Source organism: Solanum lycopersicum, chromosome 8 (assembly GCF_036512215.1).
Source record: "Solanum lycopersicum chromosome 8, SLM_r2.1".
In the NCBI taxonomy this organism is placed as follows: domain Eukaryota; kingdom Viridiplantae; phylum Streptophyta; class Magnoliopsida; order Solanales; family Solanaceae; genus Solanum; species Solanum lycopersicum.
This window is the reverse complement of record NC_090807.1, coordinates 66120736-66330488: the sequence shown is the minus strand read 5'-3', so window position 1 is coordinate 66330488 and position 209753 is coordinate 66120736. Positions and strand designations below refer to the sequence as shown.

The 209753-nt window shown below is 31.1% G+C and overlaps 30 protein-coding genes, 1 long non-coding RNA gene and 3 other non-coding genes across 40 annotated transcripts; 18 read left to right on the top strand and 16 right to left on the bottom strand.

Moving 5' to 3' along the window:
* The first annotated feature begins 1262 nt into the window (after positions 1-1262).
* Positions 1263-25571, top strand: LOC101259658 (lysine-specific demethylase JMJ17). Of its 2 annotated transcripts, XM_010327105.4 has the most exons (34): positions 1263-1435; positions 1547-2931; positions 4898-4955; positions 6049-6171; positions 7726-7783; positions 7915-8051; positions 8698-8856; positions 8948-9034; positions 9509-9685; positions 11169-11321; positions 11415-11603; positions 11695-11766; positions 12269-12364; positions 14429-14512; positions 14599-14715; positions 14796-15003; positions 15083-15147; positions 15344-15402; positions 15491-15622; positions 15725-15881; positions 15954-16286; positions 17113-17292; positions 17415-17476; positions 18538-18616; positions 19410-19556; positions 19662-19795; positions 21400-21520; positions 21604-21677; positions 22382-22526; positions 22786-22935; positions 24473-24568; positions 24650-24745; positions 24833-25035; positions 25272-25571. In XM_010327105.4, exons 2-34 carry the CDS (start codon positions 1598-1600, stop codon positions 25504-25506), a joined length of 5520 nt encoding a protein of 1839 aa, XP_010325407.1. In that variant the 5' UTR covers positions 1263-1435; positions 1547-1597; the 3' UTR covers positions 25507-25571. The 2 variants fall into 2 exon arrangements, with proteins under 2 accessions (XP_010325407.1, XP_010325408.1); XM_010327106.4 differs by lacking the exons at positions 1263-1435; positions 1547-2931 and adding an exon at positions 5320-5395 and having other exon boundaries at positions 4915-4955.
* Positions 25572-26293: 722 nt separating this feature from the next.
* On the top strand, positions 26294-30366 carry LOC101260848 (uncharacterized). 3 transcript variants are annotated; one of them, XM_010327108.4, is made up of 5 exons: positions 26294-26669; positions 27589-27651; positions 27881-27943; positions 28429-29260; positions 30224-30366. In XM_010327108.4, the coding sequence occupies exons 1-4, from the start codon at positions 26438-26440 to the stop codon at positions 29250-29252; spliced, it is 1182 nt and encodes a 393-aa protein (XP_010325410.1). In that variant the 5' UTR covers positions 26294-26437; the 3' UTR covers positions 29253-29260; positions 30224-30366. The 3 variants fall into 3 exon arrangements, with proteins under 3 accessions (XP_010325410.1, XP_025888226.1, XP_004246114.1); XM_026032441.2 differs by lacking the exon at positions 30224-30366 and having other exon boundaries at positions 27595-27651; positions 28429-29397; XM_004246066.5 differs by lacking the exon at positions 30224-30366 and having other exon boundaries at positions 28429-29397.
* Positions 30367-31169: 803 nt separating this feature from the next.
* On the top strand, positions 31170-33142 carry LOC112941989 (uncharacterized). The gene is made up of 2 exons (XM_026032440.2): positions 31170-31486; positions 32113-33142. The coding sequence occupies exons 1-2, from the start codon at positions 31324-31326 to the stop codon at positions 32871-32873; spliced, it is 924 nt and encodes a 307-aa protein (XP_025888225.2). The 5' UTR covers positions 31170-31323; the 3' UTR covers positions 32874-33142.
* A 3295-nt stretch (positions 33143-36437) lies between these two features.
* LOC138338076 (uncharacterized) lies at positions 36438-41656 on the top strand. The gene is made up of 6 exons (XM_069288551.1): positions 36438-36687; positions 37384-37456; positions 38286-39081; positions 39622-39768; positions 40170-41462; positions 41549-41656. The coding sequence occupies exons 1-6, from the start codon at positions 36438-36440 to the stop codon at positions 41654-41656; spliced, it is 2667 nt and encodes an 888-aa protein (XP_069144652.1).
* A 3609-nt stretch (positions 41657-45265) lies between these two features.
* LOC101260253 (AT-hook motif nuclear-localized protein 5) lies at positions 45266-50832 on the top strand. The gene is made up of 5 exons (XM_004245564.5): positions 45266-46985; positions 47672-47739; positions 48294-48425; positions 50110-50271; positions 50347-50832. Exons 1-5 carry the CDS (start codon positions 46526-46528, stop codon positions 50527-50529), a joined length of 1005 nt encoding a protein of 334 aa, XP_004245612.1. The 5' UTR covers positions 45266-46525; the 3' UTR covers positions 50530-50832.
* Positions 50833-51432: 600 nt separating this feature from the next.
* On the top strand, positions 51433-51801 carry LOC101261144 (putative ripening-related protein 1). Its single transcript, XM_004246067.3, has one exon. It carries the CDS (start codon positions 51433-51435, stop codon positions 51799-51801), a length of 369 nt encoding a protein of 122 aa, XP_004246115.3.
* Positions 51802-52073: 272 nt separating this feature from the next.
* On the bottom strand, positions 52074-54978 carry GPXle-1 (glutathione peroxidase). The gene is made up of 6 exons (NM_001247638.2): positions 54748-54978; positions 53703-53779; positions 52960-53021; positions 52692-52810; positions 52410-52577; positions 52074-52309 (listed from the first exon to the last, which is right to left on the bottom strand). Exons 1-6 carry the CDS (start codon positions 54796-54798, stop codon positions 52277-52279), a joined length of 510 nt encoding a protein of 169 aa, NP_001234567.2. The 5' UTR covers positions 54799-54978; the 3' UTR covers positions 52074-52276.
* A 956-nt stretch (positions 54979-55934) lies between these two features.
* Positions 55935-58391, bottom strand: LOC101261440 (probable xyloglucan galactosyltransferase GT20). The gene has a single exon (XM_010327109.4). The coding sequence runs from the start codon at positions 58340-58342 to the stop codon at positions 56195-56197; it is 2148 nt and encodes a 715-aa protein (XP_010325411.2). The 5' UTR covers positions 58343-58391; the 3' UTR covers positions 55935-56194.
* A 533-nt stretch (positions 58392-58924) lies between these two features.
* TRNAG-GCC (transfer RNA glycine (anticodon GCC)) lies at positions 58925-58995 on the top strand. Its single transcript has one exon. It is a non-coding gene; the product is annotated as a tRNA-Gly (tRNA).
* A 578-nt stretch (positions 58996-59573) lies between these two features.
* Positions 59574-63754, bottom strand: LOC101260558 (phosphopantothenoylcysteine decarboxylase). Its single transcript, XM_004245565.5, has 4 exons — positions 63579-63754; positions 63357-63431; positions 60336-60682; positions 59574-60056 (listed from the first exon to the last, which is right to left on the bottom strand). The coding sequence occupies exons 3-4, from the start codon at positions 60660-60662 to the stop codon at positions 59763-59765; spliced, it is 621 nt and encodes a 206-aa protein (XP_004245613.1). The 5' UTR covers positions 60663-60682; positions 63357-63431; positions 63579-63754; the 3' UTR covers positions 59574-59762.
* Positions 63755-64588: 834 nt separating this feature from the next.
* LOC101260846 (glutathione S-transferase T1) lies at positions 64589-68301 on the top strand. The gene is made up of 7 exons (XM_004245566.5): positions 64589-64903; positions 65353-65426; positions 65539-65599; positions 66294-66347; positions 66529-66608; positions 67133-67338; positions 67717-68301. The coding sequence occupies exons 1-7, from the start codon at positions 64839-64841 to the stop codon at positions 67927-67929; spliced, it is 753 nt and encodes a 250-aa protein (XP_004245614.1). The 5' UTR covers positions 64589-64838; the 3' UTR covers positions 67930-68301.
* Positions 68302-68669: 368 nt separating this feature from the next.
* Positions 68670-73048, top strand: LOC101261142 (glutathione S-transferase T1). The gene is made up of 7 exons (XM_004245567.5): positions 68670-69206; positions 70051-70124; positions 70217-70277; positions 70628-70681; positions 71541-71620; positions 72165-72370; positions 72496-73048. Exons 1-7 carry the CDS (start codon positions 69142-69144, stop codon positions 72706-72708), a joined length of 753 nt encoding a protein of 250 aa, XP_004245615.1. The 5' UTR covers positions 68670-69141; the 3' UTR covers positions 72709-73048.
* Positions 73049-73942: 894 nt separating this feature from the next.
* Positions 73943-77676, bottom strand: LOC101261734 (probable copper-transporting ATPase HMA5). Of its 3 annotated transcripts, none has more exons than XM_069288635.1 (6): positions 77461-77676; positions 75877-77274; positions 75517-75771; positions 75313-75435; positions 74703-75188; positions 73943-74534 (listed from the first exon to the last, which is right to left on the bottom strand). In XM_069288635.1, the coding sequence occupies exons 2-6, from the start codon at positions 77266-77268 to the stop codon at positions 74487-74489; spliced, it is 2304 nt and encodes a 767-aa protein (XP_069144736.1). In that variant the 5' UTR covers positions 77269-77274; positions 77461-77676; the 3' UTR covers positions 73943-74486. The 3 variants fall into 3 exon arrangements, with proteins under 3 accessions (XP_069144736.1, XP_010325412.3, XP_025888224.1); XM_010327110.4 differs by having other exon boundaries at positions 73943-74527; XM_026032439.2 differs by lacking the exon at positions 77461-77676 and having other exon boundaries at positions 75877-77449.
* A 6485-nt stretch (positions 77677-84161) lies between these two features.
* Positions 84162-89956, bottom strand: LOC101262035 (probable copper-transporting ATPase HMA5). Its single transcript, XM_010327112.4, is given in 7 exon segments — positions 84162-84824; positions 85133-85612; positions 86055-86177; positions 86255-86509; positions 86585-87084; positions 87087-87975; positions 89538-89956. Coding segments are annotated over 7 exon segments (2952 nt in total). The 5' UTR covers positions 89823-89956; the 3' UTR covers positions 84162-84404.
* A 1724-nt stretch (positions 89957-91680) lies between these two features.
* TRNAG-GCC (transfer RNA glycine (anticodon GCC)) lies at positions 91681-91752 on the top strand. Its single transcript has one exon. It is a non-coding gene; the product is annotated as a tRNA-Gly (tRNA).
* Positions 91753-91758: 6 nt separating this feature from the next.
* Positions 91759-91851, top strand: LOC112942103 (small nucleolar RNA snoR114). The gene has a single exon (XR_003247981.1). It is a non-coding gene; the product is annotated as a small nucleolar RNA snoR114 (small nucleolar RNA).
* Positions 91852-95679: 3828 nt separating this feature from the next.
* On the top strand, positions 95680-97600 carry LOC101261438 (uncharacterized). Its single transcript, XM_004245568.5, has 2 exons — positions 95680-96494; positions 97215-97600. The coding sequence occupies exons 1-2, from the start codon at positions 95794-95796 to the stop codon at positions 97282-97284; spliced, it is 771 nt and encodes a 256-aa protein (XP_004245616.1). The 5' UTR covers positions 95680-95793; the 3' UTR covers positions 97285-97600.
* A 447-nt stretch (positions 97601-98047) lies between these two features.
* Positions 98048-104354, bottom strand: LOC101261733 (uncharacterized). The gene is made up of 12 exons (XM_019215355.3): positions 103825-104354; positions 103248-103376; positions 102196-102288; positions 102032-102111; positions 101396-101509; positions 100363-100436; positions 100177-100253; positions 99635-99718; positions 99466-99558; positions 99251-99358; positions 99066-99137; positions 98048-98727 (listed from the first exon to the last, which is right to left on the bottom strand). The coding sequence occupies exons 1-12, from the start codon at positions 104134-104136 to the stop codon at positions 98275-98277; spliced, it is 1689 nt and encodes a 562-aa protein (XP_019070900.1). The 5' UTR covers positions 104137-104354; the 3' UTR covers positions 98048-98274.
* Positions 104355-109326: 4972 nt separating this feature from the next.
* Positions 109327-110443, bottom strand: LOC138338075 (uncharacterized). The gene is made up of 3 exons (XM_069288550.1): positions 110366-110443; positions 110054-110278; positions 109327-109965 (listed from the first exon to the last, which is right to left on the bottom strand). Exons 1-3 carry the CDS (start codon positions 110441-110443, stop codon positions 109327-109329), a joined length of 942 nt encoding a protein of 313 aa, XP_069144651.1.
* A 631-nt stretch (positions 110444-111074) lies between these two features.
* LOC101262336 (protein neprosin-like) lies at positions 111075-113294 on the bottom strand. The gene is made up of 7 exons (XM_069287992.1): positions 113015-113294; positions 112841-112870; positions 112531-112560; positions 112137-112292; positions 111832-111885; positions 111576-111716; positions 111075-111494 (listed from the first exon to the last, which is right to left on the bottom strand). The coding sequence occupies exons 1-7, from the start codon at positions 113210-113212 to the stop codon at positions 111117-111119; spliced, it is 987 nt and encodes a 328-aa protein (XP_069144093.1). The 5' UTR covers positions 113213-113294; the 3' UTR covers positions 111075-111116.
* Positions 113295-122683: 9389 nt separating this feature from the next.
* Positions 122684-127673, top strand: LOC101262034 (probable LRR receptor-like serine/threonine-protein kinase At1g63430). Its single transcript, XM_004245570.5, has 13 exons — positions 122684-123408; positions 123723-123861; positions 124017-124088; positions 124187-124330; positions 124428-124577; positions 125217-125333; positions 125507-125571; positions 125720-125968; positions 126065-126270; positions 126366-126498; positions 126580-126737; positions 126895-127110; positions 127201-127673. Exons 1-13 carry the CDS (start codon positions 123327-123329, stop codon positions 127444-127446), a joined length of 1977 nt encoding a protein of 658 aa, XP_004245618.1. The 5' UTR covers positions 122684-123326; the 3' UTR covers positions 127447-127673.
* Positions 127674-128349: 676 nt separating this feature from the next.
* On the top strand, positions 128350-130850 carry LOC138338088 (protein neprosin-like). The gene is made up of 8 exons (XM_069288630.1): positions 128350-128537; positions 128779-128871; positions 128961-129155; positions 129262-129315; positions 129538-129696; positions 129828-129881; positions 130174-130314; positions 130413-130850. Exons 1-8 carry the CDS (start codon positions 128382-128384, stop codon positions 130785-130787), a joined length of 1227 nt encoding a protein of 408 aa, XP_069144731.1. The 5' UTR covers positions 128350-128381; the 3' UTR covers positions 130788-130850.
* An 876-nt stretch (positions 130851-131726) lies between these two features.
* On the top strand, positions 131727-133783 carry LOC104648946 (protein neprosin-like). Its single transcript, XM_069288631.1, has 6 exons — positions 131727-132002; positions 132117-132170; positions 132401-132559; positions 132676-132729; positions 133009-133149; positions 133248-133783. The coding sequence occupies exons 1-6, from the start codon at positions 131808-131810 to the stop codon at positions 133707-133709; spliced, it is 1065 nt and encodes a 354-aa protein (XP_069144732.1). The 5' UTR covers positions 131727-131807; the 3' UTR covers positions 133710-133783.
* Positions 133784-135558: 1775 nt separating this feature from the next.
* LOC138338089 (uncharacterized) lies at positions 135559-137112 on the top strand. Its single transcript, XM_069288632.1, has 4 exons — positions 135559-135890; positions 135986-136045; positions 136265-136410; positions 136541-137112. Exons 1-3 carry the CDS (start codon positions 135702-135704, stop codon positions 136367-136369), a joined length of 354 nt encoding a protein of 117 aa, XP_069144733.1. The 5' UTR covers positions 135559-135701; the 3' UTR covers positions 136370-136410; positions 136541-137112.
* A 2671-nt stretch (positions 137113-139783) lies between these two features.
* LOC101262644 (uncharacterized) lies at positions 139784-141999 on the top strand. The gene is made up of 2 exons (XR_011211328.1): positions 139784-140117; positions 140412-141999. It is a non-coding gene; the product is annotated as an uncharacterized lncRNA (long non-coding RNA).
* Positions 142000-154712: 12713 nt separating this feature from the next.
* On the top strand, positions 154713-160677 carry LOC101262335 (uncharacterized). 2 transcript variants are annotated; one of them, XM_004245571.5, is made up of 9 exons: positions 154713-155270; positions 155684-155884; positions 155980-156102; positions 156205-156242; positions 156359-156467; positions 156754-159021; positions 159268-159423; positions 159682-159746; positions 160184-160677. In XM_004245571.5, the coding sequence occupies exons 1-9, from the start codon at positions 155193-155195 to the stop codon at positions 160386-160388; spliced, it is 3243 nt and encodes a 1080-aa protein (XP_004245619.1). In that variant the 5' UTR covers positions 154713-155192; the 3' UTR covers positions 160389-160677. The 2 variants fall into 2 exon arrangements, with proteins under 2 accessions (XP_004245619.1, XP_010325416.1); XM_010327114.4 differs by having other exon boundaries at positions 154729-155270; positions 155693-155884.
* A 378-nt stretch (positions 160678-161055) lies between these two features.
* Positions 161056-162251, bottom strand: LOC101262643 (protein LURP-one-related 11-like). Its single transcript, XM_004245572.5, has 3 exons — positions 161896-162251; positions 161576-161806; positions 161056-161450 (listed from the first exon to the last, which is right to left on the bottom strand). The coding sequence occupies exons 1-3, from the start codon at positions 162166-162168 to the stop codon at positions 161316-161318; spliced, it is 639 nt and encodes a 212-aa protein (XP_004245620.3). The 5' UTR covers positions 162169-162251; the 3' UTR covers positions 161056-161315.
* A 3480-nt stretch (positions 162252-165731) lies between these two features.
* On the bottom strand, positions 165732-167510 carry LOC138338074 (protein LURP-one-related 11-like). The gene is made up of 4 exons (XM_069288549.1): positions 167485-167510; positions 166319-166544; positions 165999-166232; positions 165732-165866 (listed from the first exon to the last, which is right to left on the bottom strand). The coding sequence occupies exons 1-4, from the start codon at positions 167508-167510 to the stop codon at positions 165732-165734; spliced, it is 621 nt and encodes a 206-aa protein (XP_069144650.1).
* Positions 167511-171739: 4229 nt separating this feature from the next.
* LOC138337717 (protein LURP-one-related 11-like) lies at positions 171740-172705 on the bottom strand. The gene is made up of 3 exons (XM_069287990.1): positions 172344-172705; positions 172024-172254; positions 171740-171898 (listed from the first exon to the last, which is right to left on the bottom strand). The coding sequence occupies exons 1-3, from the start codon at positions 172614-172616 to the stop codon at positions 171764-171766; spliced, it is 639 nt and encodes a 212-aa protein (XP_069144091.1). The 5' UTR covers positions 172617-172705; the 3' UTR covers positions 171740-171763.
* Positions 172706-176179: 3474 nt separating this feature from the next.
* Positions 176180-177958, bottom strand: LOC138338073 (protein LURP-one-related 11-like). The gene is made up of 4 exons (XM_069288548.1): positions 177933-177958; positions 176767-176992; positions 176447-176680; positions 176180-176314 (listed from the first exon to the last, which is right to left on the bottom strand). Exons 1-4 carry the CDS (start codon positions 177956-177958, stop codon positions 176180-176182), a joined length of 621 nt encoding a protein of 206 aa, XP_069144649.1.
* A 4085-nt stretch (positions 177959-182043) lies between these two features.
* On the bottom strand, positions 182044-183157 carry LOC138337716 (protein LURP-one-related 11-like). Its single transcript, XM_069287989.1, has 3 exons — positions 182796-183157; positions 182476-182706; positions 182044-182350 (listed from the first exon to the last, which is right to left on the bottom strand). The coding sequence occupies exons 1-3, from the start codon at positions 183066-183068 to the stop codon at positions 182216-182218; spliced, it is 639 nt and encodes a 212-aa protein (XP_069144090.1). The 5' UTR covers positions 183069-183157; the 3' UTR covers positions 182044-182215.
* Positions 183158-186631: 3474 nt separating this feature from the next.
* Positions 186632-188410, bottom strand: LOC138338072 (protein LURP-one-related 11-like). Its single transcript, XM_069288547.1, has 4 exons — positions 188385-188410; positions 187219-187444; positions 186899-187132; positions 186632-186766 (listed from the first exon to the last, which is right to left on the bottom strand). The coding sequence occupies exons 1-4, from the start codon at positions 188408-188410 to the stop codon at positions 186632-186634; spliced, it is 621 nt and encodes a 206-aa protein (XP_069144648.1).
* A 3030-nt stretch (positions 188411-191440) lies between these two features.
* Positions 191441-192639, bottom strand: LOC138338087 (protein LURP-one-related 11-like). The gene is made up of 3 exons (XM_069288629.1): positions 192281-192639; positions 191961-192191; positions 191441-191835 (listed from the first exon to the last, which is right to left on the bottom strand). Exons 1-3 carry the CDS (start codon positions 192551-192553, stop codon positions 191701-191703), a joined length of 639 nt encoding a protein of 212 aa, XP_069144730.1. The 5' UTR covers positions 192554-192639; the 3' UTR covers positions 191441-191700.
* Positions 192640-197086: 4447 nt separating this feature from the next.
* LOC138338071 (protein LURP-one-related 11-like) lies at positions 197087-197826 on the bottom strand. Its single transcript, XM_069288546.1, has 3 exons — positions 197674-197826; positions 197353-197583; positions 197087-197221 (listed from the first exon to the last, which is right to left on the bottom strand). Exons 1-3 carry the CDS (start codon positions 197824-197826, stop codon positions 197087-197089), a joined length of 519 nt encoding a protein of 172 aa, XP_069144647.1.
* Between the last annotated feature and the right edge of the window lie 11927 nt (positions 197827-209753).

Below are 209753 nucleotides of genomic sequence, written 5' to 3'. Positions count from 1 at the left end.
AGAATCTAAATTTAGTAGAACCTTAAAGAATGATTACTCAATAGTAATTATATGTATTACCTTATATATTTACTGTAACGTAAAATATTTATTGAGAAATATTAAATAATTATTGATTCAACTACATATCACATAAGAAATTATTTTTGTTCATGTCTATATATAAATAGCATCACATTGAATTCCAATGCGATTGGGGAAAATTTGAAAAAAAGAAGAGGAAATTTGATATTATAAAGATTTGGTTAAGTTAATCACGTAAGGTTCATTTGGAATGAATAAAATTTATCTATTTTTATTCAATAATCTCGAATACATATAGATAAAAATATCAATAACTATAATATATTTAGTATAATTCCTTATGTGAGGTCCAGAGTTTACAAGAACATGCTCAAATCCTACCCACATCTCATGAACTAGACAAAAATGTTGTTTCTGGCCTATCATTGTCTTAAAGTAAAATATTTTCAAATAATTTGAAAAAGAAAAAACACAAAAAATTATAATAACAATAAAATAGCGTGAAATGATGAGCATTACATAATATATAAATGAAAGAACATTTGTGACAACAATATACTCAGATATTTGAAACTAAAAAAATATATATATGATAATCAAATATGAAGAATAAAAAATTACGAGTATAGCATCAATATCATTAATAAGAAAGAAGATCAAAGTGCGATCACCAAATTAAAACCTCTCCGCATGAAAAGTAAGAAAACATTCAATTGTCAATTAACTTTTCTATCATAATTTTTAACCTTCGTACCTTCGTATTTAAAATCATATCATCGATATTGATAAATTCAATTTTAAACTTCTTAATGTTATAGTATTTTCAATGTCTTATTAAAAATAACTTCATATATAACGTTTCATATGTTTGACTGATTAAGAGTTATAAATTTACATGAGCAAAAAGGCTATATTCATTCCTAATCTCAAGGGTCAAATCTTAATATGATTTGATTTAAATAAAAATTACTTTTCATTTAAACTGTTAAATCTATAAAAATATCAATATTTATATTTTTTATATTAAACGACCCCTAAATTACGTACTTTCCTCACAGTAATCAACCAAATCCGTGACCTCACGCTCTGTTAGATTCTTCAAGTCCCATAGATTCCTTAAAACATTGTCGTAATATTTCTGAATTTTAGACCTTTTTATAAAAATCCCAGTTCCCACAAAACTTGCAAAAAAACTAACCTAAAAAAGCAATAAAATAAAATAAAATAAAAATTAAAAAAAAAGGGAAAAAAAAGGAAGAAGAAAAAATCCAAAAGAAGACTACTAAAAACACAAGAAGAGATATCTAAACACTAAAAACACACCCACGTTGAGAAAGAGAGTTTTTTTTTCCTTCAATTTGAGGGACAAGAATCTATCAAGACTCAATTTTTATGATTTCTTTATTCAAAGGTATGTTAAAGATTTCATTTTTAATAGTTTTTGTACCTATACATTTCAAGAATCTTGAATTTTTAAGCGATTTGAGGCATATATGAATGTTTGTATGAATCTTTACTGCAGATTTTGTTATTGGGTATTGATAATCTTGAGGATATAGTAGTTTTATCATTAATGGGGAGAGGGAGACCTAGGGCTGTAGAGAAAGGGGTGTTAGGGCAAAATACCAGTGCATCCCCAAGTGGGTTATTGAATATACCACCAGGGCCAGTATATTATCCAACTGAGGATGAATTTAAGGACCCTTTAGAGTTCATTTACAAGATCAGGCCAGAGGCTGAGAAATATGGTATTTGTAAAATTGTTCCACCCAAGAGTTGGAAACCCCCTTATGCATTGGATTTGAACACCTTCACATTTCCGACGAAAACGCAAGCTATTCATCAGTTACAGGCTCGGTGTGCGTCTTGTGATCCGAAGACGTTTGAGTTGGAATACAATAGGTTCTTAGAGGAGCATTGTGGAAAGAAGGCGAAAAAACGTATAGTGTTTGAGGGAGAGGACCTTGATTTGTGCAAGTTGTATAATTTTGTTAAGCGGTTTGGAGGGTATGATAAAGTAGTGAAGGAGAAGAAGTGGGGTGAGGTTTTTAGGTTTGTTCGGCCTGCTGGGAAGATTTCGGAGTGTGCCAAGCATGTATTATTTCAATTGTACCTGGAACATTTGTATGATTATGAAGAGTACTATAGTAAGTTAAATAAGCTGGGTCATAGAAGTTGCAGGAGAGGAAACCAAAGTGAGAGAAAAAGGGAGTCAGACTCCCCATCCTCAAGTAGTAAGAGAAGGAGAAAGAACAGTGAGGGTGATCGAACTGAAACACGTAAGACGAAGGAGGAGGAAGAACACGATCAAATATGTGAGCAATGCAAAAGTGGATTGCATGGGGAGGTGATGCTTCTTTGTGATCGGTGCAACAAGGGATGGCATATGTTCTGTTTATCACCTCCTCTGGAACAAGTTCCACCGGGGAACTGGTATTGCTTGCAATGTTTGAATTCTGAAAAGGATAGCTTTGGTTTCGCACCTGGTAGAGAGTTGCCATTGGATGCATTTAGGCGCATTGCTGATCGTGCCAAGAAAAGATGGTTTGGTTCCACATCAATTTCACAGGTGCAATTGGAGAAGAAATTCTGGGAAATTGTGGAGGGATCAGCTGGGGAGGTTGAAGTGAAGTATGGCAGTGACTTGGATACTTCCATCTATGGTAGTGGATTTCCACGTCTAACTGATGAAAAACCATCATCAGTCGAACCAGGTACATGGGATGAATATTGTGCTAGCCCTTGGAACCTCAATAACTTACCCAAGCTGCCAGGTTCGATGCTTCGAGCTGTACATCATAGCATTGCTGGTGTTATGGTGCCTTGGCTGTATATTGGAATGCTATTCTCTTCATTCTGCTGGCATTTTGAAGACCACTGCTTTTACTCCATGAATTATCATCACTGGTACGAGTGCCAATTATTATAGTATTGTTGTTATTATTAGTTTTAATCTTAAGTTAATTTTTTTGTTCTCACAAAATAAATGGCTACATGGTAAGACATTATTATGTAATTCTCTACTTCTTTGTATACGGCTTGTTAAGATTTATAGAATTATTTACGTCATACAAAAAAAAGGAACTCTTCTTTCACTTCAACTGAAAGTCAGCATTATAGCAAAATGAATACCTTTCACAATCTTTAGACTTTATACCAGACAAACAATAGATAAATCTGCTTAGAATGTTTTCTATTGATTTGGAAATGAATAAGTTCGATTCATTATATGATATACAATCACTCAAAGAAATGTCACATACTTCTATCTAACCAGTAGTTTCATGTAATTTACATGTGCATGCAATAAAAGATAAGTTATTTGCTTAGTTACGATGCTATGGAACTTCTTTCACATACTTTTTTGCAGTTGAATTTGATATTTGTTTCTTCGCATGTTGCCTAATGTGATTTGATATGCCTTCCCTAATAAGTTTAGAGATTTGGCATGTTGGTCATATGTCCAAATCTTACAAACGTTCTTCATAAAATCTGCTTAATGTTGTCTATTAGGTTTTCACCATCTACGGTTTTGCTTTTACTAGGTCCCATTCAGCTGTATTTGGCTGATGTAGGTCATGGTCTTTCTTAGTTTTTTTAGTGACCGAGAAATTCTTCTGGGGCCGCCAACCCCTAGGACCAACTACAAACTTCAAAACTTGGGGTAATGGGTCCATCACTGTATCCTTCTCCATTAGATACTAGGCTTAGTTCACATGTGTAGGGCTCAAACTTGTGACCTAAATTACAAGTTCCTCAACCTTTGCTACTTAATTAAGCCCTTGGGGCATGAATCTTTATTCATGGTCTTGCTTAGGTTGCTAGCTCACTGGAAGCTTCATCACTTGTATCCTCCTCCTTTGACTTCTCCTCTTCTGCTCAAATGTTTTATAATACCTAATCCATGAAGATTATCTCGCTCTTTCTTCAGAATAGGCTGTTTGTAAATTATGAAAAACGTAATCTACACCTTTATTAGTAGCTTGTACGTGTGGTCAATGAGAATACAGATTCTAAATTACTTCTCGAAAATGCTAGTACATTTATAGATCTTTTCTAGTAACCTTTTCCTTCTGTAAACTGTGATGTGGTTACTTTCTAGCCAACCGAGTGGAGCACCATTCTGCACCCCTCCCCAAAGTCACACAGATGCGCACACATATATTTCATAGTTCATTGGTTATTGAAGCTTAATTACAAGAATGACTATACCTCAACCTGAAATTGTTGGGATTGACTATTTGAAACCTCAATAACCATTACACTTCATTTGGACCTTTTTCATTTTAATATTCAAGAATTTGTCTGTTAGGACAAAGTAGCTCTCAATACTAGGGATTCTTTCTCACAGTAGACATATAGCTTTCACTAACTAATGATATCAACAACAACTAAACATTCGTCCTAACTAGTGTACAACTTATATAGATACATTGCTTCCATTGTGGTCTATTCCTTGCCAAGTCCATGTGAGTTTTAAGCGGTTTTAGGTCCACAGCTTCAAATATTTTGTTGTTTTTATAAAATAGAATGACGTCGTCGATCTACTCCTTCAGATAACATTGAATAGCATGATAAGCAATAGTTGAAGAAGTAATTTAAAGTACTTGTTGACAGCATAGCAAGTTTATCAGGAAACACTTCTTGGGGTTTTCCTTTAGGCATATTGTTAATTTAGTTGGAAATGTCTTATTAGTGCATCTTGTCTTCGTTTGCATTTCCCTCTGGTATCTTTTCTGCAATCACCTGATTGATCTCATGATGTTATTTTGACGGGTTTTTTTTTAAGTCCTTGCATGACCAGTATCTTGATGTTCATTTAAAGAATCCTGATAAATTTATCAGTTAATGAGTTCTTCTTGCTTTCTTTCAGGGGAGAGCCAAAATGTTGGTATAGCGTTCCTGGAAGTGAAGCCCAAGCTTTTGAGAAGGTTATTCAATAAATATTTCTTATCCTATATTAGTGCATTGACTTTACTTCTGCGTGTTAGTGCAAATTGCAGGCTAGTAAAGTTAGAACAGATCCCTTCTACTGTTAAGGGAAATTTGGCTCAAATACATGTTTACCCAAGTTCTTGATATTTGAATGCTGCACTTTTAGGAGATTTTTGTGTAATAATTGCTTTGTGTTTTTTTTTTCCAAATGGCTTTTTGGGAGACTTGAACCAAACTGAGGCAAGTGTAGAGTCATGGGGAGTATTGTTTTTCTTCATACTATTTGGATCATCTATTTTATGGATTTGTATCATTTATTATAAGTAATTAATCTAATTTACCTTTTAATTCCATGTATAGATGAATGTGTTCAAGGTCAGCTATTCTAGCATGTGAATAAATGTAGAGCATAGCTGGAGTCCTGCTAAACCCGCAGGTACCTGATGACTAAATACAATAATATGATTAACCAACATTCAGGGCTTTGCCAGAAGGTGCTCTGGAAGATGCTAATAATCTCGATTCATTAGGATATAGGTAGTGGTGGAGCCAGGATTTTCAATAAGGGGGTTCAAAATCGGAAGAAGTAAACACAAGAACTAGACGAAGGGGGTTCATCATCTAATATATATACATAAAAAATAATTTTAACCATGTGCAGATAGGTAAAATAAACTGCATTTTACTTTGTGTCTTGGTGTAATCAGTTACACTCAAATGACAACTGTCTCTATTATTGATGTTCTAGACTCAATTTAGACATAGAGAAGTGAAATTAGGAGTACACTTGTATATAAGGTTTCAGCACAACCCATGTGCTGTTTTGTGATATAATACAAAGTTACCAAGTTCAAAATAAGTTTACTTTTCCACGTTCTTTGATACATTGCGTCATAGCAAGTTTTTTCTGTTTTAGTTGCCAAAGAAGTGACTAAGAATACTTGATTGATATTTCAATTAACTTTTATCAGTGTTTATGATGGGTTTTATCACTTTATATGTAGCTTACCCTTGTAAATTTCAAATTTTTGATTCTTCTTTTGCCTTACTCAGCTGGTACCTGTCCTATAACTAGCAATTTTTGTGCAGGTAATGCGTAATAGCCTTCCCGATCTGTTTGATGCACAGCCAGATCTGTTATTTCAGCTAGTAACCATGCTGAATCCACGTGTGTTGCAAGAAAATGGGGTTCCTGTTTATAAAGTGTTACAGGTTTGTTGTGGGACTTCATACTCAGATCTTGCTCCTTCTATTCTGCTGTCTTTTACCATTGTATTTTTCTGGTAATTCTCCCTAAATTCATGGTCGATGTCATAATACTGCATTTGAGTTTTTCTCTTTGCAAATAGATGAACATGAAAATAAGGAGAAGCTGTTATGGAAGTGGAAAAGGAGAGTTTCTCATATGAGTTCTCTTCTTTTTTACGGGCCAAACTCTATGGGCAGGATGTAGGAGGATGTACTTCCTATAGATATTGTAGCTTTGGGACAAACTAGGAAGTAGGTTTATCTTATTCAATTGAAAGTTAGTACTTCAATTATCTTTCCATGGCCCAGATACAACACTACAAAATAGCGAAATAAGAAAAATAAGTGTGCTAGCACTCCTATGCCACCCATGCAGATGCAGTCCAATATCAGGATTTTCACACCAATACACTGTGAAAAAGAATTTTAGCTTAATTTTTTTTTCTAGGGCTACATGTCAAAGAGGGTCATACTTTTAGGATTCTACTGGTATTTCTGAAGCTGTTTAGTTCAATTGAATTGAAGATTGCAAAAATGGTGAGGGATGAGTTGGTGATAAACATGTGGTACTGTCTTTACTTCACCACTCTATGTTATGTTTAGTGTATACTTTTTTTGGGGATGATTCTTTTTTTTACTTACAAAAAGGCAAAAACAACTTTTGGTATATCTTTTGAAACTTGTTTTCTCTTTTATTTATACCTCCATTTAATTGGTAAAAAATTGGTAAAATTCTTCCAAATTTGTCTTCTTTTTGTTCTGCATATTATGTTTTGGCTTCCATGCTTCATTGTCAAAGGTGCTTGGGGATCCCTCAAACTCATTATGATTTGGTTGTCTTGAGCCTTGGAACTGCCTTAATACTACGTCATGCAACCAGGATGCTGTTTACATGATCTATACTGTAGGAGCCTAGTTCTCGGAATCTCGGCTGTGGTCACATATTTGGGACCATAATTATAAGTAACACAATGCTTTTCCCTTTACTGGTCTATAGTACCTAATATGTGGGAGAAATGCACACTTAGGGATTTGGTCTAGCCCTCTAGTGATGAGAACGCAAAGTGTGATGTGTGTAAGGCATATGTCATAGGTTCCCTGCTGCAACCAAGAACTTGATCTTTAATTGGAGAATGGTAGCGGGGTACACCCGTTATCCACTGAGTTTCTAAAGCATATTTCCCTGACCCTCAAAGATATCTCTGTTATCAATATAATGTGGGAGAAATGTTATATTCTTGATTCTAAGCAAAATAGGATTTATTATTTTTGTCAGTAAAGAAAAAGAAAAGAACTTCTGATGAATCTCACAATCAAATGATCAAAGATCTTCAACAAATTATAAAAATATATTATGATTAGGCTTTAATAGCAAGCAGGAACTCGATGAGGAATTCCCTGTACAGTACTATTGATCCCCTTCATGACTGCCATTCCAGGAGTTACTGAATTTTAAGCTTTTCCCATTTTGCATTTTCCATTTATGTTGGCTTTTATTTGCTTGTGTACTTGTTGCAGGAGCCTGGGGACTTTATTATTACCTTTCCCAGATCATATCATGGAGGCTTTAACTGTGGTGAGTCCATATTTTTTGCTAGTTTATCTCTTGACTTGGAAAAAGTTTTGAATGGTTCTTTCTACTTCAAATGCTTAGTCATGCATGATGCAGCTCTCTCCTGTAGTCTTATCTGCATCTTGAAATTGCAGGTTTAAATTGTGCCGAGGCTGTTAATTTTGCCCCTGCCGACTGGTTACCTCATGGTGGTTTTGGAGCAGAGCTTTACCAACTTTATCGCAAAGCTGCTGTTTTGTCTCATGAAGAGCTTCTCTGTGCAGTAGCCCGGGTTTGTCTCTTTGTTCCCTTTGACATTTAAATGTTGGAGGTTCCAATTAGCAGAAACATAATTGGGGACCCCTTACTTAGGAACCTCACCACTCAAATCCATGGTATGCCATGGACAATGTTATACTCATTTGTCTTTTGCCCACAGATGTAGAAGATTGTTCTTTTGCATGCTTCATATTGGGGATATTTATCTAGTCACTCATGTTTTCACATTCTTTTTTTTTTTGTGCTATTGTGATTTCTTCCAATTTGCCTAAGCCTTGTGAGCAGAGTTAACTGGTACATGTGCTGGCGGGAGGTAGTTGGTACACCGTTGAATAGTCGAGGTGCAAGTAAACTGCCCAAATGCTACGTTGTTCAAAAAATGTGATTTGTTGATTCATTTCCAAGTGGGTGGGATTACCTTTAGTACTTTAATTCCACATATGGTGCACTAAATTTTGTGATGTAGCTGTTAGATGGCACTTCCATTGCTTATCATATTTTTTTTTTCAGTTTGCTACTGAATTTTATGCTATGGTGCTTTTCCTGATGAACTTTTGTTTTCATATTTTCACTGCTTTGTATTCGTAGATAACTTTTCCATGCTTCCATGCATCTTTTTTTCTAATCATGCCAATTTAACAATTTTCATTACCTTGCAGAGTGAATTTGATAGCAATGCAGCACCTTACTTAAAAACAGAATTGGTCAGGGTCTATTCTAAAGAAAAGTCTTGGAGAGAGCGGCTTTGGAAAAATGGTATAGTCAATTCTTCTCCCATGCCACCTCGTTTGAAACCTGAATACGTGGGCACTGAAGAGGTACTTTAACTTTGATGTTGTTTCTTGAGTTTTTGGACTATGAATGTGTTCTGAAGTGTTTTTTCACATATTTTCCCTGATCTTGTTGAAGGATCCTACGTGCATCATATGCCAGCAATATTTGTATCTTTCTGCTGTAGCATGCAGCTGTGCACCTTCATCTTTTGTTTGTCTTGAGGTAAGCATTGTGTGTGCGAAAAATACATTGTTTTCCTCATCTCTCCACTTCCTGTGACTGTATGTCTTGTGCTTTTGTGAGTTCTGTCTATAAAATGTTAGTTTGTTCAAATTCAAGCTAAACTTAGCTGATCATAGATGCATAAAATCATCTTTCCTTGTAGGTTGCATATTCTAGCATCTAGGAGGCATGACATTCTCATCATTGTGCAACAATTTTTACATCATTATGCAGCTTCATTTTATCAATTTCAGTGCCTAAAATGAATTGTGTAGTTCTTTTTGATTTTGGGGTGGGTTGTTGTTTGGGGGGGGGGGGGGAGGGGTTGAGGCGTATTTAGTGATTTCACTGCTGAATGCACTGCTATACTGCAATCGATATTGAGTGTAATCGTTAGCACTTCTACCATATTTAGTCGTCGTCTGTATGGTGCTTGATTATGCTTTCTTGACTTACTATGAGGTGTCCTTGCAGCACTGGGAACATCTGTGCGAATGTAAGCCACAAAAGCGTCGACTCCTTTTTCGTCATACCCTCGCTGAATTGAATGATATGGTGCTTATTACGGATAAGAGTAATCATGAAGAGGCTGCAAAGAAAATCAGAGGGCAACTTCTGTCATCCAATGATCCATCTGCTTTGTCAAAAAAGGTTCTGATCATTACTCTCATTCAATATAGAACCTTGTTTTGGTCAGTTTTCTTGTTTTTGTTGTTCCATTTGATACCCTTGTTTTCTGGCCCAGTGAATATTAGAACTTGCTTTATGGACCCTCTCTTGGACTCCATTCAGTGTTCTGCATTTCTTTGCTTGCTTTTCTAATTACCTGTTTATTCCCATCTGTTGCTCAAGCTGCAGATATTTCTATACCTGAGTTTCTAGCACATCTGTAGTAATCAGTTTTTAGTTCAAAAGAGGTGTGGTGGAGGAATGAAGGTTCTTGCTAAGATTATTAATAGGAAGTAGAACACATATATTTTTTGGTATCAGTGTTTTGGACGGCGAAAGGCGATAAAAGGCGGCAAGGGTCTGCCTCGCCACAAGGCGCTCGCCTTTTTGAAGTGCGGCACCATTTAATACCAAAAAATTAAATTGTATATGTATATAATCAAACAGTAACATATTAGCAATTTTTTCAACTCAAAAATAAAAAAACAGGTAGTACATACTAAAAGTCTAGAACTTGAATGAGAAAAAAAAACAGAACAAAAGTCAAAACAAAGGTAGAAGTGACTATAAAGTCTGTAGAAGAAGGAAAAAGAACAGAGGAAGAAGAAATCTGAAGAAGAAAAGAAGAAAAACGAATTGGTTAGACTTTGGAGTCACCGGAAAAGACTGGCTAGTATGGAGGAGTCTAGTTGAAAACCCTTAAATTACCTTTTAACAAACCCTACATTAGTTGCCTTTTTTAAGAAAATACAAAAGGCGACGCCTTTCTCGCCTTTTATCGTTATGCCATCGCCTTTTGAAGATCGCATTGCCACAAAGCTAAAAGGCGATGAAAGATCGCCTCCTCTCCCCTCTTGCCATTGGCGACGAGGCGATCGCCTTTCACAACACTGCTTGGTATCAATATTTACTAGGATGGAAGAACATGCTCAATGATTCTATACCAGTGTTTAATCAATTGTGCGCTGATCTTATATATCTGAAATGTTAATACTACTAATATTCCTTCATCATCTGTTCATCTAATACGATATCTTTGGAGAGTTCACAACTTTGTGTCAAAGACGTTAGAATTTTCTTAAATTTCTTTCTCTCTTTCTTTTTCCCCTGTCTAATTTTCTCGCTATCGCATACCCTATCTTCTGACTTGTCTATCAAGAAGCTTAATGATGTGGGATCAAATGATAGTAATGGTCTTGGAACATATCCTTCTCGAACCTTTTCTGCTCTGCTTGGGAAGTTTCTAGACTTTGATAGGCTAATACCTCAGTAAGCTGTTCACATCTTATTAGTCACTCGATACTTTGAGATGTGACATCTGCAGTTTGTTTCTTGCATATTCTTGATACAGTGTGGTATATAGTCTTATGATATAAGAAATAGTTCTTGTTAATATGTGGCTTGTGCAAACCTATAAATGGATAGCTTCTAACTTCTATTGGCTCCAATCAATGGCCAACTGTAGATAAAAGGTGGCTGTATCACTCACATGCAACTTGCTGAAGAATGGCTGATAAAGTCCAGCAAGCTTTTCCAGAATCCTTATTCTTCAGATGCTTATCGTCGTGCAATTAAGGAAGCTGAACAGTTTATGTGGGCTGATCATGAAATGGATCCAGTGAGTTTTCAGCCATTTCATTTTCTATAACTTAATAGTCCTTCGATTTTGTAACTGTCTTCAACTAAATATCTAAATGCAAATGGGGTTTAGGTGAGAGATTTGGTGAAGAGGTTAATTGATGCTCAGAGTTGGGCTCAAAATGTCAGGGACTCTCTCTCGAAAGTAAAATCTTGGATGTCTGATCACAATAGTGTAGTGAAGGTGCAGATGGAAGTTGTTGACAATTTGCTCAGTCTAAACCCCGTACCCTGTAATGAACCTGCACTTGTCAGATTGAAGGTGAAATGCATTTTGTTTCTGATTTTCCCTCCCTTTATATGCAATTAAATTTTGCACTGGGTCTGATAATCCAAGTATGCTCTGTGTACAGGATTTCCAGAAAGAAGCGAGCGAGCTGACTCTGGAGATCGATTCTGTTCTTTCATCATGCTCAAATATTCTTGTAAGCCAGTACATTCACTTTGTTGATAGTTTTCTAGGTATAGTGTGGCTTCATATTCTATAAATGCTGTGCTACATTATCAAACAGAATATGAAGGAGCTAGTGCTGCTCTTTGAGAATTGTAGTTCAGTTAAGGGTATAATTTCAGGCTTTTGTTATGACATTAGTGGCTAATATAGTTTTATTGTCCCCTTTCAATCCCAAATCTTTGATCTGCCTTTGGCATCTGGTCATTTCATACTTTTACATTATTGGATTGTTTGGAAATGTTTCTTCTTTTCTTTTGAGGTTTCTAGCAAAGTCTAAAGGACATATTCGTTTTCGATTGTGGCATCTGGTCATTTCATACTTTTACATTATTGGATTGTTTGGAAATGTTTCTTCTTTTCTTTTGAGGTTTCTAGCAAAGTCTAAAGGACATATTCGTTTTCGATTGAGGTTTGGAAGTGGTGCTCATTCTGTTCCCTTATGTTTGTTAATTGTTGCTTCATTGCCTTCACAGGTGTCCGATTTGGAAACCTTGTATTCCAAGACAGTGGATTGCCCCATCTACATCAAAGGAAGTGAGGAATTGTTGTGCAAACTGTCTTCAGCTAAGGTATACCTTCTTATTTTGTAAGTTTTACATCTTATATATTGTTGATAAAAGGTTACCAGGCTGATGTTGCCAAATTTTTATGTTTTGGTAACATTGGCCCATGTGATGCCTCCTTATTTTCTCCTAGAGAAGAAAAACATTTGAATCAAATTACAGAGGATTGGGAGAAGAGAGGAAAAAAGAAGACAATCCTTTTTGTGAACAAAATCTTTTTCTTAGAGAAATAACGATACATAAAATAGAAGACAAAATCCCTTCAGTTTGTTTCTTTTGTCAAAAGAAAAGATTCTGGTTGTTTTTGTTGTGGTATGTTCAAATATCATGAAGTAGTCTTTGGTCTTACGGTAAATGCAATTGAATATTGGAAAGAGAATCAGCATATTTGTGATTGTCCTTTGTGTTCCAACTGGTCAATTGTTACTTCTCCTCAGATACCTGCTGGCACTTTTCACTTTTCAGTAGCTGTTTTTACTTTGATTTCGGGTCGTTGTTGTTCTTTGTGCAAAAATTGGAAGTTGGCCCTGAAGTTATAAGATCTTATGAGGTGAAAAAGATGTTAATGCTTGTCAATGAAGATGGTGGTACTTTTAGCTGTCATTCTTGCAAATAGTAGTATTGTTATCAAAGAACTGGGAGTTATAGCGCTTCAGTGCATGTACAAGCTTGTTAAAGTTTTTACTGTAAATGAGATAATAGAAGTTAACATAAGCGCCAATTAGATAGATGAGCTTTAATGATATGGGTAAATTTTAAAAACAAAAACAAAAGGTAAAGTTTGAGAATATTTTTTATGTTGACATAAAAACCAGTGAATACTTGAAGATGAGTTTGAAGATACTAGCAGTTCTATCCAGAAAATTAGGTTGCATTGTCTAAATTTGTTCCTTTTTTTGGTGTAAGCAGAATATATGGAGCAATGTAGGAGACTTAAAATGGTTTAATTAGCAATATATAAGTTCTCAGTTTTTTGTCTTCTGCTGTAAGTATGGTTTGTGAAGTTCTTAACTTAGCACTGTTTTAGGTGCTAAGTTATGATTTAATTCAATTGTTTACCTATCTGAAAAAAAGAATCAGCAAATACTTTCATTTTCGCGAAGACTTGTTTGCTTTTCAAAGCAATGAGAAGAAAACCCACCTGGGGTCTGTCAGTGCAGCTTTTAAGGTTCTCTTTTTTCTTTTTATATTCGCCTCCTTCAAGGATGATATTAGCAAAAGATGATGCATTTGATCTATCCATTTAGTTTGAATGACCAGGATTGACCTGTTATAGAGAGATGATGCAAGTCTTCTCCGTTTACAAACAATAAGCAATCAATTTACGGCTAGTCCGAGCATTCAATATCAAAATGTTTCCACTTCATCTTTGCAAACCAGACCAACACATTCTTTCCATTTAGTAGCTGTTACGAGACTAGTTTTTTTTCCTTCCTAAGAATAGACTGCTGTAAAGACTTACTGGACAATGTAAGAATATTTGATGACTTGATTCTGCCTTAATAAAAAACTGATGAGTGATGATTCAGTGGATAATCCACATAGCCTGACATAGGAGGCAATTAGCTTTGGAGATGGTCTCCATTTTCCAATAGTCCATGTTAGAACACAGATCGTTAGATCTCCAATTTTCTTTTTTTTTGAATGTCTATAAAAGAAAAAGGAATTCTTTTCCCCTGTCAAAAGAAAATAAAAGTGAAGTATCCTTTTGGCATAGTTTCAGCATTGATTCACTTTAGCACAATTGAATTGTATTCAAGGACAAAATTTAAATTCAATTCAGAATTACCTCTGCAACCCATGAAATGCACTGAATGTACATATGCAACTGGAAGTGACACACATTCACTGGTGATGCTTTTGATGTATGACAACTGCTATCTGAATCACCTTTTGCTGTTTCAAATGTCTATCAACTTTGTGTGTTCTTGCTGGTAGGATTGTATATTAATTTGAAGGGTATCTCTGTATGATGTGACTATTCGCTTGTGGTGAATTGTCATTTGCTGCCTCAATCTTCAGAAATAGAAAGGGTTCTGCTTTATAATCTAACATATTGAGCTTTTTCAGGCTTGGGCTGAAAGAGTAAGGAAATGTGTGTCTGAGACTTCTGCTAGAGTTGAGGCAGATATTCTCTACAAGCTAGAGAAGGAGGTGATCTGTTTATCTTTGCTTTCTGTGATGCTTTCTTTTTGGGATTATTTGTTTTGTGATTATTCTATTACTTCTTCTGTTTCCAGAATTTAAGCCTTCAAGTGCAACTTCCTGAAGGTGAAATGCTCCTAGACTTAATTAGACAAGTTGAATGTTGTCAATCCCAATGCTGTGATATGTTGAAATGTTCTCTCAGTGTCAAGGTTGTTCCTACCTTGTCAAAGTTTGAATAGTATTGATGGAAGTAGAACATTGCATAACTGCCACAATATATGTTGTACAGGAACTTGAATCGCTTCTCAACAAATGGGATGGTTTTGCGGTTAACATTCCAGAGCTTGAACTTCTGAGACGATATCATAAAGATGCTGTGTCTTGGATAAAGCGTGTTAACAATATTCTATTGGGCATCAGCGAAAGGGAGGATCAAGAAACTGTAGCTCACGAGTTAACTTGCATTCAAAAGGATGCATCATTACTTAGGGTTGAAGGTTTGGAAATCTCACTATATTTTGTTTAATAGTTGTGATCTAATGCAAACATATAATATTTCTCATTCTTCTGACATAGTTGAGGAGCTGCCTTGTGTGGATATTGAGCTAAAGAAGGCTCGTTGTAGGGTAAAAGCTCTGAAGGTAACTAGAGTGGTCTTTCATCTCCTATCACTTTCTGTGGATTGTTGAATTACATTTTCCGTGTTCTTACATGCCCTATTACCTTCCCCTTTTCCTTTCTTGGCAGTTTGATTCATAATTCATTGCGAGTTTTTGTTCTCATAAATCTCTAATTCTTTCCTCTATCTGAATTTTCTGAAATTCTTCTTTCGTACAGGCACTTCGTTGCAGAACGTCCATGGATTATATTGAGAAGCTGTTGATGGAGGCTAGCATGTAGTATCTGCAATTTTCGCTTTATTAATAATGATTTTCTTGTAAAAAACTATTATTCATTCCATTTGATATGTGATTATATCACCAGATTGCAGATCGAGAAAGAGAAATTGTTTACTGATGTTTACGAGGTAAAGGAAATTGCTGTCTCTTTAGAGGAAAGAGCCAAGCGTGTCCTTGAAAATAAGGAAGAAATATCTGAATTTGAGGATGTTATAAGGTGTTGCCTCCTTCCCTGATTTAGTTATTACTTCGTATTTCTTGTGTTTGTTTGTATTCATTCTACTTCCTGTCTAATATTTATATTTTGCAAAACAATTAGGGCTTCAGAGGAGATATTTGTGATACTTCCTTCTCTTGATGAAGTGAAGGATGCGGTATCAATGGCTAAGTCTTGGCTATCTAGGTCACAGCCCTTCCTATCACGTGATTCTATGACTCTTGGCTCAAGTCCTTCTCTTGAAATTGATACTTTGAAGGTTAATCACTTGCAAACTCTGCCTTTGTGAAATATAGCCAAGCTCTTACATCCTTTGTTGTAATATCTGCAGATATTGGTATCAGAATCTAAGCTTCTGAAGCTATCTCTGAGAGAACTACTGATGATTCAGACATTGCTTGATACTTGCACCAGGTGGGAGCAGGATGCCTGCTCTGTGTTGCATGATACAGAGTGTCTGTTGAATGGCGCAAATACAGATGATGAAATATTGAGCAGATTTGGTAAAATTGAAAAGCAAATTCAAGCCATAGAATCAGTTGTAGAAGCAGGTCAAGGTCTTGGTTTCAAGTTTGATATGGTTCCAAAACTTGAAGATGCTTGTTCTACTCTTCGTTGGTGCTTTAGGGCTCTATCTTTTGCTACTGCAATTCCAACACTTGAGGTAATTATTTGTCTCATAAGATTTCTGTTCAATTTAAAGACAGATCTGGACAATGAATTGAGGTTTTGGCTGTACATGCACTCCTTACTATTGGGGATAATAAATGTGATTTTACTAGTTTTCTTTGGCTTCTTTTGGTATCCAGTGCCTAAATTTTTGTTCCTGGCCCCATATTCTGCCTCTGGTATCGCCTGTATTCGAGGATCAACAGCTCTAATACCTTTAGCCTGTCATCACCATGGAATTTAAAAATTTACAGTTTGAATTTAGTTATTGATGGTTAGTTATTCGGAGCAAAATTCTCTTTTAGCCACTTTTCAATGTTAAATGCTATCTCTCTTCGGTTCATGTAAATCTTTATATACATAAGTTTGGAAACCACTGGCGGTGGTATAGTTGGTGCACCACTCCTTGTTCATTCCTTATACTTTTTTATGTTGGCAAACCTCTAAGTTGTAAACAGTAAGCTATGTTGCTGACACCCAAAACCCTTCTCCCGTTTCTCCTTCCTTCAAAATTTTGCCAGCTACCATGTTGTTAGGAGCTGAGGACCTTTTCTTTTTATCTTTTATGTGTTATCAGTTGTTTTTTCTTTTTTAGCCCCTAATTTGGCACATCAGACTTTTTGTCTTTATGATTAAAAAAAGAACTCTTGGTCCTATCTCTCCACATGTAAGCCTTTTAATTCCATAGTTTGTCCTACCTCTTTGTTATGGAGTTGTTGCTTTTATGGTGCCCTGGTTAAGACATTTTCTTACTCTTCATCTGCCCTCTTAAAATATGGTACACAATACATGCTTAATTTTATTTGTTGACATTGCTGTAGGAAGTCAAGACGAATTTGGAGATTGCGACCCACCTTCCTATCATGTATACAACTTGCAGTTTGTGTATCTCCTTACTTGATTGGGTGAATTGGCTTAATAGAGCTTTGGAAGTCTCCATTCTATCTACTGCTGGAAGATCCAACTTAAGTGATGCTGAAGAAGTTCTCAGACAGTATCAGGTTTTTTTATCCATTTTCTATAGTCCTTATGGGGAATTGTTCCCTCCTTGTATGTGTTAGCTATTTTGGTATATTCTACTTACGTGATTTTATATTCTATATTTGATGCCTTTGTGCTGCAGAACATTTGTGTCTCATCTCCTGCAATGATTAGTCAGCTTCAGAAGGCTATTGAGAAACACAAGTAAGTTACCCACTGATACAGATTTCATGTGTGTCGGCCCGTGGGGTGTGTATCTGTTTGTCATCACATATTCATGATTTCAAAAAATAGCTTCTTCGGCCACTATCTAGTGTGGAATAGGAAAAACCTAGTTTTTATATTTAGAAATAATATCTCATACCAAGGTCTGATATCTCATATTATAGGTAAAATATCTTATGCTTCCTTAGTTTTCTTTTCTGAGAGGCCGTTTAGTTCCATGCTATTTTCTACATTCTTCCCACAATTTTCACTACTTTTTGTAGTAATATTTGTTACTTTTATTTAAGAATTATAATTATAATAAGACTGTTATCTTATTCAGTCTCTTGCTTCTACTAAAAGGTTGGGTTAGGTCGTTTGGATTCCATTTGTCATTTATGAATAGTTAGGTCCGTTCTGTTTGTAGAATGTGGCATAAATCTACTGCACCACCATCTTGTACATACCCTTTTTACCCTGCCTGGTAAAAGAAACTAAAGGAAAAAGTCAAGATCAGAAAGCAATGACAAGTGAATGAATTACTGAGAAGATGGTTGTGTACAGAGTTCCAAAGTAATTAGGGAAATGGCTATTGCAGATGAAACTATGTCTAGGTGGGGAATCATTTGGCATATTGACATCAGAAAACCCCTGTCAGACACACTGGCACATCTATGCTTTTCATCTTGTTTTCTTTTCGCTTTCCTTAGTTTTATGATTTCAGATTTACCGCATTATTTGCTGTTGTTGCCTTCTTTTTATCCTGAAGTCCATATAAATGTTTTCAGCTGGCCTGGAAACCATGGTCATAAGAAAAAATATAGTCTATATAATGTTTCTCTATTATTTACCGTGTTTCTTACTTCAGTTTATTCCTTTTCATACTGCTTTGATATGCGTTATTTTAGCCGGTGGGTTTTCGAAAAAAGCCTCTTTACCTCCATGAGGTAGGGGGGCGGCTGCGTACACTCTACCTTCCCCAGATCCCACCTTTGCGAGTACATGATATGTTGTTCTTGTTAGTTTTATGATTTTATCACTTACAATTTTAATTTTTGCAGCTCATGGATGGATCAGGTGCATTCATTTTTTGTCCTTAACTTTAGGGATCGATCATGGGATCTGTTGCTGCAGCTTAAGGTAACATATCTTTGTGTGATGTATCTTCTTTCTTCTTCTCAAGGTCAACATATCTTTTTTTGTTTGTGTTAGACTAGGTTCCTTTTCCCTCCTACAAGTCATAGCTTTTATTTTTCTGGAAATTTTGTTATTGGGCTACTTTTGTTGCTTTTGGATTTCTAACTTATGAGTTTTTATTATGCTGGAAATGGAGAAGTAGTTGAATGTCTCATCATTCGTCTCTGTGCTCAGTAACTCTTCTATAGATTGTTAAATTTGGTATTTGAAATTTTTCCACCAAATGGGAGAGGGGATAACCAATAAGATTCGTTTTCACTATATTTTTCCTTTTTCTAAATCCTTACTCACACCCTCATAAAATAACAGCATTCTAAATTATCCCCCGCTATCTCGCAACCCATTTGAACTGGAGGTATTGTTTTCTCACTTCTGATTCAGATTCCTACTTTCAGTTACTCTTATGGAGATTGATTTTACAGCTTGTCTGGAAATTTTCATCTTACTACTATGTGTAGAAATTGAGGAACCGAATGAAAATGTAGAAACACTCTAGTGGAGAAACTTATTGAGAATTGATGATGAGGAAATTCCCGTGGATTTGACTCATTGATTTATCAATTGACTTGTTGTCCACAACTGTAAACTTTTATCCATTGAACTGACCCAAAAAATACTCTCAACCTTTCCAAGGAATTAATATCGAGTTCATGTTCTTATACGTTGAAGCTTAACATATATTGGTATCATGTGATATTCATTAATTTCATGGTGTCTGGTGATTCGAACACTTCAGGAAAAAGGGAATAATGATGCTTTCAGTTGCTCCGAATTGGACATGGTTTTCTCTGAGGTTCATAAGACAGATGAGTGGAAGCGCCGGTGTGAGGAGGTCTTACACCCTTCAATTAGAGATGCTAACCTGCTTGCTGCTCTTTTACAGGTTTAAAGCTGTTTTCTCTTTTTATTTTGTTCCCATGGAGCTTTGTTGACCTGGTTATATAGCTATTATGGGGTAGATGTGTGATGCAATCTAATGGAACTGCAGACTAAAAACGCCCTTGAGAGATCAATTAACATTTGTGAGAAATCTAACCAGACCAATGCAAGCGCGTTATGTATATTCTGCTCACATGATGGTGTGAACCAGAAGCTTTTGACATGTTCTACTTGCAATGACAGGTACTGTATCTGGCTAATTAACTTACTACTTTTGTGTTTCTTAAAAAGTTTTGAGATAGATGTGTGGTACAGGGGATTTTGAATGATCATTTGTTATTACCAGTTATCCAGAGGGTTAATAATACTTAGAGCCTATATGGTCAAACTTCCAAAAACATTTTATTTTCAGAAGTACTTTTGGAGAGTACTAGTAGTTTGTGTATGGTCAGTTCATTTGAAAGTGTTTTTTCCATTACTTGATAAACATATTTTGGTTGGTCAATCTCTCCAAGAAGTGTTCTGACTGTGAAATTACCCAAAAAAGACGTCATCAAGGGTCATTTAGTTAGCACTGTTAAAATTGAGAAATGATTTTAAATATTTATCATGCAAAAATTTTATCTATGCTTTTTATGTTTATTAATTAAAGTAAAAAACATAAATAATAAAGATATACTTAAAATTTTAATCAATATAAACATAGTTAAAGGAGCAATAATATTGAATATCTTGTATAATTTTTTATTTTTTTTACATGATTTGAATAAATCAAAATACATCATTAAATATAAAATAAAATTCCACTCTAGTAGGAGAAGAACCGGTAGGAATAAGAAAGGAAAAGGGGAAGAGGGTTGTACTCATATTTGAGAACAGATGAGTTGAGTTGATATCAAATAGTTTGGTAAATGTGATCTTTTGACAAGGATATGTTTGTCGAGAATGCCCACATTCAACAGATGAATGTAGCGGAGATGGAAATACTCATATGGATGTGTGGGCATACAGGGGAGATATGATTAGAAACGAAGTTATACGTGACAAGGTGGGAGTGACTTAGTGGCAGACAAGATGAGTGAAGCGAGACCGAGTCACTGAGATGGTTCCGGTATGTGAAGAGAAGGTGCTGGATGCGCTAGTAAGGAGGTGTGAGAGGTTGGTTGTAGCAGGAGCTAGGAGAGGTAGAGGTAGGCTGTAGAAAAATTGTAGGAAGATGATAAGATAAAATATGATTCAACTCCAACTTTTGAGGAAATGACCCTAGATAGGAAGATATGGAGGTCAATAATTAGGGTAGATGATTAGTAAGTAGTTGAGTATTGTCGCATTTTATGTGGAAGAAGCAGAGAGATAGCCTCCTCTCCATAGTGATCATGTAGTTCCTTATTCTTTCATGTATGCTACTATCCGTTGCTTCATTTGCTTTGTATTTTACTATTTTGCTGTCATATTTTTCAACCTCTTTTGAATTTTTTTCTATTGAGCCGAGGGTTTACGTGAAACAACATCTCTACCCACAAAAGTAACGGTAAGTTCTATGTACACCCAACCTCCCTAGACCCCATTTGTGGGATTATTCTGGGTATGTTGCTGCTGCTGCTTTTATTTTTGTAGCTTCTTTCTCTACAACAGAGAATCTGCTTCTAATACTTCTCAAAATCACTTTTTCTTCTTGGACCTTAAATCTTAAAAGTGCTTTTAGATTCCAAGGAACTTGTCCAAATGGGTTATTAATTTCCTTTAATCGAGGGACTATTTTGTCGTTGAACAACTATGTAGTCATTAATTTTCATCTGAAGATTGCTTTCGTTATCACTTATAAAAGATGTTATGCTTTGATACAGCTTCCACTTGAAGTGCATAGGATGGTCACCAGGAGATGCCAATGATTCGAAAGTTTTCATTTGTCCTTATTGTCACTTCATGAACAGTGGAAAAATATCAAGAAATGGAAGTGATCCTCTGGTATGCTTGACCCAGTAGCGCTGTGAATGAGCCTGCACTTACAGTTTGTATTTATTCGTGATTTCTTGTTTTACTTATTGCAGAATATTGGTAGGAAGAGTTTCAAGTTGCACAAGCTCGTTGAGCTCCTATCTGACGCTGAAGATCTATGTTTATGGTAATGACTATAGCCTGTTTGAATTGAAATTTGTGCTTAGAAGACTCTAGACTGCTTTTAGGATGCTAGGATATCAATTATCTTTTCTATTGTTTCTTTGACTTCTCATTTTGGTTGGGACAATGTGGAGTTCTGGCAGTGAGTGGATGTTGTGTTAGGCAGCATTTGGTATCCCTCCTTTTATTAGTAGTTTGTAACTCTGATTTTAGAGTTGTATGATAGAAATTCTAGAAAACGGGAAAATTACCATTTGAGACTAAACAAACGACTCTAGGAATTTGTGTGTATGGATTTTCAATTTGTTTTCTCCTGTATTATTTCGACTTAGGTAGAAGGTAGTTGAAAGGAGTACTGAGTGATTTTCTGATGTTTTCAAGTGTCTTAACAGAATATCCAATTAAATCTGAATGGATTGATGAAATTTGTGCAGTGGAGACATTGCATATATCCTGAGCATTAGCAAAGCTTATTGACAATAGATGGCTTATGTTAGCTTCCTTCTCTGCCCATTCCCCTCCCCAAAAAAAGGAACCACCTTCCATCTTTTTGTTCTGTTGTGGCGGCGTGGGGTTTCTTTTTTTGCTTCTTTCAACTTCATTGTGCTTCTATTGTGTGTAACACTTGCTCTCACAAATTATATGTGTCCAAACCGACGCTCACTTTCTCTGAAGTGTTTTACTTAATCATTGATACTCTCCTGGCAGGATACAGGAAAGAGCTGTACTTCATCAAATTGGTCAAAAAGCTCTCGATTTCAAAGCTCGCATAGAAGAGATTGTCAAGTTTGTTTTAGCTTATCTAGATGAAGACCTTAGCATTATTGCAAAAAAATTCTGTGTTGCTTTGAAGGTACCAAATGTCTGTTCAGCATTCAGTTTCAATGACAATATTAGTGTGACCTGTTTTGAGTCCACTCATATGATAATGCTTTCTCCTACTGATGTATTTCTTTGACGGTGTCTTCATTGCTGTGAGCATATGGTTTTCTATTGTCTTTTGCCTTCATTGTTTTGAATCAATTTAGTATGACTTTTTCTATGAGCATGCCAGAGTATTAACCATAAAATCGCCACTTGGAACTTATTTTCACTTTCTGTTGACTGCATAGGCTGTACATATTGTTGGTGCATATGATTCTGAGGCAAACAGCAAACTCGAGTTGGCATTAGCAAGAACTTCTTGGAAAATCAGAGCTCAGAGATTGTTAGATGGTTCACAGAAACCCTCAATTCAAGTGCTCCAACGACATTTGAAAGAGGTCTGCTGCACTTTGCTTTGCCCTTCATTTTTATATTCACTGTTCTATATATTTTTCTTGGGTGCTCCTGCTCCAGCGCACTTCCCGTATAGGTTATAGCTCATATAATAATATTCAGTTCTTGTTTGTCTTTTCTAAGCAAAAATGGAGAACTAGGGTCTACTCACATGAACCTTTCATTGGCCTTGTCATACAGGAATAGAATTTTTGAGTATGCTGCAATAAATCCTTCAATGTAAACTAAAAACCTGCAAATTATTTGATTGTACCAGATGTGGATCCACACCCACATCACATACTCATTTCCAAATCTTTGTAACATAGTTGTGGGATATCAGGAAATGGAAATAAAATATAATAAAGGTGCCAATTTTCTTTAGATCATGGGCAATTTTCCTATACTCTTAGTCAAATTGTGAAGTTCTAGGATTCCTATTAGATTCTTGTGTCACTCCAGCAATCTTGTATAACTCCCGACTTCGTCTTTCACTTTGTTGCAAGTCCTATTGTCATCTTTTCTGTTCAATAAGTAGTTTACTAGAGGAAGCCTCATGTGATTACACCTATATATATATATTAAATTATTATAGCAAGCCCCACACTCAAGCATCACAGACTACCCTAAAACCTTTTTCTCTGAGGAAGTAGCAGTCAATTTCCTGTGTAAATTCAAAGGTCCTTACAATCTCCTTAAGCCACATCACCTTATTCCTGACCTCTTTGATTTTAATCTTCTAATTCAATTCCTTGCAGTTGGCTTCTTGACTTTAGTCCAAGTGCCGATCTAGATTCTCCTTCTGATATCCATATAGTTAGTTGCTTTATCGCAAAAACTGTTGCATTCTGCCTATTACTCCAGTTCTATCATGCTCTGGTGCCTTCTGCCTCTACTGTGATCTACTTTAGCTTGCTGCACATCGAAGTTCTGATTGCTGCTTGAGTAAACTGACCCCTCCTTCGTGTGCATATCTCTCCTTGAAGAGCTATATTTTTCACCGCATTATTTTGCCTTGTGTGCCTCTATGTTCTACTCCTTTCGGGATCATTGGGTATTGATGATGAGATAATATAGGGGCATGATTTGGTATTTGGTAGATTGTGCTATAATAGGGGTTACGTGGGTGTAAATACAATATTCAGTTCCAGAGGCTCTACTGGTCCTGATAAAGTTTCAGTAGTCAGTCAACTGATTTCTGAATGAGCTTAAGAAAGTTATTACGACACTTCAAAAGCCTTGGCTGTTTTGGTTTTTCTCATTAGGCTCACCGTCGAAATAAGTGGGCTCTACTTATCGGCAGTTTGTTCTCCACTACTGAAACTCTTGTTCTCATATGATGTTTTTTTTGTGAATCAGAAATGTAGTTCATGAGTATGCTAACTTTAATACTATACATTTATTGCCCTTTTAGCTATGCTGACCTTAGTAGATCATTTCTTGATATTTTTCGGCTTATCATTGGTGTGAGATTTGATTGGAGATTGCTTGCAACCTAACTTATTATAGCCTAATATGTTGATTTTTTCAATACTACTTCAGGGACTAGCAGTTGGCATTCCTTCAGAAGATTATTTTCGACAAAGCCTGATTGAAGTGAAGAACCTTGGGTTGCAGTGGGCTGATATCGCGAAGAAGGTAAAATCTGTACATGTAGTGCATCTCAGTGGTTATGTTCTTGATATATGACAAAAATTTTAACCATCTTCCTTGTAACAGGTTTCAACAGATGGTGGCGCACTTGGATTGGATAAGGTTTTTGAGCTCATCACGGAGGGTGAAAATTTACCCATGTCATGTGAAAAGGAGCTTAAGGTAAAATGTTGAAGGAGCTACTCTTGTTAAGATGAAAGTTAAGCGTATGCATGTCATATTTAATTAGACTACTTTTGGAACGTGCAGTTACTAAGGGATCGGAGTATGCTTTATTGCATTTGTCGGAGACCTTACGATCAAAGACCGATGATTGCTTGTGATAAATGTGATGAATGGTATCATTTTGATTGCATCAAGTTATCCTCACTACCAAAGATCTACATCTGCCCTGCATGTTGTTGCATGGAAGGAGAGGATTTTGCCTCAATGTCAACAAGCGGCGAAGAAAAGTGAGCATCCTCTCCTCTTCCCTTTACCAAAACTAGGTGTTCTTCGGAAACTAAAGAAAAGTGTGCCTCTAGAGGCGGATCTAGAATTTAAATTTTGATAGGTTAAAGGTTCTGAATTCTGTGAAACCAGGTCCACCTCAGCATTGGGTGAACCGTTCTTATATGGTCAACGAACTCACACTAATGCTAAAGATTTATCGCGATATAAGTCTCTTGACTGCTCATTTGAACTGCAGGGTTGTCGGTGGCAAACATGAGGTACCTCAGACACCTTCTCCGCGACACAGAGAATCAAGAAGGAGATCAAGAAAAACGAAATGGGAGAGAACGGATGTTGCTGCTGATATATCAAGAAGTAGTAGTAACATTGAACAGTTATTCTGGAAAAATAGGAAACCTTATAGACGAGTAGCGCGTAAACGATCACATTTTGAGAGCTTGTCTCCTTTTATTTTTGTGCAAAATAGTTGATCTGTGTAAATACTTTTTGCTCTCTATTTTTTTTTTTATAATCCAATTGATTCTCATTTTTTTGAGTTTTTTTTTTTTGCCATTCTTTTCACTTCCTTTTTGATGATGATCACAATAGTATCATCTCACAGTTTCTCAAATATCAAGGATGACGTATTCGTGATAATTTTATTATATCATATTTTAAATATAATAATATTTATTTTTAATATGGTAGACAAATTTAAAAAAATGAAGAGATTTTTCATATAGCCACTAAAAAATAATTTAGTTACTTTCCATAGCTATGATTTGATAATTACAATTTGTAGCTACATGTTACATGGAGGAGAGAGGACAAAAAGTAGGAGAGATGTGAACTGTATATGTATATTGTTTAGATAATTGTATATTATACATATGTATTTGTATATATGCCAAGCGAGAGAGGGCTGAGAGTGAAAGATAGATAAATTGTATATGCGGAGAGCAGCGAGCGAGAGAGGTTAAAGAGTAGGAGAGATGTAAATTGTATATGTGTATTGATTAAATAATTGTATATTCTGGCGAATTATGCATATGCAAATGTAGCTAATTGTACAAACTCAAAATCACCCTTATATAATTAATGTAGAATGTTAATGGTGAATAATAATTATAGCAAATTATATCTATGATGAATAATCAAATTATATAAGTTTGTTTCACCGCATAATTTCATAAAAAAAAAAAAGAGTCAAATATGTTTTTAAAATCTCGAAAGTTGCACTAATATTTCTGCTCTTTTTCCCACACTCATCCACTGTAACTGTTTGTTCTTTTTTTCGTGTTTCTACAAACCACCAAACCATTAACTTTTTTTTATCATTAGCTCCATTTTTAATCACTCTTGAACCTCTTTGAACTAATTTTTCATGTATTTTGAGAATCCGCAGCAGAAGGAAGCTAATCAATGTCAAAAACAATTGAAATTCCACCTGGGTTTACAAAAACATTGTGCAAAAGAATAAGTATTGATCACGATAGTTACATGCAAGATGATAAGAGGAAAATTGGGTCTGTTAATGAACTTTCTGGTAGAAGGTGCAGTTTAAGAGAAAGATTTGCCCCAAATCTGTATATTCCTGTCCAGTTTCAGCCCCGTCCACGTACACCGGGCCGCCCTCGGAAACAGAGATCAGATGGTGAGCTAACTACTTTTGCTTTTGATAATTTTCTATCTATCTGAGTTCACGAACAACATTCCCAATTTGGGGGTTTTCGTTACGGGCATCTGTATTAGGATCGACTAAATTATCTGAAGTTGCATGTTGTTGTTCATGAGGGGCATTTCTAATTTGATTAGAGTTTTTTCATGTGACATTGTTTGTTTGATTGAATATGAAGTTAAAAAAATAATAGAAGATTTTATTATATTTACCAAATTGCCCTTATTGAAGTCGCTTGAGTATTTCCTCCTCTCATTTTATGTGACAACATTTGATCGGACACGAAATTTAAGAAATAATAAAAACTTTGAAATGTTTACCAAATTACTCTTAAAAAAATACTTCCATTCGTTTCAAAAAGATTGGTTTCGTTTGACTTGGAACGGAGTTTAAGAAAAGAAAGAATACTTTTTAATATTGTGGTTGTAATTTAAAGTTATGTCAAGTGTATCAAAATACCTTTTAATTTTGTGGTCTTAAACATGTCACGTGGATAGCTAAAGTTAAAGTCTTGTAAAAAAAGAAAAGTGGTTATTCTTTTTTAAACATACCAAAAAAAACAAGGTAATTCTTTTTTAAACGAAGAGAGTAATTAACTTTTCTGTTACCTCATAAATGTATTAGAATACTTATCTTTAAAATTAAGTGGAATCGATAAGGGTAAAAAGAATTATATCTTTAAATACTTACGATATAAGTAAATGTGATATTCTTTTTGAAACTGATAAAAAAGGAAATGATTAAAGGTTTAGTAATTTTCAAGAAGTTTAATCTTTTAAAACGTCCCGCGTCTTCTTAAGCTAAAGCTTCAATAAGTTCTAACAGTTAAGCATATATCTTTTTCCTTTGCTTCTTCCAATTTCTTAAACTAAAGCTTTCCATGTTGATATTGAAGTGACAGCTTCACAATCGTCACGACGCAGACCTGGTCGCCGCTCTTCCAAACAGAATTCAGATGGTGAGCTTCTTCCTTTTCCCGCTCCGTACTTTTGCTTCATGACTAATGAATTTATATCCAGAAAGCCAACATCCTGTTGTGGTTCATGGTTTCTTATCATTGAATGTTCCAATCCCCTGCCTCATTTTTCAATCGTTAAGCATGTATTGTTTTCCCTAACTTGATCCACATTCTCAAAACTATGTCTTTCCATGTTGTTGATGTTGGATTCCATCCATGGCAACAACAGAAATGCCAGCCTCGCAACCTTCACTGCGTAGATCACGTCACCCTCGGAGAAAGCTATCAGATGGTAAGCCTCCTCTTGTCCCCACTCCTTATTTTTGCTTCATGATTAATGATTTTTAATCTAGTGAAGTAACATTGTGTTTTGGTTCAAGATTCCATTTCCTTTTTTCTATGTGGAGGTTACTATTAAAGTAGTTCACATATTGTTTAAAATTCCAACGTATATGATAAATGTGCATTTGATGAATTTTTAAAGGAAAAAACATGATCAACGAGGGTTCATATAGCAGACCTGAACTTGTTCGTGTTGGTGCTATAAAATTGTTTCTTTTGTTCCTGCACTATCAACATCACGGAAAGGAGAACTGGTCGCCTCTGTTATCATTTGTCTTCCATCAACTTTTTTCTACATTTTTTCAGTCCAAGATTCCTGTTAAAAGATCGCGTCTTTACGTTTTGCCAACATGAATTAGAATTATATAATAATGATGAAACTTCTCAGGAAGTTTTAACTTTAAATTGTTGATGTTGTTTATGCGACTGCCACAGCTCCAGCAGTTTCTTTTCCTACACCACCATCGGGGTCGACCAGAGAAGATCCAGTACAAGTTTCTGTAACTGCAAATGCTCCGGAGCCAGTCACCCCACCTCCCGGGCCACCATTGGGATCAACCAGTCATAGTCCTTTGGAAGTTCCCGAGGATGAGCAAATAGAAACAAAGTTAAAGATAAATCCTTTATTAAGACTGAAGAAACCCCCAAGTACAAATCAAACGCCCGAGATGCTTGACGAAGAATTGAAGAAAGTAATTCTTAAAGTTGAGTATATATTGGTGCAGAAGCTGCTTACTTCTGGGAGCAACGACGTTGACTGCATGGTTCATCAGGCCAATACTACCTTTACCTATTTGAAAGGATTTGGTGTTGATTATGGCTCTTTCTACAAAGACGTCAGGGAGTACATTGAACATCGCTACAATTTACATGATGCTGAGAGAGAAGAAAACTCATTGTCCTTCTCGGTGTGGGGAGGGAATTATCTAAATGCTATGCGTGATGTAAATGATGTTGATGAGGTTATTGCTCGTACTCGTGGAGAACAGGAGAAGGTCAAAGAGAAAATTGGATCTTTGAAGAGTCACATTGAAGTTCTGAAGCAAGAGCTAGAACGTGTGGAACGCGAAGATGAACGTCTGAAACATGATATGATAAAATACAAAGTAGCACAAAAAGATGCAGAAGCCAAGAGACGCGAAGTTGGCATACAGTTGGAGGCAGCTCAAGTAAAGATAAGGGAAATTAAGCAACGCAAAAATGCAGCTCTCGCAGGGATTGAATCCACCACTCAACGCCTAGAGTCTACATATCGTTGATCATCTCGGTTAGTTAGACTTTGCATCCTCTTATTGAACTAGATCACCTACTAGATAATCTGCAAGTCTTCATCACTATTTTGACATGTTTTGGGAACAGGCTGTTTCTTCGTTTAGTTATCGGTATTTAGTATATTCTCCTTAAGTTTCTTGTCATGCTTTTAGCCTTTTTAACTTGTGGGCTCAGATTGCCTTTTTAACTTCAGTTTCATGGATGGCATTGATTCCACCCAAGGATCGCAAAATCAGCCCATAACCCAACTCGTTTAAGTTTGAATAGGTTAATAACACGCTTGTTTTGCGCGTGTTCTCAACGTTTGAAGGGTATAGAGGTTAGAAAATTATATATATGAAAGTAATGAATGAAAACTTAGCTTAACAATGAAAATTAAATTTATATCTATTCGAGTAGATACATTATAATTGTTGACCATATATTGCTCATGAGTATGTTCATGAGAGGAAACAAGTATATCCCATTATATTGATGGGAGGCAACAAGTGTATCCCATGAAATTAGTGTGTTAAGCTAGCAAAAGAAAGTACGGAAAAGAATATCCCTCGAATTGTCGTAAATGGTATACAAATATTTTCTGTTATATTTTTGGGAAATTGGTATACCCGTCCGAATAATTAAAGCATATGTACCCTTTATAATGGATATACATATGTTATAATTATATCCATCAGCCTGACATTTATTAAATATTAAAGAGAGTTAAATTGTAACACATATTCCTTTTTAGTCTTTTGTTAGAGTGAATGATATATATGTTTAAGTTTTTTTGATGATAGACGCACCAATATCTCAGAAGTATGATAAAAAATATCTACATATTATTTATAATATTTCGAAGATATATTTGTTCCTTTTCCAAGAAAAAAATATGGATCACAGCTTTGGATTCTTTGTTGGAAAATCTTTTGATGATATTTACTTGTACGTTCTAATAATTAGTTACTATTTGCAGTTTCACATGCATTGAATATTTTCCTGACAAGGCTAAAGATAAACAGAGAAGAAAACTCTAAAACTTTCCATTTGTATCATTCGAAGAAAAAAAAATTGTTAAGTGATCCGTTCGTCTTTATTTGGAGATTCAAATTATATAAATTTTGAGTTATATTTTGAAATTTATTTATCATTATTTTAACATCAGAAAACCTTGTAATTTGTATTAATATTTTTTATATTTTGAGTTCCATTTTATTTTCTTTAATAGAAACAACCAGAATTGGTCCTTGATATATCGTTTTTAATATATTAATTTTATTTTAAAATATTTTAACTTTCGAAAAAAATAAAAGATATTATATGAAAGTAAATTTTGGTCAAAAGTATTTTTGAAGTTTTGACCAAACATAAATTTATTTCTCTGTTGTCATCATAAATGCATTTCAAATTAATTAAGCAATTGCAATCAGACATTTCAATAAAAGAAAAATCAAAACTAGCAAAATTGATAGTTTGGCCAAACGAACTATTACTTCATCACCTTTTGAACATGTTAAATTTTATATTTTAATAAATATATTAGATATTGAATAATATTTAATAACAAAGGTAAAAAATAGATACAAAGCTATCGACTTTTAATGATCATTAATTTTTTTTACAGTCCAAATATAAAAAAAATTGATCTAACATTTCACGATATTTTTTTTCATCATATTTATATGTAAAAATTGTAATTTTTTATATTTTTCGTATAATTTTAAATATTTTTATTTAAAAAATATCAAATTTAATGTTAAAAATTAATTAAATTAACTTTTAAAAATTATAACCTAGTAAAAAAAATAACAGAGAAAATAACTTTTTTTAAATAAACTAATTTTATCCAAAAAATATTTTAAAATTAATTTATTTTACGCAGTTTTTCATGGTTTTGTCTCTTTGTTTTTTCCCTTTTTCCCACCGTTCATTGACTTCCTTTCCCATTTCCTCCTCTGTACTTTTTTTTTTTCAGCTACCTCTTTTTTCCCCATCTTTGAACTCCAAAAATTATAATTTACGTTCGAATTGGCTGACTCGAATCTACAATCTATCGACTAAAAAAAAATCTCAACAATGACAGATAAAAATTATTTTTCAGAAATACCCCCTGGATTTACCAAATGTGTGCCTAGAAACATTGAAACTCCAACAATTTATTCTCGTCAGAGTGAGAAATTTATCGATGATTTCGAAAGAGGTAGACAACAACTCCCTCAGATACCAGTTTCAGCAGAAGGTAAGCTTCAATTTTGCCTTTTTTCGTGTTTATGAGTTTTAAATTCTAAAATAAAAAACTCAATTCACTTGATTTTAAATAAATTATTTTATTAAATTATTAAAATTATTGAGTTTTGTCAGACCTGTAACTGTAACTATGGCTCCAGCCCCTGTCCCTACTACCCACTTTTGCTTCACTGCTATTAGTTTTTCTTTTATGTAAAAAGTACTGGAACTTTAATCGAAATTTCAGAGACATAGACATAAAAATTATTAAGTATATACCTCTGAACTCAGTTTTTTCTTGTAATTTTATATATCTTGTGAATTATGTGACATATTTCATAACTCCACGCAGTTGAGACGCCTGAAATATATTTGAAAGTAAAAAAAATGTATAAAATTACAAAAAGAAAATGTGTTCAAGGACCGTAATTTAGTTACCTTTATCCCTATTTTTATTACATTATGGGAGGAGAGGGAAAGGGTAAAATAAGGAGCGCACCAAGTGAACTAGCCCTCGATTTCGAGGTTTAGTGTTGGTTCGGGTTCAATTGAATTCATAATGTTAAAGTTTTGATATTATTGATTTTGAAACAAAGTATTGAAAAATACTAAATCTTTTTGATATTGTTGATTTTGAAGCTTCATCAATGGCAATGCCAACAATGCCATTGGGATCGAGTATAAATACTCTAATAATCAAAGATGAAAAGATAAATCTGAATCCGTTGACATTACTGAGTCCACCACCAAATCAACGTGTTCGGATTAATGATTTTTCATCTCCTCACATCAACGAGGAATCGAAGACTATAATCTCTCAGGTCAAATCAGTTTTGGTGTTCCAGCTCACCTCTGGAAGCACGAAAAACATTGAAGCAATGATTAAGTTCGCGAACAATGCATTCTTCAACTTGGATTTCCTTGAAGCAGATTATTCATCTTTCTACAACAATGTTAGAGATTTCATCGCGTGTCATTATGATTTGCTCATCGCTAAGAGACAGAGAGAAATGCAGTCATTTCCTATAGAGCTGAAGACTAGATATGAAAACGCGATAACTTGTGCAAATGATCTTAAAGATGAGATCTTTCAAACACAAGGACATATCGCGATGGTTATGAAAAAGAAGGAGAGTTTAGAAAGACAGATAGCAGACGCGATGGAACTGATTGGTAAGTTGAAAGAATGCGTGGCTGTTCTAAAACAGGAGGAAGGGGCATTGAAATACGAGGAACAAAAATGTGTTGCAGCGTATGAGATTGCAAATCATGAAGTGCAAAAAGTTTGTAATCAAGCCGAGGCAGCTAAGAATGTACTGAGGGAAATTGATCAGCGCGAAAATGCAGCTCTCAATGGCACTGAGTTAGCCTTTCGACGTCTAAAAGCAATACAATCTTAGCTTAAGTTTCAGATACAATGTACATTTTCTAACTGTTTCGCGAATTTTATGGTGTTTTTATTGTAAATAGGATTGTAGCTTCAGTTAGTTGTATGTGTTTTAGTCGTTACGTTTTGATGTGATGGTGTGAAAATAGAACTGACTTCGCTTCTACTCGTAACAATAAGTAGCAAACTACAGGGGATTTTATGTAGTTTCTTTTGAAGTTAGGTGCTTTGAGTGATAGGGAATTAAATGAATGCAAAGTTGTTGATAATTTGTGTTGAAAATTGTTGTTATGAAGAAAGGAAAAAAAAGCCTCAAATATATATATGAACTTGGATCGAAATTATTGTTATGATATTAAACTTTGGAAAGGGTCTTTTATGGAGTAGTTTATTTTAAAAGTATAATATAATGTATCCACGTGGATACATAAATACACTATTTAATAATGCAGAGAATAAAACATTCTCTATAAAATTTGTTATCTTAATGATAATTTCGATTAAAATTAAAGTATTTTTTGAATTCTTTTTCCTAGAAAGAACAGGAACCTTTTACCAATTAGAAAATAATAGTAGTAATTGTTTTCAATTATATCTTTAATATATCATATCTTATAGTATTTATTGTTTTTCATGATGAACATAAAAAAAAAATAACACTTTATTTTGGGACTAAGGAAGTACTTAAAAAGAAAACGTTTAAAAAACACTTCTAAAAATAAGGATATTTGGTAGTTTGATGTGACTATTAACGTGTTTCCTAATATCTACGCTGAGAATCTTGTGTTCAATTTTTAACCTTGTACATTTTAAGAAATATTTTCTCCATTTTAAATTAATTAAATTTTTAATATATTTTACATCCTTTTAAGGAGATTAAGAAATAATCTGACATAATTTTTTTTATTAATTATTATCAAATTTTGCATCACGTGTTTCTATTTAATCTTATGCTAGTGTGAAGGCCATATATGATTTAATTATTGAACGACAGATGCATCAATATCTCAAAAGTATGATGGAGACGGCAAACCATGAGGTGCAAACAATCAAGCCGAGGCAGCTAAAGGGAAATTGATCAGCACGAAAATGCAGCTCTCAATGGCATTGAGTAAGCCTTTCGTCGTCTAAAATCCATATTATCTTAACTATAGTTTCAGATACAATGTACATTCTTTTACCTGTTTTTAGCATATTTTAAGGGTGTTTCGATTGAGCTTTTCAGAAGTGAAGTTAACTAAATACGCGAATTCCTGTGAATATAATTCTAGCTTCACTCTTTGTATGTGTTTTAGCCCTTACGTATCGGTGGGATTGCCTGAAAATAGAACTGATTTTACTCTATCTCGTGACAACCAGGTTTGGAAGTAGCAAAACCGTAGGGGCTTTCAGATAGTTTCTTTTGGTGTTTGGTGCATTATGTGGTACTGATAATTGTTGTTGAAGAAGTGGAACCTTCATCAGATTACTAAAAGAAACTATCGACTTTAAACGATATCGAATAAACTAGAAACAAGTAATGTCAGGGAGGATCCGTTTTGGTCTGTAACGTCTAAAAAGTGTCCGTTTTGAAGCGGGACTATATTGAATGAATTAGAAACAAGTAATGTCAAGGAGGTCCTTTATGGTCTGTAACATCCAAAAAGTGCCCATTTTGAAGTCGGACTATATACAGGATTGAAAGAAAATAGATTTAGGGATACTTGAAAATTTGCTCATCTATAGGGTTAGGCTGATTTTTCTTGGGCTTTTTTCATTTCTCTTTTAATTTTAGGCTTCTAACTTAACAACTAATACAATATACAGAGTATTACGACAGCTAATATGTATATAAAAGAAAATACTAATATTGTAACTTTCTAATAATATAAAATATAGATACGCAATATAGACTAACAATTAATATAATAAATATAAAACGAAATAAAGTAGCGACAATTGATTGTTTAAGGAAAAGAGGCGTAAAAAGATAATAGTAATTTCAATAATAAAACATATAATTTTATGAGTAGTTGTAGAAATACGACAACAAGGATAATAACAATAATAATATAGTAGCAAAAATAATAGTGCAAAAAGATAATTTGACACGTTATAAATTTAGAAGCTCAAAAAAAAAAAAATGAATTAAAAGAGAGGAATATTAAAATTGGATGTCAAAATAAATATGACAAGTAAAATAAATAGGAAGGATAATAAATTTGGTCGTGCGAGGATGAAATATATAATCAAATTTGGTATGTTGCTAGAAGTAAGTGACATGATCAAAGTTATAATATTCGAGACATAATTTTATTACATTATTAAATCGCTAATTTATGATTATATTACTTTTAAAGTATTTTACATTTCTCTGTCAAATTAAGTAGTTGTCAGGACATGATGATTTGATAGAAAATATTATTGAGATAAATTTAAAAAACACACATAAATTATCTCATTTGTTAATTTCAAATCTAAATTATTGAGTATAAGTTTCATATCTAAACTATCATATTTTTAGTTTGAAAAACATACTCCAGTTGTGTGTGTAAAACACTCTCTTATTTTTTATTTGAAAACATATTGACACATAGTATTCCACGTAGATAAAATATTTCACCTTTATAAAAATTTAATAATAAACTATAAATATTAACTAACAAATAAAGATTAAAGTCAGCAGCACCCCCCCCCCCCCAATTATATCCCATCGTATTTAATCCCCTACGCCTAATTTTTATTCTTTTATACTTCTCATTTTGTGTTAGATACGTACGTACATATATTTTTAGAGAAATTTTTTTTTGCAGGTGTACGAATATAGCATAAGTAAATAAAAAAATTTGCGGCTGCAAGTAAAAAATATTTTTAATATGGATATATATTTAATGCTAAATAAGAGAAAAATTGAAAGCGGAGGTTTAGATGGAGTTGATAGAATTATTTCTTTAACTAATACCAATAATTTATTTAACTTTTGAGGTTGAAATATTTTGTCCATGTGGAGTGTAATGTGATAATTTTTAAAATGAAAGAGAGAATGCTATTACACACACCATGTTGAAAGTGGTATAAAAGAGAGATGTATTTTTCAAACTAAAAAGTTATAGTGTAAGTACGAAACTTACACTCTCAATAGTTTAAACTAAAAAAAAGTATAGTTTAGGCGTGTTTTTGACACTTATCTCAATATTATTTTATGTTAATTGAAAAAAATAACTATTTACATTTTACAATTTACTCCCCCGTCTCATTTTATGTGGCACCATTTTCTTTTTGTTTAATCCAAAAAAAAATGTCACAATTTTTTAAATGACGAGGAAAAAATTCAGTCTACTTAAAGTAAAAATATGTCAAATATATGAAAATATCATTAAATCTTGTGGTCCTAAACGTGCCACGTGAAAATTTAAAATGCAGAGATTCCTAAAAAGAGAAAAAAATTATTCTTTTGAAAATGGATGAGAAAATAAAATTAGGTTAAAATAAAATGAACGACGGAAGTATATATATTTACCGACCTTGAGCATAAACTTCTTTGTGAAAACATACGCCAGTTGAAATAAAGTTAAAAAATTGAAGCTTTTGATCTACCATGACTGTGCCTTCAAAAACTGAGAAAAGAATATATGTCCTTGCTCTTTGCGCCCCCAATGCACCACGTCCGACGGTTTCTAGGGCAAAGAAGAAATCAATGCCAAATAAAAAACATCAAGTTGCAGAGACGATGGCTTCTACCTCTGTTGAGCTTTCAGGATGTGGCTCAAAAAAAAAACCTACACCAAGGCCGTTTTACCCATCCAATATAAAACATCGAGCCTCTTCAAAGAATCAAGAACCATGCGGTAAGCAACCGCCTGTTCCAATTTATTTGTTTTTTTAATTTAAAGATTTTAACTAATTTGATTCGGCAAATAGAGTTAATGATACTTGATGAGAGGTAGCAGATGTTCACTTGAATAATCGGACTCGAAATAGCTAATGAATTTAGAATCTAGGGTTTTAGATCCAAATATCTTATATGTCCAACTATTGGATGATAAAGATACCCGATACTTGTGTTAGGGGTGCTTTTTGAAAATTAAATCAAATCGAATCAAATTGATTAATTATGTATCTTTACTTACTTTCTAGTTTGATTGCTAGTTTTTCATTTGATCATCCAACAAAATAATATGCATCTTTACTTTCTAGTTTGATTGTTATAGTCTTTAGTTGGTCATCCAAAAATCTATTTATATTCAAAATAACTTGTTTTCGAGTCATTTAATTGAATGTCATTATTTGATTCAATTATTAGTAAGACATCATGCTAAATTAAAACTCCTTAATTTTTTTTACACACAAAAATAAATTATAATAGGTTCTCGAGTTAATTTATTAAAGAAGGCATTACTTGAATAAGAGGGTATATTTGTAATTAGTAACAAATTAGTTAGGAGTTAATTAAAGTTGTTATTATATTCTTTATATATGTATGTATATATATAGATAGGAAGGTAGAGGAATGTAGTTAGTTCTGTTTTTCAATTTTCCTGTAGCTTTCAGTTCTGGGAATCTTCCAGAATACTTGAATATACTTCTCCTTCTTCTTCATGCTTCCAATCTGCATTCGTGAACATGGTATCAGAGCCTGTGCAATAGATACAATCAAAGTTTGTTCAAATTAGATCTGGTAAATTGAAGCAGCAATGACAGTCGTTGATAATGAACTTCCAGAAAAATTGAGTCATAATCATCCATTGTTCTTGAATAACATCGATAACTCAGGTGTTATGTTGATTTCGATCCAGCTATCTGGATTAGAAAACTTCTCAGTGTGGAGCAGAGCTATGAAAATAGCTATTCTAGGAAGAAATAAGCTAGGATTCATCGATGGATCTTGCAAGAATGAAGCATATGGATAAAACTTGAAGAATCTGTGGGAACGATGTAATGCCATTGTTCTATCATGGATTATGAATTGTGTATCAAAAGAGTTGCTTAGTGGAATTGTTTACTCAACTAATGCAGCAGAAGTGTGGAAGGAACTGTGTGAAAGATATGATAAAGTGGATGGGAGTTGAATTTATCAATTACACAAAGAAATTGCTACAATCAGTCAAGGTATGAGCACTATATCTGTATATTTTTCTCGATTGAGGGAGCTATGGGTAGAGTATGATAGATTGGTTCCTATGTCTTTGTGAGTGTCCTGGTTCTAGAGATTTCATTACGTTTATGCACAATCAAAAGTTGTTGCAATTTCTTATGGGCCTTAATGAGTCATATGATCAAGCAAGAGACCAGATTCTGATGATGATACCTCTTCTTTCACTGAATAAGGTTTACTCTACGTTAATTGAAAGAGAAAGCCAGCGTAGAATCACACAAACTACTAGTAGTGAACATGTGGAATTACATGCAATGTTTACTGCTAGAAACTGATCTCTACCTAACACAGATCTTCTAATGTTCCTAGTTATGATCCAAATGTGTACTGTGATTATTGTAATAGAACAGGACATACTCGAGCTGTTTGTTTTCAACTTCATGGATATCCTCGTGGTCTTGAAAGAAGAAAGAAAGGATCATCATATGGAAGGGGAAGAAATCAGAATGACAAAAGACAGTTTCAAACAGCTCATAATGTTGTTAGTAATGATCAAGAACAAAAATACACAGAAAAGTATAGTTCTAATAGAGAGGAAAGTTCAAGCAACAACTCTTATAGTCAAGGTTACAATGGAAAGGTAACTAATAATGATTATACTAGAGGAATGAGTGTTATCCAAAATCAGTACAGTCAGATACTACAAATGCTTGGACATACAAATTCTAAAGGAGGAGCAGAAGGATCAACTTCACAGCCTAACAATGCTGGAAATGCTAATCTAGTTCAAGATTATTCATCCTCAACAGGTAATGACATTGCACTTACAGTTGGGAATAAACAACATGGGTGGATTATTGACTCAGGTGCTACTAATCATATGACATCCTTATTTACTATACTTGATTATCAACAACAAGTATTATCAGATGGACCTAGAAGAGTATATTTGCCAAATGGAGATAATGTCAAAGTTACTCACACAGGATCTTGCTATTTGACTTCACAAGACACTATAGAAAATGTTCTATTAATTCCTGATTTCAAGTTTAATCTGTTATCAGTCTCAAAGCTTACAAAGGATCTAAATTGTGTTGTTTCCTTCTTTCCTGACTTTGTCATATTTCAGGACCTCTACAGTGGGCAGGTGAGGGGGATTGGTAGAGAAAATGCAGGTCTCTATCATCTACCTATTCACAAAGTCAGTAGAGGCAAAAATAGTCAATCTTTAACAGCAGAAAGTCAGTCTTTCACAGCAGAAGAGAATAAAGAAACTCAAACTACTTCCTCATCTATATCTCCATCCATATCTAATTCAAAAGTTCTACTATGGCACCAAAGATTAGGCCACACCTCACCTAGTGTTTTAACACAAGTGTTCAAATTCTCAGTTACTCAATGTTCCAAGGAAGTGCATACTTGCACAATCTGTCCACTAGCTAAACAACATAGACTACCATTTGTTCATAGTACTTCTATGTCTACTTAAGTTTTTCAACTGCTACATATTGACATATGGGGGCCATTCAATACTACTACATATGATGGCAATAAATTCTTTGTAACAATTGTTGATGATTGTACAAGAATGTTGTGGCTATTTCTAATCAAGTTGAAAAGTTATGTTTGTGTTGTGCTACAAAACTTCTTTTGTTTAGTTCAAACTCAGTTTCATTCCAAAGTTCAGGTCATTAGAACTGATAATGGTTCAGAGTCTGTGAATGCTGAATGTAACAAGTTGTTTACCAGTCTAGGGATTGTTCATCAAAGAACTTGTATTCATACACCTCAACAGAATGGCATAGCTGAGAGAAAACAAAAACACATCTTGGAGGTAGCTAGAGCAATAAAGTTCCAAGGTCATATTCCAATCAAATTTTGGGGACATTGTATATTGAGTGCTGCATACATTATAAATAGGCTTCCTACACCAGTGTTACATGGTAAATCACCTTATGAAAAGTTTCATAAGCAACAACCCTCACTTCAACATTTGAGAGTATTAGGTTGCTTGTGTTTTGCCAAGAATATGTATATTCAGGATAAGTTTCAACCAAGAAGTGTAGTTGTTGTTCATATGGGTTATAGTGAAAATACTAAAGGGTATATACTATATGATTTGAAGAACAAGTATTTTTTTTCTTAGCAGAGATGTCTTGTTCAGAGAATCCACATTTCCTTTTGCAATCCCATCTTCTACAGCATGACAATTATTTCTTACTACCTTCTAAGCAGATATTGATACTGATTCTAATATCGCTAATTACAACTGAGGGTGGATCTGATATGTCTACATTAGATGTGTCCATTACTGAACAAAGAAGGTCTACAAGGAATAGTAAAGCTCCTTTATGGATGAAAGACTATGTAGCAGCTGCAAAACTCAAGTCTGGAGATAAGCCAACTTACTTTATTGATATATATGTTGCTTATGATCACTTACATACATCATACCAGACATTTCTGTCTAAATTTGGAAATAATGTTGAGCCATCAACATTTGAAGAAGCATGTTCTGATCAGAGGTGGGTAGAGGCTATAACCTCTGAAATTTCAGCCTTGGATGCTAACAACACTTGGATTATTGTTCCATTGCCTCCAGCAAGAAGGCTTATTGGGTGCAAATGGGTGTTCAAGATCAAGTATTTAGCTTCAGGTGAAGTAAATAAGTTTAAAGCTCAATTAGTTGCCAAATGTTTTAATCAAAGAGAAGGTATTAATTATCAAGAAACCTTCTCTCCAGTAGTGAAAATGGTCACTATCAGAAGTGTGTTAGCACTTGCTGCTACTGAGAAATGGCATGTTCATCAAATGGATGTTTCAAATGCATTTCTTCAGGGTGATCTGCTAGAAGAAGTTTATATTACTCTCCCTCAAGGTTTTCAAACTCCCAAAGGTTTTAATGTGCAGGGGGAGAAACCAGTGTGTAAGCTCATTAAATCCTTATATGGTTTGAAACAAGCACCTAGACAGTGGAATGTAAAACTCACAGAGGCACAACTTAATCTTGGCTTTGTTCAAAGTCATCTAGATTACTCACTGTTTATAAAAAGGACTGGTGAATCTTTTGTGGTAATTCTAGTATATGTAGATGACATGATGATTACTAGAAATGATCTTAGCTTGATAAAGGATACAAAAGGAATACTACTGAATACTTTCAAGATGAAAGATTTGGGAGATCTAAGATACTTTCTTGGAATTGAGTTTGCCAGGTCACAAGAAGGTATTGTAATGCATCAAAGAAAATACACTTTAGAAATCATTTCTGAAGTAGGACTTGGTGCTGCTAAACCAGTTGGTACACCACTAAATCCATATGTTAAACTAACTACTAAAGAGTATGATGATATGAATGGAAAAGATAAAGAAGACAAGTTACTGGAGGATGCAACAATGTACAGAAGATTAGTGGGCAAGTTATTATATCTGAATGTTACAAGACCAGATATTGCATTTTCTACTCAAACACTCTGTCAATTTCTTCATCAACCAAAACAATCTCATTTAAATGTTGCACTCAAAGTTGTAAGATACATAAAAAAATCAAGCAGGACAAGGAGTACTACTGTCTAGTAAAAGCTCCAAACAGTTAAAGGTTTACTGTGATGCAGATTGGGGAGCTTGTTTACACACTAGAATACATCAGTTTCAGGTTTTATGGTGAAGATGTGAGAATCATTGATCTATTGGAAATCAAAGAAACAAGCCACAGTCTCTAGAAGCTCACCTGAAGCTGAGTATAGAAGTATGGCCAGTGCTATAGCTGAGATTACATGGATAGTTAAGTTGTTTAAAGAATTGGGAGCTAAGATTCAAACTCCAGTCAGTGTTTACAGTGACAGTAAATCAGCATACAAATTGCTGCTAATCCAGTGTTACATGAAAGAACAAAACACATTGAGTAGGATTGTCATTTCATACGTGAGAAGATTCAGCAAGGATTACTCGAAACAAAGTATCTACATACAAAGGAGCAAGAAGCTGATATGCTAACTAAAGGATTAGGAAAATCTCAACATGAATACTTGTTATCCAAGTTTGGAGTAATGAACTTGTTCATGCCTTCAAACTTGAGGGGAGTATTAAAGAAGGCATTACTTGAATAAGAGGGTATATTTGTAATTAGTAATAAATTAGTTAGGAGTTAGTTAAAGTTATTATTATATTCTTTATATATGTATGTATATATATAGATTGGAAGGTAGAGAAATGTAGTTAGTTCTGTTTTTCAATTTTCCTGTAGCTTTCAGTTCTGGGAATCTTCCAGAATACTTGAATATACTTCTTCTTCTTCATGCTTCCAATCTGCATTCATTAACATAATTTCAGAGACATTCCTATAGATTTGATTTCATAAAACAAGCTTTGATTTGTTATAGTGTTACAATATTATGTTTATCTCCCTTATCTTTATCTCCTTGTGTCAATTATTTCAACTTGTTTATCTTTGATGTTCAAGATGATGTGGCGCTATCGATTCGTCTTCGTGGTCTTCGTCGTAGTCGTCGTCCTGATATTGATGCTTATGAAGAGACACTTGTTAGTTTACGCCCAAAAAATTCATGCACTGATTCACAATCCGACATGAAAACAAAGTCTAGAATTGAAGTTAATGATGAAACACTCAAAATCCAGGAGATCCAAAACATGTCCCCAGTGGAGGACTAACTCAATATTGGTAAGACATTTTCATACCCTTTTTATCGGTCTCAAAAAGAATGTCACGTTTTTTTTTATATAGTAAGTATTTAAAGGTACAATATCGATTTTATCCTTAATGATCCCACTTGGTTCTTAAGATAATATACTAATAAATTTATGAGAAGAGAGAAAAATGAGTTAATTTTTCAAAGTCTACATTACTTTTTAAACTCCGTGTCAGATCAAATTTTGCCACATAAAATGAGACAGAGGGAGTAGATAGTTTCATTGTATGAAAGAAAGACATCACAATGAAAAAAGGTTAAACACTTGTGAAAATATAAATGTTGGCACTTATTTATAGTGTGTGATTTGATCAATGTGTACTTTAGGCTGATGATTATGTGGTTATAATATATGATGTGTCTATCAATATAAATATTGTGTACTCTTAACATATATTTTTCTTGCAGATTGTGAGAGGATGAGGTACTTCAATCCATGCTGCTGCAAAATCATTTTCATTGTGATGTCTTTCTTTCAAATATTGAAACTATCTTTCATTTATCAGTTAAATGTTTTAGTATTGTAACTTTCGAATTTTTCGAAATGTTTTGTTTAGACATTCGCTACTGTTTTATTTAATTTAAAGACTTGGAGTTATATTGTTGTGCTTTTATAATTTTTGTCTAGATTTATTTAGATATTGCATGAGTTAGAATGTTAAATGTTGATTCTCGAGGTTGGTGTAGGTGACAGTCATAACGATTTATAATGTGATATAACGACTTTTTCATAAATGCTATGTAATTTTTTTTTTTGTAACTTATAAAATGATTAAGCTGGTGTAGCAAGTAGTATCTCATGAGGAAAGTCAAATATTAATTTTTCAAATCAAATTCATCGAATTAGACTTATGTTATGCGATTTATATCTACTATCTGATTTGTCAAACAATTACTAAACTAAATTGACTTAATATAGTTGAATTGATAATCTTGAAGATAAATTCTTTTACTTATGCATATAATTTGTCACTTAAAAATGTGCAAATGTGCTCCAACTTTCATCAGAAGGAAGATCGACAAATAAGAGAAAAAAAATAACTTTTTAATTTAAGGTAGACATTAATTTTACGTTAAATAAGAATGTTCATCATTTTTCTATTGAAAGTGTTTTGATTAAAAAAAAGAAGAGGGAAATACCTTGCCTTATTCTAGAAAATATTAAATCAAGCGTGAAATTTACTTTTTAAACCGTCAACTTATGTATTCTTAATTTAAAATCACGTGTCATAGCTAATTTATTTCATCTTTCTCATAAACATTTCCCTTAAAAATATTGAAGTATATTGGCATTATATTTATATCAAAATACAAGTTTTATTTTCAAATGTAATTTTTAATATATTTAACAATTTTTAACTTTTAGAAAACAAGTAATGCAACTTCTAAAAATTATTTCATTTTCTTCAATAAGCTTAGCCAAAAACTAACGCTTTATGTAGTCTCTTATTACTAACTCGTGGGGATATAAAATTTAATAAAATCAAATATAATTATAAAACAGACATACCATAAATAAATAAATTTAAAAAAACTAATGATAACAACAACAAATATTTAATAATCAAAGCTACTAAAAGGACTTAACCAAACCCCATAGTTTCATTAAAAACACTTTTTAACTTTTTACAACATTTTTATTATTTATTTTTTAAAAAAAGAATGATTTTTAAATAACATCTTCTTTTTATAAATTTATTAATATTTAATTTCTTTTTATTTTTTAAAACTCCATAAATAACCTGTATAAATATATCATTTGATGGAAATATGAGGGGCATAAAGTATAATTTTGAATTTTTACATATTCCTTTCACTAAAATTTAATTTTCCCTCCTTTATTTGACTATATGTTTGTGCTTTCATTCAAAGAAGTTTGACTATTTGTCTTTCTCTCTCTCCTATTCTATTTTAAATCACTATGTTATCTCTTTATTTAATGTCCAAAAAGTATCAATAAATTCATCAGAGAGTACATAACAGGCCTTGAATTTAATTAAGAGAGAGAAAATTCAAAGAAAATGGCAAAAAGATTTTCTCTTTCTCTCTCAGTAATGTTTTTCCTATAAAAATAAATAAATAAAGATATGCTAATAATAGTAAGATGACAGAGACAATTTTTTGGTACTTTTAGGTGCACCAACTGTCCTCCAATCACCCCTTAAAAGAAAAACTCAAAAAATAAAAAAATTATTAAAGAAGGTCACTAATTTGAAAGGTTGAATAGTAGAGGAAACCATTTTAAAAAATTAGGGTATAAATGAAAATGATTTTGTTTGATACTATTTGTAGCGATCTCAAATTATTTTTGATTTGTTGGACTTTCGTTTTAAATTCTTGTATTTCATTACTTCTGAAGTCTGAATGATCAATTTCTATTAAAATTCCAGGAAGACGACCTCAAGATGTAATTCTGACGATTTCGTTAGGTTTGAAACTTCGAGTTTGGTCTAGAAGGACCTTTCAATGCAGATCCTAAGCCCTCTTGTGAAATTTGATTCGAAATAGAATTTCGGCGTGTGATTCACTTTTGTCGAGATGACCTCGGTTGGAAGTTTCGACACACTCCTAACATGTTTTTTCCAATCTTAAAGAGTTAAATTCAAAGACTTTTGAATCAAGAGTGGTGGAATCTCAATTATCTCATCGTAATATATGTCGATAAATAACACTTTCTCCTTATATCTTTACTTGTCTATTATACTATTTTGTAATGTCCAATAATACTTCATTTTGTATCTATTTTACCTTGACTGTTAATTCTTTTTCAATATTTAAACGACTTATAACTAATATATACGATAAAGTAAAATTATCTCTCTAATCACTATTTCTTAAAGAATAACAAGTAAAGATAGACAGAAAGAATAGTACTGTTATGTTTCGACAAAACATAAAGCCGAGAATGAAAAATTTTGTAATAAGAAATATTGTATGATATAACATTTTGTTCACAAATTCTCAAATATTTTTTAAACTAAATTTTGATAAAAATTTTAACTTTCAAGTTTCGACTTCAAAATTTTCAAAAAAAAAAAATATTTTTCATAATGTGAAAAATCAAAGAAGCTCCTTTCCACCAAACTCCAAACATGACTTCTTAAACCCTTTTTGGCTTTTGCCAAACCCCTAAAAAAAATAAAAATAAAAATAAATATTTATTCTACTTCTGTGAAAGAAAGTTGTCTTCTCCTTACTTTAATTCAAAAGCTGAAAATTTTCTACTACTATTTCATACTTGCTTTTGTCTTTTACCCTTCTCCTCTCTTCCTCTTTTTCCAAAAAACTCACTTCATCACCTCTTCTCTCTTTTCAAATCTAGGGTTTTCATTTTTTTTCTTTTCACTTTTCCTGTTTCATACAGTTTTTTGCTTACTTTTTCACTTAAAATTACTATCTTGGTGGTGTTTTTGTACTATAAATCCTTGGCATTTGTCAAAGCAAAGGTTAAATGTGTGATCTTTAGAACTTCTGTTGGTTCAAAATTCAATCTTTATGTATTTTCAAGATTTCATTTTTTTTTCTAGTTTTTAGCTTGTTAATGAACTTACTGAAAAACCCATCTTAAACCCTTCTGAGGATTTTAAGAAAAGTTGAATCTTTTTCATGGTTTGATTAGATTTCTGTTGTTGGGTTTTGTGTTCCATTTTGAATTGGTTGATTGAACTTCAAAAAAGTTATCACCTTTAGTACAATAGTAGAATCAAGACTCAGTTTTTCTTCTACTTTTGTTGTTGGGTTTTATGTTATTGTTTGTACTTTATGTTCCATTTTGAATTGGTTGATTGAACTACATAAAAAGATACCATCTTTTTAGTAAATAGAAGGATCAAGACTCAGTTTTTTTCTCTACTGGAGTTTAATATTTTAGTGAGTAAATGCATGGATATAAGGGAAGGGATGGCACTATCTGGTTCTGCAGCTTACTATCTTAACAGAGGGATTAGTGGTTCTGGTTCTAATGTAGGTAGTGGGTCTGGGACACCTTCAGGGGTATCTACTCCATCTGGTTACAAGTCTCTTACAAATGCTAACATTGCAGTTCAATCCAATATGGGGAGTAGTAGTGGTAATGTGAACTCAGGATACCAAGTTGAGAACTCATCATCCAATTTTGGTCATGGGGTTAACATTAGTATGGCTTCTAGTGTTTCACCTGGTAGTGATCCAGTGAAAAAGAAGAGAGGTAGGCCTAGGAAATATGGTCCTGATGGGACCAACATGTCTTTAGCATTGTCCCCTTTGTCTAGTAACCCTCCAAGTGGGTCCATTACCCCCGGGCCAAAGCGTATCAGGGGCCGGCCTCCTGGAAGTGGGTGGAAGCAACAATTAGCTTCTGTTGGTGAGTTATGATGATTTGAACATGAGTGGTTTTATTGAATTACATCAATGTGTTACTTGAATGGTGTTTGTTGTCTCATACTATCTTGCTTGGTAGTGTTTTTATATTGTTGGCTAACTAATCTTAGTGTTTTTCGATTTCTTTGTTATACTCACTATTATGTTGATGCTGCATTTATGAGGCGGTATATGGCATTCACTTTACATTTTTAGCAGGTGGCCGGTGTTCTTGTTAATGTGCTTCACTAGTTTTGAGTTCTTGGTCCTGTCTAAGTATGCTTAAACAGTGTTGCCTGTCAGTCTGAATCTTGTTAGCATTTAGAAGAGAGAAGATAACTTTATGCAAATTAAACTATTTTTCGTGCAGATTCACTTGCTCTTATTTTGTTAGTAAAACTTGTTCTAATGTGGCATAACAGAATGATTTGCTTGAATTGCTTGGATGTGTTAAACTCGGCATCGTGTTGATGGCTGCATATCACATAATAATAATATAGAACTTCCCCTTCCCAAGATTAGGCCCCATCAACTCCTGGTAGGGAGGAGGGAGGTGTTAGGGTAGGTGGGGAAGTTCTCTCTAATATTTCCAATCACGTTGTCTAATTTATCTCACAATTGGAGTTTGTAACTCACAAAATATCCTATTTGTTTTATTGTAGTTTCTGAAGATTAAATTGCTTGCTGCAGGTGAATGGATGAGTAGTTCGGCTGGACTGGCTTTCACTCCTCATGTTATACACATTGGTGTAGGAGAGGTATTGCTTTCAACATATTTTTTATGTATATAGTCTTTTCCTTTCATTGATAAAATCGAGTAACATTGTATGCAAGATCTTTTTTTTTTTTGGAGAAAGTGGACAAATGATTGTCTTTAGCATATGACTGAAGTATTTTACCACGTTCCCCTTTTTCGGATCTGAATGTAAGAAATCTTTCTCACAATAAATTTGGCACATGGATGAAACGGAACCAAACCGTGATGTTGATATGATATTTTTGTTATGTGATAAACAGAATTGAAGTAAATGCTCTGTGTTTTTTTTTCTGACTCATTCCTATGGGTGAACATAGTGGAGGTGATGCAAACAAGCTAAGAAGAATTTTTCGTAACCAAAACAGAACATCGTTGGGAAGGTTCTCCCACATGTTATTCCAGAGGGAAGAGCTAATTTAGATGTGGAAAAATGTGATTTGACTGATGTTCCATCTTAAACCATATGCTTAACACTCTATCTCATCAACTTTTGTAACCTGTATATTGTTTTGCTTGATGCGAAATTCACTTAGATACTCTCCTTAAGTTTTGCAGGATGTTGCGGAAAAATTGTTGGCATTTGCACAGCAGAGGCCTAGGGCTTTATGTATCTTATCAGCTAATGGTGCAGTTTCAGCTATAACATTACGCCCCCCTGCCAATTCTGGTGCCACTGTTGCTTATGAGGTTAGACTTCATTTGATATTTTGTGATTTACTTAGACTTGAAGAGCTGATAATTCCAGTTAGAAAGTAATGGAACGATCTTAGACTGGGATTTTATTTAAAGTATTCACCCTTAGAGATCCTTATCAAGATTATGGGAAAGTGAAGAGCTGATAGATATCAGTAGGTGAGATATTTGAAATTTAAAAAATAGTAGTAAATAAAATGTTGCATGTGCCTTGATCAAAACCTGTTGTAACCGTTGAAGATGCTCTGCATACTTACATTTTAAATGCTGAGATAGTGAGACATAGTTTCTCTGTCGACTAGCTTTATATTATTGCCTCCTTATTCTTCCTTTTTGGAAGTTAACTTTACTAGGAGCGTTGCAACTTCCCCACCTTATAATTGCATAGTGGGTTTTATTTTAGGAGTAGTAAAGAGAAAAAGGAGGTGGATAGGGCTCTTTGCTTTGTAGGTGTTACTTAGGAGCTTTAAGCTTCTTCTGAAAATTTCTGACTGTTGATATGTGATTAGGAGATATCAGAGATTCCCTGCAATTTTAATAGTCATTAACCGATGGTTCTCTCAGAGTATCAGGCTAATGATCTCTGGTCGTGATTTGTGACTGACAATTTGCAATTGGTAGAGACATTTTTTTTATAACCGTGGTTTTGGCCAGCTTGTGTCACCTCAACTAATTGCCACCTCCCACCAGCATCAGGTTACTCCTTTGTCCACGGAGGCTAGGATAGTTGGGAAGAAATCACCTTATGTTTTTGTCTCCATTGGGATTTGAATCTGACCTGATGGTTCACAACACACTTCATTTTAGAGAAATTTTCGTACGCTTGTCTCAAACAAAACACAAAATTGTTGTGATTGGGGTCCAGGACCTTTCAGCTGTTTTAAGAACGATATAGGTTGTGTAACAATTCAATAGAACAAATTCAGGTGATGCTTATAATTATTTTACGACGACTTGTGTTTATCAAAGGTGGGACCAAGGTCTGTGTACCTCCTACCCTCCCTAGGTCCCACTTGTGGGACCACACTAGGTATTTTTGTTGTCGTCTTGTGTGTATCAGACTTGTCTCTTGGAAACCGAAAAAAGAACTTGTTATGTGTTCAATGATCTATGCATAATGATCCGTTGGTATGCCTTAGAAGAACACAATTAGAATCTGTGCTGCATCAAATTCCACTTAAAATGATAGTATAAGATCCATTATCCATATAGTCCTTTCAAGATTGTTTATTTCTCTTTGTTACAATGTGGTTAAAGTTCTACTTACAGGAACAAGAACTATGATTTCTAGATCGGAGCGAAACATTTTTATTTTTTAATGGAGAACTAAAAAAACATGGATATGACGATGAGATATAAACATTTGATGCTGCAAATATAACAATTTTAGCAACTTGTTCAACATATTAGTCAATATAATAATCATATACCAAGGCTTGTTAATTTAATGGAGTACTTGTATACTAAATTTATTACCTTCTCAAAGAAATAAAACTAATGGACTACCCATGACTCGAGAACCTTAACCTCCAATAAATTGTTTGATTTTTACTAATTAACATGTACATATTATAGCATTCCCCAATTAAGGGTAACTTGCCTCGCCAATTCTCTTTTCATTATAGTAAAAAAGTTTCCACATGTATCATGAGAAGTACATGTTTCCCATTCTATGCAGGGCCGTTTCGAGATACTATCTCTGTCTGGTTCTTACTTGGTTGCTGAAACTGGTGGCCCACGCACTCGCACTGGTGGTATAAGTATTTCAGTTTGTAGTCCTGATGGCCATGTAATTGGAGGTGCTATAGGGGGTAGACTTATAGCAGCCAGCCCTGTTCAGGTACTCTGGCTTGTAGATCAGATATTTGTCTTCTGTTTTCTGGTGTAACAAGCAAATGAATAATATTTGCCACAGGTAGTCGTATGCAGCTTTGTCTATGATCCAAAGGGAAAGAGCAAACCAGAAAGTAGCACTAGAGACGAGCAGGAGTCTGCTGAAAAGTCATCTACACCAGGGTCTGGTCGGAGTGTCTGGCCTCCAAGTTCCCGAGCAGATGTGAGAAATTCCCAGACCGAGATTGATCTTACGCGTGGATGACACAATTCGCTGGAATGCATATTTGAGGAGTTTGTATATATGTGCTATTGTAAATGAAACGCGTCAGGTGATCAAGCTCAACGACTTAACTGTCTGCCAATTAGTAGATGAAGGATTATGCTAACTTTGGTAACAAAATTCTCCTTGTAGGTACTGTTTAGTGGTAAGAATGATATGGTTGTTACAAGTAAAAATTATTGTTTCCTTAGAAGTGCTTTTGGTCTCTTCTGTTGTAACTTGGAATATTTTTTATTTTTGGGACAAATCAACAGGCCAAACATGAGTTCCCCCCTTTTGCCTCCATGTTCTGAAGCTAATTCTCTTTTTTATTTTTGGTAGAATGGACTGAATCTCAGTGGATCGTGTCAGACTACTAGTAATGCTAGTCTGTCACTTGCACATCGATGATATCACCCCCTTTGTAATAACAACAATATACTGATGTAGTTCCACAAGTAAAGGGTACAAAAACAGCACACGCAGATCTTTATTCCAATCTCGTGAAGGTAGAAAGATTATTTTAGAAAAACTAATCTCTTCAGATAAGAGTATTTAAACAAGTAAAATTTTAAAAAAAATGTCACATCCACAACACAAATAACAGAGTTGCAATTTATTTTACACATACAACACTGAAAATAAGTTTTATTATCTAATAAAACCAAAACTACCCTAGTCTATTTTAATTCCTCTCCACATTGTTATTTTTCTTGTGATGTTACTTTATTACTTTTACTCCGTTATGTTCAATGGTTTGGATAAACATTACCAACTCTACTTAGATGGCAAATTCTTCTATAAATAGCAAACCAATTCTATCAACTCAAAACATCAAGAAAAATTGAAAAAAACATGAAAGAAACAATTTTAGGGTATGTTGTTGCTTTGTTGATCCTTATTTGCATGGTGTTTAATAACATATTGATTGTTGAAGCTCAAAAGCACAATGGTCATATGAAGGCAATTTTAACAATTAATGATTTTTCAAAAGGTGGTGATGGAGGTGGACCATCAGAATGTAGTGCTAAATATTACCATAATTCAGTTCCAATAGTGGCTTTATCAACTAGATGGTACAATAAAGGGAAAAGATGTTTTGATAAAATTACAATTTATGCAAATGGAAAGAGTACAAAAGCTATGGTTGTTGATGAATGTGACACAAGTAGAGGATGTAAAAGCAACATTGTTGATGCTTCTGAGGCTGTGTGGAAAAATCTAGGTGTTCCAAAGGAGGACTGGGGATGGCTCGAAGTTCACTGGTCTGACTAATTCAGTTTTCGTGATACTAGATGCAAGGATTTATATATACAGTCTTCATCCTTGGCTTTCATTTCGATACAACATATCCAATGAAATCTAATAACAACATATCCAATGAAATCTAATAAGAACAGTTACCTGTCATTATCTTTTAAATAAAACACAACAGTGTAAAATATAAATTCAATAATACTACTTGCTACTTCTCTTGGTTCCCTGAGATTTGTGTATATGCACAACTGTTTGAAATGATGAAGTGTTATTTATCTTTACTAGCAATCTTTTTACCAAAAGTTGGAAAAAACTTGATAATACTTGTAAATAGAAATATTGATCAGTATATTGAAATTGTACAAAGTAGCAAACATCTGTAGGAACTAAAACAAGAAGAAAATTACATCAAACATAGCTTATTCGCAATGATATGTTCATTATTTCTAGCACAAAATGCAGAGACAGCACCGCCGAGTCCAGACTCTAGAGCTTAAGCAACACCCAAGAGTTTCTTGATATCCTTCTGCAGGAATACAAAGAGTTCGAGTATTATTAGCTATATCGTCAGTGAACAATTTTTTGAGTGAAGAAGCTTATCATAGGACAGGACACTGGATTCTTACCTCCATGCTAGCTGGAGAAGTGGTTGGAGAGTAGCGATCAACGACATGTCCTTCTTTGTCAATGAGGAATTTGGAGAAGTTCCACTTGATACCATCTCCAAAGAACCCACCTTTGCTTGATTTCAGAAACCTATATAATGGAGCAGCATTATCACCATTCACGTCAACCTAGACCACACAAAACACACGAAGATGTCAGTACATACAGCTTGCCTCATTTATTCTCAGTTTCAGCTGTAGTGTAGATGACTAGAAGAGAAGAATGCTTCGTGTTATTTCTACCTTGTCAAATATGGGGTACTCAGCCTTGAAGCGAGTGCAGACCATTTGCTGGATATCTTCAATGTTTCCAGGCTCCTGTCCACCAAACTGGTTGCAAGGGAAGGCCAGAATCTCCAAACCTGTGTAACAGGAAGAACATATAATTAACAAGCTAAATTAGATATAAACATCCATTTTATTTAAGTTCTCTTTGCAGAAATATGTCAGGGCGAACGCCTCCATTGCTGGAGAATCGAGGGCACAGTTGGTTCGGGAGAATTGGACAAACCTTGATCCTTGTACTTCTTGTATAACTCCGTCATGTCAGTGTAGTTCGAATTAGTCAGGCCACTGCATCAGAAAATGGAATCAGTTAACAGTCATAAGCAAATGTAACAAGATCAAAGAATGATATCATAAATACAACAAGTAACTGCTCAAACCTTTCACAGTAAACACAATGAAATCAAATTATACCGAAATGAAAAAGACATCTTATCTGGATATGCACAATCACTTGTCATTAGTGGTACTAAGAACACGTTTGTTGAGTAGTGGACCAAGCATAGTAAGAATGTTTAGTCAGGGCTCGAGTAAAATAATGTCATGTTCAATTTCTCGTAGATTCAGTTTTTATAAAAATGCATAGTATTTTCATCACAAGGAGGAACGCCCTATCCAGTGTAAGATAAGGTTCAATTTTAATACTTTTTTACTTCCAGTCAATTCTATGGAGGACAACACCTGAAAACTTCACTAAATATCTCGTAAATTCAGTTATTATCACAATGCATAGTATTCTCATCACGGGGAGGAATGCCCTATCTGATGTAGCATAAGGTTCAAGTTTAATACTTCTTTACTTTGAGTCAATTCTATCGAGAGCAACACATGAAAATTTCACTTAATTACAAGGAGCAAAAACTAGCGATCAGATCATTTCTCTCATCGAAAGTTCCTATTGAAATCCAAAATATTGTGAAGAGGCTTCAAACATATAATGAATAAAATAACTACGAAACTAATACATACCACTGTGATGCAACATTGACAATGATAAGGACTTTTCCCTTGTAAATACTGAGATCAACGTCCTTGCCCTTAGCATCCTATAAAGAATAAAAAGAACTTCAATTATCCAAGATTTTATTCAGGTTATTCAAACTGTATAGTCCCAAAAAAGAACTACTCTCAACATACTATATTGAAAATATCAAAACAGACCTAAAACAAAACTTTTTGACAATAAAGAAACAAAAACAAGCCCCAAGTTTAGATAATAATGCAACAACAAGCCTTAGTTTCTTGCTAGCACCAAGTTTATACCATATATCACAATCTCACACCTCTGCTCATCTTTTATTTTCCTTTCTGATAAGTCAAAATCATCTATACTAATAGCACTTAGATGGTTGGAAAGTGTATGCAATACAAGATGCTTGTGTAGATCAACCACATTCATGTAACAAGTTAAACCCAGCTAACTACACAGCAGAGGCATCTCTCTTCACACCCTAAAGATAGAAGTGAACAAAGAAGACTGAAATTTCGCACTGTATGCTTATCTTGTCATTCCAAATCTATATAAACCAATAAAGCAAGAGCTAATAAGTTGAAAACAACTCCTCATAACTTAAAGCCCCAAATCTCTAATTGCAAAAGACAAAAAAGCAAGCCAATGCACTAAGCTCCAGCTCAGGGAAGGGCCAAGCCACAAGAGTCTATTGCAAGCAGCCTTACCGTGTTTCTAAGGCTCACACTCATAAGGTACGACCATAAACCAAAAAAACTAAACAACAGCATTAATAAATGAGCAACCTTTAACACAAAAGAAAACAAAAATAAATAATCTTTCACATTCATTGCTTATGTTACTGATTCATACCCAATATAAAACCAAATTTTAACCGCCCACGAACCCAAAAAATGATAAAAACCACACCACATAACTCAACTTCCTAACCCCAAACACTAACAAAACAAACAAAAACAACATTCTTTCTAAACCAATCAGTCAAAATAAGCAAAATTGAACATTTCAGGAAAACCCCAAATCAAAATAAGCAAAAGTCCTAACCTTGACAGTGAAATCATAAACAGATTGAGGGTTGCTTGATTGACTAGCCATGGTATGATCTGATCTTAAACCCCACAACTCAAAACCCTTAGAGGTAACCAAAGAATTGGGTAAAACTGTTCGGATCGGCTTAGAGAAAGACGAAACAGGAAGATTAAACACAGAATTGAACTGGGTTTGTCTTAGAATCGAAGAAAATCGCCTTAAAATACTGAGATTTTGCTTTGGGATGAGAAGAACGCGAGCTGTAGAACAAAGCATTTATAGCTGATTTTTTTTTAAGAAGGTCAATAATATCATGAACAGCGTATGTGTTCTGTATTTTGATATGGAACACGCTTTTACACGTGGCATGAAAGCAAAGTGACACGTGGCACAATATAAGGCAAACACATTGTCAACTTTTATATGATATTTTTTTAATTATTATTTTTACAATCGCGCAAATAATATGATAATTCATTTTATTTCTCTCGAGGATGAGTCGCCAATCATAACATCATGCATGAGGTTATGATTGGCGATGAAATCTATATGTCTTTGATGTTATTTTTACGAATAATTAAAAGTAAATATCATATCCTATGTTTTTATACATTAAGTAAACTTATAAATATTTTTAACGAAATTTTCGATGATCACAAATTTTTTTTGTTTAATTTGTCTAAGACTAGATGGTTTGATTTATTTATTTTAGTCACGTAAGCAATGATGTGAAGGCATATGCTATGAACAAATGTATATGAAATCATATTATAAAATTGTGCATGTAGGGTCTACTTGTCTAATTGTTTTTATCTACAAGTCAAAGTTGTGGTTTGTTTGTAACTTAATGGATAAATCTTCTAGAAAAATTATAGAAAATTCCAACAAAAGAACATTTAAGGCACTAAAGATAAAAGTCTTCTTTTTCCACTTGTTCAGACTATGGATAGAATCATATATTTATATTGTGTCCAAAATTCATTTCATTTCAACAATTGAGAGAGAGATTATTAGAAACTAGAATGAAATTAGGATATTGATTTTATAAATAATAACTATGTGTTTAGGTTGAATCACTGAAATTGATAATAAATAGTTTATATGTGTGATGATAAAATATTCTAATAGTTAACATGACTAAGTTGTCCATAAAATAATTACATGGCAAAAGATTATATATAGAAATTAAGGATGGACGGAACTAACTAACAGTTGAGCCTTTTTTTTAATAACCGAAGATAGTTACAGTTGTTCATCATACAACTCACCAACTTAACTTGTCTCTTTGAAAGACTCGCTCTGAGCAAGTTCAGATGACTTACAATACACAACTCTATGAAGAAAGGGATTGAGTTAGGACCGTTTTTAATATGACGTCAAGAAATGCAGAAAGTGATGACCACGTAAAATGAACTTTTTTTCCTAATACAAAAAGTATGATACGTATAACAAGTCAATAATGTCATAATTCCAATTTGTTCAATCTTTGAAACAAATTGTTTATAGTTATTGAAAATGCATCTTGAAATTTCTCCAACTTAGAATTTGGATCCCCATATACTAATCCAGGTAACAACTCATATACTATGTAACTTCTCATTTTCTCTTTTTCTTTTGTTGGAATTTGCATTAGCCTCTCCACAACATTGACTTTCATTTTTCTCACATCTTCTTGATCTATGAAAACTGAGTACTTGTTATGGTCTTGTGGTAAATGCCATGAATATTGATAGTATGCTGTAAAGGGATCAAAGATTACAGGTATACAACCTGATATCAACGAATCGAAAACTGATTTTCTTGTTGGACTGTCCCCTGGAGGCTGCAAACAGAATTCAGATTCCATGAAGAGTTGTATAATCGACTCGGGCTGATTGCAGCTACCTGAATTGCAGTTCAAGAATCTACATTCTTGATCTGTGGTTGATGTGCATTGGTTGATCAAGATTGACCTTATGTTTTCTGGTGCATCAGGCCTTGCTGCACCAGCAAAGGACACTAGGTGTTTTCGATTTGACTTGATGATTCTGTCCTGCCACGCGATTATGTCATTGTCTGATTGTGGATGGAAATAGGTTGGATGTGGTATTCCTATGTCGTTAACTTGCCATGGTTGTCGTTCAATCAAGAGTTTAACCGGATTCTGCATTTCGTCTAGTTCCAAGAACCTACTCCCCCAAATGGTATCACTATATCTTCTGAAGTCCCATGAAATTTTACCTAAAACAAAGACATGATCATTACCTGATTTTTGAAACCAATGTTTCTGTGACTCTAACCATCTTACAAGTTCAACTCCCAACGAGTCCTTGACATCGTTCGATACATTCTTGAAATGCCATCTTAAGACATCAAGTCCACCATAAAAAGGCACATAAAACAGTTTTGCTTCATCTGCATTGTGAACTCTGCAAGGATGATTCAGAACACGCGAATGAAATATCAGTTCTAGTGAATACTGATGTGTCTGGTACCACCCTTTGCCAAGATTCTGTATTGGTTCGCCCATTGCATCGTTGCTGAAGTACTTGCAGAGGTTAACCCAAGGATTTATATCTGCACATTGAGCTACCAAGTCTTTGTTGAACTTTGTTGGTAAATCATACACATAAATTCCCCTGCCATCACACGTTGCATTAGTATTGCTCGTTGCTGCCCATGAACGATGCACCTGCAATTGATCCTCCACGTCATTATAAGCGATCACTAGTTCCTCATCAACCATTTTGTTTCTGAAAGAAACACTTCTGTTTCCTGCAAATGAATCAACAAATGTTGCACTTTCTTGTTTTGCACTTGGAATGGATGTGGAACTATCATTCACACGCGGAATAGCTATGTCAAGAGGACTAGATTTTTGTAGTGAAACATCAACAACATTTGACACAGTATCAATTGATGTGAAACTATCATTGACACGCGGAATTGGGATGTCAAGAGGACTAGAAACATCAACAACATTTGAGGTGGAACTATCATTGACATGCGGAGTTGGGATGTCAAGAGGACTATAATTTTGTACTGAACCATCAACCACATTTGATGTGAAACTTTCATCGCCTACTGCTACTCCAGTGTCTTGAAGAGTAGATTCTCTTGACGCGATATCTTTCTGATCTACAAAAACAGAAGGAGAAGTACCATTGAGAGAAGAAACCGCGGTATCAAAATGAGGTTCAGTGCCAGCAGAAATGCAATAAAGATCATTGAGTTTACGAGATGAGATGCAAACATGCACTACTTTACCAGAAATAATAGTAGTAGAAGAAGACCATAAGAAGATAAGAATCAAGACAAGGACTATAGATGGAATTCTAAACAAAAATTTAGCTATAAAAGAAGAAAAAAAATAACTTTCTTCTTTATGCAATTCAACTTTTTTGTTTATCTTAGCTTTTTTCTTTGAAATAGAAAATGCCATTTTGATGGCTAACAATAAAATTTTCTTGATCTTCATCTTCTTTTCTATATATTTTTTGTAGTGCCATAACATGGTAGCACGTACTAAGATGAAAAAAAAAATGTCATAATATTTGCAGGCACGTTTATATGTTACATTGTACTTGCATGTATTAGAAGGAATTAACAAATAAAAAGTCAATGTATTCATTCTTATGTATTGTTCATATTATTTAACTAGTAATTAGCAAATTTTGTTTACAAAACTCTGAACATTATATCCATGAAATCTGTTCTTGACGTGCTGATTCATTAAAAAAAAATACTAGGTGATAAAGAATAGAGTTTGACATAAAAGACATAGACATGAAATGACATGATTGTCCTCAAAAAAGAAAAAGAGAAACAAGTTGAAATAATTTTGTTTCAGTGGCATTATTGAATAGGATTTGAAGAGTTGTTATGACTATATACATACATGAAATGAACTATTGAAGCTATTAGTGTGATCGATCAGATAAAAGATGCATAGACTTCGGGCTATAATAATTTTAATTGAGTTTACACGGAGGATTCCAGACATAAATCGTGTGTCTAGGTGAGAGCATGTCCTAATGGGTAAATTTATGGTATATTTTGTTAAGTGATGATTGTTCATGAATTGACTAGTTTTATGATTTTTCCAAATATCCACACAATTTGCTAGCAATAAATAAGACAAATACAACATTCCCCCAAAGTGGATATTGATTAACAAATGCTATAAACCATTACATAGTTGCTCTGACATGTAGCACCAGTGGTCTAGTGGTAGAATAGTACCCTGCCACGGTACAGACCCGGGTTCGATTCCCGGCTGGTGCATACGAGCAATGACGTTTACTTGCACGGTACGTGAACGATTGGGTCGTCACAGACATCTGATTTAGGATGAAATGTCTGAGCTCTCTCTCTTGTTTTCCTTTTTCCACGATGATGATATGAATTGAGCTTAGATAGTAAAACATAGTCTCTTTTTCCTTTAGATAGTAAAACATAGTCTCTTTTTCCTTTTGCTAGGACGATGATATGAATTGAGCTTAGATAGTAAAACATGGCCATTAAGGATTCTTAAAACAGACTCCAACTTGGCCATTAAGGATTCTTAAAACAGACTCCAACTTGTTTGGTATAAATTTGCTAACTCTAACTTACGTAGTCCTTTAAATCCTTGATCTGCCTTATAACCAACTTCTCTAGTGCCACAATGGGAGTTTCCGCCATGATTTCCCCTATTCTCTGTTAACAGAGAGAGACACAAACACAAAAGTACATTGATACAGTGACCCAAAAACAGCTACATCAATTCTCCCATCACACATTTATTTGTTCATGATCATGATCATATACATAATTAGTAGCAGTTACTATATAGAGTTGCATAATATTCAGAGCCAATCGACTACAATGAACATGAAACTTGATTGAAAGTTACCGCTTGGATACAAACATGACACAAGTTAAAGAGGTGAAGAATTTAGGAGAAAAATAAACACAACTGGTGTATGCTAAGTAACACTGTTCCAGGTCCTGAATTTCAACAATTTCTACCACTTGTACAAACCGATGAATAAAATTTAATGATCTGCGAATCAAGCCAAGTTGATGCCACCTGATTGTGACCGTGACTCATAGAAGAGTCTTACAGTTGAGTAGATGAGAGAAGGTTCAGCCATAGCGCCATTTCCATAATCTCCACATGCTAGTCTTTTTGAAACTGGTGGTATGAGAGAGATTCCAAGCTCATCAATTACCATAAGGTGTCGTTCTGTGAATGGATTATTCCACATCAATGTATTCATGGCTGGTGCCACAAAAAGGGGTTTATTGTAGTCCCATGCTCGTACGATGCAGGTTAACAAGTTATCACATAGTCCACCTGCAATCTACAGTACATAAGACATATATCAGCTTAATTGCAAAGTAGATCGCAATATAAGTAATACTACAAACTTTTTCTTAATGATGTAAGGAATTGAATTGGTGTCATTCTTAACGTTAATCTTCTAGCATGGACATGTTCAATTAGTATGTTTAACATTGTTGATAGTCCATTTCATAAAGATCAATTAGTACAGGATAAGGGAATAAATTGTGTTTTTGAGGCAGAATGAGAGTTATCATAAAATAAAATTTCAGTAATAAAACATGGAATGATGCATCACCTTCCCAAGTGTGTTTGCTGACAAAGGGGCAATAACCATAATATCAGCCCATCTGCGGAGCTCAATGTGTAGCACACTATCACCAATCTTCTTCCAAGTGGACCATTCCTCCTCATCAGTATAAAGAATGACATCTTCCGGAAGCGAAGCTTTGTCTATGAAATGAAGAGAAGGTTTCGTTGCAACTGCTTTAACTTCTGCCCATTCAGAAAAACAACGACATAGATTAGCAAACTTAATTGAAGCCACACTTCCACTTGCTGCCAGCAGAATACGAGGTCTCCTAGGTGCACCATTAATCTGAACTGGTTCCATCTCTGAAGTCATAGGATCCGTATCTACCTAACCTGTGATACATATAAAAGGATTCTTTAACTGCACTAAGAGAAAGATAGAAGTAATTGTACATGCGTGCAACTAAGGGGAACAACAACAGTAAATAATTAAGAGATCTGCCCTCAGGTAACTTGCTTCACAATCATCTCTTTGGACTTAACTCACCCTAGGTGTGACCAAATCAATGCTTATCTTAATTTCTCATTTAGCCCTCATCTTCATAGACATCAAAAAAAATTGGCCACCAGCTGGTTAGCTGATGTAGATACACGGATTTGAACTTTGACTTGCTTACTGACATGTTCACTTGAACTGGTTAATTGGTCCTTAATTCGGTTTGCTGGTCTTTCATTCTGCTGAACTAGCCTTCAGCTCGAGTAAAGTGACCTCAACTCGGCATCTTTTTTTTTTTGCCTAGGGTAAAATAAGCTACTTGTTCTTGTAGAGGACTAGATTTTGACAGATTCATTGACCTTAACAACCTTCCTTAGATTTGATGGAATTTTGTAGTTCTGCTTCCATCATGGTAATTCTGGATTTCTCACATTTGAAGGTGAGTTTCAAACTTGTCTTGAGGCTCATGGATTGGATCCAAGTAACCACCATCAGTTTCTTTCTCAAGTGTTATGGGCTTGCCAAATTAATCAATTTCTTTAACAACTAGTTGGGATGAATTACCTATTTCCACCTCAAAATCAATTCAATATTGAATATGAACAGTCTATAGGAATACCAAAATATTCCAACTTTATCAACAATTCACTACCCATCTTATTTTCTCTTACAAAAACCCTAATTTATCAACAATTAGGTATTTCTATTGACTGTTCATATTCAATATTGAATTGATTTAAGGTGGAAATAAGTAATTCATCCCAAATAGCAGTTAAAGAAATTGACTAATTTGACAAGCCCACAACACTTGAGAAAGAAACTGATGGTGGTACTTGGATCCAATCCATGAGCCTCAAGACAAGTTTGAAACTCACCTTCAAATGTGAGAAATCTAGAATTACCATGATGGAAGCAGAACTACAAAGTTCCATCAAATCTAATGAAAGGTTGTTACGGTCAATGACTCTGTCAACAACTAGTCCTCTACAAGAACAAGTAGCTTATTTTAAGCTAGGCAAAAAAAAAAAAGATATGCCGAGTTGAGGTCAGTTTACTCGAGCTGAAAGCTAGTTCAGCAAAATGAAAGACCAGCAAAACCAATTTAACCGAATTAAGGACCAACTAAAAGTTCAGGTGAACATGTCATGAAGCAAGTCAAAGTTCAAATCTGTGTATCTACATCAGCTAATTAGCTGGTGGCCAACTGTTTTTGATGTCTGTGAAGATGAGGACTAAAATTGGTTTTGAGAAATTCAGCTAAGCATTGATTTGGCCACACCTAGGGTGAGTTAAGTCCAAATAGTTATGATTGTGAAGCAAGTCCAAAGAAACAAAACAAGCCCCAAGTTTAGATGATAAATGCAGCAACTAGCCTTAGTTTGCTTCAAGCACCAATTTGGTACCATATATCACAAGCTCACACACATCCCTCTGCTTATCTTTTTTTTTTTCCCTCTCTGGTAAATCAAAATCATTTGCACTATAACACTTAAATGGTTGGAAAGTGTTTGCAATACAGATGCTTGTCTAGATCAACCAAATTCATGTAACAAGTTAACCTAGCTACCTACACAGCAGATGCATCTCTCTTTACCTCAAAAGATGAAGTGAATAGAAAAGACCATATTTTACACTATCTTGTCATTCCAAATCTATACAAACCAATAAAGCAAGGGCTAATAAGTTGAAAATAACTCCTCAGAACTTAAAGCCCCAAATCTCTAATTGCAAAAAACAAAAGGCAAGCCAATGCACTATGCTCCAGCTCGGGAAGGGGCGAAGGGCCGTACCACAAGAGCCTATCGTACGCAGCCTTACCGTGTTTCCAAGGCTCAAACTCATGAGGTAACCAAGAAACTAAACAAAAGCATAGATAAATGAGCAACCTTTAACACAAAAGAAAACAAAAAATGAATGATCTTTCACATTCTTTGCTTATGTTACTGATTCATAACCAATATAAACCAAATTTCAATCACCCACTAACCCAAAAGTTGATAAAAACCACACCACATAACTCAATTTCCAAACCCCAAACACTAATAAAACAAACAAAAACAACATTCTTTCTAAACCGATCAGTCAAAATAAGCAAAATTGAACAATTTAGAAAAAAACCCAAATCAAAATAAGCAAAGGTTCTAACCTTGACAGTGAAATCATAAACAGATTAAGGATTGCTGGATTGACTAGCCATGGTATGATCTGATCTTAAACCCCACAACTCAAAACCCTTAAGAGGTAACCAAAGAATTGGGTAAAACTGTTCGGATCGGCTTTGAGACAGATGAAACAGGAAGATTAAACACAGAATTGAACTGGGTTTGTCTTAGAATTGAAGAAAATTGCCTTAAAATACTGAGATTTTGCTTTGGGATGCGAAAAACATGAGCTCTACAACAAAGCATTTATAACTGAATTATTTTGGGAGGTCAACAATATCATGAAAAAATTTATTCTGCATGAGGCACACTATTGCATAATTAAACTAAGCAATTACACGAGATTAAAAAAAATGCAAAATTGAAAAGCTAAAAAAGTAAAGAGTAAGACACTGAGCAGAAACTTTACCTAACGGAGCAAAGGCTTTAAAAAATTTATAACCAGAAGTTGAAACACAGAGTGGTTAGCTCACTTGATTGAGATCTGTAACAGAGATAATCAATATCAATACACATGAATTGCAAAAAATAAATAAAATGAAAACAGTATGTGGAGAAAGTAAAAAAGTAAAATATTAAGGGGAAAACAAAAGGTTTTCGATGAATTCGGCTGAAGTCTTTTGAAACTCACTTGCTCCGGCATAGTCCGGCAACGGCTTAGAAACGCCGACGGTGATCAAAGTCCGGCGCCGATCAATTGTAGTCTTTCAAAGGGCGGGATGAACAAAGTGGAAAAAAAAAAAAGGACTTTAATATCTTTTCCTTATAAAAGGGCTTTATGGCCCAAAAACAACTTGGGCTTAACCCAACAACCAACCTATGGACTCTACTCTTTGAATGAAACAAAACTAACTTTCACGTATAGCAAACACAAAAATTATATTTGTATGTTATAACTATAGTTTATATAATTGCACTTTATAACAAATATAAATATATATATATTTTTATACATATATAATAGAAAATAGTTGCATATAATCTATTTCTATTTCTATATACGCATATAAAATTGTATAAATTGTGTTTGTATAAAGAGAGAAAGGTAAAAGAGAATTAGACATGAAGATATTTGTATTGTATAATTATAAGTGCATAGGACGAAGACACATGTATTTGCATATGTTTATACAATTTTTTCTCGCTTTATACAAACAAAAACACAATATATACAATTCTATTTGTATAATTGAGAGAGGCGAGGGATAAACTGACGAGCGAGATCTGGGAGAATGATGAGTGAGATCTGGTAGAATGACGAGTGAGATTTGGAAGAGGGGAACAAAAATATACATATATATACAATTTTCTCTCGCTTTATACAAAACGCAAACGTATTTTATACAATATATTTGTATAAAAATGAGAGAGGCGAGGGAGAGAACGAGAGGTGACAAGCGAAATTTACCTGGAGAAAGGCGAAATAACAACATTTTGTTATGAGTTACAATTAAATCAAACTATATTTATAGCATTTAATTTAAATTAATAGTTTACTATTATATATAATTTTCGAACGAATGAGCAAAGCAAGTATCAATAAGGTTTGTATCATAATATTTCACAAAAAAATATTTTCGACATAATTTGTCATCCCTACTCTTATTTAGATAAAAATCTCAAAAGTAATTGTAATTATCTAATTTTCCAAATAAAAACACTATTTTAGTATAACGAAACTCGATCCATCTCTTATTGCTCGGATAATAAACAACACTCACTTTTAAGACGAAGATTGCGAAAAAAGAAAAGTTAGGTGGGTTGGATTTGAGGGAAAAGTAAACACTTCTACCTAAAAACGTAAATTTATAAGTGATTATCCCTTCAGTTGACTGTGTCTAAATCCAAAATAAGAAAATCGAAAGTTGAAGCACAGTGGGAGATTATAGAGATGACGCTCAAATTATACGTAGATCGTATGTCTCAAGCTTGTCGTGAAGTTATAATCTTCTGCAAGTAAGCAATTTTTTGTTTGTTAGAATTAGTTTTGAAGCTCAAATTGGAGCTTTATACTTAAATCTTTCAATTTAAAGTTTTTAGTATGAATATGTTTTGTTGCAGAATAAGTTGTTTTCTTACTAATTAACTTGCATTTGAGGAGGAGAATTGCCAAGTTTTGCCCTATCTCATTAACCATTGACGTAGGACTATTGTCCTTTTGTCATTCTTTAACACCTACCTCATAACTATGTTATCACGTAAAATTAGGTGTTAGGCCTAACTTACGTCCCAAAAGTTAGCTAAAAAAGAGGAGTATTGCCCAAGCGTTATAAGAAGTCTACCCATTTCATTATCCATCGATGTGAGACTTTTGTCCTCCTTTAACAATGGCGAGGAAGTTTTTCTTGATATTGTTTGTAGTTTTGAAGCTCAAAATGGAGTTATAATGATTATTTTCCCAACAGGTTAAATGGGATAGACTTTGAGGAAGTTCATATAGATCTCTCCAAACGCCAGCAATTGTCTCCTGAATATCGAGGTTTGTGTTTTTTTAATAAACAATACTTTTCCAACTAAGAAAGGGGTTGATTTGTTATTTGTTTCTTAATTTTCCACATAATTTCAATAGTTTCCTTTGTGTTCGTCTTCAGAAATTAATCCCATCCGGCAAATACCAGCTATAATGGATGGAAGATTTAAGCTTTCCGAAAGGTAATTTGAGCTTCAACTGAAAAGTTGGCATTTTCCCATATTGCATTCATCTTAAGCTTAATTCGAAAATACTGATACCGTTATATCTTGAAAGCGTTGTCAATGTCTTTATCATTTTATGTGATCACTTGTATATATGTATTATAAAGGCAAAATACTCAGTGGTAAGTGGAGAATATTAATAAAGCTTATATGTAGTGTGCTAGCGTAATGAAGCACTAAACCTATGGGTAATGAAACAGATTTGCCCCATGGGGTACAAGAAACTACCATAGACAATGCCCATGGAGACAAGTATGTCAAATAACTTTTGGGCGAAGGGTTGAATTTGTCCTAAAACTATGCGTAATGAAACAGATTTTCCCTCCGTTAATAGTTGGGGTCAAATATGCTCTGGCCGTTACTAAAATGGGCTAAAATTGCCCTTATTTTCAAATGCCAGAAGCTTACCACCCGGTGATGCCATGTAATGGTGAGGGCCTAATTGACCTAACTATTAACGGGAGGGCAAATATGTTCTATTTCACACAGTTTTCGCATAGTTCTAGGTCAAATTTAACCCTTTTCCCATATTTTTCTCGCGGTGATATGAGGCTGGGCCTTTTTCTTTTGATCTTTTGCTGAGTTTCAGATAGAGTAATGTATGACTTGGATAACATGTAAATGTTCGTTAACTAACTTTATGTGTTTGCAGTCATGCAATTCTTAAATACCTGGCTTGTGCATTTCCACGAATTGCAGATCATTGGTAAGTTCAGCAAGTTTGAGTCTTTCAGTATATACCTGAATTGATGTTCTTTTTAATCATGGAAATGACAATGAGTACACTTTAAATCTCTTGTGCTTGACAATGGGTACCCGACAATAGGCATTATGAATCATCTTTTCTGCACTTAACATCTCTTGTTTCTTACACCGTCCTATTGAAGGTATCCAGCTGACTTATACAAAAGAGCAAAGGTTGAATCTGTGTTGGATTGGCATCGTACTAACTTCCCTCGCGGTCCAGGTGCTTATATCAGAGATTGTGATTACTTTAGTTTCCAGTTGGAATTTGATATCTTGCTTGAGTTAATTTAATGGTGAATCTTGGGAGAACTTGGACAACAAAATTGTTAAGGTTAAGTCTGCATCCGAGTTAAATTTTTATCCTAAAATGAGATTAACCAGGAAAATTTGTTTGTATGATCTTTTCAAAAGAAGAGCAGCAGGCATGCTATAATGCTCTTTATTAAGATTCTGGTGACTACCTAAATCAAGACTCTTTGCTGCAAGTCTGCGAGTTTCTTACTGTCTTTAGTCTTTAGTACTTCTGTTTCTTGTAATTGAAACAATTGACCTTTGTCAAAACTTTAGTTGCAAGTCTGGTCGATTATGATGGTGATGTTTTTTCCAGTTATGATGATGAGTCGATGACTAATAACACTTGAGATAAACGTGATTTATTCCGCAGCATTCTGTGATTACTACTTGTTGATATGCCTCTCCGTTTAGCTATTTCCAACACTTCCCTCAAGAACGTTTCTGTTTCAGGTTCATATACCTTTTATTCTGTTCTTGCTCCTACTGTTGGGTTGCCTTTAAATACAAAAGCAGCAGCAAGAACTGAGAAGATGTTTATAGCATGTCTTGCAACGATCGAGTCTGTTTGGCTCCAGAAAAAAGGACGTTTTTTGCTTGGGAGTGACCAACCTTCAATTGCAGATCTTAGCTTAGCGTGTGAGATTATGCAACTTGAGGTTAAGAGACTTTCCCTTTTTTTCTTTTCTTTTTTGCTGTTGCTTTACTATCTTTTGATTCAAAGCATAATTATCTATTGCTTCGGACATTATTTGGAACAAGGTTGGCTCAATTCAGAACTGTATCAAAATGTTGCTTTTCTCTCCATCAGCTTGTATAAACTTCCACTGAAGTTGAATAATAATACCCATAGTAATCATCCTGTATATGTGGTTTCATTCAGCCGTCCTGTATATGTAGTTTCAGTCAGCCGGTCATTTGCTTCTGTATAGTCATTACTAGTATAGCTGATGAAAGAACGATAATTTTCCGTCCATCAACTGAATGCAGTTAATTCTGAGTTCTTATAGAAAACCATTTTTTCTTGCTGAATTTAGATTCTGGATGAGAAGGATCGTGAGCGGATATTAGGCCCATTCAAGAGAGTTCTGAAGTGGCTTGATGATACGAAGAATGCCATGGCACCTCATTTCGAGGAAGTACAATCAACCCTCGCTGGTTATAAGGAGAAGGTGCAGAAGCAAAGAAATACTTTAGGAAGTAAAATTACTCAATCGGGCAGAAAACCTGTCCTGCAGTCGAATATGTGACACAGGAGTTAGGAAACCAGACGCTGCATTATGCTTGAAGCATCGCGGATGATTGTTTCTTCTACACTGTCTATTTGAAGCTGATCAGGAAGAGATTTCTAGTCCGAGCTTTCCTACTACTTTTTTCAATTCTAAAAACGTTTTTCTTGAAATGAGAGTCTGTCATAAACAACCTCTCTACCTCAAACAAGACGGGGTAAGATCCGCGTTCATTCTACTACCTTCTCCAGACTTCACACTGGGTCTGTTGCTGTATTTGTATTCATAAAATAAGTGCACCGAATATGTAACAAGACAAGCTGAGTGTTCCTTAATCTTGGCAACAGATCTGTTATTGCCTATGGTATTACAATATAGTGTTTCCTCTTCTGATTCTTGTGATGACAATTTGGTCAAGGTAATTTGCTAGTGTTATATCATTATCCACGAGCATATTAAAGGGTGCAATTTCGTGGTCAATAAAATTAAAATATGCGGTCTCAGGTCCCATCTGTTCAAGTTTTGATAGACAAGTTTATTCGATAGTATGTTGATGGAAGGCAATAGGTATTTCATGAAATTTATTGAGGTCCACACAAGTTAACTTGATGATCATAATTATTAAAATAAAAAAAATTATTAGCTTACGAAGTTTTTATATTTATAAGAAAAAAATACAATTCAAAATTTTCAGATTATACATTTAAATAAAATTTCAACTTAATTTCAAACTATGGGCCAAGTGTTTGATTTTAAAATAGGAGAGCCACAAATAATATTATGATATATCGCTCCCCTCTTTGATACAATCATATCTTCCTCTCGTATATTTCATCCCTTCTCTCTTGGATATACCCTTTCTCTATGTATTCACATGTGTATTAATATATTCAAAAATTCAATACTATATCTAGAGGTCCAATAACATATTCAAAATTCATAAATTTTTTTTAAAAATTATAATTTATGAATAATAAAAAATAATATAATTAGCTCTTACTATTATTAATTACGTATAATAATAATAATAAATAATAATAATAGTAGTAGTAGTAGAGTCAATATTGGGCGCCAACCTTATCTGACCTATCTACGTGGACCCTACCTCAGCTAACCAAATTTAGCAGTAGCGGTAATTCCATTCTCACATCTGAAATCCCATATTCAGCTCGCGTAGCCGGCGGTGAGTTCGTCGGAGTTAATTTCCAGTGAGAATAGAATTGATTGAAAGAGATGACGTTGAAATTATACGTAGATCGTATGTCCCAACCTTCTCGTGCAGTTATCATCTTCTGCAAGTAAGTATTTTTCATTTTTCTTTTCTCGAGATGTTTAAAGCTCGTAATGGAGGTTTTAATGAATTATTTTCTAGAAATTTGATTAACTCCGTTAGATAGGAACAGATGATAAGTACTGAGTATTAGAACGGAAAGATCTATTAGATAATGAGCTATTGACACTATTCATCAACAATTCGTAGTGCTATGTTAATTCTATATGTAACTTTGAATCTCAAAATGGAGTTTTTAGTGACTGATCTTTCAAAAAGTTTTTTTTGTTTTCTTTGAATCCTCATATTTGTAGCTTTAGAAGTTACGAATACAATAACATCAAGAACATCCATAACGTAGTTGTTAAAAGACTCTCCGTTAGGCGAAATTTATTGACATAAATATGCCCTTTAACTTGACTTTAAATTACATTTATGTCCTTCAACTTTGGGTGTGGACAAGTATAAATTTGTATAAAGTTGAATAAATAGACACGTCATTTTTTGTCCTACGTTATTGTGCCACGTAGGACTCATGTGTGTACTTGTTCAAATTTATACAAGTTTGAGTATCTACTTGTGCATATCCATAATAGAAGGACATAAATGTTAAATGAGACCAAGTTAAATGACGCATTTATGTATTATGCTGCCAAGTTTAGGTGGGTAGGTTTATATGATTGTTTTTATATATAGGTAAATCAACCAAATCAAATTTTAAAAGAATCTTTAGAGCTTATTACAAGGGATTTGTTAATGAGAATTTTTTAATCAAGAAGTTAATGAAGAAGTTCTGTTGTTGTTTCTGGATAGTTCTGTTTCTAATTTTGAAGCTCAAAATGGATTTTTTAATGATTTTAATTTTCCTAAAGGTTAAATGGAATAGACTTTGAGGAGATACACATAAATCTCTCCAAGCGCCAGCAGTTATCTCCTGAATTTAAAGGTTTGTCTTTTTTATTTACTCCACTTTTCGCTAGATATTATTTATTTCTTAGTTTCAAGATAATTTCAAAAGTTTTCTGACTTCATCTTCAGAAATTAATCCCATGAAGCAAGTACCAGCTATAATTGATGGAAGATTTAAGCTTTTCGAAAGGTAATATTCAGCTTGAACTGAACATTTTAGCATTTTCCAGTATCACAACTTTGTTAACGTCTATTATTCGCTGTATATGTTGCATACATCCTAAAGCTTATGATTTAGTCTTTCATTCTCGTAGAAGTCATGTTTGTAGCGTTCACCTAATCACCTGTGCATATATACTGCAAGAAGTGAAAAAATTTGTAAAAATTTCTATGTTTTGTGTACACCATGTGGGCACAAGTAACTACTGTTGAAAATGCCTGTTGAGACGGGACAATTTTATCTTTTTCTGAGTTTCACATAAAGTATTTTATAACTTGGATAATGTTTAAAATTAACTAACTGATTATATGTCCTCGCAGTCATGCAATTCTTAGATATCTGGCTTGTGCATTTCCAGGAATAGCAGATCATTGGTAAGTATCGACTTATTTTGAGTATATACTGTAGTCAAATGCTTTGTATCATGGAAATAAGTACTCTTTAAGCGCTTTTTCTAGACATAGGATCCAACCCGGACAGATCAGGGATATAAACTTGATGGGTTCAACTTTTATATTCTCACTGCTGGTGCAATCACGTGTATACCTAAGTTCCATGTCAAAATGTTGGGTTAAGCAGAACCCATATTGCATCTGCTGCTGAACATGGCAATCGGCATTACGAATGGAATTATTCTGCAGTTGGCATCTGTGTGAATTTAATGCCACATGTACCTGTTATTTGATTGATAATTGTTTGTTGTTTTTCTAACTTGGAGTTCAACTAGTAGAGTTTTGATAAGAAACGCCATCGGGTTTTGCTAAGAAACCCGTCATTTGTACCAAAACCGAGAATAACATGACATGTGTCTTCTGCATACACTTGTCACCTAACTATTGTTAATTAATGTGCATTTTCATCTCATTTATTACTTAAGAATGGTAAAATAGTGAACGAACCAAAGGAGAACTCCCAACAGAAAAGAAGAACAAGTAACATATTAGCAGATTGGAAAATACCAGCTCAACAAATGAAGTATCAGCACCAAATAACAAACAAGCCCTATCAAAATTTGAGAAGAGATGACTATTGAACACAGAAGTCATCCTTTGGAATCTCTGTACTATACCAACTTATCCGAAAAAAGAAAAAAAAAGTACATCTATGGTGCCTATGAACAATGCTGCTCTTCATTCTTAGTGATAGACTAATGTACACACTCTTAGGTTGTATAAATTCTTATCCTGGTTAGTGTTTGATTTAAATCCTCTTTCTTACACTTTCCTATTGAAGGTACCCTGCTGACTTATACAAAAGAGCAAAGGTAGACTCTGTGTTGGACTGGCATCACTCAAACTTGCGTCGCGGTGCAGGTGCTTATATCAGATATTGAGATCATTTCAGTTTCCGGTTGAATTATGATTACTTTACGTTGACCTTACTTGAGTTAATTTAGTGGTGAATGCTGGGATATGCAAGAACTTGGGCAAAAAGATGCATACAGGCTACAGTTAAGGCAATGACTGGATTAAAATTTTATCCCAAATAAGATTAATCAAGGAAATCTGTTTGTATGATCAGTTTTAAAAAAGAGTATCTGCTTGTCATGATGCTCTTTGCTAAGATTCTCGCTACTAACCTGATACAAGAGAGTTGCTGCAAGCCTACAAGTTTCTTAGTCTATCTTTAGGACTTGATTCCTCTAATTGAAACACCTGACCTTTCTCAAACCTCTAATTGTGAGTCTAGCTACTGCATGATGGTGACTTCTTTTCTTCAACAATAACAGTGACTAAAACCACTAGGATAGGTAGTCTTTTCACCAATGTTCTATAATTACTACTTCTTGTTGATAACTTATTATGCCACTCTTTATCTGTTTCCAACAGTTTTCTGAAGCAGTACTTATGTTTTCAGCTGGATATATCTTTAATACTGTTCTTGCTCCTGCTTTTGGGCTGCCATTGAATCCACAAGCAGCAGCAGAAGCTGAGAAAGTCCTTTTGGCATCTCTTGCAAAAGTCGAGTCTGTTTGGCTCCAGAGAAAAGGACGGTTTTTGCTTGGGAGTGGCCAACCTTCAATTGCAGATCTTAGCTTAGTGTGTGAGATTATGGAACTTGAGGTAAAGAGATTTTCCCTTTTCCTGCTGTTTCTTTACATCTTTTGATCCAGAACATAAATTACCAAGAGGAGTCTTGTTGAAATTTCTTTTATAATGAATTTGGGTTTTGGATGTGATGATTTTAGATTTTGGATGAGAAGGATCGTGAGCGGATAATAGGCCCATACAAGAGAGTTTTGAAGTGGATTGATGACACAAAGAATGCCATGGAACCTCATTTCCAAGAGGTACATGTGATCCTCTTCAAAGCTAAAGAGAAGTTCCACAAGCAAAGACATGCTGTAGGAAGTAGCATTCCTCAATCGAGCAGAAAACCTGACTTGCACTCTAAGATGTGAGAAACCAACAAGGATCCAGGTGCTGCATTGTGCTCGTAGTATCACCGTGCACCATGGCAGATAAACAGTGTGTATGCAAAAGTTGATACAGGAAGGAGAGTTCTGATCCAAGCTTTCCTTACTCATTTTCTCCATGTATATGTACTTTATAAGTTTCTATCAGTTGTTAATGTAGTCCACAACATATGTAATCGAACAAACTGAGAGTCCCTTGCTCTTGTGCTTGTAACTTCAGAGCTTATGAACACATTTTTGTCTACAATGTAATCATTAAAGAGTCTTGGTTATACGGAGATTATTCTCTTGATGTTAATGGAGGAAAATTTGTTGTTTTTCTGGATATTCTGTTTCTAGTTTTGAAGCTCAAAATGGAGTTTTCAATGATTAATTTTCCAAAAGGTTAAATGGAATAGAATTTGAGGAGGTAAGTACAGAGCTCTTCAAGCATCAGCAGTTGTCTCCTGATTTTGAAGGTTTGTCTTTTTTCATATAAACTCTACATTTCAGTAGAAAAATGGAAAAACACACACATGAAGTATCACGGAATTCGAGTGTTTCTAACTTGAATATCACCGACTATTTATCAAAACACACCTGATTTGTCACTTGTTTCCGTTCTTCCCTAAACAACGATGATATTTCGGGTAGAAAAAGTGAACACTTGATAGTTCAGATAGGAAACTCACAAAAAATGTGATACTAAATTCAGATTTTGGATGAGAAGGATCGTGAGCGGATAATAGGCCCATACAAGAGAGTTTTAAATTGGATTGATGACACAAAGAATGCCATGGAACCTCATTTCCAAGAGGTACATGTGATCCTCTTCAAAGCTAAACAGAAGTTCCATAACCAAAGATATGATGTAGAAAGTAGCATTCCTCAATTGAGCATAAAACCTGAATTTCATTCGAAGATGTGAGAAAGCAATTAGGAGTCAGGTAGCTGCAGCGTGCTCTCAGTATCACCGTGCACCATGGCAGATCACGGGATAAACAGTGTGTATGTGAAAGCTGATACAGGAAGGAGAATTCGATCCAAGCTTTCCTTTAAGTATATGTACGTATAAAATAAGTGTTCAATTGATAATCCTAGTCCACAAAACATGTAACAAGACAAGTGGAGAGTCCCTTAGACATCTGTTATTTCTCAACTGTATCGAATATATAAGTTTTGAATATTATCTACGAATGACACTTGCAAGGTGAACTATTTCTAGCGTCTCTCCGGTGCATTTCCTTATTTCCTATAATTTCAGGTACTTTATAATGTTTTAGTTTAAGATACTCATAAAGTACATGAAGAGCATGTTTTAACAGTAAATAATCCATGGACTGTATCTTTTCTCCCAGTGTACAAAAATTTAGACAGTTTTGTTAGCTACTATGTTAGCAGCCAAGAATTACTCAACTGTGATACCTTGTAAGTCAAGAGTATTCAGTTTCTTAGGTTTCTTGTAGTTTTTCAGCAGAAGAGAGCTGCAAACTACACTAACTGAAGAGGCAGCCATTGCAGCCCCGGCAATCCATGGTGGTAAGCGGAAATGAGTAGATGGGAACAGGACACCAGCAGCAATTGGGATGCTGAGGAGATTATATCCCAAAGCCCAGAAGTAGTTGAGATGGATTCTCCGGAAAGTTTTCTTAGAAAGATCGATTGCTGTTATTACATCTTTCAAGCTGCTTTTCATAAGAACAATGTCAGCTGCCTCGATTGCTATATCTGTGCCTGCACCGATTGCTATTCCTACATCAGCAGCCACAAGTGCTGGTGAGTCATTAACTCCATCTCCTACCATTGCCACAACTTTGCCTAAATCCTGTGTACTAAAATGGAACAGATGAATCATGTGAAGAAAATGTAACTATTACACATCAAAGACTATACTTTATGACGCGTCTTACACTCATTTTAACTTTAATCTGTATGTGTCTGTGTGTGTGTTGCGCCTGCGCAAATTCATAAAATTCTAACAGAATGGAACAAGTTCCTACCTGTAGTTCCTTCACTTTTTCAGCTTTCTGTTCAGGTTTTGCTTCTGCAACAACATGTTTCCTCTCAATTCCAACCTGCTTGGCTATAGCATTTGCTGTTCCCCAGTTGTCACCGGTTACTATCATGCTCTCAATGTTCATCGATTTGAGAATGGAGATGACTTCTGGAGCCTCTGGCTTCAACGGGTCAGAAACGGAAAGAACACCAATCAGTTCTTTATCAATAGATACAAGTATGCCGGTTTGAGCCTGTCCTTCCGTTTCTGCTAATGCTTCTTCAGCTTCAACTGGAACGACAATGCCTTGCTCCATCATCAAGCTTTTATTCCCCAAAATCACTTCTTTGTTACAGATGATAGCTTTCACACCATGGCCAGCTATGGACTTGAAGTCCGAGGCTTCAGACCAGGCAAGGTTCTCCTCACTTCCTCTTAATTTTTTCGCGTACTCAACAATTGCTTTGGCTAAGGGGTGATCACTATTTACCTGTCAATTTAAAATGCAGTACAAGATACTTTAACTCGTTTTGAGTGATCGTCTGAGAAATTAACTCGTTAAGGGTATGAATTGACCTTTCTGATGAAAAATTATAAACACGATAATATCCTACCTCAGCAGCAGCAATAAGTTGATAGAATTCTTCAGATACCATAGTTTTGAAAATCCTAGTATTGACAACCATAGGCTTGCCAATAGTAAGAGTACCAGTCTTGTCGAAAACTATACAGTTCACCTGTAGAATGAAACAGTTCTCCACAAGTTCATTAACAAAATTTGGATTTTGTTAGAAAGAGGAGTAAGTTTGTTATCAGACCTCTTGTGCACTTTCCAATGCCTGACCACCTTTAATGAGGACACCGAGGGAAGCGCCAACTCCAGTACCAACCATAACTGCCGTTGGAGTAGCTAGGCCGAGTGCACAGGGGCAAGCTACCACCATGACAGAAATGCCAAACTGCAGGGCAAGCTCAAAGCTATCCATGGAAGAAGGAATCCAAGTTCTTGGATAAGAATTAAAAGTTCCAGCTAAAAACCAAGAAATCCAAGTACAAAATGAGAGAGCAATGACCTGAGAAATAAGAATTAATCACTAATTTTCAGCTAAGGTTGGTTAGTTATATATATACACACACATATTGACAACAATGAACATGTAAGGGGTGCTTAATCTCACAATAGGCACAAAGTATTTGGAAATGTGATCAGCAAATCTTTGCACAGGAGCTTTAGCCATCTGTGCTGATTCAACCAACCGAACAATCTGCGATAGAGCAGTTTCTGACCCAACCCTTGTTGCCTTGATGTGTAACACCCCATTCTCATTTAAAGTCCCTCCAATCACCATGTCACCCGTCTTTCTAGTGACCGGACGAGATTCTCCTGTTATCATGCTTTCGTTTATATGGCTTTGTCCCCGGATGACAAGACCATCACAGGCTACTTTTGAACCTGGAATGGTTTTAATCACATCGTTCTTTTGTATCAATCGGCTATCAACTTCTTCCTCATTCACCACATTGCCTTTGTCATCTAGAGTTAGCAGTGTTGCAGTCTTTGGGGCTAAATCCATAAGCTTGGCAATGGCCTCAGATGTCTTTCCTCTAGCCAAAACTTCCAAATATTTTCCTAGTAGAATGAACGAGATAAGCATCGAGCTAGTCTCGAAAAAATCACTGGCTTTGAAAGTTGGAGAAGTAGCAGCTCTTAGTACAGAATAGACTGAATAAAAATAAGCTGCATTTGTTCCTAATGCAATAAGAACATCCATGTTTGCATAACCATGGGTTAAGGAAATATAAGCACCAACATAGAATTTTCGACCAATGATAAACTGTACCGGTGTAGATAATACCCATCTCACAACCTGTCCAACGGTTAGCATGTTGGCAACCTTAGTCTCCAAAACATCTTTCAGACCAGGAATGTACATAAACACCATGGAAGTAAAAAACACAGGAACTGTAAATACTAAACTCCAGATAAACGCTTTATAATATTGCCTTATTTCGTGTTGTCTATGTTCTTCTCTTTCTCTTCCCTGAGGAAATATACATGCCTTGAAACATCCTGATTCAGTTGATTCAATAGCGCGAATAAAGTCTCTAGGTCCTGTTACATCTGCAGTATAAGATACCGATAACTTCTTAAGCTGAATGTCAAAGTCTATTTCTTGAACTCCTTGTAATGCAAGAAGGGAATTCTTTATCAGTTTAACACAATTCTCAGTGTCAACTCCATCAACTTTAAGCAGTATTCGACTACTATCTCCTCCTGTACTAATCAATATGCCTTCAAATCCTGTATTTCCAATAGCTTCCAACAACTGATTACACTCAACTATTTTTGGATCATAACAGATTTCAGCTTCTTGAGTTGCTAACGCGACTCGTGCTTTTTGTACACCAGGGATTACCTGCAATGCTGATTCAAGTGTTGTGGAGCATGAAGTACAAGTCATTCCATTCACTTGAATCCTGCATACTTGTGAGGACTTCTCATGATGCATCTCTTCTTCAATCAACTTATTAGCCTGAAATCCAACGTCTTCCATAGTATCGCGAATCATCTCATCCTATTCATATTAACATAAAAATAAAAGCATTTCAACTATGTGAGAATGATTCTTGAAAAACTTTTCATCCTCACAAAATTATATAGCTGTAAAGGAAGAGTACTTAGTAGAAGAGACCACTTTTTGAGAAACCACATACTAACGAAAGAAAGAAGATTGAACTAGTTTATGTATCAAGAAACTTACTGTGTTAAGTGTTATATATATGTGATATACTATACTATAGTTTGACAGCTCAGTGCAGAAAACATTTCACGTTCACGTAGGTTCAGGGAAGGACCATATCCTTAGAAGGTGTGATATAGACAACTTATACTGACACAAACATGAATGACTAAGAACACGACTCGAAGTCAAATCTATAGGTAACACAGAAACAACTTTACCAATACTATTGCTAAAGGGGTATTTAGAATAAGTAGTACACATTTAATATACTTAGCAGGAAGGTCCATTAGTATTTGTCTAATTAAAGTGGCATTTTAGGATAATCTTTAATAATGATAAAAATACACATCCACTTATGAAAAAAAAGTGTTTTTTTTCCTATATGCACTTCAAAGTTTATATTAACTGTGTATGAGGGCACTTCAAAGTTTATATTAACTGTGTATGAGGAATCCAAAAGACAGCACAAAACACTAAAAAGCAAAAAGTTACAAAAAAAGCTTCTTCAGAAAAAAGAAGATTGGAGAATATTTTCCCACTAGAAATCATATATTTGATTAGTGCTTTACAGTTGAACAACTTCCAATTGTATCTCAAATTTACATTCTGAATGGTAGTTAAAGTTTGGAAGTTATTTCTACAGCTCCGTTTTAATTTATTTAGCCTATTTTGACTTAGCACAATATTTAAAAAAAAAATTAAATTTCGTAATTTTAAATTAAAAATATGTCAAATATATCAGAATGTTCATTAATCTTATAATTTTTAACATATCATATGAAAATTTGAAATTAAAAAAACACTAAAAAAGGGAAAGAATCATTTTTTTAAAAAAAAAAAAAAGACTAAAAAGATAGCTAAGATCAAACAAACTGAAACGAAGCTTTTAAAATCATGAAGTTTTAAATGTAGAAATTTAAAACTTTCATGCCGAATTTAAAGAGGCATCATGAATAAAAGCTTAATGATGTTATCTCGCTTTTATCATGAGGTACCATCATTGAAATAATCCTTTAACTTTATTTCTCTTTATCGAATATCTATTTCAAACTCCATGAAAAAATATTTAAGTATTGAACCTTCCTAAGTTCAAAAATATGAAACATACTATAGTAAAATGCCAATAAATTCACCCAAAATAAAAGAAAACTTGCAATGAACTTACATTAATGAGACAGCATTTCTATGATTGAAAACAAATCATTTGTTTCATTTTCTTGAAAAATTGCCTTTTTTTTTTCTTTATAACTTATGTAGAATTCTTGCTACAATTCTTTATTTTTATAACTCTCTTTTTTATGTTCTTTCGGTTGAAAAAAGTACACAAGTTTTCTTTTTGGTCATTTCTTGTTGTGAAGTTTTGGATTATATATATATACATTTTTTTATTCAGGTGCTTCACAGCATAGCCACTTAGCACTTGGGTTATCACTTGTATATTTAAATCAGGAAGAGGTTTAAATATGTCGTCGAACTTAAAAAGGATTTAGTTATGTCATTTGTTACAAGTTTGATTTATCCATGTCATTTTCGTTTGAGAAAAGGCTCATTCATGCTATTATTTGTTAACTGAAACGGCATAGATGGGCTAAATTTTGAACGGAGGGCATCGAGGAGCCTTTACGTATTTGAGATTTTTCCGTTTAAAAAATGATTTAATTAATGACGTGGCCGAATCATAATTGATCACGTGTAAAATAATGATTTGTGAAACTGGAGCTGTGCTCAATTAGCTAAGTAATGGCATGAATGAGTCTTTTCTCAAACAGAAATGTTATAATTGAGTCAAAAATTTTAGGGATAACATAAATGAGCCTTTGCTCAAAATTAAATGACATATTTGAGTCTTTTTCTTTTATATCATATATTATTATAAGCATGAAGGTCAAAACTTAAAAGTTGAATTACCATTTTAGCCTTATACTAAATTAAAATATTATAAATTAATTAATTAATTAAATATTAAATATGCTTAAATTGTTAATTAAGTTGATTCACTTATTGTTAAAATAATGTAGGAGAATGAATAGTTGTAAAAATAATTAATTATAAAGTTATTACGAAAACGTATTAGAGAAACTTTTCATTTCTCTATCTGATCAGTTTTAGGTGTAATTTTGTCATAATGTGTATTAATACCACACCTCCACTATCTCATCATTAATATTCACACCTTCATAATCTTTCCACACTCTCAAGAAGTTGATGGCACTTCTTGGATCACTTAATTTGTAATGTTTTTATCTTCTATTAGCAGATTCTCCATTTTCCTATATTATATATTATACTTTCTCATGTAATCATGTTATCTTTATTTTTTTTTATATGAGTTTGTTATGCTCAATGTTTTATTTATCTTTATTTGAACTCATTTAAATTGTTGAATATTTCAACTACTAATAAATTTTTTAAATTTGACTTTTTTTTATGAAGATACAATTAAGAAATGACGCTAATATTTCATAGTGATGATGCAGTAAGTGAAGCAACACAGATTGAACTGTTTCAAGTGGTATCAATTTTCAGGTAATAAATCATTGTTCCTTATATGCAATTAATTATTTTTGTGTAAGTTGATATGTTCTTAATAAAATTTTGGTTTGATTTTTAAATAAAAAGTATTTTATAGAAGTTGAGACGGTACACTTAATTGGATTATCCAAAAAAGGAATCTTTTACACAAGGACAAGAAGAAAGACTTCTAGCTTTATCACTGCATTCATGACAATCAATGGAATATCCTACCAGACAAAAAGTTGATGTGATTCTGTACAAGTGAATCCAACTCACTAACAAAAAAATTAAAGAAAGAAAAAAATGAACATGAAGAGAATAAAAATGAAGATAAAGAGAATCAATGGTGTCTTATAAGTTGATGAACCACTGTAACTTCATTATTTTTTGAATTTACGAGGAAATGAATTATTGATGAAATTTGTGAAATGTACATATATACCTTTGGATCGGTAACAAATGTGATTGAAAGTAGTATTTTTTCATGCATAATAGCTAATTCTTGATATATATATATTGTTTAAATTTATTATTTGCACTACAAACATTGTATGAAGTATTTTAGGATAAATGTGCAACGCACGTTTTCGGAAACTAGTAATATAATAAGTGATAAGCCAATAAAAGAGGTTTGAGCCTGTTTGGATCACTTATTAAAGGTGTTTTAAAGTTAAAATAGGAGTAGTTTTTAAATAATTTTGTAGCATTTAGATAAGATGAAATAAAATACTTTTGATCACATAAGTTAGATATTCTAATTTATGATTTTTGACTTATAAGTTAAATGTCTTAAGCCTAACCAAATAGGCTCAAAGACTTGAAATTATATATGTATTCATATTAGAGTCCGATTAAATTTAAATTCTCGCTAAGAAAGCAACTTCATACTCAAGTTTATGAGGACTCAAACACGACACCTTATAACTTTACTTAATTATTATGGGGTTTAAAGTTGATCACACGCCTAACTCGAGCTCTGTCGAGCCCGCTTCCTATACTCTATCTCTACCTCTTTACACATTTATCATGCATCTATTGATTGAATAGACCCACCCCCAAATCCCAATCATATATCGAGGACGAATAAATTTTTATCATTAATTATAAGATCTATAGGTACCTCTCCTCAAACTATCACGCATCTTAGTGTTTGGCAATAGATTTTCAAATATTCTTGGAAATATTATTTTGGTGAAATTTCACCATGTATTTGATCATAGTATTTGGAAAACATATTTCAGTTTTTTTGGAAAATATGATTTATAACCATAAGTTTGAGAAACTATCAAAACTAACCATAAGTTTGTATTACAAGTCAATTGGATCTTTGTTACAACAAGTAACAAGTTATTTCCATGACACTAGAGCAATGTGGTAGTCTAGAGTGAGTGTGACACGCATAATTTCATATATCGTGAAGTAGACAAAGTACATAATGTTGTTACCTAATCAATTGTTCGTCATTTTTATCAACAACCATATCATCACTTTCATATTAATTGAATATTTCATCACTTCTTTGAAGTTTGTAAAAAATTATGTAATACAACATAATAACTATGATGGAGGATGTTTTTGTAAAAGATAAAAATTTGATGTAGAATTTTAATTAATGTGATTCTTTTTTCAATCAATTTGGATTTCATCTTTTCATTTTCAAGTTAATAAGTCTGAGTACTAAAGTAGATATGTGAATTTCAGCTCTAACATATTTTTTATGATTAATTTATTTACATAATATAAATTTGAAAATACATACAAAAAAAAATTGAGCTAAAAGTGGCTAATATAGAAACACATATTCGATTGAAACATGTCATAGTCCAAATATCTAAATAAAATTTAGACAGAATAGTCTGGTGGACCCTCGTACTTGTATCGGATTGTATTATGGACTCTTTTACTTAGATTTTTGTCATCTGAAGTCCTGAACTTAGACCATGTGTGTATCTCACTCTTCCTTACATAGATGACATTTATATCCATATCATATATATTAATGTCAAGTCATAATTTTCTTCATAATATTTTTTTAATTATTAGTAAAAATATTAAATAAAAGACAAATTTCAAAAAATCTATTTTATCAAATAAAATAAAGTTATTATTTTTGTACACCTTTCCTCCACCTTCCCTAACCAACCATCACCGTCAAAACTCCACCATCTCGATATCCCCATTTTTTTTCTTCTTCGATTTTTTCACAATCCAGCAATCTGATGAAGTCATGAAACTACTTCACTCCCCGCTAGTGCTATTTTAATTTATTATTAACATTTCTAATCCTTCCTATTTTCACTATTTCACCACCAAGTCGGCGTCGTAAAATCCATTAGAATCCAATTGTAAAACCCAATATAGCATTTCTAACTTTCTGGCATGCATAGCAATACAAACTGATCTGAACAAGGTAGAGGATCTCGTCGATGCTGGAGAAATCGATGGAGCCATTGCGTCGTCTCCATTTTTTACGGCGGCGTCCATTTTTGCCGGCGTCATCGCCATTTTTGCCGGCAAATTCAAAGTAACAACAATCTAAGTCATCTAACAACCACAATAACAACAACCAAGCCACCTAACAACCATATCTAACAAAACTTTTCATAATCCAATGCTATCTACTATTTCACACCCCAAATTGCTTACAAATACAAGAATAATTCTGACACCAAAAGAGGTCAAGTTACTCATTACAGATATCAACAACTCCACCAATTTCTTATTTTTCTTTGTTTATTATGTTAAAAAAATTTCGCCCAATTTCGTTTTTTATTAGGGTAACAAAAAGAAAACAAAAAAAAAGTTGAAAAGGAGCAAGGAAAGGCAGAAAAACAGAAATTCAGGTATGGGAGGGGAAAAAGAGGGAAAGTGATGATTGAAGAGGAAAAAAATAGGAATGGGTGGGGGAAAGAAGAAAGAAGTGAAAGAAAAATGAAGATAAATAACAATAGGGTCTGGATAAGAAAAAAAATAGGTTGGGGTTGGGATGGCCGGAAAAAAGATAGTATGGGGAAGAAGATGAAGATAGTGTGGGAAAGAAGATAGAGATTTTTTCCTTTTTGTATTTATTTTTTTTAAAAAAATAATTTTAATAATTTAAAAGTAAAAGTTGAAATTGCAAATATCATGTTCACCTGCCTTTGCAGGCGTGTAACTACACTCTCTTGCCAACTCATCTATATTAATGTCTAAGGATGATCAATGATCAAAGGGGTTTATTATATTGTGCTATGTGGAGTATAAGGATCCAGATGACAAAAAGCCAAGACACAAGTACGAGGGTCCACCAGACTATTCTGTCTAATATTTACTGACGGATAAGTTCATGCTTGATATATTCTGCCTAAAGTTTTAATTTCTTCAAGCGCCTATTTGTTTCAATTATTAATACTTAAAATATAGCTAACAAAAGTGGTACACTTCTGCATAATGAAGTTAATTTTTAATACATAAAAATTTAGATTTATAATCAGTACTCAGTAGTACTATATTATTTGCAAAAAGAAAAATAGTACTGTACTATCACAATTCCTCTAATCTCATTTTATAAACATTTATTTATATTGGTATTACAACAACAAAGGCATTATGATTTAATTAAACAAAAATTCATATGCTTTAAATTGGGTTACTAATTTAGTAATTCCTAATTACTATTTTTTTTGTTATTTATACGAATCAGGTCAACACGTAAGCTCATCTTCTTAAATAGGTCATTAAAAAAAAATACATAAAAGCCTAACTAGAGAATCATACTTTTTTTTAAAAATTTGTCAAACATCGAAATGATTGATTCAAAATATTTATATCTATTATTCTTGTTATAATCAAGGGCGGAGCCAGCTTGGGGTTAGGGGATTCAATATGAACCTGATATATAGTACACGTTAATTTGTATGTAAATATAGTAGACGTTGAATCCTGTTTGGCTAATTCATATAAATACCTGTTCATATTTTGAATTCCCTAATAAAAATCTTGACTCTGTCACTGAGTATAATATATATATATATATATTTATCTATGTAATGCAATGATAGATTTTAAACTAATCAACAAAAGGTAAATTAACACACCACATCCAACTCCACAAACTTATTATACAAAAGCAAGTTGACTTGTAAATGTTCCATTTACTTGTCAAATAACTTTATGTTAACTGCTCCCTTTCAAAAGTATATATCATGTAAAATAAAGCTATGAAATCATGAAGCAACAAGAAAATTTATTGGATTAGTGATTCAAAAAGCAACCATATATTGGTATACACACAAATTTTTACTTTTATTAACTTGCAATATACATTAAGCTCCCACTATGCGTCAAGCGTCTAATATATGCAGCATTTCTACGAGAAACTGTTTTCATAGCTTGAATCCATAAAAGGTCGCCTCACGACAACTTTTAGTGTTGTACCTAAGCTTACCCTTTCAATATATTTACAGAAATTATGACTCAACTGTTATGCCTCCAATCTCAAGATTATCAAGGTTTTTAGGCCTCTTGTAATTCTTTAGCAAAAGAGAGCTGCATACAACACTTACTGAAGAAGCAGCCATTGCTGCCCCTGCTACCCATGGTGGCAAGCGGAATCTGGTAAAGGGGAAGAGAGCTCCAGCAGCAATTGGAATGCCAAGAAGGTTATAACCAAATGCCCAAAAGTAGTTCAGGCGAATTCGACTAAAAGTTTTCCTGGAAAGGTCAATAGCAGTTATAACATCTTCAAGATTGCTTTTCATTAGGACAATATCAGCTGCCTCAATAGCTATGTCTGTCCCTGCTCCTATCGCCATTCCAACGTCAGCTGCTACCAGTGCTGGCGAGTCGTTGATTCCATCTCCCACCATTGCAACAACTTTTCCCAAACTCTGTTGATCAATTAAGATGACTTTTAAGCACCAGCATGACAAAATTAATAATACGCTCCAACTCGTCCCCACAGTGATGTGTCTAGATGATTATTTTGTTAGTTGGAGTGCTCAACTAACACAGTGCAGACGAGTTGAGGTGTCTAGATGTGCACTTTCGAAGTTGAAGTGCTTACTTGTCAACTGAGATTGAGTTTTATGTGTCTAGTTATGTACTATGCCATTTGTTAACGCAGGCAAACTTAGCCTAATTCTTTAAAAGCAAAATGTGTTTATCTTTCAGCAGATTCATGGCATCGAAATTTTACCTGCAGTTCCTTCACTTTTTCGGCTTTGTCTTCAGGTTTTGCTTCTGCAATAACATCACTAATACCAACTTCCATAGCAATGGCATTAGCTGTTCCCCAATTGTCACCTGTAACTAGCTTACTCTCGACTTTCATAGACTTAAGAAGAGAAATGACTTCACGAGCTCCGGGCTTCACTGGATCTGATATAGAAACAACTCCACTCAGTTCACCATTGATTGATACAAGAATTCCAGTTTGAGCCAATTCTTCTGCTTCTGCTAGAAGTTCATCGGCATCAACTGGAATGGAAACACCTTGATCTAACATCAAGCTCTTGTTTCCAACTATTAACGTTTTGTTGTGGACAACAGCCTTCACACCATGTCCAGTTATAGACTCAAAGTCTTGGACTTCAGGCCACCGAGGGTTCTCCTCATCCTCTCTGAACTTCTTAGCGTATTCAACAATTGCCTTGGCCAAGGGGTGCTCACTATTTAGCTGAAATTCAAGAGTAAGTTATCACTTTCATGTATTGGCATGAATAAACACTAGCATTCACTATATTAGAAAAACCAAAATGTCCTTCAATCTTGTGGTCGAATTGAAGAGTTGCCAAAAAAGGAAAAAGTCGTTCTTTTTTAGATGGACTAAACAGGAAAGTAAGACAGACAAATTGAAGCCGAGTGAGCATCTCGTATGATCTAGCCTAATAAGAGTCACAAGGAAATACATATCAGAGAATTATGTACATAAACTGCTTTAAAGATATGTGCGAAAAACTTTTAACTGGATGTTATGTGACAAATGAAAGGCCCAATGAACAGCTTTATATGTTATTTTATCAGGGCAGTGGAAACATGACTAAGTTAACAAGGGTGATAGAACTAGTAGGGCAAACATCAGAAAAGAAAACACAACACAATAGGGGCTGGTAATGTACCTCAGCTGCCGCAACCAATTCATAAAATTCTCGAAGTACCATAGATCTGAAGAGCTTTGTATTTACAACAACTGGTTTACCCATTGTGAGAGTCCCTGTCTTATCAAACACAATACAGTCCACCTACAGAAAACATATGATGATTTTAATTTTTATGATATGGCATTGCAGGAAGCACAGTTCAGAAGCTTCAGTGCTACCTTTTGTGCGCCTTCCAAAGCTTGCCCGCCTTTAATCAAGACACCTCGAGAAGCACCAACTCCTGTGCCAACCATGACAGCAGTTGGAGTAGCAAGACCAAGGGCACATGGGCACGCTATGACCATTACAGATATACCAAATTGAAGGGCAAGCTGAAAACTATCCATAGAAGATGGAATCCAGGATTTAGGATAGCCGTCGTACTTCCCAGCTAAAATCCAGGCCAGCCAAGTAAATAAGGAGAGAATAATAACCTGAAATTGGGATCACCAACTCTCAGAGTCATAAGATGATAACATAAATCTTACAGGAAGCCGGTTAATACTCACTAGTGGCACGAAATATTTAGAAATACGATCAGCAAATTTTTGAACGGGAGCTTTAGCCATTTGTGCTGATTCAACCAGTCTAACAATCTGTGAAAGAGCACTCTCTGATCCAACCTTAGTAGCTCTAATATGAAGAACACCATTCTCATTCACAGTCCCTCCAATCACCATGTCGCCTTTCCTTTTGGCCAGTGGCCGAGATTCTCCTGTAATCATACTCTCATTTACATGGCTTTGTCCCCAGATGACAAAACCATCACAGGCTACTTTTGCACCGGGAAGGATTTTGATCACATCATTCTTCTGTATCAATTGGCTATCAATTTCTTCCTCTTTCACCACATTTCCTTCGTCATCAAGCTGTAATAATGAGGCTGTCTCAGGGCTCAAGTTCATGAGTTTAGCAATGGCCTCAGATGTCTTTCCTTTGGCCAAAACTTCAAGATACTTCCCAAGTAGAATGAAGGAAATGAGCATTGAGCTGGTCTCAAAAAAATCAGAGACTTGAAGCTTGGAGAAGTAGCAGCTCTTAACACCGAATAGACCGAGTAAAAGTAGGCTGCATTTGTACCCAAAGCAATCAAAACATCCATATTTGCAGAACCATGACGCAGTGCTTTGTACGAACCAGAATAGAAACGTCGTCCAATGATGAATTGCACTGGAGTAGAAAGCACCCACCGCAAAATCTCTCCAATGCTAAGCATGTTCACGACTTTAATATCCAATCCATCCTTCAAACCAGGAATATACATGAAGATCATGGAAGTCAAGAAAACAGGAATTGTAAAAACCAAGCTCCAGAGAAAGGATCGACGACAGTATTCAATTTCCTCCTGTCTATGGGATTGTTTCCCACCTCCTTCAGGAAATATTGTTGCCTTGAACCTTCCAGAACCAGTTGACTCAATTACTTGAATAAAATCTCTAGGTCCTATCGTATCTGATTTATAAGAAACAGATAACTTCTTCAGCTCAGGATCAATATCAACGTCTTCAACACCTGGGAGTGCTCTAAGAGAACTTTCAATAATGCTCATGGAATTCTCAGTATGTACTCCATCAACTTTCAGCAATATTTTGCTCCTATCTTCTCCAGTGCTAATTAATATCGCTTCAAATCCAGTATCTTCTATGGCTTCTAAAAGCTGATTGTGAGTTAATATCCGCGGATCATATTGGATTTCAGCCACCTCGGTAGCTAATGCAACTTGTGCTTTCTGTACACCTGGGATCAATCACAAAGCAGATACTACAGTTGCGGAGCAAGAAGTGCAGGTCATTCCTTTTATACGTATCCGGCAGACTTGGGATGTTTTCTCATTTGTCTCTTCTGTAACCAACGTAGCTTCGAATCCAACATCTTCTATCGTCTCAAGGATTGTTTCCTCCTACAAATTGGGCAAGTGTTCTTAGCAACTTCAACAAACCACTCATCTAAAGATCCTACAACTTAAAAAATTGTAGTTATAGTAATTCTTTGAGAAGTGGAAGTACATTGTTCATGGCTTTCTCGTACTAATATGTCGGATGATATTAAAAAACTGCAATGCTAAACAAGTCTGGAAAACAAAATTGATTTCTACTTCTAGATTTACTGCTGCATAATGCAGGGTACTTGGTACTAATATGTAAATGCAGCTTTAACATAGTACTAATCACAATCCTTTTAAACCAACATCATTGGTTTAAAATGTTAACTGAAACAGATGAATATAATTCCAAATAAAGCTCATTGCTCAAAGCATATTCAATCATGCTAAATTCAAAATAGACATCCATAAAAGCACAAAGTCCTAAGTGATAGAAGAAACAAGCGAAGTTTCTGGAAGTTAAAGAGTCGGAGCACCATGTACAACGACAATCTTCACAATTTGGTGAGTCGTTTGATGTATATTTTCTTGCACAAACTCAGGGTGAAATAGACTAGACAACAGAATTTCACTTCATCCAACGCAACCAACATTCAGCCAAAAGTAAAAACTTAAAGGAAGAGCAAAGACCTTGACTTTAACAAGTTTGCTTAGAACATACATAACATATTCAATGGAGTAACTCACTTCTATAAACAACCAAGATGCTTAGAACATACATAACATATTCAGTGCAGTGGCTTACTTCTATAATAATCATAAATAAAATACAAAGGAAAACTTCAAACTCTACCTAACAAGTCCATATGATAAGCAGAATCCAGCAAAACTTGATGAAACAAACTAGTACTCTCTCAACAATTAAAAAAAAAAAGAAGAGAAAATTCTTGCAGAAATAAGTTCGTCTTTTGGAACCAAACTCTCTACCTCCACGAAGTAGGGGCGTAAGGTTCTGACTTCTGCATACACTCGACCCACTTGAGCGATTACACTAGGTATGTTGTAGAAATGAGCAAAAAATGGACTCAGACTAACATAGCTAAGGCAAAAGATAACTCAAACTCTGTCGTCCAAGAATCTTAGACCTCCATAAACCATGGTAGAATTTCTCCCTATAAGCCTGTATCATTAGCAGAATCCTCCAAAACTTCCAAAGATCAATTTTTTACATTCTCTAACCAACCCAGAAAATTTCTTCTTGAAGTAACTAGTTTGAAATAAACCTACACAAAAAAAAAAAAAAAGGATTCACATTGACATAGCTAAGGCAAAAGATAACTCAAACTCTGTTATTCAAGAATCTTAAAACCTTGATTCACAGTCAAAGTGGACAGAGTTATCTGATATCTATGCTGACGAAGGATAGCAGGTAGCATAAAATTAGTCGAGATACATGCAAGCTAGCTCAAACACGACGTCTATAAATAAATAAATAAAAACTTAAAACCTGGATACCCCTTGTAGAATTTCTACCTAGTAGCCTAAATCATTACCAGAATCCATTATAACATCCATAAAGATCAAATTTTTACGTTCATTCAGCAACTAAAAATCTCAAAATCAAGAATCAGATAACTCACATTGACAAAAGTAGGGTAAAAAATAACTTGAGCTTTGTTATTCAAAACATCAACAACAGCTTCTTTAATCCCAGATAGTCTTTTAATTGCCTTTTCTACAGAACCAGCACATGCAGAACAACTCATACCATTAACTGAAAAAATTGCTTTTTTTTCTTCACCAGAAGATACAGAAAAACCCTTTGGGTATTTGGGCATTGATGGATAATGTGCCTTTGAGGGAAAATCCCCATAACTGCTCTCATTTCTTAGACATGAAAGTGAAAAAAACTTAACAGTCGCCATGGATATGAAAGATGAAGATTTTTTTTTCCCTCTGTTTTCGATTCTTCAAATTGCTTTTTGTAGAAAAAGAAAAACAGAGTTTGATGTCATCAAGGAAAATGAAATTATGTAATATGAAATTTGAATGATAAAATGAAGGTATTTTAAGGGGGTGTTTGGTAAGAAAAGAAAATATAATTTTGGATAATAAAAATGGTTTTAGTATTTTTGGCACATAAATAAATTAAAATACTATTACTCAAAATAATTTAATGCAATCTAGCGAAATACAACGAAATGAGGTGCATGGGAATGAGGGGTCCGAGGATATGGGCGTTGTAATCCAGCAAAACACAATGAGATATATACATGAAGATTTAAGGATAGCTGGGGTAGAATAGTCGAGGGATGGAATGAGATGGGAGCAGTGTATGTAGCGATGAATTTAAGATTTTCTTTTTTTTAAAAAAATAGTGCTAGGGATTTGCACTTACTTAAATTACAGAGTCCATCTTTGGTTTTGTGTTTAAGAAATTTAAAAACCAACATATATACATCAAAATAAAATAAATATCATATATTTTTAGTGTAATTTTTTTTATCAAGTAATCGAATGAACACTATCGCCCCCTCCTAGATACAACCCTGGTTGGATGGATGGAAAAAGAATGGCATAATATATAAGTATAAGTATGTCATTTAACTTGGTTTTCATCTACTTTTATGCTTTTTAATTTTGGAAGTGTACTAGTAAATATTTAATCTTGTATAAAATTAAACAAATAGATATATTTGTCCTATATGGCATCCTACGTAGAAATTTCATCATACATGATGTCCTATGTGTATTATGACACGTATGACTTATGTGCATACTTAATCAACTTCATACAATTTAAAGTGTCTACTTATGCATTCTCAAAATTGAAGAAAATAAATATAAAATGAAGCAAAATTATAGAATATATTTATATATTATGCTGGAAAAAAATCGTGAATATGAAATTTCATTTATGAAACTTGATTAATTTCCCCACTTAACTAATAGAGAGTTATTTTTGAAATTTTAAGGAAATTTGTTTATTCTAAAATGGTATCCTTCAAAAATTTAACCAATCAGAAATTTAGGAGAAAAAATACAGAAAATATTTAAGTCTGTACCAAACACACCTTTAATACTTTTGCTTGTAAAAGATTATTGTGTGATCAATATGCATATTTAATTAATTCGCAAATTGCTCTTTTTCATAATGCGAATTTATATTTAATCAATTCATAAATTATTCTTTTTCAGATGCCTAAATGATAAATTTAGTTTTAATATAATTGCTTTCACATGACATTGTGTCTTTGCACAAGCATTATGCAATGAATTCAATTATGATTAATGTCAATTTACATTTAAAAAATTATAGAGATAAAGCAACTTGACGTACATTGTAGAATATATAATTTCTCCATTTCAAATTATTTTAACTTGGTGCAAAATTTTATAATTTAAAAAAAAAATTGAATATGAAAGTCAGATTTGAAGATATTTTTTTTCTTTTAATAGTATCATTCGATAGCATATATGCACTTGGACTATACATTATACGCACTTCGACTATACATGTATATAAATATTTTGCTTCTTGCCAATAAATGTCCTTTATTGGTCCTATAAGACAACTAATGTTTGTAGTCGTAGTAGAAGTTAGAGTCATGTTTACGAGTTTCACAAAATTTCTATAGTTAACTAAAACATAATTTTTATATTATGAATCTACTTAATATATCTAAAAAAACTTATTTAGAAAGAAACTGTTCGTTTCACCTTATTTTTAGTCAAATAAATGAAGAATTATGTTTGTAATGTAAACAATATGTTAAATAACTGGCACCAGTGGTCTAGTGGTAGAATAGTACCCTGCCACGGTACAGACCCGGGTTCGATTCCCGGCTGGGTGCATTTTCAGAGCAATGACGTTTACTTGCACAAATTGTGAACGATTGGGTTGTGTCACGTACATCTGATTTATATAAGATGAGATAATGTGTATCTGAGCTTTATTATTTTTTATCCGTTTTCGTTTTTCACTCGAGTTCAATAATGTCATATTTGAAATCGCTCTGTTTTTGTGATCGTAAATTATGTTTTTGTGTATATAAAAGAAATTATTTATTTATTTTCTCTCCTCCAAAGTAATCTAATATAGCTTAACTACAGGAATGGCTATTAAGTTATACTAATTTTATCAGCTTTACTAAATAAATAATCAAAATGCACGTAAACAATTTTGCTATCACGTTATATTGAGGTAATATGTAATTATGATCACAATGACATATTTAATGTTTGCAAGTAGAGGTTATCATATAATATAGCAAGTAAATATAATATAGCAGGTAATTATAATGTGTAAAAAATCATTATCATACAAAAAGGAAAAAAGTGCATAACATTTTTTTTCAACTATATCTTTTAATTATGATAGGCTAATTATAAATTTATGATAAAGCTATAGTGCTATACGTACCCCCACTCTAAAAAGTAAAAGTATTGGACTTTCCATTTGAAAAAAAAAAAAAATTAATCTTGTCAAAAGAGAATGATAATATATATATATATATATATATATATATATATATATATATATATATATATATATATATATATATGAACGTTATTAATTGTAATAATTAAAATAAGAAAGAAATTCCGGCAAAGCTTCATATTTTGCGGTGAATGTTTTCCATATTATTTTTATATAATCTGCGATTTTAGGTGATAGACAGTTGACACATTTTATATCATATCAAATATTGTGCATTATTGTATTTATGTATATATTTATAACTCATAATTCAGATGTTTAACTAGAAAAATTAGTAAAATTTAAAATATCTTATACGATAAAAAAAAATTGTCCCCACTATAGAGAAACATATTGGTGCTAGGGTTGCTTGAATACCCAAATCAACAAGAATAAATTATATAAGCTAAAATCCATTTTACAAGCTAAAATTTCTTATTGCCATTTGATATCTATTTTATCTATTATTATTAATTTATTATATTATTATTTTATTTATGGTCTTTTTTCACAATTATTTTATATATGACTTTTTTATAATTATATTATATAGTTATATTTAATTTATAATGCCTCTTTTAGCTGAGAGTTTTTTAAAAATAATCTCTTTAATTTACTCTTATTTATAAGAATCGAATTTGAATATACACCACACCTTTAAAGCTTTATTTGAGAAATTATATTGAAGATGTATCTTTAGTATTTGCACTAGCTTGCTTAATTTTTTTATTTGATTTTTTAATTATTTATACTTGTTTGGATAAACAACTTCATTTTTTCTTTGTATTTCCATTTATAATGCAACCCACTCCTCCAAAATAAAATATATTTTAGGCGGCTCTCCATTATATTATTTTATACTTTCCATCCTTAACATCTGCAGCGGTATTTTATTTTTTGTTGGAATAAATAAATTAAAAAATATTTAGTCATAATGATATAATCCAAAGACAAATTTTTTCAAAGTCATATAATGGGGTCCAACACGTGCACTTATTTTTTTCTAATCGTTTTCATTTAATTTTTATTTTATTACATAGTTTATTTTTTCACTTTTTTCTTAAGTTTGGCGTAATAATTAATATACTTAAGTTTCTAGAAATGCAGTTATTTTTTGTCTAATAATGAATGCTATTCGAATATTTATGACATCAAAACAAATTTTTATACAAATCAAGACAATTACTATAGAAGCCTTGGAGTAACAATATATATATTTTTTATAATATATAGTTAGGTTTCGAGTTAGGGTAGGCGATCTACAACCCCCTCCTCTACGGGCCATGAATACAGATAATAAAAGAGCTAAAATTTTCATTAAAATAGTTCATAATATAAAAAAGTTGAAGACGATTTAATATCTATTATATATATTATTTTTTATTAAATAGATTCAGATGAATCCTTCGATCCAATTTAACTCCGCATCTGAATGAACCCCTTTCCGGTAACGAAAATTGCTTTGTACACCTATGGTGGTGTTAAAATAAAACTAATAATAGTGCATTTGGGAGATTATTACTAAAAGAAAAAAATTGAATAAATATGGACCAGGAAAAAAAATGAAAAATCAACTACGTTATTGACTTTGAAATTCGTTTTTAGGACTATATACTAAAAAAAATATTTTATGCATTTACACTTAAAATCCATTTTCCTTGTATTATACATATGTCAAAGTCAAATAAAATCAAAAACCGATATTAGAACTCATTAAAATTATATAGACTTTATTTTATTTCAATGGAAAATTAAAGTAAATGTAAAGGTTTTGATAGTTACATTTAGCTACTAATAAATATATCTTCAAAATATGAGAAAATAAATCAAATTTTATGATGAAAAAGAGAAATCCCTTTTTAAATTAATTTAGATGCCATTGTCAAAGTTGATGATTTGATTCCCACTAAACTAAAAGTCATAATTTGATTAAATTTTTTATTATTCTTTGTTGCGCAATAAAATTAAAATAATTTCACTAATTATTAATGTTTGATATGTCATCATTTTTGTAATTATTTATACTTTCATTGTCATCATCATATATCTATATAAGTTGTAGGTGGCATAAGGAAGAGAGATATCAATTCATACACCTCATAAATAGAGATAGCTTAGTAAGCTATATGTTATCATTTTTTTTAATGAGCATGTTTTGAACTAGAACAACATTTATTATCTAATGAAGAAAATATTTGATGAGAAGATTCTTAATATATCTAATTGTAGAATCAATTTGAATATAAATGGATCATGCAGTGCGTGATGATTCAAGTTTAATTTAATTTTTAATATAGACTCCGAAAATCGAGCAGAAAAAAAATTGAGTATGAAAAGGGACAAATAGAGTCTTTTGATTCCATGGAAAAATATGACAAAATAAAAACAAAAATAGAGATCATCCATCTAGAAACTCTTGACTTTTTTAACTCTTTCCATATTTCTTTTCCATTTTTTATTTTATAGTACATAAATTAATGTGTCATTGCTTTCGATCCAAAATATTTGTCTTTTGAATAAATTTATTTCAATTGATATTTTAAGAAAAAAACTTATACATTATTATCATCACAATCTATTCTTATCGTTTAAATTAACAAAGTATTAATTAAGTTAGAGACGTAAAGACACGATAAACATTAAATAACACAAATATTCTTATAAATTAAAGGTTTTAAATATTTTCCTAAAAAGATAATAAAAAACATCTTCAAATAGCGTGAAAATAATTTCTTATAACCATTTTTAAAAAAAAAATAAAAAAAATACTTTTCTCTTATCAATCACCCTAATAGATGTGGATATAATCACATACAAATTAAACTTTTTAAATTAATCTTTTTAAATCTCTTTATTTATAAAAATAAAAATAAAAATATCTTATATATAAAAATTAAAAATGTATTTTCTTAAATTTATAAAAGACTGAAAAAATCAAATTTCTCTACGTTAAAAAAAATATAAAAATAGTACCTAACATATATACTTGGATCCATAAATATTCTATATACTACTTTATCATTTGTGGTTTTCCTTCTTCCTTTTTTCTCTGATCTGATGTTCGATATCTATATTAGATCTCAATTTTCGTGTCGAAAATTTTTACATGAGAAAGTAAAATGCTTCTAAACAAAGACAACCCTTTATATGTAATAAAAAAAAACTCAAACTAAGATACATAATTCAGAATGAATGAATACTTATCACTCCGTCACGACTCTAATCGGTATCCATGTCATTTTCATTCATTTAAGGTGCCTAACATACAAAAAGCAAGCCAATAAAAAACTTTTTTTTTTTATATTGAAAAGCAAGTCACTACTAATATACATTTATGACTTCTACATACACACATCAAACCACAAATTTTTTTCCCTCATCCCCCCACCCCCCTAAAATCCTCTCAATTTCCAAACATGTTTGATCCAAGAAACCAAAAACCCATTGATCATATACACATTCTTGATCCAGTTACACCCTCAGATTACACTTGTAACAACAATAGTCCAAAAAATGATGTTGGAGGCCTAGAAATGTCACAACAACATGTTGATGATTCTGGTATTTCTTCACCACCCTTGTGGAAAAATAGGCCATCAACAAGCCCTGATCACCCCTTTCATAATTCGACGAATCATCGATCAATTTCACCTAGCTCTAGAGCGCTAGCTATAGCTAAAGGTCAATGGGAACTAATGGAAATGATCAAGAACATGCCTGAATCATGTTATGAGTTGTCACTCAAGGATCTTGTTGAAAAAAATTCAATCTTGGAATCAAATCAAGAAGAATGTTTGATCAATAAAGAAGAGGAAAATTTCAGTACTAGCCAAGAACAAGTTGTGGTGCAAAGGGTGAAAAGTGGTAAAAAGAAGGGGAAAATGATTAGAAATGAAAGTTTTGAAGAAAAGGGGTCTTTTTTGAAGATGTTTTTTCCAATTCCACCAAAAACAATTAGTACTAAAGTTTCACCAAAGCCAGTTGAAGGTTCAAAAAGCTTGGAGAAAGATTGGTGGAAGAAGAGATTTTCTTGTTCAAGTGAGAGTGATAGTAGCAAAACAGGAAGTAGTAATAGTGAAAGCAGTGGTAGTAATGATAGCACAACAAGTACTCAAAGGTATCTTCTAATTCTTGATCTTGTTATTTTGTAAATTTTGAGGCCTCGGAGCATCAAGTTGTTTCTGCGTTACGAGTTTGAGTCATAGATTTTAAGTGCTTTGATTGTTTATGTTATATTGGGATGATTCGTGCACAGATTGTTTTTTTGTTTGTTGGTGTTGTTGGTGCACCAGATTGTTTTTTTCGAGTTGTGGACAACACTTCGATTGTTTATGTTATATTAGGATGTTTCGTGACCAGATTTTTATTTTATTTTTGTTGATTTGCAATGAGTTTTGAGATATTGGGGGTTCTTGATATTATTTGTTGAATAAATTGGGATTATGTTTATGTGATAAGATTATTAAGGTGAAATTCTTTAACAAATTGGTTTTGGAATCTTTTTTATGAAATGATCAAAGCAAAGATTAATCCTTTTTTTATCTTCTCTTGGTTGTTCTATACTTTGTGTATTCAATTTTGCAGAATATTGAACAAGACTTTTGACTTAGTTTAATTTTGGCAAAAAAAAATGGATATTAGTACAAACAGAACAGTACAAAGAATAAATTGAGATATTACTTTATCAGATACTGTGTATGATTCTTTGTATACCAGCTGTAAAAAGTAAACAGTAAATCTGTATGGCTATTCGTGTAAAGATACCTTTTAAGTTAAAGCATGTTTTATTGTTTTTTCCCTTGTTAAAAAACTGTATTTTCTTGTTTTTATAATGCAGGAAAAAGAAAGGATTTTTAACCAATTTCTGGTCAAGATCATGTTTTAGTAAAAGCAAATCAGCAGAGTGAAGACAAATTAAATATTGCCTCTCTTGTTTGGTTATGAATCCTGTAAAGCATTTATACTTACAAGACTCACAGATGATAAAAAAAAAAAAGTATATCCTGTAAAGATCTTTGATAAATAAAGATCAGTCAGAGGGTGTTTCTTGAGTTTTTGTTGCAAAGTTTATTAGAGTTTTCCCCTTTGAAACGGGAGCGGTTACGTCTAAATACCTTTTCTTATTTTCGACATATTATGGTATCTTGAAATTGGTAGAAGCAAATCGTGTTTGTCTAAGAAAATTCTATTAGGATCTGATCTATTTACTCGGCAATTCATCAACAGATTTATCTTGTTTGGTTTTGTTGTTTGGCAATTTATAGATGGATATATATATATATATATATATATATATATATATATATATACATATTTGTTAGAAGAATATTGAAATTTGAAATTGTCAACACTACAAAAGTTTAGGCCAAGATCAATTATATTTTTGTCCTACTTTTCTTGATGGGACAATTGTCAAAGTCCTGATTTAATACTTACAAAAGTTTCACCATGAGTAACATAACCACAATTTTCATGATTATGACGAGATAGTTGAAATCCCCCCACCTTTAATCAGACGTCTTAGATTGACTCGAGCCTAAATTAGTTGAACCAATAGATTATGAATATCAGATGGTTTATCTATAACAAGAAAGATTTCTACCCAAATGAGCTTATTCGAGCTCCACGATACCGTTACTACTCGTAAAATGTATTTTTCATGGAAAAACATGGTTCAATGAAGTGGGATATCTGCCTTGTTTGTTAGAAATACATGGAAAACAAGTTACACTGATTGACCAAAATTGTTGAAAGTTGTAATTTACGCGAAAAATGTGTTGACTTTGCAGACCCCTCACTCAGTTTTGCATAATTTTAACTAAAAACTATTAACTTTAACATCCTTTCTACACAATATAAACCTCAAAACAAAACTTTCTTTTATACTGCAGATGATTTTACCTATACTTCTTGGCCTTGGCCAACTTTTTCTTCTTCTTCTTCACAGCTTTTGGTACTTTATGTTTCCGCGCTTCTCTTTTCTCTTCTTTAACTTTCTTCTTGTTCTCTTTTCTAGCTGCTTTCTTATCAGCAGCTGTTGGTTTCTCGCCATCAGATGATGAGCCTTCACTACAATCACTTTCATCGTCGTCATCATCATCTGACTCGGTTTCTGTCTCTGATTCACCATCAGATGGTTTGTTGGTTTCAGCTGCAGCAGCGGTCTCTTGTCCCAGCTCGTCAATTTGTAGGTGCTGCTGATCTTCTGCTGAAGAGTTTGTAGCGGTGAGAGCCTGCTTCAGACCTGTAATAGTTTTGTAGTACATGTCTCCTGTGTCCTCGCCACTAATAATGCGTTGAACATCTGCTTCAGCGTCTTTCACATGATCAAGTGTCTTGGGAATAAATGACTGCAATGCAATATATAGCAGTGATGAGAAACGGCAGTCTTGAGAGACGAAAAGATCTTAGAAACCCACCGAGGTGTTTAAACAATTTATCAAAACAAGCCAAACCCACAGATGAAAACATACTGCATCCCTAATACGACAGCAGTTCCCTAGATATGACCAATGTTTAGGCATATTAACACAACACTATTTTTTCAACATTCCAATCTATATTCCCTTCCTATTTTTGGGACGTCGATGAATATTGCAAGTACAATCTGACCACAAGTCAAAAGTTTGCCTTGACCTTTTATTAATGGAAACAAAAAAGTAGTTCAAATACCTAGCAGAAATAATACCTGAATAAATACAGAGTCGGCAATTTCTTCTTCTGCAGTCATGTCACCTCTAGCCAAAATTCTCTCTTGAACCTAGCATATAGTGGGGAAACAGCAAGTTAAGGATTCCAAGTCATTTGAATATAAAAGAATTTGAATCAACATTTAGCATGCATTCGATCATCCAATACATGTATGAGCCATACCTTCTCCAAATAGCTATCCACTGAATCATCATTGATAGTTGGATCAACTATAAAATCAAACAACTCTCGGATTGTCATAACAGCCACACCATGTTTTTTAAAAAAATCCTGCATGCCGCCGCCACCAGCACAAATCAATACTCATATAGCTGGTGCCTAGGTATAAGTTAGTTTTAATCCGAAATCGTCATATAAGCTTTACAATGAGAACTCACAGAAACATGTACACAATCCTCTCGGAGGAAATCAAGTGCATGAGGATGGTCAAGATCAACTGATTGTGAAACATCAATAACATATAGGTGACCCTGTATAGAGTGAAACAATTACAAGTTAGTGCCTACAACTATTAGTATAGCTATAAATATAGAGATAAAGGCCTACCTCGAAATATAGAATGTTATACTCGCTTAAGTCACCGTGGACTAGCTTGCATTTCTGATATAGAGTTCTCATTGCCATAATGATCTGGCAAATATAAAGTAGTTAATGTATCAAATTTGGGTAGAATCACATGGCACAGTGCCCATTCTAAAAGCCTTGATATGCATCTAACATCATTAAGCAGTTGTATTTCCAATTGACATCAAGTTCCTTAATCAGTGTTTCTAGTGTGGTACAATTCAGAATTCAAAGCTTAGTACTGACGGAAGAAGACCAGGGATACAAGTACTTATGATTAAGCTTATTGTTTCTTCTCTCACCAAGAATACTAAATAAAAGCATACATACAATACAAAAGGGACACCACATCGAAAGGAACCACCTCATTGCCTAAACAAACCACTAATAACTCAAGAAACTAAGCATTCTCTACAAAGTGGTGAACATAATACATCAAAGATCACTCTCATGATACTGATCAACTAATCAAGATAACAAGATATCTGGTTCAATAATCTTAATATTAAGAGATAGAAACAAACCTCCACATAACATTCACGTAACTTGTCACTAGATAAAGCAGCATCCTTTAGTCGAGGTGCTGCCCAGCCTCCTTTCCCTATCAAACAAAAGTTTTACCATTCTGTTAAACCACAGAGGGTAACGAATGGAAATTCCATGGAAGCGCACATCAAGAAACAAAGTTGTTTGTGTCCCGTGCTCATTACCTATGAATTCCATAACAAGAACATGAAGCCTCAAGAGAATTGGAGCTGGGCACCTGATTCCAGCTGCCCTTAGCCTGCAGTTCCAGAATTCTTTAGAATATGAGTAACAAAATAACACAAGTTGCTCATCTCAAATGAAATTTGATACACAACCCAGTTTTCACATATGAGTTAACTGGAAGGTAACTATTGCTAGATACGAAAGTCTATTACGTGTCGTTGATTTTTGGGTAAGGTAAGGTTCATTGCTAAGGTGCCACCAAGATGGCACTAAAAGGATACAAAAAACTGCAAGGGGTAGACATGCAATAAGTTACATCCTTCTTCTAAGTACATCAGAAATCCATGCATTGGCCAAGCACATTTATTCCAGAAATATGGAGGCATTTATCCTTGATTCTGTTGATATGTGATTCTTCTGAACTTCCAAAACATGTCTTGTTCCTCTCTAGTCAAATGATCCAGAATATATATAGAGGGATGGCTCCCCAGGTCTGCTTTAAGGCTCTAGGAGTTCTCTGATGTTGCCACCATTCCATCAAATCTCTTACCTTCAATGGCATTACCCAAGAGATTCCACAGATGTTTAGGAACAAGTCCCCGCATTGTTTAGTTATATACACTTATTTCTTAAAAAGCCATAAAAGGAAGAGTAAGATCTCCACCAGCATCAAACTTCAAAAGTTAACACATGTCAAGAAACAAGGACAAGCATAGAATAGAATATAAGAAGAAATTGCACTCTTTTTTATTTTTAGGTAAAAAGATTAATTGCACTCAGAAACTGTGTAATAGAACTTCTTAGCAGGCAATGTAGCTGTTTAACATCTCTGGGAGCAAGTGGCAGACATTGCACTATAGAACTTCTTTATGTGCTTCCATAATTAAGCTACAGTTCTCACTGGGTCTTTCTCTTCAATCAAGAAGCCAAGAAAAATAAACAATAAAAACTGAGAGAGAGAGAGAGAAAGAGAGAGGCCTATAAGGGCCAAAGGCTACGAGATCCAAGATTTGAGAATGAGAGTTCACATACCTCATTAGATTCCTCATTTCTTTCTCAGCCCATGTTTTAACCATTTTCCGTGGATTGTGCTTGCAGTATCCATATCTAAAGCGATAGTCACCCTGTACGTAGCGATCTCTATCCCTGAAGTTGTAATGCACAAGTGCAGTGGTCAGCCAAGAGGATTAAACAAATGACAAAGCCCACTTAAGTTGTCAGAAGCTGCAAAACTATAACAGAAGGAAGCGAGCAAAACATGAAGTAGAAATATTTTAGCACACATTACTAATAATATGTGAGATCAAATAATTGATGCTGAACTGACAACAACAACACACCTTGTTTGGTCCCACAAAGTGGGAAAAATTGACGCTGAACTTAAGTGATGAAAATTTTAGCCTTTCAAGTATTAGTACAATATGGATCTTAAAATGCTGAAGATATTTATCTTTCTCACTCTACACATATTTTCGCCTAAAATCTTGTGACTAACACAAAGCGGCAAATTATTGATTTAATCTTTTCCATCATATTGCAAGTTCTGGTGTGTGCATGCACACAAACCAAAAAATGTTTTAAAGGAAGATGACATAAGCATCACACATAAAACTGTTACTAGAATATTAAAAAATTTAAAATAGAAAAGAAAAAGGCCACATGGCATACTTGAATACAAGAACTGAAGTTTTGTATACTTTGATCGCCAGTTCCTGACCATCGGCTTTTGTTGCATGATAAACATTGGCCTGTAAGACAGTAGGAACAGAGGTTTTAGCTGCAACATTTTTAGTGAAAGAGAGAAACAAACAGGTAGCAAAGTTATAGTTTACCTCTTTCCCAGTTGAAATGCAGCCATTAATATCATGAAAGACACCGCGATTGAGCATTTTAAACAAAACCATTCTTGTTCTAGGATCAATTGCCTGGAAGAAAAAAGATAGATCTTTCTAAGAATTAATACTGTGAAATCCATATATAAGCATTTAAAACTGATAGCATTGATATAACATATGGGCAACAAAAAAGCTATGTACTTGAGAGAACATTTGCACAAAAATCAAGTCATGCTCAAGTTATTGATTTTGACTATAAATTTCCACTGATTTGTACTTCTAAAAAATGACTTCAGACTTAATGTGGGTGTACGTCTGGCTCAGGAACTAGAGATTTTCAAGTTAACTTTCCAGTCAAGCATTTTATAAACTGGAATAGTAGGAATCTCATGAAGAATGAAGAATTAGATAGACTAACCTTTATCAAGAATTAAGAGGAACTAAAAAGGGAAGATAAGTGGACCAGAGGCCTCTTTAGAAGTCTTATGTGACACAAATTTAGCTTAGGACTCAAATTCGCATAGACCAGGAGTGTATTAGCCGAAGGATGAGAAATTTGAGGTAGTTTATAGAAGGAAGTATTGATCACTTAAGCCGGTGAACAGGAGGAACTAGCTGAATTAAATGATTTCTTTCAGAAGCTACATTCAGCAACTCTACGATCGCACAAAAATATATAGACAGGAAACTTAACGATGCTAGATTACAAGAATAAACAATGTTGGCAGCAAAATATACTAAATCAATACAGATTCAGCACTATAGTCAAGAATGCTTTGTCACTCTTAACAAGTAAAAAACATGCGCTCACCAAATTTTGATAACTCTAACAAAGAATTCTAGCTCATACATAAATTCTATGCCGTAGGCTCAGAAAACAACAAATAGCCCACAAGTGCACTTCATAATAAGTAGTAATCAGCACTTCCAAAGTTACATCGATCAGCAGCGAAATAGTTTAATTCTAGTCAATTTTCATTACATAGGAATCAACAAAAATGAACTTTGACATTCACATACTGCCAAAGAGTGGTCAGTATCAATCTTACCTGTTCAACAGTGGCACGATCTGCTTTCTCAGTAGTTTTAGTTTTACCAATAGCCATATCCCGAACACTTCCACGGATAGCAGTAGTCACAGAATTTGACATGCCAACTTTGATCCTCCCTTCCCATTCCTGCAAAATGTCAAATTACTCTGAAAGCTATAGGAAAATAATACAAGCCTGCTCATACTTGGAAGTTTTTGCTTTCCCAACTGGCCCAACGAGGCAATAAAAAAAAAGTTTCACACTTTTCTTGTTTAACAAAGCTTCAAAATTACCTCTAAAGGTGAAACTTTGCTAACTATTAAGCTTAGCTAACTAAACAATAGCACAAACTTGAACTCAAAAAAAAAAAAACATACTTTTCTCGTTTAACTAAGCTTCAAAATTATCTCTAAAGCTGAAACTTTGCTACGATTAAGCTTAAGTTACTAACAATATAACATTAAAATTCAAAAAATAAACAAAGTAATTCCATTCTGTTCTTGTTTAACTAAGCTTCGAAAATTACCATTAATCCCTAACAATCTCAAGCTCAGCAACATAAAAAATAAAAAGATTCGAACTTGTGAAAAATTACCTCTAATGGTGAAGCTCTGATATGATTAGCAAATTTCTGGGTACGATTTGAAAGGGGTTGTAAAGCTGAAGAATTGGGTCGAGTATGAAGTCCTCCATGAGCATTTGGACGCCTTGTTTGGAGACTAAAAGCACCAACATTCGATTCAGAATTATCTTTTGTGTCCAAATAATCCAAAGCTTCACCAATTTCAGAGTCGGAAGACCATGATAACTCTCCCTCTTCATCTTCATCTTCCAATTCCTCCAATTCTTCATCTTTCTTATCTTCAGCTTTCTGGGGTATCTCTATTTTGTCAGCAAGTTCCTCCATTTTTGTTTTCTTGAAGATTTTCGACCGGTTGTGACGCCGCCGGCAATACAAGTAAAGTTTTAAGGAAGAGCTTTGACAGCCGCCGCCGGTAATACCAGTATAGTTTTCTGCAAAGGTTTTTTTAATGGGTCGGTTTTGTTGGATGCAATCAATTTGGGCCGGGTATGGAGCTCGTTTGATTTTACGACGATAACAAATAATTAATTTATCTCTCAAATCTATAAGAAAAATAACACTTTTCTCGTTTAATTAAACTTCAAAATTATGCTAGCATTAAGCTTAACTTACTAACAAGTAACAATATTAACAGTTAAACTTTAAAAAAAAAATCTGTTTTTGTTTAATTAAACAATCTCAAATTCAGCAAAATAAGAAATAAAAGATTCAAAAACTACCTCACTCTAATATGATTAGCAAAATTTCTGATGAAGAATTGGGTGTGCAACAACTTCGATTCACAATTATCTTTCTTGTGCAATGATAACTCTCTCAATTCATCTTCGTTCCTCTTCCTATTTTGACCGCAAGTTCAACCATTTACGCTTTCAAACCACAAAAAGAAAGAGTTTTTTTTGTATGGTTCCTTAGCTAAAAAAAGACATTTACAGCAAAAACTAATAACTTGTAGCAAGTAAATTACAAATAATTAAAACGTTCACTCTTTACTTTTTCAAATTATGTATACCACAAACACCATTGTTGTTCATTTGAAGAAAGAAAAAGAAAACTATCATTTATCATAAATCCCATTTGAGCAACAGGAACCATGTTCTTCTTCTACTTCGTCTTTAAGGTATGAATTTATCTCTTAGGTAGCTTTGCATATATATATATATATATACATTTCTTTTGTCGAATTCATATAAAAAATATTTCTTTTGAAACAGATTTTCCTTGTTATGTGTTTCGTTGATGGTGTCAACAGTCAAGTGGAGGATTGGATTCCTAAAAGATCGACTTTTACTTACTATATTCTGGGTTTTTTTGGATTACTTTTAGTTTTACTATTAGTTGTTTATTGGGAGGTCCGTTTTAGGATGAGACGTCATGCGGAACATCTTAACAGGGTTACTAGTTCATTTCTTTGTGTACCTTATTCGGTACATGAAGAAATTGGTTTCACTGACGGAACATGTCGGGTTTGTTTGACTGAGTTTGAACAGACTGAGTCCGTACTTGTCCTCCCGTGTAGGCATGTATATCATCATGACTGCATATATCGGTGGATGAGTACGAACATGACATGTCCCGAATGTCGACGTGACTATAGCCCTATTGTACCTTAGAATGTTTTTTTTTTATTTTAATTGGTATTGTAATAAATAAGATATTTTATTTTAATTAGTACTGTAATAAATAAGATAAATTTTATTTTATTTGGTATTTTAATAAATAAGATATTATTATCAGCATGTTATATTATAAACAGTTAGTAAAATGTATTATATCAGCTTATTAAAATTAACTCGACTTAAGTAGCATGGTAATTTCACAATTTCTCCTTACGTGTTTACCTTTTATTATTTGACTTAACATGTAGTTCACTTTTGGCTTGTTTTTCATACAATATAATGAATATCATTCAAAGGATCACAAAGCTCAAAATATCACTTATTATTAAATAATGTCAAAGCAAAGTTTAGAAAATTACTTATATTACATACAAAGTTTAGTTCATTACTTCCTTTTTCCTTTTAAGAAGACTCTATCTTTATTTGGAAATAAAACAAACTAAAGATTTTAAGAATATAACTCATAAATAAAACAAGTAATAATATAACATAAAAAAAGAAGAAATGACTTTCTTTTGGGGAATTTAATTAAATAAAACCAATTCAAATAAAAAGTTAGTCAAATACGATTGGACTTGGGCTTCCTTGCCCAAACTCAATTAGTGTTGGGCTTTTGGCCCACCTGTCATTATATCAAAGGCTGCACCATTTGGACCTTTTTTCGGCCCATTTTCATCCTGAAATTTGTCCATTTTTAGTCCTCTTTTGGACTGTTGTTGCACCTGGGCTTTTTAGCCCATTTTCGTTCTTGTATTGGCTGTATATCAGTGTATCACAACCCTTTTCCTGTATGATTTGCCCCTGTTCGCCCTGTATTTTAGCTTTCTAACTTTAAGCAAGTAAGACACTGTCCTCTTCCCTTACGACATCAACATAATCGACGAAGGTGGTGTTCCCAATGATAGTCAAGGGTCGATTCAAATAAATTCAACTCGAAGATATGTAAAGGAAGTGGACTCAGGAAGGCAGCCCCACGATTCCTTGATAAGGATTGAGGACGAAGGTTCAACCGCAACACGAAGAAGAACGGGTCGGGTCGGTTTGGGCGGTGCTGTTGTATGTAGGGAAAATCACATAAATATGCTATATCATAAAAATATTTCCCATCTATGTCAATATAATTTTTTTTACTAAATATAACAACTTTTTGGAATCAAACAAATTCTACATGCACTTGCCTCTTTCTCTTCCGCTTACGTTTATTCTGTTTCTTTTTTGTCTCTTTATCTTTCTCCTTTTTGCTTCTTCTTCTTTAAAATTTCATTCAGATAACTATTCTTAAATCAGTTTTGTCCAATTTTTTTATCAGTTTTGTCCATTTTTTTATTTTTATCCAAAAACACGACAAGAATTGTAACAAAAAAATTGGATTTTTGCATAAAATTATGTTTCAAGCAGAAATTTCAAATCTATAAAATTAATGCAGCAAGAACTCACCAATGATGATTATTGTAAAGCTTCAAATTTTAAATTAATTGTTTGAATTTACGAATTTGTGATTACATTTGATAGATTGCTCTCACAAATAATTGAAAATGTCGTTTGGAGATTATATCTCAATTTTAAGAGGGTTTGATTAGTTTATAAGTAATTTTAGGAGAAATATTGGAATGAAAATCAAAAAAGGTTAATTTTTATGGAACTATATCACAATGTATTAAAGTTGTATAAAAATTGTATTAAAATCATACAAAATAAATTATATTTAAGAGTAATACAAGTTTAATTCAGTTTATAGATTATTGTCATGTCTTTTATTTGTTACTTTTTCATTTATTCTTAATTGTATCTTCTAATTCAACTTTAATACTGTGTAATACATTTTTAATGTAAATTAAATTCATTTTATAGTTTGTTATTTGGCACTATTAGATTACTTATTTAATTTATTATTCATATAAGTTAAATTCACTCTATAGATCACTGTCTTGTCTTTCATTAGTTACATTTTTCATTCTTGCTTAGTCTCTCTTCTAATTCAATTTTAGGATTTATGTAATACACATATAATGCAAATTTAATTCATTTTGCAGTTTATTGGTTGATTTGTTACTATTGTATTATTTGTTTAATTCATTATTTGTACAAGTTCAATTCACTCTATAGAACAAACGCGTGGTCTTTCATTAGTTACATTTTTTTATGATTATTTCTCTCTTCTAATTCAATTTTAATATTTGTTTTATATCACTTTTTATACACGTTTAATTCACTTTATAGTTTATTGGTTGATTTATTACTATTGAACTATTTGTTTAATTCATTACTGATACAAATTTTATTCAATTTACAGATAATGAGATTCTCTTTTATTTGCCACATTTTGCATTCAATTTAGTTGCTTCTCTTTTTTTGAGAGATTGAAAAAAGCTCAGAAAAGAAGTTGGTAAAGAGAAGAGAGGAAGAAAGAATGCGAGAGAGACTAAACAAAAGAGCAAAAAAAGAGAAAAGAAAAAAGAGCACAGAAAAGAAAAAGAGCGAGAGAGACAATTTAATAAAATACATAATATTGTCATGTATTGATATAAATGGTAATAATTAAAGAGTATATTTAAAATGAGTAATTATTTTTTAAAAAAAATCCACTCAAGTAATTAATCCTTTAAAATTAAAGTAATTATTTTTTTAAAAAAAAATCACTCTAAGTAATTAATTCATGTATATATTGCTGATTCAATGGGTATTGCTGTTGGGTTGGTTTACAACATGGGCTGGGTTATTCAAGTTGGGCTTGGGTTGGAAAGAATTGGGAATGGGCTGAAACACTTTGTCTGAAAAAATGGTCCAACAAGTGGGATAAAGAGATGGTTGGATTTCTTTAAAATAATAATAATAATAATTAAAAAAAAAAAAAGTCAACAAAAACAAAAGAGAAAAAAGAAAAAATAGATAAATAATTAAGATCATTTTCAATAGAAATGTGGCAACTCAACCATTTCTATTGTGTTTCTCCCTAGACTTATTCATGATTCGAGGGTCGTTGGTGGTGTATTTCTTAAAGTAGGATGATTCAGATTTTGATCTTTTTTTTGAATAAACCATCAATTTGTGGTGTATTCGAGATCTTAATCTGTTTATGAAAATTTCGAGATGCCTTTAAAGGTAATTTAGTACCCTTTATATAGTAGGCATAAACTAGGGATTAGAGTTGAGTAGCCTCCAAAAATCCTTATTTGAGTTGAACACAATTCGCAGAGTCCCAACACGATTGAACTCATCTTGTAGAGTCCCACAAAATTTTAATGTCTATAATTGCCCCCTGCTTCAATGCTTGACGGAGGGTAGACTTGTGAAACTCAAAGACGAGGCTTGAAGTACTCATTCTTCCACCTTTGCAGCTTCAGTTTTAAGAGAGAAGAGATGAAGAACAGATTTGGTCCACTGGGCATGCTAATTTGTTTGCAATAAATTTTAAACATATGAAAAAGAAATAAACTATACAAATAAAATATGAAGAAATATAATTTTATTGATTAAGATAGCGGGTACAATTCTGTGGATCCCTTGATTCTACTCTCCTAGGATTTATCCATGATTCGAGGGCCGTTAGTGGCGTATTTCTCGAACTAGGGCGATTTAAATTTTGACCTCTCTTTATGAATAAAACATTTATTTGTGGAGTATTCGAAATCTTGATCTCTTTATGAAATTTTCGAGATGCCTTTTAAGGGAATCGAGTACCCTTTATATAGGCATAAACTAGGGCTTAGGGTTGAGTAGCCTCCAAGAATCTTTATTTGAGTTGAACACAATTTGTAGAGCCCCAACTCGAATTGAACACATCTTGTAAAGTCCCACAAAATTTTAATGTCTACAAGTTGCATCTTCATCTTTGTGACCAACTCGTTGATTCTGTTTAAGCATATGAAGAATTTGACTATATTGATCTCTAGTGAAACTACACCGTCGTAGTTGACTTGTACATTACTCCACTAGTTGTGCTCTTCACAGCCACATCAGTGTTATTTCTATAACTGAAAGGTAAGTTTCTTGACACACCCTCAAAACCATCTTTTCTTGTATTAACTTCATCACTACAAACCATGTAAGCTCCATTATTCAATTTTCTTTTGGACTTGAAATCAGACGGATATCCAATCAATTTATAGCACTGATCCTGGGTGTGTCCGTTACATCTGCAGAATTCACACACAACTCTATAATTCTTTTTAAACTTGTTTAACCCTTGTGCAATTGAAGATCCTCCAATTCTTGAATACATTCCTAGAGCTTCTACTCCATAATTACTTATCGAACCAGTAGTCCTACTAGAAGTTAGTTTCTGACATTCATCATTCACAACCATAGCATATGGTTGGTTTGCTGAAGGCATTGGACTCATTAACAAGATTTGACTTCTTGCCTGTCTAAACGACTCATTTAACTCCATCAAGAACTGATACATTTTTTGTCGATTTAAATGATCAACAAAATCTCTAGACTTATCACACTTACATCCAGGAGAAGGTACTAAAGCTTCAAACTCATCCCACAATGCCTTGAGTTTGGTAAAATACACAGACACAGACTTTGTTCCCTGCTGCAAAGAAGCAATTTCTTTGTGTAAAACTGAAGGTTCTCGAACTATCAAAATGATCGAACCTTTCCTTTAGATCATTCCATACACTTTGGGCTGATGAAGCAAAATCAACTCCTTCAAACAGACTTTTTGAAATTGAGCTTAGAAGCCATGACAAAACGATGGCAGACACTTTTTCCCATAGACCTCGTAGATCAATTCGTACATCCTCCTTCTTGCAAGATCCATCTACAAGACTAATTTTGTTTCTGCCAAGTAACGTTAATTTGATTGATCTACTCCAAAGAGCATAATTTTCAATCCCAATCAACTGAAAAGAAATCAAACTTACACCACTGATATCAATGGGACTCAATAATAGGGGATGACTATAATCAACTCATTGACTTGTTGACACAGTAGGAATAGAACTTGGATTTCCAGAAGTTACATCCATACTACTGGTTCCAGTTGTGGTTTGATCATCTCGTGTCATCTTGATTCACTTTCTTCTTCAATTGCACAACGGAATAACAATTGTTTTCTTCTATGAACTTCAACTCGTAGATGAACAATTCTCTAGCTTCTAATGGCAAAACTCTGATACCATGAAGTTATTTAGAAATTGAGAGAGAGGAGGAGAAGAAGAAGAAGAAGAATGAGAATTGTATTAATCAGAAAATTGAAGTGTTACATTATGAATAAGAATGCTATCTATATATACACACTTTCTTCACCGACTTACTTAACTAACTACTTCAATGTAACTAACTTACTAAACTAACTACTTTAACTAACTTCTTGACATTGACAATTAACTAACTACACTTTTTAACTATCTTAAAATATTTTTAGCCACAAAATATTAAAATTTGTTAGTTAATCGTAATTATGATTTTTTTGATATGCTTAACATATTTCTCGAGAAATAATTGAAAGTTCAAAATTCTTACCTTTTTTCTCTAATTTACGAAATCAGGATTTCAAATATTATTTTTGAAATGATTTCATAGTTCCGGTAAGAAAGAGATAATGATTTTATTTTTCAAATAAATAGTTATGTTACAAAATGTTTTAACCGGGTTAAAAATTGGATTGTAACAAATATAACAAGTGATATTCTTAGGAATTTCAAATTTTTTTATAAATGATAGTTAATATCATTACATTTAGAGTTTTTGAGTCTCTCCTGGGCCCCCATAAAATGCATAATGTTGAAACTTTCCAGGTCTGAAATGTTGAATATCCGAAACTTGATACAAATGAGGATCATCAACATGTATTGTTGTCTCATCTACGTCTATTATAGCACCTTCAGCATTTAAAACGCTAAGCCTCCTACAATAAGCATCATCTGCAGTGTTTCCAACAATAAAAATACTTGAGCCCATTGGAGGTTTAGGCACACCTGGTGGGCTATACGCGACGCCTCCCCACTCAATGTTATGAGCAAAACCTCTCAAGTCAGTGAAGATTTGTTGAGGCCAAAAACCAATTTTCTTATAGCTTTTCTCAAATAAAAACCACCAGTTTCCATTGGCTTCATCCTTTTATCGAGAAACAAAAATCTGCATTAGTATTTGTAGCATTCAAAACTTAATTTTTTTTTTATAAAGAAATAAATATACCCGATCGATGTACATTGTGGCTTCCCATGAACCGCTTTGTCCATGTTGTGTAACATCTTTAAAAACCATATCAATAGGTATCTCACTACTTACCAATATAAAACCCGAGCATAGTACATTGAAACAGTGTTTATTACCAGCCTATTAAATGTAAAGTACACATGAACTTCTCACTTGAAATAAAATAACTAATGAGAGGAAATGTTAATTTTGTGAATGCAAAATGAAAATCAGTAAATTAGCTAAGGCATCTTACCTGAAAATGCACAAAAAGCCTAGTGTTATTATCGCCATACAGTGTTGGATCTACCTGAAACAACAAATATGTACTTGACTTAATAAACAAAATAAATAATATTGATTGCGTATCATGACTTTATTGAAATATATTTATTACAACAATTTTCAATTTTCTGATCCCCCTCTCAACCACACACACTAAACTCTTTCATTTTTCTTTCCTCGATTAATTTTTTTAAAATTTTAAAACTATTTTTCAAATAAACAAAACAATCACAAGTAAAATAATTTAATTATCAATAAATTATGTAATGAACTTACTCTCCAACCAACTTGTAAGATGTCTGATCCTTTCTGAACTTTCAACCGACACGCACTGTGTTGTTGACCTTCAACAAGGGGATTCCATAAACTACTGGACATTCCAGCTCCTCCAAACTTGTTATGTGGATTTTTTGGAATTTGAACTATTGCACGCTAAATATTAAATTAAAAATATTTATAAAATTGTGACAAAAATATATAGAATATTTGATCTCAATATATATATTATGACGGAAGTGATGCAAACAATATAAAGAAAATTTCCAAATTCCAATATATATTCATTTAACAAATGTCAAAGAACCACAATTTGATGTGCGATACCTAAAAAAATTATTATGATCAATTTAACATGTGTTATTCAAACAATAGAAAATAATAATACACATACCGTGTATACTTGTGAAGATATATCGTTAATCTGTGTATAAATAATAAACCACATGAGACTTGTTATAATGTGTCATTACCCAAAACTAATTATATGAACTTTTTAAAATTCAAACTATTGCAAGCTAAGTATGAAATTAAAAATATTTGTTAAATTGTGATTAGATATATTAAAATATTTGATATCAGTAAAAATATTAGAGAAGTGTCATCCAAACAACAAAAAAAACTTTCAAACCCCAATATATATTTATTTATTATAATCAATTTAACATGTGCTATAAAATAATAGAAAATAATAATATACATACCTTGTATCCTTGTGAAGATACATTGGTAATCTGTGCATAAGCAATAAAACATATATGAGACTTGTGTAATAAAGAACTAATTTATATATAGTGGTGCTTAACATATTAGAATACAATTAAAATCATGATTATATTATTTAAGGCAATATTGTGAATTAATGTAACATTTTTTACCGTAGTAAACTCGCGATCAGATGTAACATGATCTTCTGGTGGTGGCATATTTCTTTGTCTTATAAGATCTTCTTTAGTAACTTTTTTAATAGGAACTGTTCCAAAGGGACAACCACCATCTTCGGACCATATCCTCGAAGACCACTTAAATGCTGAGGTACTTGAATTCTGTTTTGACCTAGCTAGAGTAGGTTTCATCTGTCCTTTCAAAATTTAAATTGTATATTTTAAGAAAATGTTATTATTATAAAGTTGGAAAGTAAAGTGAAGTAGAGACATGCCTCCGGATGAAACTTGTGATTCTTTAATAACGGATGATCAAATGCTGGTTGCTTGTAGAAATCCACACAATTATATGTATCTCCAGATCTACTCTGTAAACCAAAATAAAATAATTTGTAAACACCAATGCTTTAATAATGGATAATCAAATTCTATTATGCACAAAATGTTCACAAAAAAGAATAGAGACGAAAAGCCTATAGATCGTAAACACCATTTTAAATTTCCAATTTCTAATCGTACATGACTTTAGATTTACTTTGAGAATCACAACATAACATTTACCGATATTATAGTTTCAAAGGTTATAATAGACTTTTATCAAATTTAATGTTATGCCTTTTTTAATTAGTCAAAGTAAATACATTTTCTGTACCGTTTTATGTGGCATTAACTTCTTTTTGAATTGTTCCAGAAAAAATGACACATTTTCTTATATGATAAGTATTTAAAGGTACAATTTTCCTTTTACCCTTGTTGGTCCCACTTAATTTTGAAGATAGTAGTCTAATACATTTATTAGAAAAGAAAAAAATGAGTTACTTTTTTTGAAGGACAATTTGATAAATATTTCGAAGTCTTCATCATTTTTTAGTTTTCGTGCCAAATCAAATATTTCCACATAAAATGAGACGAATAATATCATTTATTACACATTTGTAAAAGGTTCAAAGTTAATTACCGCATCAGTTTTAAAAATTTGAATAAAGTCAATAGAAAAAAGATAGATAATTTTTAAAATCTTCATGGACAAAAACTAGGGGATTGAAGGATAATTATCTTTGTTACAATTTATATTAACACATGAATACAATAATTGCTCACCAGATCTTTAAATGTAATGATTTATTTAGCGTGAAATATATACCTTAACTGTTTTGATTGATGGCTTGTTGAGAAGTTTAAGTTGTTCCTCCAACTCTAATTCCTCAATTTTTGATAACATTGTTTTTCCTTGAACCCCGTCATGATTGAGAAGAAGATATAATAATATCAATAAAACTTGTTGAATAACTCCTTGATGCATCAACATTACCTGAATATATTCGGGTATTTTTTACAGACAAAGATGTCAGAAAACATGTAAATTCAATAATACTTGAGCAACAAAAGTAATTTACACAATAACTTTTTTTTGTTTTAAAAAAAATATTGCTAATTTTAATTAGCTAACATAACATGAAAGCAGTAGGTAATTAACTTACTTGGTTTACTTGTTGTATTAGTGCTAATTATGTTTTTTTGAACATCTATATATCTCATTTGCCTAGTATGAGAAAGATGTTATATAGTAAAATTTTGAATTGACTATTTGCACATGATATTAATGTAATCTTTGAAAAATTGACTAATAATATCTAAAAGAGTATTTTATTTTAATAAATTTTAGTTTCTCATTCCAAATAAAATCCAAATGGGGAATTTGACCATAGAATATCAATAGAGTCAACATAATAGTGAGGGTTGCATTTATTTATTTTTTCTTTTTATTATAATTTCATATTTAACTTTATTCTTAAAATTTTGAATAGTACTAGATAATTAATTACATTATTAAATGAGGAAAATGTTTAGTTTTCTATGAAATTTTAAATAAAAAACATATATTATTGACTATGTTCATATCACGATAGCTAAAGCATGATTAATATTGTCCAATTTAATTTTGGTCTTTTCCTGTATAAATTAATCATCTAGCTTTTTCAATAATTATTTTTTATGAAATTTATTTTTTTTTAAAAAAAATAAAAATCAGCCCAACTCTTTTTCCCAATTCCTCTTAAACTTAAGCAACCCATTTAATTCAATCATCAGCAACCCAATTCCTACGACTAAAATTTCAACAGCCCAATCAATAGACTACAACAAATACAAATAAATAAATATTTATTGAAAATGATTTTTTAAAATATTCAAAAAGTAATGATTAGATAAATTTATAAATTATGAACATTTATAAATATACTCATCATTTATATAATAGAAAAAATGACAAAATTATCTAGAAACAACTTTTAAATATTTTTGAATTTTATAAAACTAATTATTTCAAAATAGAAGAAGTTCAACATTAATCAGTATCTCAAAGAGTGTAACTCTAAGGTCAACAATGACACTTTCTCCAATACCTATAAAGTACATAAAAGTTCAAAATTTTCCGGTACTGTATGTGGATGGTTCAAAACTCAAAATAAATGAGGATCGTCAACATATATTGTTTTTTTTTATCTATGTCAATAATCACATGAGTACTCGAAATAATTTCTATTTCTGTTCATTAATAATAATAAAAATAACAGAAAACTATGTGGCTTAGTAAACTTATATTATTTAATTACTCATCATAGCTATAGTTTGCTATAATTGTCATTTACAACTAACATTATACATTAATTACGTGACTAACTTTGAATTTGAATAATTAGTCACGTTTGTATATGTATAATTCGTCATGATATATAATTACATATGTATAATATACGATTATTTAACCTATATACATAAACAATTCACCTCTATCCCATTCTCTATCTTCTCTCACTCGCCTCTCTCCTCCCTCTCTCAATCTCACTCGCCTCTTTCCTCCTTCTCTCAATCTCACTCGCCTCTCTCCTCCCTTTCCTAATCTCGCTTGCCATATAGACGATGAATATGTATAATATAGAATTGTATACAATTATATACATATGCAATTCACCTCTCTCCCACTCTTGACCCCCCTCCTCTCTCTCGCATCTCTCCTTCCTCTCTCGATCTTGCTCGTCTCTCTCCTCTCTCTCCCAATCTCTCCTGCCATATATACAAATACATATGCATAATATACAATTATCTAACAAATATACATATACAACTCACCTTTCTCCCACTCTTTCCCCCTCTCTCTCACCTCTCTCCTCTCTCTCCCAGTATCGCTCGCCTCTCTCCTCCTTATAACATGTAGCTACAAATTGTAATTATCAAACTATAGTTATAGAGAGTAATTAATTATTTTTAAGTGATTATATGTGAAATTACCCTTGACAATAATAAGTAATCTGTTTAAATTAACATTCACTGTTAGTAGAAGAACCGAAATCACTTATTTTCAATTAATTAGAAGTTAAATATAATTAGTAGAGATATCATAAGAACCAAAACCAACATATAGACCATAATAACCTCCTCCTGGTGAGCCTAAACCTCCAATGGGCTCAGGTTTTTTTCCTGTTGGAAATAGCGTTAGTGATGGTTATTGTAGGGAATTGGAAAATTCAAACATTGTGCATTTTTTGGGGGACCAGGAGAGAGTCATCAACTTTAAATGTAATGATATTTACTTTCTATGTTAAAAAAAAAGAATATGAAGTATATTTTTTGAAAAAATATCATTCAAACTGTTACTAATTTCTGTCATTATTTTTTAATATACATTGTATTCAAGTAGATTTATATATATGAGACACGTAGAAAAATTTTATTCGCTTTCTCTCGTATTCTTCATCACTCTTCTATCTCTCTTGCATATTTGGTATCTTATATAAATGTGTATTTGGTATCTTAAATACATGTAAATCACACTAAACTCATGTATCTAGAGTATATCAAGTGTGTAAAGTGATACAAGACAAATCTCGCTCACCTCCTTCCTATCTCGTCCGCCATTCTCCCATATCATCACTCGACACCAATATGCATGTATCTAGTGTGATCACGTGTATCTAAGATACACAAACAAATCTTATTTATCTCACTCCTGTCCTCGCTTGCCTCTCTTCTTATTTCAATATATCTAGAGCAAAAAAACACGTATATAAGTGTATCTAACTTGCAATATATTAACGGAAAAAGGCCTAAAATACTCTTGAACTATTAAAAATGGTACAAAATTGCCCTCCATCCACCTATTAGTCCTAAAATACCCTTGCTGTCTACCTTTAGGTCCTATATTACCCTTTATTTTTAACGATTTAAATCCAATTAATAAATTAATTAATGACGTGGCAATTTTCTATTGGCCAGATTTTAAATAACCTAAATTAATTTAAAAATCCACCCATTCCCAAATTAGACCCGCCCCAAATTCAATTAACCCATCAACTTCTTTGTCCCAGCAAAAATGTGACACGTAGCCACAAGGAAAACAATATCTATTTGACCTCTTCACCACTAGTCAGGCGGGTCTTCTTTTCTTCAACCTGCTCAAGCAATACTTGTAATTCCGCTTCGGTTAAGCTCTCTAACCGTTTCTGCAAGTTGGGAAAAGTTAAGACTCAACCCGTTGAACTGTTACAGAAAAATCTTGTGATGACTTATCAGAGTGATGAAAATAATCTCTGAGATGACCGAACTCTCGGGTAAGATTGATCTCAAATTATTCAATATGTAAAAAAGAACTTTTTGCATATTACTCACTATGTTTTTACGTTTTCATAACTCTCGTATCTTACCACTAAAATATTTTGTAATGTCAGAGTTAATGTGAATATTAATTAATATAGTACCTACTTAGACTTAATTCTATATGACTTTGTTGAGTAATTATGTGGTCTTAGAATGATTCTGGATTTCAGTATGAGATTTATTTGTTTAATAAAGAATTTTTACTTATATTTCAAATAGTGTTTACATTCAAATAATTTCCAACTGGGCATCTCAATTATGATTTTCGCAATGTTTTATAAATCAAAACATACCGACCTGAGAGTTTTATCAATTCTAGTTTAAAAATTATGTTTCATAGACTTTAAAAATGTTATTGCATTGAATTCTTAAAATAAAAAACTTTATATTGATGACTCTAAGCAACATAAATTCAAATAACTTAAATTTTCAATATTCGCGTGCATTCTTCCCGCATGATTTTCTTTTGAAAGTATTAGAAGATACACTAATTTAATTATTCTTATTATTGGTGTATTTAGCTATTCCTTTTGTTAAAAAAAAATTACAGATTAATAGTAATTTATTAGCCATGTATGTACTTCCCTTACTTTTCTAATTTATTCTTCACCAGTCTCTTGCAGTTTTAATTTACTTTAATAATGAAAGGGATAGTATAGCCATTTTTTCCATTTTTAAATGACCATTTTGTGTAAAACTAATCATTAAGATTCTTTAATTATTTTGGCAATAGAGGAGTATATAAAACATTAAATTTTATGCGTTTAACGCGCTTTTGTATATTTGAATTTATGGAGTAAATTATAATGTCCTGTGGATCACATGACACTTAATAAAAACAGGTCATTTTCAATAACTATGCATCTTGCATGAGTTAGGGAACAATTTTTTTTATAATATATAATCGAAACTAACTTACACGCATCTTATCTAATGTTAAGAGATACATATCATCTCTTATTAGATATAATTATCGAATAACTTCATTTATGAAAATTATAATAAATGAGATTAAATTATATTAATTAAGATATAAATTTGAGATCTCGTGACGAAAATAAACTGTTTTAATGTAAAAGATATATTTTAAAGGGGAGACTATGGTAGTGGATTTTGAATCTCTTGCCTACTTTTTTTTTTCCTTTTCTTTTCTTTAATTTTTGTTGGTCCACATATTAGCATTTTTCTAAAAAGATGAGTTTTCTTATGATCAATAATTGTTTAGGAAGAATTAATGTAAAAGTTATCCATTAAACCACTTTTATTAAATTTAGTTGATGGAATGTATAATTCATTTGTAATGTGTATACTCATATATGATCATATATACTTTATATATTGACTAAAATAAGTAAACAACAAATTTGATTAATTATTTGAGTACATATTGGTTTTTTAAGAATTAATTGATTGACAATTCAATACTCGATGAATAATTATTTCTTCATATTTTTCTTTTAGAAAAACATTAAGCTTTAAGTAGGCGCAACCGTGCGACTCAAATCTATAACATGTATTTAAACTCGTATATTACATCTTAATAATTTTATATTTTATCTTAAAATTATTATTTTTATCCCGTTAAAACTATTGAGGCCAACCAAAGAAATGATTTAGATTCCTTTTTCATGACTTTTGTTCTAAAGCAAAAGAAAAAGGAAATGATCAAAATATATAGGGCAATTAAAAAGATTATTACAATTGTCTTTTCTTTAATTTCAAATTGTAAAGTAGAAAATAAAATAAGAAAACCTCTCTTAGTGGAAAACAAATACCCTTTTGAAGACCCAACTTGTCTTGTGTTTAATTTGAAAAATAAAATAAAATAATCTATTACAATATGATTATTATTCATTTTATTTATCAGCCATAATACAAATTAACCAAAATGGTTCTATTGCTTTTACTCTCTCTCTTTTTTTTTTTGGGTTAATGTGTTCACCTATCATATTACACAAAATGCAAGTTTGAAGAAGGTTATAAAAATAATAATAATAATAATATATTCAGCAAAATCAAATGATAAATTTACATATATTTTATCTGTCAGAGTTATTTCTAATAATATATTTTTTATACATAAAATCTAACATAAAAAAAATAATGTGCTTCTTGGATTTGAGTTTTTTCTTTAAATAATAAATTTTTTTAAAAATGTCCTTTCTTTGTAATGTATTGCTTGGAAGTATTGTAATTGAGGACCCTTTATATTTAAACTATCTACTTGTCTTTTCTGTCATACCTACAATATTTTAATTTGAATATTATTTCACATGTATTAAAAAATCAAACAGGGCTGACAATTTTATATATCCAAATAAATAAGTAGGAGTATTAATAAAGTAATCTTTTTATTTGAAATGTAAATTAAAAAAATGAATTGATCATTTGTATTTTCTTTTGAATTATATTGAAGTAGGTAAGTTGATGTTGGTTTTTTTTTGACTACTTTATTGACATTTTGGTAAAATCATAGTCATATCAAATTTTATTTTATTTATAGTTATAACACTTCTTTTATTTTTTTTAAAAAAAGAAAAAGTGGGAAAAAATTGAATATTAGTAAGACAGTGACATTTTCAAAAGTCACAGAAAATTTGATCCTTAATGAAAATTTCAATGTATAAATGTAGAAATTTAAGCTTTCAACGTGACGTCATCGATGATTTTAAAATTTGAACATTTATTATTTTTTTTATTTTAATCGTCTATCGAAAACATCATCTCAATCTACATTCATATTATTATCCTTTAAGATTTATTTATAAGATTACGTAAATATATTGTTAGTTCACACAATAATTTTAATTATTTTACCATAAAAATACTTCTAAATTCAGCCACTCAAAACAAGTGTGTATATCCATCTAAATTTGAAAATGTATATTTTGTTTAAATTTTATGTAAACTATTTTTTTTTAAAAAAAAGTCCAATTCAACTCAAATAATTGGTCAAAAAAAATAATATAATTAAATTAAAATGCACTGAAAATTAGAAACATAAACCGTACTTGTAGTGTTTGATTAAGCGTGTGTTGTTTCTAACATGCGCTAAGAATGAGGCACATGATTACTTCCCCAAGATTCCAAAACCCTTCATCATAAATCTTTACACATCATTTTCCCTTTTTACCCTTCAATTTTTTTCCTTTTCCCTTCGTGTTTGATATCTGTATTGAGCTCCAGTAGATCTGAAGTCACACAATAAAGTTTCTTTTTGACGTAAAACATTTCATTTTCGAACTTCAAAACATTTTATGAATGATAAAAACATTTTTACCATCTTACCATAATTTTTGATTTAACGAAGGAACAGAATTTTTACGATTGACGTAAAATATAAAGATGTAAACCCACAAAATAATCAAAAGGATTAAACATCACTTAAAATATCCGTCCCAAAAAATTTATCAAATTATAATAAAATTTATATCCATTTTAAAATACGTGTCAAATTACAAAATCATAATAGAATTAAATAACTCTCTTTGGACCCCTTGGCATATTTTTGTTTACAAAATGCCCCATTTTATCCTTAAAAGGCAAAATGAAAATAATAGTTATTACTCTAAGTCATATTTGTTAGTGTAAAATTTATTACTTTTAAAAATAATTACCACTAAAGGCAAATTAAAAATAATGTATTTAATAATATCTTGATATTTAAAAATAAAAATAACATTTTGAATCTTTTTTTCCAATAAGAATGACAAGTAAAGTGATTCGGAGAAAGTGAGTTTTTTTCGTTTTATTTTTACATTATTTATTTTTGAAAGTAAATGAAAATAATTATGTTGAAAAGAGTCGAAGATAAATTAACCCAACGTTAATAAAAATACACTTTGGAGAAATATAACTTACTAAAAATACATCAAAAAAATATGAATCAATACTAAATTCATGTCTTCTGACATTAATGCCGTTAGTATCTAACAAAATTTGATGCAATTATTAGATTTAAATCATCTCATGGTTTTTCTCTCTTTCATAACTTCATTTATAACGTTGCTAAGTACATTAACTTCTTCTACATTTAATACATTTTCATGGCCAAAACTAAACAAAGAAGACAAAATCCTAGAGTAATTAAACAACTAAATTGGGATTAGTAATTAATTAGTGAGTAGTACTTCTATGGTACCCACTCAATAGAGTAAATCAACGTTAACAATCAACAAAGATAACGATAGAGTATTCGTAATTAATTTGTATATAGAGTAAATCAATGTTAACAACTAACAAAAATATAGTGAAGTAATGATTAATAAAAATTCCTTCATTTCTAATGTAATTTCAAATTCAAGTTATTTCTATTGTGAAATTTTCGGACGCAAATTCAGATTTAGTCAAGCTCCGATACTGGTATCTCAACGAATGGAAAACCAACACTAATAAAAAATCAAAAGGTCAAAAAGGGTAAAGAAATATAGGGGTAAATATGTAATAATGAAAAGAAAGATGGTTGTTATCACATGGAATAGAAGAAGACTTGCTTTACCTAATTTACTTTCCCCCAAAACAATGATTAATTAGCTGTTCCCCAATAAAATGATTAGCAATAAAAAAGAATTTTAAGTCACTATAATTTTTTTTAAAAAAAAAACTATACAGTATACACTAGTTGCAACACACAAATAATTTTGCATAAAAAAGAATAATATTATATTTATAAAATTAAAGTTCAAGGAATGATCCCATGTTTACACTTATTCTTCTCCATTATATCAACAATTTTTCATATTTGATTAATTACTTACAAACTCCTAACATGTTGAGACATTAATATACCTTCTTAACATTCACATGAAGTAAAATTTAAAAGATAAAAAGTACCAATTAAATATTTTTTTTATCGAGCGTTTCGTAATAAAATTCATTTCTCATATGAATCATTTTTATCAAAAAGTATTTTATTTTTAATTTAATATGAATATCAATCCTACTTCTTAATGTCAATATGAATTATTGATGCTTAACATAAATATCTAATACGAGATTAAAAATATTATTCTAACTTTAGATAATCTAAACAAAAACACATAGAGTTATTTATGAGAAAATATTCAAAGTTGATCAATCAATCAAAGCGACGCTTGTAAAGGCCCACACTTCCTTTACTTCGCCGCTCCTTCTATTATCTCCTTCTCCATTTTCTGAGTAATTTTAAGATATAGTTTTTATAATACCAAAATTCTTCTTATTCAGCTCATAAATTGTCTCTGTTTCAAGTACCAAATCTCTCTTTGAACCAAAGTTTCATTTTTTATAACTAAGTTGGTGACACACTTAATATAGTAATTTCCACTCAGAGGGGTTGTTACAGATTTTTAGATTCTTGAATTCACCCTTAAGCTTTGTTAAGTTTTTTTTTTTAGTGTTTATCTTTCTCCCCTAACTTGTAAAAAAGAAAACTTTATCTTTTTCCAGCTTTTCTTTGTTTGTTTTCATCTACTGTCTTGGGTCTTTTCTTGTTTTCTCTTTAAGTTTTGTTTGGATTATTGCTTTTTGAATCTTTTGCTTTCTGGGTTTTTTCTACTTTTTGTTGATTGTTTAAGTTCTTGGAGTCTGTTTCTTTAGATGGGTTCTTTCAGTTCTGGGGTTTTGTAGAAACTTAGTGTGTTCTTGTGGTGAGGAATTATTTGGGGGAAAAATGAGAACTTGTGTTGTATTTCAAGTTTTAGTTACTGTTGGACTAGTTCTTGGGATCTGTGATGCTTTTCCATCAAATGAAGGTGAGTACTATCAACTCAAGTTCAGATCTTGATGTAGTTACTGCTATAAAGATTCAATTTTTTGTATTATAATTTAAGCATTTAGTGTTGTAGTGCAATGTTTGTTTAGGAAAGATCTTGTATTTTCTTGTTTTGAGATACTTGCTGTATTTTTCTGTCATATTTTCAAATTGTCTAATCGGAAATAGTCTCTATACCCTGCGAAGATAGGGGTAAGGTCTGCGTAGATAGTTGTTGTATCTTATGAGATTGTAATTCAAAGAGTAGGTAGTTTATTGTGAGTGAATCTGATTGGGGACTCTTTGTTGATACAGTTTATGCTCTCAATACCTTCAAGGAAGCTATATATGAAGACCCTCTTCTGGTTTTGTCAAATTGGAATGGTTTAGATTCAGATCCTTGTGGTTGGGCTGGAGTCTTTTGTTCTATGGCTCAAGATCATGTCATAAAAATGTGAGTTAATTGTCTTCAATTTTATGTGCTATACATGGATAGGTTTTTTAGTTAATGATTTTTCTCTACTAAAATGCAATCTAGTGGATCTTTTATGGACTCAAGTTTAGTGCAAATGAGTCTCTAATACGCATTTCCACTGGATCGTGTGACAGAAACATTTCTGGCGCTTCGTTGAAGGGGTTTCTTTCACCCAACTTGCATTTACTCTCCTCTTTGCAAGAACTGTAAGTTATTTCCGAATAGATTTTTAAGAATTACGTTGTTCTGGTTGTTCTTTTATGTAGTTTTGTTAAAGCTTATGTGATGCACCGGCGATATGCAGAATTTTGCATGGAAATGTGCTGATTGGTACAATTCCTAAGGAGATTGGCCTATTGAAAAACCTGAAGGTCTTGGATTTGGGTGCTAACCAGCTAACAGGACCAATTCCTTCCGAGCTTGGAAATTTGACAAAAATTATGAAAATGTTAGTCTAACTTGAATTTCTTAGGTTCATTTATACTTGCCTTTACCTATCCTCGTTGAAGCTCCCTTACTCTTCGAGCTTGCATGTGTCTCTGCAGCAACCTACAATCTAATGGATTAACAGGGAAATTGCCTGCTGAGCTTGGTAATTTGAAATACCTTGAGGAACTTCGGTTGGACAGGAACAAACTCCAAGGACTAGTGCCTGCTAATACTGGATCAGATTTTACATCCGCTGTACGTGGAATGTGAGTTGATTAGCTATATCTTGTACTTTACTGTTTTTCTTTTGAATTTTCTGGTATGTGGATAGGGATTAATCCATGATTCTCTGTTTACTTACAAGATATTTTTGGTTGTCCTTAGAGCGTCTTCCGTCTTGGCCCTCTAGGATTCTGTCAGATATTTTAAGGATTGAGTGGCCAAAGAATCTAATTTTCTGATCTTTATGGCAGTCATTGTCTGGGATGATGATGACAGAGTCCAGAAAAGAGATGCTAATGGGATGATGTCTGTTCTTTCTGTCAGCAGTGTTTGATATGTACTGCCTGCAGATTGACACTGATGGCTGTTTACTTGAATCTAGTATAATACATTCATTGCCTGTTGTTTGATGGGAGGATGGTGAGTTGGGGGACCCCAATGGAGTGTGTTTTTGCTATAGCCTTTAATATTTGACCAAATGAGAGCAATGTTACAGAGTTCAGAATGTATGTATCAAAAGTTTAACGATGATTTCTTGGAATCGATCTGTATTTCTGTGAAGAAAATGAGTAAAAACTGTTTGATGTCCTGTAATATTTGACCCAACTGATTTTGCTATAGCCTTATGTCCATCACATGCATCTTTATCTGACTTCTTTTCTTTTTCTGTTATACCCTTTTAGGTATGCCTCTGGTGCCAGCGCTACAGGTTTTTGTCGCACATCCCAGCTCAAAGTGGCTGATTTCTCATTCAACTTTCTTATTGGAAGCATACCAAAGTGTTTGGGTTACCTTCCAAAGTCAGTTCTTAGTTCTACGCCATAATTCTTGTTTTACCTTATCTTCTCTATTCCTGAATGCCTGTTATTGTCGTTGCTGTAAATCTATATCCAAAGTAGCACTCTGATACTCTACCAATGTTGTTTCTCTTACCTTTCGGTTCCTTAATACCTGTTATTTTGTGTTTCTGTAGATCTAGTTTTCAAGGAAATTGCCTTCAGCACAAAGACCCGAAGCAACGGTCTGCTGCTTTATGTGGTAAGTAAACAATCATAGGTACATTTTTCAATACTGTGCATTGTTGTGCAGCTCAGTCTAGGAGAATTGATGTCTCAACCTTTGCAGTCCAATAGATTTATTTATTTTAGTAAGAAACTGAACTGTTTGTTTTGACATTGCATTATAGGTAGCACTTCGCCTCCCACTAGCCATGCATCAACACTCAGCAATAAGCACCAGCCTGTTGAAGAACCGAGACATCAGACTTCTTCCAAACCCACTTGGCTTTTGGCTTTAGAAGTGGTAACAGGAGTTATGGTGGGTTCTCTCTTCATTGTAGGTCTTGTGACTGGCCTTCAGAGGCTTAAGAACAAATCTTCAATCATACCTTGGAAGAAGTCAGGAAGTGAGAAAGATCATATGACAATTTATGTAGGTTAGTACTATCATGCACTTGAACTTGAGCACTTGGTACTTTCAAAAGCATTGAGCGTAATCTTCGTTTCTATTTACCGCTGATGTTTCTTTGTAGATACTGGTATGCTGAAAGATGTTGTAAGATACAGCAGACAAGAACTTGAGGTAGCTTGTGAAGATTTCAGCAACATCATTGGATCCTCACCAGATAGCATAGTTTACAAAGGAACCATGAAAGGCGGACCTGAAATCGCTGTAATATCCCTTTGCGTCAAAGAAGAGCACTGGACAGCCTATCTTGAACTTTATTTTCAGAAAGAGGTGAGACTCAATTCTTTCTTCATCATCACTATTTATCTCTTCCAAAAGCTTGCATCTTAAGTTCCATGCTCTAACTTCTGTTAATTTACATTTAGGTGGCAGAATTGGCCAGAATAAATCACGAGAACGCTGGGAAACTTCTAGGCTATTGCAGAGAGAGTAGTCCCTTTACGAGGATGTTGGTGTTTGAGTATGCATCTAATGGGACATTATATGAACACCTTCATTGTGAGTAAAGTGAATTAGTTCATGAATGCACGTCAGTTTATGTTTTCAAAGCGAATTTTTAACTCTTCAAATGTATCATAGATGGAGAAGGATGCCAACTATCTTGGACACGCCGGATGAAAATAGTTATTGGCATCGCTAAGGGACTGACGTATTTCCATTCAGAACTTGACCCTCCATTTACTATATCAGAACTGAATTCAAATTCTGTATATCTGACGGAAGATTTTTCTCCCAAGGTAAACGAAAGTGGAAAGACCATTACTAAACTACTAAACAACTCTTTCCCATTTTTATTCACCTTAAGCTGATGCAACCCATTATGCTCTTAAGCAGTTTACAAAAGGCACTGGCATTTTATAATTGTCTTCTCAAAGTCTATTTCATTTGGTGCAGCTTGTTGATTTTGAAAGCTGGAAGTCGATAATTTCTAGATCAGAGAAGAATTCTGGTGCTATCAGTAGTGAAGGAGCAATATGTGTCCTTCCAAATACTCTCGAGAGCCGTCGTCTTGATGTCCAGGGTAACATTTATGCATTTGGAGTACTACTACTGGAAATAATCAGTGGGAGACCTCCATATTGCAAAGACAAAGGGTGCTTAGTAGATTGGGTAAGCATTTCTTTTCATGTGAAAATTTTCCGAGGTAGAACCAGTTTCTAAACGCGTTGGCAGGACCTGAATTCGACCTCTTACGTGCAGGCTAAGGAATTTCTTGAAATGCCGGAGGTATTATCCTACGTTGTGGATCCCGAGTTGAAACATTTCAAACAGGAAGACCTCAAAGTGATATGTGAGGTGATCAACCTTTGCATCCACCCGACTACGAGTAGAAGGACATCCATTAAGGACCTCTGTGCTATTCTGGAGAGCAACATTGACACTTCCATCACTGCAGAGCTCAAGGCGTCTTCGTTGGCATGGGCCGAGCTTGCACTTTCATCCTAACTAACAGAAGGCTAACACAGTATATATATCCGAAATATGTAATTGTCTAGCGCTTTCTCCTTTTCGTTTTTTGACCTCTCGATTTCGTTCCCTATGTGTTCTGGAGTGATGGTTGAGTTCATGTAAATTTTGAGTCTGTAGGATAAATTTAGAGTTGAAGAGATGCTACTGTTGATTCTTTGTAAACAAGGTGGTTCTTGTTAAAATGAACGAGTGTTCATAGTGAATGAGGTACCAAAGGACAAGAGATGACCACATTTTTTGAGTTTCAAAATGTACCGGGACTCGGCTCGAATCCTCGAGTCGCAGCTCGAAATAGATTTTGGACTTAACTCAACTTCAAAAAAGTACAATACGGACTTTCTTGTTGACAACTTGTAGGTTATCACTAATCAACATTCAATAATATGATTAAATTCTTGTAGGTTATCACTAATCAACATTCAATAATATGATTAAAAGATCGAGGTTGTCCTTCTGGAACCATTCTCATTAAATAATTGATGATTTTATAAGATGAACGTAACTATATTTGTTGTAAAATGATGATTTTATTGTATATATTCGAAACTATTCCTTTTTTTTATTAGCCGTTAAAATGTGTATTTATCGATACTTCCCAAATAATCGACCCAATACTTGACTAAATGGGCCTGTGTTATAGTATGATAATTCAGAACAATCTCAAGCCCACTTAAAAGTAAAGCCCATTTGCCTTCTTACTTATTAGCTTAATATACTTGACTCATATTTACATCAGCAGAATAAAAGAATTAAGATTATACTTAAAAAGGAGAAATTAATTATTTGATATTTTACTATTTATAAAAATAAAATATAGTAAGTACAGTAATTGTTTTCTATACCTGTCCTTATATAACAGCCTTCTCATAGTAGCAAAGTCCTCATAATTGAAAAAAAATAATAAACTCAGGATGCATCAAAAAATTATTCGACAAATATTATTGATGTTATGTTTATTTTTGAGTTATAATGGAGTACAAGGAAGAAAAAAGTTATCCAAATTGGAAGACATGGAGTTAGAGAAACAACTAAAACTTTTGAACAAACCAGCAATCAAAACAGTCAAGGTATTTATATTCTATTTATATATAGTATTTATAAATTTCGCGAGATATTTATTATTTTTATTTGATAAATCACCCTTATTGGGTTGGGGTGGAAATTTTTTTTTGGGTAAATGAACCTTAGGTTTATGTTTTTTCCCTTTGTAAAATTTATTGTATTTGAAAATTGAACTCTCTGCCTTATAGAATTTGATAATATGTAATTATAAATTAGGTATCTTATTTGTATTTTTTTTGTTCACAGACTAAATTTGGAGAATCATACGATTGTGTGGATTTCTACAAACAACATGCGTTTGATCACCCATTGTTGAAGAATCATAATTTTCACCCTCAGGTAGATCTCTACTCTCTTTTTACTGTAATGTTTTTGTATATATATATATATGATATTATTGACACACAATCAAATATATGGATGAACAGATGAAACCAACTTTTGCTGAGATAAAACAAAATTCATATGACTCGACAACTAATAAATTACCGACAATATGGTCAAAAGATGGAGGTTGTCCTTCTGGAACTATTCCCATCAAGAGAATTACAAAGGATGATCTTATAAGACAAAGAAATATGCCACCAGCAGAACCTGCCAACTTTGACAACGAATTTGTAGGAGTAATATAATTTATAATACTTTTACTTGAAGATTTTATTAAAAAAGTATATAATTAATTTCAAATATTGTGGCAAAAACTCATACATTGCAATACATCCAATGCAGAGCAATAACAATATTGAGCAAAAGGGAAGCTACTACCAATTTAATGGATATAAGGTACAAAGCTAATTGTCATATTTTCATTTTTTTTTTGTTTTGTGACATTCATTATAATTGGATTTAAGATAATAAATGAAATAAGTTTAATTTACAATTTGTAGTTTTTTTTTTCCCTTTCAAAATATCAAATTGTGCTGTCAAGGTCTCTTCATTTGCATTTTAGGGCTAGCCATATATATAATATGTAAATGTTAATAAAAAATATTCTTTTACTTTCAGCGCGCAATAGCTATACCACAGTACGATCCAAATCTTACAAAGTTTTCTGGAGCTGGAATGGCAACTAGTTTGTACAATCCTCATGTTGAAGGTCAACAACATAGCGGTTGTCGAATAAAAATTCAAAAGGGATCGGATATCTTACAAGTTGGTTGGAGAGTAAGTTTAATGAATCGATCTTTTTCATACACGATTTAATTGTTTCATAGAAAAATGTTTCTAAGATGCCAATTATAGGGTTTAATATAAATCCATACTCGCTTATTACAATTTCATTATTTGTGTTTCAGGTGGATCCAACATTATATGGGGATAATAATACTAGACTTTACCTACATTACCAGGTGACTACTTGTCTTAGTACTTTGATGATTTTAATATCGCGTTTATAAAATTACAATGTCTTTTGTTTTGCTACATAGTTTCCTTTCATGCACAACATTTTAAGTATCAAACATACGTATGGTCAATTGAAATACCTTCTATAGAAAATTACATCGATTATTTACAACTTAAATTATTTTTTGTGTATATACAATAACTATTGGTTTTCTTTTAACTTCTTTGTGTGCTCTGAACCCTTTTAATATAAATCTTGATTCCATCACCTAAAAATATGTCTTTTATATTCTCTAGACAGGTGAAACTCGTTGTTTCAATACATTATGTCCCAGCTTTGTGTCTGTACATACCGACATACCTCTTGATATGTCATTTGAGGACAATCTTTCACAACGTGGAGGGAGCCCAAAGGAGATTAATTTGTACATTTACAGGGTACTTATTATTTATTGTGTGTTTCTTTTATCGTGAATATATATAAAAATCGAGATACATCAAAATACTCAGATCGACAATTTTTTTATTTTTTTTAGGATACAGGCAATGGAAATTGGTGGCTTCTACTTGGACCAGACTATACGCAAGTTGGGTTTTGGCCACATAATATATTAAATGAATTGAAAGGTTTGGCTACAAATGTTGACTGGGGAGGAGTTATATATAATCCACCAGGTCTACCAGAACCTCCAATGGGCTCAAGCTTTTTTCCTATCGGAAATACTAGTCTTGATGCGTATTGTAGGAGTATTACGGTTTCAAATGAAGTTGGAGATTCGGTTGGAATATATAATGTAGTCGTGCTTACTGAAAATAAATTTGCCTACGATATTCAATTCAAAGGACTTACGGAAGGGTCAAACACTATTACTTATGTTTTTTATGGTGGGCCTGGTATTAGTAATCCCTGAATGTAATTCTTTTTAAATACTACGATCTTATATAAAGATATTTATATTCAATTTCTAAAAAAATATCGTGTTTTCTTGATAAATACATATATTTGAATATATGTATATAGTATGATATTTCAGAACAATCTCTGGCCCACTTAAAGTAAAGCCCATTTGCCTTCTTACTTTTTGGGCTTAATATAGTTTGACTCAGATTTACATAATCAGATTGTTATTAAAGATTTAGGATTATACTTAAAAAAAGAGTAATTAACATTTAATATTTTAAAACTTATAAAAATAAAATATAGTGAGTACATTAAATGTTGTCTATACCTGTGCTTATATACACCCTTCTCACAGTAGCAAAGTCCTCATACTTGCAAAAAAGAAAAATAACAATAAGAGATGAATGAACTCAGAATGCTTCAAAAAATTGTTCGACAAATTTTATTGGTGTTATGTTTATTTTTGAGTTATAATGGAGTACAAGGAAGAAAAAAGTTATCCGAATTGGAAGACATGGAATTAGAAAAACAACTAAAACTTTTGAACAAACCAGTAATCAAAACAGTCAAGGTACTTTTTTCTTGGTTTATATATAATATTTGTAAATCTCACAAAACATTTATTATTTTTATTTGATAAATTACCCTTTTTTGGGTTGGTGGTTGGGTTGGGTTGGATTGGATTGGATTGGATTGGGGGTGTGGGTGGGGGAATTTGTTTGGGTAAATGAACCTTATGTCTTTTTCTTTAGTAAAACTTATTGTATTTGAAAATTGAACCCTCTATATTATAGAATTCTATGTATATGTACTATAAATTAGGTATTTTAATTATGATTTTTTTGTTCACAGACTAAATTTGGAGAATCATATGATTGTGTGGATTTCTATAAACAACATGCGTTTGATCACCCATTGTTGAAGAATCATAATTTTCATCCTCAGGCATATCTCTACTCTCTTTTAACTTTAATGTTTTTGTACATATATATGATATTCTTGACACACAATCAAATATTTGGATGAACAGATGAAACCTACTTTTGCTGAGATAAAACAAAATTCATATGGCTCAACAACTAATAAGTTATCGACAATATGGTCAAAAGATGGAGGTTGTCCTTCTGGGACTGTTCCCATCAAGAGAATTACAAAGGACGATCTTATAAGACAAAGAAATATGCCACCACTAGAACCTGCCAACTTTGACGATGAATTTGTAATCGTAAGATATTTTATGAACAATTTAATACTTTTACTTGAAGATTTTATAAACAAGTATATAATTAATTTCAAATATTGTGGCAAAAACTCATACATTGCAATACATCCATTGCAGAGCAATAACAATATTGAGCAAAAGGGAAGCTACTACCAATTTAATGGATATAAGGTACTAAACTAATTGTCATATTTTCATTTTTTTTAATGGTTTTTTGACATTCATTATAATTGGTTTTATATTAATAAAATGAAATAAGTTTAATTTACAATTTCTATTTTTTTTCCCTTTCAACATATCAAATTGTGCTGTCAAGGTCTCTGCATTTTCCTTTTAGGGCTAGCCACACTTTGGATATATAACATGTGAATGTTAATAAAATAATTTTCTTTTATATTCAGCGCGCAATAGCTCGACCACAATACGATCCAAAGTTAACAAAGTTTTCAGGAGCTGGAATGGCAACTAGTTTGTATAATCCTCATGTTGAAGGTCAACAACATAGCGCGTGTCGACTAAAAATTCGAAATGGATCGGATATCTTACAAGTTGGTTGGAGAGTAAGTTTTCATACATAATTTAATTGTTCCATAGGAAAATGTCTCTAAGATGTCAATTATACGATTTAATATAAATTAATACTCGCTTATTACAATACCATTATTTCATATTTCAGGTGGATCCAACACTATACGGAGATAATAATACTAGACTTTACGTACATTACCAGGTAACTACTTGTCTTACTACTTTGATGATTTTAATATCGCGTTCATAAAATTATTATGTCTTTTGTTTGGCTATATATTTTCCTTCATGTACAAGATTTTAAGTATGAGACACATGTATAGTCAATCAAAATTCCCTTCTACAAAAAATTACATCAATTATATACAATTTAATTTTTTTTTGTATATATATAATAACTATTGGGTTTCTTTTTACTTCTTCGTGTGCTCTGAACCCTACGATTTCGTCACCTAAAAAGTATGTCTTTTATATTTTTTAGACAGGTGAAACTCATTGTTTCAATACATTATGTCCCGGCTTTGTGTCTGTACGTACCGACATACCTCTTGATATGACATTTGGGGACAATCTTTCACAACGTGGAGGGAGCACAAGGGAGGTTGATTTATACATTTATAGGGTACTTCTATACTTTTCTTATCGTAATTTTTTTTATTTTGACTATATATAAATCGAGAAATGCAAAATTATTGACATTGACAATTTCTTTAAATTTAGGATATGGGCGTTGGAAACTGGTGGCTTTTATATGGAGCAGACTATACACAAGTTGGGTTTTGGCCACATGATATCTTAAATGAATTGAAAGGTTTTGCTACGAATGTTGATTGGGGAGGAGTTATATATAATCCACCAGGTCTACCAGAACCTCCAATGGGCTCGAGCTTTTATCCTACCGGAAATAGTAGTTTTGATGCTTATTGTAGGAATATCGCGGTTTCAAATGAGGATGGAGATTCAGTTGGAATATATAGTATAGTCTGGCTTACTGAAAATAAATTTGCTTACAAGATTCAATTCGATACAATATTGGAAGGGTCAAATACTTTTACTTATGTTTTTTATGGTGGAGGAATCCTAGAATTCCGTCTGTTTTCTGGGTTTGGAAAAGCGTGGATTTTCAAGAACGAGAATCATATGATATGTTGGGAATCTCTTACGATAATCATCCACGCTTGAAACGTATCGGTTGCACATTTCCATTATGTACTTTCTATGGGAGCCGTTTTTGCTTTATTTGCAGGATTTCACTATTGGGTAGGTAAAATCGGACCTGGTATTAGTAATCCATGAATATAATATTTTTTAAGTACTCAAATCCTATATAAAAATATTTATGTTCAACGTCTAAAAATATCGCGCTTTCTCGATAAATGTGTATATTTGAATAGTTCTCGTACTGAATTTAACTTGCATTTTTTTTTTTCAAATGCTTAATAATTCCACTTTTTGTGAATAGTGTGAGGATATTCAATTTGATGAAAAAATTTGTTCAAGAGATGGAAACAGGCATAACAACTTTTAAAGGATGGATTAATTTTTCTATGAGTCATCTTTTTTCATGAAAAATTTTTAATGATATTTTTCATTAATCGAGTGATATATTTTAACCAAAAAAAAGTAACAAAGGGAAGAGGCGAAAAAATCATTTTTATTTTTGTTGATTTAAACCAAAGTTAAGCGGTTGATAATCAATATGGTCATCTATTTTGAATATATGCAAATCATACTAGATATATATTAAATACATTTATTATATGTATCTTGTGTGATTTACATATATCAGGAATATCAAAGCGAGATTCATTATTCATTCCAAATATATATAAATTCATAAGATATAATGTACCTAAAAAGTCAATTAAATCTAATTTAGTATACATATAAGTATCTAAATGCTTCAAAATATAATAAAATTCATCATAAATGGTCATATTGTTATTTAACATATCTACTTGAAAAAGGAGCAATCAACAAAATACTATTTTTGAACATTTAGTTCATCATGCTTGAGAATTTACATTAATTTAATATTTTATATATTAATTTACATTAAAAAAATTTCTATTCATGGCCTTAAAATTGCATTAATTCAATATTTTATATACTAATTTACTTTAAATATTTTCTACATATGGCCTTAAAGTTAAATTACTTCAATATTTCATATAGTAATTTACTTTAAATCTTTTCTATTTATGACCTTAAAATGACATAATTAATTCAATATTTTATATGGCAATTTACTTTATATTTTATATTTTTTCTATACATGGCCTTAAAATAATATTAATCCAATATTTTATATAGTAATTTACTTCAAATCTTTTCTATATCTGGCCTTAAAATTATATAAATTCAATATTTCATATAGTAATTTACTTTATATCTTTTTTCTACCTGCCTTTATATAAATAACACTTTTCTCCAAAGTCTCCATACTTGCAAAAAGATTATTATAAACTCAGTATGCATCAAAGAATTGTTCGACGAATTTTATTAGTATTATGTTTACTTTTGAGTTATAATGAAGTACAAGGGGAAAAAAAGTTAACAATGTTGGAAGACATGGAGTTAGAAAAACAACTGAAATTTTTAAACAAGTCAACGATCAAAACAGTTAAGGTAATTATTTTCTATTCACAAATTTTAAGTTTCACGATATATTTATTATTTTTATTTGATATATATAACCTTTATTTGGGTTGAGGGTTGGGTCATGGATTTTTTTTGGGTAAATGAACCTTTCTTTTATATCTATAACTACTAGAGATGTTTTTGCTGGTATTGACCCAGATTTAGATGCTCAAGTCGAATTTGGAGCATTCCAAAAACTTGGAGATCCAACTACAAAAAGACAGGCAGCCTGAATACAACATTGCTTTGGTATCTTTCTTTCGCCCTTATTTTCTTTCTTTTACTTTTATTGACATAGGGTACCCGAGAATAATTTAGGTATCTTATTTGTGATTTTTTTTTTGGTACATAGACTAAATTTGGAGATACATACGACTGTGTCGATTTCTATAAACAACATGCTTTTGATCATCCATTAATGATGGACCATAATTTTCATCCTAAGGCACACCTCTGCCCTCTTTTTTACCTTGATTTTTCGTATACATATATGATATATATTGTTGACATACCATTATATATTTGGATGAGCAGATGAAACCTACTTTATCTAAAATAAAACAAAATTCATATGCCTCAACAACTAGTAGGTTATCGACAATATGGTCAAATGATGGAAGTTGTCCTTCTGGAACTGTTCCCATTAAGAGAACTACAAAGGATGATCTTATAAGACAAAGAGATATGCCACCACCGGAACCTGCTTACTTCGACCACGAATTTGTAAGCGTAAGATAATTTATGAACAATTTATGTTTTAAAAAATTTAAGATTTAATTATTGTAAAAAACTCATATATTGCTATACATCTAATGCAGAGTGATAACAATAGTGAGCAAATTAAAGCAAGCTACAATATGCCTTCTTATGGATATAAGGTACATAACTATGGAAATTTTTGTCACATTTCCATTTTTTCGTTTTGTGGATGTTTTTTCTAATCCTTTTATTTTAGTTGAATTTGAAATGACAAATTCAATAAGTTTATTTTACAAATTTGGAGGTTTGTTATCCTTTCAAAACATCAAATTTATGCTATTAAGGTTTAGGGCTAGCCATACTTTGGATATATGTAAAATATTTATTTTTATATCCAGCGTGCAATAGCTCAAGCCCCAAAAGATCCAAATACAAAGTTTACAGGAGCTGGAATGGCAACTAATGTGTACAATCCTCATGTTGAAGGCAAACTTGTCGATTAAGAATTCAAAAAGGAACAGATATTTTACAAGTTGGTTGGAGAGTAAGTTTAATTAATTTTTCGTAAACATAATTTAATTGTTTCATAGACAGAATGTCTCCGAGGTGTCAAATTATGGAGTTCAATATAAATCCACACTCACTTACTATAATATCATTGTTTCGTATTTCAGGTAGATCCAACACTATACGGGGATAATATAACAAGACTTTTTGTACATTATCACGTAACTTGTCTTTGTACATTATCGCTTTTTTTTTTTAGAAAGTTACAATAATTTCAGATAAAATAGAGGTAAAGTTTTCTTTGACTTCTTTGTGTATTTATTTCTTCATTCGTATTTTGAACCCTTAGGGATCTTTTGGTCGGGAACAAATTATCATGAGATTAATTACCCTAATATAAGCTATTTCAATATGTATATGAGATAATTTATCCTATCAATATGATATAAATAATCCAAGGATCACTACCAAATACCTCAAACCAAACACACCGTAAAATAATTCTGAAAATTATTATACCTTATAGCTCACACCAAACAACTCCTCACCGTACAAATCTTGATTCCGCCACTAAAAATATGTCTTTTATATTTTCTAGGCAGGTAAATTCAGTTGTTTCAATACATTATGTCCAGGCTTCGTACACGTAAACAACAAACTACCTCTTGATGTCACATTGGAGGGAATTCTTTCGCAACGTGGAGGGCCGAAATCGGACTTATTATTGTACATTTATAAGGTATTACTTTATAATTTTATTTATTGCATAATTTTTTTTTAAAAAAAAATCATGACTATACATAAATATAATTATATATGGATTAAAAATTGAGATACAATTTCTTAAGGATCCAGACGATGGAAACTGGTGGCTTCTATTAGGAGAAGACTATAAACAAATTGGTTTTTGGCCCAATATTATGTTCAAAGAGTTGACAAATTTTGCTACAAATATAGAGTGGGGAGGAGTTACGTATAATCCACCAGGTGTACCTGAACCTCCGATGGGCTCAAGCTATTTTCCCGTTGGAAATTCTAGTTTTGACGGATTTTGTAGAAGCATTACGGTTTCAGATGATAAAGGAGATTCGATTGGAATAGATAATATAATTTGGCACACTGATAATATTTTTGCCTACAAGGTTGTATTTAAAAATATTTTGGAAGGTTCAGACTCTTTTACTTATGTTTTTTACGGTGGACCTGGTAACAAAGCACAAATATAATTTTTGATAATTATTTCCTATAATTAAAGATATTTATGAGTTCTCTTGTTTTATGAATATTTGGTTATATATTCATTTATCAAGTGATAATGTTACTATTTATCTATTGGAATAATTGGTGCAAATTTTGAATCTTAAAAGTATTGAGATTGGTGCTATATTTGTTTTTGAGTTATAAAAGACTATCCAAATTAGAACAAATGGAATTAGAGAAACTATTAAAATTTTTGAACAAGCAATTAAGAAAAATAAATAAGGTACTTATTCTCGATTTAGTTATTATATATGTAAGTCTCTTGCGATATTACTAATTTTATTTTATAATAACTCTTTTGTAGGGAAAAAATAATAATTAAATCTTCCTCTTTCACATGGTTTTTCAGTGGTAAAGAATCATAATTTTCATCCTAAGACATATTTAACTCTCTTTTACTTTTTATTTTTTTATAACAAGGATATGATATTATTGACTTACGATTTAATATTTAGTTGAATAAATGAAACTTAATTTATTGAGGATAAATCAAAATTTAAGTGCCTTTAGAATTGTTCTGATTAAGAGAAAAATAAAATTTTTCTTTGTATTTCAATACATGCAAATTCACTCGATATAATGTATATATAACAAATTATACATAATTTTAACGTTATGTAATCCGATTAAGTATTTATATTGTGTTTTAATACACTAAAATTTGATAAATTTCATAATATTGCAAACTAAAATGGATAAAGCAATCAACAATCTCAAGCCCACCTAAGGTAATGAAGGACCATTTGTGTTCTTACTTCTTGGGCTTAATATACCAGAATTCGATTTTAGATTTAATTCTACTTTAAAAAGAGCAATCAACATTTAGTTTTTATATTAAATGAAAGATGACTTTTTGAACATTTTGTTGACCATGCTACAGAAAATTACATCAATATCATTCAATATTTTATATGGTAAATTACTTTAAATATTTTCCATACCCAGCCTTATATAACACCTTCCTCATTGTAGCAAAGTCCTCATACTTGCAAAAAGATGAATCCAAGAATTGTTCGACAAATTTTATTAGTGTTATGTTTCTTTTTAATTTATAATGTAGTCCAAGGCGTAGAAGAGTTATCTAAATTGGAAGATATGGAGCTAGAAAAACAACTGAAAATTTTGAATAAACCAGCAATCAAAATAGTTAAGGTATTTGAATTTTGTTCATATATAAGATTTATAAGTCTCACGAGATATTTATTATTTTTATTTGATAATATTCCTCTTTCACATGGATTTTTTCTTTATTCCAACAATTTTATTTTTAAAAATAATTGTAATGTTATGACCTACGAAAATTTGTTTTGTTATATTGTTTTGTATTTAAAAAGTATATATTGAAATTTGAATAGCAAGATGTGTAACTACTATAATTTAGGTATCTTATTTACGATTTTTTTTTTCACAGACTAAATATGGAGATACATACGACTGTATTAATTTTTACAAACAACATGCATTTGATCACCCATTATTGAAGGACCATAATTTTCATCCTCAGGTATATTTTTACTCTCTTTTTACTTTAATTGTTTTTGTACATATATAAGACATTATTGACATACAATTAAAAATTTGAATGATCAGATGGAACCTACCTTTGCTGAGATAAAGCAAAATTCATATGACTCCACAACTAATAGGTTACCGACAATATGGTCAAAAGATGGAGGTTGTCCTTCTGGAACTGTTCCCGTTAAGAGAATCACAAAGGAAGATCTTATAAGACAAAGAGATCTGCCATCACCAGAACCTGCCATCTTCGACAATGAATATGTAGGCATACAATAATTTATGAACAATTTAAGATTTCATAAAAAAGTTTAATTAGTTTTAATTTTTGTGGCTAAACTCATATATTGCAGAGCAATTACAATAGTGAGCAAAAAGCAAGCTACATGCCTTCTTATGGAGGATATAAGGTATATACCAATACAAATATTGTTATATTTCCAATTTTCTTATCCTTTGATTTGAAATATCAAATGCAACAATTTTAATTTACAATTTGGAGTTTTTTTTTTCCCTTTAAATATATCAAATTGTGCTTTCAATGTCTATGCATTTGCCTTTTAGGGCTAGCCATACTTTTTTAATATATAATTTGTTAAACTTAATTAAAAACTTCTTTTTATATTTAGCGTGCAATAGTTCGAACTCCAAAAGAATCAACTACAAAGTATACAGGAGCTGGAATGACAACTAGTTTGTTCAATCCTCATGTTGAAGGCAAACAAATTAGTGCTAGTCGAATAAGAATCGAAAAAGGATCGGAAATCTTACAAGCTGGTTGGAGGGTAAATATAACTAATCTTTTCTATACATAATTTAATTGCTTCTTAGAAAAATGTCTCTAAGATGTCAATTACACGTCTTAATATAAATTTACCATCCGCTTATAATAATATTGTTGTTTTTTTATTTCAGGTAGATCCAACATTATATGGGGATAATAAAACTAGACTTTTCATACATTATCAGGTAACTTGTTTACTTAGTACTATGATTATTTCAATATCACGTTCATGAAGCTACTTTGTCTATTGGTTTAGCTATATATAATTTTTTCTTCTCGTACAAAAGTTCAAGTATCGTATAAACAGGGACAGAGCTAAGTATAGACAATTGAGACAAAAAAAATATTTTTACGTATATTAAATAAGTGTTGAATTTTTTTGACTTGTTCGTGCATGTGTTTAGTTCTTTGTATTCTGAATTCCCTTTTTAGTATAAATTTTGATTACGTCACTAAAAATGTCTTTTTAAGTTTTCTAGATAGGTGAAACCCAATGTTTCAATACATTATGCCCTGGCTTTGTTCAAGTAAACCGCGATATACCTCTTGATAGTTCGTATGGGAATCTTACCCAACGTGGAGTGCATACATGGGAGATCCTAATGTACATTTATAGGGATCAAGCCTATGGACACTGGTGGCTTCTATTGGGACAAAAGTATGATTTAGTTGGTTATTGGCCAAATATTATTTTCACTGAGTTAGCACAATTTGCTACGAAAATTGAATGGGGAGGATCGGTATATAGTCCACCAGGTGTACCAGAACCTCCGATGGGTTCAAGCTATTTTCCGATAGGAAATTCTTCTTTTGATGGGTACTGTAGGAGCATCGCATATTCAAATGAAGAAGGAGATTCGGTTGATATACATAATATATTTTGGTATACTGATAATATTTTTGCATATAAAGTTATATTTAAATATCTATTGGAAGGTTCAAATAATTTTCTTTATGTTCTTTATGGTGGACCTGGTAATAAAGCACAAGTGTAATTCTTGTTAGTTACTTTCTATAAAAATATTTTATTTTAATATCGAGCTTTCTTGATAAATATATAGTTGAATAGTTCTTCTATTGAACCTTATCTTGTATTTCTTTTTATATGTTTAATAATTTCGATTTTCTTAGTAGTGTGAGTAAAACAATACCATGGGTAAATTCTAGTATTTTGAATCGCACATTCACAAATCACAATCAGCGTCAATTGATTTTTTTTATTTATTTTTTTTGAATTCGGTTACATTTTGATGTAATCTATATGTTCAGGTTATTATTTTGAAATATTAGCAATTAATATTTATTAAATAAAAGACTTTTGTATATTAATTTGTTGACCATTGTACTTTAGAAGATTACATTTTGCTATTCGATTTTTTAATTGTATAAAGAATTTGTATTGTATAAGTCTAAAATTTTTGTAATTCGATTTCTGAGTGTATAGATTCAGAATTTATATATTTTTACCTTAGTTTTTTTGTATAAGATTTATGAAACTATAGCTATATATAGAGCCTTATTATGACTATTATCTTTGATATTTCTGAAATTTTCTCTTATTTTACATGCTAAATCTCAATGTTTTTTTAGGAGTGTGAGGATATCAATTTGTTCTAGGCTGAACACATGTGAATTCAAAATTAATCGAAGTCTAATGTAGATATCAAACATACAGAATGAAAAAAAAATTAATGTTGATTGTTAGAAGAACTTTTAAAGGCTAGATTCATTTTCTACAAGTTCTATTTTTCATATTTTAGGTGGATCCAATATTATACGGGGATATCAAAACACGACTTTTTATACATTTTCAGGTAAGGATTTCCGCTATGGTTCATGATTACTAGAACTATATGTCTTATGGTTCAATTATTTTCCTTGAGTTACAAGAGTCCTTATATTTTATGTATACTAATTTTTAGGCCGGTGAAGTTCATTGTTTTAATACATTATGTCCTGGCTTTATACAAGTAGACAGTGAAATACCTCTTGATGTGTCATACGAGGATCATATTTCACAACGTGGAGGAAACTCTTGATTAATTTATAACTCTTTTGGTGGATCTAGCTCACAGTATCTTTATTTTATTATTAAATACATTGCATCTTAAATGATATTTTAGTCGTTCTAAGTAAAAGTAACAATGGTCATAAGAGGAATTCGAATATCAAATTAATTCCCGCCCAAATTATTCAATTTGTGTGACATTATTATGATACGAAAATATAGATTCATATCTAATAAAAATAATATTTATTATGACGGGAATATATTAAAGACGAACACAAAATAAGAACGATGGTGCAAATAACCCTATATAAACTTCACTAATTATTTAATGACCAGTGATAAACATACCACTTGTAAAACTGTATGAACTAATTAAACAACACAGGGGGGAATATAACAAAATAATATCAAATAATAAATTCATAATATAGATTTTATGCATATTTAATAAAAAATAGTTTCAGCGTGAATCATACGTGTATTTTAGGTATCATACATAAATTTCGTATACCGCACAAATTTCAATTTGTAAAAACGAGGAGTAAATCATTATAATAATCGATCAAATTGATCAACTAGTCAGATTTGTTATGTATTTCAAATATTTGCAAATCTACTAATTAGATATAATATATCCAAAATAAAGTACACCTAATTTTAACTACATGTATCCCTAGATATGTTACATCAAAATCTGAAAAGATTATAATGTTGCAAGAGTGTATCTAAATAATTAGCGGTATAAGAAAAATAACTTTTATAAGTGAAAGGACATTATTTTAAGTTTATTGTCGTTTTTTTCTCACCCGCCCAAAGCTCTCAACTCCTTCGATGTCCCACCTTCACCACCCCCGAACCCCCAACCCACCCTCTAGCATTTTACTAGATTACATATGAACGCTTTTGTGATAATATTCTTTTGTTTATCTATCAAACATTAGAAAATAAATAATTTAGTATGACACTAATTTATTTTTCCAAAAAACATGTCTAGTTTTGCCAAAAATAAAAATGATCGGCATAATCATCAGATTATAAATTCATCCCATTTCAAACCAAGCAAGAATAAGGTCTATATTTCTTCGTACGAAACACACCCTTTAAGTCTAATAGACGAAAAAAATGAAAAATACACCGACAATTTTATTTTTTATTTTTTTTAAGAAAATGATGAAATCACACTTTGTTTGAGCATGTTCTCTTACAAAGAAAAATCTCGAGAACCAACAAAGTACACTGCGCACCTAGGAATATTTGATACCAACAAAATTCAAAAAATTGTTGCTGCTGGTTTATTACAAAACATTGGTTTCCCAAGCCCATGGAATATTTAATTTTCACTTTGTATAAATTGTACCTTCTATACTTTATTCTATAATCTCAAGAATATAATTACATTTCGTTTTTTGAGTGAACATTTTTGCTTCTCAATTTCAAAAAAAAAATAAAAAATGGATGTGTATATTCCCGAAGAATATGTTATTCAACGAAGACTCGAGAAAAAAACTGCTTCTGCTTCTACTACTGAAAAAAGTAACAAGGGGTTTCGTTCCGATAAAAAAGAAAGAAAAATAGGTGGAGGGAAATCATCACAATCCTCTAAAAGTGGCTATATTTGCAAAACAAATTCTGTTTCTTTTGGGGATAATAATGTAGTTTTCACATACTTTTCTGCTTAATCTTTATTTAATTAGTGTATAATTATTACTTAGTGAGTTTTTAGAGACAGAATTGAGGGTAGTAGCTATGTCAAATTTAATGTATAGAAGTAATTAGTGTATAATCATTACTTTCTTTAGTATTTTGTCATGACTTCTTCACTTTCGTTATTTTCTCTTCTCATTTTTTTCAAACAACTTTTATTTTCTGCACCGAATGTCTATATGACGCTAGCCTAACAATCGAGATTCTCTAAATTAGAGATAGAAATAGATTAACTGAATTTATTACTTTCAACTCGAAGTTATGTGTATATCACACTCATTTTGAAACTCATTTGACTCCAAATATTACTTGTTTAAGATTACAAGTTCAAATTCCAGATTAGGCTAAAATGTAAAGTTTCAGTTTGAATTGGGTTCAATTCTTAATATTAGTAGTTTGGCAAAATTGAGCCCTTCAATCAAATGGCTAATACTTGGGCCTAAACAAGACAAGTAAGGCAGCCCATATTAGGGATTAAATCATTTTTCAAATGTCACATATCACATATCATAATGCCTTAGATCATTAGCACCGATCAAAGTTGTAATGGAATCATAAGTATTCCTTCATTTTTAATCAGAGGTCTCGTGTTTAACAGTCACTCTGGATACGGATAGGGACTGCTATACCTCTGATACGAAACTTCTCAGCACATATCAAAATTTAATCGAGCAATCGGCATATATATATATATATATATGCATAAAACTTTTTTTGGTGTATCAATATGCATCGTGATGGATAGTTGGGATCCCTATTCTTAATTAGAAATCTCAGATTTAATCTCTTAATAATGAAATAAATTTAACTAGAACTGATGATTTAGATATAAACCCTTCAATACACGATATTAAATTTATTCGTCAACATGAATACCGGTGGGAAGTCAATTATTATTTATTTGTTATGTATTGTATGTTTGCATCTATCTTTACATATTTATACTTTTTCAGCTTGTGTTAAAGAACACAAGACATTATAGGAGAGAGGAACCATATTTTCATCATTCATGGGGACAACAAATTTTGAGGCAAAAGCATGTCATGTGTTTGTGAATCTCATGCTGTCTTCTTGAAAATCACTAGAACCCCCCCCCCCTCCCCCCACTCCACCTCATATAGTATGTGATACTGTGTCTCTTTTGTCTTTGGGTGGGGCGGGGTGAGGATATCGATAGAGCTAAAGGCGTAATTTATTTATATTTTTTTTATTTAAAAATTAAATTATATGTATAAAATATGAGTGTAATTATTTTTTATTTATGCATAACAAATGTTGAATATTTTTACTAAAAATTTTGAGTTCGTCATTATGGAATAGAGGTGGGTGAGTGGTGGTGGAGATATTGGTGGAGCTAAGGGCGTAAAAGGTTCATTTCACAGTTTTTTTAATTAAAAAATTCATATTATAATATATGTAAAATTAAGTATAATTATTTTTATATTAAAAAATTTTAACTTCGTCGCCGTGGAATAGAGGGTGGGAGGGGGTGGAGATATCAGTAGAGCTAATGGCGTAAAGTATTTATTCACACTTTTTTTTCGTTAAATATTTATATTATATATATAATTACTTTTTATTTATATACTATAAATAATAAATTTTAAAAATATTTTTTAGTGAAAATTCTAAATTCGTCGCGATCGAACGAAGGATGGTGGGGGTGGGGTTTGAAGGTAGGGAACCATCACATGAGCACCTTTGTGGTGTCTCCTTTGGATGCACATCTTATAATGATTAATTCTGCACCTTCTATTCCTGTTTTTTCTAAAGAGATTAAAAAAAAAAAGTCTTTTATTATCTTTTTCTTCTTAAATTTATCTCTTTTTCTTTTGATGATTTTTTTTTAAACTTTTGTGTAATATAATTATCTTATTCTTTGATCTTTTTTTCTTCTTTTTTCACTTTAGGGTAACCTCCTCTACAAGTAAATGAAAATGAAAGCTTTTAATGACATGTGATCATGTGATTAAAAAAAAAAAAGAGAAAAAAAGATAAAAACATCATTATTATATATTTAAAAAATAAATAATAATCATCCCCCTCGTGACCAAAAGTGAAACATCTATTGACTAATTAGTAATTAGCCTTTTAATTTGTCCAGCGTGAAAATTTTCAATTTTTAATTCTAATAATAAACATAATTATTTTGAGGTCATCATTTAAAATATGACAAGATTGACTCAAAAATAAAATCGTAACCCTAATTGTTACTTTAAAATTCTATTTTTAACAACCTAATTATTGTTCTAATTCTCTCTTGTGATTGTTATATAAACACTTTTCAATTTATTTAATTGACATGTGATTAGATCTTCAAAAGGTCCAAGACCAAAAAAAGATCATCAAAGCTTAATTATTATATACAAATTGCAATTGCTTTTATAACTTCAACAAAGATTTGTCATGTGAAATAGTTCTCATCACATGACATAAAGCAACAAAATGAACATTTAATTTAATAATCCAGAGGTATATATTATGATTTGTAAATTATGAAACTAATATCTCTTTGATTTTCTGTTCTTTTTATATATATTTATATATAATGACAAGGCAATCTTTTCATTTTTATGATATGATGATTCAAAAACATCATTTGTCCTTGTAATAATAAAGATATATTTTGTAAATTTTATAAAATAGAGTTACAAGAAGAATAGAATATACGCAGATTTTATATAAAAGAATTAGAATACGAGATAATTTTTTATCAAAAAACCAAATGGATATGTCGGTGGAGGTACATATAACTCATATGATAACTTTTTAAATTTATTGAAACATGAGATCTAATTCATTATATATATCCTGAATTACTACTATGTTACTTTATAATATGCCTCTCTTTTTTTTTATTTGATTTTTCAGTGACGCTCGTGATAAAGGGTAAATTGATAAGAATAAGTTAAAAATAATGATTTAGAGGATTGGAGTCTGAAAAATAAAGGGTGAACTAATAAGAACAAGTCAAACATAACGATTTACAGGATTTGAGCCTGAAAAATGATAAATATGATATTTGCATGAGCGTGTTCAACATTAGAAGGAAAAAATGTAAAAATAAATTTTATAAGAACAAATTCACATAGTACAAACTTTGATGATGATATAGCCTCAAAAAAAAAAAAATTGTTAAGGTCTATTAGATTAAAACCAGCTATACATATCATGAATTTTGATGGTAATTAAATTGTTAAAGTACTTACTACTATTGTTACTAGGAATTATTTAGGTTAGCAGAAGTCAATGTAGATCAAAATACTAGTTAATTATTTGTTAGGTAAGTATAACATAATGATAGACTAATAATTACTACCTAAAAATGCACCTAATCTTTTAGCAAAAAATAGAAAAATAAAAATTTAGTTTGATTAGCAAGTGGATAAAAAGAAGCTCTCACAAGAAAGTTGAAGAGGACCATCTTAAAAAGACCATCAATCATATTTGTTCACAAGTATGTACTCATCTCCAAACTTTTTTGCATTCATATTAAGTTATCTTAATGACACAAAAATTAATTCTTGAAAGACTAATTTGACTTAATTTAGATGTTGACAATCCTTTACATCAATTAATTTATTTACCAAATATTAGGGTTACTATCACTATAAAAAAAATATAAAATCAACGACTGTTAAATTTTCATAGTTAAACTAAAGAAATCTCATGCTTATTACATTTAGTTACGAATTAGTGGAAAAATAAACTATATGAAAATTCAATTAGCTAGGAGCTACTTAGCGATGAATTAGCTAAGAATTACTGATAAATTTCATAGCTAATTCCATACTTGCCAGTTATATATCATCAAATTAGTGAAAAATATTGAAAATTATAGATAGTAAGAAAGAATTATTTCTACCAAAAAGGTATCCATAATCAAAATTCAAGAAGTTTGTTTACCCACACACAATGTACAAAAAGAAAACTTAAAAAAGGTAAAATTACCCTCTTGAATTTTTCATTATTCCATATATATACATATGGTGGGCTAATATGCCAAAGATATTTATTTAATGATTATGTACAAAATAAATGCCAGCTCCACTCTTATTTGTCACTCAACAATCAAAGGGTCACAAGTCACACTACCATGAAGTACTCTTTTTAGAATTTAATTTCGATATATTAATGTGTAAAAATATATTTACACAATCAGATTATTTATTAGATGTATATAGAATGAATTTCTTTATAAACAATAATAATTAATTGATAGTCCGATGAAAATGATATCTAACTTAATATAAACATGTTCAAACTTACTACCTAACGCCTGATGAAGTAAATTTATTATTTACATTATCGATGTATATAAATTAAATTCTCATTTTATATCCAAAAGTGTCTCAATACCTGTCCTCGAGTACATTTCTAATACTTAAATGACATATACATAATACTCTTTCTTACTCATTACAAAATATCTCGATAAAATTTTCTGAAAAATCACTCAAAATCATATCATCAAATATTCATGAATATAATACCCATGGTGAACTAGTAATATTAATAAAGTGGTGGCCATACCATGTGTTAGCTTGGGTCATTGGTACTTTTATACCCCACCCACCAAGGCATTATGGGAGGTTAAAGATGAGCCTTACAAGACAATCTTTAAATGGCACAAAATTTTTGGTCCCATTTTTTAAAGTGAATTGCAGTTGGGAAAGGGTAGTTATTGGTACTCACTTAGTTTCTCTGAGAAAAGAATATATAGTAAAATTTCTATAATATGGATGTATAATTAAAGAAAAATAGAAGGAAAAATGGTGTATTAAGTGAGAATCGGTGCTTATTCCTTTGATATATAATATTAAATCAATTCTAAAAAAAATGTGCGAGTTTATGTGCATCATAAACTAGGCTATAAATTCGTCCTTGAATAGGTCATGATCGAGAACTTAATTATGAATATGAATAGATTTGTATAGGTTTTTAACTACTATGCTGTTTCAATTTCTATGATACACTTTAATATGATACACATCATAAGGAATGACGAGATGTTTCTAGCCATAAATTATTTCATTTAGAATAAATCAGAAGTTTGACATTTATTCCTAGATGATGAAACGTATCATTCTTTTTTGAAAAAAAAGATAAACAATATCCTCAAATTATCATAAATATTACGTAGATATTGTAATAATATTATATTGAATTGAAATAGATCATTCGAATTACGTATACAATTATAATAAGAGTTCATCGTTCTAATACCGACAAATCCTTCCAAAGGAAGAAGTAGAAATAAAAAAGGGAGAATGGAGCTCATTAATCTCAGTAACTAAGAAATAAGAGACAAGTTGATATCATTGTCCTAATAAATTAATTTACTCTTCTATATATATGTATGAACCTTTTTTTGGGTCTCAAATGTAATTATCATACGGGTCCTTCATATTAGTTATATTCATAACAGACACTCTTCCTTATACTCGTGGGACATTGGTGCTCATGACGTCTAAAAGTTAGAGCATATATGTCCTTCACTTTAACGGAAGACTAAATAGGGATACGTGAAACAATCTTATCATCGATTCAATATTTAATAAATGTCAAATCTGTGAATAAGATTATGACACCTGTATATTCGTTAATATAAAGGATATATATGCTTTATTTTTTAGATGGCAGAAGTATTAATGTCCCAAAAGTATAAAATATGTTATTTGCATACTATTCAGTATTTATGATAATTCAGAAATATTTTTATTCTTTCCCCCCTTCTTTTTATGACAAGCTTAATAAGAAATTGCATCACATATGTGTTCGAACAAAAAAAATTCAACTTTGTAGGATTGTATTATATTTATTATTGTTATTGTAAATGCTAATATAAAGAGCATATATTTAATATTCTAGCTAAAAACAGTAGGTATATATGTCATTAGTTGCGAATTATGATCATAAATCGACATTAATATAAAATTCTACGTACGCCACTATAGAACGGATCCTCTATGCTTTCGACAAAAGTAACTAAGGGAATATACACAAAATAGTAACACCAAATGGATACAATTCAATTTGAGAAATACCACACATATTTGGTAGACCAAATATACCATATGGTATATAGTATATATATTAAGAAGGGAGTGATTAGTTATATTTTTATGATATAGTATGACTTGATATAAAAACGTCACTTCTCTCACGCTCAATTCATGAACCCTCTTTAAAGCCAAGAAAAGTGGCTATTTTTTATTTTATTTTTGGTTATTTCCCTTCTATGGAAGTATTAATAATTTTCATATTACACGTATGTCTTCAAAGTCCTTATCAACATCCTCCTATCACTATCCTTCCTCAAATTTTTTTTCCATATCGATACCTGATATCTATATTAAAATTCAATTAATAGTAGCATATAAAAAATTTGATACGAACAATATTGATCTATTCATGACTACGCTTGGATATGAATTTTGGTTTCGAGTAATGTGGTTTCTAATGCCTAATTACTTCATGTTCAGAATGATATTGATATTTACTTTGCATTATTTTCAAGTGGTATTGACATGTTGAATAAATATCATCATCTAGAGAACGACGTTACGTAAGTATATAGTTAGTAAATTTTCTTGAAAATAATGAGGTTGAAATATGCATACAAAAAATGTCTAATCATAGTAAGAGTGTTAATAGATTAAGACATTTAACAGAGAGAAATAAAATTTATTTTAGACAAAAAGTCTTATAAATATTCATTTATCCTAAGATATATAAAAGAGAGCATGATCGATCAACTTAAAGAAACCTTCTAACACGGGAGAATAAAGTTTCATTAGGCCTCTAGTAAAAAGAGTTCACAAAGCTTAAAAGCGATGATACTGATTATAAAAATTTTATATTGTACGTGTTAATAATAAATAAAGTAGCAAGACCATAAAAAACATAATGATGTTTATTTTTTGGGATTGAACATAAATATTATTGGTACTTCACCATTCCTAAAACGTAACTTAAAGTGACCCCAACATATTATATAATCCAACAGCTTACCTTTCTAACAACTCTTTTTATTCTTATATTTAAATTAAATTAAATTAAAATAAGCTTTGAATAAATATATGTATTTTCATGAACCTAACGTATGTAGCTTGTCCATTTCCGTTATACATGTCTTCCCTAACAAATAGTATACCAACACAATAATTTCATCGAACATTCTATCGTTAAAATAATATTTATTCAATATTTTTGTATAATGTATGAATCGTAAAAGCAATCATTGATATTTATATTATAATAGATAATATATATTTCAAACCCTCGAGATATACATTTCTTTCCTAAATCCTGAATAATCACAGAATGTTTTGTTCACTAAACTATCATTTTTAAAATTAAATTAATAGTTCATCAATTTCTACCAAACATTTCTTTCTTTCAAAGAATCTAATAAATACTCTATTCTATTAATTAATTACAATATAAATTTAGTATCACCTACCCAAAAGCTAGAATATTTTTTACTTCAACAATTATGACTCAATGATTTAGAGTACCATTAAATTAATAGTGTTCAATATTGTTGATAAATATTGGATAATGTTTATGAACTTTTAATTATTCTCCTAGCAATCAAGTAGGTCTTCGTACTTGCAATACAACTGTCAACAAAAAAATCAACATTAAATTTAGAGAAATTTTATTGAAAAATTATTAATTCGATGATATTATGTGAAAGTTAACTTTTGTGTGTATGATATATGCTAATATATTTGAAAATGGAAGACTTCTTTGAGTATTGTTAACTTCCAAGTTGGTATAACTAATTATTAGGTATCAAAATAATACGAATAATAGCTGTAAAAAATTAGATATATGTATGTATTTGTAATTTGTTATATCTTTAAAATAATGTAAACAAAACGTAGTCTAGATCTACTTAGTGATTCGTTGGTCTTGGTTGAATTACCAAGGTCAACCAATATGAATCGTAGTGGATGGTTCGGAAATATTTCATTTTTAATTAGAAGTCTCGAATTTAAATTTTTTAAAATGATAAAAATATCGTTGAGAGTATTGTGCTAGAAACAAATCCTGTAATGCGTGAATATGAAAATATAAATGTTATCGTTCTTTACGCAATTATAAATTGACTTACCTATGCCACGTGCTATGTCAATTTCTATTATTATTTCATGATTTAATTACTAAATAATTATACTTCACTGCGTTTACTTTTTTTTTTAAATTATTCCTTTTTAAATATAATCCACACATTTTGAGACTGCTACTATTACGATATTTGGGCTTCTTAACCAAGATCAGCAGTATATATCTAGGATATAACAATTCCTTAATTATTATATATTAAATATTTATTCACTATTATTATTATTATAATAATAATAATAATTAATGTGAGGGACATGGTATGGTGAAACATAAATGATAACGGTGCCAAAAGAAAATTGCAGAAGAAAATATTTTTTTCGTTCAAATTACAAATTTGTAAAGGGGACAATAAATTGGGTCATTATTGAGTTGATTTTTGCTTACAGTATATTATATCACCCAAATTGGGTCATAAAATAATTTAGCAAAAGGGGATTTATTTATTAGTTAAAAGGTCGTTTTCTTAAAATTAATTAATCAGTAATTTAATTTCACTTAACACGTAACGGTAATAGGGTCTTTAGGTTTTTTTGTTTTACAGCTTCTTCGTCTTCAAGCCACCGTTGGTATATTATTAGAAAATGACCATTTTACCCTCCCGTTTAAATATTATCCCATCAATTTCAAACTTATTTTTGTTATTTTTTGAAATTTCACTCAATTTTTACTTAACTTATTTCTGCTCTTTTAATTCCAGACTCATAATTATATTATCATTGTTATTGAATACGTATTTATATGATATACATCATTATTAAATACTTAATAAGATAAAATATATATATATATTATTAAATAAAGTTAGAGACATCTCCAAATTCCAAACTTGAATATATGTAATAAATTCGATAAAAGTGGGTAGCTTTTAATTGTATGATTTAAAATTTATTAGTATAATTAAGTGACCCCTCAATGTGAGGAAATGGGACATTTGAGCTTTTAATATGTGTATATATATATATATATATATCCATTTTTATGTATTTTTTTGGCCCTTTTAATTGTGAGGGAATAATGATATGACATCAAGATTTATGAGTCAAAAAAAGTGTAGTTTCTATAAGAAAAAATAATAGTATTATTAATGGACCATTCACCTATAAGTAAGGGCCACCTAATTTTTCATTTACTTCGACAATGATTTTGCATTTTCCTTAAAAAATTGAAAAGGGAATTTTTTTTTGAATATATGTAGGTAATGTTATCTCTTTTTATTTTTAATCTTATCTTAAATTTATTTTGATTATTATACTATTATTATTGATATAGTTCATTTATTTTGTTATATGACTTCTTCATAATTGTATCTTTTATTTTGGTGATTTTAATGTACTTTGCTTTGAGCAGAGAATTTATTAACAATGATATTTCTATCTTAAAAAAAATAATAAAAATACACAAAAGTATAAATCATCTTTTCAGACTTTATGTATAATATTATAATTATTATTTTACATATCTCAAATAAATTATAATTCAAACCACAAAGTTTATGCTTTGATTATACAACATAACTTATTATCTCAAATCACTACACATTTAAATCTTAATTGCCGCTAAATATGTATTTTTAGCGATACTGATTCTAGTGACAACTCTAAAAATTTTAGCGATACTGATTCTAGTGACACTTAACTAATGCCGATAAAGACTTTCGCATTCTTTGCTAATACTAATATTTATTATTATTAAAAGTTATTTTTGTCGTAGTGAATCTAATATTTTTGAACTATTGGTGTGCTTGTTCTTTGTCAAAATAATTTTTGATTTGTACCAAAAGGAAAATTTCAAGGAATAGAGAATTAAGAAAGTTCACATATATACAAGTGATTTTTTATTTTTCTTGAAATAGTAACTATGATCTATATATTAGACGATAATTGTGATTTAATGAAAATTGAATATTGCCAAAAGAAAGAATTGTTGAATAGATTGATGATGTAACAATAAATGTACTTTTTTAAAGATCCAAATATAGATTTTTCTTAAAAAATATTTTTGCATTAGAATCCTATGCCTAGGAACAATTTACCTTTGTAAAACGAAACATCAAAACACGATTTTTAGTCTCGTTTTTGCCTAGTTTGATTGATATTTAAAATTTTATTTTTCTTAATTTCGATTTAAACATGATTAAAGTAAGATGATTAGTGGAAGTATTTGAATAAGAAAAATAACACAAATTGATTTTGATGAAATTTTTTATTAGAATTATGGTTTTTACCCAAAAGCAGAAAGTGATAAAAGCATTTTTCTTTTTGATTGACATATTCAATTAACCATTAAGCAAGACTATTCCTATAAATAATTTGAAGGTCATTAAATACCATTCAAGATTTAATATGATGATGATAATAATAACACATCTAATAATTACTTTTATGGAAAAGGGAGAATGTTTTATTAACCTAAAGACAAAATTAATATAAGAGATTTTTTTTATATAATTAATATAAGAGTGATTTCATTCATCTCAATTTGTTTAATTTTTATTTTGATAAAAATTTAAGAAATAAAAATAAACTTATTCATATAGTCTTAAATGCTCATGTTCAGTCTATTAAAAAGTCCTTTAATTTATGATTTTTTATATGTTATTTGAAAAATTATATGAGAATTTTTTAAAAAACTGATTAAAAAGTAAATAAATTAAAAAGGAGGGATAATAATTTTACAATTAATTTATATATCACAAAATTAATTTAATAATTTTCCTAGAAGATTTCACCTAATATCTGATCAGTCAGATTCTTGAAACAAGACAAAGAAGCTTCCCTTTCCAATAATAATTTTTTTTTCTTTCTCTTTCCCCAATTGTTGAAAACAAAATGAAAACAATAAAGCCAAATATTTAGCCAAAGTATAATAATAATAATAATAATAATAATAATAGAAATATAATATATAATAATATATATAAATTGTCACTATTTGTTATCTTTTTCAAAGGGAACTGTTATATATGTATATACACAAGATACAGAGAGAGAAAGAAAAAGAGGAAGAGTGAGAGAAAGAGCCACTGTATGTGTGTGAAAAATTGGAAGAAAACCCACTTCAGATCTACTGATCTCTGTCATCTTAGCACATTCTTGATGATTTTCACAAGCATTTCATGTAAAAACCTCTGAAAATTTCAACAATGGCTCCATTATAACTCTGTTTCAGCTCACATTTTCATTCACAGTGTTAACTCAGTGCCACGCGTCTCCTTCTCTGTTTTCTTCCTCTAGAATACTTTTTTCAGCTCTACACTGCAAAACTCAATCTGGGTGTTTTTAAATTTGGGAGTTTGATTGGTTTTTCAGCTGTATGGTCATTTTCCGGCAGTGTTCGCCGGAGCTCCGGCGAGAATTTGAGGTGGGTTTTTTGGGAAAATGTGTTAATTGAGGGTTAAAAGTGGAAAAAAATGTTCAAGTCTTCGAGATGGAGGAGCGAGAAGAACAAGATCAAAGCTGTATTCAAGTTGCAATTTCATGCAACTCAGGTATTGTTATGTTTTTGGGAGCTAAATTTAGTTAAAGATTCGATTTTTATTTACTCCCTTTTCTTGAAAATTAGTGTTGAATGCATTGGAAATGACAATGTGAAATTTAGTGTTAGTTGCACCTTTTTTCTTGATTCATGAATGATACAATCTTATTTGTTTCTGTATGGTTGATTTTGTTAAAATGAAGTTTTAGTACTTACATTGTGAAGATCTTTGATTTAGACATCATATAATTTTGCATTTTCTTGTCAATGGAGCTGTTTTCTGCTTCCATTTTCCTATTCTAAGTTGTTTTTTCAATGGATTTGAATGTTGAGGTTTGGGGGGTTTTGGGGTGGGGTGGGGGTGTAAATTGGGTGGTTGAAGGATTGACTGTTAGGCATTGAAGTGTAATGGGGGATGTTTGTTAGGTGTCACAGGTAAAAGGAGATGCATTAATGGTATCTGTGGTCCCTGCCGATGTTGGAAAGCCAACGGTAAGATCAGAGAAGGCCACGGTTCGTGACGGGAGCTGCTATTGGGAAAATGGAGTTCTCGAAACTGTGAAATTTGTTCGAGAGCCAAAGACAGGGAAGATTCATGAGAGGATCTATAACTTTGTTGTGGGAACTGTAAGCAACATTTCTAGTTTATGGTTTTGTTATGTGAGCTACGCTGTGTGATAATTAAGCGAGTTATATGAGTTCTTTGGATGTATATTCTGTAGGGTTCTTCAAAAACTGGATTAGTTGGTGAAGCTTCGATTGATTTTTCGAGTTATGCAGATGCAACTAAGGTGTCCTTAGTGTCTCTTCCTCTCAAAAATTCAAAATCTGAAGCTGTTTTGCATGTAAGTCTTTTAACCCTCTTTTAGAGAATGTTTTAGGATTGGTATTCTGTAAATTCTTTTCGATGGTAAAACTGGTTTCCGACTGCTATTCTTAAATTATAGGTTTCAATACAAAGGATTCAAGATTCTGCTGATCAAAGGTGCTATCCGATTTCCATAAGAGTTTCATGATTTTCGTGTGTGTGTGTTTAGTTCTTGATTGCAAGTTGAATCTAATGACTAAACAAAAGTTTCCATTTTTGTGGTGTTTTTACAGTGTTGTTGAAGAAACCGAAAATGCAAAAGTTAATTCTCTGGATAGAAGCTTGAGGTCACAATTAAGCAATAGTGATTTTGAAGCAATAGTTGAAGACAATTCTATCGAGGTAAATACATAAAGACCTTAAAGATCAGTCTCTGATTTGGTCATATTTTGGAAGCATTTTGACTCTGTCCTTGACCGATAAATTTTGGGATCAGCTTCTCAAAGATTGCTATTGCACTTGGTTCTCGTGTGTGTGCGTGCACGCACACACGAACAGACACACACACACACACAAAAGAAATCGTGTATATGCTGCATATTCAATCATTCAATCAACTGTGCTTGTTCTTGGTTTTCCGATTCTTCACTGATAAGATTATGTCATTACTTGATCCTTTGTATGACAGAAACCTGCATCTCAAAATGCTGGAAAGAAAGATAACTGCCGGACATCAAGCGAATCTGATATTACCCTGTCCAGCTCCGGGAGCAGCTCAGGGCTTGATATACCTTGTGAAGTTTCATTGAAGAACAACAGGGGCCATCACGAGCAGATAAACTTCCCGTCCTCTCTGAATCATGCATTGGTTCCCTTCAAGCAAAATAGCAATGTCTCAACAACAGTTCATGAAGAAAGTCCGGATGTACAATGGGAGTGGATGGGAGGTTCTGCTTTTGAAGCAAGTACAGATGCTTCTGCAGGCACTCCGAAAGAAGCCCTTCTTCTAACATTAACATCACAAGAGGACTCAGATGTTGTTGAAAAGCTCAAAACAGATCTCATCGCTATGGCTAGGCAGGCAGACATGACAGATTTGGAACTACAGACTCTTCGGAAACAGATAGTCAGGGAGAGCAAAAGGGGAATGGACCTATCAAAAGAGGTAACTAGCTTGAAAGAGGAACGAGATGCTCTCAAGGAAGAATGCGATAAATATAAAGCCTCGCAGAGACGGATGGATGATACAAGGTCCAAAGACAAGTTGATTTACGACAATGGAGATATTCAAGCTCTTGTAGATGAGCTTAGGCAAGAGTTGAATTATCAGAAGGACCTTAATGCCAATCTTCAGATACAACTTCAGAAGACACAAGAATCAAATTCTGAACTAATTCTTGCTGTCCGTGATCTAGATGAGATGTTGGAACAGAAAAACAAAGAAATTACTAGCCTGCCGAACAAATCAACGACCTCTGATGATGCAGAAAAGTTTCCAGATGTTATCTCCAACTCCAAAAATGAAATGTCCGATGAAGATGACGAAGAGCAAAAAGCACTTGAGCTGCTTGTGAGAGAGCATACTGATGCCAAGGACACACATGTGCTAGAACAAAAAATCATGGATCTACATGGAGAAATTGAGATCTGCAGAAGAGATCGAGATGAGTTAGAGATGCAGATGGAGCAACTTGCGCTTGACTACGAGATACTGAAGCAAGAAAACCATGACATGTCGTACAAACTGGAGCAAAGTGAGCTACAGGAACAACTGAAGATGCAGTATGAATGTTCTTCTTCATATGCCACTGTAGGTCAACTGGAAGCCCAGATTGACAGCTTGGAGAATGAGCTGAAGAAGCAATCTGAAGAACTCTCCGACTCTTTAGTCACCATTAGTGAACTTGAAGTTCAAGTGAGAAACTTGGAGGAGGAACTGGAAAAGCAAGCCCAAGAATTTGAAGCTGATCTAAGTCTGCTGACTCGTGATAAAGTTGAACAGGAGCAGAGAGCGATACGAGCTGAAGAAGCCCTGAGGAAGACAAGATGGCAAAATGCTAGCACAGCAGAGCGGCTCCAGGAGGAATTTAAACGGCTCACTGTCCAAATGGCATCAACTTTTGAGGCTAATGAAAAATTGGCTAGCAAAGCAATGAATGAAGCTAACGAATTCCGCTTAAAGAAAATGCATCTTGAAAATATGCTCCGGAAATCATCTGAGGAGCTTCAGTCAACCAAAGACCATCATGAAGCAAGGATTTTTGAGCTTTCCAGTCAGGTGAGTAAAATGTCAGCTCAAATAGAAAAGTTGCAGACAGAAGTTGAAGAAAAATCTATGCAAATACAGAGACAAGAAGAGCTTGCCAAAGAAAATCACCTGTACTTGTCGCAGAAAATTATAATCCTCGAAGCCGAGATTGAAAATCTTCTAACAGACAAGAAAATATCTTCTGATCATGAAGAACAGAAGAACAGCCTGATGGCTGAGTTAGATAAAATGAGGACATCAATTAAAGACATGGAATTGCTTGTAGAACAAGGCCACAATGAAAGAAGTGAACTGGAGACTAAGCTTGCATCAGTGAGAAAAGATGCCGATGAGTCTCTTAAGGAATTAAACAAGATGAAGTCTCTTAAGGATGAGAAGGAGGCATTAGCTCGGAAACTGCAATCTGAAGTAGATAACCTTAAAACTAGGTGCAATGAAATGAAAAGGATGTTGTTTGAGGACGAGGTGGAGAAAGAAAAATTAAAAAAGCAGGTATCTCAATTGAAAGGTGATCTAAAGAAGAAAGAGGATGCATTGAATGGTTTAGATAAAAAGCTCAAGGATGCAAATAGTCGAGTAATAGCTACTAATGGAATGAAAACAATATCAAAGAACAACAAAGCCATGCCCGCATCCGCAGGCTCAAGAGAAGTTGCAAGTCTTAAAGAGAAGATAAAGTTGCTTGAGGTACACATTTACTAGCATTTACTCTAGCAGAATGTATCTCTAACTTCAGTAGGGGTTGCTATCTTCATCTTCTATTACATATTTTGTTCTTTTTATTATATACAAAGATTGTCTTTATGATATCACTGGGAAATAAACCGTGTATTGTTAACAAACTTATTGTGTTCCTTCACGCTCGAAACCTTGCATGAATTATTTTTTGAAATAGTAATAGTTAATTTTGTATAAATTTTTAATGATCAACAGGGTCAAATCAAGCGGAAGGAAAATGCACTGGAGAGCTCAACTAATTCATTTTTGGAGAAGGAGAGAGATCTTCAAGACAGAATAGAGGAGTTAGATCAAAGATTAGAAGAACTCAGTCAGAATGCTGAAAGGATCTCTGAACAAGATTCCCGAAAGGTCAGCTTCACGCTATCTAACTCGTTACTTAAGTTACTTTAGTAAATGTCAGCAGCAAGAGAGTTTATTCTTCTCTTGAGAACTTATATATTGGTGCACAAGGAAAATACATTGAGCACACAAGTATTTTTGTATGGTTATAGCTCAAGTACAGAGCAAAATTAACTCATTCAAGTTTGAATGGACAATCAAAATTTTTTAGCACATATTGAACTTTATGAAATAGCATTGAAAGTTTTTGGTTTATATATGATACAGGTAGTTGCAGAAGCTCTTAGTCCAGAAGAAGATGAAAGTCCCAATCAAATGTTGACAAGGAAGAGGTACAAGTTCTGATAATCTTAATTGATCTTTTGGCATAATGCATAAAACACACAGTCAAACTTCACCTCAGCTAGCAGGTAAACACTTCAACTTGGAGAGTTCACATCTAGACAACTCAAGTAAATACCTCAACTCGTCCCTACTGTGTCTCGTGGACATCCTACGCTGACGTGGTACATAAATATTGGAGGTGTCTAGATGATCATTTTGTAAGTTGGAATATTCCAACTGACACTGTGGAGATGAGTAATATGTCTAGATTTGCATACTCAAAGTTGGAGTGCTTACTTATCAGCGAAGGTCAAGTTTGAGTGTATATTTATGTATTATGCCTGATCTTCCTACCGTTTTCTTTCAAATCCTGCTTACTTACCAGAAAAATGAATATGTCCTATCTTTATCGTTTTTCTTATTGGAATTACATTTGTACTTGCAGCATGGAAGCCTCAGCATCTAATACAAGACATCTCGAGGAATTGTCCAGCGAAGTTGAACTATTGAAGGAAAAGAACAATGTAATGGAAGATGAACTGATGGAAATGCAAGAGAGATATTCAGAATTAAGCCTCAAGTTTGCCGAGGTAGAAGGAGAAAGACAGCAGCTAGTAATGAAATTGCGTAACGCGAAAAAGAATCCATAAGACATTTCCAGCCTCCAGGGAGGTAATGAAATCAGGTTCTTTTTCTGCCAGAATATTAAATGTGAATTGTATCAACCAAAAAATAAAATAAAAAAAAATGTATATTGGTGAGGGATTTTTTCCTTTTTTCTCATTTTCCTAAAGATATTTTGTTTCTAGCATATAGTGCTTGACTTTAGCCCTAGATATTATACAAGAATGTAAATTAGTTTACAACATATAGGTTAATATGTCTCACTTACAAGTTGTGTAAGAGTATTTTCACTTGTTAATGTCTTCTGTTTATCAAGAGTTCTTTTCTTTTTTCAGTTTCATATTTCATGCACAGAAATCTTTCATTATTTGGTAAGTTTAGAAGAAAATTTGTACTAGCTATTTGATCATTAAGAAGTTTATTGCGTAGACAGTCTACCCTAATACGAAAATTAGTGGCTTCTTCAACGGAGTGAATCTGTGACCTATAGTCACACAGAGACAACTTGACTTACCAGAATAATGCAAATAAAATAATGTTAGATGCTGCTTAAGCTTACATAAGTAGAGGTATCTGATGTGTACTGGTAGTAGGTAGCAGTCTAGCAAGTATTTGATGAAATTGTCGAGGTGCACATAAATTGGTCTTTCATTAAAAGTGATATAAACAATTAAAAGTGATATAAACAACTCATTCTTCAAGGCACAAACTATAATTAACTTCATTAATTATGAAATGGTTAGGTAGTCTATCACATCAGAGTTGTACACTTCAACTTTAATCACAAGATTTACATCTAAACAACTCATTCCTCAAGGTACAAATTATAATAACTTCTCTTTTCCCTGTTTCCAAGAACTAAGGGAAGATAGTGATTACAATTATTATTCTTCCATTAGAAAAAGGTAACTAGGAAGAAACTTATATTAGTACTACTAATTAACAAGTACTAATCAAATTTTGTGATGGATTAGACCACAAACAGTGACAAGAGCCATAATTAATGATTGATCCACATGAGGTTCCACCATCAATGTCAATACATCATCTCCCAATAATACTCCTGAATTTGCTTGTTTTTGTTTTACCTGAAAATAAACATAAAATTCACTAACACTATTAGTACTCATATACACATGTTATATGTCTTGTTTCGAGATTACGAACAATTACATATATAGTTATCTTTTAGGTGATCTGACAGATTATTTACCTCTGCGACAAGTCGGCCATGTTGGTTCACAATCTTGATAGATTTTGCGGCAAGAATAATGTTATAACAAGTTGCTTCAGAATTACATCCCAATATAACACTATAACAGTTCACATTTTCTCCTCTAAGAACATTATGGATTTTCTTCACTTGAAACCATGGCATTTCTTTACTAGTAATTCCATCATAACTCCATTTATAGCCATCCCAATGTCCAAATACCGGAACTTTCTGCGGAAAAATAATGATAATAATAATACATCAGTATCGTTGAAAATATAATTAAGTAAATAAACAGGTGAAGGGTACTTAGAACTTACCCTATTTCGAATCGAGAAGAGAACTTTGCCATTGCGATCCATAAGATGAACTTCTTTGCTACGTTTACTATTGTAATTGTCAATTCTATAAACAATATTTCCATTTGAGTCATAAACAGTACATCCATTTCCATGGTAGACTAGAGATTTCATCCACAAAGTGAATGTTTCTCTTCTTGGACTCACATAAAAGTTAGATGGAATAATAGAAGAAAAAGATGATGAAGAAGTTGTACTTAGATAATTTGACTTGTTTGGGTGAACTTTAGCCATTGAAATATTAATATGCTTAATTTCGAGGAGTTGGAAATATTTTGAGATGAAAGAGCACAATATATATATATACACACACTTGTGGAGGTAGGTTGTGGCAAAGATAAAAGGCGTTAGTGGACCGACAAAGAAATAAAGGAATCAACAAAGGGAATATGTACTACTAAAGTTCTCCACTTTCTTAGTTACTTCCTTCTGGCTAGTGTTTACTATCAGAGGGGTTGCTCGAATGATAAGAACTTTCGTTTTTAGTTGGAAAATTGTGTATTAAGAACATTTTGGATATATATAATTTTTTGACAAAATATTGTATTTTGAATGGTATTTTAAAATTAACATATATTGATAATTAACCGCTAAATCACATGTTTGCGAATGTTGATCATGTCATCCCAATTTTTAGATTCCTTATTAGAAAAGAATAGAAAGAAGGGAATATATGCAAAAGTCAATTTGTGAAACAGCTAGGTATATATTATTATTTATTTATGAGAATTGACGATTGACATTTATAATAGCATATAGTAATACATTTGTGTTGGTGCTGTTTGTTGTGTTGCACTTAATTTTCTGTGGCAGTTTTCTTTTTTTGCTAACTAACTTAAATTACTAACCGCTAAAAAATTAAAATTATTTATTTTAGATACTTATACTTTTTTCGAAGTGTTAAAAATTCTTAGCATCTTCTAGCTGTAGATTGTGAGGGTAAGTCGATAAGGACATATCAAAGAAAAGAACTACGTAGAATTCTTAATATGAATCGGCTTTAGTACATTATTTTCGCACCTTTCTTAGATATTTTGATAGGTTAGGCTGGATCGATCTAGCATTTTGACGGGTTTTAAAATGGTTAACCATGTGGGCTTTGGTGGATCGGCCCATCATTTTAATTTTTTAATCTGAACATAAATATTTATAACATAATATTAAATATTATATACTATTTAATCAAGTACTCCAATTTTTTTTATAAATAAAAAGAGGGAAGAGGGTTTCCTAATTTTTAAAGGATTGAGAAATATTAGGCTGACAAGTAGTCCAAATTGATATATATTAATTAAAAAAAATTAAATTGATAAAAGTGTGGAAGGTGTATAAATATTGGGAATATTTGATTTAATTGACCCTTTCTCCTTAATTATTTGTTTAGTTTAGTAGTAGAATCAATGTGCCAAAATCACAATTTAAAAAAATTAAAGGAAATATATGGAAGACTTAAAAGAAGTCAAAATATTCTAATACATTTATAATTGCTAGATATGTTATTATTGTACCAAACAAATCATTTTTTTTATTAGTATAGTTTTTTGTTAATAGAATTATTCGATGCCAAGTAATTTCGAACATTTCTTTTTACGTGAAGTTTAGATCATATATAACTTAATTTTGAATAATTTTCAATTTTTCCTAATGTTTTTAATAACACTCGAAACTCACATTTTCTGATATATATTTAAAATCAAGACCCATTATTTTATAAAATGGTGATTTTACGGAGAATTACAACTACGTCTTTAATTTGACATTCACTATATCAATAATAATTTTTAGTGGTAATATTTAAATATTGTTATTAAATATATATTTTAAGCGACAGTTAACACTCTTTGTATAGATAACTATGATAAAAACGTTAGTATGCTTTACAAATGTGATCTATTATTGCCACTAATTTTTTTTGTAGTGATTATGTTAATTAGCTGCACGTCAAAGTAGTCTCAAAACTTATGCTTAATGAAGCTAGCAGAAATAGTTTGAGATACCTAAAAATCGATCAAAATATTGTCGTAAGTTCAAAAAAAAAACTGCTTCACTGTTCTAATTTATATTGTATCATTCAATTTTTGAGATTTAAACGAGTTAGAATTTACTACTATTTATTTAATGTTTTTTAATATTTTAAATAACTAATATAATCATTTATAATATTTTTTTATATAATATTAAATACATACATTTTATTTTAACGAACTTAAAATTCTATGTTTGAATTAATGGTAAAGTAAAAAAAATTAAACGATACCATGTAAAAGAAAAAGTAAAATTAGTGCAATTCACATACCGATGAAGAGCATCAAGTCTAATTCCATCTTATAAACTGGTGGGATATGAATAATTATTCCATTATCTTTACTTTTTTGTGTTTTCTTTTATCTTTTAAGCATTTAAATATTAATTCATAAAAGATAAATTCGAAATACTTGGATAAATAAAAGGAATAAGTATATTAAATTATTAATACAGTTTATTTGACTTAATCAATTTGTTCCAAAAAAGTGTACATACTATTGCTTTTTTACATTGATAGGTACACATGAAATCGAAGAGAATTAATATATACTAATCATAGATATCTATGAATAGATATTTTGACAACTAGTCAACTACTTTATGTTATTGAAAAAATATCACATCAAGGGTTTAGAATATGATATAAATGATTACATAACGTGAAAATTAATGTTATTGTTTACGATGTAGAATTTGCGTGCATGTTCATAAAATAAAAGTATCGAAAATTGAAATTTTCAGAAAAATATCTAGATATACTAGAGCAGATAAGATTAGGAATAAAGATATTTGAGACAAGATGTATATGGCCTCAGTGATGAATAAGATAAGTGAAACGAGATTGAGATGGTTCGGACATGTGATGATGAGGAGATGACCCAGTGAGGAGTTGTGATTGGTTGCTTTTGGTGGGTCTAAGAAAAGAGGTAGATACAGGCCGAAGAAGTATTAGAAAAAAGTGATTAGACATGATTTAAATATCTGCAACTTATCGAGGAGATGAGGGCACGATTCAAGATTGGAGGATGTGGAGGTTAGGAATTAATTAACTAGAAGATTAGTAGATAGTCGCGGTGTCTAGTTTCCTTTATTAGAGGTACTAGTATTTTTTTTCTCCTACATTTTAATGTTTTATTATTACATGTTATTTTCTTTGCTTAGATTATCTATTATATGTTGGCGTTACTTGGTATTCTCTCTATTTTTTTAAGTTATATTTTCTTTATTATATTCGAGAGTTTAACATACATAAATTGTCTCTCTATCTTCATAAGACAGGAATAAGGCTGCATGCACATCACCCTTTCCAAGATTTATTTATGAAGTTACACTAAATATATTATTATTGTTGTCATAGAAATTTATTATAAAGTTACATTTAATATATTATTATTGTTATCACACAAATTTACATATTTAATTTGTAGGACACCAATTTGATCTGAAAGTAATAGATATATTCATATAACTATGAGAATTTTATAATTAATCATTTATAATATTTTTTTCATCACTATTTCTTATTTTCTAGTAGCGATTAAGCTTCCTTGAGTAGAGCTATTATATAATATTTGTTGATGAAATAGTCAAAATACGTACAAATTAATTTATTTTATTAGATTGTACACATTAGTACTCAAACCTCAAGGTAGTACAAACCATAATAAACTTCTATTTTCCCTATTTTCAAGAACATAGGGTAGATAGAGATCACAATTATTTATTCCAAATAGAAAAAGGTACTAATTACTATTAATTAATACCACTAATTATCAAATTCTATGATGGATTAAACCACAAACAGTTACAAGAGCCATAACTAATGATTGATCCACATGAGGTTCCACCACCAATGTCAACACATCATCTCCAAATAATACTCCTGAACTATCTTGTTTTTGTTTTACCTATAAATAAACACAAAGTCAGTGAACATTTTTTAGCTTAATATACATGATTATATTAGTTGATACTAATCCATCCAATTATGAATTTAACTACATGTAGTTATCTTTTAGCTGATCTGACAGATTAATTACCTCTGCGACAAGTCCACCATGTTGATCCACAATCTTAATAGATTTTGTGGTAAGGATAATAATGTTATAACATCTTGCTTCAGAATTACATCCCAATATAACATTATAATAATTCACATTATCTCCTCTAAGAACATTATGAATTTTCTTCACTTGAAACCATGGCATTTCTTTACTAGTAACTCCATCATAACTCCATTTATAGCCATCCCAATGTCCAAATACCGGAACTTTCTGCGGAAAAATAATAATAATAATACATCAGTATCACTGAAAATATAATTAAGTAAATAAACAAGTGAAGGGTACTTAGTACAAACCCTATTTCGAATCGAGAAAAGAACTTTGCCATTGTGATCCATAAGATGAACTTCTTTGCTCCGTTTAATATTATAATTGTCAATTCTATAAACAATTTGTCCATTTGCGTTATAAGCAGTACATCCATTTCCATGGTACACTAGGGATTTCATCCACAAAGTGAATGTTTCTCTTCTTGGACTTACATAATTAAAAATATTAATTGTTCTTAGGTTTGAGTAAACTCTAGACACATTTGAAATTAGCTAGGTTTAATTTAGAAAATTTGAATTGGAAATATTTTGTGTTGAAGAAGATTTTAATAGGAAGGGGTATATATACACACTTACAAAAGAAAAGAAAAAAAGGGGAATATACTCATGCATGCATAATATAATATGTTCTATTTTCCTCTTTCTTGGTTATTTCCTTCTAGAGAATGGCAATTGAAACGTGTAATATATTAACTTACACCTTTTAGATTATTTTTATAGTGGTTCAGTGTGGCGGATACAGAAACTTTTAACTATGGGTGTTCACCATTTTCAATTTATATCAATCAAAGAGTGTAACTACGAGCTAAAATTCGTCCAAATAGGTGTTATTTTTTTAATGCAATAGACAATCGAAATATTTGAATTGGTTCAAAAAAAAAAGGAGGAGAATCAATATACTTTCACATACAATTGTAGTTACCAAAAAGACAAACCAACGGAAGGAAGACTCTTTCGCTTTTACATTGAAAAACTGAAATAAAGGCGCTAGAACACATTTTTTTCCTTTCCTTTTATTTTTTCTAATTAGATTGATGAGAAGAAAAAGTTAACAGTAATGAAAGATCATGATTGTTTATATTTTTTTGGAGATTAAGTTACATAATAGAAATGAGAAGTAAGCGATTCAAGATTTTAAGATCGAGGTTACTTTTGAGGCTATCTATCATAAATATAAATGTATCAATTTAATACTTGTCAAAAGAAAAAATAATTATATTTATATAAAATAGCCAAAAAAAAATCAAAAAGAAAAATAATCTTCAAAAAATAATTTTGTTTTAGAAAAATTAGAAATACGACAATTTGTGAAAGGGGGAAAAAGGAAAGGTAAAAAGAAAAGAGTTGATTTTAAAATAAAAAGAATGTAATTACAGGGAATTGAATCTGGGCATTTTTTAGCAATATAAAACCTTGAGAACCCACTTCCAACCACCATGCCAACTAATACATTTATTTATTAGGTGCTCGACTTTTATTTTATAGGATATTACCTTAATTTTGATATAAATATACATAATTCGATATGAGCTTAATGGATGCTCGAGCACCCGAACAGCCCCATGTGGGTCCGCCCCTGTGGTCAACATGTTATTTTATACAAACCTCAATTATATTGCGTCGATATATCCCCCCCAAAAAAATATTTATGATCTCCAAATTTACTACAATAAAATATGCTATTTTTTCTCATGGAATTAGTCGAAAATTAAGCAAATATTTATAATGACGCTCTGACAAAAATATATGAGAAAAATTGATCACTAAAACATGACTTTCCTTTTAATTTTCCTCTCTCTCTATTATATATATATATATATATATATATATATATTTTATTTTTATTTTTTTTAAAAAAAGAAGAGTACAAAGGAATGAATAACAATGAAAGAAGGGAATAATATGTGCAGAAGTCAATTTTCGAAAGAGCAAAATATTAATGAAATTTGACGGTTGACACTTTCAATACAATAGTGTTATTGCTATAAGTTTATGGATTGTTGTTTCTTTTTCGGGGTGATATTTAATTTTTATCTATTTTTTATTTAATAAAAAAATTTAGAGTTAGAATATATTTAGATATATATGACCTAATTTCATGAAGTAAAAATTTAGAGAATTTTATTGTGTGTGGTATGAGTTGTATATTATTATTCGATAAAATTATATAAAAATAAGTTATGCTTTATAATTTTATCGGTTTTGAAATTAAAGTTACGCCTTTATTAACATACTTTTTAGGAACTGATTAGTTATGCCTTGCAAGATATAACTTGCAAGACATCTCTAAGCATTCATGCATTGCGTTTGGATCTCGAATACATCACTCAATGTCTTGATACATCATTTATGTCCCGATATATCTTGTAAAGTGATGCATTTGAGAATGTGTGAGTAAGAATTTTTTGAATGACAATTTTTTTTTTTAAATATGTTAAAATAATTTGTATATTTAGATAATTTTTCCACTAATATATTCTATGCGTTGAGAAATTTTTTTTTTCTTCAAATACGTTTTGACAAAGTCAATAGAAGAGTATTAACTATTGCGTACATAGGAATATTTGATTTAATTGACACCCATAGCCTTCTCCTATATTATTTGTGATTAGTTTATTAGTTGTAGAATCAATGTGCCAAAATCCTTATTTAAAACAAATTATTGAATAATATGGAAGACTTAAAAAGATGCTAATTCCTTTTATAATCGCTAGATATGTTATCATTGTACAAACAAAAAATATTAGATAATTTTTTTTGATAGTATCATTAAATATTTGCGGATAAAATTATTTTATAGAGAGCGAATTCGTGCCAATTTCAAGGCTCTCATCTCTTGAAATCTTCAAAAGCATGAATTCTAAAGTTCTGATTTCTAGTATTTTCAATAATATTTTATTTATTTTAAATTCACTTTTAATATTTTGAAAATCTAAATTCACTTCTTTGATATATATTTCACTTGGAACATAAACGATATAACATAAATTGATATAGATTTAAAATTATTGTAATTCACGCTTTGGAAGGTAAATGGAAATGGAAAAGGTAAGAATGTCTAAAGAATAAATTGATGAAGAGAATCAAGTCTAATTTCTTCACCTAATAACTGAAAAGATATGAAATCATATTCCAATATTTTTACTTTACAATGTTCATATTTATTCCTACAAAATAATGCACTAAAATAATTTTTAAAAAGAATTTGAACCACATGGCTTAAAAGTAGAAGGAATAAGTATATTAACACATGTTCATAGGACTTAATTTGTCCTAAGATAGTGTATTAGTATTTTACATTATAGAATATTAATACTGGATATGGATGTCTATGAATATATATATATATGGACCAAGTCAATTACTTCATGTTATAATTGATATATGGACCAAGTCAGTTTCTTTTAAGTTATAATCGGCTATAGTTAATTCACATCGCGTAATATTAAGAATAGCTTTATAATAGAATTTAAGAGAAATTTATGGAAATCTCATCAGTTTAGGAGCTAATAATTTCGATACACTTTAATTTGTAATGTTATATATCTTATCAGATTTTGATGCCTCCAAGTACATTAAGATATATGTATATGTTTATCTGGGATACATGGTATCAAACTTAGGTGTAGTTTGTTTTAGATACATTGTAACCAAGTAAATTCGCATGTATCTTGGATATATAGTTAATTTCGTTTATTTCTTTCCCATCACGCTCACCACTCTTTCATATATCCGATATCTTAGATACATGTAAATCACTCCAGATGTATACATGTGAATGTATGTGTGAATATTAAATGTATCAAACAAAAAAATTACAGAGTAATGAAATCTGGTTCTTTTTCTGCCAGAATATTAAATGTGAATTGTATCAACACAAAATAAATTTTTTAAAAAATAAATGTATATTGGCGAGGGATGTTTCCCTTTTTTCTCATTTTTTGAAAATATTTTGTTTCTAGCATATAGTGCTTGACTTTAGCCCTAGATATTATACAAAGATTGTAAAGTAGTTTACCTCACAGGTTAATATGTTTCACTTACAAGTTGTGTAAGAACATTTTCACTTGTTCGTGTGAGTATTTGACTGGTTATGTTTAGGGGTGTACAAAATCGAATTAAAAGTTAAATTAAATTAATAAATTGAGTTAAATTGAAAAATAAAATCTGACTAATGATGTGGTATTGAAAATTTTTTTGATTATATTTGGATTGGTTTGATTTCAACTAAAAAAATCAATTCGAGATCAAATTAATCCGACATTATATATGTATTTTTAAAATTTTATTTTATATATAAAAATATTTACTTTGATATCATTTTAAATGTTTCTTATATTATTTCATAGTTTTTATCTTTTAATATATTATTTCAAGTTTAAACTTAGAATTCGAAATGGTCCAATAAAGATTATAGTTCATAAATGTTGATAATTATAGTAAAACTTAAACCAAAAGCAAATTAATACTAATATAAAAAAAATCAATTCAACACTAAGAATGACAATGGTATTGAATATTTGTTCTTTAGTTTTACATTGGTTTAGACAATATACATAATCTAATTTTATTTTTCTTTAAATACTTAGTAATGTAACTTATACTTATTAAACTTATTTTAGCATGATTTAGTACTTTTAAATTATGATTATTTTCATTATGACTTTACAATATTTATTTTATATGATAATTTCATTATTATTTTTTATTGAATATTTTTGTATCATCAATACTCATCCAATATTTTGTGTTGGTTTTTTTAAAAAACACTTTAGATAATTGTATTTTGATTGGACTAAAGAAATATTTGGAGCAAAGTTAATTATATGTTTGTATGCAAACTTCACCGAAAAATCCGAAATTTATTAGTTTGGATTGATGTATAAATTTAAAAATTTGAGACAATGATTTGGTTTAGTATTTGAAAAATCCGACCAACCCAAGGTTGAAAACCCCAAAAAAATTCGAATTTTATTAGTTTGGTTTGGTATATAAATTTAAACTTTTTATACGAATAATTTAAATTGATATTTAAAAAAGCCCAAACTAACCCGCTCATGTACACCCCTAGACTTATGTCTTCTGCTTATCAAGAGTTGTTTTCTTTTTTAGTTTCATATTTCATGGAGAGAAATCTTTCATTCTTTGGTATGTAAAAAAAAAAGAAAATTCGTAGACAGTCTACCCTAATACACACATTATTAGTTGCTTCAACGGAGTGAATCTGCGACCAATAGGTCATACAGAGATAATTTTACCAGAATAATGCAGATACAATAATGTTAGATGCTGCCTAAGCTAACATAAGTAAAGTTATCTAATACTTGTGCTGGTAATACGTAGCAGTCTAACTAAAAATAGTCGAGATGCACACAAGATGGTCTGAACAACACGGTGGTCGAAAGTGATTCACTATCCCAAAAGTTGGAAAATTCATTTATTATGAAATGGTTAGGTAATCTATCACATCAGTAAGATGTTATTCCAAATTTAGTGATTATAGAGTTGTAAACTTCAACTTTAATCAGAAGATTTACATCTAAACAACTCATTCCTCAAGGTACAAACTTCTCTTTTCCCTGTTTCCAACAACAAAGGGAAGATAGTGACTACAATTATTATTACATTAGAAAAAATAATTAGAAAGAAACTTACATTAGTACTTCTAAACTACTAATTAACAAGTACTAATCAAATTTTGTGATGGATTAGACCGCAAACAGTGACAAGAGCCATAATTAATGATTGATCCACATGAGGTTCCACCATCAATGTCAATACATCATCTCCCAATAATACTCCTGAATTTGCTTGTTTTTGTTTTACCTGAAAATAAACATAAAATTCACTAACACTATTAGTACTCATATACACATGTTATATGTCTTGTTTCGAGATTACGAACAATTACATATATAGTTATCTTTTAGGTGATCTGACAGATTATTTACCTCTGCGACAAGTCGGCCATGTTGGTTCACAATCTTGATAGATTTTGCGGCAAGAATAATGTTATAACAAGTTGCTTCAGAATTACATCCCAATATAACACTATAACAGTTCACATTTTCTCCTCTAAGAACATTATGGATTTTCTTCACTTGAAACCATGGCATTTCTTTACTAGTAATTCCATCATAACTCCATTTATAGCCATCCCAATGTCCAAATACCGGAACTTTCTGCGGAAAAATAATGATAATAATAATACATCAGTATCGTTGAAAATATAATTAAGTAAATAAACAGGTGAAGGGTACTTAGAACTTACCCTATTTCGAATCGAGAAGAGAACTTTGCCATTGCGATCCATAAGATGAACTTCTTTGCTACGTTTACTATTGTAATTGTCAATTCTATAAACAATATTTCCATTTGAGTCATAAACAGTACATCCATTTCCATGGTAGACTAGAGATTTCATCCACAAAGTGAATGTTTCTCTTCTTGGACTCACATAAAAGTTAGATGGAATAATAGAAGAAAAAGATGATGAAGAAGTTGTACTTAGATAATTTGACTTGTTTGGGTGAACTTTAGCCATTGAAATATTAATATGCTTAATTTCGAGGAGTTGGAAATATTTTGAGATGAAAGAGCACAATATATATATATACACACACTTGTGGAGGTAGGTTGTGGCAAAGATAAAAGGCGTTAGTGGACCGACAAAGAAATAAAGGAATCAACAAAGGGAATATGTACTACTAAAGTTCTCCACTTTCTTAGTTACTTCCTTCTGGCTAGTGTTTACTATCAGAGGGGTTGCTCGAATGATAAGAACTTTCGTTTTTAGTTGGAAAATTGTGTATTAAGAACATTTTGGATATATATAATTTTTTGACAAAATATTGTATTTTGAATGGTATTTTAAAATTAACATATATTGATAATTAACCGCTAAATCACATGTTTGCGAATGTTGATCATGTCATCCCAATTTTTAGATTCCTTATTAGAAAAGAATAGAAAGAAGGGAATATATGCAAAAGTCAATTTGTGAAACAGCTAGGTATATATTATTATTTATTTATGAGAATTGACGATTGACATTTATAATAGCATATAGTAATACATTTGTGTTGGTGCTGTTTGTTGTGTTGCACTTAATTTTCTGTGGCAGTTTTCTTTTTTTGCTAACTAACTTAAATTACTAACCGCTAAAAAATTAAAATTATTTATTTTAGATACTTATACTTTTTTCGAAGTGTTAAAAATTCTTAGCATCTTCTAGCTGTAGATTGTGAGGGTAAGTCGATAAGGACATATCAAAGAAAAGAACTACGTAGAATTCTTAATATGAATCGGCTTTAGTACATTATTTTCGCACCTTTCTTAGATATTTTGATAGGTTAGGCTGGATCGATCTAGCATTTTGACGGGTTTTAAAATGGTTAACCATGTGGGCTTTGGTGGATCGGCCCATCATTTTAATTTTTTAATCTGAACATAAATATTTATAACATAATATTAAATATTATATACTATTTAATCAAGTACTCCAATTTTTTTTATAAATAAAAAGAGGGAAGAGGGTTTCCTAATTTTTAAAGGATTGAGAAATATTAGGCTGACAAGTAGTCCAAATTGATATATATTAATTAAAAAAAATTAAATTGATAAAAGTGTGGAAGGTGTATAAATATTGGGAATATTTGATTTAATTGACCCTTTCTCCTTAATTATTTGTTTAGTTTAGTAGTAGAATCAATGTGCCAAAATCACAATTTAAAAAAATTAAAGGAAATATATGGAAGACTTAAAAGAAGTCAAAATATTCTAATACATTTATAATTGCTAGATATGTTATTATTGTACCAAACAAATCATTTTTTTTATTAGTATAGTTTTTTGTTAATAGAATTATTCGATGCCAAGTAATTTCGAACATTTCTTTTTACGTGAAGTTTAGATCATATATAACTTAATTTTGAATAATTTTCAATTTTTCCTAATGTTTTTAATAACACTCGAAACTCACATTTTCTGATATATATTTAAAATCAAGACCCATTATTTTATAAAATGGTGATTTTACGGAGAATTACAACTACGTCTTTAATTTGACATTCACTATATCAATAATAATTTTTAGTGGTAATATTTAAATATTGTTATTAAATATATATTTTAAGCGACAGTTAACACTCTTTGTATAGATAACTATGATAAAAACGTTAGTATGCTTTACAAATGTGATCTATTATTGCCACTAATTTTTTTTGTAGTGATTATGTTAATTAGCTGCACGTCAAAGTAGTCTCAAAACTTATGCTTAATGAAGCTAGCAGAAATAGTTTGAGATACCTAAAAATCGATCAAAATATTGTCGTAAGTTCAAAAAAAAAACTGCTTCACTGTTCTAATTTATATTGTATCATTCAATTTTTGAGATTTAAACGAGTTAGAATTTACTACTATTTATTTAATGTTTTTTAATATTTTAAATAACTAATATAATCATTTATAATATTTTTTTATATAATATTAAATACATACATTTTATTTTAACGAACTTAAAATTCTATGTTTGAATTAATGGTAAAGTAAAAAAAATTAAACGATACCATGTAAAAGAAAAAGTAAAATTAGTGCAATTCACATACCGATGAAGAGCATCAAGTCTAATTCCATCTTATAAACTGGTGGGATATGAATAATTATTCCATTATCTTTACTTTTTTGTGTTTTCTTTTATCTTTTAAGCATTTAAATATTAATTCATAAAAGATAAATTCGAAATACTTGGATAAATAAAAGGAATAAGTATATTAAATTATTAATACAGTTTATTTGACTTAATCAATTTGTTCCAAAAAAGTGTACATACTATTGCTTTTTTACATTGATAGGTACACATGAAATCGAAGAGAATTAATATATACTAATCATAGATATCTATGAATAGATATTTTGACAACTAGTCAACTACTTTATGTTATTGAAAAAATATCACATCAAGGGTTTAGAATATGATATAAATGATTACATAACGTGAAAATTAATGTTATTGTTTACGATGTAGAATTTGCGTGCATGTTCATAAAATAAAAGTATCGAAAATTGAAATTTTCAGAAAAATATCTAGATATACTAGAGCAGATAAGATTAGGAATAAAGATATTTGAGACAAGATGTATATGGCCTCAGTGATGAATAAGATAAGTGAAACGAGATTGAGATGGTTCGGACATGTGATGATGAGGAGATGACCCAGTGAGGAGTTGTGATTGGTTGCTTTTGGTGGGTCTAAGAAAAGAGGTAGATACAGGCCGAAGAAGTATTAGAAAAAAGTGATTAGACATGATTTAAATATCTGCAACTTATCGAGGAGATGAGGGCACGATTCAAGATTGGAGGATGTGGAGGTTAGGAATTAATTAACTAGAAGATTAGTAGATAGTCGCGGTGTCTAGTTTCCTTTATTAGAGGTACTAGTATTTTTTTTCTCCTACATTTTAATGTTTTATTATTACATGTTATTTTCTTTGCTTAGATTATCTATTATATGTTGGCGTTACTTGGTATTCTCTCTATTTTTTTAAGTTATATTTTCTTTATTATATTCGAGAGTTTAACATACATAAATTGTCTCTCTATCTTCATAAGACAGGAATAAGGCTGCATGCACATCACCCTTTCCAAGATTTATTTATGAAGTTACACTAAATATATTATTATTGTTGTCATAGAAATTTATTATAAAGTTACATTTAATATATTATTATTGTTATCACACAAATTTACATATTTAATTTGTAGGACACCAATTTGATCTGAAAGTAATAGATATATTCATATAACTATGAGAATTTTATAATTAATCATTTATAATATTTTTTTCATCACTATTTCTTATTTTCTAGTAGCGATTAAGCTTCCTTGAGTAGAGCTATTATATAATATTTGTTGATGAAATAGTCAAAATACGTACAAATTAATTTATTTTATTAGATTGTACACATTAGTACTCAAACCTCAAGGTAGTACAAACCATAATAAACTTCTATTTTCCCTATTTTCAAGAACATAGGGTAGATAGAGATCACAATTATTTATTCCAAATAGAAAAAGGTACTAATTACTATTAATTAATACCACTAATTATCAAATTCTATGATGGATTAAACCACAAACAGTTACAAGAGCCATAACTAATGATTGATCCACATGAGGTTCCACCACCAATGTCAACACATCATCTCCAAATAATACTCCTGAACTATCTTGTTTTTGTTTTACCTATAAATAAACACAAAGTCAGTGAACATTTTTTAGCTTAATATACATGATTATATTAGTTGATACTAATCCATCCAATTATGAATTTAACTACATGTAGTTATCTTTTAGCTGATCTGACAGATTAATTACCTCTGCGACAAGTCCACCATGTTGATCCACAATCTTAATAGATTTTGTGGTAAGGATAATAATGTTATAACATCTTGCTTCAGAATTACATCCCAATATAACATTATAATAATTCACATTATCTCCTCTAAGAACATTATGAATTTTCTTCACTTGAAACCATGGCATTTCTTTACTAGTAACTCCATCATAACTCCATTTATAGCCATCCCAATGTCCAAATACCGGAACTTTCTGCGGAAAAATAATAATAATAATACATCAGTATCACTGAAAATATAATTAAGTAAATAAACAAGTGAAGGGTACTTAGTACAAACCCTATTTCGAATCGAGAAAAGAACTTTGCCATTGTGATCCATAAGATGAACTTCTTTGCTCCGTTTAATATTATAATTGTCAATTCTATAAACAATTTGTCCATTTGCGTTATAAGCAGTACATCCATTTCCATGGTACACTAGGGATTTCATCCACAAAGTGAATGTTTCTCTTCTTGGACTTACATAATTAAAAATATTAATTGTTCTTAGGTTTGAGTAAACTCTAGACACATTTGAAATTAGCTAGGTTTAATTTAGAAAATTTGAATTGGAAATATTTTGTGTTGAAGAAGATTTTAATAGGAAGGGGTATATATACACACTTACAAAAGAAAAGAAAAAAAGGGGAATATACTCATGCATGCATAATATAATATGTTCTATTTTCCTCTTTCTTGGTTATTTCCTTCTAGAGAATGGCAATTGAAACGTGTAATATATTAACTTACACCTTTTAGATTATTTTTATAGTGGTTCAGTGTGGCGGATACAGAAACTTTTAACTATGGGTGTTCACCATTTTCAATTTATATCAATCAAAGAGTGTAACTACGAGCTAAAATTCGTCCAAATAGGTGTTATTTTTTTAATGCAATAGACAATCGAAATATTTGAATTGGTTCAAAAAAAAAAGGAGGAGAATCAATATACTTTCACATACAATTGTAGTTACCAAAAAGACAAACCAACGGAAGGAAGACTCTTTCGCTTTTACATTGAAAAACTGAAATAAAGGCGCTAGAACACATTTTTTTCCTTTCCTTTTATTTTTTCTAATTAGATTGATGAGAAGAAAAAGTTAACAGTAATGAAAGATCATGATTGTTTATATTTTTTTGGAGATTAAGTTACATAATAGAAATGAGAAGTAAGCGATTCAAGATTTTAAGATCGAGGTTACTTTTGAGGCTATCTATCATAAATATAAATGTATCAATTTAATACTTGTCAAAAGAAAAAATAATTATATTTATATAAAATAGCCAAAAAAAAATCAAAAAGAAAAATAATCTTCAAAAAATAATTTTGTTTTAGAAAAATTAGAAATACGACAATTTGTGAAAGGGGGAAAAAGGAAAGGTAAAAAGAAAAGAGTTGATTTTAAAATAAAAAGAATGTAATTACAGGGAATTGAATCTGGGCATTTTTTAGCAATATAAAACCTTGAGAACCCACTTCCAACCACCATGCCAACTAATACATTTATTTATTAGGTGCTCGACTTTTATTTTATAGGATATTACCTTAATTTTGATATAAATATACATAATTCGATATGAGCTTAATGGATGCTCGAGCACCCGAACAGCCCCATGTGGGTCCGCCCCTGTGGTCAACATGTTATTTTATACAAACCTCAATTATATTGCGTCGATATATCCCCCCCAAAAAAATATTTATGATCTCCAAATTTACTACAATAAAATATGCTATTTTTTCTCATGGAATTAGTCGAAAATTAAGCAAATATTTATAATGACGCTCTGACAAAAATATATGAGAAAAATTGATCACTAAAACATGACTTTCCTTTTAATTTTCCTCTCTCTCTATTATATATATATATATATATATATATATATATATATTTTATTTTTATTTTTTTTAAAAAAAGAAGAGTACAAAGGAATGAATAACAATGAAAGAAGGGAATAATATGTGCAGAAGTCAATTTTCGAAAGAGCAAAATATTAATGAAATTTGACGGTTGACACTTTCAATACAATAGTGTTATTGCTATAAGTTTATGGATTGTTGTTTCTTTTTCGGGGTGATATTTAATTTTTATCTATTTTTTATTTAATAAAAAAATTTAGAGTTAGAATATATTTAGATATATATGACCTAATTTCATGAAGTAAAAATTTAGAGAATTTTATTGTGTGTGGTATGAGTTGTATATTATTATTCGATAAAATTATATAAAAATAAGTTATGCTTTATAATTTTATCGGTTTTGAAATTAAAGTTACGCCTTTATTAACATACTTTTTAGGAACTGATTAGTTATGCCTTGCAAGATATAACTTGCAAGACATCTCTAAGCATTCATGCATTGCGTTTGGATCTCGAATACATCACTCAATGTCTTGATACATCATTTATGTCCCGATATATCTTGTAAAGTGATGCATTTGAGAATGTGTGAGTAAGAATTTTTTGAATGACAATTTTTTTTTTTAAATATGTTAAAATAATTTGTATATTTAGATAATTTTTCCACTAATATATTCTATGCGTTGAGAAATTTTTTTTTTCTTCAAATACGTTTTGACAAAGTCAATAGAAGAGTATTAACTATTGCGTACATAGGAATATTTGATTTAATTGACACCCATAGCCTTCTCCTATATTATTTGTGATTAGTTTATTAGTTGTAGAATCAATGTGCCAAAATCCTTATTTAAAACAAATTATTGAATAATATGGAAGACTTAAAAAGATGCTAATTCCTTTTATAATCGCTAGATATGTTATCATTGTACAAACAAAAAATATTAGATAATTTTTTTTGATAGTATCATTAAATATTTGCGGATAAAATTATTTTATAGAGAGCGAATTCGTGCCAATTTCAAGGCTCTCATCTCTTGAAATCTTCAAAAGCATGAATTCTAAAGTTCTGATTTCTAGTATTTTCAATAATATTTTATTTATTTTAAATTCACTTTTAATATTTTGAAAATCTAAATTCACTTCTTTGATATATATTTCACTTGGAACATAAACGATATAACATAAATTGATATAGATTTAAAATTATTGTAATTCACGCTTTGGAAGGTAAATGGAAATGGAAAAGGTAAGAATGTCTAAAGAATAAATTGATGAAGAGAATCAAGTCTAATTTCTTCACCTAATAACTGAAAAGATATGAAATCATATTCCAATATTTTTACTTTACAATGTTCATATTTATTCCTACAAAATAATGCACTAAAATAATTTTTAAAAAGAATTTGAACCACATGGCTTAAAAGTAGAAGGAATAAGTATATTAACACATGTTCATAGGACTTAATTTGTCCTAAGATAGTGTATTAGTATTTTACATTATAGAATATTAATACTGGATATGGATGTCTATGAATATATATATATATGGACCAAGTCAATTACTTCATGTTATAATTGATATATGGACCAAGTCAGTTTCTTTTAAGTTATAATCGGCTATAGTTAATTCACATCGCGTAATATTAAGAATAGCTTTATAATAGAATTTAAGAGAAATTTATGGAAATCTCATCAGTTTAGGAGCTAATAATTTCGATACACTTTAATTTGTAATGTTATATATCTTATCAGATTTTGATGCCTCCAAGTACATTAAGATATATGTATATGTTTATCTGGGATACATGGTATCAAACTTAGGTGTAGTTTGTTTTAGATACATTGTAACCAAGTAAATTCGCATGTATCTTGGATATATAGTTAATTTCGTTTATTTCTTTCCCATCACGCTCACCACTCTTTCATATATCCGATATCTTAGATACATGTAAATCACTCCAGATGTATACATGTGAATGTATGTGTGAATATTAAATGTATCAAACAAAAAAATTACAGAGTAATGAAATCTGGTTCTTTTTCTGCCAGAATATTAAATGTGAATTGTATCAACACAAAATAAATTTTTTAAAAAATAAATGTATATTGGCGAGGGATGTTTCCCTTTTTTCTCATTTTTTGAAAATATTTTGTTTCTAGCATATAGTGCTTGACTTTAGCCCTAGATATTATACAAAGATTGTAAAGTAGTTTACCTCACAGGTTAATATGTTTCACTTACAAGTTGTGTAAGAACATTTTCACTTGTTCGTGTGAGTATTTGACTGGTTATGTTTAGGGGTGTACAAAATCGAATTAAAAGTTAAATTAAATTAATAAATTGAGTTAAATTGAAAAATAAAATCTGACTAATGATGTGGTATTGAAAATTTTTTTGATTATATTTGGATTGGTTTGATTTCAACTAAAAAAATCAATTCGAGATCAAATTAATCCGACATTATATATGTATTTTTAAAATTTTATTTTATATATAAAAATATTTACTTTGATATCATTTTAAATGTTTCTTATATTATTTCATAGTTTTTATCTTTTAATATATTATTTCAAGTTTAAACTTAGAATTCGAAATGGTCCAATAAAGATTATAGTTCATAAATGTTGATAATTATAGTAAAACTTAAACCAAAAGCAAATTAATACTAATATAAAAAAAATCAATTCAACACTAAGAATGACAATGGTATTGAATATTTGTTCTTTAGTTTTACATTGGTTTAGACAATATACATAATCTAATTTTATTTTTCTTTAAATACTTAGTAATGTAACTTATACTTATTAAACTTATTTTAGCATGATTTAGTACTTTTAAATTATGATTATTTTCATTATGACTTTACAATATTTATTTTATATGATAATTTCATTATTATTTTTTATTGAATATTTTTGTATCATCAATACTCATCCAATATTTTGTGTTGGTTTTTTTAAAAAACACTTTAGATAATTGTATTTTGATTGGACTAAAGAAATATTTGGAGCAAAGTTAATTATATGTTTGTATGCAAACTTCACCGAAAAATCCGAAATTTATTAGTTTGGATTGATGTATAAATTTAAAAATTTGAGACAATGATTTGGTTTAGTATTTGAAAAATCCGACCAACCCAAGGTTGAAAACCCCAAAAAAATTCGAATTTTATTAGTTTGGTTTGGTATATAAATTTAAACTTTTTATACGAATAATTTAAATTGATATTTAAAAAAGCCCAAACTAACCCGCTCATGTACACCCCTAGACTTATGTCTTCTGCTTATCAAGAGTTGTTTTCTTTTTTAGTTTCATATTTCATGGAGAGAAATCTTTCATTCTTTGGTATGTAAAAAAAAAAGAAAATTCGTAGACAGTCTACCCTAATACACACATTATTAGTTGCTTCAACGGAGTGAATCTGCGACCAATAGGTCATACAGAGATAATTTTACCAGAATAATGCAGATACAATAATGTTAGATGCTGCCTAAGCTAACATAAGTAAAGTTATCTAATACTTGTGCTGGTAATACGTAGCAGTCTAACTAAAAATAGTCGAGATGCACACAAGATGGTCTGAACAACACGGTGGTCGAAAGTGATTCACTATCCCAAAAGTTGGAAAATTCATTTATTATGAAATGGTTAGGTAATCTATCACATCAGTAAGATGTTATTCCAAATTTAGTGATTATAGAGTTGTAAACTTCAACTTTAATCAGAAGATTTACATCTAAACAACTCATTCCTCAAGGTACAAACTTCTCTTTTCCCTGTTTCCAACAACAAAGGGAAGATAGTGACTACAATTATTATTACATTAGAAAAAATAATTAGAAAGAAACTTACATTAGTACTTCTAAACTACTAATTAACAAGTACTAATCAAATTTTGTGATGAATTAGACCGCAAACAGTGACAAGAGCCATAATTAATGATTGATCCACATGAGGTTCCACCATCAATGTCAATACATCATCTCCCAATAATACTCCTGAATTTGCTTGTTTTTGTTTTACCTGAAAATAAACATAAAATTCACTAACACTATTAGTACTCATATACACATGTTATATGTCTTGTTTCGAGATTACGAACAATTACATATATAGTTATCTTTTAGGTGATCTGACAGATTATTTACCTCTGCGACAAGTCGGCCATGTTGGTTCACAATCTTGATAGATTTTGCGGCAAGAATAATGTTATAACAAGTTGCTTCAGAATTACATCCCAATATAACACTATAACAGTTCACATTTTCTCCTCTAAGAACATTATGGATTTTCTTCACTTGAAACCATGGCATTTCTTTACTAGTAATTCCATCATAACTCCATTTATAGCCATCCCAATGTCCAAATACCGGAACTTTCTGCGGAAAAATAATGATAATAATAATACATCAGTATCGTTGAAAATATAATTAAGTAAATAAACAGGTGAAGGGTACTTAGAACTTACCCTATTTCGAATCGAGAAGAGAACTTTGCCATTGCGATCCATAAGATGAACTTCTTTGCTACGTTTACTATTGTAATTGTCAATTCTATAAACAATATTTCCATTTGAGTCATAAACAGTACATCCATTTCCATGGTAGACTAGAGATTTCATCCACAAAGTGAATGTTTCTCTTCTTGGACTCACATAAAAGTTAGATGGAATAATAGAAGAAAAAGATGATGAAGAAGTTGTACTTAGATAATTTGACTTGTTTGGGTGAACTTTAGCCATTGAAATATTAATATGCTTAATTTCGAGGAGTTGGAAATATTTTGAGATGAAAGAGCACAATATATATATATACACACACTTGTGGAGGTAGGTTGTGGCAAAGATAAAAGGCGTTAGTGGACCGACAAAGAAATAAAGGAATCAACAAAGGGAATATGTACTACTAAAGTTCTCCACTTTCTTAGTTACTTCCTTCTGGCTAGTGTTTACTATCAGAGGGGTTGCTCGAATGATAAGAACTTTCGTTTTTAGTTGGAAAATTGTGTATTAAGAACATTTTGGATATATATAATTTTTTGACAAAATATTGTATTTTGAATGGTATTTTAAAATTAACATATATTGATAATTAACCGCTAAATCACATGTTTGCGAATGTTGATCATGTCATCCCAATTTTTAGATTCCTTATTAGAAAAGAATAGAAAGAAGGGAATATATGCAAAAGTCAATTTGTGAAACAGCTAGGTATATATTATTATTTATTTATGAGAATTGACGATTGACATTTATAATAGCATATAGTAATACATTTGTGTTGGTGCTGTTTGTTGTGTTGCACTTAATTTTCTGTGGCAGTTTTCTTTTTTTGCTAACTAACTTAAATTACTAACCGCTAAAAAATTAAAATTATTTATTTTAGATACTTATACTTTTTTCGAAGTGTTAAAAATTCTTAGCATCTTCTAGCTGTAGATTGTGAGGGTAAGTCGATAAGGACATATCAAAGAAAAGAACTACGTAGAATTCTTAATATGAATCGGCTTTAGTACATTATTTTCGCACCTTTCTTAGATATTTTGATAGGTTAGGCTGGATCGATCTAGCATTTTGACGGGTTTTAAAATGGTTAACCATGTGGGCTTTGGTGGATCGGCCCATCATTTTAATTTTTTAATCTGAACATAAATATTTATAACATAATATTAAATATTATATACTATTTAATCAAGTACTCCAATTTTTTTTATAAATAAAAAGAGGGAAGAGGGTTTCCTAATTTTTAAAGGATTGAGAAATATTAGGCTGACAAGTAGTCCAAATTGATATATATTAATTAAAAAAAATTAAATTGATAAAAGTGTGGAAGGTGTATAAATATTGGGAATATTTGATTTAATTGACCCTTTCTCCTTAATTATTTGTTTAGTTTAGTAGTAGAATCAATGTGCCAAAATCACAATTTAAAAAAATTAAAGGAAATATATGGAAGACTTAAAAGAAGTCAAAATATTCTAATACATTTATAATTGCTAGATATGTTATTATTGTACCAAACAAATCATTTTTTTTATTAGTATAGTTTTTTGTTAATAGAATTATTCGATGCCAAGTAATTTCGAACATTTCTTTTTACGTGAAGTTTAGATCATATATAACTTAATTTTGAATAATTTTCAATTTTTCCTAATGTTTTTAATAACACTCGAAACTCACATTTTCTGATATATATTTAAAATCAAGACCCATTATTTTATAAAATGGTGATTTTACGGAGAATTACAACTACGTCTTTAATTTGACATTCACTATATCAATAATAATTTTTAGTGGTAATATTTAAATATTGTTATTAAATATATATTTTAAGCGACAGTTAACACTCTTTGTATAGATAACTATGATAAAAACGTTAGTATGCTTTACAAATGTGATCTATTATTGCCACTAATTTTTTTTGTAGTGATTATGTTAATTAGCTGCACGTCAAAGTAGTCTCAAAACTTATGCTTAATGAAGCTAGCAGAAATAGTTTGAGATACCTAAAAATCGATCAAAATATTGTCGTAAGTTCAAAAAAAAAACTGCTTCACTGTTCTAATTTATATTGTATCATTCAATTTTTGAGATTTAAACGAGTTAGAATTTACTACTATTTATTTAATGTTTTTTAATATTTTAAATAACTAATATAATCATTTATAATATTTTTTTATATAATATTAAATACATACATTTTATTTTAACGAACTTAAAATTCTATGTTTGAATTAATGGTAAAGTAAAAAAAATTAAACGATACCATGTAAAAGAAAAAGTAAAATTAGTGCAATTCACATACCGATGAAGAGCATCAAGTCTAATTCCATCTTATAAACTGGTGGGATATGAATAATTATTCCATTATCTTTACTTTTTTGTGTTTTCTTTTATCTTTTAAGCATTTAAATATTAATTCATAAAAGATAAATTCGAAATACTTGGATAAATAAAAGGAATAAGTATATTAAATTATTAATACAGTTTATTTGACTTAATCAATTTGTTCCAAAAAAGTGTACATACTATTGCTTTTTTACATTGATAGGTACACATGAAATCGAAGAGAATTAATATATACTAATCATAGATATCTATGAATAGATATTTTGACAACTAGTCAACTACTTTATGTTATTGAAAAAATATCACATCAAGGGTTTAGAATATGATATAAATGATTACATAACGTGAAAATTAATGTTATTGTTTACGATGTAGAATTTGCGTGCATGTTCATAAAATAAAAGTATCGAAAATTGAAATTTTCAGAAAAATATCTAGATATACTAGAGCAGATAAGATTAGGAATAAAGATATTTGAGACAAGATGTATATGGCCTCAGTGATGAATAAGATAAGTGAAACGAGATTGAGATGGTTCGGACATGTGATGATGAGGAGATGACCCAGTGAGGAGTTGTGATTGGTTGCTTTTGGTGGGTCTAAGAAAAGAGGTAGATACAGGCCGAAGAAGTATTAGAAAAAAGTGATTAGACATGATTTAAATATCTGCAACTTATCGAGGAGATGAGGGCACGATTCAAGATTGGAGGATGTGGAGGTTAGGAATTAATTAACTAGAAGATTAGTAGATAGTCGCGGTGTCTAGTTTCCTTTATTAGAGGTACTAGTATTTTTTTTCTCCTACATTTTAATGTTTTATTATTACATGTTATTTTCTTTGCTTAGATTATCTATTATATGTTGGCGTTACTTGGTATTCTCTCTATTTTTTTAAGTTATATTTTCTTTATTATATTCGAGAGTTTAACATACATAAATTGTCTCTCTATCTTCATAAGACAGGAATAAGGCTGCATGCACATCACCCTTTCCAAGATTTATTTATGAAGTTACACTAAATATATTATTATTGTTGTCATAGAAATTTATTATAAAGTTACATTTAATATATTATTATTGTTATCACACAAATTTACATATTTAATTTGTAGGACACCAATTTGATCTGAAAGTAATAGATATATTCATATAACTATGAGAATTTTATAATTAATCATTTATAATATTTTTTTCATCACTATTTCTTATTTTCTAGTAGCGATTAAGCTTCCTTGAGTAGAGCTATTATATAATATTTGTTGATGAAATAGTCAAAATACGTACAAATTAATTTATTTTATTAGATTGTACACATTAGTACTCAAACCTCAAGGTAGTACAAACCATAATAAACTTCTATTTTCCCTATTTTCAAGAACATAGGGTAGATAGAGATCACAATTATTTATTCCAAATAGAAAAAGGTACTAATTACTATTAATTAATACCACTAATTATCAAATTCTATGATGGATTAAACCACAAACAGTTACAAGAGCCATAACTAATGATTGATCCACATGAGGTTCCACCACCAATGTCAACACATCATCTCCAAATAATACTCCTGAACTATCTTGTTTTTGTTTTACCTATAAATAAACACAAAGTCAGTGAACATTTTTTAGCTTAATATACATGATTATATTAGTTGATACTAATCCATCCAATTATGAATTTAACTACATGTAGTTATCTTTTAGCTGATCTGACAGATTAATTACCTCTGCGACAAGTCCACCATGTTGATCCACAATCTTAATAGATTTTGTGGTAAGGATAATAATGTTATAACATCTTGCTTCAGAATTACATCCCAATATAACATTATAATAATTCACATTATCTCCTCTAAGAACATTATGAATTTTCTTCACTTGAAACCATGGCATTTCTTTACTAGTAACTCCATCATAACTCCATTTATAGCCATCCCAATGTCCAAATACCGGAACTTTCTGCGGAAAAATAATAATAATAATACATCAGTATCACTGAAAATATAATTAAGTAAATAAACAAGTGAAGGGTACTTAGTACAAACCCTATTTCGAATCGAGAAAAGAACTTTGCCATTGTGATCCATAAGATGAACTTCTTTGCTCCGTTTAATATTATAATTGTCAATTCTATAAACAATTTGTCCATTTGCGTTATAAGCAGTACATCCATTTCCATGGTACACTAGGGATTTCATCCACAAAGTGAATGTTTCTCTTCTTGGACTTACATAATTAAAAATATTAATTGTTCTTAGGTTTGAGTAAACTCTAGACACATTTGAAATTAGCTAGGTTTAATTTAGAAAATTTGAATTGGAAATATTTTGTGTTGAAGAAGATTTTAATAGGAAGGGGTATATATACACACTTACAAAAGAAAAGAAAAAAAGGGGAATATACTCATGCATGCATAATATAATATGTTCTATTTTCCTCTTTCTTGGTTATTTCCTTCTAGAGAATGGCAATTGAAACGTGTAATATATTAACTTACACCTTTTAGATTATTTTTATAGTGGTTCAGTGTGGCGGATACAGAAACTTTTAACTATGGGTGTTCACCATTTTCAATTTATATCAATCAAAGAGTGTAACTACGAGCTAAAATTCGTCCAAATAGGTGTTATTTTTTTAATGCAATAGACAATCGAAATATTTGAATTGGTTCAAAAAAAAAAGGAGGAGAATCAATATACTTTCACATACAATTGTAGTTACCAAAAAGACAAACCAACGGAAGGAAGACTCTTTCGCTTTTACATTGAAAAACTGAAATAAAGGCGCTAGAACACATTTTTTTCCTTTCCTTTTATTTTTTCTAATTAGATTGATGAGAAGAAAAAGTTAACAGTAATGAAAGATCATGATTGTTTATATTTTTTTGGAGATTAAGTTACATAATAGAAATGAGAAGTAAGCGATTCAAGATTTTAAGATCGAGGTTACTTTTGAGGCTATCTATCATAAATATAAATGTATCAATTTAATACTTGTCAAAAGAAAAAATAATTATATTTATATAAAATAGCCAAAAAAAAATCAAAAAGAAAAATAATCTTCAAAAAATAATTTTGTTTTAGAAAAATTAGAAATACGACAATTTGTGAAAGGGGGAAAAAGGAAAGGTAAAAAGAAAAGAGTTGATTTTAAAATAAAAAGAATGTAATTACAGGGAATTGAATCTGGGCATTTTTTAGCAATATAAAACCTTGAGAACCCACTTCCAACCACCATGCCAACTAATACATTTATTTATTAGGTGCTCGACTTTTATTTTATAGGATATTACCTTAATTTTGATATAAATATACATAATTCGATATGAGCTTAATGGATGCTCGAGCACCCGAACAGCCCCATGTGGGTCCGCCCCTGTGGTCAACATGTTATTTTATACAAACCTCAATTATATTGCGTCGATATATCCCCCCCAAAAAAATATTTATGATCTCCAAATTTACTACAATAAAATATGCTATTTTTTCTCATGGAATTAGTCGAAAATTAAGCAAATATTTATAATGACGCTCTGACAAAAATATATGAGAAAAATTGATCACTAAAACATGACTTTCCTTTTAATTTTCCTCTCTCTCTATTATATATATATATATATATATATATATATTTTATTTTTATTTTTTTTAAAAAAAGAAGAGTACAAAGGAATGAATAACAATGAAAGAAGGGAATAATATGTGCAGAAGTCAATTTTCGAAAGAGCAAAATATTAATGAAATTTGACGGTTGACACTTTCAATACAATAGTGTTATTGCTATAAGTTTATGGATTGTTGTTTCTTTTTCGGGGTGATATTTAATTTTTATCTATTTTTTATTTAATAAAAAAATTTAGAGTTAGAATATATTTAGATATATATGACCTAATTTCATGAAGTAAAAATTTAGAGAATTTTATTGTGTGTGGTATGAGTTGTATATTATTATTCGATAAAATTATATAAAAATAAGTTATGCTTTATAATTTTATCGGTTTTGAAATTAAAGTTACGCCTTTATTAACATACTTTTTAGGAACTGATTAGTTATGCCTTGCAAGATATAACTTGCAAGACATCTCTAAGCATTCATGCATTGCGTTTGGATCTCGAATACATCACTCAATGTCTTGATACATCATTTATGTCCCGATATATCTTGTAAAGTGATGCATTTGAGAATGTGTGAGTAAGAATTTTTTGAATGACAATTTTTTTTTTTAAATATGTTAAAATAATTTGTATATTTAGATAATTTTTCCACTAATATATTCTATGCGTTGAGAAATTTTTTTTTTCTTCAAATACGTTTTGACAAAGTCAATAGAAGAGTATTAACTATTGCGTACATAGGAATATTTGATTTAATTGACACCCATAGCCTTCTCCTATATTATTTGTGATTAGTTTATTAGTTGTAGAATCAATGTGCCAAAATCCTTATTTAAAACAAATTATTGAATAATATGGAAGACTTAAAAAGATGCTAATTCCTTTTATAATCGCTAGATATGTTATCATTGTACAAACAAAAAATATTAGATAATTTTTTTTGATAGTATCATTAAATATTTGCGGATAAAATTATTTTATAGAGAGCGAATTCGTGCCAATTTCAAGGCTCTCATCTCTTGAAATCTTCAAAAGCATGAATTCTAAAGTTCTGATTTCTAGTATTTTCAATAATATTTTATTTATTTTAAATTCACTTTTAATATTTTGAAAATCTAAATTCACTTCTTTGATATATATTTCACTTGGAACATAAACGATATAACATAAATTGATATAGATTTAAAATTATTGTAATTCACGCTTTGGAAGGTAAATGGAAATGGAAAAGGTAAGAATGTCTAAAGAATAAATTGATGAAGAGAATCAAGTCTAATTTCTTCACCTAATAACTGAAAAGATATGAAATCATATTCCAATATTTTTACTTTACAATGTTCATATTTATTCCTACAAAATAATGCACTAAAATAATTTTTAAAAAGAATTTGAACCACATGGCTTAAAAGTAGAAGGAATAAGTATATTAACACATGTTCATAGGACTTAATTTGTCCTAAGATAGTGTATTAGTATTTTACATTATAGAATATTAATACTGGATATGGATGTCTATGAATATATATATATATGGACCAAGTCAATTACTTCATGTTATAATTGATATATGGACCAAGTCAGTTTCTTTTAAGTTATAATCGGCTATAGTTAATTCACATCGCGTAATATTAAGAATAGCTTTATAATAGAATTTAAGAGAAATTTATGGAAATCTCATCAGTTTAGGAGCTAATAATTTCGATACACTTTAATTTGTAATGTTATATATCTTATCAGATTTTGATGCCTCCAAGTACATTAAGATATATGTATATGTTTATCTGGGATACATGGTATCAAACTTAGGTGTAGTTTGTTTTAGATACATTGTAACCAAGTAAATTCGCATGTATCTTGGATATATAGTTAATTTCGTTTATTTCTTTCCCATCACGCTCACCACTCTTTCATATATCCGATATCTTAGATACATGTAAATCACTCCAGATGTATACATGTGAATGTATGTGTGAATATTAAATGTATCAAACAAAAAAATTACAGAGTAATGAAATCTGGTTCTTTTTCTGCCAGAATATTAAATGTGAATTGTATCAACACAAAATAAATTTTTTAAAAAATAAATGTATATTGGCGAGGGATGTTTCCCTTTTTTCTCATTTTTTGAAAATATTTTGTTTCTAGCATATAGTGCTTGACTTTAGCCCTAGATATTATACAAGAATGTAAATTAGTTTACAACATATAGGTTAATATGTCTCACTTACAAGTTGTGTAAGAGTATTTTCACTTGTTAATGTCTTCTGTTTATCAAGAGTTCTTTTCTTTTTTCAGTTTCATATTTCATGCACAGAAATCTTTCATTATTTGGTAAGTTTAGAAGAAAATTTGTACTAGCTATTTGATCATTAAGAAGTTTATTGCGTAGACAGTCTACCCTAATACGAAAATTAGTGGCTTCTTCAACGGAGTGAATCTGTGACCTATAGTCACACAGAGACAACTTGACTTACCAGAATAATGCAAATAAAATAATGTTAGATGCTGCTTAAGCTTACATAAGTAGAGGTATCTGATGTGTACTGGTAGTAGGTAGCAGTCTAGCAAGTATTTGATGAAATTGTCGAGGTGCACATAAATTGGTCTTTCATTAAAAGTGATATAAACAATTAAAAGTGATATAAACAACTCATTCTTCAAGGCACAAACTATAATTAACTTCATTAATTATGAAATGGTTAGGTAGTCTATCACATCAGAGTTGTACACTTCAACTTTAATCACAAGATTTACATCTAAACAACTCATTCCTCAAGGTACAAATTATAATAACTTCTCTTTTCCCTGTTTCCAAGAACTAAGGGAAGATAGTGATTACAATTATTATTCTTCCATTAGAAAAAGGTAACTAGGAAGAAACTTATATTAGTACTACTAATTAACAAGTACTAATCAAATTTTGTGATGGATTAGACCACAAACAGTGACAAGAGCCATAATTAATGATTGATCCACATGAGGTTCCACCATCAATGTCAATACATCATCTCCCAATAATACTCCTGAATTTGCTTGTTTTTGTTTTACCTGAAAATAAACATAAAATTCACTAACACTATTAGTACTCATATACACATGTTATATGTCTTGTTTCGAGATTACGAACAATTACATATATAGTTATCTTTTAGGTGATCTGACAGATTATTTACCTCTGCGACAAGTCGGCCATGTTGGTTCACAATCTTGATAGATTTTGCGGCAAGAATAATGTTATAACAAGTTGCTTCAGAATTACATCCCAATATAACACTATAACAGTTCACATTTTCTCCTCTAAGAACATTATGGATTTTCTTCACTTGAAACCATGGCATTTCTTTACTAGTAATTCCATCATAACTCCATTTATAGCCATCCCAATGTCCAAATACCGGAACTTTCTGCGGAAAAATAATGATAATAATAATACATCAGTATCGTTGAAAATATAATTAAGTAAATAAACAGGTGAAGGGTACTTAGAACTTACCCTATTTCGAATCGAGAAGAGAACTTTGCCATTGCGATCCATAAGATGAACTTCTTTGCTACGTTTACTATTGTAATTGTCAATTCTATAAACAATATTTCCATTTGAGTCATAAACAGTACATCCATTTCCATGGTAGACTAGAGATTTCATCCACAAAGTGAATGTTTCTCTTCTTGGACTCACATAAAAGTTAGATGGAATAATAGAAGAAAAAGATGATGAAGAAGTTGTACTTAGATAATTTGACTTGTTTGGGTGAACTTTAGCCATTGAAATATTAATATGCTTAATTTCGAGGAGTTGGAAATATTTTGAGATGAAAGAGCACAATATATATATATACACACACTTGTGGAGGTAGGTTGTGGCAAAGATAAAAGGCGTTAGTGGACCGACAAAGAAATAAAGGAATCAACAAAGGGAATATGTACTACTAAAGTTCTCCACTTTCTTAGTTACTTCCTTCTGGCTAGTGTTTACTAACATAGGTCGATCAGAAGAGTTGTTTGGATGATAAGAATCTCCATTTTTAATTGGAAAATTATGTGTTCGATATTTATCAATATATATATATATATAAAATTTCAAAATGTATTCGTTAAGAACGTCTTGAATATATATAATTTTTTGATAAAATATCGTATTTTTATTAATATTTTAAATTTAACGTACGTTGATAATTGACCGCTAGAGGGTTGATCATGTCATCCCAATTTTTAGATTCCTTATTAGAAAAGGATAGAGAGAAGGGAATATATGCAAAAGTCAATTTGTGAAACACATAGTATACATTTGTGTTAGTGCTATTTGCTGTGTTGCACTTAATTGAAGTGGTAGTTTTCTTTTTTGCTAATAACATAAATTACTAACCGCTTAAAAGAATAGAATTATTTATTTTAGATGCTTATACTTTTTTCAAAAGTATTGGGAATTCTTAGCATTTTCTAGCTGTAGATTGTGACGGTAAGTCGATGAGGACGGATCAAAGAGAAGAATTATGTAGAACTCGACTTTAGTATATCCCTTAGGTATTTTGATAGGTTGGATCGGACCGATCTAACATGATTAGGTTGTGGAATGGTTAACCATGTGGGCTTGGTGGATCGGCCCATCATTTTAATTTTTTTATTGGAACATAAATATTTATAATATAATATTATATATTATATACTGTTTAATCAAGTACTCTAATTTTTTTATAAATAAAGAGAGGGAAGATAGTTTCCTAATTTTTAAGGGCTGAGAAATATTGGGCTGACAAATAGTCCAAATTGATTTATGAGTAATTTAATATTTATATTAATAAATTTTTTCTTAAATACATTGTTTACAAAGTATTGATAAAAGAGTGGAAGGTGTATAAATATTCGGAATATTTGATTTAATTGACCCTTTCTCCTTCATTATTTATGTTTAGTTTAGTACTAGTAGAATCACAATTTAAAACAAAATTAAGGAAATATATCGAAGACTTCAAAAGAAGTCAAAAGATGCTACTCCATTTATAATTGCTAAATATGTTATTATTGTACCAAACAAATATTTCTAGATCATTTTTCTTTTTACCGTTGACACCCAATTTTGACCCGCGACGGTATAAATTAGTTTTCGAGCATCTTAAATTTCCAAACAAAGTTAAAATAATTAGTTTTAAGGAAAATATATAAAGTTCGCGTTATTTTGAGTAATTTTGTCATTTCTTATAACCTTTAGATAATATATATATATTATATTATAAATATTTCCATTTATAATTTGTATATTTTACGATTATTCAAAAAAAAAATCATCTCAAAATATCTTAAGTTTAGAAAGTATTATGTTAAACTGGTTATATTTCGAATCACTATTTTACAATCTAAATAATTATATTACTAAATAAACAAGCTCGTCAAAAAATTTATACCAAATTCATTTTATTTTAAATCAATTGACTATTTATTAATTTTAACTCATTTGGGCCCCTTTGTTTTTACTCCTTATTTTCAGCCCCAAATTGATTGCCAGCCCACTCCATCGGCCCAATTCCCCTCAACCCAAGTCCATTTTTTCCCCCTTTAATTTCAATCCAATCCAATTCCCTCTCGTCTCTCCCTCACGCGTCTCTCATCGCGCGTGATGGAGGATTTAGCAACGGACACCTGCTGTTTCTTGTCGTTTCTCCTCTCACTCGTTTCGAATTCAAAATGGGGGATGGAATATCGATATTACCCCCAAGTCTTTCCAGGATTTCCCCCCGCTCTCCATCCGTCAAATGGCTATATATATTGCCAATCACTCACAAAAAAAAAAAAAGATTTTGGTTGAAAATTTCAGAGAGGAGGATTGTGAGTGTTTAAAAATTTGGAGGTTAGCGATTTTTGCTTAGCTGATTCTGTGATGGCTATTATGAAGATTAAAGTTCCTTATTTTGGCTGAACTGTGTCTTGGCTTACTTAGTTTTGAATATGATTTGCCTGTATACACTGATATACACAGACATTATACCTTAAATAGGTGTGAAAATATGAATGGCAGCAGGCATGCAAAAATTCGATCGAAGGAGCTTGAGGAAGGCGTATTAGAAGATTTTTTTTATTTATTTATTAAGTTGTATTTATTTTGGGCATAAGCCCTTGTCATTTTTACTTTCCTTGTATTTATTCTTGTATGTTTAGACTAGGACAGGTACGAAAGAAAGAAAAAATGGGTTAAAAAACCCGAAAGCAGGTGGGTCCAAGTTTCGGTCAAGGCGAACAGAACCCGAAAACTTGGACCCAAATCTCTCTCTCCATCCCTCTTTGCTATTTGTTTACGTTTTGTTTAAATGTCGTTAGTTTAGGATTAGAAACTCCAAACCCCATCGAACGCCTTTTACTTTATCGAACTTAAAACGTAAAATTGAACTTTAAAGCGATAGGTGTTTAAATTTGAAGTTTGCTTAGAGTTAAGATTTAAAAAGTTTAACTTTAACAAGAATCTTAAAATAATAATATTTTGTAAGCTTGTTCAAATTTAAGAAATCTAACTTTTTTTAAAAAATTCGCAAAGTCTAAATAATAGTCAAATTGTTAATCGCCGGAAAACCGTATTAAGCGGAGCGTCTTAGGTGCCTACACCTTCCTAAGACACTAATAAAAATCCCGAACCCCCTAAAAATAGTTTCAAAACAATTTTTCTGTTTAAGTTGTTTAGAAACAGAGTTTTCTTGATTTTTTTTAAAAATTAAGTGGCGACTTCTTAAAAGTCGAAAATAATCTTCAAAATAAAACAAACTCTTTTCAAAAATCATAACTTTTTCAATAAAACAACCATAATTTTTTGTCATTAAGATTATTCGATACGAAATAAAGAGTGCAATTTCAAACATTTCTTTTTATGTGAAGTTTAGATCATATATAACTAATTTCAAATAATTTTCAATTTTTCCTATCGTTTTAAATAACATTAACATTGAAATTCATTTTTTTAATATATATTTATAATCAATACCCATTATTCTATATAATGGTGATTTTATGGAGAATTACAAAAAGAATTGAAAAATATAGCTATATCTTTAATTGACACTTACTATATCAATAATGATTTTTAGCGGTAATAATTTAAATATTACTATTAAATTATATTTTTAGCGGCAATTAACATTCTTTATATATGTACCTAATGTTGAAGAAGAAGGAAGCTGACAATTGGAATATGTCCAACAAAACTGACTGACATGATGTAGAATTTGCGCACACGTTCAGAAAATAAAAGTACATGAAAATTGAAATGTTAGAGAAAAATACGTGAATATATTAGGAGAGATAACAACGGGAACGAAGATATTTGGGACAAGATTTGTATGAACTCTATGATAAATAAAATAAGTGAAACAAAATTGAGATGGTTCAGACATGTGATGACGAGGAGATGATCAGATTGGAGTGAGGAGTTGTAATTGGTTGCTTTTGGTGGGTTTGAGGAAAGGCAGATGTAGGCCAAAAAAGCATTAGGAAAAAGTGATTAGACATACTTAAAATACTTGTAACTTACCTAGGAGACGAGGACACGACTCAAGATAGGAGGATGTGAAGATCAACGAGTTACAGTAAAAGATTATTAGGTAGTCACAGCGTCTAGTTTCCTTTATTAGTGGTACTTGTATTTTTTTCTCTTACTTTTTTTGATATATATATCATGTTATTTTCTTTGCTTAGATTATCTATTATATGTTGGCGTTACTTGGTATTCTCTCTAATTTTTTTTAATTATATTTTCTTTATTATATCCGAGAGTTTAACTAACATATATAAATTCTCTCTATTTTCATAAGACAGGAATAAGGCTGCATACACATCACCCTTCCCAAGATTTATTTATAAAGTTAGACTAAATATATTATTATTGTTGTCACAAAAATTTATTTATAAAGTTACACTAAATATATTATTATTGTTATCACATAAACGTACATATTTAATTTGTAGGATACCAGTTTAATCTAGAAAAAAATAGATATATTCATATAACTATGTGAATTTTGTGATAAATCGTTTATAATATTTTTTTTCCGCAACTAATTTCTTATTTTCTAGCAGCGATCAAGCTTTCTTGAGTAGAGCTATTATATAATATTTGTGTTGATGAAATAGTTTGAAATACGTACAAACTAGTCTATTCTATTAGATTGTACACATTAGTACTCAAACCTCAAGGTAGTACAAACCATAATAAATTTCTATTTCCCCTATTTTCAAGAACAAAGGGTAGATAGAGATTACAATTATTTATTCCAAATAGAAAAAGGTACTAATTACTATTAATTGATACCACTAATTATCAAATTCTATGATGGATTAAACCACAAACAGTTACAAGAGCCATAGCTAATGATTGATCCACATGAGGTTCCACCACCAATGTTAATACATCATCTCCAAATAATACTCCTGAACTTGCTTGTTTTTGTTTTACCTAAAAATAATACAAAGTTAGTGAACATTTTTTAACTTAATATACATGAGTATATTAGTTAATACTAATCCATTCAATTACGAATTTAACTACATGCAGCTATCTTTTAACTGATTTGACAGATTAATTACCTCTGCGACAAGTCCACCGTGTTGATCCACAATCTTGATAGATTTTGTGGCAAGGATAATGTTATAACAAGTTGCTTCAGAATTACATCCCAATATAACACTATAATAGTTCACATTTTCTCCTCTAAGAACATTGTGAATTTTCTTCACTTGAAACCATGGTTTTTCTTTACTAGTAATTCCATCATAACTCCATTTATAGCCATCCCAATGTCCAAATACCGGAACTTTCTGCGGAAAATAATAATAATAATAACAAATCAGTATCGTTGAAAATATAATTAAGTAAATAAGCGGGTGAAAAGGATACTTAGTACTTACCCTATTTCGAATCGAGAAGAGAACTTTGCCATTGCAATCCATAAGATGAACTTCTTTGCTTCGTTTAATATTGTAATTGTCAATTCTATAAACAATTTGTCCATTTGAGTTATAAGCAGTACATCCATTTCCATGGTACACTAGAGATTTCATCCACAAAGTGAATGTTTCTCTTCTTGGACTTACATAATTAGAAATATTAATTGTTCTTAGGTTTGAGTAAACTCTAGACATATTTGAAATAATAGCTAGGTTAAATGTAGAAAATATGAATTGGAAATATTTTGTGTTGAAGAAGATTTTAGTAGAAAGGGGTATATATACACACACTTACAAAAGAAAAGAAAAAAAGGGGGAATATAATCATGCATGCATAATATAATATGTACTATGCATTAAAGTTTTCCTCTTTCTTGGTTACCTCCTTCTAGAGAATGGCAATAGAAACGTGTAATATACTAACTTACACCTTTTAAATTATTTTTACAGTGGTCCATGTAAGTTTATACAAATCTCAATTATATTACGTTGATATATTCGAGAAGACTTAAATTCATAATCTCTTAAAGTTATTACAATAAAACATGCTAATTTTTTGATGAAATAACTAGTCGAAAATTGAAAATCAATCGATAATATTTTACAATGGAGCTCTGATAAAAATATATGGAAAAAATTGATCACTAAAACACATCTTTCCGTTTAAATTCCCTATATATATATATATTTTTTTTTAAAAAAAAAAAAAGTCAATTTTTGAAAGAGCAAAATATTCATGGAATTTGACGGTTGACACTTTCACTACAATAGTGTGATTGCTATAAGTTTATGGATAGTTGTTCCTTTTTCAGCATCTTCTAGATACATAATATTAATTTTAGATTGCGATGCCTCGAAGGGCAAGTTATAAAGAACTGTGAATATGGATCGACTTGATTCTGCTTTTTCAAATTTAATTTGAAAATGATGTAATTTAAGATTGAATTGATCCATTATTTTGAGGGTACTTCCACACATAAATATGTTTTGAGTGTATGTATTTTTAGAGATTTCATTTTCATATATCAAGATGTAAATTATTTGATTCTATTACTTATTATTTGAAATGATATCAAAATTTTGGGGTTATTACGTGTATATTCTGTTACGAGTTAATTACATTAAATTTATATTTTTTTTTCTAAACTATAAAAATTTCTTAAGTTTAGTGAATTCCGAATATATTTCAAAATGTTTTGATACATCATGTCCGATTTCATCACTAAAAGGTCTGGTATATTTTGTTTCGATCTCGGATACATCACTCAACGTCTTGATACATTACCTATATTACGTAAAGTATGTGGACCTGAGAATATGAGTGAGTAAGAATTTTTGAATTTTTTTGAAAAATTTAAAAAATATAATAATATGAATGGTATATTTAGATAATTTTTCCACTAATACATCCTATGCTTTGAGAAAGAAAAAGTTTTTTTCTTTCTTCAATACGTTGTGACGAAGTCAATAAAAGAGTATTAACTATTAAGGATATTTATATAGGAATATTTGATTTAATTGACACCCTTAGCTTTCTCCTATATTATTTGTGATTAGTTTATTAGTTGTAGAATCAATGTGCCAAAATCTAATTTGAAACAAATTAATGAATAACATGGAAGACTTAAAAAGATGCTATTTCCTTTTATAATTGCTAGATATGTTATCATTGTACAAAAATAAAATATTAGATAATTTTCTTTATTAGTGTAATTAACTTTCGTGGATAGAATTATTAGATGGGCAACTTTCACATATAGCAAACAAAAAATTCATATCTGTATAATATAGCAAACTTTGCATAATTACGCTCCATAGCAAACATAAAAACTGTATAATTCGCTATACATATACAAGTGTATAATTCGCAGGCCTAAATTGTATAATTCGCTAGCCTATTTCGCTGCAATTGTATAATTAGCTTTGCATACAGTTGAATCGAATTAAAATGTATGTATATTGCATAATTATAAGTGTATAGCAAGAAGATGTATGTTTTTCTCACTTTATACAAAAACAGAAACACAATATATACACTTCTGTTGTATAAAGCTAGAAAAAATTGTATTTCTCTGCAATTGTATAATTCACAATTGTATAATTCTTTGGCCTTTTTCTCTGCAATATTTGAAGTAAAATGTTTGTAAATTATATAATTAAGTGTATAACACGAAGATATACATTTTTGCATTTGTATATACAATTTTCTCTCGCTTTATACAAAACAGAAACAGAAATTATACACTTCTGTGTATAAAGCGAGAGAGGCGAGAATGGGAGAGTGGCGAGCGAGACTTTTGGGAGAGAGATGCCTGGCAAATTTTTGTCAATGTTTGCTATGGAGCACAATGAAATCAAACCCTAGCTATTCTATTTAATTTCGGTTATTAGTTTGATATTATATACAATTTTCCCTTATTAGATATCGAGTGAATTTTCTCACATATAACCATTTAATTTAAGAAAATTTTCAATTTTCATCCATTCGATGCAATGTTGTCTATCATTTTCAACAACATTTCATTTGTTTTAAAATTCACTTTTCATATTTTAAAAATCTAAATTCACTTCTACGATATTATACATATGTCGAAATTTCTTTTATATGCAAACAAGAGAAGTTTTTTCACTTAGTTTAAACTTTTTTTTTTTTGTATTAAAACTTCTTCAAAATTATGACAAGTTAACAATGATGACTATAATGTTGAAAACGTAAAGTGTCAATGAATGCAAAATATATGTATAAAAAGGTAGCTTATATACATAGTAATTAATTGGCACTATACGAATCGGTTGCATGTGCAATTTTTTCATTCATATAGCAGGTATATACCTGTAAAAATTTATCTAAATATTACTTTTTAAATATTTTTATTTATTATCATTGTAATTTATATTGTTTTATGGAAAAATAACAGAAATTCAACTTTAAGTTCTTTTATTATCATTATTCCCTATTAGTTTTATAATTCTTCAATATTCCTCATTTTTCACGCATCAGAGTAATGTATCAACGCATCAAATTAATGTATCTCGCGCATCAAATTAATGTATCTCACATATTAAATTAGTGTATCATGTATAAAATGTACATTAAATTAATGTATCATGCATAAAATGTAATGTATCTTACTTAACGATTAATGTATCTCGCGCATCACATTAATGTATCAACGCTTATATTATTGTATCAGTTTGAGGGATTTCTGTAATTATAAACTTATAAAGGACAATTGATAATTTTGCGTTAAAAATATGTGATTCCTGTCCTTTCGCCATATTTTATATGTAATTCAATTTTCAAAGCTTATAGATATTATATTCAAATTAATTATCAAAGTTACAATATTTCACTTGAAACTTGAACGATATAATATAAATTGAGACAGACAAAATTCAAACTCGGAAGATAAACGGAGATGAAAAAGGTAAGAATGTCAAAAGAATAAATTGATGAAGAGAATCAAGTCTAATTCCTTCACCTAATAACTGAAAAGATATGAAATTATATTCCAATATTTACTTTACAATGTTCATATTTATTCCTACAAAATAATGCACTAAAATAATTTTTAAAAAGAATTTGAACCACATGGCTTAAAAGTAGAAGGAATAAGTATATTAACACATGTTCATATGACTTAATTTGTCCTAAGATAGTGTATTAGTATTTTACATTATAGAATATTAATACTGGATATGGATGTCTATGAATATATATATGGACCAAGTCAATTACTTCATGTTATAATTGATATATGGACCAAGTCAGTTTCTTTTAAGTTATAATTGGCTATAGTTAATTCACATCGCGTAATATTAAGAATAGCTTTATAATAGAATTAAAGAGAAATTTATATAAATCTCGTTAATTTAGGAGCTAATAATTTGGATACACTTTAATTTATAATATTATGTATTTTATTAGATTTTAATTTCTCCAGATATGTCCATATATACGTATCTGAGATACATGGAGTGAAATTTAGGTATAATTTGCTCTAGATATATTGTAATCACGTAGATTCCCATTTATCTGGATTACATAGTAAATTTCATTCACCTCTCTCCCATTTCGTTCACCACTATCCCATGTATACATCTAATCACTCCAGATACATATATATACATTATTTAGTGTGATTCACATGCGTTTGAGATTCATACAGAATTCGTCACCTCATTCCCTATTTTTGTGAATCTTGTAGCAAAAATATATGTGTCTAAGTGTAAGATAGGTATGAACTCTTAATCAATAATAAAAATAGAAAAAATTAGTAAACTAGTCAAAATAAATAACATATTTAGTAAAAATATCCATATTTTATAAATATTAGCAATAATGTCAAAAATGTCATTATTTTAAAAAATTTATGTGTCCCAATTTTCTTCCTATTTTATCTCTCTTTTTCAATTAATTCTATATATCCTTTTTTTTTAAAAAAATCATTCTCTCTCATATTTATCTTTTCAAATTGTTAATTCTCTCTCCCATTTAATTTTTTTCACTCTCATGGTTATCTTTTCTGATTTTCCTCCAACATTCAAGTTGCAAATATTTTTTTTCCATATATTTTGGTTGTTTTTTTAATCCAAAATTGAATCAACAAGAATCCCTTTGATTAAGGTATCTCTAATCTTTATCCTATTTTCAGATTTCTTTTCTAATTTTATTTTTGTTTAAATCTTAAAAAAATATTGTTTGTATTTTTCAATTTCCATTATGATTTACTCTCCAATGGCTGAATCCAAGAGGCTTACTAGAGGTATTCATTTTAATCAACCAATTTCTGGTGACTTTTCATCCTTTAATTTATTTATTATTTAACAAATAGTGTATAATGTATGATCCGCTGCTAAAATGAGTGAAGAAAGAGGGTAAAAACATTTGCAAGACTCATTGGTGTGTAAAACCTTCCTCCAATTCAGAACGCAAATGTAGAATCTTTGTCTACTCGTGAGGATCTTGAAAAAGACGACGAAGATCGGATAGTTGTCGAACAATTTTCTATTAGTTTGTTTTGTATTTATAGTCTTTTTTAGAATTTGGTATGCTTTGTTTAATTTGTATTCAAATCACTATGTATACTATCAATATTTATATTTATTAAAAATTTCATGTTGCATGGTTTATTAATCTTGTATTTGTCCCTAATTTGTATTCATCCAAATGTATGTCAACTAGTTATGTACTTTATTTATAAGAAGAACAACTTTCTATTAGTTTATTTGTATTCGAATAATGTAATAGACATATTGAAATGAATACGACTTAGAAAAGGAAACAAGATTTTGAAAAGAAAAATAAATACATAGTGAAAATATATACGAATACAAATGTATCTCTTAAATAGCTACATTTTATTTGACATACATATTGGAATGAATACAAACTAACAAAGGTATGTCAACTGAATTTGATACTTTTTTCTAATTTGTATTTATTCTAGAGGTATGTCAACTAGTTATGTGTTTTTTTTTAAGAATGAGTACACCAAATATTCAATTATTTCTTTTCAATTTTATATTTCATTCACTTTTTCATCATACTAATTTTTTGTATTTTATATATTATTATACAAAATTCTAAATAAAAACTAGAATAAATAGAAATACAAATAAAATACATATTGAAATGAATACATACAGGATTTTTGAAGAAAAAAATAACTACATAGGAAAAAAATATATGAAAATACAAATATATTTCTTAAATGACTATATAGATAAATTCGGCATACCTATTGAAATGAATACAAACTAATAAAAAACTATAGTAAATATAAATAGAATATATTGTGGAATGAATATAATTTTAAAAAGGTAAAATTCTGGAGAAAAAAAAACAAAATTGAAATTTAATTTGAAAATGTAACTGATGAAAAAATTAAGGATGCTTGCCTTTTTTTGAAATATTCCCCCCTTAATTTTCTCCTTTTTGTTATTAAATAATTATATTCTTTAAATAAAAATAAATAATAAAAATATACATAACAAACTAAAATGACATTTTTACTAAATATTGAAATTGTTGCTAATGAGTCCTCTTAAATGCTAAAATATTGACATTTTAAAAAATTTCCCATAAAAATATAGGGGTGTCAAAAGTGAACCCAAACATAGGTAACCCGCCCAATCCGTCCAGAATTTTAAGGGTTGGGCTCAAAGTAATTTGAATCTGGTTCATTTTCAATCCATTCAAGCTTAACCCATTTGAAGAGAATTGTCAATTGAGCCCAATTCAATCTTTAATTTCCTGTTTTAAAACTTTTTATTAAGATATGTTCCTATATTGAAGATATGAATTAATATCTATTCAACATCTTTTAGGATTTATCTATCAATTTCTTACTTTTTTAACAAAAAATTCTTCAGCGAAATTTAAATTATGATTATAAAAGTTAAATATCAGTATGTTAAATTATTGAGATTACTCGAGTCAAATTAGGCGGGTCAATATCCAACCCGTTTTTAGCCCATTTCAGCCCAAAATAAACTTGGGCAGGTCAAGACCCAACCCGGTTTCTATTGAACCCATTTTAATATTTCCACTTTCAACCTGACCCGCCCTTTGACACACATAGTAAAATATGTAATATTTTGAAAGTACATTAAATAATAATATTTATGGTACTCCCTCTGTCCACAATTGTTTGACATATATATTAAAATTAGATGTCCAAGATTAATTGTCAATTTAAACAATCAAGAAATAATTAGTTAGTTTTTTCCAATTTGGCGCTTAATAATTACTCTATTTTGTTCAATTGAAAAGTTATATAAAGTTTTGATATTCTTGGTATAATAGGGTTATATAGTCAAATTACACCTTATATTAAATTTTCCTTGAAAGGAGTGCATGACCTTATCCTGACAGACAATTGTGCACAGAGAAAGTAGTAAAGTACGTCAAATTATATAGTTTTTTAAAAATTGTTTCACAAATTTAAACTCTTTCGATCGAATTATTATTTTGAATCTTAACAATTCAAATCAATTGTCGTAATGTCCTTATGTTAGAGGTTAAAATATCGACCTTTATATATAATTAAAACTATAGGTTGCAATTTTTTTTTAATCATGATAGTATATATTATAATTGGTCTTAATTATTACTCCTATTTTTTATTTTCTCAAAACTCTCTCATAAACATGTGATTCATTTGAGTTGTTGCTACCTTATTTTGATTAAAAAAAAGAAAAGCATATATGATCGTATATTTCTGATTTGATGACCTGTGATATATGTATGTGATTCTTCTAGCAACTGCCATTATTAATTAATTAATATTATCATGTGTTATTATTACTTTAACGTTTTTTTGTTATGGATTATTGAGGTGTTAAATCCAATTAGACCATGACCATGCATGTATCTTCTAATTAAGCAACCTTGATTTTATATATTTCGACTGTATATCAACTCATATAGTATTGATGTTTTGAACTTAAAATGTTAAGGTAAATTTTGAATTTATTTAATCACTAAGTCAATCTTATATATATATATATATATATATATATATATATATATATATATATATATATATATATATTAGTTTGGTCAAATTTCTAAAATTAATTTATTTTGAAGAATGTTTTTAAAGTGTTTTTTTCTTTTTAAAAAAGTATTTTTTATATGAACAGTTAGTGTTTGATCAAACTTTTTAAAGTGCTTTAAAAGCTTGTTTGAATTCACTAATTTTAAAATATTTTTGTATTAGTATTTATAGAAAATTAAAAAAAATTAATCTAACAAAAGACAAATAAGTCATAAGTTAAAAATTTTTTACTTTTGGCTTTCAACTTATAAACCAAAAGTCAGAAGTCCATTAAAAAAAAAAACTCAAAGTGTTATTTTTTTAAAAGTGTTATTTTTTTTAAAAAAAAAATACTTTAAAAGAAAAACTATTTCTTCTTGAATTTTTTTTTTTTGCTACCCTTCAAGTATGTATTTTTTTCAAAAACTTGATTAAACACTTTTTTTTTTTAAATAAACACTTTTAACTTCTCAAAATGTTAAAACATACGTTAATCCAATTAGTTTGTATTATTTTTTTATACTGAGATACAGTTCAATATGAAACATATCTCTTGATGATTTGGTTCTTTACTTATGTCACCAACCATCACCAAACATTAATTTCAATAATAAATTCATTTTCTTTTTAATAAGTTACTCCATGTTAGTATTAATTTAAATTTAGGCCTAATAATCACGTTTAATATAGGTGGGGAGAAGGTTGATTAATTTTGTCATTGATGTTTGGCCCTATTTGTTAGTGTAATTGGGAAACACTTTTTTTTCTCAACATTATAACACTTAGACAAACCAATTATTTTCATTTACTCATAGCCCCCATCTCAACCACCACACATCCCTACCTCTCATATTTATTTAAATCGTACACAAATATTTTTAGAATAATATTTTTTTATCAAAAATATTTTTCTTCATATCACACAGACCTAATTGGTACGAGGAATAAAAAATAGTGATCTCGAAATGATTATCTTATCCTGTATTTAGTTTGAGATATTATCATGCATTTGAGTAAGGAGATTAGTTAGTCTCAAATACAATAAGATAGCTACTTTCTAGTCATTGTTTTAGTGTTCACTACAATATTTTGCAGTAGTTTTTTTGACTTAAGAGCGTTCATGTCTTAAGAAAAAGAAACATATATGCATTTGTTAATGTACTTGTGTTTTCTTTTGTCACCATTTGTAATAAAATTATTTAATTCAGTTCACATTGTAATTATTATGTTTTGCTATTAATTAGCTCAGTTATAATATAATTGGTCATGATTATATGTGTTTCATTGCGCTTGTAATGTTAAAAAATACATTTATATGTGTACTTGTTTATGTTATATATTATATTGGGACAAAGTCTTAATGTAGCTCTTCAATTTTTTTCTCCTTATTTTGTTGTTCGGAGTTTATATTAGAGCTCTAATTAAATTCAGATTGCGCATTACAGAGTTATTCGGGATTGCACTCCCAATAGAATATTTTTCATATACAAAATTCAAACCTAAAACCTCTAGTAAAGAGTGAACGTGCCACAATTCATGATTTATCTCTTCATTAATATATAATAAGATCAATCTTTTTAAAAGACAGAGTTATGTGTTATGTGTTTCCTAGTAGGACATGATAGTATGAATTTCCATTTAGGTTTTAAAATAATTAAGACCTAATTTGTGCAAAATGTCAAAAATAAAAGCCCATAGTTGGGACACTCAGGATCAAAATGGAAGAATTAATTTAAATAGTTGTTGGTCAAATTATTTAAATTAAAAATAGCATACAAACATATTATATAATACGTAATTCATGTTATAATATGCGTATAACAAGTATATAAAATTCGTATATATTTAGGAATTTTTAAAAATAAATATAGCATATATACTTTTGAAAGAAGCTTAGCCTAAGTGTGTACATGCTTTTAGACCATCTATATTAATAACAACAAAACATTATGTTAAATTGACTTTTTTTATATATCTTTTTCTTCGTATTTTAATTTAGAACTCTTTTAAAAAAAATTCTGACTATCGAATAGATATAATTTAAGCTCTTGATTATTTCATTTATAATATGTAAATAGATTACTTATCACATGTGTGAGATTAATATATTTATTTTGTTGAGAATAAACATTAATTATGAATAGATGGAACTGATTAATTTTTCATCAAAGTCGGCCCAAACGTAACAATCAGTCAAAAGATAAGAATTGATATTAATTTGGAATCATATCTTATATATATATTATACGTATAAAAAATATAAATTAAGCTACATAATTGATGATGCCGTATTCAGTATTCTAATTATTCTCTCCACTGTCCACACGTATATATATTTATTAATTATACATACATACATTAATATATATGTAGTGTTGCCATGTTAAACGTGATGTGAGTATTAGTTTTTGTTATATGTATATAGGACGGAAACTGTTTTTCAGAAAAATAAATAATTGGTTTCTTACTTTTTTATTTATTCTTCGTATTCGATGTGCAAATAAAACTATTTATGAGTTGTCATAGATAAAATATGTCGGAGGATAAGGAGGACACAATATAGAAAATGTCATTAGTGAAATTAATTTTTCTTACTTCTACTAGTGCATAGTCTTAGGCGTAGAGCTTCTAACAAATGCAAATAATTTTCTTGAGTTTTTATTATTATTACAAAATATTATTGATACGAGCAAATTATTTTAATAAATTAATTTTTTACTATGCTCAATTAATTAATTAATTGAACATTAAATATGTTTGAAATTATTATTCATTTCTTTACTTTATAAATAAAATTTATATGTTCTACAGGTAAGTTCATAAGATAGAGGGTGAAATAGGTATTTGGTTAGTTGAGTGACCTTTGAGTGCTATAAATATAATTAAATGAGTTTGTAAAATGATTTTACTAGATAACTGAGTGACGATTTTAATAATAAGCTCTTATGACCTAGAAGATGTTTTAAATTTTTTTTTGAACTACAATTTAGTTTTGTTAGGGGGAGGCAAACAATTCCATTCTTTTCTCTTTAAATTGTTATATTAAATATATTTGGAATAATAAAAAGTAGTGGTAGAAATGCTTTTTTTTTTTAATGTGGAGATAGATTATGTTGTAGAATGTTTCCCATAAAATAAAATAAAATAATAGTATTGGAGAATTTCTCTTTTTCTCCACTAAATTATAAAAATGTAATATTCGTAGATCTTTCGGTATTATATATGTACAACTTTCTATAACATATGTATTCCCTTTTTGTTACTATTTTAAAATATTTAACTTGAATCGCTGTTAATTTATTAAAAATAATTTTTTTTTATTTTAAAGAGATAGAAGTAAAATTTTCTTAAATCTATCATTTGCTATCATTAGCTTTTATTTTTGAATTCCCTTTATGTACTATTTTAAAATATTTAACTTGAATCGCCAATGGCTCAGTGACGGACGTAGGATTCTCATGAAGAGGTATTAATGGTTGAAGTAAAAAAATTAAAAAAAAATAATTATGAGGCCAACGGGGCTTGAAACGCACAACCTTTAAGACCTTTTGCAACTTCTTACTCGGTAGATTAATCATTCCACTTGTATCAATAGATGTCAATACTTATATATATATAACCAAAATTCAACCTCTATATACGATATAATTTTTTAACGAAGGAATTTCGCTTGACACTACTCAGGCAAGGGTGGGTCCGCCCTGATGGTTCAAAAATAAAATTCTTTATCTCTATGAGGTAATTAAAAGTAAGATTTATATATAAACGATCTACATTTTGCTATTGTTATATAGCTTATATTTTCATATTCCCTTTCTGTTACTTTTTTGAAATGTTTAACTTGAGTCACTCATTATTTAAAAATAAAAATCCTTTATTTCTATAAAGTAAAAAATAAAATTTGTATGTCTCTGTGAAGTAGAAATAAAATCTACATACACTCTTTCTTTTTCAGACTCGTAAAATATAGATATATGTTGCAAACTCTTTAGTTTCAAATTTATATAAGACAACTCTTTGTTAAAAAAAGTGGAATCTTCACTCACTATCAAAAAATATTTGAAGGACCATATACGTCCCCTTCTTCATGATTTTGCCAATTCGAATATAGCTGGTTATATATATATACACATATAATAACCCTATCTATTAAATATATGGACCTTTCATTGTTTGATTAAAAAAAAAACATAAACACATTAAAATACATGATATGTTTTATTGTCGTTTCCAATTTTGTGGTATCAAATTACACAGAGAGGTTTTTGTTATAGATATTTTTAATTTCTATTTTTTTTTTCCAAATATACAAACAGAGTTCAAAGGGTCAAGTCAAGTTTGATCAGGTTACATGACCCCTATTTTAGAGGATGATCACATGCACATTTTTTTTTATGTTGGTTTGCAATGAATTATCAATGCTATTAAATTTGACGATGACAAAATTAGTTTATGAAAAATACAGTATATATGATTTTAATATATAGTCTGTTTGATGAT

Bases quoted from the DNA above. Each gene is read 5' to 3' on its own strand.
- LOC138338076 (XM_069288551.1), top strand. From the start codon at position 36,438: ATGACTGTGCCTTCAAAAACTGAGAAAAGAATATATGTCCTTGCTCTT. The intron at 37,457-38,285 runs GTGAACATGGTA...TACCTAACACAG, and splicing joins CATGCTTCCAATCTGCATTC to ATCTTCTAATGTTCCTAGTT. The intron at 39,769-40,169 runs GTAGCTAGAGCA...CCTTCTAAGCAG, and splicing joins AACAAAAACACATCTTGGAG to ATATTGATACTGATTCTAAT.
- LOC138338087 (XM_069288629.1), bottom strand. From the start codon at position 192,553: ATGGCTAAAGTTCACCCAAACAAGTCAAATTATCTAAGTACAACTTCT. The intron at 192,192-192,280 runs GTAAGTTCTAAG...ATTTTTCCGCAG, and splicing joins TCTTCTCGATTCGAAATAGG to AAAGTTCCGGTATTTGGACA. The intron at 191,836-191,960 runs GTAAATAATCTG...GTTTATTTTCAG, and splicing joins ATGGCCGACTTGTCGCAGAG to GTAAAACAAAAACAAGCAAA.
- LOC138338072 (XM_069288547.1), bottom strand. From the start codon at position 188,410: ATGGTGGTTGGAAGTGGGTTCTCAAG. The intron at 187,445-188,384 runs GTTTTATATTGC...AAATGTGTCTAG, and splicing joins GTTGGAAGTGGGTTCTCAAG to AGTTTACTCAAACCTAAGAA. The intron at 187,133-187,218 runs GTTTGTACTAAG...ATTTTTCCGCAG, and splicing joins TTTTCTCGATTCGAAATAGG to AAAGTTCCGGTATTTGGACA.
- LOC101260846 (XM_004245566.5), top strand. From the start codon at position 64,839: ATGACGCTCAAATTATACGTAGATCGTATGTCTCAAGCTTGTCGTGAA. The intron at 66,348-66,528 runs GTAAGTTCAGCA...GTCCTATTGAAG, and splicing joins CCACGAATTGCAGATCATTG to GTATCCAGCTGACTTATACA. The intron at 67,339-67,716 runs GTTAAGAGACTT...TGCTGAATTTAG, and splicing joins GTGAGATTATGCAACTTGAG to ATTCTGGATGAGAAGGATCG.
- LOC101262335 (XM_004245571.5), top strand. From the start codon at position 155,193: ATGTTCAAGTCTTCGAGATGGAGGAGCGAGAAGAACAAGATCAAAGCT. The intron at 155,271-155,683 runs GTATTGTTATGT...GATGTTTGTTAG, and splicing joins TGCAATTTCATGCAACTCAG to GTGTCACAGGTAAAAGGAGA. The intron at 156,103-156,204 runs GTAAGTCTTTTA...CTTAAATTATAG, and splicing joins AATCTGAAGCTGTTTTGCAT to GTTTCAATACAAAGGATTCA.
- LOC101262643 (XM_004245572.5), bottom strand. From the start codon at position 162,168: ATGGCTAAAGTTCACCCAAACAAGTCAAATTATCTAAGTACAACTTCT. The intron at 161,807-161,895 runs GTAAGTTCTAAG...ATTTTTCCGCAG, and splicing joins TCTTCTCGATTCGAAATAGG to AAAGTTCCGGTATTTGGACA. The intron at 161,451-161,575 runs GTAAATAATCTG...GTTTATTTTCAG, and splicing joins ATGGCCGACTTGTCGCAGAG to GTAAAACAAAAACAAGCAAA.
- LOC101260558 (XM_004245565.5), bottom strand. From the start codon at position 60,662: ATGACTTCAGAGATGGAACCAGTTCAGATTAATGGTGCACCTAGGAGA. The intron at 60,057-60,335 runs GTGATGCATCAT...TATGTACTGTAG, and splicing joins CAGCAAACACACTTGGGAAG to ATTGCAGGTGGACTATGTGA.
- LOC138337717 (XM_069287990.1), bottom strand. From the start codon at position 172,616: ATGGCTAAAGTTCACCCAAACAAGTCAAATTATCTAAGTACAACTTCT. The intron at 172,255-172,343 runs GTAAGTTCTAAG...ATTTTTCCGCAG, and splicing joins TCTTCTCGATTCGAAATAGG to AAAGTTCCGGTATTTGGACA. The intron at 171,899-172,023 runs GTAAATAATCTG...GTTTATTTTCAG, and splicing joins ATGGCCGACTTGTCGCAGAG to GTAAAACAAAAACAAGCAAA.
- LOC101261733 (XM_019215355.3), bottom strand. From the start codon at position 104,136: ATGGAGGAACTTGCTGACAAAATAGAGATACCCCAGAAAGCTGAAGAT. The intron at 102,112-102,195 runs GTAAACTATAAC...ACTGTCTTACAG, and splicing joins GCATTTCAACTGGGAAAGAG to GCCAATGTTTATCATGCAAC. The intron at 100,254-100,362 runs GTAATGAGCACG...TTTGTTTGATAG, and splicing joins TCTTGTTATGGAATTCATAG to GGAAAGGAGGCTGGGCAGCA.
- LOC138338073 (XM_069288548.1), bottom strand. From the start codon at position 177,958: ATGGTGGTTGGAAGTGGGTTCTCAAG. The intron at 176,993-177,932 runs GTTTTATATTGC...AAATGTGTCTAG, and splicing joins GTTGGAAGTGGGTTCTCAAG to AGTTTACTCAAACCTAAGAA. The intron at 176,315-176,446 runs GTAATTAATCTG...GTTTATTTATAG, and splicing joins ATGGTGGACTTGTCGCAGAG to GTAAAACAAAAACAAGATAG.
- LOC101261144 (XM_004246067.3), top strand. From the start codon at position 51,433: ATGGTGTTTAATAACATATTGATTGTTGAAGCTCAAAAGCACAATGGT.
- LOC101260848 (XM_010327108.4), top strand. From the start codon at position 26,438: ATGTCAAAAACAATTGAAATTCCACCTGGGTTTACAAAAACATTGTGC. The intron at 26,670-27,588 runs GTGAGCTAACTA...TTGATATTGAAG, and splicing joins TCGGAAACAGAGATCAGATG to TGACAGCTTCACAATCGTCA. The intron at 27,944-28,428 runs GTAAGCCTCCTC...CGACTGCCACAG, and splicing joins TCGGAGAAAGCTATCAGATG to CTCCAGCAGTTTCTTTTCCT.
- LOC138338071 (XM_069288546.1), bottom strand. From the start codon at position 197,826: ATGAAATCTCTAGTGTACCATGGAAATGGATGTACTGCTTATAACTCA. The intron at 197,584-197,673 runs GTAAGTACTAAG...TATTTTCCGCAG, and splicing joins TCTTCTCGATTCGAAATAGG to AAAGTTCCGGTATTTGGACA. The intron at 197,222-197,352 runs GTAATTAATCTG...TATTATTTTTAG, and splicing joins ACGGTGGACTTGTCGCAGAG to GTAAAACAAAAACAAGCAAG.
- LOC138338088 (XM_069288630.1), top strand. From the start codon at position 128,382: ATGCATCAAAAAATTATTCGACAAATATTATTGATGTTATGTTTATTT. The intron at 129,156-129,261 runs GTAATATAATTT...CATCCAATGCAG, and splicing joins TTGACAACGAATTTGTAGGA to AGCAATAACAATATTGAGCA. The intron at 129,882-130,173 runs GTGACTACTTGT...TATATTCTCTAG, and splicing joins GACTTTACCTACATTACCAG to ACAGGTGAAACTCGTTGTTT.
- LOC101261734 (XM_010327110.4), bottom strand. From the start codon at position 77,268: ATGATTCGCGATACTATGGAAGACGTTGGATTTCAGGCTAATAAGTTG. The intron at 75,189-75,312 runs GTAGGATATTAT...TTAAATTGACAG, and splicing joins AACTTATTGCTGCTGCTGAG to GTAAATAGTGATCACCCCTT. The intron at 74,528-74,702 runs GTAGGAACTTGT...TTTAGTACACAG, and splicing joins AAAAAGTGAAGGAACTACAG to GATTTAGGCAAAGTTGTGGC.
- LOC101261142 (XM_004245567.5), top strand. From the start codon at position 69,142: ATGACGTTGAAATTATACGTAGATCGTATGTCCCAACCTTCTCGTGCA. The intron at 70,125-70,216 runs GTTTGTCTTTTT...CTTCATCTTCAG, and splicing joins GTTATCTCCTGAATTTAAAG to AAATTAATCCCATGAAGCAA. The intron at 70,278-70,627 runs GTAATATTCAGC...ATGTCCTCGCAG, and splicing joins AGATTTAAGCTTTTCGAAAG to TCATGCAATTCTTAGATATC.
- LOC138338074 (XM_069288549.1), bottom strand. From the start codon at position 167,510: ATGGTGGTTGGAAGTGGGTTCTCAAG. The intron at 166,545-167,484 runs GTTTTATATTGC...AAATGTGTCTAG, and splicing joins GTTGGAAGTGGGTTCTCAAG to AGTTTACTCAAACCTAAGAA. The intron at 165,867-165,998 runs GTAATTAATCTG...GTTTATTTATAG, and splicing joins ATGGTGGACTTGTCGCAGAG to GTAAAACAAAAACAAGATAG.
- LOC101262034 (XM_004245570.5), top strand. From the start codon at position 123,327: ATGAGAACTTGTGTTGTATTTCAAGTTTTAGTTACTGTTGGACTAGTT. The intron at 123,409-123,722 runs GTGAGTACTATC...TTGTTGATACAG, and splicing joins TGCTTTTCCATCAAATGAAG to TTTATGCTCTCAATACCTTC. The intron at 126,499-126,579 runs GTGAGTAAAGTG...AATGTATCATAG, and splicing joins ATTATATGAACACCTTCATT to ATGGAGAAGGATGCCAACTA.
- LOC101261440 (XM_010327109.4), bottom strand. From the start codon at position 58,342: ATGAATACATTGACTTTTTATTTGTTAATTCCTTCTAATACATGCAAG.
- LOC138338089 (XM_069288632.1), top strand. From the start codon at position 135,702: ATGAAACCTACTTTATCTAAAATAAAACAAAATTCATATGCCTCAACA. The intron at 135,891-135,985 runs GTAAGCGTAAGA...CATCTAATGCAG, and splicing joins CTTACTTCGACCACGAATTT to AGTGATAACAATAGTGAGCA. The intron at 136,046-136,264 runs GTACATAACTAT...TTTTATATCCAG, and splicing joins TGCCTTCTTATGGATATAAG to CGTGCAATAGCTCAAGCCCC.
- LOC101259658 (XM_010327105.4), top strand. From the start codon at position 1,598: ATGGGGAGAGGGAGACCTAGGGCTGTAGAGAAAGGGGTGTTAGGGCAA. The intron at 4,956-6,048 runs GTTATTCAATAA...ATTTTTGTGCAG, and splicing joins AAGCCCAAGCTTTTGAGAAG to GTAATGCGTAATAGCCTTCC. The intron at 11,322-11,414 runs GTGAGTTTTCAG...AATGGGGTTTAG, and splicing joins CTGATCATGAAATGGATCCA to GTGAGAGATTTGGTGAAGAG.
- GPXle-1 (NM_001247638.2), bottom strand. From the start codon at position 54,798: ATGGCTAGTCAATCAAGCAACCCTCAATCTGTTTATGATTTCACTGTC. The intron at 53,780-54,747 runs GTTAGGACTTTT...TATTCTTTATAG, and splicing joins TTTATGATTTCACTGTCAAG to GATGCTAAGGGCAAGGACGT. The intron at 52,811-52,959 runs GTTTGTCCAATT...CCTGTTACACAG, and splicing joins CAAGAAGTACAAGGATCAAG to GTTTGGAGATTCTGGCCTTC.
- LOC101262336 (XM_069287992.1), bottom strand. From the start codon at position 113,212: ATGAAACCTACTCTAGCTAGGTCAAAACAGAATTCAAGTACCTCAGCA. The intron at 112,561-112,840 runs GTATGTATATTA...ATTTATACACAG, and splicing joins TATCTTCACAAGGATACAAG to ATTAACGATATATCTTCACA. The intron at 111,495-111,575 runs GTATATTTATTT...TCTCGATAAAAG, and splicing joins CCACAATGTACATCGATCGG to GATGAAGCCAATGGAAACTG.
- LOC138337716 (XM_069287989.1), bottom strand. From the start codon at position 183,068: ATGGCTAAAGTTCACCCAAACAAGTCAAATTATCTAAGTACAACTTCT. The intron at 182,707-182,795 runs GTAAGTTCTAAG...ATTTTTCCGCAG, and splicing joins TCTTCTCGATTCGAAATAGG to AAAGTTCCGGTATTTGGACA. The intron at 182,351-182,475 runs GTAAATAATCTG...GTTTATTTTCAG, and splicing joins ATGGCCGACTTGTCGCAGAG to GTAAAACAAAAACAAGCAAA.
- LOC101260253 (XM_004245564.5), top strand. From the start codon at position 46,526: ATGGATATAAGGGAAGGGATGGCACTATCTGGTTCTGCAGCTTACTAT. The intron at 46,986-47,671 runs GTGAGTTATGAT...TGCTTGCTGCAG, and splicing joins GCAACAATTAGCTTCTGTTG to GTGAATGGATGAGTAGTTCG. The intron at 48,426-50,109 runs GTTAGACTTCAT...CATTCTATGCAG, and splicing joins GTGCCACTGTTGCTTATGAG to GGCCGTTTCGAGATACTATC.
- LOC104648946 (XM_069288631.1), top strand. From the start codon at position 131,808: ATGAAACCTACTTTTGCTGAGATAAAACAAAATTCATATGGCTCAACA. The intron at 132,171-132,400 runs GTACTAAACTAA...TTTTATATTCAG, and splicing joins ACCAATTTAATGGATATAAG to CGCGCAATAGCTCGACCACA. The intron at 133,150-133,247 runs GTACTTCTATAC...CTTTAAATTTAG, and splicing joins TTGATTTATACATTTATAGG to GATATGGGCGTTGGAAACTG.
- LOC138338075 (XM_069288550.1), bottom strand. From the start codon at position 110,443: ATGACACGAGATGATCAAACCACAACTGGAACCAGTAGTATGGATGTA. The intron at 110,279-110,365 runs GTGTCAACAAGT...ATTTCTTTTCAG, and splicing joins ATCCAAGTTCTATTCCTACT to TTGATTGGGATTGAAAATTA. The intron at 109,966-110,053 runs GTATGGAATGAT...TCTTTGCAGCAG, and splicing joins TTGCTTCATCAGCCCAAAGT to GGAACAAAGTCTGTGTCTGT.
- LOC112941989 (XM_026032440.2), top strand. From the start codon at position 31,324: ATGACAGATAAAAATTATTTTTCAGAAATACCCCCTGGATTTACCAAA. The intron at 31,487-32,112 runs GTAAGCTTCAAT...TTGATTTTGAAG, and splicing joins GATACCAGTTTCAGCAGAAG to CTTCATCAATGGCAATGCCA.
- LOC101261438 (XM_004245568.5), top strand. From the start codon at position 95,794: ATGTTTGATCCAAGAAACCAAAAACCCATTGATCATATACACATTCTT. The intron at 96,495-97,214 runs GTATCTTCTAAT...TTTATAATGCAG, and splicing joins AGCACAACAAGTACTCAAAG to GAAAAAGAAAGGATTTTTAA.